General features: G+C 50.3%; 6 protein-coding genes across 11 annotated transcripts; 2 read left to right on the top strand and 4 right to left on the bottom strand.

The window, feature by feature from the left end:
* The first annotated feature begins 72,817 nt into the window (after window positions 1-72,817).
* VWA1 (von Willebrand factor A domain containing 1) lies at window positions 72,818-100,003 on the top strand. The gene is made up of 6 exons (XM_090023903.1): window positions 72,818-73,200; window positions 83,835-84,398; window positions 93,916-94,194; window positions 95,120-95,392; window positions 96,479-96,748; window positions 97,695-100,003. The coding sequence occupies exons 1-6, from the start codon at window positions 73,128-73,130 to the stop codon at window positions 97,733-97,735; spliced, it is 1,500 nt and encodes a 499-aa protein (XP_089880029.1). The 5' UTR covers window positions 72,818-73,127; the 3' UTR covers window positions 97,736-100,003.
* A 142-nt stretch (window positions 100,004-100,145) lies between these two features.
* LOC149854537 (uncharacterized) lies at window positions 100,146-111,126 on the bottom strand. Of its 3 annotated transcripts, XM_090023905.1 has the most exons (6): window positions 111,008-111,126; window positions 109,282-109,415; window positions 106,969-107,869; window positions 105,871-106,044; window positions 104,681-104,879; window positions 100,146-104,460 (listed from the first exon to the last, which is right to left on the bottom strand). In XM_090023905.1, exons 1-5 carry the CDS (start codon window positions 111,052-111,054, stop codon window positions 104,714-104,716), a joined length of 1,422 nt encoding a protein of 473 aa, XP_089880031.1. In that variant the 5' UTR covers window positions 111,055-111,126; the 3' UTR covers window positions 100,146-104,460; window positions 104,681-104,713. The 3 variants fall into 3 exon arrangements, with proteins under 3 accessions (XP_089880031.1, XP_089880030.1, XP_089880032.1); XM_090023904.1 differs by having other exon boundaries at window positions 100,146-104,879; XM_090023906.1 differs by lacking the exons at window positions 104,681-104,879; window positions 105,871-106,044.
* Window positions 111,127-111,349: 223 nt separating this feature from the next.
* On the top strand, window positions 111,350-162,029 carry LOC149854536 (ATPase family AAA domain-containing protein 3-like). The gene is made up of 16 exons (XM_090023126.1): window positions 111,350-111,580; window positions 111,659-111,735; window positions 113,310-113,411; window positions 114,364-114,423; window positions 114,866-114,935; window positions 115,278-115,443; window positions 116,438-116,507; window positions 132,182-132,337; window positions 132,667-132,723; window positions 133,693-133,818; window positions 135,521-135,645; window positions 137,557-137,608; window positions 138,609-138,679; window positions 141,637-141,804; window positions 143,284-143,392; window positions 161,648-162,029. The coding sequence occupies exons 1-16, from the start codon at window positions 111,403-111,405 to the stop codon at window positions 161,825-161,827; spliced, it is 1,767 nt and encodes a 588-aa protein (XP_089879252.1). The 5' UTR covers window positions 111,350-111,402; the 3' UTR covers window positions 161,828-162,029.
* TMEM240 (transmembrane protein 240) lies at window positions 146,906-197,624 on the bottom strand. 4 transcript variants are annotated; one of them, XR_016438622.1, is made up of 5 exons: window positions 197,282-197,596; window positions 196,958-197,064; window positions 181,023-181,231; window positions 172,942-173,492; window positions 146,906-157,933 (listed from the first exon to the last, which is right to left on the bottom strand). XR_016438622.1 is itself a non-coding variant. In XM_090023130.1 (4 exons), exons 2-4 carry the CDS (start codon window positions 197,047-197,049, stop codon window positions 173,344-173,346), a joined length of 450 nt encoding a protein of 149 aa, XP_089879256.1. In that variant the 5' UTR covers window positions 197,050-197,099; window positions 197,609-197,624; the 3' UTR covers window positions 162,229-173,343. The 4 variants fall into 4 exon arrangements, 3 of the variants coding, with proteins under 3 accessions (XP_089879256.1, XP_089879254.1, XP_089879253.1); XM_090023130.1 differs by lacking the exons at window positions 146,906-157,933; window positions 197,282-197,596 and adding an exon at window positions 197,609-197,624 and having other exon boundaries at window positions 162,229-173,492; window positions 196,958-197,099; XM_090023128.1 differs by lacking the exon at window positions 146,906-157,933 and having other exon boundaries at window positions 162,229-173,492; window positions 196,958-197,099.
* A 6,375-nt stretch (window positions 197,625-203,999) lies between these two features.
* SSU72 (SSU72 homolog, RNA polymerase II CTD phosphatase) lies at window positions 204,000-266,043 on the bottom strand. Its single transcript, XM_090023810.1, has 5 exons — window positions 265,844-266,043; window positions 250,410-250,553; window positions 211,914-212,053; window positions 208,013-208,131; window positions 204,000-206,185 (listed from the first exon to the last, which is right to left on the bottom strand). The coding sequence occupies exons 1-5, from the start codon at window positions 265,921-265,923 to the stop codon at window positions 206,084-206,086; spliced, it is 585 nt and encodes a 194-aa protein (XP_089879936.1). The 5' UTR covers window positions 265,924-266,043; the 3' UTR covers window positions 204,000-206,083.
* Window positions 266,044-267,257: 1,214 nt separating this feature from the next.
* LOC149854533 (actin-related protein T2-like) lies at window positions 267,258-268,382 on the bottom strand. The gene has a single exon (XM_090023510.1). The coding sequence runs from the start codon at window positions 268,380-268,382 to the stop codon at window positions 267,258-267,260; it is 1,125 nt and encodes a 374-aa protein (XP_089879636.1).
* Window positions 268,383-273,616: the final 5,234 nt, after the last annotated feature.

The raw sequence follows: 273,616 nt of genomic DNA, 5'->3' as shown, positions 1-273,616 counted from the left end.
ATGTCCTTGCTTCCTCACTGCAGCGCCGAACTTCCTTGGCTGCCTGTGTTTCCCCTGCTGAATCATTCCAGGAGCCTTTTAAATGATCTGAGCCACCCGAGCCGTGCTGTAAAACCAAAGCCTAGGGAGACCGCTGCCATAATCCCCCCCGCCCTGCCTGGCACGGAGTCCCTTATCATCCCTGCTGACCCAGCTCCCAGTTTCCTTGCTGGAATCCCAAGGAGCTCGCTGGGTCCTGTGCTTGCCCTAGCAGTCGTACCCCACTGTGAGGGCTGAGCTGTTAGCCCCTGCCCTCGGCCAGTGCCATCAGCAGAGATGGGCCAGGCTGGGCATTTGTCCCATCACAACACCTTGGAGTCACTTTGCAACCTACCCAGGTGGTGCCAGGAAGGCAGCAAGGACGTGCCTGACCGTCTGCACCAGGGAAGGAGGGGCCTGCACATCCTCACAGGCAGACACCAGGGTGGGTGGCTGGGGCTGAAAGCTGTAATTTTAAGCTCCAACATCGGGTGGGTGGTTCACGTCAGAGCACTCTGCCACTTCGGGCCCCAGCTGCAGCCTCCTATTGTTCTTCTGCTTCTTTTCTGGAGGCAGGCAGAGTCGGCCTGCCATTTAGGTAGCTAATCCCCACCTCCCTCTGCTCCCCACGCACTCGGGGGCATTGCAGGACATCTAGGGAGTGAAGTTAAATTTACCTGTCTGCACCGCCTGATTCCTAGGGAGACTCAACCCCCTGCTGTTGCCCTGGGGGTGCAGGAGATGATATCTTTTATTAGACCAACAAGATTTTTGCAAAAAAATGTCTTTAATGGCAAGCTTTCGGGCACAAACACCCTTCATCAGGCATTGGAGAAAAGATTGTAAACGTCTTCCTGGGTAGAACTGAAAGTTCATATTTCATAGGATTTCACAGAGGAGGCAATAGATCGAAAACTCCTCTGGGCAGTCAGACATAAGAGTGACGCTGGAGTCTCTGGCCTCCCCATGGTAGGCACTCAGCTAAAGAGCTGCAGAAAGCCTTCTCTCCTTGTTGCTTGTAGATGGGCAGCCATGGAAATACCCCAGATGCTGGATACCCAGTCCTCTGCCCTGAGCCAGGATTTGGTCCATCACACTGGTCCCAGACCAGCATCCCCCTCAGGCTGCATGGCTGCACCCTGAAGGCTTCATATCACCTCTGTTCCTCAGCAGATGTCTCTCTGCTGCCCAGGTTGATTTATCTCCTTTCACTGGACATCTGGTGCCTGAAACTCCTCCATCACTTGTGCATGGATCAAGCATCCTTCATCTCCTAGCCCAGTGGTTTTCAGCCTTTTCTCATTTGCAGACCCCTAAAAAATTTCAAATGGAGGTGCAGACCTCTTTGGAAATTTCAAATGGAGGTGTGGGCCCCTTTGAATGGATCATAGTCATCTTTTAGGAACACTTAGACATAGTCCCAGGGGTTTGTGGACCACAGGTTGAAAACTACTGTCCTAGCCCATGTCTTGTTTAGTGTCCCTGTGGACTGATGCCAAATAGTTTTGCTCTACCCCAGAAGTGGCTACCTTTCAGAGATGGATCAGAGGATCTGACCCCAGGTGCGTAAGGGATACAGGACAGGACCAAGTGTTCAGGACATGTTTTCCAAATGCTTTTCAAGCCTATGGGAGCGTGGGTGCCGACTGAATCTTTCTCGTGACATTCGGCTGCACCACAGTCTGTTCAGGAAAGGGGAGAGCTCCTTGTTCAGAAAAAGGAGAGCAGATCAAGAGTGTCTGGGGGGGGGAGGAGGGGTGGAAAATTGCTTTAGGCTTGTTTCCTCAGAGCTAGAAACAGCCTGTCCTTTCATAATCAGATGTTTGTTCCAAAGCGCCCAGGATTTGCTATTATTACATTCTTAGCCGCTTTGCAACTACAGCAGGAGAAAGTTTCTTTCCTTTAACCCCTTGGCTACTGGTGGTTCTCCAGACAGCACAGTAAGTGTGGAGCACCAGGGCTGGAGAGATGCTGATTTTTATTTACGTGCATTACGGGGCACAGCAAGCACTGCATTAAGCCACTCTCATCCCGACTGATCTTCCACAATCCCGGGCAAAGCTGGGTTTCATGTAGCCCTGCCATTTGTATGCATTATCATGACCCTAGTGACGGAGCAGCTAAGTCAGGGGCGGGCAATTATTTTGGGCAGAGGGCCGCTTACTGAGTTTTAGCAAGCCTTTGAGGGCCTCATGACAGGCAGCCCAGGGCAAATAAATATTAATTTTCTAAATTTTTTAGGGGCCCCGCGGCCCGGTTAGAATGGCCTGGTGGGCTGCATCTGGCCCCCAGGCCACATTTTGCCCACCCCTGAACTAAGTGCACAACAGACATGCATATGATACAGGGAATACAGCAGGGAAATCTGCCAGCCCTACTTACAGATGTACCGTGGTTCTGGCTATCATGATCAAACATTGGGTCCAAAGAGAGATGAGCCTGCCTGGAGCAGGGGGTTGGACTAGAGGACCTCTCAACATCCCTTTCAACCCTATTCCTCTATGATTTTATGATGTCTAGAGGCCTCTGATATCCCTGGCCACAGTAAGCGCCACTTGCGGGCTCACCAACTATTTAAAGAACTACTATCCGATTCCTCTAAAGCTGTATCTACCCTTGACAGCTGGATCTCAAGATGGATGTGGAAGGGCCTGCTAGGCCAGCGAGCGCTTTCCATTTGCCATTTAATTTGTTTGGCACTTGCGGTGATTTCCTGTATCACTAGCCTGACAAGAGCTTAAGTAAAATCAATGGAGAAGCATCCCAGATGCTTCCGTTGTCCCCAGCATTTCAAGTTTCTGCAGTGGGATTTGTGATCTGGGCTCACATATTCTTTTCTGTTCGGTATTGCAACCTAAGCCCCCTCCCTGGGAGTGGGATAGCAGGTCAGGAATTAGATTCCAGGCCCAAATGTAAATGTTTCCTGGAGGCCGGCTATTCCTTATGAGTCTCACTGATGGATGTGGAACGAGGGGTTTGCAAACAGCCTCCGGGCAGGCAAGTTCCTGATGCACTAGGAAAAGCCCAAGCCAACCTCCTGCAACCATGGAGTCTGAATCCAGACCTGGAGCTGCGTTTTCCAGCTCTGGCCGGTCCTACTTTACACACAAGAGAAAGCCTTGGAGAAGCCTAATTCCCCCTTCTCTCTTCTCCGCTAGCAGAAGTGCCCACATCTACCTAGGGTTTCCTTCCTGCTCCCACTGCCTTTTTGGAGAAGAGAAGCGGGTTTGCTGCAGCGGCACTTCCCCGCAGAAGGGGTTTTAGCAGCGTCTTTGGGTCGTGGCTCTCCGCAGCCTCACTGCAGCCATAGAGTCACATCTCTTGTATGTGTGGAGAAAGCAGCTTGCATGGTAATGGAGGGAAGAGCCCGCAGTGAGAAGAGCTGGAGATACCAAGGAGTCTGTCTGGGTGCACGAAGTTAGGACCCTAGGAGTGATGGGGGCTCCCTTGGCCATCGGTCCAGGTGCTCAAGTCTTCCCCCTGCATCGCCCCTCTGGCCCGCACACAAGTACAAAACCAAAACCAGTTAACACCCCACAATAGGTCCTAGGTTAAAAATGGGAAATGAGGCCACTGCAGCAACAGGGAAGAAGTTTGGTAATATATGCTCAGAGGAGACTTGATAGAGGACTGCGATTGGCATGACCCTGAGAGGAAGAGTGGGAGGTTCAGCTGTGCGGTGTCACCTCACCCAGCACACAAAACCGCCCCAGAAAGCCTGATGGCCCATTTTCCAATTAATTCCCTCATACCGAGCATCCGAGCCCAACTGCATACTTATCATGAACAGCGTGGCCCAAAAAGGGTTCAGGAGAGCCCCCAAACATGGGGCAGCAAAGGGGCTTCAGACTGTCTTCACCCGCCCCTCTCCAGTCCTTCCCCACAGTGCACAGTGCTGCACAAGTCCCCCAAAAAAGACAGCCCCTGCCCCGTGGCTGGGCCAGGTGCATGAGCAGTGACTGCAGCTACTGCAAACTGGTCAAATCAGGAATCTTTTCCAGGGGCTGTTGTTTCTTTGCCTCCCCTGTCATGTAATCAAATTGGATTTATAAGACAATATTCTTTAATTTCATTAGGGTGCCGGTAAGCTGGGGCAGCCTTCCTACTCTGAGCTACGCAGGAGGAATTAGCAGCCGCTTGGCAAATGGCCTGGTTAATAAAAGCGGCTGTGATTTAATTTGCTGCCTTATTTTATAGAGAGTTTTAATATCAAAGGGGAAATGAATCTGTCAGGAGCCATGATCCATCTCTGCGGCACAGCAGGCCCCGGGTCAGGTCAAATAAACTGTGCTCTACTCCCCTTTGTGAGGCAGAGGAGGGAGGTGGATCCCCTTGGCTCTGAGGTGAATGAAAGGGGGTAGAAGTGGTGTGAATGATCAGGGGGCAAAGCCCAGTGCTGGTCCCCTCCTTAGGGCTCGGGCTTCGATTGGAACCACTGCTGAGGCAGGACCTTCTTCTTCTTCGGGGTTTGTACAGCACCTTGCACTGTAGGGGCTTATAGCTGAGGGTTTGCACCTTGCGCTGTAGGGGCTTATAGCTGGGGGTTTGCACCTTGCGCTGTAGGGGCTTACAGCTGGGGGTTTGCACCTTGCGCTGTAGGGGCTTATAGCTGAGGGTTTGCACCTTGCGCTGTAGGGGCTTATAGCTGAGGGTTTGCACCTTGCGCTGTAGGGGCTTATAGCTGAGGGTTTGCACCTTGCGCTGTAGGGGCTTATAGCTGAGGGTTTGCACCTTGCGCTGTAGGGGCTTATAGCTGGGGGTTTGCACCTTGCACTGTAGGGGCTTATAGCTATAGGGGGTTATAGCTGGGGCTTCTGAGAGCTTGTGCAACACCGATCACCAGCGACAATCGCTGCTGCCAGAACTGGCTTGGTCAAGGGCTGCTGACACAGCAAATGAGAGAGAAAATAAAACATGTGGCTGTCAAACAGCATCTGTCAACCGCAAGGGTGTGCTTTTCCTGAAGGCAACCAGGAGAGAGTGGAGGTGGGAGAGAGGAGTTCAGAGCAGTTCAGTGTCTCAGGCCATGGACTGAGCGTTGTCGCTGGTGGGGGGGAGTAGTCATACAACCTATCCATAAGGAAAGGCACTCTCTTTATGTCCCAGTACGGTAGCAGTGAGCTTCCACTGACTTCTCCTATTTGGCAACAGGCGGCTGAATGAGAGAGCCGGCAACGAAGTCGGCCCCAGATCCACAAATGCACGCAGACACCTGAGCCGCTGTGGGCTGGTCCCACTGCAGTGGGCAGCAACTGGCCTCTGTGCTGGCAGTCTTGGAGGGAGGCCTGAACACCCCTCCTGTCTCTAGGGCCAGGAACAGACATTACACACAAACCGGTATAAGTGATTAGAAACTGGTTTAAACCCATAACAGAACAGAAGTTCAGTGCGCAGGCTGGTTTGGAAATGGCAAAACCTGGTCTAAGATAGATCTGGATGGATGTAGTATCAGACTTCATCGGTTTAGGTTAGACCAGTCTGTTGAACTTCATTGCCCTATCTAGAGGCAGACGCTGCCGGCCAAGGAAGAGACACTCCTAGTCGGCTTGAGGTTCACGGCTGTGAAGCGCTGTTATTGCCTGCATGCATGCGCCAGCCACACAGTATGAGCCAGGCCTGTGTCTGTGTGACAACAGCCATCTTGACCGGCACGCGACGCAGGCACCAGTGGCACGGCTTTCTCATTTCAGCCTCTATCACTTGCAACCCACGACAAAGCGTAACCCAGCCTGGCAAGCCGCGAAGGCAACGGGGAGCGGGGGCTATTTTGGTGCCTCTTTAGCTTCTCCTTTCCTGTGCAGACACAGATTTAATTTCCCTGCAACATCACAGCCCGCATGTCATCTGGAGTCGCAGCGCTGGCAGATCCTGGTGCGCTGTTGGAGACTTGGAACGACACCTTTTTTCGTGCATGATTTTGAGCACAGATCTCAGAGATTTTCAGGATTTTTACTCTGGTCTTTTATTACAAGATGGCCCTGAGCCAAAACCCACTGAAGTCATTGGGAGGTTTTCTGTTGATCTCAGTGAGCTGCAAATTAAGGCCTACTTGCATAAGAACAAGATTTCAGTTTCTCCCAGAGCCGCTGTTGATTGAATCTGAGCTCCCAGCATTTAGATTTTCTGCAGGGCACGAGGGGAGCTGGTGAACCTAATAGGAGGGGATTGCTTTTCTATGCTCCTGAAATCAGCTCTTTCTTCTGGAGCGTGAAATCTCCCCCGCCTTTTTGGAAACCCAAATGTGGCAGCATCAGGAGAGCATCTGAGATGCAGGAAGTAAAAGTAATCTCCAAAAAAGCCACCAAAAAACCCCAAAACAACAACAGCACCAAAAAAGTGAAGCTCTCTGGTTTTATACCCCTGTCAGTCTGTGTCAAACAAGTTGCTAATCTGAAAACTGATATGCATCCCAAGGTGCCCAGAGTCGATGAGGCATCGCCCTTCTTTTCCTTCTCACCTCACCTCAGGGAATATTGATAACCTCTTGGAGGAGGGTGTTTTGTTAGCAGGGATGCTATGCTGGCAGTGGGCCTCGACTCTTATTATTTCTTGTGAGTTCGTCGCTCCTTTTGTGAAAAGGAGATTTTTCTTTGCGGGTGGGAGGTGATGAATGGAAATAATGGAGAGAGGTGGAAAAAACCGAAGCAGCATTTTGCATCTGAATGAGATTTACTCTGTTCCCTGTATGCTTAATAATAATAATAGTAATAGTAACAATAATAATCATCATAATAATATAGCTATAACACCAGACACTGCAAGCCTACTGCAGTGTCCTTTGCATTGTCCTAGGTCTGAATAAGCCTCAGCCAAGAACCGCCCCCCCCCCAAGTCCTGCTAAGGTAGGTCAGATCAGAGGCCCTGAGGTGCGGAGAGGTTAGACAAATTGCCTGGAGTCACCCAGCAAAGACAGTGCCTGGCTCACATTGTACTAATGTGCAGGAACGCCTGCAAGCTCCATAAGACCATGCTGGCCCTTGTTCCCAGACTTCGTTCACTGTAGAGGGCCTCCATGAGCAGAGAAGCCAGAGCACTGGGTTTGGGCCAGCAGGTTTCAAGCAGGCTTCTAAAATTTGCAAGCAGGTGGTAGTGATGGATATATTGGAGATATCCCAGCTGGAAGCGAGAAGAGCCCGGACTCGGTCCAGCTCATTATTTTTAGATATACGACCATGCTTTTAATGGCCTCTTGTATCCTCTCCAATGGCTTCCAAACCGTTACCTTGACCAGAGGGAGGCATTCGTGGTTACCAGCTATTAATGTCTGGCTTGCTGTTCCTACCCTTCTCCCTGCACCCCTGCACAGCTTTGATGTACAATCAGCTCCAGCCTTCAAGAACCAGGTTTAGCGTCTCCTGACGAGACTGCTCATCTCAAATCAAAGGCATCCCACATCCCTGCCTGGTGGCACGGGGGCTCCGTTGCCATGGCAATGCAGATTTCCTTATCAAACTGATTGCAAGATGCTCTTTACCAGCTTCCTCTGCTTGGACTTGGGTCTCATGGCAAATGTCAGTCAGCGCCGTTTTGGGGAGACAGACGGCAGGCGTGGTGGGGATGAGCAGGCAGGTGAGGCAGGTACCGTCCTCTTGAGTGAGATGGGCCTGAGAAGAAAATCCGGTGGTATTTTGTAGTCAAAATAGGGTCTTGACATGTCTGAACATGCAGTTTGGGGGCTGCGGCTGCAGGATGCTGGAGCAGCTGTGTAAGCAGCAGCCGTGGCTAGGCCAGGCTGCGGTGGTTTGTAAGGGACGGTTACTTCTGTGCAGCGCTGTGGTCTGCTGTAGGAGCGAGAGCCCAGGCAGAGAATACTGCCGTGTGTTTTATGGGGTGGGGGGAAAGTCATGGTTGTAAAATATTATAGTATTTTCCTGGGGGGGGGGGGGGGGGGGGGGAGTTAATTAATATATTTTGTGTTCACTGTCAAATCAGCCAAATCAGTTTCAAATCCTATCGATTTGAGCAGAACTCAGTTGGTCCCAAAACCACACATATGGCGCTACAACCAGCGAACATCCTCCATCCCAGCCTCTCGCCCCGGGACTTCACATGCTCCCAAATCCACTGGCAGGCATCCTACGTGCAGGCCCAAGCCCAGAGGTCTTGGGATTCAGATGCTCCCAGATGCTCCATACAAGTATCCTCCATCCCAGACTCTTTAGTCTGGGACTTTAGATACTTCCTACACTCAATCTTAGCCCACGAGAGGCTGACAAGCCCCTTGTTGTTTGAGGGGGAATTTTTTTTGCTTTTTTTAAATTGGTATCAGAGGCCAAATTAGCCCAAACTAATCCTAAATCCAAGAGTCCAGAACCATAAGTGGCCCTACCACCGCCAAACATCCTCCACCCGTGCCTGGGGCTTTGGATGTTTCCAAAACCTTTGGCGGGCGTCCTATGTGCCTGGGGGCTTGGGGTTTGGACGCCCCCTGACTTTTGCTTGCCCTTAGCCATAAGGCCCTCGGAGCAAGCAAGGGAGGAGTACTCGAGGGAATGGAAAATAGACACGAAAAGGATAACTGTACCCATCCTGCAGCCACCTGCCCACACCCTACTCCCAAAGTAGAGAGAGAGAGGAATTTCTCTGGTGCTGTAGTCCCCAGGGTTGTTTCTGTGCCATGTGCCGGTTGCCGGCAGGGAGGGAAGCTGCAGAATACACCCCACCTTCTTGTGCATCCTCAGACGTGTCACTCGGGAGAGCTAAGGCTGCCGAAGCAAGCGGGGAGCAGAGCACAGGGTGAGTGGAGCCAGCTTTGCAGGTGCTAGTGCAGCTAACTGGAGCAGGGGAGATGAGAGACCCTGTGCGCACACTCCGGATGCTAGTCCCTGCTGCCATGCGTGCTGCCATGTCCCCACTCCTCTGGTTATTAGTATTACCCAAGCCAGCCTGGTTAAGGCCAGCTCAGCCGTGCCCACCTGAGCTGCAAACGTGCCTTCACCTGGCTCTGCGGAGAAACCCTTAATCCAGTGGGTCTCATCCTTTCTAGACTTGAGGCACTCCTTGGTAGACTCAGGGCGCCCCTTGGAAAATGCCAGCTCTGAGTTTTGACTTGATTTGTGACTACAGAAAAGTTATAGAGCGCTTCTTCTGTTGCGAAGGACTCCGAAAGACCACAACAGGATGCTTTTAACTCTGTGGTTTCCTGCTTAAACTTTCTGGGTTTGTCTTGTGACTTGTGTGTACACCTAAAAGGAGCCCCCCGAAAGGATTTCAAGGCACCTAGGTGAGAATCGCTGCCTTTCTCTGTGATGCGGCTCCCCATCTATTGGACGAGGATAAAAGCACATCCAACCTCCTGGGGGTGTTATGAGAATGACTGTGCTGAGGACTGTGGGGGTGGCAATCAGGGCAGAGGGGGATAAGGCAAGTTTGCAAGCTAACTTGACTCCTCTTCTCCGGGCTGCCGTCCATATAAACACAGAGGGTCAAAGGGGAGGTTTCAAGCGAAGAGGAACAGCCGCCGCCAGACTGCGTATGGCAAGACAACTATTCCTCGCCCCAGTTCGTCCTTCTGTGCCCACACCCCTATCCCTTTCATACCCCATCTGCCTCAGGCCAGCAGGCTAATCAGGCTCAAGCTCCTGGAAAACATCAGTGACTGGTTTCTGTTTGGAGAAAGGATCTGATCCTTTACAAAGCACTTTTGCTGCATTAATTTGGAAGATTAACCCCCCCAAAATCCCTTTCGCAGCAGGCGACAGGAGTTGTGCCTGTCTGGAGGGAGCAGCCTGGCAGTCAGCTAGCTCCCTGTTAGCTAGAGCAGGGCTATCTATTCTCACTATGAATCACGCCAGCCACCTCCTTTGCACAAGATTTATAGGGGAAGATTTTGTGCAGTGCAGTTTATCTCCCCAGCCTCCTGCACGTGGAGGGAATAACAGAAGCGATCGAGGGGACAGCGCGCAGGGGGGAAAAACATGGAGAGACTATAGAAGGTGCAGGCTGCGGCGGGGCCGAAATATTTCAGAGGCACCACCCTCGAGCTTGACGGCAGGTGCCAAGATTTTTTGCATGCCTTTCATCAGAGAGCTGGCTCCTGCACGCCTATTGTAACGGGCTCTGCAGAGGGCAGATGCTTGCTTGCTGGCAGCATGTCCATGTTTACAAGGGAGAGGTGGGAGCTGGTTATGTAAAAAGAAATAGCAGGGACATGTTTACAAAGCAGAGCTGTCCCGTGGAGGGAAGCAGCAGCTGGAAAGGAGCCCTCGTGGGGCACGAATAACACCGCACGCTGCTTCAGGGCCAGGGTCGTGGGAATGAAGGTCTCTCCTGCTGACGAGGTTTATTGTATCCACGTTGAGTGTAATGGCTTAGGGCCTCGACTGGGGCAGCTGGCCCTTCCTCTTCAACAAACAGGGCAGGCACTTTATGCATCATCTCACCCGGGGGTACCTCCCGAGGCATCCAGCTATACTGGGGCAGGCTGCATTGGTGCGGAGGTTACCGAGCCGCTTGCTCAGTGCAAATGGGCGATTGCAGACTGTCCCTCCCCGCTGTGGCACCTCTTGCAAGAGCTGATCGGCCGCATGCTCCGTCGCAACTCATGGCGACGTCCAACCCATGGTGCACGGTGCGTCCAGACTTAGCTTCTGGGGGATGCCCTGCTGCCTTAGCCCTTCATCGCTTTAGCTCCCACAGGCCAGGCAGGGCCTGCCTTGATCTCTGTGTAGATGGGAGGGTCCAAATCATTAAAAGCAGGAGCCTGAAGGCAGGACTTGGCGCTATCTCTTGGCTCCTGGACAAGGGTGGCATGCTCAAGAGGGCTCAGGGACCAGCAGTTTGCTCAGAGCCCCCAGGAGCTGCTGGGCCCATGATGATTTCAAAGGCCAGGGCGCTCATTTAAGAGCCGCGTGTTAGGCTCCAGGCTTGGAAAACGTCATGTGAGACGTCTATGAATGCATCTGTGGCCACGCTGAGGGCTTTGGGGTCAGGTGCAGCCCGCCCATTATCCCTGCCCTTAGGTTACCCGAAAGAGAGGCAGTAAAGGAGCTTTATCTACCATCTGCTGTTTACCAGCTAATGGCGGCTGAGTGTGCGCACGCGTCCATGCGAGAGCTCCCCTGGGGACAGGTGGCAGATGGATCACACCCACACACAATCTTCCTGCCGCCTCCTCTCCTCCAGCACGTGCACGCATTCGCATCACCCCTCTGGGTACCAGCCTGAGCAGAAAAGCCAGAGCGAGCCAAGGAACTGAGCGAGCTCTCCTTGTGAGTCCAGCTACCCCCAGCCCAGAGCGTCACTGCGGGCCAGGCTGGTCGGCCCCAGCCACCATCCCTGATCAGGGCAGGGAAGCTTTGTCATAAGTTGCTAGGCATTTCCTTGCCTTCTGCTTGCCTGCAGGTCCCCCGTTGCCCTGGGGAAGGGAGCAGATGGGCCAGCGCATGGCCAGGGCTGCTGCTCGGCAGGGGTTGTGGCACTCCAGACAGGGCGCAAGGGGAGAAATGCCGGTGGGCTCAGCCCTGGGCTGTGAACGCCTCACTCCTAACCCCAGCACCGGCCGCTATTCCCGGCTGGAGCCCTTGAGCTGCCACTGCACCCTCGGCTGAGACAGGCCCCGCTCATTCAGTGGCCGATGCTGTCTCTGCTCTAGTCCTCCTATTTTCAAGGCTTGGCCTCTCCTACGCAGGTGCTGGGAGCTGAGCCTGTCTGCACCCCCTGCTTACGGTGCAAACATAGGGCCGGAGAGAAGAGCCAGCACTGGCAGGACCCTGCATTTGGCCTGTGCAGAACAGACGCACCTAGTGCATGTCACTGCGAGAGACTTTCTGGCATTGCAGGGTAATCCAGTGTACCCCGGGGGCTGGAGGCGGGGGGAGCAAGCTGGCTGAGGGGCCCAGCGCGGGAAGACGCTGCTCCTTACTTCACACACAATGAAACCACTGTATGAAAGCAAACAGCCTGGAACTAACCGAGCGCCTGGACCGTAAAACAGCTGGTTAGGATACTAGGCTTCAGCAACTGGCCCATTCATTTTAGGAGCTCTTAGGGTTGCCGTGCGTTGTTTGAATGTGCCTTGCAAGCAGGAGGCAGATGCTGCATGTTTCTATGAGGAAAGCCCGAGGGAGGGGAGCGTGCTCCCGCCGCAGCATGGGAACCCATTGTGCGGGATGACGGCTGTCAGAGAAGTCCACGGTCCCACTGACTCCACTGGAGCTACCGCCTGGCCAGTGCCCAGCTGCGTGGGACATCTGCCCCGCTGCCGATGCACCTGCATAGCACTGCAGCCTGGAGCTTGGCGAATAAGAGGACAACAGGGAAGATGGAGACAGCTTTCCACTCCTGTAGGTAGTGATACGCCAGTCCCAGCAACCAGCAGTCCTTTCCGCCAGCCTGACCATGGATATAGCTCATTCTGGTTTACCGCCTTTGGTTTCTCCTTGCACGTAGGCACAGCAAAGGTGTCTGAGGCCCCGGCTGGGGTGAGGTTCCACGCGCACACGCTCAAGGTGGGAAAATCCATGCCCAGGTGCCTTGCTGCAACCCCAACTCCTTGCGAACACTGTGATTAACAGGATCCTGCTGTACAACAGCTTCCACAGGTGTGATCAAAAGAGGAGCAAAACCGGAAGAGGTTTAAACAAGGCTGAATACGTCAACGCCAGCCAAAATGGGAAAAAAGAAACGCGTGAAAGGCTGCGTTCTGCAGGCTGGGCTACTTCTAGCTCAGCCTGTTCTGCTGAGCTAAGCTTTCTGTTTCTAGTACAGGGACCACATCAACTATCAGTGTCATGGCTGTAAATGGTTTCTAGCAGGATAATTAAATGTAAATACATATTCATTAGGCTGCCACGGCTCCGAGGGAAGATTCTCTCGCATGATATATTGGGTGTTTGGTCCCAAGTGGAGAGAAGAGGCTTCCTGAGAATCATAATGAAATCTGGCTCCTTACAGGATCCATTCACAGACATCAGTTGCTATCGGGTAAAATGCACAGAGGAAAAGGTTCCCTGCTGGGAGACTAGTGGAGGAAATAAGCTGCCGTGCGATGATGCAGGCAGGGTGCGATCTGGCAGGTGGACTAGAGTGGGAGCCACGGGAGCTGACCAGGGCTGCGGTGCCTTTGTGCCAGGCCCCAGTGCTGCAATCTACCCCACCGAGGTGAAGTCCCGTGCCCTTGCCAAGCTCTGCTGTCTTCTGCTTGGACTTTGTATCAGGCTGTCATCCCCTAAGTGGACAACTCACGCCATACATCCTCTATTACTGCCAGGAGCAGCTTGCTGCAGATGTAGTGAGGATGCCTCCTGAAAGGTGCTTCTTCAGGATCAGGGTGATAAATGCTGAGGGTTATTGTTTCCATTCATCACAGTGTGGCATAGCTGTCCAGGCAATGAGACGGGGGCACAAAGCTTAATCACACCAGCTCCTGGAGCCATGGCTCACATCAGTCGCAGGGAACAATCAGCCCCAAGCTGGAGAGAAAAATAGGCCTGCTGTCCTGAGACTGTAACTCGCCCGCCGCGGGGACAAGCCGCACGCACAGGCTTAGCACCCTGGCTGTAATTGCTGTGCATATATACAGCTCTGTAATATGTGTGTGTCTGTGCATGGAGTGTGTGGAACAAGCACAGCCAGGTTTAAAGCACAAAACCCCACACCCGCTTGTTCCTCTGCTCCGGAAGTCACCTCCCAGCCTGCAGCACAGCCTCGCTGCTAGTCAAATCTCCTCCAGACTGGAAAAGGGTTGTCTGCATAGGAAGGCCAGTATCGGATGCTGGTGTCTATATGGACACGCTCCTGCTCCAGATGTGACTTATGCTAGCAAAAGAGTGGTTTTGCCAATCTGGCTGATGCTGTTCCCCCAGTAAAATAAGCGGTCCCAGCAAATGCACTTCTCTATCATATCTGGGCTCAGGCTGTCATTAATAAACAATCACAGCACCAAATAATAGCTGTCAGTATGACTATCATGACCGTAGCTGTCGTTAATAAACAGCTGTGGACCAACGTACCCGCGCCTGTGCCAGCTCTGCATGCTGAGAGAGACAAGCCCACCCGACACGGCTGTCAGGGCCCATTTGGTGGAAACCTGCAACTAAAATAACTGTAAGGCACAAAAATATGGAAGTTCCCTCTAAGAGTGCAATGGTCAGGCTACGGAGAGAGACCCTTGTTTCTATCCCAAGGAGAAGCCAAGGTTTTAGCATTGTGCTGTCGGGGGCACAGAATGGGATTTTTCTTTTTTCTTAGTGTGTGAGTGAGATGTAATTCTCCCCTTGCCCCAGGTTTGGGAGGAGCTAGCCTGGCTGGCTAGGGTAAGCACTGCTCAAACATTGCCGCTGCCTTTTCAAGGCATGGGGAGACTTGCCTGGACCAGTCCCAGGGACTCGCCACCCAAGTAATACTACCACCCCTCCACCCCGGGGGCTTCATGTTCCCAGCCTCATGCCTGTATCGAATGCCCAGTGCAAACTGCCCTTGCCCCAACTCTAATAGGCAACCTGTGATGACAGGGAGCCCCTAGCCAAACCCTAGGGACCGAGGCTTGGTACTGAGGGTGGGAGCCAGCGAGGTTTGAAGATAGGGGCAAATCTGATGCAGATGCTTATTTCCCTGGCACGTGGCATACCCCTCCATTCCCACACATTCAGCGTGCAGGCCACTGAAAAGCAGGGCTGGCACCCCTCAACTTCCCTGCCCAGACCCACTGCCCCTGGGGTCGGGCACCCCTGTCTGGCCTACTGTAAGCCAACAACCCCAGCTCACAGCGGGTCTGTGTTGGACCCGTCTCCCCTTCCTGGGGGGCGGTTTGCTTGACTTAAAGATGCACCCAGGGTTGCAGAGTGCCTGGGCAGCGGTCTGTGCAGCACTGGCTCAAGAGTGAGATGAAAAGACACTGCATGACCGCTGCATTAATGCATTGGAGTTCACCTGGGGATGGGAACAAAGCTTTGGGTCCACCCCATCTGCGTGTACGTTCAGCAATGGAGTGTTAATGAGATGATTTGTTTCCCCTCGGTGTGCTGGGAGTTATGGGCTAGATGCAACACTGCTTGCCTTCTCTCCTTTCCAGCTGCAGCAAATAAGTGCAAAACATTGTCAACTCGACCTAATACACCTCTTAGCAGCTGCTTATCACAGGCATAGCAATTACACCCGCTGCCAGGCAACAGAGGATACTTAGGGTATGGACAAAAGCACAGATGAGAGGATCTGCAGTGATCCACTGCCCGTATGCGCCGTGTCTGTGATGCCGTCTTCCCCCATGGCTAGGGAGAGGCAAACCAGGGCAGCTTGCTCCTGGATGGCACAAGCTGACGCTGGCCTGCCATGGGGCTATTGCACACACATGGACAGTAACCTGCCCTCTTTCAAAGCTGAATAAGTCACTTGTGTCCCCTCAGCAAGCTAGCATGGGTTAGCCAGTGCACTAGCAATTCCCACCCTTGCTTGCTGTCTGTAACACCCGTGTAGACCGACCCTCCTTCTGACAGCACTTTGAAAGCCTCTTGCAATGCCCGTGTTTATCCGGCATCGAGTGCTAGAGTGTGCTGCCGAAGGCCTGGAGATGCCTCTGTTATGTACATATGAGGAACAAATGCCTGCAGAGCTGGCTAGAGGGGTGCAACACCCCCCTCCAGTGCCATCCTGCCCTCCCCTGCCTGCTCCCCCAGCACAGATCCAGCCTGCCCGGGAAACGCTGGCACTGAGGAGGAGGTTGCTGGCACATGCAGACCTGCACAGAAAGGGTTAACCCACCCCTGGTTTTTGGCTCAGCCCTGTGTTTCCCAGCACCTTGCAAGGGCGGAGAGGCTGCTCAGAGCTGACCCCTTTCCCAGCCTGGCGCTGTGAAGCCGTTTGCTCTTTCCACTGCCAAATGGCCTGTCTGCTCACATAACAGATGCAACAGCAGCTGCCACCTTTAAATTATGTAGATGCGCGTGCCACGTTGTACTGTTGTTACCAACCTCATAGAGCAAAGCCCAGGCCCTGGGCAGCTTGGCAGGAGAGTCGGCACGGTGCCGACTGGTGAGATCGGGCAGAGGGCCGCGATGAAGACACCAGCCTGAGAAGGCTCCCGCGGCTGGGCCAGGATGCCACCAGGCATGGGAGGCACAGGGGAGAGGGACCCCATTGGTTTGGACAGGACTGGGACCCCTCGAGCTCACTGGCTGTTGGAAAACTCACAGAAAAATTAATTTGGCCTCAGAGATGAGTCCAACCCTTTCCCGGTGGGTGCTGGCTGGTGTTTCCCCCTCTGCAATCGTTATAATAGTCTCCTTTGTTTGGGAGTCTCTGGGGCCGTGGCTGGGGTTTGAACGCCCGGCCCATTCCAGCCGCTCGTTAAAGATGCAGCGTGGGGGTCCCCCCCGCCCCCGTGCATGAGTTAGCTGGTGCTGTTTGCTGAACCGTTCGGAGAAGCAATTTGCTTATGAGTTAAGCCGCAGAGTTTCTCAACCTGTGGGTTGCAACCCAAAAGTGGGCCACAAGAATATGCGAAAGGGTCGTAAACAAATTTTAAAAATGCATCAAACACCTTTAAAAACAGATTTTCCTTTAAAAGAGAACAACATGGGAAACAGTGGGTTTTCCCTTGCAGGCTGGCAGAGCTCCAGTCTGCAAGGGGCTGCTTGGAGCCCCCCATACCCCACACCCCACAGGAACTGGGGTTGGGAGTGAGGGGCACTGGCAGGGCCAGGGGGCTGTTTCCTACTTAAACTATGTGCTGGGTAGGGACTGGCCAGTGATGTTGACAAATGGGAGCATCTCTGACTGTCCAGCTGTTGGCCATTTTGTGCAGAAATCTCACAGTTAAGCCCATAGATGGAACTACAAAAATATTGCATTTGGGGCAGAACCAGGATACCCAAAATAAAGGCAAAAAAGGGCCGCAGATCTAGCAAACCCTGCAATCAAAGGCAGTTTGGACAGGAGGCTCCTGCCCTGGCTGCTCCCTATGGTAACAGAGCTTTGCTCTCCCTCGGCAGCAGAAAGCAGAGGCACAACGAGGAAGGTCCAGGGTCCTGAGCGCGGTTTGCTGGAGTCAATGTGCTCTATGCCCCAGGGAAGCTGCTGGCTTTTGAGATGCGCTGCACTCGGTGCTTGGGGCTGCTAGTTCCTAGTGCGGTGAGGCTTGGCGTGAAATGCTAAGTGAGTTTATACCCATGCAGTCCCCAACCAGTGGCTGAAGCATACCCAAGCGGCAAAGGAGCCACACCGCCGTGCTAGCAACATCCTCCAGGCAGCCATGTGTTCATGCCCAGGATGTGTTCATGCTCCCGTGTGTCAGGGGAGGATCCTCTTGGCCAGTGGTCCAGCCCCCATGGGAGAGGGCCGTCTGTGATGAACCATGCCTGGAGACTGACTCCCTGCTCCCAGTCCAAGAGATATTCAGCCAAAAACCACCATGCTGTTCCTCGTCGGGGCTCTGCTGTTCTCCTATGGTTGTTCCAGCTCCAGAGAGGAGCAAACCAGAGAGAGGTGAGGCAAGAGATGAGGAACAGAGACCAAGGTGGACCAACGTGGAGAGCCCAAAGGGCAGATGGATAAACAGAGATAGACAGATACACAGGAGATTCGCTCAGAAAAAGAGAGTGGCTCAAAAATTGAAAGGCTGGGACCACACCAGGTGTGTTTAAAGAGATGAACCAGGTAAGCTCTGGCCTCTGCCCAGGCTTTGCCCATGCCCTGTTGCCCATCACAAGGGGGCAAAGCCAGGTTCATGGCAGCAGTGGCTCCTTGCTCTGTGCTGAGCAAACAGCTCATCGTAGGGGTATGGACTAGGGACTCCAGCACCTGCTGTTGTTGCCACTGTCAAAAGGGCTTCAGATGAAGCCACCAGCAAACGTGGCAGCCGTGATTTCCATAGAACAAAAAAATGGCCAAATACTCGGTCTTTCATGGGAAAAAAAAATGCCTGCTTTTAATATCAGGTCCCATGAATGTTTGCCTCATTACGGATGCGCTTTTCATGTGCCGGGACCCCCGTTTCACGCCAGCCAAGGCCCCCGCACGTTCCAGCAGCGCTAATAGGGTGCTGGGGACGCAGATGAACTCACCTGCTCTGAATAATCGGAAGGGAACCAAGTGTCTCGCCTGAGCTCTGCGTCAGGTAGAGAGATGTGCTCTGCATTGCTAAGGAGCAGGTGCTGCCTGCCAGTAGGACGCAATTATGTTTTTACTTGTTATGGATAGAGATCCTCTCCTCCCAATGGGAATTGCCACTTGGGCTGCCACTGGGTGTGCATGCTTTCAACACACCTGCAAGGGGGCTGGATGGAGAAGACCAGAGGTGCAAAGCAGACACTTCTATTACCCGCAAGCTGCCACTGCTCCTTCCTTGTTGGTCTGTCTTCACCCTTCCTCGTTGAAGTGCAACTTAGCAGATCCTTGTTAATGCCACAATCCTAAATGCATTGCTTTAAGTAGGCGAAAGGCAGCAGCAGCTGAGGTGGGGTTGGGTGGGAAGAGCTTGCTCACACGAAGCTGTTTCATTGCGTGGGGAGGCCTGGAGATAACAGAGCCACAAGAATGCCTCACCCTCTCCATTGCTTCGGGTTGCTGTTATTTATGTCAGCAGGGCCTGGAAGAGCAAGCTGCATCGTGCTAGGTCAGGCTGCACTTGCTGGGACATTATTTTTCATGCGGGGATGTGTTAGCCAGACGGCCAGGCACTCAGCTGGCAGCCAGGACACCTGGCTCCTATTCACATCCTCGTTGTGACTCATGGTATGACCAGGGCCAAGTTACTGCATTGCCCCGTGCCTCAGTTTCCCCATCAGTGAAACGAGTGTAGGGATACTGGCCCTCCACTATAGAAGGCATTGAGCCCCTCAGCAGTTAAACCCTTTAAGCAATTAATCCTGCGTTGTTTTGTTGTCTGAGATGTACATGTCCTACCCCCACCCCCAAAGAAGGGCTAAAACAAAGGTGTGTCGTACACACGGAAGGTCCATAATAAAAAAAATCCTTGAAATGTTAATACAGCTGGACTAAAATCCAATTAGATTTCACTTAAAAAGCTTTTTCTTCCAGACTTCCACCCTTTTTTGGTGGTGCATTTTATACACGGGGCAACTAGTGCGCTGAAAAATGTGGCATTTTGTTCCCTGTCTATTTGTATGGTACGTTAGGTGCATGAAATATTTTGCCCAAGGTCATAGCGGGAGCTGACGGCAAAGGCGAGGAGAGAAGCCAGCCTCTTGGCATGCCTTACCTGCTGGCTAACCCAGCACTGCTATGCTGTGTGGACCTAGGCTAAGCCCTCCCCTCCCTGAGCCCCCTTTTCCCCTCTAATCCTCTCTCTTGGTAGGCACATGGGGGTGGGAAGTCTTGCTCCTCCTCTACCGACTGGGGGTCGGTGGGTCTCAGCTCTCTGCTGGGTCCCTTTGGCACCACTGAAGCACTCACACGCTCGCACAGAAGGCGCTCGCTGGAGCAGGGAGCTGCGGGATGGACGGTCTGCCTGATTGATTCTGGCTAGCATGCAGATCCTGGGGATCCGTGCATTTGTGACTAACATGCTGGCTGTTAAGCAAACCCTGCAGCCCCAGTGGTTTCAGCTTTCCTCATTGGTGGTGAAAAAGGGGTGGTTTTGCAAAGTATACCAGCTCGGGATCCTATTCACCAGACCCTGCCCTGTTGCTCTGGAGTGTGCAAATACTCATAGCCCTGCACTCAGCTCTTCTCTGGGAGCCTGGAGTGCTTCCCTGGCTGCTGGGCCATGCTGCTTGCTCAGGGCACTGTGGCAGAGATGCTGTGGCAGCCCGTTCATGCGGAGCATGGCACTCTGACCTGGCTTGGTCCCCTGTTGCTTCCCCTTTCTCTGCGCTCCCAGGCCCCGATGTTGGTGCCAGGCTATGCTGCTATGCACATAAGCTCATGAGTGGTCCCAGGCGTTGGGTGCAAGGACCACGCGCCACTATTCTGAATTTCGCTGATCAGACCGAGGGCCTCGCTTGAGCAGATGACTCAGTTCTGGTTCATCGCCAATGGGCACCTCAGCGCAGGAATCACCCTGTCTTCCTAGCCCTAACTCACCCCTCAGCAGCAAGCAGAAATCCACCCAAGGTCTTTCCACCCTTAAATTGCACACACCAGTCTCAGCTTTGGAAACAGTTTCCGCCCCACCCCAAGTGAGACAAGGCACCGGCGGTCTCTTACTGTCTCATCTCGGCCCGAAGGACATGGCTGCCAAGTGAGATTCGCCTTCAGCCAGGCTGTGTGGTTGGAGACCAGGGTTTTATTCTGCTTTGGCCAGCAAAGGAAAGAGAGAGTAGGTAGAAATCTTGCTGGTTGTCGGGTGTGGGATGGAGCAGCATAAAAAAGGCAGATGGATCTGTTCCTGTGGCTCATCGTGTGTCCAAAGCTCATGCCTCTGATTCAGTTAGTCTATCAGGTGCATCTTGACCCTGCCTTCTTTTCTTTTAGGGAGGCTGCCGTGAGCATATTAATACCTCGGAGAACACCCTGTGAGCAGGACTCAGGGTAGCTTCTCAGTGCTGCTCCCTGCCCTGGCAAGACAAGGCAGCTCCATATCCTCTGAGCAGTGCCGGGCCGCTGGAGTGCATCCATGAATCCGGCCTTTTTTTCTTGGCTTTGCACATAATTTAAAACTGATGATATGGCTCCAAAGACAATGAACGCAACATCTGCTTCTCAGGGAGCAAAGCTGCGGGACTGAATTTGGTTAGAGATCTCTGGAGCGTATGCTGATCTCGAGCGTAGGCTTCTGAGAAGGGTGGAGGCATTGGCTCAAAAAATTGACTTGTCCCCTTGGCAGCCGGCTTGTGCAAGATCCGGCGTAGGGGAGCCTCACTTTTGCACGTAATATGGGAGTTTTCTTATACGGTCAACTGTATTGGTCCGGGACTATATGATAGAGCAGGGGCGGCAATTATTTTGGGCGGAAGGTACTTACAAGCCATCGAGGGCCACGTGACAGGCAGCCAGGGGCAGATAAATATTAATTTTCTAAGTTTTTTAGAGCCCCCGCAGGCCGGATAGAATGGCCTGGCACCCAGACCCGGGCCGCATTTTGCTCACCCCTGTGATAGAGTCTTTTGGTTTTATCGAGTTGATATCCAAGTTGCTTTAATACAAGATCGCAACTCAAAAAAACCAGAAGACCCTGTCTATCATTTTTGCACATAATATGCAGGCAGGAGCCTCAAATGGAAGAGAAATTGTACTTTTGCAAGCTGCTGCACGTTCCCTTAGTTTGACATCCAGGCGGCACTCTGTGACGAGTTCTCTCTGCAGCCCCTGCCTTTCCGTGCAGCGTCTCCTCAGCATTCGTATCACGAAGGCACTTCAGTTCTCATGTTAATCCCCCTGCTCTGCATGGAATGAGCTTTCAATTATTCTATTAAATAATGTTTTCCAAGAACAATTAAAGGGAGACGCATCTGTTTCAATGCATCTCACTTGGAATCCCCCCCCGAACGCCGTGTAAAAGTGCCTGAGAGCGGGCTGTGAAGCCGGTTCAGTAGTGATGGCAGAGCGGTTGTAAGAAGTCGCCTTTTTTGCTGAACCCGGAACAGGGGCAGGATGGGATACAGCCCCCTTCCAAGCGTGTATATAAGTGGACTCTGCTTAACAGTTATGAGAGCACTCCAAGTGCATAGCCAACAAAATGAGGGACCTAAGGTTAGGCTCTAAAATCCACATCTAGCCCTATTAGACACTGTGTGGTCCAGTAGAGCCGGGGCTAAGCTAGGACGCAGGAGACAGGAATACTTCCCACCTCTGCCACTGATTTGCCATGCACCCCAAAGCAAATCATTTCTTCTTGGCCAGCCTTTATAACCCTTCCTTCTCTTTGCCTGCTGGGACTGGGAGCTCCTTGGACGTGGACTGTCTTGGGCTCTCTGTGTGCATGCAGCAGTCAGCATCACTGTCTGTTCTGGAGCCCTTAAGCATTACTGGGATTGTGCATAAGTGATCTGATCTTCAAATGTTCTCACCTGCTAAATAACTGTTGGCTTACCAGGCAACTTGTATCTTGATATGGACTTAAAGGTACCACTTTGCCTCCTGATTTTAAAAATCTTAGATCAGTCATATACATTTTCTTCAATGTTATCTTAAAGGGAAAGGCCTCCACATTTTTGTATTTTTTTTATTTTTTGCTTTGCTCCAGTACTTCCTTCTGAGAATCTGGGGGAAAAAATCGTTTTGTTCCTGTTTATATGGGACCATCGATAAATAAAGGCATATTTTCAAGAGAGCTCAAAATCCAGCTCAGCCTTTTCAAAACGGTAGCTACTTCACGTGGGTACCATCATGGGAAGATCTTACCTTCCCCTTATGGGAGAGCTCAGGACGCTTAAAAACCCCCAGACGTTTTGTTCGTCTGTGCTCCCTCGGCTGTCGGACTCGGCAGTGCTCCTTAGCTCTGCCTGGACAGCGCTCTCGACACATCCCTGCCTAATTGCCTGTGTCCATATAGGTACACAGAAAGCACTGCCTTCTCTTTAATGTCTCTTCCAAGAGAAAGTGCAATCATAGATCTGAAGTCCTGAAGAGTCCCTTGCCAAGCCACTAATCTAACCTCCCGTCAGACACTGCCTGTAGATTTCCCTGAATGAATTCCTCTCCAAACAAAAGCAGATCTTTTAAGGGGGAAAAAAATCTGCATCCCTCGGTGAGCTGTCCCTGGGGTTAAATTCCCTTCCTGTTAAAAATGTGCCTTTAGTCTTAAGGCGCAAATGTAGTGGGAGAGAACAGAAGATTGGTACTAGAAGGAAGGCTATATTCAAGAAATGGCACAGAAGGAGTTAAAAATCAAGATCCTGCACCATGGTAGCTAATGGGATTATTCTTCACAAATGAAATAATGAAATCCTCAGCTGCGCTTATGGACTGCCCACATACATTTTCCATTGCATGCTAATAGAGAAACACATACTCAGCGACGAGCCAAGCTGGGAGGGGGGGTGGAGATTTTAATTTTGATTCATGTCTGATGGGTCCATGATGTAATGCCGTTGCAGTAGCTGTGTATGTGCAGAGTAACAAGGTTCGCTTGAAAGGCCCCCTCTGCTCCTGCGTTTGGCCTAGCCCCACAAGCCCATGTCATGCTAATGTCAGCATTTAGGACAGCTGGCACAAGGATTGTATCCGGCTTTCAAGCGACGAGCTCAGCACAGACAGACGTTACAGAAGATGCTCTGTTTTGATACATCTTCATCTGGCCCCTCCTCTAATAAGGGGTCAGGTTTTCACCTGATCAGCCATTTTTTAAGCTGTCTGCAGCCGTGCATTTGTGTTTGGTCACAGCTATAAACTGCTTTCTGTGGCCAGATCAGGCGCAATTTGTCACTTCTGTCTGTGCCCATAATGACCATCACTGGAGTTTGGAGGAGGAGTGATAATGGCCCTTTGAGGAGCCTTGCTGACATAGTATAGGACAGGGGCGGGCAATTATTTTGGGAGGATGGCCGCTTTCTGAGTTTTGGCAAGCCATCGAGGGCCGCATGACAGGCAGTCCAGCGCAGATAAATATTAATTTTCTAAATTTTTTAGGGGCCCCGCGTACTGGATAGAATGGCCTGGTGGGCCGCATTTGGCCCCCGCGCTGCATTTTGCCCACCCCGGTATAGGAGCTGGTTAGGGGTGAATAAGCTCCAGGCAATCCTCAGATAAGGACCTATTTCTGCTCTTGCATTGGGATAAATCTGAGGTAAGCCTACTAAAGCCAGTGGAGTCACTCTGGATTTATAGAGGGGTAAATGGCAGAAGGTATTCACCCTAAGGAATGCATGCAGTGAATGTCTAGGCCACTGGAGACCAGGAAAGATGGATAAGCAATTCTTCTGCCTCCAGCCTTCGGCCTCTGAAGCCCAAGGGAACTCTAACTGGAGTGCTGAAGCTGCTTCCCAGTGCACTCAGTCGGCCAGCTGGGTTTGGAGCCACACAGCGCGTGCTGGTCCATCGAGTCCGTCAATTCGTATTTCCTGGGCACGATACTGAGCCTCCAGCAGATGCCAGTGCAAACAGTAGGAACACAATAGGGACAAAAAGAAACTGAAGTGAAAGCCTTGTTCCTTTGAAGTTGGAGGCAAAACACCCACAGGTTTCCAGGAGGCCAAGGTTTCCCTGTGCATGGTAAGGACCATGAGGGAGTCTCCTGGCTTAAAAAAAATAAGAGCCATCTGGCTCAAGGACCAGCCTCGCTTGGGCTGCCTGCACAATACAGCAAGACGCATCCACCAGCAGAGAGGGATGGGACTGTGTTGCACAGCCTCCTCTCGCCCAAGGTCAGAGATGGCCCAAAGGTGGCTCCCATTTGTCCCCCCATCCTCTGAAGCTCTGGTTCCAGCCCAGCTCCGGGTTTGGAGCGGGTTGGGAACATGCCAGCCGTGAAACAGACCCCGAGAGGTGGGGACCCACACACCTCTCCCATCAATAGCCATGGTGCATGGAGGGCTCTCAGGGTATATCAACCTCAGATAGGACAATAAGGGTTAGAAGAAGCTCATTTCCTGCCCTGAAATGTGTGCCAGCCTCAGTTCTGTAACAGCCTGGCTGAATGCAAACCCAGGGCAAGGGGAAGTGCCTTATTTGTTCTTCTGGGAGGCTTCTTGCAGGACCGTAGGAGCCGCCAGGCTAGGAAGAAGAGTGAGACTAAAGAGGAGCACGGGAGGGTGGGCGAAGGTTGCAGCAGACTGGATTGGATGCCGTGGTGCTTGGGGCACTGATGTGCCCCAAGGGCTGGGGCTGTAGGAGGATGTGGCTGGGGGCCAAGTCACCTCTCTCGGACGGTGAGCGGTGGCAAGACCACAAGGAAGCTGCTGAGGTTTGCTACAAGGAGGGGTAAAAATGCATTAAGTGGGAACTGCAGATATCCCAAACCTCCTGGGATCAAGCCATGTCACTCCACTAAAACAAAGCCACCGAATCACCCCTTGCAAAGTGCCCTTAAGAGACGGATTGCTTCGCTCAGCCCCATCGCAAGCAGATGCATCCCGCAATAGCTTTGCATTCCCCAAGCCCTTCTTTATGCTAATAGGGCAGGGATCTACATCGTAACGTAATTCCTTTGACATATGTGCTCTGCAGTCGCTTTTGCTTTCTATTTATGATGCCAAATACTTTCTTGTAAATTGAATGTCTTTGGGGAAATCTTCCCCGTCTCTCTTTTGTCTCTTCTCCTCCAGGCTGAGCTAACCAGGCACTAATGATAGTTTGCAGCAAAGCGGCTGTATTTATCATTTGATTACAACTAATGAAAAGGAGGAACCCCTGCCAACAACCAAGAAGGAGTTAACAGAGTTATTTAATGTGACTTCACAGCTTATCAGTCGCTCCTATGAGTCCAGAGTCATTAATCACATCTTCATGACGTTCCCCCCCTCTGTTTTAAAGGGACAGGACAGCTTTCTAAGACTGTCCATACATCTCCCTTTTCATCCCAAAGGTTTTTATGGCCTGAAAACACCAAGAGGTAAACTGTCCACATCAGGTGCTTTACCTGCTTCTGCAATGCAGGCAGCTCTGCACTAAGACACACAAGCTGGCCGATATCACTGCACAACTGTTTAGGACAGGATGTGAAAATCACAAGGAATAATCGCATTGAGAGAGAGAGATGAGATGGCCTACCAATTTCTTTAGATCAGTGGTTCTCAGTGGGTTTTTTTAGACCAAAGACACCTCTCCTTAGATTAAAAGCAGCCCTTGGAAAATGCCAGCTTGTATTTTTCCCCCTTTTTTTTACTACAAAAAAAAAATAAAGCAATTCTTTTCCTTCAAGACCTCAGGAAAATCACAGCAGGTCAGAATGCTTTTAACATCATATAGATTCCTATTTGAAATCTCTGGGTTTATCTGGTGAATCGTATGTGCCCACCTAGCAGTGCTAACATTGCGTAGCACCCTGTGGCACCCCTGAAAAGTCTTGAGGCACCCCAGGGTGCTATGACATCCTGGTTGATAATCACTGCTTTATACCATGAAGTTTTCAAGGCAAGGGTGACTGCAAAACTGAAGGCAGAGAGAATTCAGAATTAATTCCTGAGTTCATCCATCCAGGACACTGGTGTTCATCTGCACGAGAAGGATAATGATGGTTATTTGCTTGGACTGATTTTTGCTTAATGGTGAGGCCTTATTTTGAATGACTTTCAATTACTACAAAAAATCTATTACCCTGGTGGGAAATGTGATCTATAGACAGCCTCTAATGTCTCTCTGAAAGGTAAGGGATGGACATGGGGCTGTTTGTCCTCCTAGGGTGATGTCTTGTTCTCCCTGATGCTAGGCCAAAACTGACCCAGTGCTGGGATTCACTTCAAGACAAACCAACCGTGGCACTTTAATCAATCATATTCCCCTGCCCTACAGGGATGGTAAGAGATACTGGCAATAACTAAGGACAACGACCTCTGTATCTTAGACACGAAAGGCTCGATCCATTGAAGCCCATGATGTTCTCATTAGCTTTAATGGGCTTTGGGTCACAGCACACAACCCTGCTCCAACTAAAAGCTAGGACAAAACTCAAGTGTATGATGGAGGATCAACTTAGTCATTTTGGTCAGTAAACATGGTGAGAGCTGTGTGTTAATGAGGGTGTCTCTGCTGCCAGATTTTGTGGTTGTATCTTGAAGTAGTAGATGTTCTCCAAGCCTTGGCTGCTGGAGTCATGCGACTGCCAGACACTCGCCACTTTTATCTTCACATAAGGAACATTTTTAGCCTGCCCGATTACGCAGAGACACTTGGAGATGTGACATGAGCCACGCCTGAAGGCTCAGGGCCAGAAGGCAGAGACAGAGCTCAGCATTCATGATTCACAGGAGCTGACTTGTGGCTAATTGCTTATGGTTTGCAGTACTGCATCTGAACATGGCTTTCCTTGGGTTTGTTTCAACAGCCACGTCCACGGGCTAGGGATGATGTGGGGGCAGCCCCAGGCATTTGGGATCAAGCCGTGATCAGAAATCTAAGTCACTGGGGTGCAGGAGAGAGACTTGCAGCAATGGAAGTGCTGTCTCAGAGGACCAGGCAGTGGCCCGGGCTTTTGGAAAGGGGCTGTGCATTCCCGGGAAGTGCCCACTGGAGTGACTAAGAGCTTCTTACTGAAGCAGAGGGGTAGCTTTGCTCTGCTCACCTTTCTCCTGTAGGAGCTGGTCGTGTCTCATGTTATGCAGTCAGCCTAACTCCTGTCTGTGAATCCCAGCTGCAAGCCTGATGATGATGAGCAAACTTCAGGTCAGTGTCATCTCTCCTTTCCCAAACCCCAGGCACTGAGCTTGCCCATATCGCCCTTCCCAACTGAGCAAGACTGTCCTCCGCTGTGATGGAGATAGGATTCTTCCTCATCTGTTCTGCCCCAGAGGTGGCTGCATTCATGACCTGGTTTTTGGGCCACTGTGTGAAGCATGTTGAAGGCAGTGAATACAACTCAGCTACCTGGAACAGAGTATCTTATTTGAAAGTACACAGCATTTCCAAGGCAAAACAAAACAAACCATCTTTTCCAGCCTCAAGTTGGCCTGTCATAATATATCAAGATCCTTTTTTTGGTGTGTATGTGTGTATATATATACACATACATACAGACCTATATATATACACAGATCTATATATATATATGTATATACACACACACACACACACACACACACACACATATATATACACACACACATACAGAGCTAGCTAGCTAGACAGCTAGCTAGCTAGCTAGATAGATAGAAACACAGCTTTATATAGCTCTCTCTATATAGAGATATATATATAAGGCTCTGTTTCTTTTGTATGTGTTTAAAAATAGAAAACTCTAATTTTATTTTATTTTTTCTGGGGCACCTTTATTCCAGCACTTACAAATCAGCGAGCCTGAAAGCTTCACTTAGAGAAAGTGCCTTTGGAAAGTGCCTTTCCTGAGAGATAGGGTCGCCTGAACTCCATTAGGCAGAAGACATTGCATTTTGATTGCTTTTGCCCATTTTGTGAAGCTGGGAGAAGGAGAATGTGTTGCCGGAGGTTTTGTCTGCAAAATGAAAGCTTCCCTCATAAATAAGAGAATCCCTCTAGCGTCTCCACTTATGCGTTTCTCGCCGGTTCCTGACTGCAGGGCAGAACCGCGGAGCGCGGGCAGCAGAAATGCACGTAATGAAATTCTTGCAGGTAATGGAGTTAATCTGGGCTTATTAGAAGGAGAAAAAAACAAATAAATGAAATAGCAGTGCAGGGAGCTCCAGAAAAGCCCTTCAGTAGCTTCCAATTTTGCACCTTCTATTCCCCTTTGTAATTTGACAAGGAAATAACCATGGTGCCTGGAACAAAATGTTTCTTATTCCTTCACACCTGCCAGGGAGATAGCAGAAGGCAATGTGTAGTGGTGATGTATGGCCCTCCAGAGACCATGCATACAATACTTCTCAACCTTTTGCTCAGCCGGGAGGGGAGGACTGTCCCACTGCTAGGAGATTAGTTTCTAGGATGTCGAACTTCATGGTTTTTCCTGCCAGCCTCCCTGAGTAGCCTCAGGGAAGTCCCATCAGCACTCTGTGCCTCAGTTTCCCCTCTGTAAAGCAGAAATAGCACCTGCACCTCCCTTCCCCTCCAGGGTACCTCAGCAAATACTATTTAATGGGGCCTGAACTCTATATGGCGTTCAGTTGCCACCTGCAGCCTCTCGGCATTGTGGCGTGGGTCTGCCCCATGCGAAGAGTGCAATGATACTTGCTCCATCCATTCTCGTTATGGTGGCATCAAGGCCCCCAGCCAAAAGGTGAGGACTCCATTGTGCACGGCCCTGTATGGATACATTGCCCAGACAGACACAGCCCCCCATTGCAGAGAAGGAACTCAGCTTCAAGGTACCCTAAAAAAACATTAGTAAGGAGGTGAACTTACAGCAAGACACTGTCCATGGGCACTAGAGCAGCCTAACTACAAGCCAAAGCCCCACAGAGACAACGCCTGATGTTTGCCCCTGGGAGGGCAGTGACGGCTCTGCTCAGCAGCTGGGAAAGCCAGCCGACGGAGACGCAGGCTCTGTTTGCAGAGCAAGCAGACATGTGTACACATGTGAATACTGCTTCTAGGACACAACTCCAAGGTACGTTTCCAAAGAGCTGTGTGCGTAAGGACAGCAGGAGGTCATCCCTATAAAAATCAAGAGCAAAGAAAGAGGGATGTGAGGAGGATAAATCTCCCCAGTCTGTTTGCAGGCAGCACTTCCTGGCTCTTTGCAATGTGCAGAAGCCGTGGAGCCGATAACTCGGGCAGCGCCAAGCCTCCAGGATTGATCTGCGTCTAGCCCCCCTGCCTGGGCAGGGCAATTCAGAAATCAGGGAAAGAGAGGTTGAGGAAGGAGGATGGCTTCACGGTCCTAGAGACCAAACCAACGTCCCCGGGGTGTGGCTGGGGGGATTGGCTGGATGGCCAAGGAGGGAGGTGGAGAGCTGGGGCTGCTTGAGCCCCCCTAAAAACCCCTTTAAGTAAGTCTTTCCTCCCTCTCTGTAACACCGAGGAAGGCATCCTGTACTCAGAGGAAGGGAGAGAAGCTAGACAGGCCCCAGGGTGGCACATCCCACCTCCCCCTGCAATGAGCCAGAGGGGATGAGATAGCCTTGGAGGGGCAAGGAGCCATGGAGGATCCTGTTATGTGGCTCCACCAGCGCTGTCAGGGAGCCAGGCGGTGTCAACACCCCCAGCACCTCACCAATCCCCTGAGACCCCCCCACGAGTCTCGGGGGATCTACCAGGTTTAGGAGCGAGTCGTCCAAGGGCGGATGGACAAACTCCCAGGAGAGGATGAAAGGCATCCGTTGCTTCTCCTCCCCTATACTTCTTACCAAAGGAGGGATAGTGCCAGGCCAGCATTGTCCCCTCGCCATGCCCTGGTATAATGAAAGAGGAGAGCCCAAATTGGCTGATCAGAGGCATCCATGTAGGCACCCCACCCTCTCCTGCCCCTCTCCCCCATCGTGGCTCTCTTGTTCGCAGGTGCAGAATGGAAGTACCGTAGGGTCACGGGGAAGCAGGGCTGGCAGGGCCTCGGGAGGTCGTCGAGACCAGCCCCTGCTCAAGGAGCATCCCTGGCTAAACCATCCCCATCAGCTTGGAGGCACCGGAGAGGAAGGAAGGCTCTCCTCCCACTAAGCACAGAGCTTGGAGGCTGCCATTATGGGAGCACGTGCCTCAGCAGAGGCCAGGGATAACTGCGCCGTGCCTTCTCGAGCCCAAGTGAGCCTCGCCCGCCATGGTACAAATGCAAAATTACACTGAGACCAAACTCCAGTTGCTGCCTCTAATTACCAGGTGTTGCCTGACACCTCCAGGGAACAGGCTGTGCCTGGGATTTATGATTAGTTCTCCTGGCAGCCGCTCTGGAAAGCCTGATGTCAGGTACTCGACAGAGGAGCCTAGCTCATCTCCGAGGCACTAAGCGCCATCGGAGGCGGCTGAAGTCAACAGGCACTGTAATAGTCTGAATGCCGCAGCACGGCCCTTCTCCGGCAGTAATTGCATCAGTACAAAAGTGCTCAGGAGGCGGCTGAAACGACCCAAGGGGGAGGGACGGAGGAGGGAGAGACCTTGCACTCCCTCGCAGAGATTAGATATGGGTACAATGGACAGAGGGTTTTCATTATTGGGCAGAGACAAACAAGCAAGTCCAGTGTAGCCGTAGGCCGCGCGGCAGAGTTTTCCAATTACTGCTGATAGGCATCCTTCAGAGCGAGGCATTATCAAGGAGAAATAATTGCTGTGCCTTTCAAGAGGGCGGGTGAAATAACTTCCTAAGGGCATCTGATTTCGGTCTCTTTCTGCTCACGCGGCTCTCATCCGGATGGGAGTTTAGAGCCCCAGAGACATTTTCCAGCAGGGCTTTGAGGGTCTTTTTAGGACTTCTCAGTCCTGGTCTCTGCTGGAGGATGGCTGCCTCCAAATTAGCTCCATTAGGATACTCACTGAGGAATAAATGAGTGTTGCAACAGCCCTGAAAAATGACCATCGTGCAAGCAGCTATCTTGGGACTCACCGCACCAAATGCTGTGGGTTTGAAAGAGCAGTAGGCACCTCAGTGCCAGGGTGTGCTTGGTTTATTATCTGTGTTGGGCTGGCAGAGACCAGCACTGGCAAGCATGAACAACAGATGGTTCTTTTCAATATCTCTGTAAGAAGGCTAAGGACAGGCTCATTGCTGCTCAGCCCCCGAGCAATGAGTTAAAAGCCCCCAGAGGTGGTTTTCTGGGGTGAGAATTGCAAACACAGCCACTGAAATCTGCTGACACCATCCACGTAGGCGGAAGATGGCACGCTTACCTTCCTAAATAGAGTCTGTGGTCCATGACCACAGCACGATGCCTCTGCAGGACTCTGGAAACGTGCCTGTCCAGGGCAAGCGGGGACCTGAATTCAGCCCTCTCAGCCAGACGGGAGCACGATGCTGAAAACGATAATGTGCTCGAGCAAGCCAAGGTGTCCTGCTGAGATCCTCCATCTCTGAGGGGGCCGTACATTTATGATTAGGGAAACTGAGGTACAGTGAGATGAAGTGGCTTGCCCTGAGTCCCACAGCCCCACCAGAAACAGCCTCCCTGTTCTCAGGGTCCCGAGGTTGCTTTGCAGGATATCTCTGAAAGACAGTCCATGGGCTCCTTGGGCATGAGGGTCTCCAGTCACTGTCAAATCAAGTTCCCAGATTGATCGTAGCCCATGGAAAGGATAAGTCAGAAATCTGGGAAGGAAATGCTTGGGAATGGCCCTCAACAGTGGATCAAGTCAAGGCTGCAGGCTCCTGGCAGGGCTCTCGGCAGTGATAAACAGCAGTGAATTATAGCATGCAAGGAAGCGCGTAGCCATAATAATAGTTAGTGCGTCGGCACTCTCAGCTTGGCTCTAAATATCTTTCGCAGATGATAACGGCTGAGTTGAGTCAGAACGCGTCTGGAGTCCGTGTGTGCATGTGTATGTGCAAGGCGGGGACGGGCTTGGTCCTTGCATTGCACCCTCACATTGCGGCACAGGATAAAGCCCCGCCACTATGGCTCAGGGGGGATTCTCCAGCTGGAGGAAACACGCTGTGCAGATGAGCTGCAGATGCACTCGCAGGGTCAGGAGGAAGTCTGCGTCGAGGGGATTTCCACTGTCCTCACGTCTGGCGAGCCACGTCGGTCTGTTCCTTTCGTGGACACCATATTCCCTCCAAGAAGTAAGAAAAGCCGTCAATACGTTAATTAAATAGGGGATCCAGTAAACAGGATCGGATGGGCTCCCCTCGCTAGCATAAGCAGCTCAGAATCCCAGCCTGCTGATTGGCCACAGACGTTGAGCGGTGCTGGTTCTCTTCCCTGATTGGAGGAGCGTGGCTCTTAGATTAAGTTTCTGGCTATGATTCAGGATGCAGTTTGCTCCTTTCTGCTCTGTTTGTACCGCACATAGCACAAAGGAGTCCTAAACGATAACGAGCTCCTAGAGGCTACCCCAGTGCACGTAGGGGCCTGGGACAGACATTGCATAAAGCAGTTTGACCCAAATCAGTTAAGTCTGATACCGCATTCAACCAGGTTTATCTCAAACCGGTTTCAGCCATTTACAAACTGGTTTATGTACACTGAGCATCTGTTCTGTTACAGGTTTAAACCAGTTTCTGATCACTTAAACCAGTTTATGTGTAATGTCTGTCCCTAGCCAAGGTGAACATCACCTGGGAGATAAGCAAAGCCAGAGAGAAATCCTTTAAGACGGTACTCAGTGAAGCCTGGCTTATGTTTTGGGCTGTTTGCCAGCTCCGTTAATTAACAAATGTCGGTGAATCACCTTGAGATCTAAAAATGGAGGTGGTTGCAGAAGTGCAAGGTATAATTAATCGCTTGTGCTCTCTTTTGATCTTGTCTGAACAGGCCTCCCTGAGTGTTGCTGGCAATGTTTAACCAGAGATGTGGTCTTCGTGGGGAACGAGAACTCGCCTGAAGCTTCACCCAAAGCTCATTTCCAAACCTCCTTAGAAACTGGGGCTTTTTAGCTCACTTTTAATTTTGTTTTGCATTATTTTCCTATCCTTCCAAGACCATGGGAGGAGGTGCCTTGCTAACTGTTTTTAATTAATTTGGATAGAGGATAATCTAGAGTATAGCCTAGACAGTAAGGGGAATAATCTAAGAAATTGTCCTGTCTGACAATTAGTCCTCTGAGCCAGAGCTGAAAATGCCTGCTGCTTCAGCCCCGCTCTCTGAACCTGCAGTGACAATGCCTCCACCTTGTTCAACCCAGATGTGGCTTTGTCCTCCCGTTGTGCACTGGGACTGACCCTGGGCCTGACCTGGCAGCTGAAAGCAAGCCGCCCCCGCAGCACAACTCCTGCAGAGAGGCTGACAGCGAGCGTCACCGCTTGGCCCTGCGCCTTGGCGGCTGGCGTGATGCTATATGGGGTGCCGTCATTCCTGTGACAGCGGGCGTTGTCTCGGGAGCCTACGTAATGCTAGGGAAAGGCTTTTGCAGCACATACAAGGAGTCAGTCACAAGCCTCTTGCCAGGCGCTGCCCACTGCCTGTTTCCAGTAAGAGAAAATAAGCATTTTGGACAGCAACAAAGAAGCTCCTTTTTCTTATGGGAAGAGCCAAGTGCATCCTCAAAGGTGGCTCTGTCCCTGCAGGGTTTCTGTGGTCATCATTGCTTGGCCCTGTGTCATACCTCCCCCCAAGTATGTGAGGGCTGGGAAAACTCTGGCTGCTGGCATGAGCTGCAGGGGTATGTCTATAATGAAGTGTTGGGTTTTTTGTTTTCTTAAGGACATTTTTTGTGTTCCAAGCCAAATCAGCCAAATTAATTCCACAAACCATATATGGCCCTACTACAGGCAAACATCGTTCACCCCGACCTAGGGCTTCAGATGTTTCCAAATCATTTGCAGGCATCCTATGTGGAGGCCCAAGCCCAGAGGCCTGGGGTTTGGATGCCCCTGGGTTTTGCTTGCCCTCAGCCAATGTGGAAGAAGGCCAATGTGGTGCCGATCTTCAAGAAAGGGAGGAGAGTGGATCCGGATAACTACAGGCCCGTTAGCCTGACTTCTATCCTGGGGAAGATCTTAGAAAAGTTTATTAAGGAGGCCATCCTTGAGGGACTGGCCCAGGCTAACATCCTAAGGGATAGCCAGCATGGGTTTGTTGCGGGTAGGTCTTGTTTGACCAATCTCATTTCCTTCTATGACCAGGTGACCTATCACCTGGACAAGGGAGAAGAGATTGATGTCATATATCTTGACTTCAAAAAAGCTTTTGATCTGGTATCCCATGATCACCTCTTGGCCAAACTGCCCAGTTGTGGCCTTGGCTCCACCATGATCCGCTGGCTGGGAAATTGGCTTCGTGGTCGGACCCAGAGGGTTGTGATTGATGGCAGTCACTCATCATGGTGCCCTGTGACCAGTGGGGTCCCTCAAGGCTCTGTCCTGGGACCCATCCTGTTCAACATCTTCATTAATGATGTGGACATTGGAGTCAGGAGTGGACTGGCCAAGTTCGCCGATGACACCAAACTTTGGGGCAAAGCATCCATGCCAGAGGACAGGCGGGTGATCCAGGCTGACCTGGACAAGCTCAGCAAATGGGCAGACGAGAACCTCATGGTGTTTAACACCGAAAAATGCAAGGTTCTCCACCTTGGGAGGAAAAACCTGCAGCACCCTTATAGGCTCGGCAGTGCTACGTTGGTTAGCACTACAGAAGAAAGAGACTTGGGGGTCATCATTGACCACAAGATGAACATGAGCTTCCAGTGCGATGCTGCGGCTAGTACAGCGACCAAAACGCTGGCGTGCATCCATAGATGCTTCTCGAGCAAATCCCGGGACGTCATTCTCCCCTTGTACTCGGCCTTGGTGAGGCCGCAGCTGGAGTACTGCGTCCAGTTTTGGGCTCCACAATTCAAAAGGGATGTGGAGAAGCTTGAGAGAGTCCAGAGGAGAGCCACGCGCATGATCAGAGGTCAGGAAAACAGATCTTACGATGACAGGCTGAGAGCCATGGGAGTCTTTAGCCTGGAAAAGCGCAGGCTCAGGGGGGATCTGATGGCCACCTATAAGTTTATCAGGGGTGACCACCAGGATCTGGGGGAACGTTTGTTCACCAGAGCGCCCCAAGGGATGACGAGGTCGAACGGTCACAAACTCCTGCAAGACCATTTCAGGCTGGACATAAGGAAGAATTTCTTTACTGTCCGAGCCCCCAAGGTCTGGAACAGTCTGCCAGCGGAGGTGGTTCAAGCGCCTACATTGAACACCTTCAAGAGTAAATTGGATGCTTATCTTGCTGGGATCCTATGACCCCCGCTGACTTCCTGCCCTTTGGGCAGGGGGCTGGACTCGATGATCTTCTGAGGTCCCTTCCAGCCCTAATGTCTATGAAATCTATGAAAATATGGCCGCAGGGGTGAGCCTCCCAGTTCCCTGAAGTGGGCATAAAGCTGAGATCTTCCCACTAGAAATGAAAGTGGGAGGGTAACTATACATGACCTCTGCCTGGGTACTAGCCCATGCCAGAAGAGTGGTTGTCCCCTGTCCCTGGGAAAGCCACCACGGTGATCATGGTATTGCCTTTGCCAGGTACTGCAGTGTGATATAGAGCTACCTGAGCTGGCTGTAAGCAGCCTTGCTAGGGTACTAGACGTCGGCCAGCTGCAGCAGGGTCAATTAGCTAGCTTGTCGGGTAGCTTAGCTTATTTCTACACAACAGCGTGGTTTGCTGTGCAGGCAAACCCACGGAGATGGTTTCCAAGTGCAAACTGAACAACAAGGCCCCTAGCTCTAAGTCCTGTGCTTGAAGCCAAATTCCAGGGCTCTTCTTTTTTCCTTAGGCTACCAAAGCAGCTTGCAAACACAAGCCACAAAGAAGTTTCCACAGAGAACTGCCTCTGTTTTCAGCACTTTGGCTCAACTGAAATGGGGACATGCTCCCAAAAAAGCCATCCTGGCTCTTATGGAGGACAGAAGGCAGGGTCTATTTGCGCCTTTATAGACTAACTAAAGCGGAGGGCTTACTTCATCAGATGCTGCTTTCTAAGAGGACAGACTTCAGCGCCTGCTGAGATACAGTGCCTGGGGAGTGTTTAGTGAGTTGTGCATGGCTGCCCTGCTGTTTAATAACAGCGCTGGCTCTCCGTGTGAATCCCAGGCTGCAGGGACACAGTATCAGGCTGGGAGGTTAATGTCTTCTTCCGCTCCTCCAAAAACACAGCTGTGCTTCATCAGCAGGGCTCATTATCAGCCAGGTTGCTCCTCCATGGCTCTGTATATCCAGGCAGACCTCTTGTGTGTTTATGCAGCACCTCATGCACAGGGGCAGCCAAACGCGGGAACTGCTGTTGTCTGGACAAGAATATTACAAGGCGCTACCCATCCCTGCCATGCATGCTCCCTCGCAGGGTGTTCCTCAGGGAGCTCATCTTCCCTTTCCTCTTTCCCTCCCCAGCCCGTGCTGGCATCCACTGAAGGGGCCAGGGCTTTAGATAGCACCGGGTAAAACCTGCAAAAGAGGACCTGCTCAGCCTGTGATCTGAAACACAGGAAGAAGACAGACAGAGACATCCATCCATTGTTACCCCGCGGCCCTTCCCCTGCACAACTCAGCTCTTGGAGCTGATGGGAGTGAACAACAGGCGTGCCAGGGCCCTGGCCCCTGCGTGGGTGTGACGCTGTACGAGAATCCAGTGTGGGTCCATAGGGAAGATACTCACTGTCCCGGCACTTGAGACGAGGAGGGATGCGGCAGCGATTAGCCGTGCGTCTCACGGACGGAGAGCTCAGCGTCGCAGAATGAACAGGCCAGGCGAGCGGCCAGAGGGGCTCTGATATGATGCACCATTTAACCTCCCCAGCTCAGGGTCAGGTCTTAGGTCCTGGGTTTGGCTGAGGTCAGAACCTGGCCCCACATCCCTTCAACCATGTCTACATGGTCAAGTTGCTGTGCCCGGCAGCAGTGCCCCCGTGCAAATAAAAGCCACAGAGAAGCGCTGCTCTGCACTGACTGCCTCCCAAACTGGAGGGAGCGCTGCATAGTGGGAGATGGGCTTGTTGTTTAAGGCCAGGAGACACACTGCAAAGTAGAGCTGCATCTGCCGCCGGCTCCCTATGAAACATCAAGTGCACAGGGGGTGAGGGCATGTCTGAGGACGCTCGTGGTTTTCAGAAGGGCCCGTTTCCACGAGACTTTGTGCCCTACCTCACGGAGACGCTTTTGAATGTTTTACCTTCCAAGAAGGCTGCTCAAGTGATTTTGAGACTCTCTGCTCGCAGGAAGAAGTTGGTGTTAATCCTCCTGGCATCCCTGGAGCTCCCTGAGCAGATTAATATCCCATCCTGTCTAATGAGTGACACAGCCACGCGGTTCACAGCGTGAGGCTGGTCTTGCCTGGGTGACGTGGCACCGGGTCCAGGGCCTTGGTCCCAGGCTGCACCAACATGCTGCAAGGGGCAGGAGCACAGACAGGGACTGGGAGGTCTGTGCCCCTGTAACATGCTCTAACCCTGGCTGTTTGGCCGACCTGTTTTACCCGGTGGGGCTCACAGAGATTCCCGGTGAGTAACATCAAGGAGCTCGTCTCCTCTGCTGCGTCCTGTTAGGGAGGGGAGTCTTCAGTGCCCGGTGCGTCTGGTCCCACCAGACCCAGGTAGTTCACTTTGCACGGTCCCTGTGGGTAAAAGGGAGTTCAGCCTCCAGGCCTCTTCATCCCACGGCCTTCAAGGCTTCCAACAGGAGAACGCCTCGAGGCAATGATTGAACAGGACGTGGGAGCCACCAGCGAATTTTACCTGAACCAGTCAACAGTGAGGACCATGGGCTGCCGTGGACCTCGGCGGACCTCCCAGAACTCGCTGCCGGTCTGCGAAGTGGGGGGCGCTCAGAAATGCAGAGCTGACTTGCTACCCAGGCTCAGCCCTTTGCAGGGCAGGTCCGGGATGCTGTATTCGGCTCTGCAGCATTGCGCCCCTTGGATTTTGTCTAATGCCCCTGCTCCCAGCGAGCCGCTCAGCAAATCTCTGGTGTCTCAAGGCCAGGAGACTGTGTGAGAAGATTGCAAGTGAAAGCTGTCAAGAAGTTCCCGCAGGCTCTAGCCCTTTATGGTCCCACGGTGACAGGGCTGAAGGTGACTCTTTGTGACAGGTGGCTGGGGGTGGATTTTTTTCTCCTGGCCTCTATCAGGCCAGCTCAGCACAAAACCAGTCATCTCAGGGAAGACCCACGTCTCTGAACCACAGCTTCCAACAGGCTCTAGTAGCCTAAATTATTTTAGGGGCTATTTAAAGTATAATGTAAGAGCTGAGAATGCAGGCTTCTGCCATCACAGGCTCTCTGCCATCACCCAGACCTAGCTGGACCCCAAAGAGCACTTGAACCACCCGTGTTACTTGCTGCCTTTTGGATTCCAGGATGTCGCGGTGTTGTCTTTGGTGACCACCCAGCAAACCCTCATGCAAACAAAACCCTACTGGGAAGGAGAGACTGGGTCAACCAGGAGCAACTTGCTTGAGAGGACTACAGTCACTGGCTGGGCAGTGGGTGCTGGAGCTCCCTCCGACGAGAAGCAGGAAGGATGGGCAGCACCAGCTCCATTTTTCAGCACTTTGCTCCAGCCCCAGGCAGCAGGAAACAGTGACACTTCTCTGCTGTTCACTGTCGCCAGCCTCCAGCCTCCTGCTTTCGTTGTTTTCCAAGCACCCACTGTCTAGCAAAGGAAACCAAGCCCTGACCGCTGAAATGATGAGGAGTAGTATATATAGAAACAGGGAAACAGGCTTCCTCGCAGACACAAGGCTGCTGCTGCCAAAAGCCAGAGGCCTTCTTTCCTTCGTGCATCTGCCCATGTTGCAGGCTCCTTCCCCTTCCTCTTGTTGCATCAGGACGGACACGGATGGTGGGAATTGTCCCTGCTTTGTGCAGGTCATTGAGCTTTGGGATTTGTAGTTACAAAAGAGAGGAAGGAAGGTTTCTCTCCCATCCTGAACTGCTCAGATATGTTTTGGTGGCAGGGGTGCTGGGCACAGCGCTGCAGTGTTGGATTGTGAGGCATATATTAGTGTATTAGTATACACTAATATATTGGTGTACTGGATCAAAATAGCACCCATCAATAGCAGAGTTGAGTAGATATCAGGAAAAACTTGGGCCAGGATTTTGACCGGGCTGTGCCAATGCTCCTGGCTAGAGGGTCTTGCCTCTCTGCTCAGGGTCAGATTGATCACCATATTTAGGGTCAGGAAGGAATTGGTTAGATTGGTACAGGCGGTGGGGTTTTTGCCTTCCTCTGTAGCCAGGGGGCATGGCCCTCTTCCTTGGATCTCTCTAGAGCATTTTAACAACCCTTGCAACAGCAGGACATTGGCTGCCATTGTCCCCTTGCGTTACCTGTGACAGATTAGGGTAGTATGTCTTGTGGTTGTGCCAGGGTTGACTATATCATTTTACTAATAAGTTAGACAAGGATTTGTATAGGGTGGTTTGGATAGGGATGCTGGTGGGAGGTTGGACTAGATGACCTCCAGAGGTCCCTTCCACCTCTGTTTTTCTATGATTTATGACAGCCCCACGGCCCTTAGCGATGTACAGGCACATCGCGAGTGGCAGTCTGTGCCTTGGCGAGCTTCTGAACTAAATAGAGAAAAGAAAGGGAGAAGAGAAGCGGAGACACAGCAAAATGAAGTGACTTGTCCCAGTCAGCAGCCGAGTAGAGAAAGCTGGCCTCCTGGACCAGAGCCCTGCTCATGGGAGCTCCCTGTGCTACGTGGCAGGTGGGGCTGAAGGTTAGTGCTGGGGTCAGCGGAGGAGGTGTTGTAAATGTTTGGAGGCAAATTTATTCCTGGCCCATTTTCCCCCGGGCCAGCCAGTAGAGTCACAGGAGAGCCGGACCGAGCCTAGAGATCATCGCACTGGATCGTTGCACTCCTCCGGCTGTCACGATATTTTGCAAGCCACCGTCCACGTCGGAGACGTTTGGAAGCAGATGTCCCACAGCTTCCTCGGAGACCCGTCTCTCACTCCCGTCTCCTGCCATGATGGACCACAGTTTAGTTATCTCTGAAAGCAGGGCAAGGCCTGGTGTGAAAGTTGTTATGGTCTGAAAGAGCCTCCTGTCTCAGGGGAAGACAACCTCCATTAGCCCCCACTTCAGCCGGCTGGCTCAAAGGAGCCTGCCATTAGTCATCCACAGGCAGCACAAAAGTGCTCTCCCAGGGATATCTTCATCGCTGCTCCTTCCTGGCTATTTTGTGCCTGCAAAAAGGAAAAGAAGGCCTTTTTTTCCCAGCAGGATAACTAGCATACATTACTTATCCCTCTGCCAGCCCTGGTAGAGACAAGGCACGGTGGTGTTGCCAGGTGGCATCACCCATGGGTAGTGGTACAGTGTTGATCTGGGCTAGTAACATCAGAAGATGGTGCTGAGAAGACAGGGTGTCGTCTTAAGACGGATGCACTTCGGGGAAGGGCTATGTATCCATGTACCCAGCTTCCTTTACCCCGCTGTCACGGCCAGCTCTCCCATACAGACCGATGTGACATCTAAACCAGCTACGTTGTGCTGGGCTGTAAAGCCCTTTGGGTTGTGGTTATGTTTTACCCTGGGCTTTGGAAGATGCTCTGTGCTAGCGCAGAGCTCTGCAAATGCTTATAAATAATTACAAATGTAAGTGCAGAGCAGCTAAATGTTTAGCAGCTGTGGACTGTCTGAGGGACTGTAAGGATAGGAAGGACTTCCAGGAGCCCTGGATATAGCGCCAGCAGCTTCTCCGTCTCCTTTCACCCCAGGATCACGAAGCACGTTGCAACCTGCAGCTAATCCTCGCAACACCCTTGCAAGATTGCACCCCACTTTTGTTACTGAGGAAGTAGGAGGCAGTAAACCGAGCTGTCCGAATGAGGCAGAAGCAAAGCCGAAAGTACAGGCTGCCCGGAAAACAGCAGATATCTCCCAGGAGAAAATTAGAAATTAAAAAAAAATCATTTTTTGGCACATTTCTCACCTTTTATTGAAAAAATTAACCCTCAGGAAGTTGGTAGCTAATGTAAATTTACAGGGTGTTGTTGAAGCAATGGAGCATTTTAAAGAAAAGGGCCTTGGGCACCAGGAAAACCATTCTGAAGTGAAAGAGGAGGTCACTGGGTGGGGAAACGCTTGTGGGAATAGCACCCAGGAGTCATGCTGTCGGCCCCCAGCTCTAACCACTGCACAGCGCTCTCTTCAGGCTGCTGGATGGTGGCTTGTCAAGAACCCAGTTACCGCAGCACATACTTTTCCATAGTTACTGGAAGCTTTTCACAGGCAACTGGACAACTCACAGGATGCTGCTGCTGGGTGTGAGATTCAAAGGCACATTTAAAAATGATGGCCCCACTTTTGTCTGAGTGCTGTGTGAAGCACAGGTGGTAGCGAGACAGCGGAGAAACAGGCAGCAGATGAAGGGAGTGAGGAAGAGGAAATGGAGACAGGTGGCTGGAACAGCAACTTGACATTAAAACATCCATAACCCCAGCGTGAAGTCAGGCTTGGCAGCTGCGGGCAGTCTCGGCTTCCAAACACTCCCATTCATTGAAAACCTCTCGCCCACCTCTCTTTGTCTGCTCCTGGAGCCGTTCCCACCTAGCAGGTGCTCCTGCCAGGAATGATGGAGCTGAGCTCAGACGCCAGGCAGTCCTGCCCTCCTCTCTGGGTCTTTACAAACTCCCAACTCTGTGGACCCGAAGTAAAAGCATGTCTGTGCCACTGCCTACTGCGAGCTCCTGCGGATGCCCATGTTTACAGAGGGAGGCACAAGGGCGTCCTGGCTTTTGTAGCCCAGCCTGGACCAGACGGCTGTCAGTGCCTCGTGACAGGGGCCCCTGCTCCTGGCTAGGCTGCTGGGGAGCATTTCAGCAAAAGCCGGCTGCGCTGGTCTTCCCCTGGCCCTGCTGAGCTCCCCGTTTGTTGGGTTGGCCTTCTCCCTTCTTTCTGCTCTCATCAAGGCCTCTTCTCCTCCTCCTGCTTATCCCAGTGTGAATTAGGAGTGCCCCCACTGAAGCCAGTGGACTCGTTCCTGGATGCAAAACAGGGGTAAGAGAAGAATTAGCCCCAGGTTTTCTTTCCCCTTCTCCTTGCTTTGGAGTGACCCTGGCCTCTCTTGCACCTGCACAAACCAGGAGTAAAGCCCTTGAAATCAATGGAAACGCACTGCAGAACTGCAAAACCAGCATGAGGCCAGAGACAACTCCAGCGAGTGTCTACACCAGTCTCTCATACTCAGCTAATTAGATTTCCCAGGTTTGGGCTTGCATTAACCAGACAAAGGAGCCATTCTTTGCAGCTCGGTGTCTTGCCAAGTTAGGAGCTGTTAATAAACACAAGCTGCTGGCATGTGTGCTGTTATGCTCTGGGGATCGTCCTGTTAGACACCTCCTCCTTGACTTTTGTTAATGGTGCCAAAGACATGCATGCAGTCCAGCTGGATTGATGCAGGCTGAAAGCTATGGCATAAGGGCTGCCATCCTCTGGAGCAGACAGAAGAAACTTGAGCTTTTGGGCCAGAACATCGCCTGGCATAAATCAGTGCAGCTCCAGTGAAGCCAGTCAAAAAGCCGCCCGCTTGAAGAGCTACTGCCCATGTGAACACCTGGCCCCTTTTGCCTGTATCAGTCCCTCCACTTGATGTAAAGCTTCATTCAGTTTGGTTTGGCAGCTGGAGATAGAGTTAAGCTTTGGGTTTAAATCGGGGACAAGGGGATATAGCTGCAGTCCAGCAAATGCAACCTCGAAAGAATCCAACCATGTCATTTGCTCCAAGAGGCAACTCAACCTTTCTGCACTAGTCATGTCCATGCAACAAAGCGACCCCAGTAATACTGGATGGCCTGGCACCTCCCAGTGTTTCACAGAAGAGTGAACACTGCCCACGGAAAAAGTGCTACAGAGATGAAAAATATGTTTTTTTTCTATTGAGGTCAGAGAAGACATGTGCAGTACTACTCCAAGAATGATATCATGAAAGCAGCTTGTGCCAAGGAAATGCATGGCCACTCTTTGAGGAGAATAATGGCCATCCAGAAGAGCTTGAGGTCTTGCTGGAGGACTGTATCGGGGAGTACTGACGTTGCGACGGTGCATCTGTTGTGAATAACAGCTGTCTGAGAAGGCAGACAGTTGGGCCTGAGAAAAATGTCTCTTGTCCTTGTGCAGTGCTAATTTTCTTTCGCTCTTCTCTCATTCATCCACAAGGCAATGTTTTTGGCACTTCAGGAATGATCCTGTTGACATCTGTAAAGCTGGGAAGCGTCACGGTTCAGATTATACCAAACAATGGATGGAATGGGGAAGGATCTGTCCCTTGCCACGGGCGTAGGAGTTGGGAGCAGCATGATGGCTGGAGGGGCAGCTTTCACCTTGGCGTCTCTCCCGGTTCACATTCATGCCACCATTTTTTCTGCCATCGCATCACTGAACCTTTCCCATGCAGAGACTGATACTGGTGTGATAACGTAAGCAATGGGGGTGCGATGGGCAAAGCCAGCCCCAAAGACAAAAGGCACGAGAGCACTGCTGATTTGAGCCCAGGAATCAAGTAGTGACAGACCCATGAAATAGCCCTTTTTGCCAAATCACCAGAAGCTTTTGTGCCATTTGCAAACCTAAGGACATCACATTTGACCTTCTGCCTTCAACCCAGCTGATTGCGAGGAGTCATTTGAATAGGCTTATTCAATCTAGGGTTTTCCAGCCTTTGGAAAGTTAGAAGAAATTCCCAACAATGTTATTCTCCTGGAAGCATAATAATTTGTCATCCTCAATAGTACCACCATCTTGGTGTACGTTGTTGGCAGTGTGAATCTGAGATAACGGCAAATCCCATTGCCTCCCTTGTTACAAAAGGTATTGGGATGAATTCATTCGGCCCACTTGGTGTCAATACAGTTGTCCTCAGCTGAGCATTGTGTTGACGTTTCAGTCAGCTACAAGGCTAAATATCTATTATTACCGCGCTTTTTCATTGCTTGTATATGCTACAATGATATATGGTGGTGTTGGTTTTAGTTCCAACTTCCCCCTAGAAGACTGTGACTTTATGAAGGACACACAAAGGCGATGAGATAGCACCGCAGGTGAGTTTACCCCTCATACTAGAGCACTGAAGTAGGTAAAATCCACAGAATAGTCCAGTCTGTACCCCAGGTGGGTTATAAAGCAATAGAAATCAAGAGACCAGATTTAGGATAGACATTTTTAAAATACCTTCAGATAGACCCAGAATCTAAATGCAAACTGTATTATGGTTGGAAACTTGCTAGCAACAACCTGGTTTTCTGGGCACTACCATGCAGGGGCTGAGCCACATACACACAAAAACCGTAGACAGACTATAAATGCAGGCCTGGCTGGCAGCAGTGGTCTACACACATGGAGAAAATACGGCTCTCAGAAGCAAAACACCATGTCCATATTAATCAATGTCTGCACGTGGCAAAGACAGAATATCTACCTCTCGACTTACCTACCAATCTCCCTACTATCTACCCATCGGGTTTGTAGCATGCAACGGGATTTTATTATTGGTGGGAACGAAGAAAGAAAAACAGTCAGATTCCAGTATAACCCAGAACTTGTTGACCGTAACTTGAACCAAAACCTCTTTGGATCTGAAGACATCTGACAGACCGACTTCCTCTCCCCTTTCCGATTATGTCTCATTTCTGTTGCTGCTTCTGCACGCCTGGGCTCCAGCTGGAGCAGGAAATGGAAGTGCCAAAATATCACAAAGCAGACGGCTTGCGTGGAGGCAGGAAGCACCAGAGTGTGTTGTGCTCACAAAATGTCCATCCTGAGTTCAGAGGGCCTCTGGAGCTCAGGTGACGCTGAGAGGCAGAATGGCCCGGGGCGGAGGGGAAACCCGGCCCCTCCGTCCATGGTTATACAGCCCAATTAGCAAAAGGAATTGGGAAGAGAATCCCTTTTCCATGTGCAGCTCCTAGATGTCCCAGACCTGCCTGCCGGAAGGAACTTGGACCCTTGACTCCAGCAACCAGGGGCTGCTAAGCTGTGCTGAAACCTGCCATTCTCACCCTCCCAGACTGGCTTTGGCAGGAAAGTCCCTCTCTGAACACGCCGCACATGAGAGCGACTTTTCCAGAAGATGAAGGTGTTTATCCTGGGCTTGAGCTGACTCGCCGTGACTGCCAGGACGTAGCGAGGCAGCAGCAGGACCATGTTGCACTAAGCAGGGCTCCCTGTTTACCGCCCTGTATCACACCTGGGTGAGAATCTGTTGATCCCAGCTTGGCCTCATCGGCCATCTGCAGACCCGCGGATAAGACAATCATCCCCGACTGCGAGGGATTGCCGAAGAGGAGACCAACGGGCCACGGGGAAAGATCCAGACAATTGTTGGGGTGCATTGCACGTGGGAGGGGAGGGTCTGGCAGTCATAAGGCGATATGGAAAAGTCACGAGTCCCAGCAGAAACAGATTGAGCCAGCCGTCACCTCAAATACTGCCTCTTGAGGGCAAGTCACCTGCAGGGGGATGTGAGGGCTCTGCGAAGGGCAGGTTTGCTCTTGGTCTGGGTGAGGCCATGACAGGTATCAGGAAAGAGCCCCCTCTGCGATGCTCGTCCTGGTTAATATGGACCCGGTGCAGTCCCGCGTGGAACGGGCCACCGGAGGGAGGACGTGGGAGTGGTGCAAGGTGGATGTGGCAGGAGCATCGCCGAGAGTGGGAAAACAGTGGGGTGCAGTAAAGGGAGAGCGCCGGAGGCAAGCTGGGGCCAGAGGGTGTGATTATTGAGGGGGCCCTCGATTCTGGGAACAAATCCACCTGGTTCCTGGGAGTCACACAGCTCCTGTGAAAACCGGTCGCAATTAGACACTAATGAATCCCTGCTGTGGCCCAAGGACCTGTCTTCAAGCACTTGTCTGCTAACAGCAAACAAAGCTTGGAGCTTCAGAGATTTCTACAGATCCTTTAGAAAGGGAGTGATGCTGCAGGACCCCAGGTTTTGCAGTCTTCCAGTTGCATCCCTCACCAAGGATTTTATCAGCAGACATTTGCAGCGAAACTTCTCTGATGGGCTTCCAGCTCCCGTCTCTAACCTGTGCTGACAATAAAAAAGTGCCTTATACGTAGAGACCGTTCCCGCAAAACAGGGGAGTCGGGCCCTTGGGGGGATAGCTGTCGCTGTGTCATAAGAGTAGGTGCATTAGGGCCTGGCTTAGCCCACTGTGAGCAATGAGCTACAGTGCTCGTTGCGTTCAGTAGTCCAATAACAAAGGCAATGTGAGCTAGAATGATCTAAGGACCAGCACCCAGTGGAGCCGGCTAATGAGCCTCTTTGATAACCTTTCTTTACAGTGCTTGGCTTTGGAATAGATCTGTTACATCTGGCTGCAGTAGCACTGGGGAATTATGTGGCAGGCACAGTGGGGGATGATTTGCAAGACACCTCCCTGCCACCGGTAGATGGTGCCTACTGATACCCTATCAAATATTTACAATGCTCACAGAGCTTGTTAAGCTGACTCTGCTCATGAAGCCAGAAATAACAGAGCGATTGTGAAGCTAAAGTCCGCTGGTACAGCCAGCAAAACATTCATGATGCCATGTGCAACCCTTACTCCCAGGTAGATGCATTCGGAACGAATGGGCTGCAGCCCGCTGTGATGGTTGTGGTCACGAAAGCCCCAGCTAGGGGCCTGTAAGTAATCACCCTATCAGTAATAGGTCTATAAATGAGACAGGGCATGATTCACCTCTCATTCGTAGCAGTGTCGTCCTGATAGCTGCTCTCCATTGACTTTGAAGACCGGCAGTGGAAGGAAAGTCACACCTGGTGTTTCAGCGTAAAGGATGGAAATGCCTCTCCATCTTGCTTCCGCCTGGTGGGGAGATCACAAAGACCAAGTACAGACATTACACACAAACTGATATAAGTGATTGGAAACTGGTCTAAACCTGTAACAGAACAGAAGTTCGGTTTAAAATGGCAGAACTTGGTCTAAGATAGATCTGGATGGATGTGATGTAATATCAGACTTAATTGGTTTAGGTTAGACCAGTCTATTGAACGTCTGTATCTGATCAAAGTCTCTGAGATGGGGTTTGGCTCCACTTAACGAAGTCTAGCCTAGGAAACAGGTGGATTGGAAAGCAGTGCACAGGCCATTATTACTGTCCTCCAGGCTGCGCTCCAGAGAGAACAACTTTAACAACAAGGGGGGAAATGGCATTTCTAGCCCTGCTCAAGGCCACGCAGAGCTTGGAGGCCGGTGGGGAATCCTGTGCAGGGAATACGGTGCTCAGGCCCGCCTCCACAGGACGAGGTGGGGAAGGAAATGCTTTTCTGTTTCCCCCCCACAATGCAAGCCCGTGCCATGACTGTTTTCCAAATGTTTTCTTGCTGCCTCTGCATCTCAGACCTGAGCCAGGGATTCTCCTGACAAGTCAACACGGCCCTTCAAGAGCCCTGCCTGAAAGCATCACCTCCTGCAGGAAGATGCCCTAAGGAGTCATCCTCTGAGCACCCTCCCTAGGGAACACACCTCAGCAACAGGCACCAGGGGAGAGCAAGGGGCAGAAAAAACCCTGCCTGGGGAGAGACCTGCTAAGCTGAACCTGTCACACTTTCCATGCATGACAGACACACAGAGCAGGAGCGGCGAGCTCCACCACGACACGGGGCCGACACTGCAGCACTCGTTCTGCTCAAAGAGAAGGAAAGAGTGAGCAGATGGCTAACGGGCTGGCTCTGGCTGGGAGACGCGGTGTCTCACCTACTCCTCTGCACCCTCACATAGTCCTGCTCTGCAGCATCCCAGCTGTCCTGCATTATAGCTTTGCTTTCCATGCCTCAGTTTCCCCACCAGCGCAATGGGGATGATGCCACTCCCCGTCCTCTGCCTCCCTTAGAGACCTACAGGGGAAAATGGCCATGGATCAGACAAACATGGGGCTTGTTGAGTGACCAGAAAGGGAGAGCAGAGGACAGCGCTGCAAAGCTATCCTTTTCATTTGGGCATCTGTGCACAGGTGTGTGTGCGTGCGCGCACGCGCGCGCGTGTGTGCGTACCTGCCTCTTCCCTACAGTCTAGCAGAGTGCTCAAGTAGCTGAACTGTATCTTGGTGAGCAAGCCAGAGGAATGAGCAACATCAGAGGGAGGCAAGTTGGCTGCAAGCCTGGAAAGAAATATCAGTTTTGTTTTCATGCAAAAACCCCCCCACCAACCTCCCTTGAAACCTCCAGCCGTTCCCGTTGCCAGGGTCTGATATCCAATCTGGGGTCTGGGTGCCAGGGAAGTCTTTCTCATGGGTCTGACAATCCTGTCTCTGTGCAACAGCTTGATGGGACAGTCTCCAGCGACATACAATCATAGACAACGAGGGCTGGAAGGGACCTCGGGAGGTCACATCTAGTCCAACCCCCTGCTCCAAGCAGGACCAGCCCCATCTACATCATCCCAGCCATGGTTGTGTCTCGCTGGGTCTTAAAAACCTCCAAGGATGGAGAGTCCACTACCTCTCTGGGTCACCTCTACCACCTTCCTAGTGAAAAAAATTCTTAATATCCAACCTTAACTTCCTTGCTGCAACTTGAGCCCATTGCTCCTAGTTCTGTCACCTGCCCAGCTCCATCCTCTTTTGAACCTCTTCCTTCAGCCACATGTCACCGGCACATGTTATATGCATATCACGTTAGGCCTTTAAACTTCAAATGTGGAACAAAACAACTGTCCAGATGCCCCTGGGGAACCAGCCAAGCTCTGTGCTGTGGCTCTCGACCGGGGTGGCCGACAGTGAGAAGATAACTGAGCACTTCAAAGAATGGTTTTCATATCCGCACAAGGAAACTGAGGCAGACGTGTTCTGGAATGGGGCAGAGACTCTTTCTACGCAAGAGCCAGGGTGTTTTACAGGTGACTTGGTGATTTTGGGTGCCCAGTGGGAGGCACTTCAAAGGGGTTTGGGTTCAAGGGGAAAGCTGCTCAATGGCTTCTGAAAGCCAGGTCGCTTTACTTTGATCCCTCAGAACTGGCCTCTTTGGGAAGTCTTGGCCAGTGCTGAAGGAGGTGTTTCTGAGGTTTCAGTGTGCCTTGAGATCCTTTCAAGGGTGCTGTGGGGTGGTCCACACAGTGTTAGCACTGTTAGGTGTGCAACAGGACGCACCAGATAAACCCAGAGATTTCAAGTAGGAATCCAGAACGCTAAACATCCTGATCCACTGGGATCTTTCTGAGTTCTTTGCAGCAGATGAATTGCTTTATTATTTTCTGTGGTTCAATAATCACGTGGAAACTCAGCGCTGACATTTTCCAAGGGATGCCTTGTGTCTATCGAAGGATGCCTTGCATCTGAAAAGGTTGAGAACTGCTGTTCTGGCCCATAGAAGAGAGGGGTCCCAAGATGGTGCCAACTCACTGCCGATGCCTGCCCTCTGCTCCTTGCACGCGCTCAGCGCCCTATGGGGGATAGCACCCGCTCTTTGAAAATTCACCCAGATCTTCCCATCTTATTGGCATGTCCTGCTGGCCTCAGATGCAGCAGCCCCACTGAACCAACATCCAGGACTCGCTGTCCAGGGGGGTGGAGGATTGCTGGGGTCACAGTGACCCCATGCTCTAGTGCTAGCCAGCTGCTGGGAGCAGGTGAAGCGAGGGCCCTACCACCTCAGGGCATGGTAATAATTTGCAGCCCAAGAAGGAGGACTGGGATAGACTTCTGAAGAGGTGCCTCGGTGCAGTTGCACTTGTCCTCAGAGCAGTTTACTATAGACCATTCTGCTTCCATTTGGATTCCTTTGCTGCATTTTGGGTGCGTCTACACAAGACACTAGAAGTGCAGTAGACTAATTTTACTGTGCATTAGCGTGTCACGGCAAAAGCCACACTGGTGCACAACAGAATTAGTCGACTGCATGTTAGCGTCACGTTAAAGATGTGCCGATGACAGGTTATTACTGGTACTAAACTTAATGTGCTGTAATTACGGCACATTAATGCACGCGTAGACATGCCCTTTGTCTCCAAATTACCTGTAGTACCTTCCTGGAGGCATGAAAATAACAGGCCTGATTAGGGTCTGGGTGACACTGTCCTCACTGGAGTTCTCCCTGAGTAGCACGAGTCACACCATTTAGACCCTGTTTCCTGCAAGGCTCTGAAATGCCGAGTCCTCAGATTTAAGTTCATTTCCTTCTAAAGAAAGAGCCACATGCAAAATCCAGCCTCAGATGCTATGGGCCTCTGTGAGTCTCAGTTATGTCCAAGCCAGATGCACGGCTATACTCAGTGCTGGAGATACGAAGAGCTCCCAGCCAGGGGTGAGGGCGGACTGCCTGGCCCAGGCATCGTTGCACAGTGTCTGGTCGGGAGGTTAGGGGTGAGCAGCTGAGCCGACTGTCACCCTGCCCAGACAGGCACTGACCAGCTGGTGTTTCCCTGCTTTGCCTTCTGCTGTGCTCATGCTCTCAGTCAGGTTACATTAGTCATCACATGCTAGGGGGATGTCTGCTTAAGCACAAGATGAATGGACAGCTTGGCTGAGCCAGGAGGGCAGTAGGACAGTCATCTTTGCAGCCCTGTCTCCCTGCCTTCTTGCTGTCCTAGCACAGGGAAAGCACTGGACAGCAGTGCCCGTGCAACAGAACCGCTGTGCCAGAAGGCTCCGGGGATCAATGGGCACGACTCCATCCGCTGTTACACCTACTAGAGGCATCTTTACACCGCTCACCCCTATGCAATTGTGAGCAAACTCCCACCACACCCAAACTCCTTGTTCCCCTTGCACTGGGCTCAGGGCAGGGGAGAAGCAGGCCGGTGTTCTCAGTGCCTCGACTCCTATTTATAGAGCAGTAGTACCAGGCAGCCTTCGTCATGGGCCAGGACCTTGGCACGTCTGGTGCTGCACAAATTCAAGGCCAAGGAGTTGAGCACGTCAGCTGTGGCTACACTCCACCTCCCTTGTGCTCTCTTAGCAGCAATCAGAGCTTGCCAGAGCATGCTCCACCCCACGCTACCTGGAGGATCCTCTTTCTGGCAGGAGTGCCGTGAGGGTATCGGTCAGTGCCGGGAAAAGGTGAAACTGGGGGTTGAAGAAGGGCCTGGAGCAGAGAGGGGGAGAGAAGACAGAGCAGAGTGGTGGGAGAGTGCCAGAGGTCCAGATCCTACCCAGACTGATCTGGCAGGTGTGATTTTGGGCTGTTCTCCAGCCCTTCCTAGATGCCTGCAGTTTACAGTGTCTCTTTCTGCCCAAAATTTGCTTACTCCTTGGCAGTTTCTCTGGGTCATTAATCCAAGCCATTGATCGCAGAGCACTGAGCGAGCCGGATCCTGTGCCATGCATCGACCCCACCCAGGGCATTTCTGCACAGCAGCAAGGCTGTATTGCTATTGGGAAGAGAGGCACTGGGAGCAGGGTGGGCTCACCCCAAATCACGAGGGAAACTCATGGCCAAGCGGATGGCACCCACATCTCCTGTGTCCTGGGCCAGAGGCTTAGTCACATCAGGGTCCTCCCACCCGAGGAGCACTGTGCCAGTAAAAAGTCTATTCTCACTCAACCCTGGACCAACTGGCAGCATTTCCAGGAAGGAATAATTCCCTATTTCTAGGGCCACACATTCCTAGTATTAACCACTGGTCACCAAGAGATTTTGGCCCAAATGGGCCAGTGATTGAACATGGGGAATCCAGCATTTCTAAACGCAGTAGTGAGACGCAGAGAGGTGCTGAACATCCTCCTCTCCCACAGCAACCCTGCCTCATCGTGGGGACCCACCACAGGAAACCTATATGGGGATTACTAATCCTACAGCCTCAGGCCTTCCTCACTACGCTCTGCCTTGCAGCTTGTGCCAGGGTTTTATAGGACTCTCCTGCCTCATGGTGGCACTTGCAGGATTAACTGGTTATTTTCTGCAAAGCTCATAATGTCACTGCTAACTCCATGGCTTCGAGGCTGATGGAAAATGGGCTCTTAATGCCACCCAGAATGATGGAGCAATTAGCAAGGGCAGGCCTGTGATTAACTGTCAGTGGGTGTTTTATAGTAATTAGTTCCCTCTGTAATTATGGCGAAGCCTATTGGTGCTCCTCCAGGCTTTTCCAGGGGGGTTCAGAGGAGCTGTAACATCCGCTCCGGCTAAGCGGTGCGTTCTCACCATTCGCTGAAATCGCCTCAAATCTGGCAGGAGCTTGGAGACCTCTGTGGGGACAGCAGACCCTGAGGACCTGTCCCCCTGGCTGGATTAGCCTCGTTTGCAGCTGGGGGCTCCTTGCAGTGACACAGGAGGGGATAGCACATTTAGTTTTGCCAGCTTCTTTGAGCTGATCCACCCCCCTGCTTGCCCACTTGCCAAATCCAGCCGCCCCGACCGCAACGTGGGGTTTGCACTCCAACCCGTGATTCAGCTTCAGCCTTCACCGCTAGTCCCACTGTTTATAATGCCTGAACCCAATCCCACCATTTCCCTCCCCTCCTCCCTCTGCCCGGACGCTGGGATTTTTGAACTCATAGGCATAGGTACAGGCTTCTTGATTTGAGCCTTTGCACCGAAGAGGTTAATGCTTGAGGTCCCTCTTGGCCTGGGAGCAGCAGTCTCTCTTCTGAGTTACTCTGCTCAGCTCGGGATGAATAGAGCTAGCTGCCTCTCTCCGAGCCATAGATAGGGTTTGCCCTGTGGGGTTAATAGGGAACGAGCCATCAGCCCCAGGGACAAGCAGCTGCCTGGGAATAGGGACTGTGACACCTCGACCATGAGACCTATTAACTCAGGTCCTCCAGACCTTTGCGGCTGGGGTTGAAAATATCTGTGCCTGACCTAGACGTGAAAATAAATAGAGGCATTGCCCGTGGGGAGCGGGCATTCATGCCGTTGCGTGTCCCTGAGGTGTGGTTGGTGTGGCTGGGCTCACTTGCTAAACTCAGGGGCTGAGTCCTGCTCGCTCGCTCGGAGCATCAGGTCTCGAGTGAGAAGGGGAGCAGTTTTTTGTGAGTCATTTCCCCAATCTTCTCCCGCTGGGACCGGACACGAATCCCAAGCACAGGCCAGATTCCCGGCGGGGCAGACATCTCTCCGGGCTGCCTCCTCGCAGCAATGTACTTTTGGCCTTTTGCAGCCCTAGAGAAGACTGTCCCTCTTCAAGGCTCTCTCGGGGGAGCTCCGGGTGGCCCTTTTCTTTCCTGATCTTTCTTACCAGGGGTGATCGGAGGTACTCTTGGGCTGTGCAGCTGGAGCCGCTGCACGGGGAGCAGCTGGTCAGTGCGGGGGATCGCCATTCTCACGGCCTCTTTTCTGTGCAGGGCAAAAAACGTGTCTGACCGGAATCAGAAACAATCTGCTCTTTGGGCTCCCAGTTGGGACTCGTTGTGCTCCAGCCTCTTCCAGTATTGCACTAAGCACTTCCCAGTGTTATGCAAGCAGCCCCTAGGAGGATTTTTAAACAGCTCAAACCTTTCCCTGCCTCCCCGGAGCTGCTGGGAATTGGAGGGTAGGAGGGGATGAGTGACATGGAGCAGAGGCTGTTTTGGTTTCACAGTAAATTAGCATCCACCCTGCAAACAGACAGCCAGAAAGTTTTTAAAAAGGACATGAGTTAGACGGAAATAAATAGCAGCAAACAAGCAGGGCTTCAAAGCGGCCTAAAATTAGGACTGAGGTTGTGAAAAACAAGGTCATGAGATGACGGAGATCTGCTACAGCCTGAGGCGTTCCACTCGCCTGCCCCTTGTCCTGTCATCTAACACGCTGGCCCTCCAAGCGTACATCAACCTGTACATAAGTGTTTGCAAGTGTTAGGACACAAGGCAGATGGGCAGCAAGAAGCCTGCGTGTTCCCACCAACTACAGACCTGCTTGCAGTCAGCCATATGCATGGCTGGTGGCAGGTCCGAAGCCTCAGCCTGGAGATAGGGATGGTCCCCACATCTGTGTAGGCACAGTGCCCGGTGCAATGAACATCAGGTGATGCTTGAGCCCCGTGGGTGACCACGAGCCATTTCATGTCCATCCACAAACTGGATGTGGCTATCTCGGACGGACCGCAGGCTGGTTAGGGGCCAGTTGGCTCCTGCCTTGTCCCTGAGAGGGGCTTCAGTCTTGCTGTAAGTAGAGTTTGCAAGAATGAGCTTCCTAGCCCGGGACCCCGGTCTGCCCGGTGTGTGATGAGGCAGAACCAGGGAAAGCATTGGTTTTTCCAATCTCTGCCTTTGGCCCTGATTTTAATGAGCAGTCGTGCCTGGTGGGAGCTTTCCATGGCCTGGCTCCAAAGACCTGCGCAGCTGTTTCCATAGCACAGGCCAGTGCAGCGGGCCTTTTTCCGCCATCTCTCGCGTACGGCCATGCGTCTGGACCCCTCCATCAGCACTTCTAGCCAACGTATTAGAGGGCTTTACATGGTGGTGTGAACTGATGCTTGGTGTGAGATGATGGGAGCCCCTCACACTTCACTCTTGAGAGATACGTGGACTTGGCGTGGGTGAGAGTCAGGGGAGTTCATGAGCTTAACATGCTCATGTAAAGACCTTGCTAAGCCGGCGCCTGGCCTTTCCAGAGCACTCGGAGCTGGCCCAGCTCTGTTCCAACGCCCGTCAAGAGTTGGCTCGGGTGGGAGGAGAATCAGGCAGACACAGCGTCCTCTGCATGTCCCAGCAAGGGTCCAGGTCATTGCACTGCAGCCTTATGGCAGCAGCGAGGCCAGGGTGCAGGCACTAGACCCCGGGGTGGGAGCCCTTCTCCCCAGGGGCGATTCACCTCCCCTGGCTCGGCGCTGTCTCCGCAGGAGCCCCAGGCACGGTGAGGACTGGGCAGGCTGCGCAGGAGCAGTAGGCTGGGGTGGCAAAGCAGACTGGGGGCTGTGGCCAGAACATACCTGTGTCCTGCAAGTCAGGGCAACCCCTTTGGGTCTCCTTAGCCTTCACCAAGGACCATGAGACTCCTGGATAGGACAGGACCCAACAGTGTCCCTCCCGTCCCAGCAATGGGAGGAATCTGCCCCCATGCATTCTGGCCCTGGACCGTTCCCCACCTCCTCCTCCGCTGACCCAGTTACCCTTTCTCCCACGCAATCAAGCTGTGACAGATGTGCTCTTAGGAGAACCCAGCTCCAACCAGTCTGGGAAAATGTGGGATTTATGCAGAGGCACTTGAGGCTCGATAAATATTTACAGCCGGGAGCAACCCTCCAGTAGGTGACAGGGCTCCCATTTCATCGCAGGCAGGCTGCAGGGTCCCGTGCATCCGGCTAAGATGCTCTGTGAAGCTCAGCAGATAGAGCACGCAAGGCAAGGGGACTTTGCCGGCCTCTTCGTCTCAACCAGCATCACTTGTTTGGTAGCTGGGAGGAAGCAGGGAGAGATTTTTTGTCGCTGTCAACACCCTTTTCATTTGGGGCCAAGCATGACGACACCGAGCTCCAGAACAAAAGTCTTTTTTTCCTTGCAATAGATGGGGATTGTTCTGCCTCTCCCCTCGTGCGCCCAGCCTTTCCTTTCTCTCCATGCCATCGGAATGGCAACTATTTCCCGGCTGGAGGAGCGGAGCCGGGGGAAGGCCTGATGACACAGGGACAGCTATCAATGATATCGCTTCCTGGCAGGACCTGCCGGCACTTCCCAGAAAAACCCTCCGTCTGCCTGTTTCCAAGACCAGGTGGTTTTGTCTAACAGGATTTCCCAGCCGGGATCCAATCCTGCTCAGCTCCCCTCTTTCCCAGGTCCAGCCTGCCTGCCACCCACCACGATAAGCTGAAAAAACTGAAGAGCCCTCACCCTCTGAAACATCCAGGTAGCTTTGATCCCCATCTCAGCTTTGTCATCTTTTTCCTGGATTCCCCATCCATAACAGGATCTTGTCAGTGCTGGAGCCAGGCACTAGGGAGAGATTACTGGCCTGCACAGTACTGCATAAACATTCGTTTGTCCTCCCCGTCGCCCGTAAGGAGAAGTATGATTTATTCCTGCCATTTTAGACAGGCAAGACTGGTTGCTTATAGCGCACCTGGTCCCAAGTCTGAAGATGGGGCTGCGACAGAGCTGAAAGGGGGGCCTGCGCCTTCTGCTCCCCTGTCCGAAGCCTTAACCTACTTCTCCCTACCCTGCCACAACCCGGGTCACGCTGCACTCGTGCCCAGTGCCTGGACTCGTATCACCCACACTGCTTTGCACGCTTCAGCGTCTGGGGTTTGGCACTGCCCTTCGCTAGAGAGTTTTGCTCAGTGAGCCAGTTCGGCTGAGCTCCCAGCACAGCCGGGAGAAACACGATCGGTGCTGTGGATTGAGCAGCTACAGGCTGGGAAGCATCCGAGACCACAGAGAAGGGGTCTGACACTCTGGTTCGAGCCCAGCTTTGCTCAGGTTTCATCCCACATGGTACTGACTATGGCCAACAACGTGGTCAGCTCCCATCTAAACCAGGGCTCTCTGGAGTTAAAGAAATACAAACTCTCTGCGCTGGCTTGGCTTTAGAAGGAGACTACAGGGCTCCCAGCGGAGCACTCCCATTTTTTTCCAGCCCAGGCTTTGCTCGTGTGGCTTGTCTTCCCATCCGGACTCTCACCCAGCTGAACTGTGCCTCCCCGAAGGCGGCCGGAGAAGACCTGCCTTTTTCTAGCCCCCAGGCACATTTGGCATTAATGGCGGGTGTCTCCTGGCAGCTCAGCTTTCCACAGGTCCCCCCAGCATTATCGCCGGCCCTTTTCTGGTCTGTCTGCTACAAGCCCCATTCCTGGCCCACGACATCTAGGATCGTTCCCTCCCAACTCAACCACCGCTGGGGTACGATGCACCCAGAGGTGCATCATGAGCACCAGCCCCACCAGTCAGTGTGTGCACACGACATATACTCTCCGGGAGTCCTGCATTATCTCTGAGCTTGGGGGAGGAAAGCCGGGAGGGTAGCACTCCTGATACCCACCAGCCTGAGAAAATACACTGTAAACATCCCAAAAGGTCTGAGCAAGACCACAGCAATTGTGGCTGGACGCAGCGTCCTCGCCCTGCTGACTGGGCAGAGTCCACCGCCCGCTCCCGCCTACGCACCCAGCGTGGCCGGAGCCTTGCTCGGTTGACAAAAGAACAAGTGGTTTGTTCTCCGTCGGTGGCTTTTGTGCCCCGTCAGGAGAAGGGGGTCCCGACTTGGCATCAGAGCAGGAAGGAGCCTGAGAACCGCTTGCAAGAGACAGATCCCCAAACTCTCCCAGGACACCAAAACCAGGGAAATGGCTCCCAAACCAGGGAACCCACACCCCAAAGGCTGGCTTAGCCAGGGTCACACATGGCTACGTCTGCCCTGGCGCACACATGTCAAAGCCCTAGGCATCCCGGGCCCAGCCTGCCTCCCTGGGGTCTCCCACAGCACCCAGGAGAGGGAAAGCTGCGGTGCCCAGGGCTCTCCTCTCCTTCCGAGTGGGACTGCCGGACGCCAGCAGTGACCTACATCGTGAAGGCTGATCTCACTCCCATCTGCCCTGCTCCTAACTCTCAGCTGCATACGAGGAGCTTAGCTCAGCGCAGGAGGGGAGCCCACGCCGCCTCTCCCGAGAGGAATACATGCGCGAATGCATCCTTCCCTTTTCCTGTTTCCACTGGACGGGCGCTAATGAGCGTGCAGAGGCACGCCTGTCAATATTTCCGTGCTCCTTGGCCAGCCAGGAGCCCGGCACGAGTGACAGGTGTCTAAAAATACCATGCACCTGGAAAGGGAGTCGCTTTCCCAGGTTTTTGCCCTCATAAACCCGTCCTGTCCTCTGCTGCGCAGCATGTTTGGCTTCCTCCTGGGCCTAAGAAAGCATCAGCCGCCCTGCACGGTAGACCCAAGGCCTCTGCTCCGAGGGGAAAGGGAAGGACTGCACGTTCTTTAGCGGAGCTGAGCTATCTCAAGCAGCTGAAGGGATTTAGGCGCCTGTTAAAGGTCCCTGCGGTAAATGTGCCGGCTTTTATCTTCCTTCTGACTCTTCCGCTCTGATACAAACCGAGCAGCTGAAAGTAGGCCAGGAGCTGCCCCCAGCAAGGACCAGTGTGTCCTAGCAGAGCTGCTCTGCCTGCCCTGGCAGAAAGGTCTGGAGGCACAGCAGTACCCTTTGCAGCCCTGGCCGGGCTTGCCTGTCTTACTGTGGCAGGGTCCCCCCCAACTATGCTGTAACAGCCACTGATGGGTTTTATCCTCCCAGACTCCCTCTGAGGCCGGGAAGTGTTTCCCTCATTTTCCAGAACAGGAACTAAGAGACGAAGCAGCTCTGAGCATGATCTCCATGGCTTAGTGCAGCATGGCATAGCAATACCCGTGCCAGCTGGGGGGCTGGAAGCAGGACAGGTGTCCTGGGGCTGAGATAATGAGCCTCAGCTCAGGGGCAGGGTTAATTACCCCAGTGACATGCCTCTGCTGTGCTAGAGTCTCTGCCCGGCACTGCTTGCCGAGTGCTAAGACAGGACATATAGCATGCTGCATGGTACCGTACACACATAGCCTGAGTGACTTCTGTAGGTGACTGAGCCCCAGATCTGAGCCCTGTCCCCCAGACTTACCCGAATGACTGACCATGAGGCATCGGGTTTTGACACCCGTTCCCGAGTGGAATAGCTCTGAATCAAAGGAGTGAGAAGCCACGAGGCACAGGGCAGGGGAAGGGAGCTCGCTCCGGCTGGGGCTGGAGAATCAGCAAAGCAGAGAGATGCTGCAAAGCTGTTCCTGTTGGGGTGGTGCGAGGGAGATGGGGCTTGCTGCAGCAGCGAGGGGGACTGCGGGAAAGGAGATGGTCCTTCCAGGGTCACTCACCCCCAAGGAGCCCTCAGGTGCACAGAGGAGGTTGATGGCTGGATCCCCCCGCCTCTCTCTTGGACGGTACCCCGTGCACTTACCGGCATTGTGCCCCTTTCCAGACCACGCATTCGTTAAAGTGATATTGTCTCCTACCCCTTCCCTGCTGGGCCCTGCTATGTGGCCCCTGGCTAGAACAATCCCAAAGGAGAAATGAATACAAAACATCAGCACAGACTGGCTTCCTTGGAGCTTTGCTCAGACCGAGGCCCCTTCAATCCCATGTGGCAGCAGAGAAGAGAGGCAAATAAATAGCACAAGGGAGCAGGGATCAAAGAGATGCTCTTGGCTCAGACCTCCCCTCCCTGGCCCAGCTTGGTCTCATGGCCCCATGGCTGTTCAAGCCCCAGGGGCTGGTGGAGGACGCACTTCCTAGGGTGGGCGGTTTGTTTGTTTGTTCAGGTTTCAAAAAGCAAAGGGACGATGCCAAGCTGTGCTGGTGCGTCCCATATTGCCGGGACGGCTGGCCCCGTCCCAGCAAAGCCCTTCCGGCCCTTTGGGTAAATATTGAATTTGGCTGAGAGAGATTTCCCCGGTGCATGGTGCTGACATGCTTCCTCACAGACAGGCCCTTTTCCGAGAGGCTGGCAGCACCTCCCGTTAGCCACGTATAAGGATCAGCTGTGGAGCAGGTCTCCCGGGTCCAGCACAGACTCGCCAGTGGTCTGGAGGGATTGCCTCTCCTCCCCGACAACAGATGTCCGGAGCACCCCAAGGGGCCATTCCCAGTGGATAGCGCCGTGTCTGTCGGGTCCACTGGGAATGGTGCTCGAGTGCTGTCCATTGACATCTTTTAATGACACGCACACAGCATAAATCTACCTTGCTTTTTCCCTTTAAAAGAACTGTAACACTCACACGCTCCTTATACAGCCTTGCCTTTTGTACTTGTGTATGTGCAATGACAATACCAAGTCAGAGATGTTTTTTCCAAAGCCATTTGAGTCCTTTCCATGGTTATTTAATGTTCCTGTGGGGATTCTGTAAGGGCAAGAGCAGTCCGAGGTCTTTTGCTGCAGTTTTTTTTGCTGCAGTTTTTAAGTTATATTTAGGATAAAAGCTGTTTTCCCCCCTAAAATTGAACCTGACGATCCGACTTATATGCAGGGTTGCTTCATAACTGGAACAACATAGTATCTATGAGCAGAGTACCTCTCTATTCTTGGAGTGAGGACTGAGTGCAGCCTTTGGCCAATTATTTCAGGCGGAGGGCCGCTTCCTGAGTTTTGGCAAGCCATCAAGGGCCGCATGACAGGCAGCCAGGGGCAGATAAATGTTAATTTTCTAATTTTTTTAGAGTCCCCCGAGGGCTGGGGAGAATGGCCTGGCCCGTGGGCTGCATTTTGCCCACCCCTGCTTTGGCTCTTCTGCCAATAAAGGTGGTGTCCACTCCAACTATCTATCCCAGGCTGAGGCCCTGCTGCCCCTTTGCCATAGGCCTTCCCATCAGGGCAGACTGACAACTGGCTTATAACCTGCAGCCTAAAATGCCAGGACTTCCAGCTTCCTTCCAGCCCCTGAACCGTGATTCCTCTCTCAAAGCTGAGGTCAAGAAAGGGACCTCGCATAGAAGGACCACATAGTAGGCACAGTCCCTGGCTATCAATGGGAATGATGTCCAAGGAAAAGGTGTGGGACCTCAAAGAAGCAGGACCCATGACTGTTCCTGTTGCCTAGGAAAAACCTCTCTGCTAATTTTCTGTCTCCTGAGGCTCATTCCTCTGCTAGCTCCTCTCTCACATCACGGGCTGGTGTCAAACCAGGGGTCAGGCCTCAGCCAAGTGACCACAGCGGCATGGAAGTTAGAGACCTCACACGATTGTGGTCATGGCTCTGAAGGACCAGAGCGACGGAAATGTGCTGTGGACCGGGACTGATTGATTGACGATGCGGTGAGCATTCAGGCTGTTTTCCCAGAAATACTAGGACTCAGGAAGCTGATATGAAGCTCTGCCAAGGCCCCACAGGGGGGATTTTTTCTGCATTGTTCTGTTTCTTGGATGTCGCAGCAGTCACCAACCCAAGAAAGGCAGGAAATGACAAGGGCCCAGTTCCAGGATGCACCTAAACAGCATGCAGATTGGGGTTGGGGGGGTGGAAGCTCCCCCCACTGCCCTGATCCTGCTGCTGCCATTTCCCCTGGTCTCTTCTACACCATGGTCCTGGGCATGACCATAAATGTCATGCAACTGGAGGGCCTGGTGGCAACATGGTGGGGCTACCCCTATAAAATACCACAATATTGCAGCCTCCAAAGTAAGGTGAGCACTGGGCACCCCAAAACCCTGGCCTCCACTGCCTTGTGCATTACTCCTTGGTTGGAGGAGACAGAAACATGCCCTCGCTGAGGCATTAGGCAGTCAGCAGCAGTTCTCTGCTGCTCTCTGGCAGAAGCTGCAACCATCAAGGCACTGAGCGTCTGGACTCGGTCTGGCCTTTGGATTCTGCCCCAGTGGTGTAAAGGGAGGTTGGTAGGTCTTGGGCAGCCTCCACTCGTCCATTCTGTCACCTAGGCGTACGCGTCAAAGGTCTTGGTGTGATGGCTGCAGTACATGCCGATTCATCAGGCACCTGACACGGACCCTTATGCGTACACCACGATCCGGAGGATGGATGGTTGCCTGCTACTACACCAAAATGAACACACCAGACCTGCAGACTCGGCCCTTAATACAAGAGCATTAACGGCTTAACCATCCTCCCACCAAAGTCTTCCATGGTAGAGGAAGGTGACGCCGCATAACGCATGCAACGTGCTGGCAGAAACTCCCTCTGATACCCTGGTACTGGGCAGGTGTCATATGGATTCTGCTCTTTCACTGAGGCTGGGGGTGGTCTTTATCCCGAATGGATGCAGAGAAGAGTTGGAATTGCTGCTAAGAGAGGATTGAAAGTATGGGCTGAGCCTTGGAGGAAGGGCTGGGATAAATATTCTGAGCCTGGTTCTTACATGCCCTATACCTTGAATCCTTGACATTGGTGAAAAACGTAGGGCAAAGTGAAGCTTTTTTTGCATTCGCTTTGCTTGGATGTACGCGCTAGCACAGGGTGAAGGGCGGGTGAGACTCAGAAGGCATGTTGTATTGCTGGGTTATTAAGAACAAGCCCTAATAAGGGGCAGGTTTGGATCCTCGAGAGGGTAAGGAATGTGTCTGGAGACTAGACGGGGAATGTTACACACCCAAGTCCCTGCATGCAGGACATGCTGCATCGCCTGGACACGTCCAGCCAACTTACACACACGCACACGCTTCCCTCGTGCACACACGCTCTTAAACAATGATGTGTCTCACGCACAAGACCTTTTAGATGTTTCCTCCAGCTCAGCGTGTCACAAGGCTACCGGCCTTGAACTGGCCAAGACCGCATTGTTCAAACAGAAGTTTAGTTTCTCCAATGACCGTGCTTTGGCCAGGAAATGAAAATCTGCTGTGATGTACTTGAATTTGGCCTTTTCCAGGCTGCTGATCTCTGTGAGGAAGCAAGGCCAGCTTCCCAAAGAGCACCATACCTTGCTTTACACTGTCAAGAGAGATTCAGGTCCTGGATAAGATTAGTAGGACCAGTATCTAATCCAAAAAAATGAGGCAAGATTCCAGGCCTGGGAGATCATTTCTGGCATGGAGTAGATTGGCTCATGGAAAAAAAAGCATTGCCATCAGGTGACAGACAGCTGCTCTAAATCCAGGGGAATATAACATCAGTCCAAATATGTGAGCATGACAAGCCAAAGCCTGCCCAACCAGTTCATAGTTTCATAGTTTCTAGGGTCGGAAGGGACCTGAGCAGATCAGCGAGTCCAACCCCCTGCCACGGCAGGAAAGAGTACTGGGGTCAAAGGATTGTCTAGCCAGCAAGGTGTTCATCTAGCCTTTGCCTAGCTGTTGCGTTGGCCTAGCTGCTGTTGTGGACTTCACCGAAGGCTGCAGCGCACTTTGGCAGGAGAGGAAGGAGCCAATTTCAAGATAAACATGTAGTGTACTTTGTTCTTCCAGGGACCTTTCCCCTTCGTCAGCTCAAAATAATTGTTCCCTGGGACAAAGTCCAAGCCCTTAAACTGGAAAAATGCCTGCTCAGAGTTCCTGGCCGAAACCACAGTACCCAGCACGCCCGCAAAGGAATGCGGCTCTTGTTGAGGAGGAGAACTGGAGTTGAAACTGGATTAGAGCTGTTGAGTAGGAGCCAATCTCCCCAAGACGGAGGAAACGCGCATCTCAGGCTGGTGTCCCAGGAATGCAGAGAATACATTTGTGAGAGGCACATACAAAGGCTTAGCGTCTCCTCATATCTTAGTCTCAGTGAGCAGGAGAGGCACTTTCAGTCTGGAGTGCAAGTAAGGACAGGAGCAGCTTGAGGGGGTCGAGTAGCAGGCAGGGAGTCAGGACTCTAATCCTAACTCTGCCACTGATCTGTGCTGTGGACCTGGGGAAATCACTTAACTCTCTGCCTTGGTTTCCCTATCTGTGAAATGATGGTGATGAATCTGATATTACCCAAGAGGCTAACACCAGCGGGCTGAGCTTTAGGCTAGGTACAGTCAGAAAGCCTGAGTCTGAATTGATTTAGTCTTTGTCGGTTAGTCTAAGCTGCATAGATTATATTGAAACAGAAGTGAACAGACATTTATTTACCTTTTGATTCAAGAAATGCAGCCACATGCCTGCAGTGGCTTAGGCCAGAAGCCAGGGTCCACTAGAGCAGGCTCTCTGGCTGGGTGTTCGCTTCCTCTTCCTGCTGTCCCTGAGGTCTTTGGCATTTACAGTCCAGAATTACAGCAGCAGGACTCTGCAGGGTTGCTCATCATCTCCTCTTCCTGCTTCCAGGTGCCTCTGGGATTTGTAGTCCACAGTTGCAGCTGGCAGTAAATTTGAATGGGAGAAAGGGTGTTTAACCCCCCTTCCTGGCCCCAGACCCCAGCTGGGGTTTGCCTGGTGGGGGGCAGTCCCCCCTCTGCAGACTGGACTGAATCCCCAGCTGGGCTTGACCCCCCTCAACCTCCTTGTCAGCCAGCTCTCACTGCTCCAGTTAGGGAGCAGACAGTACAGCACAGCACAGCCCAGGGCTGCAAAGCATGCTGGGATATTGGGGGACTATGATTTAATTTGAACCAGGAAGGGGTCTGGGACAGAAGTTCCATAAACTGGTTTGACCCAAATCCGTTCAGTCTGATACTACATTCAACCAGGTTTATCTTAAACCAGTTTCAGCCATTTTGAAACTGGTTAATGTGCACTGAACATCTATTCTGTTACAGGTTTCAAGCAGTTTCTGATCATTTAAACCGGTTTATGTGTAACTTCTGTCCCTAGCCCCAGTGACTGGTAAAATGCTTTAATGTCCTTGGGTGAACGACTCCCAAAGTACTTGATATTTTTCTTCTCCTTCCATCGAAGCCTTGTATTAAACATTCCTCTGGAGAAGGGCTTTCTTCCATGTCAGGCACACAGTCATGGTCATGACCATGAATGCCTTGTGCCTCCGGAGGCTGGGGGGGCACGGTGACCGCCTGCAGGCGGCAGTGGTGGCGGCGGTGAGCAGTGTCAGTGGCGGGGGGGCTGGCAGTGACCAGTGGTGATCGGGGACTGCCTGCAGACACAGCCAGCAGTGTCAGCAGCGAGGGGGGGTGGCTTTTTACAGGGGGTGCACTGCCAATCTCAGGGGGTGCACGTGCACCCGCATGTACTGTCTATGCATCGCCAATGGTGCATGGCTGCGACTTGGCTTGTGGGATGTCCTCTCTCTCCCGAGCACCCTGAGGCACTCTCTGCTCCCTGCCCAGACTGAAAGCATCCAACCACTAAAAGCCCTTGGAAGTACACAGGTTTCTGGGCAAGGATTACCCTCTTGCTTGGAAGTGCTCAAAGCCCCCAGTTGCTCGAGAAGAGCAGCCATCCAGCAGGTCTCCCACCCACCTGCAATTGCAGAGGAGCCCAGCTCTCCTCTATATGCAGTAGGAACTGGCAACCTCTGTTTTGCAGACTCAGAGGGTTGTTGCACTGTAAAAAGATGGCCCTATTTCAGCCCAGGCATGCCATCCCACCCTCGTTTGGATTGCAAGCCCTCTGTGCCACCTGGAAAATGCTGGCACCATCCAATATTGACTGCAAATCTCTGGGGTGAAATCCCGAGAGCTCTGTGGGTAGATCTGCCTGAGGCATTGAAGGCACTGAGTAGTCACCTTGCTGATTCTCATCTCCAGGAGCCAGGTGAACGCTTGATGATTTCAGCTTCTATACGCAACAGAGAGAAGCCTTCTGGACCTGAACGTTTCAAGACAGAGGCTCCTTAAAAGCCTTGCCCCCCTCTTTGTAATTTAGACGTGGACCCCAATCTTGCCCTATGGGGGCAGTTTTGACTCATGAGGTGTGACCGCTTGAGACCAGCCATGCTCTGCCCACCTGGCCTCTTTATTCAGGACCCAATGACTTCCTTGTCCTTCTCATCCTCCTTGGCCAGTGTGTGAGCAGAGCCAGGAGAGCAGGGCTGATGCTGTGATGCCAGAGGCTGCCAGCTCCTCCTTGGCAGTAAAACTGATCTGTGTGGACAACTGCTAGCGTCTCCTGTGGGGAATGGGAGATGCCGATCTGCTGTGACAACCTAACTCAGCCGGCTGCCTGCAGAAGCGAGGCCTGCGTGGTAATGGGAAGAGATGCTGTCAGCCAAGCTGGACTCTTCCCTAACTACCTGACAAGGAGCCTTTGAATGCCTGATGGGCTTCTTCTTATGTGCTTCTTCTCCTCGGCGCCCCTGCTCAGTCCCCTTCGTGCTGCTGAGCTGTGCAAAGCATCTACCTCCAGTGCAGCTGGTTATACAGATGGGGCCAAACTTCTGCTGGTGCATGCGGATGCAGCTTCTGTGCACTTAGGAAGCACCGAGCAACCCCAGTCATAGACATCACCATGCTGGGGGCTGGACATACAGGGAACACGCGGAGGTTTTCTGCTCAATGGCGGTCGGCTCCAAGCAGAAACCCGGTGCTGGGGATCTCAGCAGCTGTGTGCACCTGGGCCCGGTGGCTGTAATGTGATGTCAGATCAGGATCCCCTGCTCCCTGCATTCAACGGGAGTGTGTTACTCTCGTCCAAACAGATGCAAACAGAGATGCCAGGGCAGCGGAGAATGAGATGTGGTCATTCACAGGTGGGCCTGGGCTGAAACCCAAGCGCCCAAGCTCCCTGAAGTTGGCCCTCAGCTGTGTCGAAAGTTGCGAACAAATGCAAAACTTCAGATCCTGCCTCTTCCCGATGCTGTGACGGTGGGTAGCCCGGGGCACTCCACACCACTCCCATCCACCTCTGCTCTTTGTTGCCCCTCTCTCACTGCTTTTCAGCCCAGTACAAATGACTCCATTTGTTCTGGCAATTTTAAAGTACTTTAGTTTAAGCCTGGGGCAAAAAAGAAAGCAAGCGCTGGTCTAGCCCCATGCCTCTGTATGCGTTTGGTTTTCAGCTGCTGTTCATAGAGTGCTTTGCTGCCCAGCCTGGATCAGAGAGCCCCTGAATTCAAAGACTGATTCTTCCTAACCCCAGCTGTGTCATCGCTTCCAGCCATTGTGAAATCCTGTGTTACTACCCTTTGATAACAGCCACGCAAGCATTTATTGCTGGACCATAAATAACCTTATGAAGCATCAGCCCATGCAAAGGGGCCTCACTGGGGGATCTGTTTAAGGGGGTACAATGGCTACCAGCGGCTGTGGGCCAGGCTGCAGAAGGACAATAGGGACATTATGGCATTCAAACACAGCTCACATGCACCCGAGAGGGAGGGTTCACAGTCCTCCTTCCTGATGGATGGTCTCCATTAGACGCAGAGTCCCAGGAACAGCCTATTCATGTAGGTCAGATTTTCCCAGGATGGAGACAGATGACTTGATCCATGGGGTTGATCTGGGAGGCTGGGACTGCCTGGGTTGGGACAGCTTCACTGCCTGGAAAAGGGGGATGTGCAGATTAAGAGGAATCCTTGTCTTGTGTCTGAAGATACCGTCAGCAAAGGACAATCATTTGCCTTGCATGAGACAGATGCTCAGCTGGTGGAAACTGGTGTGTCTGCATTGCCTTCAGTGGCATGATACCAGTTAACACCAGCCAATGACTTGACCCCGGGTTTTGTTAGGTATGAGTCTGTCCATTGCCTGTCTGTCCTGGGATGGTCAGGACTAATGCCCAAGCAAAAACAACATTAGAGAAACCAGCCCCCATTGCAATACCTTGCAAATTCTTTGCCAGCTGGGAGCAAGCCAGCTCACCTCCTTAAGCAATGGCTGTCACACCAAGCCATCTCTCTAATCCAGCCCTCCCCTGGCTCCAGTTTTGAAATCACCTAGATTTAACAAAAGCCAAAGCTCTCCCAGCCCAAAGGCAGCTTTGCCTCTGCTGGGATCTCAGCTGTGGGCTGGGTTTCGGTGAGATGCGGCCCTTCTCGGAGCCCCCTGCTTCGTTTTGACTTTGAGTCAGGCATCCCAGACCTGATACGGAGGTGGGTGAGCCAGGCACAGAGCCAGTCAAGTGCTCTGGGCTGTGTCCTAGGAAGGACAGCTTTTGGGAACGAAGCTCCCCTCCCCAGCCCTACTGCACGTGACACTTCCCTTGTTATCAGCCTCATGCTGTTCGCTCCCTCCAAAGCCTCGCTGCAATCAGACAGGCCTTTCACTGAGCTGTTCTTCAACCATTTTGCTCATGTGTCCCAGCTCCTTCTGCGCATATCTGACCTCACTACGAACTTGAAAACGGCAGCCCTTTCTCCAGGACAATGCATCAAACAGCCCTTTCAATCCCCACAAACAAAGCATCAGGGCCCGAACACAACCTCTCCCTCCGACGCTATTTTGGTCCTAAACTAACACTGGGAAACACGGTTGCTCTGTAGCCAGCTCCTGAGTGGGGCACAGGGGCCGGATGCTGGATTGAAATCTCTTTCTTCTTCCCAGCAAAGCAAAGATGCCTCTGATGGAAGCGGGGAATGGTTGAATGGTGGATGATTAGCACATGCACAATAAAGGGTGCTTCAAAGAGCTCATTAGCTGCTGAAATTGGCTGGAATATTAACAGAGATAAAAGACCAGTTTGAAGCACAAGCAGCCCAAATGGGAAATTTGATTCAGTCCAGAGGTGAGAAGCGGGAGGGAGCCTGGGGATGGATCCTCTGCTGGTATAACTCCAGTGACCTACGGCAGAGCTATGCTGCTTGCATCCTCCAAAGCTCTCTCCCTTGGGTGGTAAATCTGCCTCTCCCATTTATTTACTGGGCAAATCTCTTTTCTCTGGGCCTTACTTAACCCTCTGGAGCTAATTCTCCAGGTAAGCCGATAGCGCATTCAGCAGCATTTCCTTTTGCTCTGACTCGATTTCATTGGGCAGAGGTCTTGCCTCAGCCTTGGGATCACCTGTGTCACTCATCACCCAGCCACCGTGTGCTGGGGCTGGTCGGCTACCCGGGTGCCTTCTGGGAAGCGGGCGCTGACCTGAGCTGATGGCTCTGGTGGCTTCATGGGGATAAGTCAGGGGCCTTGGCCCCATTCTTAGCAGGCAGATGTCCAGATCCCCGCCACACACACACAAAATAACCCTGGCCTTTGGGATTTAGACATACAAACAGCTTCTGGGCCCTATGGGTTGGGGGTCTCTTCTGTGTCACCTGTTGTACAGTAACTACCTGTTCACACCCCATGGCAAGTAGAAGCTGAACTCTGCAAGCTTAGCCCTCGCAGAAAGAGGGGCACGAGACTGCGGTTTGACTTTCGCCGACCGCAGGGTAAGAGCAGGCACTCGGCCATTTCCACGGAGCAGCCAGCATGCGGCAGTGAGCCATTCGTGTCCCCTCTCTGGCATCGCTCTTGGCTGTGTGGCAGAGAAATGGCAAGCTAAATGCAGGAAAGCTTTGATCCCTACAAGGCTGAGTGAACCCCTGCTTCCCTTTCTGTGGTGTAGGGCGCCTTTGTGTCCCCATTAGGTCAGCCTGGCGGTGGCTTTAACTTACGCTCTGTTCCCATGGCTGCCCAAGAAACAGAGAGTAGCCAGACTCCATCCCTGCGCCCCTCTGCAGCCCCCTCTCCTGGGTTTGGGCTGGTAGGAGGCTGCAGCAACAGCTGTGCATTGGCAGGGGCAGACCTCCTAATGCCCTGGACTGGCTTTCACACCTTCAGAAGCCCCTTCATACTGCGGGGGTCATGAAAAAGGGTATTGAGCACACAGGGAACTGTGAAGCACTGCTCAGAGACCTCCTCCACTCCAGATACCCCTTGCTGGTCCCTTCCCCCCGCCCCGCTGGCAGGCTCCCTTTGCCTGACAGATCCTCTATGACAAGGGTGGGGGACAGCAAAGCTGCAATGTGACTGTGTTGCTCTTAGGCTGTGGTCGAGTAGCATCGTGATTCATGGGAAAGCAGAGGAGGGGGGGACAGGACAGGGATAATTAGGTCCATTTCATCTCTGCTCATCCGCATCCTGATAGCTCAGAGTCACTTTGGTTTCGGGTGCTGGAGTCCGTTTGGGTTTTTGGTTTGGAGTCACTTGGCTGTGGCGGCTGCGTGACAGGCTGGACCCCCTGGGCCTTGCTCAAGTGCCTCAGGCCTCGAGGCTGCATCATGAATTAGAGATGCAGTTAATGATGAGCAGGAAGCGTCGGGTTGGACATTCAAGCAGTGGAGCTCCTTTGATGCCCATGGGACTTCTCTCATTGATGCCCTCCAGGGATTTGGCCCAGAGATCTTCATGTTAGGAGCAACCTGAAAGGGACACGATTTGGGTAGTGACCAGATAGGGCTGGGCTGCCAGCAGACCCCACGGCCAACCCAGAGATGGCAGGGGAGGATGCTAGTGGTCCAAGGTAGCGACCTCCTCTCACGTCTGCGTCCGGGCCTGGGCATGAGTTGAGGCGATGCCTTTCAAATCAGTGCTCCTTATTCACGGTGCTGCGCGTCAGTCAGATGGCTGGCCAGGTGCCCCCCGGGTGGCATGCAGACGCTGAGCGCCAGAGCTATCAGTAGGGAGGGCTTTCGCCCCCCATGCTGCCATGCAGGGCTTCTGGGGCCGCAGTGCCTCTCTCAGCCTTGGTTAGTGTAAGTCCCCTGTCTAAATCCCCAGAAGAGCTTTCATATCCTTGGGACTAACACACTTGGAACGAAGCTGACAATCACAACAGTGAATGCCAAGGCTAATAGGAGGATCACACATGTGCCCAGAATGATCCATGTGGGCACAAGTTGGCAGTATCAGGCCAATGTCTATGAACTGCCTCATGACGTCTGGAAATGCGGCCACCTCTAGGGCGGGCTGTAGCAGCCATTTCTGGCGGCGCTTAGGGACACAACGTGCACCAGAGGCATTTTTCTAGATCATTAATCCTCCCTGAGCTGAGCCGTGAGAGAGGGAACGGCCAGTCGGAGTCAGCAAACCCAAAAGCAGCTGAGCAAGGAATGTAACCAGGTTATGGTGGCTCACCAAGGTGAGGCTGTCCCTGCCAGGCGTATAAACAGGCATAAATCTGGCATAACTCTGCTGGCTGCAGCGGGCTCAGTCTGGATTCACTCTGGTTCAGCTGAGGGCCGAATCGGACCCTAATCCCATGGGACTGGCCCAGTGGCGTCGCTCTGGATTTCCCACAGCTTGGTTTGGGCTTAAAAATAAACTCAAGTGGTGTCCAGTCTGACCGGCTTCCAGCCTGTCTTTTCTTGCTTCCCTTCCCTGCTCCCAGCAGGGCTCCTGGCAAGATAAGGATCCTTTCCTGGCAGCAGCAGCAGTCAGAGCGGCATCCGCATTGACAGTCCTGCCTAAAAGGGAAATGAGTCAGGGATGCTTAAGGAGCACCCCCAACCCCCCAGCCCTTCTCTACCCCAACTCTGAGATGAGATGACAGGACCGTGGCCTCCACACTTTGCTTTGCACAGAGCCCTTCAGTCCTTCCCCGCACACAGACCCTACAGCCCTCCCTCCTGGCAGTGCCCTGGGGTGCAATGCTGGCACCTCACGCAGTCACTGTATCGGGGTGGAGGGCCATGTGGGGTGACCCGCTCTGCATCCGCTTGACCCTAAGTGTCTTCACAAGGGGCTGGGAACCGGAGGGCCCAACCTCCAGATGTGCGCCACAGTAACGAAGCACGTGCAAAACACTCTGTAGCAAGGGTGGGGATGTGGGGAAAGGAGCATTTGAGGCAGCTCATTGCAGGGCAGAGAGCTGTGTGTGTGCTTGCCATCCTGGCCTTTGCCCCAGGCATCAGACAGCAGGCCTATGGAGATACATGCATGAGGCTCTATAGCCTGAGTGAACAAGCCAGGCTCTGGAACGGGGGCCGTAGCAAGCTGCCTAGCTCAGGGGTTTCTAGCAGGGTTCGTGTGAGCCAGATGGTGAGATGATGATTACTGCTGCCTGCGTGAATCAGCCAGTGCCTGAGGCTGAGTCCCCTGTATAGGGTTACCAGGCCCCAGACAGGGCATCAGACAGTCAACAAGGGACAAAGCTCTCCTACCAAACACGCCCGCATCGCATTGCTCTGGATGGGGTGAGCAGGATTCTGCCAAAGCCAGAAGTTAAAACCGGCTGCCTGACTCCATGCATTTCCCAAAGGGCTTGGAGCGCCTGGACCCTGCCTGCCTTCCCGCCGCGGTGGGGCATTTGCATCCATGCGGCTTTCCACCCCGCACAGCTCCAGGCCTTCATTCCTGTTAGTTTTCCAAGACCCCAGGGGTCAGACACCACATCAAGCTCAGGAAACTTTGCTCACAAACCTGCAGAGTTTCTCCAGGTTTCTAAAGTTTCCTTGCCTGCTAGTGAATGTCATCCCTTATTCTGGTCACTCCCCTAGTAAAATGAACGGAGGATCAGTTTCTAGCTGAGTCAGTGGGTGTAATTTTCCATTTTTTTCCCCCTCCATTAATGACTCCTTGGCTCCAGACTGAAGAAGCAGATACTGGATGCTTTTCACACTCTTGTCTACAGGAATTTTATTACCCTTCTCATTGCAGCCTGTACTTTGCATTCACCTTCCATTTTAAAATGGCCTCTCCTTTGTAACACAACTGACCACGTGCAAGGCATGACCTATTTGAATCTGTGCAAGGCACAGCCTGTTTCAATTTGTGCTTATTTATATTCCAGCTGACAGCTGGGCTCCATCATGCTGAGTGCTATAGACACTGAAGTCCCTTCTCCAAGGACTTTGCAGTCTATACAGACAGGATGGGCAAGGGCTGGGGAAAGAGCAGGGTTGTGGTTGCCGTTTCAGTGTGGGGAAACGGAGGCACAGCAAGATGAAGTGTCTTGACTAAGGTCATGCAGGGAGTCTGTGTCGGAGCTGGGTGTTGAGCTTAGATCTCCTGAGTCCCGGCCCGATGTCCTCCACCAACACTTTGGATATGTGCTGCAGACAAGGAGGACAGAGGGAGGATGCGGTAGTCAATGAGGACATGGGGTAGTTGTTGACCCATGCCCCCTGCTCCATCTGCTCCGGCCGGCAAAGCATTTGAGCCTTTGCTTCAGTCTAAGCACATGAGGTCCATTTGCCAACAGTGGGACTGTTCACGTGCTTGAAGAACAGCACATACACAAATATCTTGCTCCAGCCAGGCTTCATGGTGGCCAGGCACAAAAGAGCGATATGACTTTGTGCCCTGGCTTGGCCCAGCTGGGAGGCAGGCGAGGTCCTGCTAGGGTTATTGAGCTGGCTGCTGTTTGGGGGTACAATGGCAGGCAGGGGTGTGTGTGTACATGGGGTGTTTGGCCCTGATGCTCCCAGGCAGATGAGGGGCACAGCTGGCAGAGCCACGTAGCACTAGGACCTGGTGGAATATCTGCCCAGCCTCCTCCAAAAGGATTAGCCAACATCACAGGGCACGGGCATGCTCTAGAGGCTTGTGCTTTTCCTTTCCTCTGCTCTATACAAGTTTTTTCCCCTGTTTCCTCTGGTCCAGCACAGAGGAAAGAGTAACTCAGCCTCAGCATTTCTCTTCCTTTCCAGCTGCACCGTGCCAGGGTCTCCCAGGGCCAAAGCTGGCACTATAGGGATCTCTTCTTTAAATCGCTCCAGCTGTAGGCGGACTGCCTGCAGTCCAATCCACGCTCCAGAGGCAAGTTTAACTTGGGAGCGCAGCAGCAGAAGGGGTGTTGCTTGCGCTGCTCCTCCAGCCCCTGCTGTCAGGACGAATTTATGACTTGGAAAGGGGGGGGGACAAAGAGGGAAATTGCTTCCAGCAGCCAGAGTCTGAAATAGCGCAGTAAAAAATATATAGGGGGGGTCTGAGCTCAAGGCAGGAGCTGCATGCGTAGACACAAGGATCTGGAAGCTGGTGGATCTGTCTACGTACTATGACTGATCTCAAGCCTTTCATCTGCCTTCACAGCTCCCAGCTTTTGGATTTAAGGTAGTTTGCCCCCTCCCCAGCCAGAGTTTTGCTATGTTTGCCAGGACTGCACTTTCTTTTGCTCTGTGGCTGCAGGTCGCTCGGGGACAGAGTATACCTGAGAAAGGTGAGTGCTTGACGAGCTCCGAAACAGCCTTCAGGCTGGACTGTATTTTACTGCTTGATATGCTTGAGCCCAGTTCCTCTGGCTTTTCAAAGGAGGATTAATGCAGTGGCGGTGCTAAGCAGGGCAGGTGTGAGCAAGGGTGTGGAGGGGTGATTATTAACTTCCTGCAACTACCACAGCACAGAGAAAACTTGGTTGATTTTTGTTTAAGCAAATAAAATGATACTGCTCTGGGGGCTGGTCGAGCTGGGTATGCTGCTAAGGAAAGAGATTCCTGGCTGCTTCTTGAAGAAAAGCTTCAGGACGTGAAAAAAGAAAGCGAAAAGTGGTTTCTGATACCACAAACCTGCTGTGGAGTGCTCCCTGCTGAGGTTTACAGGGTGGGGAACAACCGCATCCTCCTCCTCCTATAAAGTTTTCCTTCTGGGGTGGTGTGAAAGACCCAGGCGGGATGGGGGAACAGGGACTTATGTGCTGCCACTTTTAAGAAAGCGAAGTGGGAAAGAAGAGGTGGCAGGGGGGTGTTACAACTGCGTCTCTCCGCAGCTATCAGGAGTGTCCCGCACGGCAGGAACAGGTAATGAGAAATGTTGTGACAACAGCATTGGTTTTCTTCTTGGCTGGGGAAAAGGGGAGGAAAAGTTCAGTGCTTTGGCTGTTGATGGCAGTAGCAGGGACAGGTGGATTTTGCCGGGCTGATAGAAGGAGGGCTGTCCCTGTCCCAACTTCTAGCCCACCTGGGTAAGCAGCCCCCAGATGCTGCGGTCCTGGAGGGGCAGATGCCCCGTCTCGGCTGAAGTTGAACAGTGCTTTGCTGTTGACTTCAGGAGGCTTCTGACCCACCAGAGCCCAACTCAAGATCAGGGTCCCAGATGCTTTCTTTCAGCGGGGGGTAATTTGCAGAGCTTAATACAGATGCCCAAGCAGGCAGCACCTAGCATCAGGCCAGGACTTCCTGATGCCCACACAGGTGGCAGTTTTTATTGCTGTCGGTCATTTCTACCACACTGGATATATCCATGGTGATCCCCTGAGCAGGTCCAAGCAACACCCAGTGCCCTGAAACATCCAGCAAGGAGCGAGCTGCAGTGCTAAGAGAGGAATGTTCTTTGCACACAGATGCCAAGTTTTATGAGTCGCCTTTTCATTTCTTTGCCTTGCACCCCCCTGAGGCGACTGCGGGTAGGGGACAGGCCCCAGGCTTTGCCTTTTGCTCTGTACTTCCCAGCTTCATGCCTCTGAAGTTTTCCCTTGGGGGACCTTAAGAAAGGAGCCAGGCTGCGTGCTGGAGGGGCTGCCAGGCCCAGCAGAGATCTCATCTTGGGTGCTCAGCGAGAGCTGCTGTGCGAGGGGCAGAGTGTGCTTGGAGGAGCGGCTTTCCCTGCAGCCTGCAAACGCGGGTTACAATTAAAGTTAACAATACCGGGAAGTTATTGGGTGGCCTGTGGCATTTCTGAGCCCTGGGGGCTGATTGCCTCGGTGCATTCATTCAATTGCCATTGTTTGTGGAGCACTGCAGTTGGCAGGCGGCCTGCTAGATCCTGAGCCCCGGTGTAAATCTGGAGTCTTAGTGCTCTGTAGGGCTGTCGGGGGGAATATTTGGGACCTGATCCATCCTTTGTCTCTGCCCTGGGTAGCTGTTTATAGCAGTGCCCAGGCTTCTGCAGTGATTTCCCTCAACTTTGTGCTGGCACAAATGACATCTTGAGGCCTAAAGCCGTGCCAGGGCTCGGTTGTACGTGGCTGTGTGTCCCAAGATGGGTCTAAAAACCTGGATGAGGCTGGGAGTGTGAGCAGCCAATGCCAGGCTGTGCAGGGGCGACAGCAGGCGCTTTGGCAGGATGGCAAGTTCGGAGCTGCTCTGTGCCTACCTGCCTTTCTGCACCGTGGTGAGAGCCCCTGAGGTCGTGCCATCCACGCAGTGAAGCGGGGCTTCTTCATTCCCATCAGGTAGCTTCTTAAAAGAGGACATTGCCTGCTAACCCAGGTAGCTGGGGAGGAAATCGGGGGGTGGGGAGGAAGCATGGGGCCAGATGGGTGGAATGGGGCCCCCAGAAGAAGGCTCCATGATGGGCACTAGACAGGGATGGAGATGACCCCCCGCCCCAACCCTGTGCAGCAACTGGAACCGAAGGCCATTGCTCTTCTGTGCCTCGGCAAGGCTCCACATTCATACAGAGAGAGCAAGGCACACTCAAGTCATGTCTGCAAGGTCTCCTCCAGAGCCACGAGAGCAAAAAGTGTATGTTGTGGTCTGAACTCCTGGAGGGATTGCCAGCACAGCGGAGGTTTTCAAGGAAAACCCAATAGGATTGTGCAATCCGGTGGTGCAGCAACCCCTCGTCGCTCACGAAGAGGTCTGGTGCTTTCTCCGCCTGTGGCCTGTACTGCATGTACAACGACTGCCCCTGGATGCGGCCTGCACAGCAGATTAGGGGTCTTTGCTGTGTGAGCCCTGTGCTTCCTCCCCTGAAGATTTCATCCCCCGAGGGAGGTGGTTCCTGCCTTGCTGTCCCGTAGAACAGACTCTCCTCTCTCTCATCCGGAGGATGGTATTCAGTAGCCCCAGGCTCAGCTGATGGGCAAGGTCCATTTCTGGGGGGCCTTTTAGTGCCTTTGTCCCATGGGAGCCCTTCCCTCTTCAGCTCCCGCTACGGCCCCAGGTGGCTGCAGGGAGCCCAACACCAGCTTTCTTCAGCTGTAGTGCCTAGTGCGGCTCTTTTCTTGTAGGGCAGGCTGGACCGGGGGCTAAGGCATCATCACAAAGCCTGGAGGCAGATCTCCCTTGGAGCTACTCGGTCCCCTTGACCGGTTCCAAGTCCCCTATCAGTCAAGCAGTATGGCGTGTATTGTGGCAACGGATATAAGCAGGAGAAAAGCTTTGGCCAGCTGCTTTCTCCCAGCTAGATCCCGGCAGCTTTCTGCTCTCCCTTCCAGTGACTTATCTGATGCCCTCTGTAAGTCGTGTGGATCACAACATGCCTCGCTCGAGGGAGAGCGTGGCTGTAGGGCACACAGCTCTTTGCTGTTTGCTCCCAGAGCTCAGGGTCCGGGTACAGCTTGGGCTTGCTAGTCTTAGAGTTACTCTGCATTTGGGGGTCCCCTGGCCGCTTTCTGAGGAACAGCAGCTGGTGTGGGCTGATCTGAACCCAGGGCCCGGATCTTGTGCGCTAGTTCGGCAAAGCGCGTTTAACAATGTCGCACGGAAGAGGCCGAAGAGAGATTTGGAAAGCAGGCCAGCCCCTCTAGCTGGGCAGCAGAGCGTGTGCAGGGCTGGGGTTGAGCTGGGAAGGTTTGATGATGCCGAGGAAGGTTTCTTGCCTCGGAGATCCTCCTGGAAGCAAGAAATCCCCCCCTTCCATCTTCCCGGATGGTTGAGTTTTAACATGGCGGCATAACGCAAATCGCTTGGAAAAGCAGCCGATACGCAGCAGAAGAATCTGCCAGAGCTTCATCTCCAGAGGCAGAGAAACCGTAACATAGATGGGGACATGCAGAAACAAAGTGGAAAGCCCTCATGCTCCTAGAAGAATAGCATAGCTCTGCTCCATAAGCAGAAGACCAGGGGAGCGAGGTTTTCTGGTAGCATGGAGGGAACTCAGCATCAGGGAGAGGTGACCTAGGCACAGCATTTGTCTTAATAAAGGGGTGACCCCCTGACTCTCTGCCCTGGAGGGGAGTAAAGTAAGTACTATGCCTGGACCAAAGTTTGCTCCCAAGTGTCTGTAGGCCACTGAATATAACATCCTTCCTGGCCAAGGTAGGTCCTAAAGGACCAGTCAATCAACGAGCTCATTTCCAGCAAGGCACGAGGGGGCTCCCCAGCCTGGGTGGGTGATGGCATTGTGCCCAGCTCGCCCAGCATCCCGACGTAGGTGTGGGTATCTCACCTTGCACATCTCCCAGCTCTGGCCCTGTCCCTGCCATGCATTAGCTGCGGCGAGCACCTCGGCTCTTTCCTCTGATCATTCTGGGCTGGCCCAGGGAGCAACAAAAAGTCCCTAGCAGGGCAGGGCTTTCACTGGAGCTTGCTGCCTCCTCGCACGTTCCTTGCTCTCCCCATGGGCTCCTTGTGCGGTGTGCTTGTGTACCAAAGCGTGTTGGCCATCCTCCCTCCCTGCCAGGCCCAGTGGCTCTCGCAGCCGCTGGTTGCAGCATGCAACGCCCCCGGGGCTGGGGTGGGGGCATGGAGGAGAGGAAGGGAAACAGATGACTTCGTGCAGGGAGACAGCTATGGGGCTGCCAGCCGAGGGGCCCATGCTGCCCTCTGAGGCTGGCACGCAGCAGCACAGTCCCGGGAGGGGGAAGCGACGAGCGGTAGTAGCTACAGCTGTGTGACTTGCTCCACACATCTGGACACAGCTGCAGGAGGATGCGGGCGGCTCTGAGCAAACAGAATGAAGACGGGGCGTCAGGCAGGGCGGGAAGGTGCAACGTGGTGCTCGGCCTCTCCTCCGCTGTCCCTCCTGCCGGAGTCCCCTTCTGGTTAAATTACAACCTGGTGAAGGCGGATGCTGAATGCTACGTCTTGGGGACCAGGCTCCCTGAGGTGAGGCTCTCCAGGGCAGGACTGCAGCTCATGCTGCCCCCATCCTTGTTGTCACCGTCTCGCGTCCTTGGTGTTTGTCAGCCCAACTCTTTTCACAGTGGTACTCCTGATACCAGGAGTACTCCATGAGCTTGGACTTAGGAGACATAAATTATTCCCTCCTCTCCTCTCACCTCTGTCTGGGACTGAGAACCACTGCATTACAGCTGGGTATTACTAACCTGCTCCATTCCTCCTCCGGCTCATCAAGGAAAAACCAAGTTATAATGCCCAAGAAATTAATTTTATTGCTCTGTGAGCCTGTCTGGGCATAGGCGCTGACTTTTATTTTTGCTGAAGGGGGGGACCTAAAATGATGGACACATGGAAAGCGTTATGCATACCAGGTGATAGCCCTCTTCCCGAGGGGGGGTCAGGGCTCCTGGGCCCCCACGGACTTGGCATCTCTGGTCTGCATTGCTAAGTGGAGTTGGATGTGAAACACAATTCATGTTTCCTGAGAAGTTCGGCGATTCTCCGAATTCCACTTTGTTTCAAATTGGGATAAAAAACGTGTTAAAAAATGTCAGACTGTATCTCAGGACAGAAATCCAACATGGGATTCATGTCAGAAAACAGGCATTGTGCAGTTTCCTCTGTTTCCTGCTGTAGTGAACTGCTTTGACCTTTCAGTTTATTCCAGAATTTTTCCTGCCAAAAAATGTCTTCAATATTTGCCACGGTTCTGCAAAATTTTTCCCATTTAGGTGAAATTGTTTCTATCGGCAAGAAAAAATGGGGTTTGCCGTATAGTTCTTTTCTGCCAGCTCCCAGGCTGCAATGCTGGGGTGTTGTGCGCAGTGTGGGCCAAAAACGGTGTTGGCCTTGGTCACCTAGAGCTGGGCATGATGAACACACGCTCTGAGTTGCTTATTCCTGCCTGTTGTTTAGTCACCAGTATTTGCCTTTGACTTTCTCCATTTTTGGATGGGGTCATAGTGAACTGGGGAGGCTTTGTTTGGCTTCTTTCTGATGGCTCATCGCAGGTCTGGTGTGCCTGCGTCATCTTTTGGTTATCTGCTAATCCAAGACAGAGTAATTCGTCTGCTCCTGTATCTTAAACTCCAGCCAGGGCCTGGGGTGCAGCTCCCGAGGGAGGGAGCACAAGCAGGTGAGGAGGATCGCTGTGAGGACAGGGTGACTGAGGCAAAGGTGAAGTTAACAGGGGAAGAGCTGTGTTTTATTTCCAGTGGCTGGTTTCTAGATTGCAGAGTAACCAGGTCCACGCACCTGCTCCCGCTCTCCCCTCCTGAAAATCACGTGCCCTGTCGCTTCTTGACTCCCCGGACACAGTGCAGGTAAATGCTTGAGCTAGGTGATACATGCCACACCGCCTGCCTGCCGCTTGCACACCTTGATACACTTGCACACACAGCTACTGCCCATGAGCACACGCACTGATGCTGTCAGTGTATACTCGCCTACCCTGCACCTCCAGTGCACAGATGGAAACACCCCCGCTGCAAACACACATGTGGACCCAGACACACCTGGAGAGACCCCCTCCTAACACATGTGCATGTGCTGAAACACAAGCACCATGACCCCCTCCCCACGACCTCATGCACATCCTACCACTCCTGATCCACGTACACATGCAGACAGCTTAATATTCCCAGTACCTCCTGCTCTCACTGCACCCTGACACCTGTGTGCATCTTGACACGCTCCCAGTGCCACAACCATAGGCTGAAACACTGAGCTGCCCCCTGCCATCACAGAGGCACCCCGACAGCTGTCACGCACACCTACATGTGCACCCTCTGCATGTACACACTACATCTGCCAAGTATACTACATGTGCACCCTCTACATGTACACACTACATCTGTCATGCACACTACATGTGCACCCCTACACGTACACACTCCATTTGTCATGCACACCTACATGTGCACCCTCTACATGTACACACTACATCTGTCATGCACACTACATGTGCACCCCTACACGTACACACTCCATTTGTCATGCACACCTACATGTGCACCCTCTACATGTACACACTACATCTGTCATGCACACTACATGTGCACCCCTACACGTGCACACTACATCTGTCATGCACACTACATATGCGCCCCTACACGTACACACTACATCTGTCATGCACACTACATGTGCACCCCTACACGTACACACTCCATTTGTCATGCACACCTACATGTGCACCCTCTACATGTACACACTACATCTGTCATGCACACTACATGTGCACCCCTACACGTGCACACTACATCTGTCATGCACACTACATGTGCGCCCCTACACGTACACACTACATCTGCCATGTACACTACATGTGCACCCCTACACGTACACACTTCATTTGTCATGCACACCTACATGTGCACTCCCTACATGTACACACTAGCTGAAGTGAAGATCAGACAGGATCTCTGAGTCTCTTCCACTCAACCTGGGCAGAGGACCCAGGCCCAGCATTCTCCTTTGCCTGAGCAGAGGTATAGGGTGCCTAAACAGGACCGGGCTGTAGCTCCAGCACCAGCACCTAGCATCAGAGAGACACCAGGCAGCAGCCAGGGAGGGTGGTGAGGCTGGGACAAGTGGGAGGAAGCATCAGGACTTTCCTGGAGGGGAATAAAACCTGCGGGTGCTTCCTCCTTTCATGCTGCTTAATGAACCTCAGGACAGTTCTGGCTGAAGTTCTTCCTTCCCTGTGTCCTGATTTCCCACGGCGGCAGGCCACTGCCCCCACCTCGTACTGTGCAGCCCTCCCTGCTCTTCCATGCCAGGCCTGCTTTACGCTTCATTCCTGGCCCCCCTGCTTGGGCTAGGGCCACACACAACTCTCTGCCAAGGACTTTCAGACCTGCAGAGCTCCTTGCTGTTGTATCCTTGGACCCTCCTGCTCTAGGGATCGATCTCAGTCCTCGTATTTCCACTGCAGTTTCTTCCACCCTCCCATCTGGCCTGTAGTACTGCGTGCTATTCCAGTCCTTAGTCTCTTATGACAACAGGCTGCCAGTTGCCTCCGACAGTGCCTGATTCTGCATTGCCAGCTCCCATGCGTTTTGCGACACGTCTCTTTTTATTTCGCCTTAAAGCTCCAGCTCCTGGAAACTTGTGATCAAGGGAGACTGTCAACTTTCACAGGTGGATGAGGGTGGGGAACAGTCCCCTTTTGGACCTTGTAGTGATAAAAGCTGAAAACCTGTGACCCTAAAGCTGCAAAAACCAGAAGGCTGGTGAAAAATGAGCTAACGTGCTATCATTTTTGCAAATCTCATGGTCTCTGAGCCAATCTTGTAGCTTTTTGAGCCTGCCTAATGCTGTCTGAACCCCTGCCAATTGCAGTGCAGCTTTGCTGGGGGATAAATCAAGTCTGCTGTGCCTCCCTACTCTTCCAGCCCACATCCAGTGATGTGCCAGGTGTTCAGAGCGGAAAGGCTCCTACGCTGTAACATGGCTCATCTTCATACCTCCGAGCCAAAGCATTTTCAGTACATCTCCCACTGCTTGGAATTGGGAGTTCCCTGAGGATATACACAGCACTTGTTCGTAAGGTTATAAAGGCTTTCTTCAATTCTGGCCCAAGCCCCCAGCTAGGAATAAATCAGCCAGCCAAAAAAATGCTGCTATCACAGCAGATTGTCCCATCTATTTCTGTTCCTCCTCCGCTTTCCTCAGGTTCTTTCACTCTGTCATACAGGACAGCAGTCACTCCTCAACTCAAAAGATTTCTTAGGCCTTTCCAAATGAAAACTAGGACGTTGTCCCCTTTGGGGTGGGGTAAGAAGCAGTTTTTAGGAAAATCAGATACGAGTGGTGTGGCAAAAATTGCCCAGGGAATTTAGGTCAGCAGAACAGGGTGATATTGCAACTTGACTGGTTGTGGATTTTGTGCGGGTGACAGAGGGGTCACTATTCGAGGCTCATGGCTTGTTAAGAAGACTCCTTCAGCTTGCAGAGAAGACGCCCCATCTTTTATAGGAAGCACCATGAGCTCATTTACCATCCCAAATGATCTGGACCCTGGCCAGGCCTCTCCTGGAGATGTGCACTGAGACGTCTCCTACTATCAGTGGGTCCAGTACAGGTCCAGAATGAAATATCACCCGCCGGCTGAATCGAGAAGCACCGTCCCCCGCAGCCAATGTCTCCCCACATTTTCCCCTCCAAGGACAGCACACAAAAAACTGGGGAGCTCCTCCCAGGGGTGACACAGCTCCTGGTTTAGCTGAGCTGAGCTTTGCCCAGTCTACAACCAGCGGTGTCCTATGCCCACCATGGCTGGACTCTGGCCAAGGCCTTTGGACCAAGGCCAGTGTCCACTCTGGAAACCAGCCACCCCTTCTGGGAACCTGGAAGCTGTAACTTATCCTCGCTTCTCTCCCCAGTTCCTTTATCTTTGATTATTTTTTCCAAGCCCAGCTTGTTTTTCTGGCCACGAGCAGTATCAGGAAATGAAAGACGCTTTCAGCTCTTTGCTCCCTGCTCCCAGCAATGCCCGAGCCCGTTGCTTGCTCCTGACTCTGTGGCCTGCTCTATCTTAGGCCCAGACAGCCAGGGTGACCAGCATGGATGTTTCTGTGCCTCCCAGGGTCTGAACAACGGATGGTCTCGGGCTGGCTGGAAACTTTGCAGAGCCGGCGCGTCGAGAACATTTCCAGCCCCTGGCTGTGGATGGGAAAGCGCCAGAAAATGGCTTGAGCGCTGTGCAGCGAGATGTGCATCTAAGGGAATAGATGCCATCGCTCTCAGGGACTGGTGTCTAGTGATGTGAGCAGACAGCCAGGGGCTAGGACTCCTGGGTTTGCTTCCCACTAATTGCCTGTGTGACTCCGTCTCCATGCTTCTGTTTCTCTGCCCATATAAAGGGAGGATGATAATAATAGTAAATGCCTTGCATGGGGACTTTGGGGACTTCATCATCTATAAAGGGCTGTGATCAGGGGCAGTCTCTTGTCATGCATTCATGCAGCTTCGAGCACCCTGGAGCCTCTCGGTGCTAGTGAAATAGTGATGCTTATCCGGACTCCTGCTCCCCTGCTGTGTCCCATTTCCCCCCCACCCTCCAGCTCTGTAAAACGTGATGGTAAAATGAACTCGGCAGCGAATCCTTGGGAGCAAAACCACAGCTGGGGCTCCTCTTTGCTTCTGCTGGGCTCATCAGCAGCGAGTGCTGAAACGCGTCCTGAATCTCGCTGATGGGTCTGGAGGCCGTGCACAGCATGCCCGTAAAAGGCCTGGCCCCTGCAAGGCTGGAGCTGGCAGCCGTGATGCACAGGGCTTTGCCAAGAGCAGGAGGGCAAGAGGCTCTCGGCAGGGCTGAGACTCCTCCTGGGCTGTTTAGTGAGCCCCGCGGCCTGTCAGCCTCCTGTGTTAGCTTTGCTGCAGGAGGTGTGCACTGTGGTATGCTATAGTGCGCGCTAGGTGCTGTGCATGTATGGATGGTCCCGGCGCTGCCCCTTGGAGCCTGGAAGGTAGCACGGGGCTGGTCTCTGGCGTGGCCCAGGCATCAAGGGAGACCAAGCCTCCCAACGCCTTCCTGAGCCTTGAACCATCCCAGCACGGCAGCTGTGATGCTGTTAAAAGGCACGAGCACGCCTCGTGATGACTGAGAGCCCCAGACATGGAGGGGACCCTGCTGTGCTAGGTGCTGTACACGGCCTTGGTCCCTGCCACAGAGAGGTGATGGTTGAAGGGTCTGAGCACGCCGTGGTCTCTACTCGTGTGGACGGACCTGACTCAGCTTTCAGTGAGGTGGCGTGGGGAGCGGGAGCAGCGTGGCTGCAGCAGCACAGGCCTCGGTACAGGCTAGACGCCGCGTGCGACACGGGAGGGGAAAGGGTGGCCCAGGGAGACGAAGTCGCCTGCCCTAGAGGTGGGGACAGAACATAAAACTTGGAGGCGAGGGATAAATCCCCAAATCCTTCCTCAGGCCAGCTCCCGATCGCATGCCTGCATAGAGGCCTCAGGGTTTAGCGCCGGGCTTGCCCGGGGAATCCCAGGGCAGGAGTTGCGTTGGTTTGAATTGGGTCGTGCCATCTGAGTAACATCCCCTTCTCTCTCCCCTTGCCAGGTCCCCAGCCCTTCATCCCGGACTTGGAGGGGGACATCCTCTTCCTGCTGGACAGCTCTGGCAGCGTCTCCTACTACGAGTTCTCCAAGGTCAAGGAGTTCATCAGGGACCTCCTGCGACCCTTCACCTTTGGCCCCCACGACGTCCAGACCAGCATCATCCACATCAGCACGGTGCCCACCATAGAGTTCCCCTTCGACCGGTACCCGTCCAGCGAGGCGGTGCAGCAAGCCATCCGAGGCACCCAGCAGCTCATGGGGGACACCAACACGGGCAAAGCGCTCTCCTTCGCCAAGGAGAAGTTCTTCACGGATGAAGCCGGCTCCAGGCCCGACGTGCCCAAGGTGCTGGTGTGGGTGACAGACGGCTTCTCCACCGATGACATCTCCCCCCCCATGCAGCTCCTGAAAGACATGGGGGTCACGGTCTTCATCGTCAGCACGGGGCGGGGGAACTTCCTGGAGCTCTCGGCGGCTGCGAGCCAACCACCTGAGAAGCACCTGCACTTCGTGGATGTGGACGACCTGCCCATCATCACCAAGGAGCTAAGGGATGCCATCACAGGTACCATACACCAGCAGGCTGGGGGAAGGACATGGCTATTCAGTGATGGGTGATCATCAGACGGTTCATAGGGTAGGGGAAGCAAAGGTGCAGGTGCCGCTCGGCATCTCTGTAGACCTCTGGCCCACACCGCCAGGGCTGGGACTCTGGGGAAGCTCCCCTTGTTCCCTCCCTGCACTTTTCTTATGATGAGGCGACTCTTCTGGTGCCAGAGACCCCGGAAGAGTTAACCCCACTCAGCAGGTTGTCCCGCTTCTCCGTTCCTCAAGGAACGCTTGGCTCCAAGGTCTGGCAATGACGTTAGTTGGTGCTCGGGGCCAAGGAGATAGGGTAACGATGTGGGTGTCGTGATAGGGTATAGGGCACCGGGGCAGATTGATCCACTGATTGACTGAGGGATGACTGAGGTTGCACCCATGGGCAGGTTGTCAACAGCACTAATGGAAGCAGGAACCGCTGTATTTTAAAACCAGGTCCTTACTGCCTGAGCTGCCTTGAACTTGTGGCCCAGCCGCCAAAGGCAAGAGGCAGACCACTGCACCATAGGTCTAGGTTTTCAAAGCCGTCCAGGCTTTTGAAGATGCAGCCTGGCTCCTAGTTGGATATTGTTACTCGTGTAAACACCACATCAGTGAGATCTGGATGCTTTAGAAAATCCTTTCAGAGTCTCGGAGTCTCTTCCAGCCCTGCTTTCCCAAGATCTGCGCGATTAGGCCCCTAGCAGCTGTTGTGAACTGGCTGCAGGCCTCAGCACCGTGTGGGATAGCACATATGCTAGACCTCAGCTCCCAGGGACTGGCAGTGTGAGGCTGATGCTCAGCATCTCTGTGTGGAGCAGGTTTGCGTCCTCCTCCTCCTCCGCTCTCTGAATTTGCAGAGGTCAGGACAGTAGCATGAATCAGTGGGGGGAGACATCCTGTTGACCACCGACAGCAGCTGTCCAGGCTGTTTGGACAGCTGTGTTAATGATCCTGTTTACCTAGACATAGCGTAGACCTCAAGGAGGAAGGGGGACACGTAGTTGCCTTCCCCTAGGAGATGGTATCGCCGCGGACTGGCAGCTGTAACACGGGAAGCAAGCCGGGACGCATTCCCTACTGCAGACTGATGGCAGCCTGTGCTTGCGCTGTACAGATTTGCTCAGGGAAGCTCAAACAAGTCGTCTGGTGCCTTAGGAACCTGCAAGGCTTTGCAGTGAGTCATCCCAGCTACAGGTTGCCAGGGTCCCAACAGCTCCAACCAAGCATGAAAAATGCATTAAAGGCAAGGCCTCTGCTTCCACCCCCCTGGGTTAATTGTTAGCCAGGGACTTTGCAGGAGAAGATGAATTGTGAAAATAAAAGGCTGGGGCTTTCAGAGAGGCTGTGGATATGAGGTCTCCAAATCCCTTGGAAAGTAGAGATGTGGGGGTATCTACTTCCAGCTCCAAAGGTTCCCTAGACACCAATGTAACCATCTGCTTTTTACGCTTTCATTATCAACTGTGTCCACATGGTAGGAGATGTAAACCAGATGTGGCCTACTGCATTACATGTGTACTGGGAGCTAAGGGTATCCAGGCTGTGTCCTGCCCCTGCCACAGACTCCCCCCGGGACACTGGCCAAGTCACTTCGCTTCGCCGCCCTGGCCATGTCTACACTGGCGCCATTGGGTTCATCTGGTGTGTGAAGAGGTGTCCTCTCAGATCACCCAGGAGTGACAGCAAAAGTGTGTTACAAATACAGCACAGCATGCCAGCTGCGTGCCTCAAATAGAAATGCAGCTACATCGGCGACTGGGCTTTAGATTCGCGACATCAGTGCAGCTTGTTTTGGGGTGTTGAGGGTGCTTTTGCTAGCCCAGCGCAAAGCACTGCATGCCCACTACATGTACACTGTACCGGTACAGCTATACCGGCAAACCACGGGCATGGCCTAGATTTCCTTATCTGTAAAGGAGGGATCTTACCGGCCCAGGTAATGCCTGTACAAGAACCCGGAAGCTGGGAAGCACGAAGCATCGCTGCAGGATTCAGATGTGCCTGGGGATTATCTGAATTATTTGATTTTAAATGGGCAATGTGCAAACACTTCAGCACCTGCTGAATGGCTCACAACTGTCTTAGGGAGGCTCCAGGGGCATGAATAGGCTGTGCGTATGCCTTGAAACCAAGGTAGCTAGATAGTGCTGGGCACTGCTGGCCACTTCACGTGCTGTCCGGAGCAGATCTGACCTGAGCTATGCAACCGTGCACCTCTGCTGGTGTCCATGGAGGGATCGCAGTGCTGCCCTTTAGGCCGCTGGTGTCCTCCCGGGAATGATTCCCCAGCACGGTGGTTGCTAGCAGGACCTGGAGCCTAGCAAGAGAAATTCGGATTTGTTTCTCCAGTGCAGTGTTGTAACGTGCTCCGTGCATTAGCCGAGCAGAATGATTTGGAGCCCGATTCGGCTAGCACGAGTCCGGTAAGATGCTCCCTGCCCACACAAGTCGGGGTTTACAGCCTGCTTTGTTGCAGCCGGGGCTAGGAACATTGCTCTGCAGTTGAGACCAAAGGTGATTTGGCTTTTCACCAGCCCCCGCTTGTAAATCATCGAGGAAAGAGACCCAGGCGGCTAAAAGCCACAAGTAAGGGGCAGGAGAGAGAATTTCCAAAGCCGCGCAGAACGTCTTGTGCATATTTGCATATCGTTAGCCGCACTGCACGTCTCCCGGCAGCTTTTTATTGCCGTCCACGTGGGCGTTGCCTCCCAACACCTCCAGATTTGTTTGGAAAGCTGAGCCAGTTACTATAGCACTGCGTAGACTTTCCATTCACCTTCCCTGTCTCCGTCTTAGTTGTAAATGAGGTTTTAATTCAGCACTTGGCTCCTGTGGGGCATAGGGTGGTTGGAGCTGGGCTGGGAGTAGCCAGCTAAGCCCTTGCAGGGGATCCTGTGATGCCGCAGCCTTGTCACATAAAAAAAACCTTTCTCCTTTGGAAAGCCAAGCCTGATGGCAGAGAGAGCAGGGACCGCCACCTCCCCCCCCCCCCCCCCGGAGGAACGTGCCCCAGAAAGTGCCAGGTGCTGCACGCACGCCTGGGCGGTCTCTGCTAAATGGGCCCTTTCAGGTCCCGCAGCATCTCAGAACAGCACGGCCACCTCCCAGTGTCAGAAGTCAGCCTGCCAGGCACGTCTCCCATCCTGAGCCTGTCTCGACGATTGTGAGAGATTTATTGGGTTTTTCCAGTCCTCTTAAGTGCCGCGTTCTCTTGTTTCTTTCTGTGCCTTCAGCTCTGAGCATACATTTGGTTCATGCTTTTCTTTGCATCTGTGAGATCCAGAAATGTGTTGGTTCGAAGGCTTTTAATGAAAACTGACTCCAGGAGCTGGGGCCTTTGGAAAAAGAGCCGACGCTTTGATCAAATAGTAGCGCCGGCTTTGCCTGCCTTCCCCTGAGGCTGTGCCCTGCCTGCCCGGGGGGCACGGGACAGAGGAGCCCAAGCAGGGCCCTGGGCAGGCAGTACGTCCCAAGCACTGCAGGCAGCAGGGCTGGCATGGTTACCATCGCAATCCTGTTGGCGTCTTTTGCCACGAGATACTGATTTTAAAGCCTGCCGGTAGATGCACAAATGAGCCTTGTTGGGAAGCTGGCAGATCTCCTCATCCCGGCTCCTGCCCAGGCAAGGACTGGCTTTCATCCCTGCGGGCTGCAAAACGCCCTGCCGATGGTCCCCCGTCTCTCCCCGCAGCCCCGGCCTCAGGTGCAAGCCGATAAAAGGAACAGCTTGCCGCGCCCCCGCACCCAGACGCTTTCTCCTGTATCTAATCGCCACGCGGTGCAGGCACATTTCCTTTGCTCTTAGAGGTTGGAGCAGAGATCTAAGTCGGCAAATAATAAAGCTGAGTTAATAGGGCTGTCTCTGGGAGCCGGGCCAGGCGTTGTGTGCCAAGCCAACATGAAAGGCACCACTGAGAGCAGGGAGAGCAGGGGAGGGGGAAGGGTCTCGGTTTGAAACACAGGGGAGCCCCAACCTCCTGATCTCTGCTCCCATCGACTCCTTCAGGGGCTGAAGGACAGCGGCTCTCGGCCTCAGTTTTCCCACTTGTAACATGCTAATGGGTGCATTGCTTGGAGAGCGGCTGGGTGAGCTCAGGGTTGCAAATGGCTTGGCCCGATGTGCTTGCGCCAGTGCAGATCGTGAGTCCTCTGGGAGTTAGACTCTGCCCTGTGGGGCAGGACGTGCTCACCCCTGTACAGCTCTGCTCCTGCTCTGTGCAGGGAGCTCAGAGCCAGGCTGGTACAGGGGCACAAGGAGCACGCACCCCAGGGGTGCGTGCAGCCTCCCACCCCAGAGCCCTGGGTCACACCAGGACGGCACTTCTGCCCAGCTGCGGGGCACACAGCAGCCACGCTCCTCTCCAGGCTCAGTCCAGCACATCGGGAGGCAAAACAAGACCACAGCCCAGATGCTGAGCTGCTGAGAGCAGCTGTGGCTGCACTGATGTCAGCTAGTCCCGACCTTCCAGGAAAATCTGTTTTGTTTTTTAAAGCTGACTCTTCCCCGAAACCTGGGCAGCCCAAAGGCTGCAGCGCTGAGCAGGAAACATAGCAAAGGTTCGAGTCATTCGGACATCACGATTTGTGCGAGCGTAGCACCTCGGGGGCCCCGGCACTGCACAAACAGCCCCCAGGAGCTGGCAGTCTGCTGAAAGGAGAGAAAAGACGGACACAGGCGGGCTGGGTAGGATGAAGGAATCGCCGAACAGTACCGGGCAGCACCCTAACTGTGTCGAGCTGTCCCAGGAGCTGTGGGGAGGGCTTGAGGGAGGGCAGGGAGTGAATTGTGTGCCCATGTAAGAAGTGGGTGATGCAGACTGGAGAGGAGGACGCGGCAGCAACTGAGATACAAGGTGCTGAGACCTGGCAGGAGCGGAAGGAGAGCTAAGCGGAGAGGCCGCCTCCTAGAGACGCTGCGCTCAAGCCCTGCCGGCTGCGCGGTCTGTGTCGCTGAGTGTGCGTGGAGCCAGGGGGAGATGCGATTGTGTGCAGGCGGCGTTGCAGTGCTCGGGGACCAGAGCCTGCTCCCAGTGACTTTCAGTGCGACCTGGCCGTATGCGGAGCCTGGCTCTCACTTGAACCTGGGTTTTGGAGGACAGGAGGAGACGTGCCCTGTGGCAATCCTGCACTAGCACCTGGTGCTGGACAGCCAGGACCCTGGTCTGGCTGACCTGCCCCTGCTGGCTTCAGAGGAGATGCCCTGCCCTGTGCCCAGTGCCAAGGGGTGAGACTCAGCCTCCTGATGCTTCGGCCACTGATGCCCCTTTCGAGTCAGGCAGACGGCTGAGCTACTTTAAGACACCTGGGAGACAAGTGTGGGTTGATCCTGCCGGGGCAGGGCCCGGTGGGTGTTTCTCAATGGGAGGATTCCTTCGGGGTGACGTGTGGCGCGGCGCCAGCTCTTTGCTCGCGGCTGCCCGGGGTCTGCGCTCTGGAGTAGCTGACATCACGCTTTGGCACCTTCTCCTGGGCTGGGCCCTGCAGGATTGTACGTGTCCTGCAAGCCCCAAGAGAAACTGGGCTGATTTAGTCTAGAGAAGAGAAGACGGAGTGGGGATTTAATAGCTGCCTTCAGCTCCCTGCAGGGTGGGTCCAAAGGGGATGGAGCTGGGCTATTCTCAGAACAAGGAGCAATGGGCTCAAGTTGCAGCCAGGGAGGTTTAAGTTGGATATTAGGGAAAACTTTCTTACCAGGCGGGTGGTGAAGCACTGGAGCAGGTTACCCAGAGAGGTGGTGGACTCTGCATCCTTGGAGGTTTTTGAGACCCAGGTAGGCTGGGATGAGCTAGTTCGGGATGGTCCTGCTTGGAGTGGGGGGTTGCACTAGATGTGACCTCCTGAGGTCCCTACCAACCAAATGTTTTATGATGCTGTGTCCAATAGCAAGGGGGAGTGCAGCCAGGTGCAGCGCAGGGGCAGGGAAGAGCTCAGCCCTCGGCTCCACGGGCTCCTCGACAGCATCGCTGGGTGACCAGAGCCACGGGGCAGTCTCCACCGCAGTCCTCAGTAATCATTTCCCCACCCTCCAATAAGTGTCACCTCGAAATGCGAGAGTGCACCGCGGGAGGGCCGAAGGCAGTCGGCTCCACAACCTGCCTGCCAGAATGGACCGTGACCAGCCAGCATGGTGATGCTGCTCCTTGTGCCCTCCTCCCACCCTTTCCAAAGCACGTTACCTCCTGGCTCCAGCTGGGGAAACTGAGGCAGAGGGGGATGCCACCGGGCTGGGCTGCTGGCACAGCAAGTGTTCCTGAGCTGCTGATGAAGAGCAGCTGATCGAGAGCCCTGCCACTTTGGCTTTGGCCTTCCTGGCACTCGGGAAGTTGCCAGCAGGTCCGTGCCACGCAAGTGTGGAGACCCTGGCCGAGACACTTGGGCTGGGATGGTCTCCAGGCCTGCGTGGTGCCGAGGAAGGGTGTGGAGAGTGCGGGTGGCTGGCAACGTGTTTAACAAGAGGCAGCGAGGGCATGGACGACGTGCAATGTCCCTGCCCACCTGGACGAGCCAAGAAACAGCTCAAAGGAAAAACTGAGGCTGCTTTCCTGGTGGGAGGCAGCTGGCCGGGGCTCCAGCTGCGCGGAGAAGGAAAGTTGGCTTTCTAGATAATGTACAGCGCTGAGGTCCCCCTGGCTCTGTCGGGGATTTGCCGTGTGGCTCTGGGCAAGTCACTTCAGTGCCTTGGTTTCCCCACGTCTGAGAGGGGATGGTGGTTTCCACACGGCACTTTGCCTTGCGGTGGAAGGTGCAATCAATAGGGGATGTCAGGACTCGTGCTGGCTTGCTTCCTGCTGATGCTCACAAAGCGCTTTTAAAAGGCATTCACAAAAGAGACCTCACCGCTCTTCTGTGCGTCTTTGTCCCTTGCCAGCCGAGTGCTGAGACTGGGACCCAGGAGTCCTGGCGCAGCATCGCCTGCTGCAACCGCTCGAGAGTGGGATAGTCAGCAAAGGCTAAGGAAGGGAAATGCTCCTTCACAGGAGCTCCTGCAAGCCTCCCCGGGCTGCCGGGGGAATCTCACAGCGGCTGGCTCTCTCCTGTAATTGTAGAGGTGCAGCCCACCAAGCAGGCTGTGAAGGACTGAGAGGCGTATTAGCTAGATAAACCCAGAGCAAGCCCTGAACAGATAACGGGCATACATTTCTGGCACCGTACAGGCCAGGAGGGCATCGCCATGATTTTACTTAATTACTGAGGACTGCTGTGGCAGCCGCCCCATGGCTCTGGTCACCCAGGAGGGCATCGCCACGGCCAGGAGGGCATCGTTTCCAGTGGAGAAAGGGCCGAGGGGAGGATGGAAGTTCTCCAGGCTTTTATTTCTGGGTAGCAAAGGTCAGTGCTGTGAAGAGGAGGGGTCCCTGGGTGAGATGCCTGGGGATCAGCGTGCCAGGTCCTGCTTGTGTGGGGGTCACCTGGGTCAGGGCTTTGGGCCTCTCTGGTTTTCTCTGCTGGGGTCGGAGGCTGCATTGCTCAAAGCCGACGGGCAGCAGAGCAGCCTGCCTCCAGGAATAGCCTGTCAGCGGCCCATTAGCAGGGCCCCATCCAGCCCCACATGCAGCTGTGGTACAACGTGCCCTTCTGCCTCTCACAGGGCTCCAAGCCTCAGGAATCCCGGACGGGAGACTTGCCAGTCCCCAAGGAAAGGCCATGCCAGGATTCGCTTGGCGGGAGCAAAGAAGAAGCCAGCAGGCGAGGCGAACCCTGAGCAAGCCCTGAATAGTTAACGGCCACAAATTCGTGGCACCATCCAGGCCAGGAGGGCATCTCCGTGGCATCATTCCCAATAGAGGAAGGGCTAAGGGGAGGATGGAGGTTCTCCAGGGCTTTATTTCTGGCAAAGGGGGAAAGAGAGAGCTCAGGAGGTAGATGTCAGTGAAACACCCAGGATTGCGCTCAGCACAGCGCAGTCGCATGGATGGTGCCAGAGGAGAGGGCTCTTATGCCAGTGGTGGGGGGAGGTAGTGCATGGAGGGGCTGTGAGGTCTCCCTCGGTGTGGGTCCTCGCAGGAAGAAGCAGCTGCTTGAGAGCAGGGTATTGTCTGGGTGTGCAACGCACCAAGGGATCGGGCTTTGCAGTGGGGCTCAGAGGAGGTGATGGAGGGTTTGGGCAGAGGGGACCCTTAGTGGTGCAGGGACAGGGGTCCTGGGCAGCCTCCAGCACTGAATGCTACGGGGTAACGGGGCATGCGTGCAGCCCTGAGAGTGCCCTCCATGGCTGCCCCCCTTCCCCAGCCAGGCAAGGGCTGTGCCATTAGACGCCTCCTCTTCCAGTCGGCCAACTGGGATCGCCCGCCTGCGGCACTCTGCCTAGAGACCGCTGCCAGCGGGACTGCGTTTTTTGCCCCGCTCTGTCGCTGACTTGCTGTACACTTCCAGAGAGATGCAGTCCCCTCCGGCTTGCCCTGGGCTGGGCCCAGCACCAGCTGCACGACGCAGAGAACATGCCCCGGGCAACGTGAAAGCTGTCGGTCCCGGGTGGACGATGTGGGCAGGGCCGGAGCTGCCATAGCAGGCAGTATAAGTACCGGCCTGGGGCGGTAGGTGTGCAGCGCTGTTACGGAGCATGAGTGAGGGCAGGGATGGGAGGCTTGGCTCTCCCCTGACTTGCCAAGCGCAGCTCCTGGGTTGCAGGATGCAGCCGAGCCCCACCTGGCAGCCCTGCCACCAGCAGCTGCCATGAGATGAAGTGTGTGGGTGCTCAGCATGGTTTCCTGTGGGCCAGGGCCCTCTGGCATAGCAGATCGCAGCTTGCCCTTGGCGCAGTGCAGTCGCATGAATGGTGCAAGAAGCCTTTCCTGAGCCAGGTGGCACCAGCAGGGCGGAGGGGGGTGTTGGCTGGCGGGTGCTTGGGTCCTAGCTGTTCTTTGCGCTTCCTGTGCATGCTATCAAATAGGGGCCAGCTGGGAGTGGAGACATCCCTGCCACCCCAAGTGTTATGGTAGTAGAGAGCGGGAGACCACATAGTCCCTTAGCCAGAGTGCCTCTAGCTGGTGGTCTCCATTGCCCTCTCGTGGAGACACATGGATTTGCCATACACACCCTGACCCATCATTCAGGACATGCTTGCAGCAACAGTGGGGTTTTATTTGGACCTGGTGTCAGTGGTGAAAGAATCCACTAGCGTTTCTCTACAAATGCCCGGCCATCCCTGCAGGAGTCTGCACCAGCTTCATGTTTTGGAGGCTTTATCTTGGCTACTGCAATAGCTAAAGATAGTCCAGGACTGGCATCTGCCAACCAGCCCATTGCCTCCGAGTGACTTACCCTGTCATGCAGCATTCCTCCTGTGAGCGGTTGCTTTGTCGCACCCCAGAAGCAGCTGCATTGAAGTGGGGCAAATGACCCCTGTGAAAGCGTCGTTTGTAACATGCTTGGGCTCTCTGCAGAGGCGCAATGGGAATTCCAGCTCCTCGGTGGTTGCTAATCATTGCCCAGGGAGCCAGGGATAGCTGTGCTCACCCTCTGGCCCGTGGTGATTTCCTGTCGCTCTTTCTCCCCAGAGGTTATCCGAGCCACACGGCTGCGTGCTGTGGACATCACCTCCAGTAGCTTCCGCCTGATGTGGCCCAAGCTTCTCTCCAGCGGTACCGGCTACTACGTGCTGGAGTACACCCCTGCAGAGGAGCCCGGGAGGAAGCTGACGCAGCAGGTGTCCGGGGACCGCACCAGCCTCTTGTTGAACGACCTTGCCCCAGAAACCACCTACAAGGTTGTGCTCATCCCCGAGTCCAACACACAGTATATCCCGCCGCAGACCACCAGGGTCACCACTCTGCAAGGTATTATATGGGGGGCGCATATTGGGGTTCCTAGGTGCAGCCCGGCATAGCTTAGTGTCCTGCTGTTCTGGGCATCGTCTGGACAGATAACCCTGGCCTCGACCTTATAGTGTTGGCAGCAGAATGGCAAAAGCAGGCAGACAAATGCCTGAAGTGGAAGGCCAGCTCTACCAGCTGAGGCTGCAGTAGGTCCAGTGACCTCTCAGAGAGGTCCCACCAGCAGCAGGGAGGGACAAAGCATCACACAGGTGTATGTTCAGTATCCAGGCAGTTGTCCCCATCGTCCTCCAAGGAGCTGAGGACAGTCTTATGTCCTGCATCACCCAGGCCAGCTGGGAGCAGAGAGCAAGAGCTGGCCCTGTCTGAGGGGGGTAGCGAGGGCTGTGGGTGGCTACTTAGAGCTGTGAAAATCATTGCTTGTTTGGCTTTTCCAGGCTTTCCCCCTCCAAAAAAAATCAAATCAGTGAAATTGGGCGCAATGGAAAAACTGATGGGGAAAATCGCTTGGGGTCAAAAGAAACTTTTCCGGTTCAAGCATATCTTGTGTGTGTTCTGCCTTTGTGACATAAGACAGCTGGAAAACGTTAATTAAAAACACCAGAGGCGGTTTGCCTTTTTTGAATGGTTTCCCCCACACGAGCATTTGGGCAGAACCGAGGCGGATCTGCCGAATGTTTTGGGGATGCCAAGTCTCCATTCTTCTCAAAGGGAAAAATACAGAGTTTCTTCTGGTACATTTTCCCCAGCACATTTTCCCCTATAAGCACTTTTGCAGAGAGTGACAGGGGATATAAGTGCCCGGAGTGGAGCTGGCAAACACGTCAGGAGGCCAACTGGGCTCCCAGCATATTACACTGCACCGAAGGGAGGAAACTATGCTGCTCTAACATGTCCAATTGGCTTCCTTTTGCACCTCTCCTGGCAGAGGAAATCAGCCCTACTCGGATTGTCATCTCGGAGTCCACGCCGCACAGCTTCCGGGTCAGCTGGTCCCCCACGCCAGACAGCGTGGTCAGCTATCAGGTCCTGTACGGACCGCTGCCCGGGAATTCAGCCGAACTTCTGGAGGTGGATGGGAAGCACAACAGCACCGTGCTGGAAAACCTCACGCTCAACACAACCTACTTGGTGACAGTGGCGGCCATCTATAAGTCGGGGAAGGAGAGAGCCCTGTCAGCCAAAGCGTGCACTCAGGGAGGTGAGTGAGCAGTGTCCCTTTTGTCCCAGCTTTGGTGCCACATGGGGTCGAGCCCAGCAGGGCTCCGTCATGTCACATGTGGCCCCTGGTTCCAAATGGTGGCATGAAGCGGCTCCAAACTCCTGCCACCCGTTGTCCAGGCCAGTTGCTGCAGATCCCATCTCCACCTATTTTGGATTCCCAGACCAACAGCTTTGCAGGCAAAACCAGCATCCTGCTGCAAAGTGGAGGTAGGCCACGGAAAGGTCTCAATCAAGAGAATAGCTTGGTCTGCCCTATTGGGGTGGGGTTGGGGTGAACATGCAGCTTCTGGAGTATGCACATTGCACTTCAGGAAACTGTGGTGGAAGGATACAGCCTAGGACCGAAGGGAATGCAGCTGGGTACAGTCTCCAATACAGGCTCCTGTAGGATCTGCCCTTCTGCACCACCAGTAGCACTGCAAGCCGAGCTGGCCCGGAAGACCCCAGATCTGCTTGAGCAGACGAGTGGGCATTGCTCTCTGCTCCCTCCCCAGGGATCTAGTTTGATGCCTCTAAAGGAGAGAGGATTGCAGAGCAAAGAGGTGGGAATAGGGTCTCATCAGGGGTCTGTCCCACCGCTGTAGTTTGGTGTCTCTTAGAGTCCCTTATCTGAGGGCAGTCCCGTGTATGATGTCCCTGAAACTTTGCTCGTTGTAGGAGGTGATATTTGGCTAGAGTCAGAGTGGTGGAAGAGTGAGGCATTGCAGAGCAGCGAGGTGAGCTGTGGGACGTTGGGATGGAGAGCACCACAGTCCAGCTCCTGAAGGGACCAGAACCACTCGCTTGGGTTCGGCAGGGAAGCCAAGGACTGGCTGGGCCCTGGCGATGAGACTGTTCCCCCATGCATAACATGGGTGGAGCCCCTGGAAAGAATGGTACGGGGCAAATCTTGTCCTGGTGCTGCCCAGGCTGCCCTGGTTTTGTTGGTAGAGGCATGAGAGCTGTCAACCCTGCAGTCCTCACCAGTGGTGGGGTCACTAAGGAAGGAAAATGGAGCTAAGAGGGGTGGTTCCCCAGGTGCAGGCCTCAGTAACATGATCTTCTTGCCCTCTCCCACGGTTAGAGGGCTCCAAGGTGAAGCACTTGCGCTTTGAAGACATGGGCCCTAACACCCTGAAGGCATCCTGGGACTCTGCTGGTGGGAAAGTCCTTGGCTACCGTGTGAGGTGCCGGCGGCAGACGGGCCCCTCGTCTCTCATCAGCGTCTCGCCTCAGGTCCACAGCGTGCTGCTGACAGACCTGGCCGCAGGCACCACCAACAAAGTGTGTGTGAAACCCGTGTACAAGGAGCAGGCGGGGAAGGGGCTGTGCCGCATGGTGCACATGCAGCCTGGTGAGTCGGGGACAGGGCATGGGGAGCTGCGCAGCTTTCAGACCCGGGGCACCCACCACAACACCCAGCGCCGTGGAGTCTCTGCTTGTGGGACCCCATAGGCCGCCAGAAACCCAATGTCCAGTGGCTGCTGGCATGCCACAGTCTACGCTGGTGAAAGCCATGACCACAGTGGGCTAGAAGTGGCTGGATTTCATAGGTGCTCAGCACCTACAGCTACCCATTGACTCAGATGGCTTCTCCGGTCTAGGGTTTGAGACCCCTTTCAGTGAGTGATGCTTCAGAGGGTGGGTGCTCAGCCTCTTTGGACAACCAAGCCTTTTTTCGGAGCAACTCAGGCTGATTACCCAAAGGTTAAGTCAGTCGCAGCCCCACTGAACGTACACTGGCATATCTAGAAGTCACCGATGGTTCAGCATTGAAATCTTCTCCCAGGGTGCAGGGGCCTGACCCAGAATGCCTGAAACCCCTGGGAATGTTTTCACCTGCTCCAGCAGACCCCACATCTGGCCCTAACACCCCACTAAAAGCCTGGGGGCTGGGGTTACAACTGAACTCCACTGAGAAGCAGAGCGGGGCTGCTCTGTAAGGGGCTTGAAGGGAGGACTGGAGACCTGGGGCTTGAGGCAGTGGGAGAGACATTGGTATAGGGAAAAGCTTGCAGAAGGGGCTGATGGGCTCAGGGTGATGGTAGAGGAAGAGGATCCAAGCCTGAATGGGCAGGAGTGAGTTGGGAAGCATCTGATATCAGATGAGGGGCTGGCATGAGGCTTCTGGCTTTGGGGAAGGATAGGGAAGGTCAGAGGCTGGACATTACCTGCCCAGGCCAGGGCCAGAGATACCCCCAGGTGAGGTCTGTGTGGAGGAGAGTCATGTCAGAGCTGCGAACCCTCTGCCGCTTTGTCTTTACCAACCCAGCTGACCTTCTGTCTCACGTCCTTTCCAGCTACAGAAGCACAAGGATACACGCACAGGCGGAGAGCGTGATGGGCCCCGGACTGCACCGTTCCCCTGCAGAGCGAGGGGAAAGGATCAGACAAGAACGACTGTGCGTGGTGGAGCCCTGCACGTCGCTCCCCTCCTGCATTGTCCCTCGAGGTGTGTCAGCCCCCCTAGCTGTAGCCAAGCCCAGCGGGCTCCTGAAACTGTAAAGCACTCCCTTACCTTACAAAGCGGCTCGGCAGGACAGAGCAGGCAGGCTGGTGGATAGGTCTGAACCATGCAGTGCTCTGGTTAAACAATGTGCTAGCCCCCGTCCCCTTTCTTCTGTATGAATTAGCAATGCGAAAGAGAAGTGGGGAGTCCTCATTATTGTTCACTTGCTTCCTGGTTTCTATTTATTATCTCTTGTGTCTTCATTATGGCAGAGTATAAGCATGTTCCAGGTTCTCTAGGCGAAGACCCAGCCTTCCAGCTCTCGGCATTGGGCTCCAAGATGCCATGAGCTAAATTAGTCTCTGGGTGTGGAGCTCCACGGATGGGGCTGGAGTGCATCAGGGGCTGAATAGCATCCATGAGCTCAGCAGGTTTGGGGTGCAGGCGGCGTCCTTGTCATGGGGACTAGACTCACACCAGGCAAAATGATGACTGCCGCGATGAATAGCTCTTTTTATCCATGCATCACAACAGAGCCCATATTAGCTATCAAATGCGGCCACCTCTGAGGTGGAAGGTGGGAAAAACCAGCAATGTAACACAGCAGTTCAGAGTACACAGGGAAAACCCATGAGGTCTTGAGGAAGAGGGAAGAAGAGAAGCGATTGCCCACCCAAGGTTCAGTGGCTGACTTACTGATCGGGCAACACCTTGACTGCGATGTAATGTGCTGGGGGAGGCGGTATGACCGCAGGTAGTTCAGAGATGGTCCCATGTCCGATTCAGGAGGCTGGTGCTCTGCTTGGTGAACACAGGCATGGAGCAGTAGGGTTGTCCCAGGGACCAAACACCGGCAGGGAGGCCTCCGTGGTCCCTGCCTGTTGAAGTCTTAGCTTGAGCGCCCATGGATTCGTCCACTCCCTTCCATGGATGCCAAGCTCAGCCCAGGAGATTAAATAAAAATAGAGGACAGTCTTGGATGGAGCTGCAGCCTGGAAGCCATCAGTGGTGCTCAGGGCCAGCCAGGTCAGCCTGCTCAGAAACAAGGGGTTTTCCTGAACCACAGTTACCTCCTCCCACAGCTTGGGTTTGCAGAGCAGCAGTGGCTGCGAGCCCTGGAGGAGGAAAGCCAGTTCAAGGGCCGTTTCTATTTCCCTGTCTTGAACACGTGCCCGATAGACCTGCAGCAGGGCTGGCACTGGTTTGGAAGGTCCAGATGAAAATACCTACCGTGTCCTTCAGGCCAGGTCAGAGTCCCAGTGGCAGGGTCCGTCCTGTGGCTAAATAGATGCCCCCAGTCTGCAGGGTTTTCATTCCAGACCCTTCCCCAGTGCCACAGGCAAACACTGCTTTGTTGCTGCCTTGTCTGGGTCTCCTGCTCTGCTCCACAGCCTGTGCCGCATTTAAAAGAGGTGATTATGGAAGCAAAAATCCTAGATCTTTTCTGTGGCCCAGGTCAGTTGCTTTCAGGACGGGGAGGTGTGTCTGGAAGAGGCTGCCAGCAATTATCTAAGTACCTTAGTGCAAAGGCCATTTTATCAGCGCAGGTCCCCCATCCAAAGCACAGGGTCATAAGAGGATGTACATACTTCTCTGGTGGCCATGGGCATGCCAATGTGCATATATTCCCTTAGGGATGCTTGCTCCATTGCGTGTGTAAAGCTTACTTCACCTTCCTGGGATGCATTTTAGACCTGTGCTATATGTTTGGAAAGACATATGCCCTGCAAGCCCTCCCTGGGCCTGATCCTGTTCCATCTGAGTCAGAGGAAGCTTTGCTCTTGACCCGATTGAGTCTTATTTGTGCTGAGCTCTTACGTTGGCTTGTAGGCTTCAACCTCACGCTGACCCTTTGCAGAGGGGCAAATGTCTCTGTTGGCTCCAGTGGAAGAGCTTAAAGGACTCCGGTGTCTCTCTTAGGATGTGCATATTTAATCACAAGTAATGCAGACAGAGGTTCTGCCCACCTCCAGGAAAGGATGCAGCCTCCTGAAGCTTTCATGCTCTGAGACGTAAGAGCATCTTGTTCGTTCCTACCGTAAGATGGAGACTGCTTACATTTGCACAACTCCCTGTGTAATGTACTAACGTGTTAACTTTGCTTCCCCTCCAGTGTAACATGTCCTTTCGAAGGCATTAAATTAAATATACAGCACGAGAGCTGTTGAGTTGGAACTCGTCTTTCCTCCTGGATTATAATGCAGGAAATGTACATAAAAATGTGACTTCTCTTCCAATGAGAGCTACAGGTAGAAACGCTGGGATTCCTCTGAATTAGAAGGGACAGAAGAATAATCCTTTCCATCCACATCTTTATGGCAGGTAGACGTGGGAACAATGTACCAAAGGAATATTCCAGATAGAGCATACTAGAAGGAACCCCTTTCTGTCCCCAAAAGTATGTACCAAGTGGGATAAAGTACAATATTAAGATACCATGTAACTCAGTGTAATTGAGAGAGTATCGGCAGTGAATTTTAAATGGTGTGTATCAGCATAACTTCAACAGCGCTCCCCCACTTTCCACTAGCTATCTAGCTCTTTAGTTTTCGAAGGGCAGAAGCTGTAGATTCGCAAACTTTTGGCTGGGTGCTCACATACCGCGCGGAGGGAAGCGTTAGGAATGCCTAGATAAGATTTGTAACAACTTTCAAAATGTATTTCACCACCACAAGGATCGGTGGTAACGCAGCTTACAAACACTTTTCTGCACATCCTGAATAATAGCTTTGGACATGTTTTTAATCTCTGGGATGTTCCTGCGGATGATATATTGGGGTATGCATATCTTTTAGACAAGGGAGACCAACGGGGATTGAGGCGGTGTTCAGCTGCAGCAGTGCCTCCGCTTTAAATGCCTTTGGATCAAATACAGTTGGGCTTGGCTGTCTAGGTAGCTGGCCATGTGGCCCAAGAGCTGCCAGATTCAGCCATGGTGAGATGGTTAAGTCAAGCTCTGATTAAGGGGGCTAGACAGAAATGTCCTGTATGGGCGGTGATTCTGTAGTTGCCCGCGTGGGGGGTCTTTGAAGCCTCTGGGGTTGGCTGCAATTGGAGACTGCATTAGGTGTGCTAGTGCGATGTGACATGGCAGTTTCTATGACCCTGTGCAATGCAGACATCCCTGCCTGCCTCTGTAAAGACTTTGTAGGTCTTCTGAACAAAGCAAATGCTGCTCCATCAGGAATGTGAGTGGAAACTCCTCATTTCATCTGCTGAACAGGTTACACTCTCTGCAGGGAGTGGCCAGTGTATCTGGCCCCAGCTCCAGGTATTTGCAACAGCGATTTATTCCAGCCCTTTCCCCAGTGCCACAGACAAACACTGCCTTGTTGCTGCCTTGTCCTGGTCTCCTGCTCTGCTCCACAGCCTGTGCCGCATTTACAAGAGGTGATTATGGAAGCAAAAATCCTAGATTTTTGCTGGGGGTGGGGTGATTCCTTTAGCTCAGAATAAACTGCTCCTTCGGGGCGAAGTCTGCTTGCAGCTCTCACCTTAGCACCCCAGGCTCACCTATGCTTCAAAGCAAAACTTTATCTGACTTTCATATGTAAACTATAGCCTCACAGCAGCCAAGAAGTCCCCTTTGCAAACAGTGACTCTCCCACGGGAGGCACCGAACTCCCTGAACCAGGACATCGCACAGTAGATGGCAGCTCCTTCTGCTGAGTTCAGCAGAAGCGAGAAGCATGTAACGTGAAGCGGTGGAGACAAAAGAGTTAAAGGAGGGAGCACCTGTTGTCACTGGTCAGAAGACAATAGTTTCATGAGGTATAAGCACTAGGCTGATTCCCACAGGCCGGGGTGGGAAGCGTGCATCCTGCCGGAAAACAGTCTGAGACTAACACTGGGGATGAAAGACTCCCAAGAACAATGATATCTGGCCAAGACTTGTCCCTTCCCCTTTGTGCTGACTGATACGATGCTGTTTGTCCTCTCGCTGCTGCTAAGGGTGAGGGAAGCTGCGTGCACTACGGCGAAGGGTAACAGCTTGGCAGCAATGCTTGTTTGTGATCCTACACAAAGGATGTTATTACAACCTGCTCTTGAAAGTCCTAGGAGGCCTTTACGGTCCCAAGCTGAGTTTTCAGGGCTCATAGAAAGCAAATTCTTGCTGTGAGTTACCAGCTGAGCCAGGAAAATCAGCAGGTGCAATGTGAAGGTTATGCCGTAGATTCTGGGCTGTTTGAATGAAACCATTGGAGATGCATGTGGACTGCAGAGTGTGGCTCCATGCCACTGCTCACTGCTGACCATTGCTGCATTTCATGTGGTTGAGTGCAACCTATAAGTGGCTTGTAGGAACAGAGACTACAAGGCATGTGTGCGCTGGGTGAGACTTCAAAAGCATCTAGAAGACCCATGGGACCATATTCCATGGGAAGTCAGGGAGAGTCAAATATCTAACTTTTACAGGCTCTTTTAGAGCTCTTTAATGCCTCATCTTTCAAGAATCAGCAAATTCCAGACCACTGGGCTGTTGGTTATTCATGAGGTAGAATCTGTAATATTTATTAATAATCCAAGTTTCTCATTTACACAGAATCTCTATAAAAAGTTGATACAAAGAGAGAACAATTACAATTTAAAAGGTAAGAGCAGGTTTAAAGGCTAGTGAGACTAAAGAGAAAGAACCATTTCTGGTCAAAGAAGCAATGGGCCACATTTTCAAATAAAGCTGCCTACGGTTAAGTACATACATTATTACTTAGGCAACCGGACGGGTTAGAAAACATTGGCTGATGTATATTTATAGAGACTACCGTAACATGGGTGACCCTTTTGGGTCACCAAAACTCCTCAGTTGAAATCCCACTTCCATGGTCAATTGGAGTTTGCTGTTCGCATCAGGGGGACCAGGTTTTTATAATCAGTGGCTTCCTTCCGAATGCTTTAGTAAGGAAAATCTTACACCCCACATATAGGTATGAATCCCTGTATCTCAGACTCTACGGGACAACCCACCACTCAAATAAGTGACAATAAGGCCTTGGCTGTGTGCAGGCCTCCTCGTCCATGGATCATTCGATAGGATGCGAACAGTTGTCACCCACCCTTTATGAACAAAGCAACCATGGTACAGAAAGGCAAGTGCTGGGGATGGGAGAGCAATGAGCTACCTTGATCCTCCATCCCCATGCTCTAGCTTATAAGGTAAGGACATTCACTTTCCCCCATAGCTGCTGTAGCTTTAAAGAGGCTGTTTGTCGGGTAATTTCGTTCACTGTGAGTCTTATGGGGGGCTTTAAGTTTCATAAAACCTGCCAGAAATGCTTGGAGGTTTTTTACTTGAATTAAAGTTTAATTTCTTTTGGTTAAGCTCTAAGCTCCCAGCAACATGATCCTAATGCAGGAGCCCCAGCATATGAAATGTGAAAAGTAAATCAGGATAAACAGCAAAAGAGTAAATTTATTTTTTTTTAAATGTCAGTTTCTCTAATGGTTCCATTAGGAAAAAAGAAGTGATGTATAAGTATCTTTCCAGACTGCACATGACAGATCAATGCAGCTGAAAATGAATCTGAGTGGGGTTTAACAGGGTAACTATATTCTCAATAGTTCTGTAACTTTCCTGGAGTCTCCAACCACCTGGTTAAACCCCTGACTTTCCCAGGAGAAGGACACAGTAATAGCAGCAGTTACTGATTTTTCAGCAGTGAGCAATGCCCATTTGTTTATGTCAGACCAAAATGAGCTGGAAAGAGACTCTGTTGCAACCTTATTTTTTATTTTTATCTTTTTTTCGTAAACCCTACTGGCCTTGTGAAATCACCTCCCGTTCCAAGCTCCCCCTCCATAATAATTCAAGTTTTGCCATGAGTGTAGCAAATAAGTTACCAGTGCTGGAGAAATGAAGCGCTCCCTGTATTCCCACTGCGCTTGCTAGCCGTGACCAGTGGCAACAGAGTTTTATTAAAGCAATCAATATGTCCTAAGACCTCCTGATGGAAATTCCAACTGTTAATCAGGGCGCTGCTGTTCAAACAGATTGACTTGCGCTGGTTTGGGAGTAGAGATGGATTGGCCTCGGGGTGTCTCCTCAGAAACTGTGGAAATCACGGGTACTGCAAACTAAAATGTTATGCCATTGTTTTGGTTGCCAGAACCGCACACACTGCACTGTGAGATCTTGCAGTGTGGAAATGCTCACACTTAAACGTGATCATTGAAAGCAGCATAGCTTTAGATCCTCCACTTGTCAGCAATTAATTACAGAAAGACTTAAAGGCAAAACAAAGCTGCCTGCAGAAAAGTCATAGGGACTTCATTAGGGCTGCACTTTGGAGGAAATGATCATTTAAAAGGCAGGAGCCCACAGGCAGGAGGGTGGAATGAATGGTATTGCAACATTTGCAAGCACATTGGAGCCAAGGCATGCTGTACTCTGAACTTTTCATCATCTCTGGCAGTAAGATTTGACAAATGGGGCTTTAAGTTGGCTTCCGATGTCTATGTTATCGGATCAATCTTTCCCATTGCGTTGCTCCCCTCTTCCTGTTTCCATCCCCATACCCTCTTCCTTGGTTTTTGGAGGGCTGCAAGTAAGCTGAGTAGGGATGATTTGTTCAGGGAAATTCCCTCCTGGGCAGAGAGTCAGCACATAGATTGTTGTTGATCTATAGACAGAGGTAGATAAGAGCATTAGTGATGTAGTTTGCTATCATTCATGCTAACATACCACTTTCAGTATTGAAGGCAACAGAGTTCCTCCAAGGATGGAAGTGGTTGACAGATTACTGGGTTGGAAGAACACCCCTTCCTGCCACCTTGTGACCTCCCCTCCAAGCACAGCATACAAACTTCCTGGAATACACAACCCCCAAGTCTCTCTCTCACTGGCATGGGTTAATGCTGGGGACGTAGCTCTTATTAGAGAGAAGCCAAGTGTGTGGGTTTCGAATGTTCTTGGAACTCCTTGGATGCTGACTCCAGTTCTCGCCGATAGTTATACATGGACTGGAGGTCCTGACTGCTCCTCAGCAACTGGTTATTCTTGTGGGCTTCGTAGTGGAACTGGGAGCTTTTCATCTCATACCTAGAGAACAGAAGCACTGGTACTGAGCAAGCTGAGAAGGGGATAGGAGCCATCAAGAACAGGCAACTCAGAAATGGATCTTCTCCAATCTTTCATTGTCACGTGGAGCCCTCCCCCCACCCGCAATTCCTCCAAGCCCATTCCGAGTCAGGCCAGCAGAGTATTCATAAAAGAGGTGTTAACTTTTCTATCTGGGATTCTCTGGCCAGCCTACTAAAGAAGGCCTAACCTCAATGCTAAATATCCACGTGCTGAGAATCGTCCCCTCCAGAGCCTGATGTTACACTGATGGAGGCCCTATGACTCCTGTGGTGGGGATACAGTTGAGTCATTTCAGGTAAGACTGAGCAAAACTGTAAAAAGTGAACTGCTTTCACTGGTTAAAGAAAGTACACAATGTCTACAAGCAGCCTCAGCGCACTCTCCTTCTGCCTTTATTCCCACCAGACTGGAATCTCTTTAGCAAACACTGATTTCCTCCTCTCAGGACTTGCCCTCTTGTGTTTCCCAGGCAGCACAAGATCAAAGTCTCTGGTTGAATTCTGAGAGGTTGATTATCGGTGCCTTGGTTTCTTGGGTTGGTAGCTAGCTCTATACTCCCTCTGCTGGTTAAGCAGCTGCTCCTACAGCAGTAGAATAAAAGTTGGGAGTTACAGTTTTGAGCATATGGTGCCAACAGTCACCTATAAAATGCACCTGCATTTTGACTGTCTGCACTGTCCAAAACTTGGCCTTGCATGCACAAGTCTCTTGGCTGCTTCTGCCTATGTGCTTTGCAGATGTGTTCCAGAGGCCAAGTCAGACAGCTCAATCAGTGGGACTGCTAAGGATGTGCTGGGTGATGTATTTTTGGAGCACTGCTGGGAAGTGAGTTTATATATGCAATAGCAGCCATAGAGCCTTAGACCCAAGGGCTCCTCTCTCCCATGGAGAAACCCACTGCAAAGCCCAGACCCTTGACCTGCCTACCAAGCCAAGGATCAGAACTTACCACTTGGGCTTGGGGCCACGCGTTCGTTCCAACTCCTGCTGCCTCTTCAGCTCCAGTAACCATTCCTCCTCCATACGCAGGCGCTCCAGCCGGAGGCGCGCCAGCTCTTTCTCATACGGAGACATTTCTATCAGGGACCTCCCCACAGCACCTTCTGCGAGAGTCTGCAAAAACCTGATAAACCAGGCCCTTTGGTTTTCAGGACTGTCCCGTTGCTGGGAAAGTTCAAAGCATCCTCCACACTACAGCCTATGGTTCTAAAAGCGACTAGTCTAGTTGGTTTTGAGCATTCATCAGGGCTGCCGCACCAAAGTGCCTGATACTTTGAAACTCAGCACCTTCTCAAAACTAGGCCCCTTCAAGGTGTTCCAGACTGTAAAATCTTAACCAAATTGAGTACTCATTTCCCCAAATGACAGTAAGGAGAAAAACAGAGTGAGCTGGGGGGATATGTGTCTCTTTATGTTGGGGGGCTGTTTGGAAGAGATGGCTGGAACAATGGCCCCTATCCTGGGCTAGGATTAAAGTTGCGGTGCATTTTCTAGCAGAGAGGTGTATGTTTCTGAGTGATAAAAGACATATCATGTTGGATCTGGTGACTTTTTATTTACATGGCTGTGTGCTAGGTCTCTTGTATACAACACAAGCTTAACTCATACGAATGTACGCAGTGTAATGCCTTTCTCCACTAACACTTGGGCCCCGCTCTAAGGCAATGACATCCTTATAATTACTGCCTTCCACATTTAAAGCAAGGAATGTCCACCCCCAGTGATGCAGGTGACCACATCACGTGAGGGGCACTGTTATGTTAAAATCAAAAGTAAAGTTTTGATATTATTTTCATCTATAAACTACAGGTCTGATTCAAATTTGCTTTGAATCATCTCCCAGTGCCTTTGGTGAGAGTTGTACCAAGCCCCAAAGTAACAAATCAGCACCCTGTATCCTGGGAACATAACCAGTGTGGCACACGATGCAGTTATCTGGGCTTATACCAACAGTAAGACATTCCAACTTCTGTAAAACGTTCTGGGCTTATACCAACAGGAAGATCCCACAGAAAGCTTACTTTCCCCGCAACATGTGGCTTCTTACCTTTCATTGATCTCCTGAGATGTGGGTGAGGCTATAGCAGCAGAGGACAGACTGTAAGGGCTCCATGAAGAGCTCAGTGCCCCCTTTGTAGGCATCCTGCCTGGAGTGCAGGACCTGGCCACCAGGGCTCCTGGTTTGTATATTCTGGAGCGGGACTGCCTGGTTGCTGCTGTTTTCTTTCTGCTGCTCCTGGACCTGCTGAAGTGTGGTGCAGGCTGGGCACAGGCATTTGCCTTGGCTGAGTTTGGTCTCCAGATAGGTCTCGGGGACTGCGAGCGAGATCGGAGCCAGCGGGTTCTTTTGGATGCTGGAGAAAATGAATGGGATCGGTTGGTCCTCAAGCGATCAAAAGAGAGAGACCTGCCTCTGTCCAAGGGAGAAGTGACCCTTTCGGGTGAGCGGGCCCTCACTGGGATTTTAGGGGGCAACAAGGCCTTGACTCCTATCACGTGAGGAGCACCAAGCTTCTTTGGAAATGGTTCTGCAGATGCTAGATCCACAGACGGCAGACAGTTTCTGCTTGCTATCTCACTCCCAAGGAGCCCTGCCACTTGGCTGACTGGTGACGAGGAGAAGATTGGAAAACCTAGGCTCGCAAGCGCCGGATAGTCTCCCAGAGGTCTGATCAAATGTGTTGGCTTTAGAAACCACTCAGACTCATCAGGTTGCTTCAGTGTGTCTCCACTGTCTGCCTTCGTGTAGGCCCCATTGTGAATCATTGGCCACTTCAGATTAAAGGGACCTGACCTGTCTGCAGTGCCAGAATCTAGGGTATAATCTTGATCTGTGTTAAAACTCAGACTGCAGGCCAAACTGTCCACCTGAACTTTAAGTTGCCGTAAACTTTCTTCTAAGTCGTCGATGGTGGGACTCTCCTTCATATACGGAGAAAAACGAGTTTCTAGGGAGGGAAAAAGTGCAGGTGTTCAGAAAGTGCACATAAAAATACTTGTTGTTTCCAATTATTAGTTACAATTGGTCCACAGTGGTGTGGAAATGCCAATAGTAACGCACTGTACTTATATAGCTCCTTCTGATAGGGGCCCTCACAGCACTTCACAAAATATAATTCACCATTCTACTGGAAGAGAAGAATTATACTACAGGTTATGGTTATTGTTAAACTTGGCTCTATCTTGAACAGGCAGGCATTATTCAATACATCATAAATATGGCAGTCATGGATAAGTACTGACACCATGAGAATTAACGGAGAAATCTAAATGAGAAATGAATGTGGTGGCTTGGCATCATTGCCATTTTAAAGCATAATTTCAGAACAACCAAGCTGTGTATTTCACTAGGAGCCTTTATTCCAAAGGATCCCTAACACTTTACGTGCAATGGGACCAATGCAGACCACAGTTACTGCTACGTGTAGCATTTACAACTGTAAGGGAGCATCTACATGTGTGCTTACTGACGAATAGATTAATTGGCTCTGCAGTAAAATGTCACAATCTACACATGCGACAGTATTAGGGCACAGTACATTAACTCTGCCATAAGATAGTACTGTCAGAGGCAGAGTAGTACCGTCAGAGACAGTACTATCTTAATGGCAGAGTAATTTACTGTGCTGAAATGCACATGTGGATGCTGACTGCGAGCATAAATTGCACCTGGTCAGCCCAGACTCAAGTTGCTGCATGTGTAGATGCTATGCCCAGGAGCAGTTTCCTCTGGGTCAAATGGTGCCAGAGTGTATTGCATTGCATTAACTGCATGTGTAGATGCACCCTGAGTGGTACTAGCTTCCCTTTCTGGCAAGCACTAGACTCAGCACTCAGCATTTGCAGAATCAGCTTTATGTGCCTATTGCACCACTGAATGCAGCCACCTCTGTGTCGGCCTGCTTGGGTCTGAATGTGTCATTCCAGAGAACCCAGCCTTGATTTTTGAACCACTACCAGCTTCCTGGAACTATACTTATTCTCACAGGTACATAAAAAAGAGAAACTTCAAATAAGTTAACATTATGCTCCAACTTTTAAATCCTCTGGTATAACAAGCAGGGTTTAATTTTGGCTTGAAAAGAACTTTATATTTTATGCATGCCTGTTGATGTCAGATATGTGCAAATAACACCAATTTTCCTTTCAACATGAATCTTCTACTGCTTGAATAAAAAGGACTTTAATTCCCTGACACTTACGCTGTTTGGCACAGTTGGCCTCAATGCACTTGTTCCTGATTTTACTCTAAAATAAGAAGGCAGCGTGCCTTTCCTAGATGATAAATCATGCTATATAAAAAGACAGTTGCCAAGACTAACGCAGTAACTTTACTATGACAATTCATATCTCATCCTACCAATTTCTCCTTTAAATAACGAAGATCCTTCCCAGTCTCTGGGCTGGGTCCAGCTCTTTTGCAGTTCTTGGAGGCTCAGGTGATGAGTAGTGGTGGTTTTCTGCGTGTCGCTAAGGAATTCATTTGGCTTTTCTCTTTAAAGGAAAGATGAAGCCGATTAGTGCCAAAAGTTTTTGTTATGCAAACTCTAGAATTCTTGGTTCAGAGATGACACCTTTTATTAGACCAACTGAGAATTAGACCAAGGTTATTAAGCCAATTGAGAAAGGTTTTGTTAAATTTAGTAATATGCTCCACTCATGCGAGTTATACTGAAACCAAGGGAAAGTGTCCACCAGGATGTGCTAAACTCATCTATAAAACGTGTTTGCTCCAGGCTCTAGCAATGACAGCCTCCAAAATCCTCCTGCCTCAGAAACAGGTTGCTATGGATGGAAGCCATTGGCTCTGTGGAAACCAAGCGCCAGAAACGGGCTTGAATTTTGCCCTGTCGCACCCATGCAAACAGGCAGGGCTTTGCCCAAGTCCATGGAGTGGGAAGGGTGAAAACCCAGCTCTGAGAGAGCCGGGTCAGGCCTCGTGACACAATCTTGCGTTGCCTTCGTTTCTGTGCTCTGTAAATACTCTCAAAGGTGCAAAAAGCAGCTTGGCACCTCTGTGACTTACAAGGGGATCAATCCTGAGGGATGTGACACTGGGGCAGCTTGCAGAGAGGAGGAGGAGGAGTTGCAACGATGCAGTGTGTGGCCACTGTTACACTGTAAGTGCTGGTTGCACCTCAGCCTGGAACAAAACCGCACCAGCTTTTACCTTGACCCACCGGGGGCACAGACTTTACTTACGCTGCTCCGGGCTTGTGCACAGGAAACACATCCAGTGCAACAGCTGCTGCAGGCTCCCAGGCGCAGCTCTGCCATGAATTGTGAAGCTGCTACAGGCATAAGATTGCCCGTACCCAAAGAGGGGAGGCAAACTGACCCCGGCCCTACAGTGGGTAGTGGCAGGGTCAGGTGGCAAGTCTCAAATCCCAGATGTTCTACCCTCCAAACTCATGCTCTCAGGCATGGGTTCATGTGTGAGTCATGTGCGCCCAGCCTCCCACTTCCAAGGGGCACAGGCAGGACAAGGAGCCATATGGCACACACCAATCCCCCCACCCCAGAAACCAGCTGATGGAAATTTGCACTGCACATTATATGTGAGAAATATGATACGAGAGGTTTCCTTGCTTTGCAAACAGGGTGGGGATTGTACACTAGGGTGTGTATATGTGAAGAAATATGGTACTTGAGAAAATATGGTAATCGAGGTGCTGGGCTCCGCCCTCTCCAAGGATCTGTGCCTTCCCATTGTATACCGGGGCATTTGTATGCGAAGAAATACGGTACTTGAGGAAAACAGGTAACTGAGAAAATACGGTAACTGAGGTGCCAGGCTCCCTCCCTGGTGATCTGTGCCCCCCCCTTGTATATGGAAGCATTTATATGCGAACAAATATGGTACTTGAGCAAACATGGTACTTGAAGAAATACGGTAATTGAAAAAAATACGGTAATCGGGGTGCTGGGCTCCCCGCCCCCGCGGGGATCTGTGCCTTCCCATTGTATACTGGGAAGTTTCTATGCGAAGAAATACAGTAATTGGGAAAATACGGTAATCGGGGGGCTGCGGTCCCCACCCGCTGCGCCCCCAAAACCCCCTCTCCCCGATCGGCCCCGGCCGGTACCTGCCGGGGGCGCCGCAGCCCCGCACGCCCCGCGCCCCGTCCGCCATGTCCGCCCCGCGGCGGCCCCTCCTTAGCGACGCCCCCAACACTCCCGTTGCTAGGGGAAGCTCCGCCTCGTTCTCGTCCGCTTGACCCTCCTCCTCTCCCGTTGACAGCCCCCGAGTTCCCGCCCCCTTTTCCTCCGCGCGCCAATCGGAACCCTCCTCCCCGCTCCCCACGGGGCCAATCCGCAGAAGGGGGCGGAGTGGGGTCACCGCGCCGGCCGGAGCCAATCGGCGCTTGGCAGCCCGCGCCGCTTCCGGTGGGGCGCCCCAATGGGCGCTCGCGGGGGGCGGGGCCGCGCCTGCGCAGTGGCAGCGGCGGCAGCGGCGGCGGCTCCGCGTGCGCTCTCTACCATGTCGTGGCTCTTCGGGTTGAACCGTGGTGGCCCCGCGCCCGGGCCTCTCCCGCCGCCGCCGCCGCCCCCCTCCGCCGGGGACCCCCCGTCGCCGCCCCCCAAGGACAAATGGAGCAACTTCGACCCCACCGGGCTGGAGCGCGCGGCCAAGGCGGCCCGGGAGCTCGACGCGTCCCGTGCGTGAGGCCGGGGAGCGGGGGGGGCTGGCTAATTGGGGCGGGAGAGTGCGGTTGTAACGGTCCCGTCTGTTCCAGGCCACGCGAAAGACGCCCTGGGCCTGGCGCACATGCAGGAGCAGACGCTGCAGCTGGAGCAGCAGGCCAAAGTCAAGGTGGGTCGGGGCCGGTGGGGGTGGGGGGAGCTCCCGTCCGGGCTGCATTTGGCCTGCGTGGTCCGATGGGCTGATCCAGGCGCGCGTGGGCCGCGTCCGTGTGCGCACCCGGTGTGTTTTCCAAAGAAATTCCTCCCCGTCCTCGCAGCAGGACGCTGGCAGTGCCCTTGTCTCCCTGCCCTACCTGGGGCAAGGTGCAGAGCGCGTCTGATGGTCGGGGCCTCACTCTCGGTCCTTGCGTCTGGGAGCTGTTGCCAAAGTTTTTAAGATTAAGTTGCCTGAAAGGGCTGGACAGCCAGTTGGTTGGGTTGATTTTCTGCTGGGGCTCAAGGCGGCTGACAGCAAGAGAACAGAATCGTTTATAAGACAAGGGGGTGATGAGAGGAAATGAAAGGGACTAGGATACTGGCATAAAAATGGAGTTGTGTCCCCTACAAATGGTCCCTCGGCCTAATTTGGCTTGCTAAATGCCTGTCCAATAGGCTGGTCCTGCAATGCTCCCACGGTGTCCAGGCTCCGACTCTGATGGGCCTTGGGGAGGAGTTCGAGAGAGGAAGAGCAGCTGCCAAGGATGACCTCATTTACACGGGGCTGGTCCTGCCTTGAGTAGGGACCAGATCAGTCGTGTTCAGCCTTTTTGCCTCATGGTCTGGTTGGGCAGCATCTAGTTCATCTGCAGGCTGGATCCTGCTGGTGGGCCTGATCTGGCTGCACAGAGGAGGAGGGGGCCTGGCTGAGCCTCTATCTGTCTGCACAGAGCTTAGGAATTTGGCAGCAGGGGAGGTGTGGCTGGATGAGTTGTCATTGCTCCCCCACTGCCAAATTTCCCACCCCATGGCGAGCTCAGACAGCTGGATGCCATAGCTTGGTGGGCTGGATTTGGTTCGTTGGGTGCCAAGTGAGCACCCTTAGACTAGATCAGGGGTGGGCAGTTATTTCGGGTGGAGGGCCACTTACTGAGTTTTGGCAAGCCATCAAGGGCCACATGACAGGCAGCCAGAAGCAGATAAATATTTATTTTCTAAACTTTTTAGGGATAGAATAACCTGTGGGGCCACATTTTGCCCACCCCTGGACTAGATGATCTCCTGAGGTCCCTTGCAGCTGTGCTACGATTCTGTGATTTTTGACTAGTATATGGTCTTAGCCACAGGAACAGTTGTTTATTCTTTCCTAGACAGTTATTTTACTGGTTTTGCATCACTTACCAGTGTACACATGTGTGGTTTCAGCTCTCTTGACAGTTGCTTTAAAGTAGGAGACAGGCTGGACTTTTAAAAGAATTTATCGAGTCCGTGTTTGCTCTCTAGATGTCGCTGCAGATGGTAACTGTAGGTGCTCTTAAGGTGGGATGTTGCTGTGTGACGCAGTGTTTATCTACCTGCCTCCTTATAACATAAAATTGATTGCGATGTGAGCCTCTGCTGTAGCAGTGCATGTCTAAGTCTGTGTTTTGCTGCATGTGATTGCTCCTGCAAGTTGCATGTTCAGGACGACGATTGTCATTTGCAGCCCTCTCTGGAGGCTCTTGCATTGAGTTGGCCTTTGCTGACCTCTTTGCCCTCTTGCCGTAGGAATATGAGGCTGCTATAGAACAGCTGAAGAATGAACAGATCCGGGTGCAAGGAGAGGAGAGGAGAAAGACATTAAATGAAGAAACCAAACAAAATCAAGCGGTGAGGAAACCTGGAGAAACCGGTTGGCACCAATACCTGGCTGGGTGCACCAGGTCAAAGGGGAGCACATAGTATTAGACATGAATAGGCTTATTCTATGACACCAGCTCTTTTTGTGCCTAGGACTTGCCACATCTCATGCATAGAGATCTTTGTATAGAATCAGTCTTGTTCTGATAAAGATTAAATTTAGGCTTGGTGTTCTCAGTTTTTAGCAATTTGGTGTGCTTTAACACACACATGCCTTCATGCATGTGTAGTGGCTGCTGCACAAGCTGGGGTCATGCTAGTAAGGCTGTTCGGGGAGTGGGGGTGGGGGGACCGAGCTGGTTGTTCCCAGGACCCTGGTACTGCTGGCCCCTTGCCCTACCCAGGTCCGAGCTGAGTTGGGGGCAAACTCCCGCAGAGCCTGGTCTGGCCCAGACTCTGTGGGAGTTTGGCCTCTGCCCTGGCTGGGACTTGGGCAAAGTGAGTGGCCATGGCACTGGGCTCCCAGCACTACCAGCCCTGCTGTTCGACCCCCACTTCCTGGCACAGCCTTACTGGCATGGTTCCCAGCTCCTGCAGTGTGTGTGTGCACAGCACCCCCTGTCCCCAGGTATTGGGAGTTTTTTGGGTTGTTTTTTTTTTTTTTAACATCTTTATGTAAATTTCAGTGATTAGTGATGGAAATTTTTTTCCCATTGTTCTGTGAATGTCTAGTAAAATGAATCCTGCCAAACCTAATTAATTGCGTGGATGTTTGCAGCAGAGGCTCAAACAGGCAGGAGAATAGTGCAAGTTGCACCATTCCTGAAAGGCTACTGGGAATTGATGCAAAGCATTTTGGGATGCATCCTTGCTTGTGGTGGGTGGAGTTGTGGACATAAAAAGGCAATGTTAAAGAGGCAATGAATGATCTTTTAACTCTCTCTTCCCGCTCTCCCCCCCCCGCCCCCTTTTCTGAATAAAGAGAGCCCAGTACCAAGACAAGTTAGCACGGCAGCGCTATGAAGATCAGTTGCGACAACAGGTAAGATATGCCATGTTCTGAGGTGGCCAGGAACTAAACTAGTCAGCATGACTTTCCTTGCCTGGGAGTAGTAGTGCCAACCTTGGCCCCATCCTGATAGCTGTTTTACTGATGCCAGGCACTTCTGTGTGGTGTCTCCCACATTTCTGCTCACCCTGTAGGATCCTTGCTTTCCCAGCCTGGTGGATCAAAATGTGTCCCCAATAGGGATCGGGCACATAAGCCAGAAATACATGGAGAATCTTGAGTTTGGTCTAGAGCTGTTTTTTGGAGAAACCCCACTTTGTTCAAAAGCACTGCTTTCTTGGTGGCCTTTGGGGAAGTATAAGTCTGCACATGTACTGGGGTTATAGGAGATCTTCAAACCACTTGGACCAGAGCTGCAGAGTTTTCTGTGCTTTCATTCAAACCTAACACTCCTTCTGGTGTGGTCTGCTCTTAGCAACTCCTTAATGAAGAGAACTTGAGGAAACAGGAGGAATCTGTGCAGAAGCAGGAAGCCATGAGGCGAGGTAAGGTCCCATATCAGTTCCCCAGGGTTAGGAACCCCGTGGTTGTGCTGTGAGTGGGCTGAGGTGCCTTTGGGGCATGCTAGGCCGTGTGGGACATGGAGCACTCATGAATGCCGTATCTGCAAGGAGCAGTTAATAAACTCTACCTCTTGTGTAATGCCCAGACCTTTTTTGGGGAAAAGCTGAACTGCTGCACATGAAGGCACTCTGCTGTGGTCCCCCGGGGCTGGGCACTGCAATACTCCAGCTGCTCTCTTCCTTCAAGATTGAACAGGATTGCAACACACCTAGTGTGTGGGCAGGGTTTCACCATTTTTCCCCTTTGTTTCTCTGCTTTTAAAGCCACTGTGGAGCGGGAGATGGAGCTGCGGCATAAGAATGAGATGCTGCGCATTGAGGCAGAGGCCCATGCTCGTGCCAAAGCTGAGCGTGAGAACGCAGATCTCATCCGAGAGCAGATCCGCCTCAAGGCAGCTGAGCATCGCCAGACTGTGCTGGAATCCCTCAAGTATGTGGAAAGCCCCTGTGGGTATCTGGTCACCTCAATGCTTTCTCAGACAGCCCTGTCCCATGGGGCACATAGCAGTCCCCAATGGCTTGTATCCATGAGCTCCAAGGGAAAGGTAGAATTAGTGCAGGTATTCCCTTCCTTCTCCACCCCAGTTGGGGGCCCAGCCTTTCTGGCAGACATGCCACAAATTTTCCCTAGTGCCACTCTGATCATCTGCTTCTGACCTATTTTGCTGCTCAGCTTTCTACCCTAGCCCTGTGTTTTCTGCTTGGTCTGCTGCTGCTCTTTCTGCTCCTTCCATGATTTGCCACATGCCACACATGCAGACTGTCTGTGCCACAGGTTGGTCACCCCTGTTGTAGCCCATACTGAGGAATGACTGTTTCTTCTCTACCCTGTGTAACTGCAGGAGCAATGAGGCCCTTATCATGTGGTTGACTCGGGACATTTATGTTCTAGTTTAAGTTTTTCAGCAGGTGTGACCTTAATGTAGTCATTTTAGGGTGAAAGCTTAAAGCTTGGCTCTTTGGCAAAACTCTCATGGATGCCAATGGAACCAGAGTTCACCTTTCATACCCCATAATCCATGAAACTACAGTAAATTGTGTCTGTCCTATAAAAGAGTGTTGTGAGCTTTAATTCATTAATTTTCAAGGCCTCTGGGACTCTTGTTGGCTGGAAAGTGCTCTAGAATGGCAAAGAAGTATTATTACCATTCTACACTAATCATGTATCAAAAATAAATTGATGCTGGCTTTGTTCCAGGTGCTCTTCTGGATTTAATCCCAGATCAGCTTTAGACATCAGACAATTATAAATATATTTGCCCTGCCTGGGCATGTTTGGGTTCCCAGGTGAGCTCTCAATTAGCTTTGCCTGGTTCTCAGGAAGGTCATTATGGAGACTGAAATATTCTTGCAAATTGCTTGCTCCTTAAAAATTCCCTCTCTCCTTCCCACCCTCTGCTTATGTTGCTGCTCTCCCCTTGCAGGACAGCTGGTACGTTGTTTGGGGAAGGATTTCGTGCCTTTGTAACAGACTGGGACAAAGTGACAGCCACGGTAAGCTGGGGACGTATTTGTCTCTTGGGAAGTAGGTAGGGTTCCTTCCAACTTTACATTGTGCTTTTTTTCCCTGTGGGTTTTTCCACATGTGGGAGTTAGCGCAGAGCGAGCTAGGAAGCGCGTCTTTGTCTGCAAGCTACTGCACACTAACTTCCTGTGCTGACATTCATAGTCTTCCATGAGAGTTCAATCCAGCAAAGCATTTTTGTTTCGGATTAAGTGCCTCTACATGGGGTCCTGAAATTTTGCAGCCGACATTACTGTACGCTAACTTCCTCATCTAGATGACCCTTTGTCTTGAAAACATAAAAAGTTCTGGGTGAGACTGACTAAAAGCTGAATCTTTTAACACAGAGGAATACCATTAATTTGATGCTGTTCTTAGGCATTAGCATTCACCTTCTGTTAATTGTAACCTTTCTCTTTCCTCTTATGGAGCAGATACAGTGATTTTATTCCTCCCCCCAGTTCAATTTGTGTACTTGTCAGCACTCCATGTGTCATCAGTTTCTTTCTTTCTCTTGTTTTCCTTTTCAGCCATTAGGATCCATTTTTGTCCAACAACTGCTGAAAGAGAGAATCCTTTAAAAAAAAAAAAAAAAAAGAGAGAGAAAACATGGCTGTTAAGCCAGAAAAAACTGATGGGTGATCAGGCAAACTAACTCCTTTCTCTGAAATGGGTTAAGCAACAAGAGGGGTTTTCTTTTAGCTTTTTCTTTAGTTCCAGGCAACAGGGATATTTTTGTCCATCACTAACAGCAAAGCCTCAGTTTCATCTTTACGATGGCAGCCCAGATATCCAAACTTATTTTGACAGAAACGGATTTTAAATTTCACTGTTTTAAGAACTTATTGCTATGGTGTTTATGTGAATTTTGGTGGTATCTTTCTCTGGGTTATTTGTTAGGTCATTTTGTCTGGGTCACTTGTTAAGGGCAAGTTTTGAAACTGTGAAGTCAGTTTTCAAACTATTGCCCTTTTATGTAGTTTTCAGTGACTCAGACTATAGAGCTTCCACCTTTTCCTTTGAGACTGTTCCACCTTTGAACTGATCTGCTTTCAGTATGGTTCCAATATTCCACCTCAGTTCCACTCCCCCCAGTTCATACATACGTACATACACATCAGGGCTGGAAGGGACTTTGGAAGATCATCGAGTCCAGCCCCCTGCTCAAAGGGCAGGAAGTCAGCTGGGGTCATAGGATCCCAGCAAGATAAGCATCCAATTTACTCTGGAAGGTGTTCAATGTAGGTGCTTGAACCACCTCTGATGGCAGACTGGTTCAGACCTTGGGGCTTGGACAGTAAAGAAATTCTTCCTTATGTCCAGCCTGAAATGGTCTTGCAGGAGTTTATGACCGTTTCAGTCTGTTAATAGCTAATCGTACTATGCTTGGGAGGTGTGATCAGCACATAAATGCCAGGTGTTCCTCACCAGAGAGACGGTGTCCTCTCATTAGGATGCGAATTGGGGAGTAACTGGTGAGGAAGAGGAGGGTTTCTCGCCTCTGCTTCATACAATACAGGTGGAAATGTTAGATCTTTAAAAAAGTCACTGTTAAGTATGTGCCAGTGGCTTTTTTGTTTCTCTTCCCCTTCTTTATCATTACTGCCTGTTTTTTTTTTTTTTTTTTTTTTTGCAACCACCCTTTCTCTCCTGAAAAAAATGCTTGCTAGTTTTGTACTGCTCTGGAGAATTTCCTGCCTGCTTCTCACTTCTTCCAGGTGGGTTTAGAAAGTCAGGTGTAGGATAAAACTAGCCAGTGGCCTAATCTGAAACCTGATGGAGTCTGAATAGGAACATTACTGTTGACTTCAGAAGGCTTTGGATCAGTTGGGTCTGTCCAGTACCCAGGAGAATATAATATGTTGGCTGTTGGAATTGGTTTTTTGGTTTTCCTTCAATGTGTTTCGTCCTTCAGAAACAGCCCCTGTGTTAAACTAGGGCTGTATAAGCACAGACATGAGTGAACAAGCAGTATGTCTGCAGAAACTCTCAGCCATGAAAATACCAGTGATAGAAACCAGGGTTTCCACCTGTTGGCCTTCATGCACCTCTTATGTGCATCAGTTGCTAGCAGTATAAACTTTTGGCAGCAAGCACTTGTAGATGGGATTAGAGAATGAAGCACACAGCATGGTTTAGATGGCTTTTGAAATGGATGTCTCTTCAACAGATGGTGAGTTTGGATAATGAAGGTTTCAGTGCTGCAGTGGTTTTATATATGTCACAGTTGTCTGCACCTATTCCTCATGGCAGAAGGAAATTGTGATATTAAGCTAAAGTTCCTGCCTCAGTTTCTTTAGGTAATTTTAATTTTAAAAAGAACATAAGAATTGCCATTTACTGGATCAGACCCTAGGTCTGTCTTGCCAAGTATCCTGTATCTCACAGTGGCAGAGAATGGATGCTGAAAAAGAGGGACCTGAGTATGACCAGAGAACTTAACACATGTTGTTAATCTATGTTGTTTCCTAGTCTGTTCAGCCAGAGGTGCTGTGGTGGTTGCAAATGGTCCTTTAGGACTTATGCAGTGTAGATGCGTGTGGGGAACGGTAGGTGGCATTGCTGATGCGAACGGCAGAGAACCGCCTCAATGCAGCAGTGTTGGCTCAGAAGCAGCTTTATTCCAGCACTGCTGTTGGCATAGCTCTAGTCAGATTGTCACACTTCCCCTTTCAGACCTCTCATTTCAGTGATCTTTATTGCTTGGCTGCTGGGGTGAGAGAGGTGTAAAATTGGCAATAAACTCTCAGTCCGGGGAATTGACTTTTTTCCTTTCAGTCTTTGCCCTAAGACTTAATGGCTTCAGCTGTTTGTCATTTAACCCAAATGATTTAACTTTAAAGATTAAAGGAGCAGCTGAGGCTTTTGTTTCTCTGCTGCATGGAGCCATTATGGAAGTATGAGGAGTTGAGAGATGCTGCAGTTCACCCCAGTCTTCTCTACTCTGAAGTGCATGTATGTAGCTATCTGTCAGAGGCTGTGTGGCCCTGCAGCCACTATTGTTTGACCCCAGGCTGCAGATTTGCAGAGAAATTGCTGAAGCAGCCCTGTGTTCCTTCGAAGGATTCTTACCACGCAGATTGGAGTTCTTGCCCGTGTGTAGATGACGCGCATTGCTGCCGCTGTTGATCTTGGAGAGTCATCTGCTGCGGCTTGCACAGGAGCTGTTTTCAAGAGCTGGGCTGATGTACACAGTGCATCACAGGGAGGGTTGAGCCCTTGGTGCTGCATGCATGGCAGCTAATTTTGCGAGGAATCTGCATACTCAAGTTCCCAAGGAGACCTCAGCATATCCACACAAATGTATTAATAAGCGGAGTTGGTTTCCTTGCAGCTGCTGTGCAGAGGCGATTAGCACAAGAGCTGTGAAATGAGAAGTCCTACATTTATTTAGATGTTCCTCACTTGTTCTGGACTGTCAGGCCTTGATATTGCAGCATTCTGGGAATAGACTGGAACTTCCCTTGTGCCTCTTGCAGCCTCTGCGGTGCCAAGAAAAAGTCAGTAATAGGCCTGATCCAAAGCCCATGGAAATGGTTGGAAAGACTCCTGTTTTCATTATTTTTTGCATCAGTTTTCAAGCACTCAGCACGTGGAATTCCTTTGGCTAGTTGTGTGCCTTAATAGGATCCTGTGGGTCAAACCTTTTGCCCAGATGCCCTTCCTCATGTGTTGTTCACCTTGGAGCTGAGGTCAGTTTAGTTATTAAAGCTATCACAGGTGCTGTTTACTTGCCCTGTGCCAAGGCAGGTGACTCTGGGGTTCCCTGCAGTATTACTCGTCATGCTTGGGTGATATTTCCCATGGGAGTGAAAAAATAGTCTTCACTGATGCCTTTACAACTTTGTGCTTGCTGTTTTCATTCTCACCTGCACAAATACCTCTTTAAACCCCCCAATCCTCCCTTTTCCTGTTTTAATGTCTTCTCTGGACATTGTAAAAAGTGAACATTGGATGCGGCTGCAGCTTTTTCCTCCCTTAACATCTCTTCAGAGACTTTTGCTTAGTGTTAGCCGATATCTGGAAGAAATTAACACTGGGGTCCAAGAACTGAGGCTGGACTTGGCTGAGCTGAGGGTTTGCTGTTGCTAAGTGAGCTTACAGATCTCTTTCTTGCTCCCCCCCACTTTCATTGTGGGCTTGCAAAACCTAACCAATACATCCATCTTGTTATTTATGAAACGCGTCTGGGCTGCGCTTTAGGCAAAGACCCAGTTTTGTGCTAAAACCCACATGCCAGTTTGATTAGGCTGCTGTCCATCTCACGTTCTTCCTCACCCAGACAGCCAGGGCTAAACTGTCATCCAGATTCCATCTCCTTTGCTCGTGGCCTACTTGGAGGCTTTGGGCAAACTGATTATCAACACACTCTGGCTCTCTGGGATAAGTTCAAGCCTCAAGGGCTCTCTGCTCAAGAGATCCAGCTGCTATCCTCCCCATCTTAAAATGAGAACTGGGACTGTTGGCAAAGCCACCTTGGCAGGTTCCCCACTTGCACAGAGTAAGTGGTGGTAGGGAAATAAAAATGTCTCGCACCTCTATTGTGAACTTAGGTGCTGCATGCTCGTGTGTTTGTGTGCGCGCTAGAGGAATTCGATAGCTACCACTTCGTTCCTTTTCTTCCTTCTACATGCATGTTGGCTGGGTTAGTGAATCCTAAAAGTACCAAGTTGCCACGTGGAGCAAGTCTGTTCAGTGACCTAATTTCATAATAAACTGAAAACGGCATTAATAACCCACTTTCCCTGCGAGCTTCTTGCTAGGTCTGCTCTTCTTCCTTCCTGGCAGGCGGGTACTGCCTCTGCGGGGAGCAGTCTAGGCCTGTCAGGGACTCTTGGGGACTTGCAGGAGACGCAGCATGAAAGCTAGTTCTAATTTGCCATCTTTAAGCTTCAGCTTCCCAAGGCTACTGAGCTGTTCTTTGTGCTTCCTCCAGTATGAGCTTGTTGCCTTGCTTGGGGCCATAATGATATTCAGGAGCCATTATTCTCCCTCCCACTATAGTCTCTGGCCCAGCGGGTCACTTTAGAAGATCACTGTATACCTTATAGGGATGCACTCAGTCCCTTTAAGCTTGGAGTTTTGCCCCATCTAAAGTCTTTGCTTTGTTCCTGTGCTAATCAATCAGCCCATCTCACTGTAGCTGTTGCTCTTATGAGTGTGCTCTGAAGGCCTGGTGAAGGAGCCCTGCGCTTCATCCTTTTATTTTTGTTTTGCGTGATTCCCAGCCATTTTTCCTCTTCTCCCTCAAAAGCCCTGGCAGAAGGGTCTAATAGCTGTAACGATGCAGTTGTAGGATGCAGCCTGTGGGGAGATTTGTGGAGAGGACACTTGCTGCTTCCAGGGGAACAGGTGGAGGACTCAAGACTGCTGGCAGCCTCCAGCCCAGGACTGTCCTGATCCAGCCCCCTTCCTGTGCTCCCTGTGCCACTACATATGTGCACTGTTGCTCAGGATTTTTACTCCTTGCTAAACTTGACCTTGAAATGAAATCTGCAGGATAATCTGCCAAAGATAGTCCTAGCTGGAAGCTGTAATTACCCCTCCTGGATCCTGTACCTGCCCCTCAGATGCCATATCTGGCTTTCCGTCAGATTTGGATGGAGCCTGGAAGCTGATCAAGTCCTTCAGGGTCCTTTCTGTTTGAGGGGTTGTGCTCAGTCTTGTTTACAAGGTGACAACACAGCGCAGCCTGCCCCTATTGTTGTGATGTTTTCCTCATGGCGTTATAAACTAAGCAAAATTTCCCTGTGCTCTTTGTTGTCGTTGTGGAGATATTTTTAGTGGCACAGCCTGTTCCAGTGGGCACCTTGCTTTTAAAGCCATCACCGCAATCTGTTCCGCCCTCTGCTCTGATGCACAGAGGATCCTGCACAGGCGGGTGCTGCAGGCGTGATGCCCAACTGCACCGGCAGAAGGGAGACACACTTTGAGTGACTCCCTTTGAAGGCTGTGGGCTGCACTTGGAGCCTTCACAGTGTTCGGAAGCGCGAGGCCACGCAGATCCCTGACCCAGATATTAGCTTCCTGCTTTACGGCAGTCTCTGCCAAGTGACGCTCTCGGGCCATGAACTTGGTCAGGTTAGTATGCACCTTTTTAATTTAATCTCTGGTTTAAAAAAAAGATACTGCTCCCCCCCTATTTCCTGCTACTTGAGAAGCAATTTATGGCAGCAGGCTTTTGGAGGGAAGGAGGACAGATAATTCTCAGAGCTACCCTGGTAGAGCCCTTTGCTTTGAGTCTGCCTGGCTACCCTAGCCTGGGGACATACAAGCAATTTCCTGTGGGATAAAAGGATAGAAGCTTTGCCACGTGTCAGCTGCCTTAGAGGAAATGCCCATGTTCATGACCTTACCCTGCAGCAAATAGAAACTGAACTGCAGTCGCCCTCCTGGAGAGGCTAGCATTTTAGTTTCCACTTGTCACGGGGTCAGATGCACTCGGGCAGTTACCATGGGGCAACCGATGTGCAGAAAACCTTGCTTCTTGTTACACCCCTGGTAAATTGTTCATCTCTATCCCATTAGGTGCTGGTTTGCTTGCATCTGTGTGGGCCCAGGGCTTCTGCTTGCCAGGGCAATGCAGGGGGTTCTTGGAGAGAATTTGCTCTCCTGGCTCTAGCAGGAGTGTCGCTCTCTGCGGCTTTTCCTAGGGGATAAGATATAGTGGTGAACATCACAGAAGAACCTGAGTGGAGTTGGTTTGAAGCATGCGGCCTCACTGAGGGGTCTCTGTCTCTGGGGCAATTTGGAGTGATGTTTTGAGGAGATATCCGTGGCTTTCCTGCTTGACTGTGTGTCCCAGTTGGGTATGTTCAATATCAGTAGTAAAAGTCCCTCTGGTCTATCTCTGTGGGTGCTCTGATCTAATTTTTCAGCCTGTAATAGTAAGTTAGGCTGGTTCTGCTGTGCACTAAATATTAACTGCCATGTGTCGAGGCAGCAGATCTACATAGATGTCAGGGTTGGAAGGGACCTCAGTACATCATCGAGTCAGACCCCCTGCATAGACAGGGAAGTGCTGGGTTCAGATCACCCCAGCCAAATGCCCATCCAACCTCCTCTTGAAGCCCCCCAGGGTAGGGGAGAGCACCATCTCCCGTGGGAGCCCATTCCAGACCTTGGCCACTCTAACTGTGAAAAAGTTCCTCCTAATGTCCAGTCTAAATCTGCTCTCTGCTAGCTTATGGCCACTATTTCTGGTGACCCCCAGGGGCGCCTTGATGAGTAGAGCCTCACCAATTCCCTTCTGCGCCCCCATGATGAATTTATAGGCAGCCACAAGGTCGCCTCTCAGCCTTCTCTTGCAGAGGCTGAAGAGGTCCAAGTGCCCTAGTCGTTCCTTGTAGGGCTTGGCCTGCAAGCCCTTAACAATACGAGTGGCCCTTCTCTGGACCCTCTCCAGGTTATCCGCATCCCTCTTGAAGTGTGGCGCCCAAAACTGCACGCAGTACTCCAACTGCAGTCTGACCAGCACCCGATAGAGGGGAAGTATCACCTCCTTGGTTCTGTTTGTCATGCATCTGCTGATGCACAATAAAGTGCCGTTAGACATGTGAGGTCCTGAGCCATGGTCTAGATAAACAGGTTGGTCAATAGGAGCTGGTTGCTGGAAAATGCAGGTTTCTTTTTCCTCTTAGTTTCTTGCCAGGTTTGCTTCCCAGGCCCTTGTAAGCTGACAGAAATTGAATACTAAGATCTCCGGACTCTTGGGGAACTGAGTTCATTAATGTTGAGCCCTCCGGCCTCCATCCATAACCAGGCCTGCTTTGCACAAGCTTAAACGGGGGTGAAATTAAATAGATGGTATACATTTATTTTTCATTAGAAAACTACCTTTAATGTCCTTGAGCATTTGGTTTGACTTCGGCCTAAGTTGGAGGAAAGAAGCCTGTTTTGCTTGCTTTAAAAGTCATTCCTGCTTTTTTCTGTAATCTGGCCTGCTTTGGCATGAATTGCTAGCACCTCCCTGCAACTTAAACATGGAATTAATTAATTACCAGTGGTGTCGGGCACCTGGCTGTTTCCTGCTTCCCTTGTGTTTCAGACACCTTTCTCTTAAGGCCTCCAGGCCTTTAAAGAAAAGATGACCAAGTATGAAAGTACAGTATGTAAGTGTAACAGATCTTTCACTTGCATAGCACCTTCTGTCCCAAAGCACTTTGCAGGCTGTGTGTACAGACAAGTGGTGAGCTATTAGTTTTCAGCCTCCATGCAATCAAGAAGAGGGAGAGGAGGTGGGCCAGATTGAAGAGCCAAATATTCATCCTTCCATACAGGGTCTGCCCTGACATGGGAAACGGCTCTTTTAATTTTCCAAATTCCATTAGCCAGGCACAGGCCACAGCAGCTGTGTCACCTTTGTGGAGAGATGGGCATTTCTGATTGCTGCCGATGCCATGTGAATGCCCGTCTCAGTTTCCCCCATGTCTAAAAGGAGGGTGCTCTGTGCCTTTGCTGAGGGCTTGAGCACTGAGCAGTGGCAGGGAGAGTTCCTTGCAAGTTAGCAGACTGGAGATGCCTCCGAACAAATCCCTACTGGCAGCCCCTAGAGCCCCCCCGTGCCCCCTGTCAGCATTTCCGCTTGCTGTAATTAGAGGCGGGTAGGATTTGAATGGAGCAAACAACTACATATGTCATGACAGATGGAATTGAGGACAGAGCAATTGCTGGGGCTTAGGCTGCCGTCCCATGAACCTTTTGTTATGAGATGCACTCTGGGTCCTTGGGAATACGAATTAAGAAGGAAGGCCCACACATGCTGCAGATTTGTTCAAAGCCTTGCTGCCTAATCCTTCTCATTTTGAGGCATTACTCATAGCCGAGCATGGAAAGTTGCCTATAGCGTTGTTGGAGAGGTGCCTTGCCTTACCCTGACAAAGCAGTTCATGCAAAGAAGCTGTGGGCAGGGTGGTTTAATATAGGACACGGTGACTGCTGACCTGAGCACCAGCAGGTAACCTCAAGGCAGGTCTTGGGTCTCTCTGCACAGTTTCATTCTTGTGACCCCCAGGTCACAAGGTGCCAATTCCTGGGTGCGTGGCTATATTCCTCCCCTCCCCGCTCAGATTCTTTGCCTGCCCCCACCTCCAACGAGCTTCCTTGTCTCTGCAGCAGGAAGCCTAGTCTTTGCTCTCACTGTATCTGTTATCTGCTCACTTCCATCTCCTGATTAACATGCAGCTCAGGACCCACCTTTGCTATTGCAGTTCCTCATTCTGATGTTGTTCTCAAGGCCACCTGTATCTTCCATGCTCACCTTCCCAGGGTTGTAATACTGTGCACCGTGACGTGGCTATAGCAGGGGTGCGGTATGACACTGGATTTTCTGCACAGGGATTTAGGTGGTCACGCTTTCCCTCTCATAATCTTTTTGGAGGAGGTGGGATAGGTACATTAGACATGTTTCCTTCCCAGAATTCACCCCCTGCCCTCCCTCTGCACACTCATTTTCATACTTGCCTGTACCAGGCCGTCTCTTTTTTAAAAGAGGTTTAGTGTTAAATACAGAATCTTTTATAAAGGAGACCTGGCTTTGCTGCATGTCTTTGCATATGGTCTATCACCCTCCCTCCCACCTTCTGTACTGCAAGTGCCGTTTCAAGGATGCTATAATGCCCTCTTTCTGTAGGCTTTGCATTGGTTAAATATGCAGCTAAGCTCTGTTTGGCCTCTACAATATATCTTGATTAAACCAATCTCCATTAGTTGGACTTTCAGCAAGAGGGGACAGTTAATCTGAGTCCACCCCTATGCAGATTGGCATGGTGGCACCGAAACAAATTGTATGTCACCAGCGTTGCTGAAGCTGCAATTACAGAGGTACCAAGACTGCTAGAGGAAATGGATAGAAAACTCCCAGTCATGGATCTTGAAATGGCAGATTCCTGTCCAGCTGATCTGCAAGATTCCTGGGCTTGTCAGTGTGGAGGAAGTGCATACACATTATAACCTGCCTGCCATCTGCAAAAAAATTATCATTTTTGCATATTGATTTAAGCTTCTATTTGACCTAAAGAGAAGGCGAACACTGGCAGACTCTTCCTATGCCTGAAGAAAGGCACCTGTGCCCAAAAGCTTGCAAAGAACAATTTTTCCAACTATTCACTTGGTCTAATAAAATATATCACATTTACCCAAATAATCATGTCTGCATACACCGGTTAGATGGGCAGCTACCCAGTGGATCAGAGTTGGTTTTTTGGTGTCACATGTCTAGAACCAAGATCAGTCTTCTCTGTTCTGAACTGACAGCTGCAGAAGGGCATGTCTGTAGCCCTGGGAATTGGTTAGAGCAGGGCTGTAGCAGGGACATGTACAAAGTTGTCTGGGTGGAGTGCTGGTGGTGATGCACTCCGAACCTGGCTGTCCCCATTCCTTTCAAATGCTGTAGTTAGGGTGCTGTGGGCAGCAGTCCTTGAGAAGCAACAGATGTGTTCCTGTGAGTCCCTTCACAGGTCCAGCACGTGCCTTTGGGAAGCAGATCCCAAAGATGAGCAGTGAGTGACAGGGCTCCATCTATTATTTATGTAGGCTTTTTTTTTTTTTTACATGAAAAAGTGAACACGTGCTTGCTTGATGAGAACTGATGTTTTCTGTCCTGCTTAAAACAAGAACATTATAAAAGTTTCAGTTAAACATTGCAGTGTCACCATGGTCTCCTAGAAAACACCATTATCTTGAATAGTTTATTCCCGGTGTCCATCAGTCGCAATGAAAATTGTCTTGATTTTCCTAAATGCTGCTCCCACTCTGAATCATCGAATCAGCATGGTACGGTTAATGTGTTCTGTGCTAATACAGTGTGCTCTGCTAATGCTGTTGCATGGTATTGCAGTACTGTTTTCATAAAGGGTGATGCAGGCTTATTGGACTGAATAGCTCACTGATAAGCAGCACTGCCCAGTAACACTGATGTGAGTGGATGTTACTGCTTTGATAGCTCTCAAACTAGCAGTCGTGGCTTTTGCAGTTTTGGGAGCTGAGAGACGGCGAGCGTAGAAGGGGAGACGTGTGCAGAGCCAGTACAGGTCTAACTATGTGCCTCAGCAATGCAGGTAACAAAAGAGCCATGCTGCTGATATTAAGGACACGAAATGTTCTTCAGCTTTTGGTCCAGTATGAAGGCAAAACCTATGGATCCACAGAGCAGGAAACAAACCTAGGATTCCCTCCCAAGTAGGCTCCACTGCCTGTCACATGCATGCAACACGTCCACATATAAGGATGCCTCTGATTTAAATGCATCACTTGCCTTTCTCACGTGGCTTTTTATTGGCCTGTCTGTTGAGATGCTATTAATGTGATTAGTGACAGTGCATGCTCAGGACAGTGAGCCAGCCTTGGTTGTAAACCCTGACGTTAATCTTTGCTTTTACAGTCCTATTAACGTCCCACATGTAATGCTTTTACAGGCCCCTTCCAGCTGGCAGCAATCAGGGGCTTCAGCTGCTACCAAATTTATACGTACTATAGATGAGGTGTTTGGCATTGCCGGGGAGAAACCTTTCAGACAACATTTGTGGGAATTGCCCATGCATCCTAGCTCACCGAGCTCTCTTTCCATCCCTTTGTTGCCCCTTTCATTTTGGGACGGTCTTTCCAGACACACTTCAGGGTATCTTCACCAAGGAGCCTCTGCCCTTGAGCCCCTTACAGCAAGACATCACACATTCTCTTAACGCTTCCTGGAGGAAGATGTTGTCTTGGTGGGCTGCGGGAGCTGTGCCAACAGTGTGAGATATATGTGAGTTTGAGTGTACAGAACTTTCCCAAAGTAGGTTTAAAAGTAGCTCATGTACATAACACTGTCGCGATCTGAAGTTTGGGAAGCCAAAGCATGCCCTTAAAAGACACGGTTTCCCTCTGAACTCAGAGGTCACAAGACGCTTACTGGCATTACAGTTGTCCAGTTGTGGTTAATATTTCCCTTGCAGCATGGATTGGATTTGTTGTTCACTTTCTATCCTATGCTCATGTTCGGTGTTGCTGAGCACTGATATCCCCCTTCAGGAGGAGGCTCGTTCAGTGGTGGTTGTATGTGGCAGTGGGGATGGCTTTTTGGCCACTTCAAAGGGGCCCTGCCTTTGCAGAGGGCACTTCCTCAAAGCCAGGCATTCAGGGGTAGCAGTCACTTGAAACATCTCAGTCGTTTCCCTGGTGAAGTAGCTCAGAAGAGTCCGTTGGTTAAACTATAACTATTCAAATATTTGGCCATTATCCCACATCCCACTAGGGCTGAGATGAGGACTTTGGTGGTGTTGGATCTTCCAGATTTGCTTAAATAAGCACGTGGCTTCAGAAACCTTTCCAGAGGTGGCCATGTGGGGCTGGAGCCCCATCTACCTGTCCCCGGCACCTCTCCCTCGTGGTACCCCTCAGTGCCTGTGCTATGGAAAATCTGGTGCATCTCTTGTTCAGATCATTTTACCACTTCGCTGCATGGGGGCTTCCTCTGCTGGCAATTTCACATGACAGTTATTGCTTCCTAAGTGAGCTCTGCTGGACAGCGAAAGAGATGTTGATGAAAGTCTATTTACAGGCTGCTTGTCAAGGCAGGTGCTGGCAGTGGTAGAAAGGCCCACGGGCAATTCACCTTATTGACTTCAGTGTTCTTGACAGCCTTGCTGTTAGGGCCAGCAATTAAGGCAGACTTCCTTGAGAGGGAATCGAGCCATGCCAGATGAGTGATCACTGTGGTGGGGAGGCAGGAGGGGATGCAGGCACCATTTCCTTTGCTGGTGAAATGTAAGGTACCATAGCCTTAAATGCCCTGTCTCTGGGGGCTGTGGGTCACCTGTAGGCATTATCCATAAAGTCTGTGCTGAGAGAACAGTTCGGAATAGTATTTTTCTATAGTCAAAAATCAAGTGAAACTCAGAGCTGACATTTTCCAAAGGGTGCCTTGAGTCTGTTGGGGTGGGGAGTGACTTGAGTCTAAAAAAAAAGGTTGAGAACCACTGATATTGAACCTCCGCCAGTGGTGGCAAAGGAGATTCCCTGCCAGTTGCCCCCAAAAGCGAAGTCTCAGAGCATCACAGGAACTTATTTCCCAGGGATATTTCGTAGACATTTGGGCTGGAAGGGACCCTGAAGGATCGAGTCCAGCCCCCTGCCCCAGGGGCAGGAAGTCAGCTGGGGTCATAGGATCCCAGCAAGATAAGCATCCAAGTGTGTCGTGAAGGTGTTCAAAGTAGGTGCTTGAACCACCTCTGGCGGCAGTCTATTCCCGACCTTGGGGGCTCGGACAGTGAAGTTCTTCCTTGGGTCCAGCCTGAATCGGTCGCGGCGGAGTTTGTGACCATTTGGTCTTGTCATCCCTTGGGGCCTCTGGTGATCAGACGTTCCCCCAGATCCTGATGAGCACCCCTGATAAACTTATAGGTGGCCACCAGATTACTCCAGAGCCTGCACTTTTCCAGGCTGAAGAGCCCCATGGCTCTCAGCCTGTCATCGTAAGGTCTGTTTTCCTGACCTCTGATCATGCGCGTGGCTCTGCTCTGCACCCTCTCAAGCTTCTCCACATCCTTTTTGAATTGTGGAGCCCACAGTACTCGAGCTGCGGCCTCACCAAAGCCGAGTACAACGGGAGAATGACGTCCTGGGATTTGTTTGAGAAGCATCTATGGATGCAAGCCAGTGTTTTGGTCGCTTTACTAGCCGCAGCATCACACTGAAGGCTCATGTTCATTTTGTGGCTAGTCATGACCCCCAAGTCGCTTTCATCTGTAGTGCTAGCCAGCATAGTACTGCCAAGCCTATAAGGGTGCTGTGGGTTTTTCCTCCCAAGGTGGAGAACCTTGCATTTTTTGGTGTTGAACACCATCAGGTTCTTGTCTGCCCATTTCATGAGCCTGTCAAGATCTGCCTGGATCGCCCTCCTGTCCTCAGGTGTGGACACTTTACCCCAGAGTTTGGTATCATCGGCAAACTTGGCCAGCCTGCTTCTGATACCAATGTCCACATCATTAATGAAGATGTAAAAAAGTATGGGCCCTAGGACAGAGCCTTGAGGGACCCACACTGGTCACCATGCACCACAACGATTGACTTCTGTCAACCACCAAGTTGGGGCGGATAATGCAGGACCCTTCAAACACAGCCCATACCTCAGCTGTGTTCAGTGGTTGGTGGGAGTTGTCCACTCCACTCTCATTTGGGAGAATAGAGAGAGATGGGTTAAGTTCATTTCTGGCCTTGGTGTCTAGCTCTTCCTTTGCAAAGTTCTCCTTGCTCTAATGCTGCTGCAGTCCCTGATGACATGGGAGAAGATGTGCAATGGAAACAATCCTATTTTGTAGATGCTTGCTGTTTTCCATTGCGTGGGGCCAAATTTGACCTGGAATGTTACTGGTGGTTTGAGAATAGTCTAGACTATTCTGTCCATCCTTTCTAGGAGCAACCACTCTCATAGGCTTGTATTCGTTCAAGATGAGTCTTTTCTTCCCCTGTCATTGGCACATAAATGCAAATTGATGGGCCATGATAACCCTCCCTGGACCACACAGTGATCAGTATAAATGGGAGTAGTGCATCTCTGAGAATGCACTTAATTTTCAGCTGCACTCTCACAGTTTGGATTAACCAAGTAGAAAACACCGCAGATTATCCTGGCCTTTTCCAGTGGCATGCTGTTCTGTTTTGAAGCGCCTGTCTGCACTTTACGCTCAGCCTTGATCCCAGCATTGTTTTGCCACTCTGGCCCCCTGCTCCTCTGACCGCAGTGAATGCGCAGCTCAAGATTGATTCCAGTCTCACCTGAGCTGTAAGATGCATAGAATCAGGCTTTAGTCCGTGCCTGCCCCCATGTATTTGGACAAACCCTGAGCACAGTCTAAATCCCCCTGACTCAATAGCAACCTCCTGACTTGGAGTATTGTGTTCAGTTCTGGGTGCCACACTTCAAGAGGGATGTGGACAATCTTGAGAGGGGCCAGAGCCTGGAGGCAAAGCGCTATGAAGAGAGATTATGGGGCCTGGATCTCTTCAGCCTCTGCAAGAGAAGGCTGAGAGGTGATCTTGTGGCTGCCTACAAATTCATTGGGGGCAGCGGGGGTGGGCAGCAAGGAATAGGAGATGTTCTGTTTACCAGGGCACCCCTTGACATAACTAGGAACAATGGCCCCAAACTGACAGAGAGCAGATTTAGGCTTTGGTGACACATAGAGGGTGCACGTGGGTGCATGGTGCACCCCAAGATTGGCCATGTACCTCCTGGAAGTGCCAGCCATGAAACTGGAAGTGCTGGCAGAAGCACGCTTCAAGTTTCGCCACTGGTGATTCTGGCTTTGGCAATCAGCCGCTGAGGCACATCCGCCCCGACAGCGATCTGGTGCCCTCCGGATTCGGGAGGCACCGGTTGCCCATGGATTTAGGTTAGACGTCAGGGAAAACTTCTGTAGGTAAGGGTTGCCAAAATCTGGAATGGGCTCCCAAGGAAGGTAGTGCTCCTCTCCTGCTTGGGGGTCTTTAAGAGAAAACTAGACAGGCACTTGGCTGGGGTCACCTGACCCCAGTGCTCTTTCCTGCCCAGGGCAGGGGGTCGAACTCAATGATCTGCTAAGGTCCCTGCTGACCCAGACATCTATGAATCTATGCCAGAAGCAGGCAGGTGATGGCATTCTCTTGCAGAAGCAGCTCAACAGACTCCTCCTGTCTCTTCCAGGTGGCAGGCCTGACGCTGCTGGCTGTGGGCATTTACTCTGCCAAGAATGCTACAGGGGTTGCGGGGCGATACATAGAAGCACGTCTGGGGAAACCCTCCCTGGTGAGAGAAACCTCGCGTATCACGGTGCTGGAGTCGCTGAAACACCCTATCAAGGTAAATGCTGCTGTTACTTTGGGTTGCTGCTAGCTGGGGATGCAGAACACCATGCTGTGCTTATGCATGGCCTTTATGGTGTTTATTTACCCTGTCTCTGGAAGCAGTGTTCATATGGGCTCACAGTGTGTTTCTTGGAAGGGAGTGGGGAAGCCATATGAACTCATGATTTCTGATCCATGCTATGAAGACTGGCAGGCATTGGAATTGCCAGAGCATATTAACTTCACTCTGTCTCTAATTCTGTTATGAGTCTTTTGCCCAGGCTAACTGCTGGTAAGGTCTGGGGGTGGCCTCTGCCCGTCACTGATGGGATTTGTTCTCCCCAGGTGGGTAAGCGTCTTACCAGCAAAGCTCAAGATGCTCTTGAAGGAGTCGTTCTCAGTGTAAGTACCTGCTTTTGCACTCTCAAACCTTCAAGGCTCTTATATAACCAAGCATCAAAGTTCTTGCCTTGCTTTCGCTTTCAATTGAGTTACAGTTCAGTCACGCTAAAAATGCCACCCCTTGAGGCACTGGGAGTGTAAATACGCTCCCGTGTTCAGTGTGGCACACATTAAACACGCTAGTAACCTTTGATCCTTTGGCCCAAAGTCCTTGGAAGTCTTAATTCAGCACTTCCTTTGCCATGATTTTTTCCTCTAGCAGCATGCTAATGGGGCTGTATACACTGTCAGAGTTCCACTTGTCTTCTCTAATCTGTGAAATATTAGCGCTTTTATATCCATTTTCAGGGCCAGAGAACCAAAGAATATATGTGCTAGACTTGAAACACCTTGTGGATGGCTGTCAACCCCCTAATTAGCCCTGACTCTGCACTTTTGCTACTGAATTAAGTTCCTTAATACTGGGCAAATTAAAAGGCTGCTTAGGGCCTGTTAGAAAAATATGCTTTGGTAGGAATAGCTACCCTGGGCATCTTTGCAAGTATATGAATATGTATAGGCATGAGTTCATTTCTCGCTTCAATGGAAGACTTATTACTACCAATATTTGTTTCTTATTTGGCCTGTTACCTAACCTAAGAGGGGGGACTTTTAGGACATCCAAGAGAAGGTGGTTATTTAGTCCATAAACTAATAATAGCTAATAGCTTTGTTCCCTGGTTGTGACTTGAGTTGCAATAATTATAGTCAAATCGTGGCTTGAAATGCAGCATATCCTGAAGCAGAACAGGGCACAATTCCACTCCAAGCCAGCGAGCTGCAGGAATTCAGGCTGAGAGATTGAGTCCTGAGACTCCAGCTTTCTCTGACAGCACAGATCACCCTCTCCTATCAATGCATGAAGCTTAGACATACCCCAGCATCCTTCAGCTTGATGTCTGTTTCCTAAACCTTGCATTTTTCTTGTAGCCAAAACTGGAGGCCCGTGTGAGAGACATTGCCATAGCAACAAGGAATACGAAAAAGAATAAAAGTCTCTACAGGAATATCCTTATGTATGGCCCACCCGGTACTGGAAAAACACTCTTTGCCAAGGTAAAAACCCTGCCAGAATTCTGACAGACTGGCTGTTCTAGCTTTCAAGATCTTGAGAGAGATGATTTTATGTTTGGGGACCGATTGACACATTCACCAAGCCAGGCACAGGCAGCAGCAGGCTAATTGGCCACGAGCATTTGACCGTCAGGCAGAGGGGGCATGCTTAATTCAGAGGCTCATTTCATTAGTCCACAGCCTTCGCTAGAAGAGTTTGGGCAAGGGCAGAGGGGGAGGCTCGACTAGTGTATTTTGCCCTTGGATGATGCCACACATCAAACTAAACAGTGGCCCGTGGGAAGCAGTCACCTCCTTGGCCGTGCTCTGTAAACACTGGATACGTCCTGTCACAGTCGCCTGATGGATGGGCTGGGATTCTGGCAAAAGCAGAACAGACTTTCTCTTACCTGCCAGTTTATGGGAGAAATTGCTAGCATGCTCCAAGGGCTTCTCTGTGAAACCTTTCATTTAGCAGCCACCTGACAAATAAACCTGTGTCATGCTTTAACAACTGCCTTCCAAAAGAAAGGGACAATTTCCATAGTTTTGGCTGAATATCAAAGAAGTTGGAGCTTTTAACTCTTATCAGCAAGCAGAGCAAGGCAGAAATCCTCCCCCCCGTTGGTACTGCACTGATCCCTTGAGGCTCTTGTTGTGCTTCAGGCTCTAGTGCATTGTACAGACATGTAGGAAAACCCACCCCTGCTTTGGACAGCTTGCAGCCTTGACAGATAAGGTGGGTAGTGAGTGGGTGAATGGGCTGCAGCAGTTGAGTGAAAGGTGGCATCCGGACCTACAGGAAGTCTAAGGGCCGTGTTCTGTTCTCCTTGATGTGCTGACATGGCAGCTCTTCCAGCCACAGAAGTGGCCTTTTTGGGCACTCCTGAACAGTTTGGGATTCCATTACCCCTGCAGCAGGGATGCATAACCATCCACAGGGCTCCTGTGTGTACATGAGGTTGCACACTGGCTGAGCAGGCATGCACTGTGTGCATGTGTACCAGAAGAAACCAGGAGCCAGGGGCCTTGTAGCAGGAAGCAAAAGAGCTTGGTTTTAGGTGTCCCCCCCCCAGAGGCCTGAACCTGCAGCTGTCCCACTTCTCAGCACAGTCCTCAGACCCCTGTGCTGCAGGTGTAGGCATGCATTATCCAGCCCACCTCTTGAAGCTGGGCCATTTCACCTTGAGAGCAATGCAGAAGGGAAGCTTTTACCCCATTAGGAGGAAGGATCTAGGCTAGAACCCAGATCTGCTCTTTCCTAGGAAAGCAGTCATCTCACTGAGCCACACACCCTCCCACTTGTGGCTGGGCCAGAAGAAAGAGAGCATCTCTCTTGCTTGGCTGCCGACGGGGCCAGCTTTAAAGGAAGGGCTGGAAGCAGTCCTGTTTAATGCACAATCTCTGGCATGGTGGCTTGAGTGCTGTGGTTGGGGGTGTCAGAGAGATGCAGGTTCAAATCTCATGGCCTCCTGCTTTCCTGAGCACTGAATGAGCTCACTGTGCTGCTGATGGATTTAGTAAGAATTAGTTTAATTTTTCAGCTGCCAAGGATTTGTAAGCTTCCACCTCACAATCTTCCCCAGAGAGGCTCCAGTGTTGAACGTGGCCCCTTTCCCTCCTCACTCTGCAAGTTCTCCTATGGAACAAGGCAGTTTTACTCAGCACTCACTCCCTCTTCCATCTTTTTTCTTTTTCCCCACAGAAATTAGCCATGCATTCAGGCATGGATTATGCCATCATGACTGGTGGCGATGTCGCCCCTATGGGGCGTGAAGGAGTTACTGCCATGCACAAGCTCTTTGACTGGGCCAACACGAGTAGGAGAGGGTAAGTTGATGTTCTTTTGCACCTGAGCTTTGCTTTGGTCTTTACCCTTTCTTAGGAGACCCAGAGCAAGGGTGCATCTATTAGCCTGGTGCTTGCAAATCTAACACCCCAAAGTAGAAAAGCAGTTACTGTACCCATTGGTCACTGCAATTAAACTGACATTAGCCAATTCTGAGAGACAGCCAAGCCAAGCAGGCTTCCCGGTTCATCCACTCAGGTTTTGTTCACCTGTGTGGTTGAGATCCTGCTGCTTGCCTGCATCTCCCATGAGCCTCCAGCAAGAAGAGGAGAGTCAAAACTTCTTTTTCCCCCCAGTCTAGTGGTGAAACCATTTAGAAGCATGGGAATCCATTGAGAAGCTGAAGGCACTGCCTCCTAGAGAGCAGTCCCTTCATTCTGGCTAAAGCCTAGCTTCCTTTTCTAGGGAAGGAGCATAGCTAGGCTCTTTGGCCTAGCACAAGATGTCTGCTGCAGCCCAAAGGAAGTTCTGAGGCTAGTTAGCAAGCCAGCTTCATTTTTCACTTGGGCACCTTCTCTGCTCCCAGGGAGATTACAATCTAGCACAGGGCTGGGAGCCATCTCGTTTTGTTCCTGTCCTATTTTGCGCCGTGTAGGAGTTGGCTAATTGATGATTTATGTGAAGTCTCATTGATTCGGACAGACCTTCTCTGGCAGTGTCTGTATCGATACTTGGCTGCATTCATCACCAAAATGTTTCTATTTCCCCTAAATATAAATTTTTACAACTTATAGAATAAACTTATTGGGGATAAGTTGATGGCCTAAGTTTTTTTTTGGGACTGGAACGAGAGAAGCCTAAGGAATGTGGGTGAACTGAAACAAAATGGACTGGCCTAGCTGTGTTGTTAAACTGCCTAGCTTGCTGGGGAATGGTCTTCCGAGAGTAACACGCTTCATAGCACTGCTCAAGCCAGGTCCCCTGGTCCCATTTCAACTTCTGTGCAGTCAAACTTGTGTTTGACGCACATCGGCACAGCTGCATACCTACAAGTAAAGAATAAGGGCTACAGATATGTGTTGGTTCTCATCAGTACACTTTTCTGTAGCTCCACACAAAGTTTTATACAGCATCTGTTTCTGAAGGGGGCCCAACAAGTGACACCCTTTGCTTCTGAGTTGCAATTCAGCTGTTCTGTGCTGAGCTGCTGAAATCTGGGCAGCAGCGGTAGAAGGGTCTCTCGCTAAGGGTGCTTTTTGTAGAGGCAGAGAGCAGCCAAAAACGCTGCCAGCAACACTAAAGCAGAGTAAAAGATTACGAGCTGTGCTTGGATCACTTGAAAGGCAAGCTGTAGATATGAAGTTAGATGAGAACACGATACAAATTGTTGCAGCTGTTAAGTGACTCGGCCTCTTTTATTGATACACATCTTCATACCCTCTCTCTCGGGACCAACACTAGTCTGGCGTTACCAGAGCATTTATTTTTTCTGAATTATTCATTGACTTGATGCAGAGAAACGAATGAATAAATAATAAAACTGTTATTTCCACCAGAGTGCTGAAATAAATAAAACTAATAAAGCAAGTGGTGGGGAAAACTTGGTCAGTGAGTGGGGAACGGTTTTATTCTGTGGTTATTGTCAGGCTTTCATATCCATGAAAGAACAGCAGGCTCAGCCTGGAGTACGTGAGCCACGGCATATTGGTCCCAAGGTCTGCTGTGTAAGAATAGCTTTGGGGCCCTTTGCATTTCTGAAACTTCTGGATTGGGGACCAAATTTCACCCATGCAGCAACCCTTTCTAATGTACACCCATGGGGATTTCAGCTCCAAAATCTCTGTTGTGTCTGATACGGGAAGAATGGTGTTGGCCCCCATAGGTCTTGTCCATTCCCCTTGCTGTGTCTGCCTCCTCATGACTCTCCTTGCTTTGATCTCCCCCTGTCACAGCCTCTTGCTGTTCGTGGATGAAGCAGATGCGTTTCTGAGGAAAAGGGCAACGGTAAGTACTCCTTCTGCGGGTGCCGTGGGGTCGGTCGCTGAGCCAGAAGCGTTCTCGTTTAGCCTGATTAGTTAGCCTCAATGGACGAGAGATTGGACCTGGCAGCTGCCCTACTGCTCACATAATTAAGTGACTCTGAGAGGAGAAATTAGCCTCTTGCGGCTGCATGGGCAAACGCTGCTCAGGACTGACTGTGGGTTGGGGTGTTCCCTCCTCTAGATGAAGGTGGGTGGCACAGATTGCCTGCTGTGGAGGGCTTGCAGCTGGCTGACCCAGCTGAGAGACTAATAGGCCATGTGGCAGCCCCAGGCCCTGCAGGTTTGCTTTCTTCTGACAGCCAGGCAGCTTGGGCTGCTGGTGTATTTGGGTGGTGTTTCCACGCCACTAGCAAAGCTGTGCCAGGAAATAGAAAAGCCTGAATTGAGCCGTGTGTTTCAAAACAAATGTCTGTGCTATGCATTGATCCGAGACGCTGTGCTGTCTATTTAAAGAGCAGACACGCATTTATAGAGGCAGGCATAGCTTTCTCTTCCCTGTTAGTCTTTTCCCCCCCATCTGACAAGAAACACCAAATTCTGTATTTTCGTAGGTCAAGCCAGCTACCCCTGAGGTCCTTTCCAGCCCTGTGGCTTCAGGATTGTAATGACCTACCTAGAAAGTGCATGATTCTCTTTGGAGGTGTTTATGCAGCTGAGGGATAAAGGCCTGATGTAATAGTCAGGCTGTGTTGCTGATCTGTCGAGTGATCTTGGGCAGGCCACTGCATCTTGCTGTACCTCAGTTTCCCTTCCCTTTGGGCTATGTACATAGGTGGTGAGCTCTTTTGAATGCTCTGTTTCCAAAACGCCAACCAGAATGGGACCCCTATCCCTGCCAGGGTCTCTAAATCCTACCAGAATGTGAGTGCTGGAGTAGTAGAAGGTAGTGTTAATATTTCTGTTGGTTGCAGCCTGGTCCTGGTCACCAGGCAGCTGATCCTCTCCCATCTTTACCTTTGCAGGAGAAAATCAGTGAAGATCTAAGAGCCACGTTGAATGCCTTCCTGCACCGGACTGGGCAGCACAGCAACAAGTAAGAGTGCACGCTCTGCAGGCCAGGAGCTCACATCTGCTTGCAGCAGCAGAAAGTTCTTGTGTCGGGTAGCTGAGGCAAGGACATACAAATTGGAGGGTTTTAGTCTCCCTTTCTCCCATCATGGAGTTTACAAAAGCCCCATCCTGAGTTATCTGACCATCACGTTAGCATTTCCCCGCTGCAGAGAACTGCTTATCTCAGTGGGGATCATTTCCCTGTGATCATAATTGCCCTTAAATGCAGCCATTTTTCCCTTTAAACTCCTGTTGGAGTCTTCACCAAAGCTGCCTAATACTGAAACAACTCGTATTGCAAAGGAGCCAAATCAAAAATAGCTGTCTCCTCCTCCAGTGACAGGAAGCCAGTACCCGGTGATTAAAACCCAGTAATGAACACAGGTAACAGAATCCACATTGCTCTAGTAGCCTCATGTCCCTGTGACCCTACTGTGTTCCTCTCAGTACATGCCTGGGACTTGCTGGCATCCAGAAGCATTACATCCTGGAAAGTGAACTGTGGTATACATTGGTAAACCCTTAAACTGTATTACTACATGGGACACTGGAGGTCAAGACATGACACCTAAATGTTTCATGCTTTTGAGCAAGGTCCCACACCTCAGTTTCACCATCTGTAAGTTAAAGGCAGAGTTTTGGACCCTCCTTTTTGGAGGAACGCTGAAAAAGCTGTACATGCACAAAGAACTAAGCCCAATGAGTATTTAGTATTATGCCTTGCTTATGCTTCTTCAGTACCTGCAGCATTTCCAAGACCAAGGAGGCAGCAACAGGTGGATACAGAGGGTAATGCTCTTAGAGGGACAATGACAAAGGTTCAAAGGATGGCAGTAGTATAAAAGTGTTAAGCGACAGGTAACCTTCAGGACTGTCCTCTAGCCTGCACCCTGCCATGTAGGCAGTCTGTGCTCAGATGCCCTGGTGCCCTGCAGTAATGAGCAGAGCAGTAACCGAAGAGTGTTGGTAGTTCACTCTTTCCTCCAAGCAGTAGATGGCTCTGCAGGCCTTAGGCCACAGGGTCCGTAGACAAATGGAAGCAGTGCTATTTGTCCATCATCACTTTGCAAGCTAGAGCTAAATGGGGAACAACACAGGGCCAGTCCCTTGCTCTGACACCCTCCTTGATCTGCCCTAGCCCATGTCTGGGGCTGCACATGCCAAGGCTGGCTGGTACTCTTGTGCCGTTCCCCCCGGGCAGTTGTTTGTTCTGATTCACACTTAATGGTGCTTGGGACTTCTGCATGGGGCCATTCTAAGCAAATTAATGTGTCTTATTTTTCATGCACTACTTAACTTAAAGAACTTCTTACAGCTGTGTTCTGCCAGGAAAGGGCATTTTCCACAGTAATAAATGAGGATATATTTGGGTAACAGTAATGGCACATGTAAATCCACCAGCAGCAGTGGTACCCTGAGGAGTACTGTGACATGGCAGTACCAGGGAATTGCTACTGCCTGTAACAAGTGCTACAACTTGCATAGCCAGGTGTGGCTTCCCCAGTGAACTTAGCGGAGACCCTCAGTGTTGATTGTCCCAGGACAGGTCCAAAGACTTCTCACAGCTCTGCTTTCATGAGCACTTACTTACCTTTCTCCTTCTCCTAAAGATGAGGCCAGTCCTATATGACAGAGCTACATGTTGAACCTTTATCTCAAGAAGCTCATCTGTGCTTTAGCTCTTCTCCAAATCCTACCTGTATAACGCCTCAGAGGAAAGGCCTTGTCAACAAAAAGAAATATATTCACGTCTCTGATTTTTTTGGGCCTGGGGAAGTGAAAGTGAAGACCACAGTCTCAGTAGACCTGGATTTAAACAGATGGCGAGATTGTGACTATCCCAAAAGCCGCTGTTAAAATTTCAAATTCCAATGCTCCGTTAAGCTGGTAGCATCAGTTATGGCTTCAGGGCAAAGTTGGCTTGGGGAAAGAGCAGTATTACAGGGGGAAAAAAAGGAAAGGAGTGGGAGGGCAAGAGGTGTTAGATGGAGCAGCACCTGGGGTAGTGGAGCCTGGAGTGGTCCAGTCGGCCTTTTCACCTGTGTCCTGGCTGGTGAGCGAGAGGAGGCGGCTTCTTAGAAGCCTTTCGTATAGAGAGAAACTTGCCAGCCATTCCCCAGCTTTGAATCGAAAGCAATTGACTTGGCACTTTCAGCCTCCCTGCTGTTAAATGTTTCCCTTGTTTAAGGGGAATGAGTGCTGCTGAGAGTTGCTGCCTTCAAGCCCTCCAGGCCCATGTCTTCTCCCCAGAACAGATCTCACCCTGATGGTCCCAGTAGCAAAGGATTGAATCATGCCACTGGCTTTCCATGCTGTGGTCATGAACCCTGTGGATTTAGTTAGGCTACCGAGGGCCTGTTTGCATGGTGAGCCTGGGAGTGCTGCCAAGAGCAAGCAGGGGCTACTTTTCTCTAGCCATCTTAGGCTCAGCATGGAGACAATGAAGATGTGCTCCATGGCGAGGTGAATTTAAGGCTGGCTGACCCTTTTGGAGTGGAACCACCCATCTAGGGAGGTGAGTAACCGGCCTTTAGCCAGGCTGGATCAGGCTGACATCAGAGGGGTCTGTGATGGCTCATGTAGGAATTCTCATGCTCCAGCCAGCTGCTTCTGCACTCATAGCACAGGCCTCTATTTCCAGCCCCAGTCTGTCACCTGGGAAGTACGATGAATGCCGCATCACATGTACATTTCCATTGCTGGATCACATCAGTGGGGTGAGATGCACAGCTTATTCAGTGTACGCCAGGATGCTTCTAACCAGCTACGGTGTCAGACTGTGACAGATGGTCTTAATTTAGGCTCTGTTGCAAAGCTGTGTGAGGAGTTTTATAATAAAGCTATGGGTCATGGATGTCTAGGGCTCTGTGGGCCGCAGCAGCCAGGGCTCTCTGCTTTGGATCTGCATGGTACACCTATCCTCAACACCTCTTCCCCCAGGTTCATGCTTGTTTTAGCGAGTAACCAGCCAGAGCAGTTTGACTGGGCCATCAACGACCGGATAGATGAGATGGTGAATTTTGACCTGCCACAGCTAGAAGAGCGGGAGCGGCTTGTCAGGATGTATTTTGATAAGCATGTCCTGAAGCCAGCCACTGAGGGAAAACAGTAAGTATCCCATCATCAGGAGGGTGGGTGCCTCTGGGTTTTGCCCTTCCTGCCTTTGCCCCCTGTGTTTATTCTGGTAACCGGAGACCACAGCCTTCTGCTTCTCCTCAGCCTGGAATTTTTGTGTTGTCTTGACGAGTTGCAGTGAGTCTCCAGGCTCCAATTTGAATTAAGTGTTGCAGTTTTGCAGAATTAAGTGTTGCAGAAGAGCACCGTGCACCCCAAACTTTCTTCTCTGTGGTTCACAGTTAACCAGTGTTGAATTCCCAGCACTTGCCCTAACATCTCCCACTTCAATCTTTTTGCCATGCTTAGGGTCAGTGACCCACTGACTTGAATGAAGTAGGGCTCAGAGCAAGTTGAAGGCCTGGAACCAAACCCAGGCATCTGGATATTTAATGCTCTGCTCAGGCTCCTATTGTGTCACGCTGTGTGACGATCTATACGTTCAGCTATCTTGTCCTTCTGTCCATCAGTCCACAGTTGGCTGCAGAGTCAGCCTCCCTAGCAAATTCCCTTCTTTATGTTGCATATAAAACTCTGGTGTGAACCACATGAAGGGAAGTAGAAATGGTGCCAACAAGTATGGGGGATACTAATTAATGAGAGTTTTTGGCAGGGCCATTTTGGTCTTTTGTTCCCTAACTTCCAAAAGAGAGCTGCTGCAGAGAGGTAAAATGACTCACGTGGTGGTTGTTAAGTGGTTGGTTGATGCCTCAATCTCGTTTTTCAGTCTGCTTCTAACACTTTTGCTGGGATACCAATACCTGGGTTCAGGAAAGTTGTGTGGTCTTAACCAGCACTCTCAGCAGGAGTTCAGGATGGGTCAGAATTGCCCCACTGCCTTTGGCAGCCTCGCACAGGTTGCTCTGGCCAGCAATACCCCACATGCAAGACTTAAGGCTTGTCTCAATTGGAACCCCCAGTGGCAACAGAGATGGAGGTGGCAAAAGCTGCCTTCTCTTGTCATAGCTGTGTTCAGTCATGGGTAAGGGGAGGCTGCCATAGACCTTCCATAGCTGAGGGATGTCCCCTCTTCACATCCCTGCTTGAAGTAGCAAGGCCAGCAAAGCTCTGTTGAGTAGATCAAACCTTACAAGACCCCTCCAGAGGGCAAGTTGCGGAGCCCTGCCTCCTATTGTGTCGTAGATGCATCTACTTTTAACACAATAGCATCAATTATGTGTTAGGTGAGTGGTTATCTGAGGGTTGGGACAATGTCTTTCCTTATCCCCTTGTTCTAACGCAGCCTCCTGTTCGGGACTGTCATTCCCTTTTCTGGCACAGAAACGCTCCGTGCCTGCATTCAACCATGTTGCTCCTTCTTACCCAGCCTAGCTTTTCAGCAAGCTGCAACACTGACTTAATTCTGCTCCCATTCAGCAGAAGCAGAGTCCTTTGGAAACTCCCACCCCCGCTATCCCCATTCCCCTCCCAGCGTGGATGCATAGGCACTAACGTGGCTGTTTCTGCCTTCAGACGGTTGAAGCTGGCCCAGTTTGACTATGGGAAGAAGTGCTCTGATATCGCCAAGCTGACGGAGGGCATGTCTGGGCGAGAGATCTCACAGCTGGCTGTGGCATGGCAGGTAGGTTGGCTTCCCTGGTGCTCTCAAAGCTCAAGTGAACGGTAGGTTTCACTGGAGAGTAGTATGATCTCAAATCCATCGTGTCACGAAAAGCAAGGCTGCGCCTCATCAGCCTCGCTAAAATTCAACCAGTTCTAGGATGGATGACTGCAACCGTCTGGTCCTAGGGCACTGCTCAGTGCCAGGGGAAGGGGTCTTCCTAACAAGCCACTTCTTTCGTCACAGCTGTTCACCTCTTGCACTTGCTCAGACCTTTTCATCCCTTTTCCCATGTCCTGAGATGTGTGTTTGGGGAAGCAATTGACAGACTCTCCAGGATGGCTACAGAGCTGATAGCACCCTGGACCAGTTTTGCATGCCTTGGATATGGGGGAAAGAACCTGAAGTCAGACCTCCAGAGCAGCCTTCCATTATGCAAGGCAGGGGGGCAAGGACCAAAGGGGTAGGTCTGGCAGGATGTTGAACTGGGGATATCGGGGACTTCAAGCCATCAACCTAATGCCCAGTGGCAGTCAATAAAACAGACCAAATATTGCTGCATGTAGCTAGCCAGAGCCTAGATCAGATCATTGTGGCTGGTGGTTCACGTGACGCAGGCTGCCACTGGGAGCGCACTGAGCAAATGGAAGATATGGGCAGTGAGGAGGGCACAGTGGTCTGTGGTTTTGAAATGTTGAGATCATGAGCTAGCAGGCAAGCAGTGTGTCTATGTGTTCAGATATTTGTGCCTCGGGGTTGGGGAGTGGGGACGGGGGTAGCGATCCAAGTAGTTTTGGGATGAATTGACTTTGACATGAGTGTTTCTGCATTTTTTTGACATGTGAAGAGCAGCATAGCCGCAAGCTCTCGGTAAAGCCAGCCAAATGTTTGAGCCAGCCCAGCCAAGCTTTGATGTATGTGCTTGGTGGATTGTCGTGCCTTGTTCTGAACCAAGGTCTGCTCCACTTCAGCAGGATAGAGGTTCTCCAAAATACTCACAGTGGTCTGACACTGCATGACAGCTGTGCTTCTGCATGGTCCCAGCTATGGCTTGGGCTTATCTAGGATTTCTCTGTAACACTCCTTGGAGAAGATGAATGCTGGGGGAGGCTGGGATGTATCGGCATTAAGAAGAGACACCAGAGCTGTGTGTTGCTTTAATCAGATCTCCTTGTTGATAGGAGCTGGAAACTTGGGCCATGAGATCAGTGTTTCTGGAAGGGGGGATTTCATAGCTTCACATGCAGCTTGGTTGTGTTGGTACTGTGATACCCCTTCACAGCACGATGGCCCATCCTTTTAAGCCTGGCATGAACGTCCTCAGCTTTCCTTCCGTAGCTCTAGCCTGGGACCAGACCTGTCCCTGAAACCACCTCAGAAGACCAAGGGCATGTACCCCACCTGCTTTATCTTCTCATCCTCTCCATCCGAGCCCAGGCTTGTATTACATTTCTGGGTGATGAAAAGAGCAGCCCCACATGGGGTTGGCACCAGCTTTATTTCTGCCTCTCATTTTGGCTTCATGAAAGGAGGCCTTGCAGAATTGCTTGTCTCATTAAAACTTCATTCAGCAGCAGTAACATGTGCTGAGGTGATGGTGTAAAGCCTGTTGCATTTGAACACTCAGAATTCAGCTTCCTTGACCTTCCATTGGGTTGCAAATCACAATGGTCAAAGCACGAGAGGCTGTTCCTTTCCTGCAGCACTGAAACCTCAGCTCTGGGGCAGAGCCCATCTCTTTCGGATTAAAGACATTTTCTGAGCTAAGGCAGGCTACTGGAATAGAGAGCAGAACTGGGTATTCACATCTGGTCTTCCTGACAAGCAGAATGCCATAGCTGTTGCAATTAATAAGAAGCTTATGCTGCTGGAGGATTGTTAGATACTAAATGAACACAATTGAATGACCCTAGGGGAGGCGCACCTAGGCCAAGGGTTAGTGAGGAACTAGTTAGGGAACTTCTGGAGGGACTGGATGTATTCAAGTCAGCCGGTCTGGACGATCTCCACCCCAGAGTGCTGTGGGAATTAGCTGCGGTCATTGCGGGACCCCTGGCACGCCTGTGCGAGCACTCGTGGTGCTCTGGTGTGGTGCTAGAGGACTGGAAGAGGGCCAACGTGGTTCCCATCTTCAAAAAGGGGAAGAAGGAGGACCCAGGAAACTATAGTCCAGTTAGTCTTACCTCGATCCTGGACAAGCTTTTTGAGAATTATTCTGGCGCATGTCCACGAGGGGCCAGCTGGGGAGTGCATGCTTAGGGGCAACCAGCACAGGTTCATTAGAGGCAGGTCCTGTCAGACCAACCTGGTGGCCTTCTACGACCAGGTCACCAAATCCTTAGATGCAGGGGTAGCAGTGGACATCGTCTTCCTGGACTTCCGGAAGGCTTTTGACACTGTCTCTCACCCCGTTCTCATTAAGAAACTGGGGGACTGTGGTGTCGACACCTACACAGTAAAACGGGCTGCCAACTGGCTGGAGGGCCATACCCAGAGAGTGGTGGGGGATGGGTCATGTTCGACCTGGAAGGAGGTGGGCAGTGGGGTCCCACATCTTCATCAGTGACTTGGACGAGGGGGTGAAAAGCACCCTGTTCAAATTTGCTGATGACACTAAGATGTGGGGGGATGTGGGCATATTAAAAGGAAGGAATAGGCTACAATCAGACCTAGACAGGTTACAGGTGGGCGGATGAGAATAGGATGGGATTCAACACAGACAAGTGCAAGGTGATGCACCTCGGGAGGAACAACCGGCACCATACCTACAGGTTGGGGAACTCCCCTCTTGTCAGCACAGAGGCAGAAAAGGATCTTGGGGTCGTCATTGACTCCAAGATGAACATGGGCCGGCAGTGTGGGGAGGCAGTCAGGAAGGCCAACCGCACCTTGTCATGCATCCACAGATGCATCTCGAGCAGGTCCAAAGGGAGGTGATCCTCCCCCTCACTGGTCAGGCCGCAGCTGGAGTACTGCGTCCAGTTCTGGCGCCGCACTTCAGGAGGGATGTGGGCAGCATGGAGAGGGTCCAGAGGAGGCCACTCGCATGGTCAGGGGACAGCAGGGCAGGCCCTATGAGGAGAGGCGACGGGACCTGAACCTGTTCAGCCTCCACACGAGAAGGCTGAGGGCGGTCTGGAGGCCTGTTACAAACTAGTCGGGGGGGACCAGCAGGGACTGGGGGAGTCCCTGTTCCCCCGAGCACCGCCAGGAGTGACCAGGAATAACGGTCACAAGCTGGCAGAGGGTAGGTTTAGGTTAGATATCAGGAGGCGCGACTTCACGGTCAGGGCGGCTAGGGTCTGGAACCAACTTCCAAGAGAAGTGGTGCTGGCTCCTACCCTGGGGGTGTTTAAGACAAAGCTTGACAATCCCCTTGCCGGGGTTGTTTGACCCCAGTGCTCTTTCCTGCCATGGCGGGGGGTCGGACTCGATGATCTACTCAGGTCCCTTCTGACCCTACAAATTATGAAACTATGAATAGTTTAGCTAATTTTTTGACAAGAATCCAATGTATATTCATCCCAACTTCACTAGAATCGCTACACAGAATTAAGTGGTGTGACAAAAGGCAGAATTTGGTTCTTAAATATGCAGTGTACAAATTTAAAGTTACCAACAAAAAGCTATGCAGTGTCTTTCCAATTATCTGTTCAGGCTGTATATGCCCTGTGGAAATGCTCTTCTATAAAGAATAAGATCCTGTAGTCATGTATCTGTTCTAGATGCCTTTAAAGCACTTGTGCATTTATAGTGTGGTGGAAACGGCAACCAGACCTGTTTTTGCTCCATATATCAAAGTGTGACTGTTCTGAATTTTCTTTTCTTATTTTTTGATGCTAAAGATTTTGCATGCCAACAGGATCTTTGTTCTCAGGAGTATCTGCTTAGGCTGAGACCCCAGCCCGGCATTCCACGGCCTGCATGAAGTCAGCAAAAGAGGTTATAACTTTGGGTTGAAAATTAATATTTTGGACCCATGTATTCCTTTTTTTTTTTTTTACGTGCATGTGAAGCAAGAACAAAGGACCTCTGCTAAACTGTTCCTGAGTAAAGTACTTGTGCATTGCATGGAACACCAATTACTTGTGAAAGGTACTTTTGAGGCGAGTTGGAAATCTTGTGACAGTTTAAATGGTCACAGCTTGTTCTAACCAGCTTCTCAATCCATGTGGCTCAGAGTATGGCTGAAAATGAAAACCAGTGCCTTATTCCTTAGAACGCGAGACTATCACTAACATTACTTTTTTTTTCTGATATTGTGGGTGTTCTTCTCAGTTAAAGATGCACTGAGAGGTGTGTTCTTTGTGTTATAATTAGAGATAACCTTGATAACTTGGTCTGTCCTCCCGATCCTTTGACAGGCTATTCGCTTTGCATTGAATCTGAAAGAGGTGCTGTTTGCCATCAGCTTCCTGAATAGCGCACAATGGACTCAGAGGCCTTTTTAATGTTATGCTGAAAGGAAATCCTCTGGTTGTAGGTTTAGAGCCAAAGGTGTGTATTGTTACTGTAAAGGTGTAGACAGCGTGAGCCCTCGAAAGGGTTGGCTTGTTAGAGGAATATCTAAGGAGGGAATATTTACACTTTCCAGGCCAAATCCATCAGTGTAGCTGTTGCTGCATGTGTGACTTGCACACAATGTTTTTGCAGCTACAGATTGAGTAATAACATAGGCAATTTAAGCAGGTATTTTATTTATTATACAATGGAGCTACTGAAGCCCAAGGGCCAAGTGACTTGCGCAGGAACATATAATAAATCAACAAAAGATGGAGAAATGTGTCCAGGTCTTCTGACTCCCAAGCCCTCTACTCATATGCACAGTGCAGTCTTTTGGGCTAACATATTTTGAAAGAGGCTTGTGATTCATGGCTAGTAGATTGAGCACTGAACAGAGTCTAGGGGGCCTGGCTTCTGTTCCCAGTTGGTAAACAGGAGCATGACACTTAGGCTCCCTGCCTCAGTTTCCCCAGTGTAAAATGGGGTTCATAATACTGACCTCTTTCATAAAGCACTTTGCAATTGTAATCGAAAGGCATTGTGTAAAATCTGGGCATTGATTACCCTGCAGAAGTCGGGTGTGAAATGTAATCTTGTCCATCAGAAAATCAATCTCTTGTTCATTTAACCCTTCAGTCCAGCCTTTGTTCAACCTGTATTCATTAATTCTAGTGGGTTCCCCTGCACCTCTGTGGCTGGGATTATGACGGTGTCCGGTGAAATTGCCTCACAATTCTTTGCCCGAACAAGCTGACCGTGCTTTATCCCCAGTGTGTGTGTGTGTGTGTGTATTTTCATATTCATAGCAGCTCAGAACGTGTGCTACCACTCCCCATGTTCAAGGTCACGGGTAAGGAATTCTGTCTGCAAAATGTCATGTTTCCAGTTTTTTAATAACTTTGCAAAAAAAAAAAAAAAAGCAGCTGAATTGGACATACTCCCCACCTCCTGGCATGGTCTAACTTGTTTTTATTTCAAAAGAAAATTAGCACAAATTAGCTCTCAAAAGCAGAGTTTGGAGTAGTATTTTTGTCGGCTTCCTAAGCTAAAGTAGGAGGGATCCAGGGCAGGAATTTCTAGGCAGGCACTGGGTGCACAGGAAACATTTGGAGGAGCATTATCAGAAATACGACTGAAATAATGGTGTGAGCATGCATGTTGGGGATGTTGTATGGCTCAGTTGCCATCCAGCTTGGAGCCTTTTCCTTCCCAGCAACTTGCATTTGCACATAGTCTGATGATGGGCCTAGCAGTCCTTAGGGGCAGTGTCCTTCCCCATAACCAGTCTGTTGGGTGGACAGACTCAGACCCCTTGCAGAATCCACATCATCGCCTTCTGGACCATCACGCGGTGCTCTCCTCGTTTCCACCTGGCCCGGCTGGGGAAGCTGGCAAAGCTGCAAATCGGGGATAGGTGAAGTCCCCCCACCCTGCTTGCTTCAACATGGCTGTGAGATGGCATTGTCTCCCCATAGCTAGTTACCAACACTGGCTTTGTACAGCAATGGCAATGTGGCTCTTCCTTCTGAGCAAATAACAATTGGCAGTAAACTGGCATTTTTCTTAGTAAGATTGGAGAGCAAAGTCTGCCAATCGACCTGCTGCTGCTATTGTAATTGAAGCTCTTCCATCTCCCAGGCTCTCCCCCAGCCTCAGGATTCATGTGTGCGGCTGATTGCTACAAACCATTGGTTTTGGTATCACTGGTCCTTTGTCATTTTTCATTTTCTATGAAGGTTTCCCATAGAGAGGAGCCTCCTACAGCTGGCTGCGGGTCTTTTTGGGAGGTGCCAGCCAGCAGTATAAGTAGGTTGGTTTGTCGATAGTTGGCTGCAGCTGCAGTTTCGTATTGTTGGAGAGGAGTGAAGTGAATGCAGAGCGTTTCACTCGCTTCCTTCCTGTGTCAGGCAGGTTGGGTCCCCACTCGTACTTGCCAGAAGAACTGTTTTGAAGGGCATCCCCTAGCCCTATGCGGGTCCTTGTAATCCAGAGTCTCTCTCAGGAGCTGCAGCTCCAGTTTCCTGCTCATCACCAAGCCCTGCCTAATAGAGCGTCCACACACATGGTGCCCTGCCAGCCAGGAGCACTGCGTCCTTCAGACTCCAGGAAGGTTTTTGCATCTAATCCATTTAAAGTGTGAGAGAGCATCTTCTCTCCTCGGCATTCCTGCCATGAGGAGTTTGCAGGAGACGCCATGGTACTGTTGCGCATGTGTAGTGGTTCGTCGGGGCTACCAAGCGTTTCCACGTAGCATTTCAGGTGTAGTTTGATTGCAGGTGAGCTTGTCTTTTTCAGACTTGAGCTGCAGGTGCTCACTCTGTGTTACGGCCCCACTCTCACGAGATCTATGGTGAAGGGGGCGGGGGCTGATTTTATTTTTTGTTTCCAAAAAGTCACAGGATTGCAGGATCTGCAGTCTGCACAGGATCTGTCTTGTGGGCCATATTTCCTAAGACTGTCGAGCCTGGCTAACCGAATGGCAGGGGTGGGAGCAGGAACTTCAACTCCCAGCCTTAAAAACCAGCTCCAGCATGTATGTACATCTGGGGTAGCTGGGGCTGCTTCTCTGCCTTGAACAAAGACTGGTTAGCAGGATTCTTGCTTTTGCTTTCTGATAATACACCCAAGCTGTAATTTCGCAGGAGGTTAAAAAGAATTGCATGCTGTCCCTGTAACAAATTCTCTCCAGAATGATGAACAGCAAGGAATCGCAGGGCAGTCTGATGCATTTCAGGTGGCTAAGAGAACTTAAATTGGGGATGTGGCATTTTCTATCCAAAATCAGGAACTATACACCCAAATTGAATTTGCTGCAAGGCCAGAGTTCTTGTTTGTTCACCAAGGGATAAACAGTTTAATCGATTCAGTCTAAGCAAATGTGCCCGCACGTGCACTTTGCTCCAATGCCAGTAATTTATTTCACTCCTAGTCAAGGCAACTCCCTTTGGCGATGGAACAAATTTACCAGAAACAATTGGCAAAAATTGAGCCAAGTTGTCATGTGCCTGGAGTGTTAGTTTTATAAAGTATGTACAGGACTCTTCAGGACACCCCCCCGTTGCTCTGAGAAGTCAGTTGGGGTTTTTTTGTCTTTTTTGGTTGCCTGCTTGCTGTCCATGAGACCAGCTGCCAGGATGTCATCACCCAACAACTTGTATAAAAGACCAGAGTCGCATTGCAAAAGTCAACCAGATCTTCCACTTGACCGATGTCTTCCTCAGCAGACTAGGATGGGGTTTGCAATGCAGTCACAGTGCGTAGCTCTCCCTGGCAGGCGTGCTTTGCTCCAGGGAGGTCTCTGAGCTGGGTTGAATCTGTAGCAGCTACACTTCAATAGTGTATTGAGGTTTTGAATCAACCATACAGGCAGTGCAGCATCCGGTGCTTGTTTTGATATTAAAATCTATTTTGCTTTCCTATTTCCGTGCCTATACTTGCAGGCTTCGATAGTCTTGGACATTTGCAGACTGCCAGCACAGCACAGAACTGGAGAGGTTTGGGGTGAGGCAGAAACCCGCAGCAGTTTGCCAGTGCAGGCTTCTAACATCTAGAAAAGGCTAGGAGTGGTTTGTGGTTCAGTTGTTAGCTGGGTGGGCAGCGAGGCGTCAGACGTGAAACCCACTGAGATGCACAGGGCAGCGTTTGTGCATCACTGAGCTCTTGGATCTGTTGAGTCTCCCACAGTTTTAAGACCTGCTTCCAGAAGGGCTCTGGATTTTTTATTTCTGTAATAAAAGCAGAGACCTCGTAATCTATCACGCCCTGCTCACGTCTTTGCAGAGAGCGCTGTCTTTGCCAGACAGGGATCACATGCTTTCTTGAGTCGTCATCAGCTAGTCATTTAGGGGGAGGTGTTATTGAGATAAACGCTATCGCTTTCCCCCAGCACTACCGCCCCGGCACTCTGTCAGCCTTGAGCTTCAACGTGGAGAGTGGACAGCGAATTATAAATTGGATGTGGAAGCTGAGCACCCGCGATGGCTTATTAGCCCCCTGGCTGCTTTATTACCTCATTCTAAATCATCACAGGCCCCCTCCATCCCCCAAGTCAGTTAATAAGATATCTGGTCATTCAGTGAGAAGGGGCTGCAGGGACTCCTTAATGAGCCATGCACTGTGCTCCAGGGGGGCTCTTTGAGGAGATTTGTGCAGCGCCCCCCACTAGCTCTGCTTTCCCGTACGAGCGTCACGGCTGAAATGTGAGCGGTGGCAGCACGAACACCACTTCCCTTTTCCCCATGCCCCACAGGCAATAAATCAGCTCCTCTAGCGCATTTTCATGCTTTGCCCCCTCCGTCAGCCACCTGAACCCAAGGTCATTGTGTTAGACTAGTTCCCAGCACCGTGCCCGAAAGCCCTTGCAATGGTCTTGCGACTGTCTTACAGACCTTCCAGCCCAGACACTCCCTCCCTGCCCCATCCTGCACAGTGAAGAAGCAGCTGAAGTTCTGGTTTTTCCCAAGAGTGACATTTATATGGCAGCTTCCTTATGAGAGATTAGTGCCTAGTTAAAAAGGGGAGGACATGACTTGAAGTTACTAGGAGTGGGTCCATTGTATTAGAGGGAGGTAAGAGTCCTTCCCCTGTTCTTCTGATTAGAGGAGCCAAGCCTGTCTGATTTATCAACCAAGAAGAGATCCTAGGCACCACTGTTGGCTTGGGCAGAGTAGGGAGAGGCAGATTGCCCAGTGGGTCCACTGTAGGCCTGGGATAGGCAGCTGAGGGTCAGGAAGCAGCTAGTCTAATCGGAGGAAGAGCTGTCACGTTCCAGGGATCCCAAGCGTGGTGTAATTCAGTGCCAGCATCATGCGTTGCTCAAGGAGCGGAGCAGGACAGTGGCTGGAGGATGCAGCCTGGCTGGAATTGCACGTCACAAGGAGCCTCATGCCCTGCTTAGGCCTAGGAAAGGATCCAGGTGCTTTTTGAGCACAGCACCAAGGCTAAAGGAAGGAAGGCGGCTTGTTTCCGCCTTTGGATGTATAAAGAAAAACGATCTGGTTGCTGTGCTGGCTGTCATTGCTGAACAAAGAATGACTGTTTTTTGCAGGGGCTGCTCCACCACAATTTTCCCCTGCTGCCGTATAGCCAGTTGAGCGCTTTAATGGATTTCTTCAATAATATTTTAGGAAGAAGGATTCAGTTTGGTCAGCTCAGCAGCGGCACTCTGAATCCAGGAAGCCAGGCGCAGTCTGCTGCAGTGGGCTTGCTCTGTGATGTTGCAACATCAAAAATTGATCTTTTTTTTTTCCCTATTTTTTTTTAACCTGCCTTAGCAACCACATAAACCCTTTCAGAGCTCGTGCCTTTCACTCCTGCTGAGAGCCACTTGTTCCCGCTGCCTTTTAACCTGTAGATAGCGCTTCTACCTTGGTGTCCACTTGAACACATTAGCTGGCCTCAGAAGCGACTGCTTCTGGGGGCTGTTGACACCGTTTCCTCTGTGCGTTTTCTCTGTATTGGGATGCAGTAAATCACTTTGCTGGGTAAGTGTTTTGGTTGTATTGTGGCATCTCTCTCCCTGCTACAGAACACAGAGAAACCTGAGAGCTTGGCTTCCGGGAGGCTGCTTTGCTAGCGAAGAGCGCACAAGTGCCAGGTAGAGCTGGCTTTGTGCAAACATCCAGACTCCTGTCCAGCAATGTTAAATGCATTGGACTGTGACTCTTACCGTCCCAGCCAGAAAGTGGAGCTGGGTCTGCGTGGGGGAGCCAGTAATTGGTGTATAGCTGTGATTCGCAACCAGGAGGCCGCAAAATACTTTTAAGGGTACCATGGGGTGCAAACGCATAGACATGATGGATAAGATAAACCCAGAGATTTCAAATAGGAATCCATAGCATCACAAACATTATGCCGTGTCGTGGACTCTCTGAGTTCTTTGCAACTGAGGAATTGCTCTAGTATTTCTTCTGTAGTCAAAAAATGAGTGAAAGCTCAGAGCTGGCATTGGGGGGGGGTGCGCTTCAGTGTAGAAAGGTTGAGAATTGCTGGTGTATAGTGACTGCTGAGCAGGGATCCAGGTTCTCTGTTTCCCAAGGGGAAAAGGAGAAAAACACGGATTTCCCCCTTTACCTGAGGAAAGTGTGGGTTTTTCATTTTAACAGAAACCCACAGATTTTGCAGCTTTGCACCAAGCTCTCTACTAGCTGGCAGAGTTCCCACCTGCAAAGAGCCGGGAGTGAGAGGAAGGCTGTCGGGCAAGGGGCACCATGTGCATGTATATACACATGGTCCCACGCAGCCTGGAGAGCAGCTCCTGCAGGTAGGTCTGGTGTGGCAGGGAGCACGTTGCCAGAGCAGTGCAGAGCTTGCAGTGGCAAGGAGCTTCTGTGCGCAGCCCCACTGTGCCCTTCAGCACCAGGTTGCACCCACTGAGCTGTGGAGGCCCTGGGGGAGGGCAGCAGGGCAGGATCCCAAGTTGGCAGCACACAGCCTACGCTTCCCCATCCTATACGCAGATCTGGGGGGCATGGGTCCTCCCTGTCCTCTTGGGGGAGTGCACACCGTGGCATGGAGCTGGCCCCACTCCATGCCTACTGCTCTGTGCTCAGCTTCGCTGCAGCAGCTGCTGTCTCCTGCGGGCAGTAGCCGGGGCTCGGGCACTGCTGCGGGGGGCAGGGAGCTGCGGACCCTGGCCCTGTAGCTCTGGCAGCTGGGAGCCCCCTCCAGCAGGGCTGGTCGGAGGGCCAGAGGGCTGTGGGTGGGGGGCAAGGGGCACCAGCAGGGCCAGGAGGCTGTGGCTTGGAAGTGAGGGGCCTGGGCCTGCATTCTGCGAGCGAAGGGGGCAGGGAGAGCTCTGATGTCCCATGATGATAAACCCAGAACCAAACACCACAATATATAGGTATTCAGAATTAATTTTATTACAGAGATTGAGGCACTGGTAGGCTTCCAAATTGTTTTATAATTGTAAATATATCAAAACATTGTGTTCAGCTGATATCCAGATCTATATATCGATATAGATCTATATATATTAGTGGTGTTTCATTTTAATCATGGAATTTAGGGTTTTAATCAGAAAATCTGCAATTTTTTTATAAGGGAAAACCAAGATCCCAGGTGATGAGCTTGGGTGTATATTACAAGATGTTCCCAGCATCTCTAATAGCAGGTGCTCAGCTGAGATTAGGGCCATGTTACGCTGCTCCTACAGCGTAGACCATTTCTGAAGAGCATGCAGCCCAAATGCAGCCAGAGAGTGGCACCATGACACCTTTCCCAGTGCAGTGAGCTGTTTCCTGGCCACCAGGTCCAGACTGAGAGCGCTCGCCTTGAAGCCCTGGAGCAAGAGTTATGTGGAGGGGCCAAGTGAACTTTTATTTGTGTGGAGTTTCTTCCTTTGATTGAGAAGAGAAACCCTTTACCAGTGCATAAAGGCCAAGGCAGGAGGCGTTTCCGGTAACAAAGCTGCAGCTAATAGCCCTCTGCTTTTCCTCAGGCTGTCAATGCTCAGAACCCATCATTAATCCCTGAGAATGACCTCCCCCTCCATCATTTGTTCCTGAAGTGATCTTGAACTAATGTGCACCAGGAGGGGAGCTACAGAAACTTTATTTCCTTAATGCTGTTACCCTAATTACATCCTTAAAAAGTGTGTGACCGCAACAGCACAATTAAAGCAAGCGTCTATAAAATGACAGCAGGTAGGGCAGGAGGTTTTAGTGCTCATCTGCTGACGTTACAGCATGCGAGAGCTTGGGAAACTCCGTCAAAGAATAAGCAGGTTGCAGATTCAACACCAGCCCTCCTGGGAAAGACAGAGGTCAGAGTGTGGCGTGGGGTACCCGCTCTGTGGCATCCCAGCACACATCGTGCAGCCTCCCCCAGTGGCCAGATGGGACCTCAACTTCCAAGACACGGCTGGGTGCTCTGTGCACGGGCAGAGCTGGGAAAAGGAGGATGGGTTTTTTTTGCCCTTAGCTTTGCACTTTACTACACTCCTGACCAAGGCTATTGAGTCTTTTCTTCCGTAAACCCCCACTGTAGGATCGTGCGACTCCTTATTTGATCTGTGCATCTGTAAAAAGGTTCATTAAGCAATTTTCTGTAGCTAGGAGCTGTGCTTTACAAAGCTGCCTTTATTCCAGGCTCTGCTATTGACTTGTGACCTTGAAGAAGGTACTTGAGCTCTGCCTCTTTTCCCCATTTCAGAGGTATTTGCCGGTTTTTGTCTGTCCTTGGGTGAACACAGCTGTCTAGGTAGCTACCATTACCTTACTCGGAGCTAGCGTTTCAGCTGCAGACTGTAGTAGGCCCTAAGCTGTTTGGTGATGATATAGTTCGGCATTTGCATGCATATGCTTGACCAGAGCCTGGGTAAGAAAAGCAGCAGCACAGGAAATGAGCAGGCGAGAGAATGTCATAGGTGAGAAGAGTTTAAAAGGTAGGAGAGAGAGGTCAAAGGTAGTCTGCTAACAGTCACTTAAAGTGCATTTAGTGGGTTTATGCCAGATAGAGCTGGTTTAGAACAAGGCATAGCTTAAATGAGGGCTAAAATTAGACCCATTAATATCAATGGTGAGCAAAACCCACTAGACACCATTATATATTTTCTACCCATATTAACCATTTTTTGAAGTCAAATTATGTAATCAAGCATAAAAAATCCAACTCTTCTAAACCGGCTGATATAGATATATAAAATGAGCTGGTATCGTTGTACTGGATCTGTATCAGCACTGACGTGGGAGCTCATTGGATTATCAGTTGCAGCTGGAATAATGCGTTTTCCTGCAAAGGAAGGGCTCAGCTTTGTGTAGCGCAGCCGTAAATCAGGTCTCGGTCACGCAGATAAAATTACCTAACCCAAACGCTGCGTCAGGATCAGATGTCAGCCCTCCGGCAGCCTCGGGCCTTGGCTGCGTGTGCAAATGGGCCGTGTGGGACACAACGGATGTTCCCGTTCCTTTGGCAAAGGCGCCCCTTTTCTGTGGTACTAGGGATTAGGCCACTTGCAGCCAGCTCTAGGCATGGCTTTGCTTGAAGGTTTTACATTGTAGGGGCTTCTCGGTGCTGCAGGGGATGTTTTCTGATAGCTGTGCATGAGCGTTTGAAGTGGAGATTGTGGTGCCGGTGGCTGGACTCGATGGCCTTGGTGGCTCCTTCCCAGCTTTGTAGCCCTTCACACATTTGCATTGTTGCTGCCTTACCCATCCCTGTGTGACTGAATTCAAGCGCTGCGTGTTCAGGATCAGGTTGGAGCCGCGGGACCTGCTGTAGCCTGAAACCTAGAGCACCAGGAAAAGGCATCCAACAAGGCTGTAGGCAGAAAATCGCCCCGTAGGAGCCACATGTCTGTGGGATGCTCGAGTTTAGTCATTTCACTCCCGAAACCTGAATTCCTATTAAATTCCTCAGGCTCAGGCACCCGCGGGAGGGGCTGGGCAGTCCCCCCAGTTCTCTCCTCCTGCAAAACCCCTCGATAAGTTCTCAGTGCTGCCAGGGGGGAATACCATGGGGTTTCTTCCCTAGAAGTTGTAGACCAGGCTAATCCAAAGTGGGAGTGGGCACGGGGGAAATGAACAGGGGAAGCCACAACGTCATCCTTCCACCTTCCTTTTCTAATCGCAGCTACACAGCAAAGCTGGCAAACATGCGGTGAGCCAGGTACTCTTTAAAAAGCCCTGAAAGCAGCCTTGAAGCAATTGTGTCTGGAGGTATTTTAAGCTTCCCTGTCTTGTCTAGATGAGCCTGTCATGACAGCTCCCAAAATTGAATGCGTCTGAAGACTTCAGACAATAATCACAAAATTTTCCCCCTTTGCAATGGTGGATGGCGCCAGAACAAAGTACTGAATGGGAGGCATTCATCTGCCACCGTGTCTCTGGCTACATTGCATTATGCCCCTGATGCGACTCAACGTGAATCCCCGAAGTGCAAAGCTTAATTGCAACATGCCAGTCACTTAATTTGTTTCAGGTTCATGTATATATTTTCTTAATTAGTTTTTTCTCCAACAGTCGTTTGCTGCGTTGCCGGCTGCAGTCATTAAAGCTCCTTACTGGTGTCTCAGGCAGAACAAAACCACGGGCAGCATCTGGACAGCAGCATTTCTCTCTAAAGGAGCAAAAGAGCAGGTTTAAGCAACGCCCAATGCTTCAGTCCACAGGGTCTGTCCTCTGCCCGCCCAAGGCAGACAGAGGCCATGGTGTAACCAATTTCCTTTCTTAATTCCCAGGGATTTGACCCCCCTGAAGCATGCCCAGCCTTAGGCAGCTGTCCCAGTTTTTAAAATCAGCAGCAGCTCTGAAAAACTGCAGTCAAAAAAACACATCCTATTACAGAGCTGTCCCACAGGCATCTGGGTGGGGCTGCACTGAGCTAACAGGTGAGGGGCTGGAGCTGCTGGGCTTCCACAGATGAGGTCTAGGCAGGGTGTCTGCAGGGCAGATCACACTAGCACATGCCTAGACCTTCCAGCCTGGCCATGTACCTCAGTGCAAGGCAGCAGCAAACCCTGCTATTCCACTCCCACAAGTCTGCAGTGCAGCACAGGTCTCCCCTGTGGAGTTGGAGCCCTCTCACCTCTGCACGTGCACCTCCGTGTTAGCTTGCCTGACCCCCTCCATCCTGTAATGGGGGTAGCAGAAGTGTGTGCAAGCCCAGGGTTGCGTGTTCCACCCGGGGAAGCGGGGCTGGACCCCATCGAGCTCCCGCCCTAATTAAGACACGATCCAGTGTCTGCAGCGGCAAGGGATGCTGTGGGTTTGAATCTCCTGTTTTGAAGTCCAGGCAAATGGCTGCAAAGGTCCGATCCCTGTGTAGGCTGGGTTCAGAATCGATCACGGCTAATAGAAATCCACCGTGGGTTCATTGCTTGCTGTTAGCTTGGCCCCATCCCTCAGGTTTCTCTGATCCTGGATAATCAGCAGATAGAGCCTGTAACACAGCCAGCAGTCGGCATCATGGAAATAGACTTCCAGGCTCAGACAGAAGGTAGTTGGGCTTCTTCTTTCTCTGTAGCTGGGGGCATGGTCCTTTACAACCTTTTATAGAAGCAGGACATTGGCTGCCATGGTCTCCCTGCTCTACCTGCGGCAGGTTAGGGAGGGTGTTATATCTCGTGTCAGGCTTGACAGTAGTTTTTCCAAGACAGCGGATTGTCTGGGATGGTTTGGATAGCGATGACCCTGCCTCAGGCAGGGGGCTGGACTTGATGTCCTCTGGAGGTCCCTTCCACCCCTGCTTCTCCATGGTTCTGCTTCTCCCTGGCTCTTCCTCTGCTGACCTGGCCAGGACTCCATTGGTTTCCATGCTTAGAATCGTCTTAGCCACATCCAGCCGTACCCAAACTCCTGACTTCTATGGCTCCAGTGCAAACCCACGGCCGTGCCACCTTTGCCGCTGCTCTGGAACAACAGCCAAGGAAATGCATGTCGATTGCTAGCACTACCCGCCGCCCACCTCTTGCAAGAGTCCCACGCCATCCCCACGAGAGAGGCCTGCTCTTTTGTCCTAGCGCTGGGATTGCCTCCTAGATGGAGACAGGATGCAGCTAACATTCCCTTCATTTTGTGCCCATCTCTTCCTCCGACTTGTGTGACCTTTCCCTCTGTGTGAAATGCTTGTTTTCTGTAGGGGGGAGGCTGCAAAGTGCTGGGCGCTGAAGGGCGGAAGAGAGGTGTGAGATGTTTTTGGAGCAGGCTGGGCTGTGAGGTAGCGGCGCTGGTAAACATCACCCCAAGGCTACCGCTGAGCTTTTCGGCTTTTCTTCCTGCGGGTGGAGGTGGGGGTACCAGATGGGTGTCATGGAGGGGGTTCATGCCTAGCTTCGTAACCTCTCCCTGGCAAAAGGGAGGAGGAACAATTGATTTTTGCCTCTGAGCAGCTCCAGGGCCAAGTGCAATTTCTCCAGCTTGACCAGGTGCAGGGCAGCAAACGGGTTAAAATCTGGCCATGCCGGAGCCCAGCGTATGAATACAAATGAAGCCAGGCATTGGTTTTCAGTATGTAAGCTGCTCCCCGAAGGCGCCGCTGCTTTCCCCCATTTGCTTTTCTGACAGCCAGGGCCTCGGGCTTGCTATTTATAGAAAGTCATTGAGAAAATCAGCAGAGCGTGAACTGCGCCGCTTCGGCTGGAGCCTCCACAATGGGATTGATGGGCTCTGCAGCGTGGGGAAGCAGCGAACGCCGCCGGCCTGCTCAGCCCAGGGGTGTGCACGCGTCACGCTCACTCCATTTTAAATGCCTAAGCTCCCTCCCCGCCGGCTTGTGCCAAGAGAAGGCAGGCAGACAAAGGGGGTAGCCGCTTTGGAGAGCTCTGGCAGGCCAGATGAGCCTTCAGCAGAGGGATGCTCGGGCTGGATCTCAAGCCTATCCACAGCCTAGATTTTGCAGCAGGGTGGGACAGGTGGGGGGCACGATGCTGTAAACTGGTCATGAATATTTATGGCAGATGGCCGGTCGTCAGGGGACGCGGCAGGGCAGCCATCCCAGAGTTGGGGCTTGAATCCGTAGGACCAGCTTACAGCATTTGTGCCCTGTCGTCCTGTGTCGGGGTGCTCCAGCCTCAGACCGCCCTTCTCCCTGGGCCTGCGGGCCGATTGCAAACAGCTGCTTAGGTGTCCCTGGGTTTGCGCAAGATAAATGGGCCATGGAGGGGAGGCTGGAGGTGCTCTGTGCTTGGTTTTGCTGGGGGTGGGTGGGCACTCATTTCCCAACTGCCCCCAAGAGCTGGATCAGGAGCTGCTGTCTTCTCAGAGCAGTGAGGTGGAGGCTGATCTCTCCCTAGGAGGCTTTAAAGGAGAAGCAGCGTGGGTTTCGCAGCCAGGCTGTACCACAGCCCTAAGCAAGGGATCAAAGAGCTGCCCAGAAAGGAGGGAAGCAGAAGGCGGTGGTCTGGCCCCCTTTGAGCCCCCCTGCCTTTGGGAAGGGTCGGGTTGGTGGGAGGATCCTTGCCAGGGGAAATCTCCTCTCAAAAGCCTGCTGCAGCTGGGGCTTAGCCAGGACCCAGCTGCAGCAGCCTTGCAGAACTGCAGACGAACCAGCTCTGGCCTCGCCGCTGCGAAGGCGATAGGTGTCCATGGGCAATGCGGCACTGCCGGAAAGGTGACTGTTTTGTTCTCCCCCATTTTGGTAACTCCCCATAGCAAAGACTTGCAGTGAACTGGGGGGAAGCTGTGTGTGTATAAAAGCATTTGTGCACTCTGGTGCTGCTTTGTGATCGAACACTTTTTTTGTCACAGTGCAAAGGGCTGTAGCTTCTCCTGTGAGCGTGCATTGGAGGCGCAGGGCTTGTCTAGCCTGCTTTTCCCAGAAGTGCTCTAGTGTCTGGGTCACCGTGGAGTTAGTCGGGTGGTTGGGGTAATGCACAGTGCAAGGCTTGAGCAGGCAGAAAGCATCTCTAGCAAGGCTGCTCCAGCCCCGAAGGTGAGGGATGTGGCTGTGAACCCAGATATTTAAAGGGGAGCTCCCCAGCACTCTTGGGGAAAGCTGTGCACTCCCTGTTTATCTCCAAGTCTGCCGGGAAGGGCAGGGAAGTGAGATGTGGGGCTCCTTGCGGTGCCAGAGAGGGTGCAGGGGATTGAAGCTGTAGGGAGTCTCCTCCACACTGGGGGCTTGCTCTGATCTCAGCAATCTGCTGCAGCCGCCTCAGAGCAGCACCCACGCAGAGATGGACAGGGCTGCCCTGCTCCAGCCCTTGTGCCGGTTGCCCGAGGGCTGCAGCCAGAGCTGTGCGGCTGCCCAGAGCAAGGGGGCCAGTCCCAGCTCCGCGTGCTGCTGCTACAGGTGCCCTGTTCCTAACCACCAGTCTTCTCTTCCCCTCGGCAGGCCGCAGCGTACGCATCGGAGGACGGGGTCCTCAGCGAGGCCATGATCGATGCCCGCGTGGCTGACGCTGTGCAGCAGCACAAGCAGAAGATGGAGTGGCTGAAAGCAGAGGCTGCAGAAATGGGCAAGCAGCTCGGCAAGGACCGGCTGATGCCTTTCCCCACGGGGACCTCTGTGTGAGAAGTGGCCTGCAGGCGCCAGACTCGCATGCATGGGGTGGGGGGAGGCCCAGCCCGGAGGCCTGCTGGGCACGCGTGTCCCTGGAATCATGTCAGGGTGAGGGGCGGCCATCGCTGCTGGAGGGGGCACCGCCTGCCTCCCCCCTCACCGTTTTATACCTCGAGGTAGCACCAGAGATTATGGTGGTTTGGACGAGGCCAGTGCCGCCCATTAAAGGAGCCTCCTGCCAAAGTGCCGTCGCCCGACTTGTGCCTCTCTGCCGCCGCATGCTCGGACCCCCAAGGTCGGACCCCAGCGCCCCGAATTCCTCCCGCGCTCCAGTGGGACTCGGGGCAGGTTTGGGAGCAGCATGGGGGTATGGCTGTGGCCCATGGGCTTGGGGCTCCAGGGCTGCCAGCCTGGCATGCTCACGGGGGTGACACTCACGCATGTGCCAGGGCCACTGTGGAGCCATGGCGTGGCAGGGTGGGGGGTGCCAAAGCAGGGGGGCCTGATGCACAGGAGGACAGGGGCAGGGGCAGGGGCAGGAGCTTCTAGAAACCATTGGGAGGTTTTCTTTAATGGTGGGAAGAAAAACACGAGTTCGTCCTGGTGAGGGGAGAACAGCAGGCGCTCCCTGCTGTGGCTGGGCCCCAAGGGCCTGAAGTCGGCTGTGCTGAGTGGGGTTTGCTCAGGCAGTGGAGCATGCGCGGAGCAGGGGTCTGCTGGCGAATCTAGGGCTGGTCCCAGACAGAGCACCCTTCTGCCCCGAGCGCTCTGCCTCGGCCTGCGCCGCCCGAGGGCGGGGGTAGTATTTCCAGCCATGGCTCTTGTCGGTTCATTTCCCCAAGTGGCCACATAGCCCTGGTACAGACAGGCTTTTAGGATTGCGCCAGGCTCTCACCCAGCCAGGTTAGATGCGTCTGCAGCAGCTGAGCCTGCCCCACCGGTGAGGCGTGTTGGGACTAGACCCCATGTTTGCGTGGCCTCTCTTGAAGGAGGGGAGAGCTCTCCCTGTCTTGGAGCCTTGAGACCAGGACTTGAGCCAGCGGGGCCCCTCAGCTCGTCTCCCCCCTGGGCCAAAAAGCCAACCAGGCTGCTTGTACTGGCCACTTTGCAATGGAGAGTATGTCCCACTGACGGACAAGACAGAGTCCTCCCTAGCAGTGATGTTCCTTCTGTTTGTTCGTGTGGCCACTGGGCTCTGCCCTCCTTCCCAGGGTGAACCCAACAGCTGCAAGCTGCTGTTTGAAGGGAGCAGCCCACCCGGTGTCATCAAGTGGAGGAGGCCACCAGCAGAGCGTGTGGGTACCAGCCAGCGCTGCTGCTGCCTCTTTACACCAGGTCTTTTAAGGAATCCATCTTGGAGGCCTGTGCTGAGCTCCCAGCCTCCAGGAGCTGTGATTTCATGCCCCGCTGCCTGCTGCATAGCTGTGCCAGTTGCCGTCACCGCTACTGTTAATCAGGCTAGAACGTAGGCGCGGGGGGAAATTTAAGTGAGGGGATGCTGGGTTGCATTCACCTCTTTGCACAGCGGCGGTTTAGGGCCCAAGACCTCTTCGCCTTCCCCAGCCTCAGCCTGCCCCGTCTTTGAGTTTAGCTTGCTGTCAGCTTCAGGAATAATTGATGCCTTGGGAGGAGGCAGCAGAAGCTGCCTGGCAGTGTAACACTGTACGGGGCTGAGCTGGCCTCGAAGGGGTGAGGTGACCTCCCCTCTGCGACGTGGTGTGAGCGATGAGCTAGCGGCACTTTGTTAACACAGGTTATTCTACTGGAGAGCGACACTGGACGCAGACGGATCCAGGGCCATCCATCACGCCTGGGCAGCGCAATGAAGTGTCATCCATGCACGCGAGCATTGGAGCTGGGAGACAGATTTATAATGCGGTCGTTTATCTCTTCCCCCTCCCTCTCTGCCAGCCTTTACAGTGTTTGCTTTTGAACAGCAGCTGGAGGGAGAAGAGATCCATCAGGCAGGGCGGAGGGAGCCGGAGATGCCCACGGGCTGTGTCTAACCCAAGCTTGCCTAGATCGTGCGACTGTTGGGCGGTGGAGGTGCCAGTCGCTGGACTGGGCAGGAGATGGTATACGCTTTCCTCTTCCCCCAGCTAGAAAACAGCCGTGCTGAGAGGGCCTTTTCTGCCTGGCTCTGTCCCTAAGCCCCTCGGCTGGCATAGGGCCTGCTTCCTCTCTGCTGCAGTCAAGGCTGAGCTGCCCGCCTGTAGAGGGCTTTGAGAGGACCAGAGGATCTCTGGGGGGCTGAGCCGTGTGGCTTTGCCCAGTTTGTGGGCTTAGGGCACTGGGCACTCAGTGTGACACCGGCATCTCTTCCCCACCTCTGCGACAGGTGGGTGGCCGAGGGCCTGGCTGCTCCAGGGCCCAGCACCAGCTGAGAGGCCTGAGCAGACCCGTCTGCCTGGCCTCCCCACACACACGAGGCTCTCCCGACCCAGCCATGTCTCCCGGGCCCTTCAGCTGGGCCATGAGCTCGGACTGTGGTAGCTTGGTTACACTCGCCCGCCGCGGGCCGACCGCATGTACTGCCAGCCAAGCCCCAGTGCCATTCGAAGGGCCATGGGGCTGACTGCAGTCCTTGGGCGTGGGGCCCGGCTGTTTCCCTGGCAGGGCAGAGGTTTGGTCTGTACTGCCCAGGCCGTAGCTGTGCAGGGACTGACGTGGCCTTGGACAGAATAACTGGCCTTACAGGCCCCTTGGCTTCCTCAAGTTTCTGCTTCGAGGCAGGTAAAGGTCGGGGCCTGCCTGCACAGTGGGACACCAGGGAAGTAGCTACGTCCGTGCGACGCCCCATGTCCGTGAGTTGGCTGGCCTGCTTCGAGCCTGGGCATGCATGAGTGCCTCGTCCTTTGGGCTGAGGTTACCCGTGTCCTGGCTGTTCTCTCCACCAGCCTAGCGAAGCAGGACGCAGCCATGCTGGGCAGAGCACTCCATCCAGCCAAGACCGGCTCCCAGCCCAGGCCTGGGGTTCAACGCCCTCCCAAAGCTGCAGTTTTCATCTTGCCTCACTCTGCATCCTGCATGTGAAATGCCCCATCCTGCACAGCCCATGCCTCCCGGAGCGGCGCCTAGCAAGACCTAGAGCCAGGCCCCAGTGTATCTCAGCTAGAAGGGGAGTGCTGCCTGCTCCCCTGACTGCCTCCGTGAGCCAGGTCGCCTCTGCCACTGCCTTGGGAGCCAGCTCTCAGCCCCTGCAGCCTCCAGCAAAGGTGAGTGACACCCCTGGAGTGACGGGGTGGAAGCAGATCTTGCCGGTCCCTTCAGATCTGCGTCGCCCCAGATGCTTGCAAGAACCAAGGCAGGGCCTGCAGCCGCCTTGCACCAAGGACTCTTTTGCCACAAGGTGAGGGGGAGCATCCCATCCTGTATGCTTGGGATGTGGCCGGCTGGCAGGGGGCTGCTCAGAGCTCTGCTGCCTGTTGTGATGAAGTCCCCACCCCATTAGCCCTCACCACTGAGGACAACTAGAGAACATGGGGCAGGGGGAGGTTTAAAGAAGTTTAATTCGGTTAAAGGGGGGCAGTTCTCAGGGAGAACTGGAAGCTAAGGGGCATGAAGGAAACCCCAAGTTACACGCCTCGCCTTCCAGCCCCACCAGGGCCCTTGCATGCAAGTTCTGCTGGCACGGCTGGCAGCACTGACCGGTGTGGGAGCTGGGCCTTGTTCAGCTCCATGCCAGCTGAACACTCCCAGGAGACGAGCCAGGCCCGGCTTGGCTGGAGAACATGCGTAAGCCTGGATACAGCCCAAGCTGAGACATGAGCTGCCCGATCCATGCAACGAGGCAGGAAGCTGCGCTGAGGCCCCTCCAATGCTGCTGACACTTGTGGTTGCACTATCAGCATCTCCCGGGCTACTGAGATGCGAGGCCAGCGAAGGCTGCCCATGGGGCAGCCTCAGACTCTCAGCAACCCCAGATGTGTCCCTTCTCCCCATTGCAGCTGAGCAACATGCAGAGAAGCTCTTCCACGTTCACAGCTCCTCAAACCTCAGATGAGTCCTGCGGGTGAAGGGCCCAGCTGCTGTCAGCTCCCAGCCCTCGATCTGCAGCCGGAGTGAGTTTTCCCCGCGGTCTCTGCTGTAGCCCGAGGATCTGATTTCTCCTCTGCTTGGGCATTTTTTTTTCTCCGCTCTTTGATGTCACATTTGGTCTTATCTGAGTTGGAAGAGCCCATGCCCCAGAGCTGCCTGCCTGCGTGCGGATGACAGATCAGCCACGAGCTTTTCCATGGGGGTCGGCAAAATCCTCCCTCGGTGCTTTCAGAGACGGCGGCAGGGCACTTGGAGAAGAGACGGGCAGCAGCTAGAGGTATGCGCTGCCAGGGTGGTTAACGTACACGATTCCCCATACACGGTGCCTGCATCCTAGCCCTGATGCCCGGCCCTGGTTTCCGCACACCCAGCTCTGCTAAGGCACCTTTGTTCCTCCCTTGCGTGCTTCAGAAAGACTTGGGTTGAGTCTATGCTGCAACGTTTTGCTGCCATCACTCAGCTTCGCAGGTCAAGAAGAAGGTCACCCCCATCCCTGTCCTAGCCATGCTTTCAGAAGCCCCCGTGTCTTGCAACTCATGTTGGCAAAAGAGTCCTAGCTTGGCTAGCCCAGCAAAGCCACTGGAGCATCCATACCTTGAACACTGTGCCCACTTCCCCACTGGTCCCCACCTCAAAAAGGAGATGGTCCAGAGAAGGGCAGCAAGGACGATCAGGGCTACAAAGGAGCTTCCATGGGAGAAGATACCGAAGAGGCCAGGCCTATTCAGGCTAGAAAAGAGATATGTGAAGCAGGGGCATGAGAAAAAGGACTACAAAATATTAAATGGTGAAGAGAAAGCAAATAGAGACAGTAATATTTACTCTCTCTCACCAGACAAGAACGGGGGGGGTCATAAAAGACAGACTAACACAAGGAACTTCTTTTTCACAAAGCGTGGGGCTCGTTGCCACCAGACACGGCGGAAGCCGATGGTTTAGCCGGTCACAAAGGGATAGGAGACGTTCTTGGCAGAAAAGGGGCATCGGTCGCTACTGAGCATGAGAGCAAGGAGCACGGCCTCTGAATCAGAACTCCCTGGACTTCAACTGCTGGAGGCTGCAAGTGGGAGAGTAGTTGTGGGGCAAACCCTGGTCAGGCCCAGTTCACTCGTCCTTTCAGCAGCCGCTCTGCTGCCGTGGGACACTGGGCAAGACGGATCCATGGTCTCACCCACTCAATGGCACATCTTATATTCCTGTGGAGCACGGGCGAGCCCCAAACAGGGACGCTGACCATGGCTCAGGTCCACTTAGCCAGTATCTCCCGCTACCCATGAGTCGTGTGGCCCCACCAGGCCCCATCGCAAGGTGGGAAAGACAAGTCAGATGCAAAACGTGCAAAAAAAAAAAACCTATTTTACTGACAAACAGCAAAGGACGGGCTCAGTTTCAGGCAGCTAAATCAATCACCGAAGATACAAACATGGGATCGCAAGGGCTGGTCTGGCTGAAACACATTCACTCGCTGACCCAAATGAATTCACAGTGCGCTTTGTTTTCTCCTCCCCTGCCCAAACCTAAACTCACTGCAGCTTTCAGGCGGAGCTGCTCCACTTGTTCACCCTTCCTCCTTGTGCCGTACCAGCACAGCGCCAAGCCCGTCTTCCAGGAGACTACAAAATGCAGATGACAATCTCATTTGTAAGGGTATTAAAAAAAAAAAATTAGCTGTTATTGCTTTTCAGATCATGAGAGAGACAAGCCTAGGAGCTGCATCTCTCTCCCTCTCTTTTGGTTTATACCAGGGTATGCTGTGCCTACTTCCTATTGCATGTGTGCAAAAATCGGTTTTGAGTGCATAAACCCGGGAGCACGGGGCTCTGGGCTGTGGGGAAATGGTTCTTCCAAGAGCTGTTGGAGGAGCCCCATCTAGTGCATTGGAAGCACCTTTTCATGCTGGAGAGAGAAAGCCCCCTGCCACCCCTCTCCCCATAGTAATTGGGAAGGGAAAGCAGCCCCCACCTTGCAGAATTGAGGCCTATTGGGGCGATGCCTGCTCTCTGCTGCACCCACACCCCTGGGCTCAGCTCGACGCCGGGGACCGCATCAGCCATCTTGTGCCAAATGCAACGTGGCCCAGAACATGTTGAGAACGGGCCTGCGAGAGCAGTGGGTGCACACGCCGACACACAGAGATAAACACACAGGCACACACACAGACGGCAACAGACACAGCTGGAACATGACTGCAAAGGGTCAGCAGCGTGCGAGAAGCTGGGGATTCATGGCACCACCTGCCCACCCTTGCACCACCGCCCTTTCCTCTGTGCAGGTGGACACTACCAAAATGGCACCTCGGCCCCGCATGCATTGCAGTCCTGGCATTTTCCAGTAGCGCAGCCAGGCCCTAGCTCATGGACTCGCTGAGCTGAGATTTGCCACGCCCTGGGTTTCATGTGCTATATTTTCCAAAGCCAAAGTGACTTAGGAGCCTAAATCTCCCTGTCCTTCAGTGAAGTTTGCGTTTGCTATGTCCATAAAAAAGCAGCACCACCCTCCCTCTGCTGGTAGCAGTGCTGGGATAGCTGCAGCTCTGCTGGTACCACTTGTCTGCAGCTGTACAAGGGGGTTTTGCTGGTTTAACTTGCCTTGAGCCCTGTCTAACTCACTCCCTTCAGCACCATGGGAGCTGGTAACAGCTCAGTCTTTCGGGCTGTGCACAGGTGAGGAGCTTTCCATTTCTAAAGGGGAGCAGGTCAGAGCCCCCAGCTCTGAGGAAACACTTGCATGTGACCAGCATCCCTTTTGCAATAGTGTTTCCTCCAGTGCTGGAAAACTGATGCTAATTCCGGTTTTCCTTAGTACAGAACGAGTGCATCCCCCATCCCAGCATAAGCTAATGCAGGAGAGCTGCTGTGGACAAGCTCTGCTGAGCTATTTCCTCCTGGAGTCGAGCCCCCAAGGGTCTGAGTATGGTAGGAAAAAGTGAGTCCTTGCATGATCTGCAAAAAGCATCACCCCTTCCAGGGAAACACTGGATTTTCCTGCGTACAACATAAACTTTTTCTCCAAAAAACCACCAGCTGCTGGCAATTTGAGTGCATATGATACACAGGGAAATATGGTAACAACCGTGTCTGCTGATTAAGCTTTGGCGGGGGCAAAGGTGAAAGTAGTGGCTACACCCAGATGCACAACCTGCAGGCGCGGGTCCCTTGCTGCTGCTACCCACTTCCTTTCTCCAAGGAAAGAGCTTTTTCTTCATTCTGCCTTTCTAAAACAAGGTGTGCATCTCATTCTGGGGTGTATTATATGTGATAAAATACAGTAAAAAAATCCTTCCCAAGAGAAACGATGCCTAGATGTTTCTCGGAGTAATTAAGCCGCCTTCCTCAGCACTGCTAAGGCCAGGGCAGCTGTGCTGGGCTTAGCAGTGATGGGGGGGGGGCGAGGGTCTCGCATAGCAGGACCACCGTCACGGTAACCACTGGGCAGCTTAGTGTTGCTGTTGCTAGCCCCAACATCCCATGTTTGCACAACACCCGGCCACACTCAAGGATTTGCAATGGCTGCTCCACAACGCCCCCATCACCTGCACCTTTGGGATGGCCGCTGTGAACCCAGCACCCACCTGAGTGACCCTAAGCAGGGATAACTAGCAACTGGAGCATGAGGCTGGGACCTGGGTCCTCAGCTCTGCCCCGGGGCACATTGCATCCCCTCTCTCTAGTGCTCTGCCCCTTCTTGCCTATTGAATGGGGGGGCCTTTCTTCACAAAGGTACTTAGGTGCCGAATGCCCAAGGACTCGCAAAACACCTTGAACACTGGGCCCCGATCTCATGTGCTACTGCAGGAGAAGACACTTGCTTCCTGTCCCAGCGTGTCCCCATGGCCAGCACTCCTGGAGACACCGTGCTGCACAGGACAGAGCGTGGCACGGTGGATGTGGGGGGTGAGAGCACCTTTCCTTTCTGACCCTGCCTTCTCCGATTCACTGGAGACAACCCCAGCAGCCATCGGAGGTAACATGAGACCCTGGCTGGGCAGGCAGGAAGAGCTCCCAACCAAGAAGGGATTAGGCTGTCAAACCCCCTGCCTGGCACAGCTCCACCTGGCATGAATTTGGCCCATTCGCTGCCATTTCTTCTGACCCATGAGGTCATCAGAAACCAAATGTGACGTCAGCGGGGACAACGATGTCAGACGGGGCCGTAAAGGAGCTGATTGGGCAGGATGGATGCTGACCCGGGGCAGGGGGCTTTTTAGCAGAGCTGGGAAGACAAGTTTGAAAGGGGCAAGGGGCTGGTTTGATGGGATTCCCCCTCCTGGTGGTGCCCACCCATGCCAGGCCCACGTTTAAGGCAAGGCCACTGGGAGCCACGCTCCGAAACGCCTCGCTCCAGCCCCCGAGATCGCACAGAGCCGGTTTCCAAGCTCCGTCTCGGCTCTAAAAGTAGCCCCTCCTGAGGCTGCGGAAAAGTCTCCAACTGTCTAAGACCACAGAAGGCTTCCTCAGCAAGCCCGGCAGGCAAACCTGCCACCCCGTGGCACGGCCCGCTCCCTTTCCCCTTCCCCGCCGGACTCCCCATCCCTGGTCGCTCCCCCTGCCAGAGTCCTCCTCCCCATCCACCCGCTCGGGGTTTCCTTTGTGCTTGAAGATGGAGCAGAGGCAAAACTGCAACAGCCAGGCCAGAGGATTCAACGAGGGCGCGCACCCCCACCTCCAGCCAGAAGCACCACACGCACATGCACGGGGCGGGGGCAATGGACATCACGCGTGGCCGAGCCACCCGTGACAGCAGCGACCTCCGTGGGACAAAAGGACAAGACGCCGCGTGCTTGGGCTGTGACAGGCCAGGGGGAGCCTTGCTGCAGACTGGCCGCTCGGGTAACGGGGCGAGAGCAGGATCTCCCGGATCCACGCTGGCTCCGGGGGTTCCCACTCCCTGTCCCTTCCTGGGGCGATCTCTATAACATGCTCACCCTTATACCTACGGCCGAATCTCTGAATCTTTTCTGAATCGATTCAGAAGCTCCAAATCGATTCGGAAAGCCTAAAGCTTCCAGTGATTCAATTCGGATTCGTAGATTCGGCCTTTGAATCATCCGAATCATCTCTGAATCCAAATCATGATCCGAAGCTTTGCACAGCCCTAATGCTCAGTGCTGCAGAAATTCCTCTTTTGGGGAGAAAAAAATCACCCCAGCCCTCTTGGGGTTTAACCATTCAAGCAGAGGACATACTTGTGAGCCCAGATCCTGACCTCTGTTACCCCGGGGTAGACTGGAAGCAGCTCCACGGATGTCCACCCCCTACCACTGTAAAAGCAGCAGGAGACAGGGGTGGGCCCCAGCATAACTCCCCCCATCTTTTCCTCTTGCTCCCCTGTTCAGACACGTCCCAAGGGCACGAGTGATGCACAGTCCTCATTGCACAGGGGTGACAACTGCCCCAGGCCCTGATCCAAGGTGCATTACAGGCAATGGGGCTGCTTCCAGAGACCGCCATGCATGTTGGATCTGATGTACCAGGGCTCTGGCTCTGAAGGATTTGCACGTTACTCGCATCGCTCTGGCTATTTGAAAGCACCAAGACTAGGAGAAAGGCCCTGAGCCTGACCCCACAGCTGTAATGGCACCTGGGAGCAGGGGACCACGCACCTTGCAAGACGACCTCTTCTCCCTGAACGCCTCGCAGGGCTCAGACTCAGTCACCACCAGCCAAGGCCTCGTTCTTGTCCTTTGTCAGGTTCGTATTTAATGATGCACCCACTAGCAGCGATTTACAGAGCAAGGCAGAACCGCGCTGTGCATTCGGCCTGGCCTGGGCGTCACCGCTCTCTCTCTCTCGCTCGCTTTCCTGGAGGAGGCGCTGAAAAGACGGGGGATTTAAAGCCGTTCAAACAGACACATCAGAGCCCACCGGGGCTGCAAGCTGTCCCGGCTCTGCTGAACTCAGCCAACTGGAGCCTCGGCTGGTGTAAAACTGCAGAGCTCCACTGAGTCGCTGCTGATTTGCGCCAGCCACAGGAACTAATGCACAAGGAGAAGCTGAAAACCCCTCCGTCTAACACAGCCAGGCACCTACGGAGGTAGCACGACCATCGGGCGCCCAAACAGCCAACGTCCCAGCAGCCGGACGCCAGCACAGACCTCAGCTACCATAAACCAGGGCTGGGGGGTGAGTGAGAAGGGAGGGGGCACACCATGGCAAGGACAAGGCTGGCTTGTTGCTTTTGATTTTAGATTGATCCTCAGGCAGAGGAGGTCGATTCAAAATAAGCCACAAAGGGACGAGAGCGGTTTCCTGGGTTTTGGGGCTTCCTGGTTATTTCTGCCCAGAACTGCAGGGAAGTACCAGGCTGCCGGGCACAGACCCACTGTATAAGCATTTGGGAACGCAGGAGAAACAGCAAAAGGGGCACGGCTCACCGTACACCCCCAAGGCCAAACTCTACCCCTCCTCCTCCCGGGCAAGGGCCACTCGTGGCAAAACAGCCCCGCTGAAATCTAGTCTGGTTCTCTCAGACTGGTCCCTGATGCTCAGACCAGGTTCCCTGCAGGATTCGTGCCCTCGGAGGTCCCTTGTCTCAGGCAGGAGGTTAAGGCTGTATTCTCATAAACAGTTGCCGCACCTAAGAGCCAGGCCCGAGGCACGGCACATGCCACGTCTCCCACGTGAAAGGTGCCATCAGCCCCTCGGGCTGTTTGGCTCTGGGGGTTAGCGTCTGCTCTGTCTGTCTTCACCTCCTCCCACAGCAGCTCTCCAGTGCCAATCCCACTGGAGCCTCCAGGTGCTGAGCCCTGCTTTGCTCAGGCAAATTACTCTGTGCCTCAATCTTCCCCTCTGTCAGAATGGGTACGATCTGTCCCGCCTCCCCACGGCAGGCTGGATCATTTCACGTTGGCAATGCAACGGGGCCAGACCGGGGGCCTGGTTTTCTCCGCCCTCTTTACATCCACGAATTTCAGTCTCCTCTCTGTCTCGCTCGAGCTCTCGCCCCCTCTCGAAAAAACAACAACAGGCAAAGAAAAAGGGACGCACCGCACCTTCGGACCGCGACAGCGAGCGCCAGTGCCACCCTGCAATGGGAAGAGTCATAGCCAAGGAAACAATACAGAGCCAGAACGTGGAAGGGAGCATTACCTCTCCGCTGCGAAACTGTCTTCTGTTAGCGGTCACCTCCGATCCCTAGCACAACCGGTTCCCAAAAAAGGTACATTGAGTATGCAGGACAACTTCCAACACTGGGGATGGGCTCTGGAAGTATAATGCAAATCTCTTCTCCCCCACCCCCCATTTTTTTTTTTTTTACATATATACAGAAGTCTGACAATAAAACGATGAACACAGTGCAAAGTCTTGGCTGCCTGGGATCCAGAACTGGCTTAGTTGTGCATTCTCCATCTGCCGCAACGACACACCGCATGAACAAATCAAATGGCATCCTCCACCAGCTTCCACGGAGGAGCGAACGTGCGGGTGTGCTCCTCCGAGAAGAGCAAAGTTCAAGGACCTCTCCACAGTCTCTGGAGGGCAGGGCGGTTCTCAGAGATGTCTGGGGCTCGGGTGCCCGTTATGATACAGCTTCTGTTTGATGTGCACCATGTTGCCGGTGGCCTCCTCGTACTGCCTGTGGTGACGTTTCCTGAACTCCTTCAAGTTACAAAATTTCGGAATCCAAGACCAAGAATTGTCTGGAAAGAAAAGGAAAGAGCAGGGTTTAGCGGCTAACAGAGGCGTCACGGGTTGCTCGGCATGGGCGGAGACTGCGGGTCAGCTACGTGCCCGCTGGGACAAATCCAGGGTCTGCAGAAATCAGGGGAGGGAGTTTACTCCTGGGAGCAAGGGGCCCCTCATTTGCAATCCTAGCGCTGCAACCGGGGCCCCTACATCCCCTCGGAGAAGCAGACGTCGCCTTGAGCAGAGTGGAGGAGTCCAGCCCGTCGGGGAGCGTGTGCCCATGAGACATTCACCCGGGCTAACGACTGGCCTTTTGGGAATCTTGTCTCCCTTTCATGCGGGGGCTCAGTTTGCAGCAGGGCCCAGATGCCTCCAGGCATCTGGGCCCAGGCAGACTCCCTAGCAGAGGTGTGGGGATGGGTTTAAGCCTCCTCAGAGGGCTTACGCAGGCCTGAGTTGAAGGCTGTTGGCCCACGTCCCTGGCTGGCAGCTGCCTGGGGTTTGTGCTGAATATTAAAGAGGCCTTGGCAAAGAGGGAGAAGTGATGCAGGAGCGCAGAGGCCGGAGCCCCGGGTGGCCATGTGAAAAGCAAGCGCAGGAGTGAGGCGGACCCCACTGCAGAGGCAGCAAGCCAGGCAACACATCGCAGGTCCAGGCAGGGACTGTGACTGCCGAGACAAACAGCCAAGCCACAGGCCCACCACGCACCTCCGCCGCTGCCCTGCTCCTCTTGATCAGATGAGTCGCGCCAGGGCCCGGCTCAGGGTCCCAGCTCTGCTGCCAAAGACGACAACAGGCTGCAGCTTGGACGGGGAACAGTGAGGACAGGCTCAAGCCCAGGGCTGCACCCATGGCAGGCCCACAGACTACCCGCTGGGCTAGCGAGGCCGGCTTTCCTTTCAGTGGGGGCATGCCGCTCTCACCCCTGCCCTTGCAGGGGGAGGTTTCAAAGGACAAGGCAAATGGCCCCCTGGAGCTGCCTCATGACATCCCAGTGGTTGGTCTGCCCAGTGGACAGTGCAGATGAAGGACCAAACTTCCCCTTCTCCACCTGGTTTGTGCTGGAGAGCAACAGGCCTGAGCTTGGCCCCCGAGGCAGGAGGCAGTGGTGCTGCCCACCCCTCTTTGAGCTGTCAGCTACAGCCTCTTGCTTTGAAGCAGGCCCTGCCAGTCCCGTCTGGGGGCCCTTGACCAACGGGCTGGAGAACCACCCCGAGCCCCAGCATTGGCAGGACAGCAGTGACCACTCAGGGCTGCATTGGGCGTATGTCCCACCTGCGGGCCAAAGCCATTACCCAGGAAGCGAGACAAGACCCAGCCTCCAGCCTCCACTGACGGTCAGCAGCAACCCAATTTAGAGGTAGCCTGAGGATGGCTTCTTCGATGTCTGCCTTGCCCTCATCTAAGCAGCCTGCTTCTTGTCACAGAAGGATGCTAAATTGCATGACACAACTTTCCTTGGCTTCAACCGTGTTGCGTATTGTCCTGTTTCTGTTTAGGTCCAAATCCTTTCTTTCCAACCTGGGTGTAAGACCTTACTGAAGTCACGCTGCCAGGCCTCTAACTGCCTGGGTCCCCCTTCCTCCCTTTTCTGAACGCAGGCACCACATTTGCTAGGCTCCGGTTGTCAGACGCTATCTCCGCACTGACAGATTCGGGCAGGATCCCCACTAAAGGAACTGCACGAGCCAGTTCAATGGGGAGAAGAAGAGACCCGGGTTCCCATCCCCACGATGTGACGAAATGGGATAGCTTCATGTTGGACTGCCCCATGGCAGGCCTGGGGCTGGTGCCTTTGCCTCCAATGTGTTGAACCCCCTTTGCATCCTTCCGAGCAGCAGTAACAACCCAGACCTGGCCTGGCCTAGTGCTTGCATGACAGAGAGTCTTGCAAGTGGTGAGGGTCTTCCATGCAAGCGAATTCAAAGCCCCCCCTCTCAGGAGACTGCTCGAACTGGGGGACTGGAAGTGGCAATTAAAATTTTAAACAACCATTGGCCTTAAACCAGAAAATCTTCTGGTTCTTCCTGAACCTTGAGGAAAACCTTCCTCAAACCAGCCCCCAAAGCAGTTCCGGGAGTAGGGGCCGTTGCTGGTGGTCAGGAAGCCCCTGAAGAGCTGCTTGACTGCAACTGCAACACGAATGTGGTGAAAACCCTGGGAGGGAGCACGGTTTTGCGTGGTTAAGCCCTGATTGTAAATAGTCTCATCTCACAAGGTGCAGCCTTCTGCATGATGTGGAGGTCAGACAGAGGGACAAGGGCCATGACAGGTGGACTGGAAACAGAAACAGTCTCATAGTTGTTCGGGGCTGGAAGGGACCTTACAGATCATCGGGTCCAGCCCCCTGCACTTGGGCAGGAAAGACCACCAGGATCAGATGACCCCAGCAAGGTGATCGTCAAGACGCTTCCACTGATAGGCAAGGGGGAGGCTAGCTGTGGGCATCCCTGTTAGCTTATGCCGGGATGGTTATACATATAAAGAGGTATGTTTTTTCTGGACAGTGTAGGGTTTGTGCCTACCCTGGCACACTTCCCCTGCCAGTGGGACTGACAGACCAACTACAAGTAGATAAAGGCCTTCCACCGCCCAAACCAGCAAGTTAGAGTCGGGCTCCTGCTCTCTAATCCTGTCCCCGTAAGTCGTCCACTTTCTTGTGCCCAGCAGCATTAGCAGAGCGGGGGGGGCCAGCCTGTCACCCGGAGGTTCGGGGCCTCGCCACGGAGGTGAGAGATGCAGACGTGAAGGTCCCCGAGACAGACGACCCCAGGCTGCGCATATTCTGGGTAGGTTATCCAATGGCTAGATTGCTAGACATCCAGGGTGAGGACTGCAATCCCCACCAGCCGTGTTAAGAGAAAGGGGGTGACCCTGGCGAGTTCTTCAAATGAAAGGGCATAGACACCCGCTGCCCGCAGAGGGCTGGGGCTGCGGACCCCAAGGAAATGGGACTCAAGTCCCATCCAGCACTCACTATACGCACAGCTGTAGGCAGGTCCCCAGCCAGCCTGCTGGCAGCCTCCTATCCCCAAGCCCTGCAGGGTGCTGGATTCAGGCTCTCAGGCATTCATCCCTTAAGTCTCTCTCTGTTCCTCCCTTTCGCCACCTGGGAAACACAGCCCCAGTGATAATTACTCCCTGGGCTGGTCACGAGAGGGTTCATTAAGAGGCTACAAGTCCGCACACAGCACAGCCACTGGGCTATTTCCATTTCCAGCCCCCATCACCTACAGACACTTTATTCTGCCCCGAGTTCAACGCCGTACGGTCGTTTCCCTCCAGCACCTGGGCCGTCCGTGAGCCCACGTCCTACAGAGGTTTATAGCCCTTCGCACCAAAGCCACCTCTTTACCCCCAGGCAGAGTCCCTGTGCTGGCTTCTCAATCCAGATGCCAGCAATGAAAAGCAGCCTGTGCGTCTGTCCTGCGCTGAAAGACCAGCTGCCTCCCCAACCCCTTGAGGGGAATTACAGGAGGCTGAAAGCACAGGGAGAGAGATGTGATGTCCACACCCATGGGTGTGCTGCTCTGGGATTTACCCTGGAGAGAGAGCCCAAGCATCCTACCGAAGGCCTGGGTCTCCTGCATGTCCCCCACCATCCCTACAGCTTGTCCATCCATTTTGCTTCAAAGCATTGCCAAAAAGAGGCAGTTTGGACTAAACAGCAGGAGAAAGTCCCATTTTCTGAACTTTCATTAAAGAGAACCTGAAAACGTCTCATTCTGGATGTTGAAACCCCCTCGTTTTTTTTCTTCTTATCCCCCTTCTTTTTTTGGGATGCAAATGAAAAGCCTTCAGTTTGCTTCGAAAGTACTATTTTACAGAAGAAGAATCCCCTGGTCTCCCGAGCTCTGGGTGCGAGGCAGACAGGTCAGGTCTGCCACCAGGTAGGAAGTGGGTCCTGCCCTGAGCCCAGCGACGTGAGTATGAATCTGGAGTCCTTCCACTGGAGTCGCTTTAGATTTCTCTCCTGAGTTAACAAGATAGGGCCCGGGGTGGACGCTGAGTTGTTTCACACCTTGCTCTGTCAAACGGACTTAATACCATCTGCCTCCTTTCTTCCCCATGTGACATGATCCTGCCTCACGTGCGACGTGTGCTGGGAGCCCCACATGGGAGGGCGCCAATAGGAGGCTCATGAATCAAGAGACCCGTGTGGGTGGGGACGCATCAGGCCTCAGGAGGCTCCCCTGCCCCTGCCCCTTCCCGCCCCTCCATCTGCTTCCCCGTGCGCCTCCACGGAAAGTATCGGCCCCGGGAACACCGCTTCTCCGCGCTGCACATCCATCTGCTCTGGGAGCAGATTTCCTGGGTCCCTGGGGATAATTACACTTCCCTCTGCTTTTTTGTGCATCTCCGCAGTATGTTGAGGCTGGGGAGGTCAGAGCACCGTTGAGCTACATGGTAAAACAGGACCTTCCCGCCAGCTGCAGGACTCTCGGCATCACCTGAGCAAATTACCTCCAGCCAGCCTGACTGGGATAGGAGGTCACCCTTCTGCCTGCTCCAGACAGGCCCGATCCACCGAGACTTAGACTGAAGGGCTGCGGACTTGGGGGGCATTGCACTGGGCTCCACCCTGCCCAGTGCCAAGAAGGGCTTCTCCTCTGGGAGAGGCAGGGGTCCGAGGCTGGACAGCAACAGCTGTGCAACCCAACAGAGCCAAGGGACCGCGAGGAGGCCATAAAAGCTACCAGACATCTCCTCCCCGCTCGTGTTCAACGCCCCCGGCCCCGGGAGTTGCCCTCTATTGACACTTGCAGAGTGGGTGCCACGGGGCCAAGGGTTCAGCCTGCATCCACCCAGGTGCAAAGCAGGCCCCTGCAGCTTCGCAGCAGTCTCTTCCCTTGCTGTCACCACCAGCCCCAAGAAAAGCAGAGGGTGCAGGGGAGAGGCGATCTGACCGCCCACCTGGGAGCGGCGTGGCATGATCCAATCGCCTCCCCCTTCTGAGACGCAGTGGCCAGACTAGCCACGGCACGGTGCTCCTCGGGCTGACCTGCAAGGCCCAGCCCAGAGAAACAACAGGTGGCTCCAAGTCCCCCATGCGAGTCACCAGGTGTGACCCCCAGCTCCTGGAGCCTAGTGAGCACTGGGAACCTGCTGCCTCTTTGCAGGCAAAGGGGAATTTTCCAGGTTGTGCAGAAAGGCTGGAAAGCCAGAGTCCTCAGAGCTGAAGAAAGCCCTCTGGTCTGGTTGTTTGGCATGGGCTTTGCCACTCCAAGGCAAGATAAACCAGGCAGCACCTTCACAGTGCCCACAGCCTGGGCTTTGCTCCTCCGATTGAGGAGCAGGGGTTAGCAGCACTCCCATGTCCCCGGCGAGGGCCCTGGGACGACCAAAGGAGAAGCTTCCTCGGCTGCTGTGTCACGTTCAGGGAGACAACCTGGCCTGACGGAGCACCCCCACAGCAGGGGCTGAAGAGGTATTTTCCCCAGGGGGCACAAAATGAATACAAGCTGGGAGCAGCGTGCCTCCGGGGGCCAGTGATGGGACTGCTCTTCTGTCCCAGGATTTTAAAGGGACTTGCTTTGACGGATGTCAACGACCCTTTGGACCCTGAGCACAGCCCAACATCCCAGAATTCCCTCGGCTTGAGAGTACTTTCAGGCCCCTCCCAGCCCGGGGGTACACGCATGCACATTTTCCAAAAATGCACGCATTCGGTGCCTTGCACGCGCTCACGCACAACCCGCCAACAGCACTCAGGCACAATGCTTCAGCTGCCAGGTGGGGGCACTCACCTCTCCCCAGGGCGTGGCCTGCCCTCCCCAGACCCAGCACAGCCACCATCTCTGCGGACTTGAGGGGTAAACCCCTGTTCGCCTGCTAGACCGGCCCAGGACACAGGCCCCCAGCGGGAGCTCCCCCAGCTCCACAGCGCAGCCTCCAGGGATGTCCTGCTCGAAGGGAAGGGACTGATCTTCCCCACCTGAGCTCTACTTTACCCCGCTGCACATTTCCATCTCCGGCCTGGCAGGAACAGACGGTGTAAATCACCGCCCTGGTGACTACCCCAGCCCCTTTAAAGGCTGCAAAACATTTAGACACAGGAAGGAAAAACAGAGGCATGAAGAAAAGAACAACTGGCACCAGGCTGTTCTTGCCTTTGGGTTGCTTGATACTGCCTGTGCAGACGGTTTCTAGGGGCCTTTGCTTAGGGAGTGAGCGCACTTCGCTTTCCATGCCTCAGCCAGATGCGTCACCGAGGGACTCGCTCAGCGCCCCACAGCTGCGAGACCCCTGCTCTCGCTCGCTCTCTTTCTCTGCTCCTGCCCCAGCCCAGGCCTGTTTCCACCGCAACTCCCGACATGCCAGCCTGCCATGCAAGGGCGCCCGGCTGAATAGCTTAGACCTCAGAGGACTCCCCCTCCCCACCACAGCCACCACCAAACATTTGCTGCCTCTTCCAAAGCAGAGGACTAAACACCCTCGAGAGAGTCCTCATTCAGAAACGGACTGCTCCAGCAGGCTGCTGGGGATATGGAAAGACTAATGAGAAATGAATGTACTTTTGATGGAAGTTTTTGGAAAGAGGGAATGAGCCTGAATAATTAGACGGGGGTTTTTTAATAGGTTTCCAAATAACTCTCTCTCTCTTTTTTAACCCAAGTTGTAACTGAACAGACGTTATAAACCGGGTTGCAGAGAGAGTGTAATTTGCAGAGACGCTGATTATACAATGGGATTTCGAGTCACCCATTATTTCCAATCAGTTTTCTCTCTCTTATTTTCCCTCCTAGTCACGACAGCAGGGAAAGACTGTGGTGGGAGAGCATGGGTTGGGAGGGCAGAGAAACAACAGGGGCTCGCTGTCAGGGGAAGGCCAATGGACTAGCTGGGCCAGGGGCTGGACGCGGTATGTGGTGTCCCATCTTACCCTGTCCCACCTCGTTCATCCCACTGCCAGGATCACTCCCTGGATTACATGTGCAACCGTGCAGACAACCAACACGGCAAACATCCACACAACCCACCACAACACATCCCAAAGTCCGCACCGCCTTGCTGATTCGCAGAATCGCACACGTTTAGGGCTGGAAGGGACCTAGTGAGATCATTGGGGTGTGTTTGTGTACGTGCCTATTTCCATCTGATCTCAGAGCCTTTGATTTATACGTACATACCAAGAGCAGCTTCCCACTGCAAGGGTCTACCTCGTTGTCAATATAAGCATTAAAAGACTGACCCGAATGTTGCTCATCGGTCAGGCCTTCAGCTCACACATGGACACAGGCAAACGCTATAGTTTTCCATGACTGTCATATACATTTCATTTTCCAGCAAACACCCCTGGCTCCATGTTATTCTGGTTTGCTGCAAATGCCCTCCTTGAAAAAGGGGGACTTTCAGGTAACCATTTACAGGTACACCGGCAGAGAGATTGAGAATCCAGCAAAGCAACACATACTCTCTGGAAAGGGTCTTTAAACCAACACACATCCTACAACCCCAGTCAACAATTAAAACACCCTTGGATGAGCAAGAGGGCTCCAGCACTGCTGGCGGGGTGGGGGTTGCGGCGCCAGGAAGGCACTTACCATACCGTCGGCTGGTTCTCCAGGCTCGCACGGCGTAATGGAGAACCCCGTCCATCCACACCAGAAACCAGCTTATACAAAAGCCCAGCAAAAGTCCCAGCATCAGATCAATCTCCTGTTTGGTTACATTATCAGTGACAAAGTAATTCTCCGAGGAGTCCACCACCGACTGGTCTCCATCGTACGGAATAACATAATGGACGTGATGCCTGTGGGGAGGACAAGCAAGGAGAAACAGTCAGTGGGGGAAAAGCAGAAAACATTCATCGCTCATCAGCCTGGATCTGCTCTGCCAGGACTGGGGCGTACACTTCGTCTCCGAAGAGCTATCAGCTCTAGCAGGAAAATAAATGCTTTCCTGGCCTTTATTTTTATCGTCAGGGATGCCCAGGAGTCAGGGCTTAGCCTGGGTTAAGTCACATCACCTCTCCCTGCCTCAGTTTTCCCATTTGTAAAGTGGAAATAACAGCGCTGTCTCCCACAAAGGCAGGCTGAGGAGAGAGCTGCCAGTGCAGGAAGAGGGAAAGTATTATAAGAGGCCAAATTTGCAACAAGTTCAGCTTTATTTTCGTCAAAGGAGATGCACCTGCTTAAGCCGGTGGTTGTTTTGGCCCAGTCTGCACTAACATTAGCATAGTTTGTTCACGTACTACTGGGATCACAAACACAACAGCACCCGTGCGGCAATACAAGGCTGATGGGAGTGATAGAAAAAACAGAGGAGATGCAGCGGTGCCAGCCCTAATGATTTCATTGCACATCTCATGACTTGTGTTGTTGCTCTTAGAGCCCAGCTCCTCGACCTTGGCATATGGGAACAAAGTACCTTTGTGGCTAGAGGAGCTGCAGGAAAGAGCTGGGAAATGCGGTCTGGGAGGACTCAAAACTGGAATCCACAGAGGAAGAAAAACCCTGCAATTTCTTGCTACTTGCAGTCTCTCGGGATTTCAGATCCAACCTCCCCATGTTCTGCAGGCTGCTTTGGGGTTCTGCACATGCTTTGGCCTGGTCTCCCCACAAGTCTTTACATTTTAATTATCCCGATGCGGTTCAAGAGCGGTACAACCCCTTGGCTGGACACAGAGCAGAGCGGAAAGCCTAGCTCCTTTGTGTCTGGAAAGGGGAAGGCGTGATACTGGCAGAAGGCAGCTTGGCTTCACCTTCTAGGAGTAAAGCTGGCCGGTACCAGGGTAAAGCACACCACGGGCTGCCCTGCTGTAACTCCAGAGGCAGAACAACTCTCTGCTCCCAGCTGGACACAGGGCAGCACTGGGACAGCCCCGGCCTTGAGGCTGCAAGCATGGCACGGCATGGGTTGTGTGACAACAAGCCCAGGAAAGTGTCCAGGACCAGAAAATGCAAAGATCTGCTCCCAATATATTCTTAAGCTGACACCAACCAAGGAGGATGAGGGGCACCCATACCCTTCTGGCAAGGACCTGTCCCCAGGAAACCTCCCTGCTCCCTGGGAGAGAAGCAGACACATCAGTGTGGCGACTCCTGCTTTGTGCTGCCCCCGATCCCTCCCTGCAGTGTCCTGGGACTGAGGCATCGTCTCCAGGAGCAGTGCAAGAAAGGGCATGTTGCACGCATCAAATAGCTGGTGGGTAATGGGGATGGGCAGCCGGTCCATCCGGAAGTGACCGTTAGACCCTGCATGAGTGAAGCAGGTGGGAAAGCCACAGAGGCGTTCCCCCCTAGATCGGACAGCAAGACACACTCCTCGCCAGCTCAATGTCAGAGCAGCCGGCCCTATAGACACTCCCGGTCCAAGCTGGCACACTCCAGCTCCCTCCACAATACCCCGTCGCTTTGCAGGCACCAGGAGCTCGCAACTGCATTATCAGTGCTTGGCGCGCCTCACTCCAGGATCCCAAATCCCTCTGCTGACATGGAGCCAAGCAGCTAACTCACCCGACCCTGTGAGCTAGATGCAAGGACTGCATTGCTTACCTGAGATGCAGCCACCTCTGGGGTGGGGAGGCTGCACTCGTTCAGAGAGCAGACCACAGCCATACCCTCCCGCTGCCCAGAGGCTGGCACTGCCGTGGCCCCCCCACAAAAAAGCTTGGCAGACACTGGGGGACCCTCCTGGAGCACTGGAGCAGGCAGGGTGCATGCAGCTGGCATCCCTAACGGCTCCAACTCAGCAGAGAGAGAGAAGGAGGGAGACCGGAGGGTGAACTCGTGGAAGGAGCCTCCAGGATGCTTTAACGCCTAGAAGCTGGCAGGGACGGGGCGATGGGGATACGGGGCTACAGCCGGGAAAGCAGACCAACCGAGGGGGCTGGGATACAGCGAGACAAGACAGGGTGACAGCGTCTGAGACAGGATGCCGTGAAACTCCCCTGTGCCGCCAGGCCCCTGGAGCCCGCGCTCAGCTGGGTCCCGGCCTGCCCAGCTCCCGCTTGCGGGGGGACCGGGGCTGCCGTGGCAGGTGCTGTCGCTGCTGGTCTGCAACCAGGGAGCCCGCGCAGGCCAATCAGCGGCGGGGACAAGCGCTGGTAACCACCACGTGCCTGTCAGCATCCTCCAGCCTGCATCAGGCCACTGCAGAAGCCGAGTCACTGCAGCGCGGAGCCCCAGCCAGGGCTCCCCGCGCAGGGGGGCCGGGGCACGGCCAGCTCCCTCCCCTTCCCTCCCTGCACCCCGGCACCAGGCGCTCCCTGCCCCCCTCTGTCACCCAGCCCCCCAGCCCATATTCATGGGGGGGGGGGGAATCATTCGCTGGAGGCCTCTGAATATGCATGAGGTGCAGGATTCTGAATAATCACGCCTGAGAAACGTCCAAATATTTACACAAACAAACCGCTGCTCAAAGGAACCTACTGAAAACAGCCCTAATCTCGGCGGCGACTTAATGCAGGCCACCTGCGGGAGAGGCGCCAACCTGCCAGCCGCGCCGAGGGACCCCGGGGCTGGGATCCCTGCTCGGCACCCGGGCCCGAGGAAGGGGGGCGCAAGGCATGGGGCTGGCCTGCTGCCCACTCCCCGGTGCCGGGAGATCGGGCAGGCAAAGGAGGAGGCTGAGCCTGGCAGGACCCCAAGGTGACCTCGCAGGGTCCCCGTGCAAAGCCAGGGGGTGGGGGACTGCTCCCGAGTGATGGCTCCGGCATGAGCAACCGCAAAGCCACAGCCCAGTTGGCCCCAGAGTCGAAGCGGCACAAGGCAGCTCTGACCCTGCAGCGCAGCCAGCTGCTTTATCGTCAATACAGGGGAAGCTCCAGGGGCTTCAGTGCTCATTTCCTTTCAGCTTCAGTAACAGCCTGTGGGGGAGAACAAGAGCCCCCGGCGCAGCCTAGCCACAGGCGCCAGGAGTAGGGCAGACTTCAGCTCTCCACACACAACACATCATGTCACTGAAATGCAGCCACTTCTGGGGTGGAGGCTGGCAGACGTTGCCTCTCTCTGCACCAGACATTCAGGAGGCGCTCTGCTCCAAAGGACAGGGCCCAGAGATTTCTGACCGTCACCCCAAGCCCTGGCTCTGAAGGTGTCATGCTACTGGAAAACATCCCACAGAGGCACCACTATGCGCAGGATCAAAGAGCTCAGCAGGGTCATTGGGGAGCCTCCAGGCATCTCTGCACAGCCACGGAGTAGAAATACACTGGGGTGTGTGGATGATGTCACCCCACACCAGGTGACAAGGCCACTTCCAGCTCCATTGATGTCGCTTTTCATCCACAAAGACACCCCCAAGGCCTCACCACCACACAGACACCACAGCTGTTTCGTACACCACTGAAATGCAGCTACCTCTGGGGTGGAACGCAGCAGCTGTTAACCAGCACACAGACCCAGGTGCAAGGCAGGGTCAGCTATCCTTTGCACAAGGTGCTGAGCCAATGAAAAGCGCAGGAGCGATTTTAGGGATGCTTTGAGCGGGGGTTAGCAGGGAGGGAGTCTGAGTTGCAGGGGGGAAACGAGACCTCAGGGTGAGGTTTCGTGGAAGAGACAAGCCGTCCATCAGCAAAGCGTGCCGTGAATACCCTGCTGCAGCACCGACGGGCATGTCCCGAGCCTCCAGCACTAGGCATCTAGATCCACACTGCTAACGCCCCGGAGGGACCTGAACACCTGCTGTTAGAAGAGCAACCACACGGCCCAGCCTGCAGTGCTCCCTGGTCCCTGCTCCCGTCAGGAAAGGGGCTAGATGCAGGAAAGGCGCCCATCATAAATCAAGAAAGGCAAATTCTCTCTGCCACCTCCCCCCACGTCGGGGTCCAGAGAAGCCCTCGACGCTCTCCATCCCGCCCGAGTCCTGGGGGACTTTGCCGGAGTTATTCGCCAGACACTGATACACGAGCTCAGCGAGCTATTAATAGAGCACAAAGACCCGGGGTCTCCGCCGGATGCAAAGAGAATTTTAAACCGAGTGTGGGCTCCACGGCTCCGGGGTTTCCACTGACCGAGGGAGCTTTTCACCTCCAGGGCTAAATGAGGCCTGGCCACCGCAAGCCGTTACCATCTGCTAGCTCTGAAATTAGCCCAAGAAAGTCACCTCCAGGCCAGCGCTGAGTCCTACAGAGGGATGGGCAGGCAGAGCGATGTCCCCTTTCCCTGTGCCGGGGCTGCACCCTGGCCGGCCTCTGCATGCACCTGGGGGGAGCTGGGGAGGCAGGAAGCCCCAGCCTTGCCCTGATGTGACCTCCATGCCTCCAGCTCCTTGGCTGGGGTGGACGGTTTACGGCTTGCTGTGCCAGCTCTGAGAGGCCTCCAACCTCAGGGCATGGCCCAGGGGCATGCTGCAGAGGTGTTGCCAGCATCAATCAGCCACAGCACAACCACGCAGCCCGCCCTGTGCCGAGGCGAGGTGCCAAGCCACGCACAGGAGCCCACAACTGACTGGGCCATGGAGCGAGGTGGGCTAGGGGCAGGGCTTGGGCAAGCATGAAGGTGCCAGGCAGGGCCCGGAGCCAGCATCCAAGGGTCAAGCAAGGAGAAATGAGGGAGGCTGTGCAGGGATGAGCTCACAGCACACAGAGGAGCTCCAGCATACCCCAGCCTTTGGAATGACCACCCCCTTGGCATCTCCCAGCTGTCCCCCCAGAGACAGTGTCTCTGCCACCATGGGAGAGGCTCCCAGCTGCTGGCCTGCAGGTGCAGCAAACCTGCAGCCGGCAATCGTCTCACTTACATAAGGGCCCTGGGGACTGATTAGCGCTCTCTCGGGCCCCTTCCTGGCACTCAGAGCCAACCAGCGCATCGTAGCAGGCTGGGAGAGGCTGCTTGGGGGCCAGAGCTAAGGATCTTGCCTCTGACCCGCTGTTTGCTGGGCAACTGCCCCAGAGGGGCTGCTGAATGTGCCCTGTTCCCGGGCACTGCAGGGGGATGCCCCTCGCTCCCCATCCCCCTGCCTGATGCATCCCATGCCGAGGACTATCGTGGCACGCCAGTGATGCTGGCAGGCCCGTGCCGGGCCACGCACCACAGCTAGGACCAGCTCAGCACCCCTCAGATGAGGCTGGCCAGGGCAAGGGGATGTCCCAGATTGTGCTACTACAGCAAGCCATCACCAGCGCTCCTCCTGGGAATTAGTCTGCCCACTACCTGCTCCCCACGACCTCTGCTTCTGGCTGCCACCTGCCGTACAGCGCTAGCACACAGGCAGCGGCAGACCATTTGGGTCTGGGGTGTAGGAAACCCAGAGGTTTGGATCCTGGCTGGAGGCTCTTGCTGTTTTGCTGCAGGTCAAGTGAGGGCTCAGGAAGGACTTTTCCCTTCGGTCACGCTGGCAGGGCCCTCAGCTGCCACCCATGGCACAGCAGACGCCATCTTAGCATTTCAGGGCAGCTAAAGTTTGAAGTGGCACCTGTTTTATCCTGGGGAATGACTCGGGGCAGGTGCACCGTGCAGCCTGGACCAGGTCTAGCCTGGACAAGGGCCTGGCAGCTCTGTGTCCTCAGGTGGAAAGCAGGTGAAAGGAAACCCTGTCCGCAGCCCCAGGGAGCAAAACATCCTCAAGGAACATGTCAGCTCCCTGCCAGCAGTGAGGGGGACGAAAGGCCGGACACCCTGAAGACCCCGGCACCTATTTTGGCACAGGCGTGTCCTGGGAAAATAGAAGCTGCGAGCTGTGAGGCGCTTTGGAAACAAATCCCAGGTGCAGGGTCTCAGTGCCATGCTTAGCTCTGCTGGGCTCACTTCCCAGTTGGATCAGCAGCCTTGCCCCTCATTTCATGCCAGTGGAAATGGCCATGCTCGCCCTGTGTGTACAAAAGGGGTGACCGGATGCTCTGTCAGATCTGGGGTCCCTTGTTGCTTGATGCGGCCCACGCACAGAGCTAGACGGTAGCCCCCGTGCATGCCAGCCCGACTCAGGCAGGGCACAGAAAGGAAGGTGCACGAGCCCCTGCTCTGCAAACAGAAGCTCCCCCAGGGAGTAAGTGGCAAAGCTGGGAGCAGCGCCCAATCTCTCCCAACCCACCTCCAGCTCCTAAATCCCCAAGATACAACATGGGGCCATGCATAGGGTGAGAGGGAAGACCTGCACCTGCAGGGCACGGGCACGCTGGAGGGGGTGCGGCCGGAGGGTGCTGGGGCTCCTGACTGACGCTAGATGGTGCTGCTCCTGAACCATTGCCTGGCATCATCCACTGGCCAGCTGCCCGGCGCCTGGGATCGCTATCGCCGTGGCACTGCCCGGGCTGAAGGTTAGCCGTGACACCCAGCGCACGAGAGAGGCCGCAGCTGGCAAGATGCATCTCATCCCGGGACGCTCCCAGGCCATGGAGGAGGAGGTGTGGCAGCGCCCAGGACCCAGGAGTCCTGCACCCAGCTCCCTGATGGATGAGCCTTTCCCTGGGGCTCTTCAGCCACCTGCAATTTGACTTCCTACCTGGCTACTGCAGCAAGCCTGAGGCCACCTGATGCTGGGCTGGCCTGGCTGTTCTAGGGACTGGGCCTCAGGGACATCTGCAGCTCAGCTGAGCTGCACCAGGCATCATAGCCCTGCTCCAGCGTCTCCAGGCAGTGCTGGGCTTTGGCATGAGCACTGGGGCATTCCAGCTCCAGCCCTTCCCCGGTCAGCCCTGCTGCCCAGATCTCACTAGCTCCTGCCTATGTTAAATGTTTCTCAGCCCTTTCTGACTGCTCTCCGGAGACAAAAAATATGCACCAGTGCCAGGTGCACTGCGCACACCAGCACCAAACAGAGCCACCGCCCTGCCCCTCGCAGCACTGCCAATGCCCTGTCCTGACCCACCGCCCCTCCAGCTTTCCAAGCCACGTATCCACGAGGGCTGCTGGTGACACTGAGTGTGCTGGCAGGCTGATGCACCCAGGCACAGCTAGGACTCCCGAGCTGCCACCCCGGGACACTCTCCAGGCTCCGAATGCCTTTACCAGGCCAAGCCACGGCTCTGAGAAGCCAGGACACAGGCCATCTGTTCGCTGTACCAAGTGCTGTAAACGAGGCTCGTCCCATGGGATTCTGGCTGCCTTTCCTGGAGGCCTGTCCAGACCCCTTCAAGAGCCAGGGCTTGCTGCCAGGGCAGGGGGCCACGCTCCCAGTTCTGGCACGCAGGTGGGCACACACCTGACGGCACTGGCGCAGAGGGCCACGCTCCCTGTCGCCCAGGCACGCCACTTCCTCCTTCTCTAAAGAGAACTGAGGACAAAGCAGGATCCTCTTCCTTGGCCTCTCCGCTGAGGGCAAGTCCTGGCCAGGCTGGAGGGACACTCGCCAGCTACCGTCAGGTCCGAGCTGCCCCGCTCTCCTCCCACACGGCACACCATGGAGCGAAGGGATGCTGCGAGCTCTAGTGGAGACGGGCCCAGCTTGGGAGCCAGGAGAGCTGGGCTGAGTCCCAGTCTGGCAGGCGACCAAGGCCATGGCTCTGCCACAGATTGGCACAACTCTGCCAGGAGTAGGAAGGGGCCAACAGAGCTGTGATAGCAGCAGCCTCTACGGCAGAGATTACACCACCCACAGGATGCTCGCACTGATCTGGACAGGTGGGAGCCCTGTGCTAGTCCGAAGCCCAGCTGTCAGGCAGGCTGTGCCCAGCGCTGCCAGCAGAGCGTATTGGTGCCCTGACACTGGTACAGGTGCCAGCGTAACCACAATCCAGGCTGCCTCGCCCTCCTTGACCTGTCTTCTTCAGCCATAGCGGTGGGGGACGAAAGGCAGAGACTCTGTGCCTGTGCGACCCTGAACTCCTGCCTGTACCAACATACAGGTCAGAGCACCCCTCACTCAGGACCGAGCAAGATGCAGAGGGCAGCAGGGACATCTGTGTCGCACCTCCTTCCCCAGCATCACAGAGAGAGAGGGAGACCGCACCCCATCCTACACATGGAAAGGGGCTCGCCCAAGGTCACTTAGCAGGTCAGTGACAAAGTTGGGAACAGAGCCCAAGACTCCCACCCCCAACTTGTGCACACAAGCGCCTGCCCCATACCAACCCCTCTGTGGAGCAGCCCCAGCCGCCAGGGGCAGCATGTGTCCTGCTTTGACCACATCTGGACAGCACTGATACCCCTCAGTGCCTCTCCTTTCTGTGACGTTGCCCAGATCCTGAGAGGCTGCCAGGGGACTTGCTGTTGGCCAGGAAGGTTCAGAGGTGGCAGTCCAGGAGGCAGCTGCTACTTTCTTCCAGCCCAGCCACCTTCGTGGTCCTTCCTGGCCAATACCTCCAAGCAGCAGCTTCCTGTCTGGGCTGACCTCCCTTTTGGGTATGGATATGTGGCTGCAGCACTCAGGCAGGACAGGTGGCTCCTGCATACACCATTTCTGCCACCCCACCTGTCCAGCAGGATGCTTCTGGCCCTCTGGTTTGCAGCAGGGAGTACTAGGGAAAGCCCTGCCCTGCACAGCTGGATCCCAAGAGATGCCACAGCTCCACAAGGAAACCTGGCCAGGGCCAGTTGGAGAGGTTGCACTGCCCTAATCACCCACAGCTCACTCCTGGGCCATCAGTTTTAATGGCAACGGGCAGACTGTTATCTTAGTGCCAATCTGGAGAGTCAAGGGTCGCCTTGCCCAGGAGAATCCCACTGCAGGATGCAGAGATGTCAGCTCCCATCCTCTCACAACGTGAGCCTGGAAAGAAAGGGGAAGCAGCGGGAACGGCTGGACACCTGCAGTTAATTGCTGCCCCCCTTGCCCTCTCTTGCAATTAAGGAGCACCTGGGCTTCTACACCATCTGCCTCCCCAGCTGGGCATGGGCTGACAACAGGCCTCAGCCCCATGGCGTCCCATGCTGAAGGCACAAGCGTGGGTCTCAAGCTGTGTGGACCACCAGGTCCCTCCCAGCCCTGGATCTTTCTTGCTGCTCCCTTGTTCCCATGCTTTCACCTAAGGGGCAGCACAGTCCCCGGACCACTTACCCTGGCCTCAGAGACTCGGCTCGAGAACCAGCACAGCGCCGCTGGCTGAATGGCAGCCCACAGACGGGGACAAGAGTACCTTTGCTCCCAGTGGGACTGTCCCCTTGCAGGGAAGCAAAACCTAACAGAAAACACTCCTTGGCACAGCCTGCCCGGTCACCTGCCATCCCTGGCACTGCAGACAGCCCCAGGCAGCTCCCAGCTACCCAGCTCCTTCCGCAGGACTTTCAGGCCTTGCTTGTGCTGGGGGCTGCAGCTGCCAGCAGTGACCGGTCACAGGTGTAGCTTCCCTGGTGCCAACAAACACAGCCCCTGTCTGCAGCCTGCCCCAAAGTGACACCCCACCACAATGTCCCCTTCTGGCCACGGGGCTCTCTGGGCACAGCAGGGAGCCACCAGCATAGGACTCCCTCAGGAGCTGGTGCTGAGACCTGCAGGACAGCATGTGTACTTAGCTCTTCAGCAAGGAGAGGCCACACTGGTCACCTCTGTCACAGCTTGGTATCACCAATGGGCGCCAAGGTCATCATGGTCTCTCTGCCACCACTCCCCAGATGGCTCCCTGAACTCTGCCACAGCTGCTGCTCCAGTCCTGAGCCCAGCAAAGCCTAACAGGTGCCCACTGGATGCCAAAATGTTTTAGGCCACTAGCTCGGATGCAGAGACAGGTTCCAGTAACCACCCAAGGTCATGGGCCAGGACAGGGACAGCACACTGGGAGGGGACACGGGGGTCTGTCCTTGTGTACGCTGCCCACCATCGTCTGGCCACGCTCCCTCCCCTGAGCAAGGTGCCGAGCCTAGGAACCCACCCCGTTAGCCAGCAGTCCCCTCTGACGGGATCATGGCCTGAATAAGCTGGAGCTCCTCAGGGATGGTTAGCGCCTCAATCCTACAGGCACTAAGCAGCCCCTTCGCCCTGGCCAGCTCCTACTAAAGGCCATGAGCTGGGAGAAGAAAGGCCCCAACAGAGCCAAGGCAGCTCCCACCATGCTGCATCCCTTCCTAGGGGTGAAGCAGCTATCTTGGGAAGATGCTGAGATGAACCAAGGACTTCCTAGTGGCGTTTTGGTCTATGGACAAGCCATTTTTGCTCAGCTTCTGAAGCATGCCCCGATCAAGAGTCACAGACATGAGAGAAGTCACATGCATGGGCCCCTTTGTTCCCAACGGAGCCCACATAGCATGGAGAGAGGGCAGCAGGGCTCCCCGGGCTCCTGCAGCGCTAGATGACACCAGTGACACCTTCGCCATCCATTACAGTGTAAGAGAAGCCAAGCACCCAGGCTGGTGCGCCAATCCCAGGCTCTGGCTGCTGTTAGGAAAAAGCCCTCGTTTTCCCCCGCAACTCAGCAAGTCTCCTCTAGAATCACAGCCAGGAGCCCTACCAAGCTGGTTTTACTGTCAATTTTCAGGGCAGGACAGGCTGTCAGCCAGGTTGCAGGCCAGAGATAGAGCGGGCAGGGCCAGGACGAGAGCTGGCAGGCTCCCACATGCTGCCCTGCAGGTCCCTGCACTGGGAGCTCAGCCCTTGCCCGGCCTGCACCCTGCCTCTCCGGAGCATGTGGACTCCAGGGGGACCCCAGCACGGCAAGGGTGACCTCTTCCACCACTATGAGTCCCGAGGTCCCCCATGCAGGGGTCTGATCCACCCCCTTCTCCTCAGACACACAGGAAAAAGGGTGCAGGACCCTGCCATGCCAACATGGAGCATCTAACAGCCCTGCTGGCATGGGACCCAGCTTGCGTTCATGCAGCGCCAGCCGGAGGAGAACGACACCTCCCCTCTTCCAACTGTCCTCAGCTAAGAGGGGCCTCAGCCAACAGTGCCACAGCCCAGACCACTGCCCTAACCCCTGCCCCAGCCTCAGCCTTCCTCTGGGGTTGCCAAAGAGCCTGGTTAAGCCTCGGCAGACATTGGGTTAGTGCTGGTTATTGGGTTAGTGTCTATGCAAGGACACTAGAGGACCCTTCCCAACCCCACCCCGCAGCCACGGCCCAGTGCCTAGGCCTGTCCTCAGTGCAGGGGCCATGCCGTGATGCCATGCTGTGGGCAGCATGCTTGCAGGGCCAGGGAGCCGTGCAGGGAAGGTTGTCTCTCCTCCAAGGTGAACTGTTTCTTTTCTATACACCCTGCTCCACCCAGGGACAAAATCCAGTGCTGCCTTTGCTCCCTGCCCCTGCCAACCAGAACCCAGGAGGCCCCTGCGAAAGCTCCCGTTGCCCAGGGCTCCCCAGCGAGCTTGGATCCAGTTATTCCCATCTGATGCAGCTGGGACAGCAGTAGTTACCGCAGAGATTCCCATCCACAACACTTTCCCAGCGAGGCTGCAGCCCGTCCGGGTGAGGATGATGCCTGCATTACCACCCCTCCCCCCAACAGCAGCAGGTGTAATTCAGCTGCTTCATCCCATCTTTGGGGACTGGACAGGGACCAGCCACAGGTCTCAACATCAGCAGCCGCACAACCACACTATGATCCTGAGCACCTGCTAGGGGCAACTGCATCTCACAGTATTATCTGTTCAGCTGGACCTCAGCGCACCTGATGTTGGTGGGAGGTGATTGCTACCTATGCAGCTGGGTGGACGGGAAACACCTGGGCCATGTTCCCCTCACATGTGCCTAACACACTTCTCCAGCTCCCTAAAGTATGCAGCAGGCTCTGTCATTAGTCTTTCTTATTCCTAAAGCACCCTAAATGGAAAAGTGCTGGCAAGAACAGTTGGCACCAACCCACAACGGAGCTCCTTCAGGCCAGGCTGGCGGCAGAGGCAGGATACAAAAGGGTTAACTTAAAAAGCTGATGCTCTCCCCCTCGCCCCCAGCATACAGGAGGGGCTGTGATAAGGTGCTCCTTGGCCTGGGGTCAGGGCCCTGTGGGTCCCACATTGCCAGGAGAGATGCCAGCCCACGGCCCACCTGCTACACACAGGAAGGGGAGCCCCTGCAAGGGCCAAGCAGCCACTGCCCCGCTCTGCTGCTTGCCTGACTGACACTAATAAGCACGAACCGTCTGGTGGTGGACAGAGCTGTTGGTACCCCTGGTGACAGCCACCGCTACAGCCACACCAGAGACAGACAACACCCAGTGCACGCTTCCCCAAACCACAGCCTGCAGCTTGCAGCAGGCAGGGATGTGAGAGCAGACGGGGCCTGGAAAGACAAAGGCCTGACAAATACAGCCAGACATGCACCCTCCTGCCTTGGCAGCTGTGCAATCAGGGTCCAGATGGACCAGGGGCTGAAAATACAGCCGCCCCTCCCAACATAGACACACACCTCTTCCCACGCAGGGGGTTGTGGACTGAGGGTACCGACAGATGAAGGGCTGAAAATACACACTCACACACACCCCCTTCCTGCTTGTGGGGTTGTGGATACAGCATAAAAAACAGATGAAGAGCAGAAAATCTTCCCCTCTCCCCACACAGCTCCTGCCAAAAGAAGCAAGGAGAAAAGGAGACGGAGAGCGGAGGCCAAGAGAACCGCCCTCCTTCTCACCTGCCCCGACTGAGGCCTGGCAATGGATCACGGACGGCCAAAAAGCTGCCCGCTCTGCTCCAAGCACGCGTGTGTCTATCTGCCTTTGGGGAGGCCTTTGTCGCCTATGCTGCTATCAGACAGCAGTAGTGCAAGCGGTCAGCTCAGGAGATGGCAGGGCTGGAGTGGTCACACCACCACACCCAATGCTGGCCTGGATGGCAGAGAGCCCACGAGCCATTCAGGCTCCAGCCCATCCCCAGAGTCTTTTAAGGAGCCCCTCGCGCAAGGATGGGGGAGTGCACTGTTGAGGGCGACTGCAGGGTTTCTGCTGGGGTGGTAGGTGTTGAGGACACTTGGCACGCCTGGGGCTGGGCTGACCACACAAGCCAGGAAGGTAAGGACCGACATCCAGTCCCTTGCTCTTGCCCTGAATCAACCAGTCTCCATAGCTGCCATTTGTGCTGGGGCTGGCAGGGAAGCCAGAAGGCCAGTGACTGCCATACTGTGCAGCGTGGACCTGCTTGGGTTTCCCAGCAAGCAGGTAAGGCCCCAGGATGAAACCAGGTCTCCCCCTTCCTTCACTCTCCAGGCTGCCCACCGAGCATGGCCCTACACGATTTCCTCCCGGGACTGCGTGGGGGGACACAAGGGACCCATCTGGACACAATTATTTACCCAGGTTAAACAACCCCCTTGACGGTGAGGGGATGCTCCAGGAGTCTTGCTGGGTTTGACACAGGGTTGGCACACCCTTGTGTGCTACTGCTCCCACCTCTGGCCTGGGATGTGCTTGAACACGCCAAGCTGCCCCACGCTCTCGGGATCGCCATGAAAACAACACGACCCGATGCACAGCAGAGGAAAAGCCGCCCAGGATGCATGAGCTGGTGCTACTGCTGGGCTATAGACCGCGCCACGGAGGTGGGACTCAAACACACTCCCAGCTGATCACAGGGCTTCTCCCCCTTGGCAGGCGCCTCTAATTTATTTGGATTTCCCCCTCCTTTCTCCTGTCCTTTCTAGCACTTCGCCATTCACTCACTTCCCCAGGAGTACGGCCTTCCTGCTGGTGTCAGGTTTTTCACTGTGGGACTCCATTTACTTCTTACTAGAGAATCGACTGAGCCCTCTAGTAACGAAGGTCCCTCCTCAAGTGTTGTGTGGGCCAAAACCTCAGCTGGTGTAAACCAGCATCACTCCACCACTTTCAGCTATGTACTTCATATAAGGTGATGATGACTTCAGCCAGACAAGGTAATGCTAGTCCCATTTGAGAGCCCAGGAAAGCAAAACACTGAGCAGGTAAAGCCATTTTCCTCCGAGACAAAGCCAGGAGCAAAAGGGTCCAGTCTGATCCTAAATCTATTAGATCACACTGGCTCCCCAAACAGGCAGAGTGGAAAGACAAGCATCTCCATCCATCACACCTAGAGACCAACCCAGGGCCACAGCATTCCCTGGATTGACATAGCCATTATTTCTTCAGAGCAAGGGAAAGCGGTGCCATTTCCCAGAGCTGTGCCAGCCTGTCTCCTCCCTCAGGATCTCTGCTCACAGCTTTGGAAGATGGTCGTGGCTCTTTCTAAGAAACAAACTAATGCCTCCTGGGGGAAGGGGGTGTTTAAACAGTGCCTCTGGTGACAGGTGAGGAGCTTACTCCCCAGTTCGGGGCACAAGGACCGCTGGGCAATCATAAGCTCTGGCACTGCTCTTCCACCCCAGAGCAACCCATGCTCCTCTACAATCTGCATGTCCTGAGAGGGCCTGTGCAGTGCAGGGCAGGGGAAAATTGGGGACAAAAGGACTGCTGCAAGCTCCCGTTATGAAAAATGCCAGGTGAATTTTAATGCCCTACACAGAGAGCAAAAATCAGTTGCAAGGAATTCTGTTCCTGGGCTGTGGCTCACACCCGAGGACCTCGGTGCCTAGGTATTTTGCACCTGATAACTACACTGCCCCAGGAGAATCCTTAAATACCTGCAGCATCGGGTCACCCAGCTAGCACAAGGGGACCCGGGGGGACCCCTGGAAAATGGGCACTCGAACCCTGCCTTGTACCGGCCCGTTCAGCATTTGGGTGGAAGGGTGCTGCAAGAAGGGCTCCGCTAGGGCCGGGGCTGAGAAGGGACAGCAACACTGGTCACCTTGGTAGAATAAAGCAAGGGAAGGGGACAATGAAAGGACAGAGGCATTCCCCCTCGCTAGGCTGGTCCCGGCCCGCTCCGGGCCTAACCCGCCGGCCGGGGACTCGGAAGGTGCGTGCCGCTCGGAGAACCGGACGCAGCCCCAAGCGGCGCACGAGGACCGCTCCGAATCCCTGCCTGCGAGGGCTCCCTCGACATGACCTCTACTCGGCAGCAGCTCGGACGCGCTCGGGCCCGCAGAGGCAGAAAATCAGTCTCACGAGCCAGCAGGCAACTTGGTGCAGAAGGGGCCCAGGCAGGAGCGTGGAGACGACCGTCTGCCGGGTGCCGCTCTACCTGGCCTCCCGCAGACCCCGGCGTCACAGCACAGAGACCTGTGCCTAAAAAGACCCGAGGCACACACCGCTCCACGGACAGGGTAGCCAGCCCCGGGCGACTCAAGAAACGATCTTACACGGAGACAGGGGACGAACCTCACTGTTACACAATCCCACACAGTGCAATGTCTGTCCAGTCATAAGCTCGTGCCCTCCTTAAAAAAAAGAAGGCTTTTCTCAGGAATCCCACCCTGTCTCTTCTCCATTTGTTAACAGCACCCTGGCAACCACCCCAATACCAGGCACCCGAATAAGTCAGGGAGTGAAAAACCACCGGGGGGGGGGGGAGGTTCAATGCCAGGCAGAGATGGAAGAAAAGCCTCAAAGTGACACCGTCCTCGAGAGCACCGTGCCTCCTTCTTTGGAGCCGCAACAGCAAACGCCCCAGCTCCGCGCGCACGAATCGGTGTCACGTCCCCGGGGACGAGGGAGAGGGGATGACGAGCCGAAGTTGCTCGCTTTCCGAGGGGCGAAGGAAAACGGGGCGCCGGGCTCGCGGGGCGGGGGAGGAAACGCGGCCCGGGGCGGGGGGGAAGGGAGGACGAGACCTCCGGGCGCAGCTGTCCCCTGGCGCGCGGGGGGGTGCGGGACTTACCGTCCACAGTTGCAGTGGCAAACTCGGTCCTCTCCTCGCAGATGCGGTAGGATGTAATTGTGAAACCGGTCCAGCAGCGCGTTCATGTCCATCAAGCAAGCTATTGCCTGTAAGAGCCCATAACCAAGGCATCGGGTCAACTCTAGATGGTGGAATAAAACATTGACTCGAGTTGGCTGGCGAGAGGCAGGAGCAGGCAGAGACAAGCAGCCACGAGCACACACACGCACGCACAACCAGAAAGGGGAGATGCGGGAGGCTTTTTGGAGGGGGGGGGTCGTGCCTCTCAAGGGGACGCGCGCGGGGACGGCCACCAGCTCTTACCATCACGACGGAGGCGCCCAGGACCATGAAGATCATGGTGTTCGCATTCATGGGCGTCAGGCGGCCGCGGACCCGGGCTGGCTCGGCCGCCCCCGCCCCGCTACTCCGCGCGGGGCCGCGCCGCCGCCGCCATCCGCCCGCCCGCCGCTCCGGGCTGCGGCTGCGGCCACCGCGGGCCGGCCCCGGGCAGCCGCCAGCGCCGCCCGCGCGTACGGACGGACGGAGCGACCCGGCCGCCGCCGCCGCCGCCGCCGCCGCCGCCGCCCGCGCCCGCGCCCGCCGCTGAGGGAGGCGCTGCCGGCCGCTCCCGCGCACCCGCCGCGTTACCTCGCGCACGCGGCGCCGCTCCAGCGCCGGATCGCGGCTGCGGAGGCAGCGGGCGGCGGGGGGGGGGGGCCTGGGGCTGGGCCTGGGCCTGGGCCTGGCTGCTCCCCTCACGGGCCGCCCCCGGCCGCAGCTTCATACTGCCCCCCCCCCCACCCCCAGCGGCCTCTTCATCGTACCCCCGGCGCCCTCTTAATTATGCCCCCCAGCCACATCTTAACACTGCCCCCAGCCCCCCTGCACCAAGCCCCCACTGACTCAGAAGCCAGGCAGGTGAAAAAGAGCCAGGCTGGGCCAGCTCCTGACTTGGCCCCAGCGGAGCCGCGCCATGGTGGAGCGGTCCTGCGAACACGCGGTTATTTGCACCTCGCCGGGCCTCCCTTTGCCTGGGCCGAGCCGGGGCTGCATGCCCGAGGGGCTCCCGTGACGGGGACCCGGGCAGCGCGGGGCTGCGCTTGGCACCTCCCTGGTTGTTCGTGCGGCCTTTGTTCTCCGAGCCGCCATGGCGTCTCGTCAGCTCCCCTTACATAAGGCCTCCTGTTATGTAATCTCCTTGCTTTAAGGAACAGTCATTAACCTAGTACCGGGTACCGAAAATACCAAAATGCTGTCACGTAATTAAAATTACTAAATTGTGTCCCCAAATTAGAACACAGATTACACTGCAGCTTATTTTCGAAAGAAGGTGCACATGCATAAAACATCAGCGATTCTGGGTACGTCTGCGGGCCGCGAAACCTCCTCGAGCGGGGCCAGGGCACCGCACATCCGCGCAGGAGCCCCTGGGATGCCTTCCAGTCCTGTGATTCACGCAGGCGACACCTGAGACCAGCATCGCCTTGCCTCAAGCGGTCACTGTGATCCTCACCCCTCCAGCCCCTCTCTCCAAGTCTCACCGAGCTGCAAAACGGTCTTCATGGTCTACAGGCAGACCTGGGTGAGGGTAATGCAGAGGTAATGCAGCTAGTGCTCTGCTCTTTGTAGAAAAAAAGGCATGCGTTTTTAAAGTAACAACCCAAGTAAATCAAAGCGGAGAGCAGTTGGCTTTTAAAATGACTCCCGAGGAATTTGGTGCGGCTGGAACTTCTGGCTGGCGCTCGGCCGCGCCGGCCTGAGCTGCCATCCCGCCCGGCCTCGCCGGCTGGACGGGGCTGGCTCTCGGGGCAGCAGGAAGGGCCGGAGGCAACCCGATAGGTGGCACTCCCGGCTCTCGAGTCAGCCCCGAGATGGCGTCGCACCATGGCATGGTCGCATATGAGCCAGTGTCACCAAAGGGAGTTTCTCACGAGAGTGGAGTTGTCGAGCTCGGCTCCCCCTCTTTTTTGCACTTGCTTCTGGGAAATCCTGTCCCCTGTACTCCCTTGCAAACCCAGCACTCTTCATCCTCTCCTAACCTGGAGGGTGGTGATGCTGCTAAATAGCCAACACTTCCCATCTCAGCCACAGCCAAGGGGCTGTTGGTGGAAAAGCCCCTTAGCACCCAGCTGGACGAAAGCAGCTCCGGCTGCTGAAGCCACTGCCGTTTTCCTACGGATCAGCTTGGAGTCTTTTGCACGCCCACCGGCACTTCCGGAGGCCTGGGACTTGATCGCCGCTATTAGCTTGCAAAGCTCTGAATGTTGTTAGCGGTTGTGAAATTCTCCTGCTCTTTGTTAAATCCAACCGCAGCGCAGTGTGTCTGAGTCAATGACCTCCCGTGGCACTGAATGATCAGAAATTCCTTCTCCTATAATCACTTCATTTAGTGGCTGGGAGCGAGCAGGGACAGGTATCATTCCAGCGCCAAGAATGGCCGTTTCCTTTACTCTGCTGTGCAAGTTGCAGGTTACATGACCTCCCGCCTCGCTCCCTGTAGCCTTTTGTTCATGCCATTGTTTTCCCTGCAGTCCTTCCCCTGGCCTGCTTGCCTGAAAGTCCATCCCTTTGCCATGATATTTCATGAACGTTGCGCTAGTGTCAGTTTTCTGGAGTACTGGTACGGCAAACGTGTGAAGCAGCAGCTCTCTGGCTGCTGTGTCTGCCCTTGCGGCTGTGACAATGCCACGCTTTTGCTTAATAACATCTCCCACTCGGTGGTAGTGCTACCATAGACCAAGTTTTTATCAGAGGGGTTTTTTCCCCTCACTGGCAGAAGACAAGATACTGGTGTCTTAACTGCTGTGCTCAGAGTAGGGGTTAAAGGCCTTGATTGTTAACATGCTGGTGGCTTAACAAGTGTAGTGCTACCACCAGCGGAGCTCCTGGGGGTACTGCAGCGATGGGAGATGTTAGGAGGAAGCTGACTGTGGACAAATCAATGCAGGCTGGCTAGGCCTGCACAGATGAAAGGACACCTGGTTTCCTATTTCATTTGGCACTTACTATATCTGGTTTGGGGAGTGGACCTGATTCTGATTAGCTGAGGCTTGGATAGCAACCCAAGGCAAGGAGAAGCTAAGGAACCCAAGGGATAGCAACCCAAGGAAGCTAAGGTCACCAAGGGATTTGTTTAGCAGCATCAACTGAAATGGGATCATGGTGTTAGTTACTGAAAAACCCTTGCCTCTGCTCTGTGCAATAGTTTAACAGGTTCAAACGGCTGCTTAAGCCCTTATGCTTTAGTAGCAGAGCAGTTTATAGTGAATTAGCTAGACCTGTTACCAATCCACCCAAGCTGGTTGGAAATAGGCCAGAATGAGTGTTCAAAAAGCCTTTTGCCCTGATTGGCTCTTATCAGTCTAACCCCTTAAGCTATGCTGGTGCCATCCATCTCACGGAGACAAAGGCATTGTCGGCATGACAAATGCCACAATGCAGTTTGTAATTGAATCACCAGCGTCATTTCCAACCCAAATGCCTCCTGAGCCTGTTCTGGACATCCAGGCTCTGGCCATTAGCCTTTTGATACCCTCACCAGCTTACAACAATTGCATCCTTCTCCCACCATTAAACAGGCCTTAAACACCTCAAGTGCATTGACTGAAATGGTAAACAGGTGTGCTGGCTGAGTCGTCTGCTGGGAAGCCACAGATCTCACTGCCCTCTCTTTGTAACCCCAGCTGGGAGTGTTAACACTCCATGCTGGTAAGAATCAGGCTTCTCAGTCAGTGTTTGGGGGGAAAAAAAGGAAGAAGGAATAAAGCCTGGGAAGTGAAAAAGAGCAGGCAATGCAGAGAGGATGTATTGAATTCTCCCAGACAAGTCCTGCACTCTCCTGGACAAGTCCTTACACTGGCCCTCATCCAAACATAATCCAAAGGTCACTGAAATCCTTTTAAGCCTTAGAATCATAGAAAATTAGAGTTGGGAGGGTCCTCAGGAGACCATCTAGTCCAACGCCCTGCTCAAAACCAGAACACCGGTCGGCACCTGATGCAGAGGCCAAATCTTCGAGAGCTTGGCAGGATGAGTACTGCACTCCTTGGTAAACTCCAACCTTTAGGAAACACCAAAAGGAGAGCTAAGGGCTTTTAATAATCCAGCCTCCATTTGAGTGCTGAGCCCTTGGAAACCTGGCCAATCATGTGTATGGTTTAGAGCTGATTTCTGTGTTTGATTTGCTGGCTGATCTACATCACTGCCAACTATTCTCGATGCTCAGCTGCCCAGGCAAAGGTGACCCTTTGTTCTGGTTACACCACCATGGCTGAAACAAAAGCCAACAACTTTGCACAGTCCCAGTCTCCAACACAAACCCATCGAGGGTCTTTACCTTCTGCGGCTGCCCATGTAGGATGCGTACTGCGGCGCCCAGGCCGGACAAGGAATGTGAACTTGCACGCTTCCATGTTGGATGGTTCACAGGCAGATTGAAACATTTTCAAAATAGTTTCTGTTCCCCCAGTGAGTTGTGGGTCCCAGCCTAGCTGTGAAAGCTGTTAGGAGATGCACAAGAGGCTGCTTACAGCAGAAGTCTTCTAGCTCTGCTACATAATCATGGACCAAAAAAACAGTGCCGCTTTGAGGGGAGAGAGAGAAGCATCGGACTCAGGATAGCATCATGGAACCGCTTTCATAAGCAGCAGTAAAACACATAGGTGATCTGGTTTGGGTGCAAAGTTTCTTTTCTTACTGGGGCTTGCCTATCAATGTTGTTAACTAGGGGCTTTCCCCATTGTGGGCCAAGGGCAGTTATCCCTGCCGCAACCAACAGTTCTCCCAGCATAGGTGACTGGTTGAACAGCATGCTCCTGGCACTTGCAGACATGGGACAGAAGAAACCAGGAAGGGAGGGTGGGTGGCTCCCATCCTCCAGGGCATTTCTCAACCTGTGGGTTGCAACCTAGAAGTTGGTCTCAAGAATATATGAAAGAGTTGTGAACAAACTTTAAAAACAGATTATCCTTTAAAGGAAAAAAAACATGGGAAAACGTAGCTTTTCCCTTGCAGGCTGGCAGAGTCCCTACACACACCTCCTTGCCCCACACACTGGGGAGGCTGGGGCCTGGGGCAGCGGGTCCAGAGTGAGGGGCTACGTGAGAACTGGTCATTGATGTTTATAAATGGGTCCTGCTACAAAAAAGGTTGAGAACCACTGCTCTAGGGCATCTGGGCAGACTTCTCAGTTGTCTCCAGCAATACTGCAAGCCTAGGGAGAGGTTCTCTGCTTCACTGTAGGCAGAGCTACTGAATCATTTGCACTTACTCCTATGGCAACAGTGGAAAGCCACGTAGGGGGAAAAAAACAAAACATGCAGAAGATGAAAGATCAGCAGTGTCAGTCCAAGAACACATTTGCCTTTAATCACCAATTCTTATTTCCAGAAGCCCATTTGAAAGACATTATCCTGAGACCTCTGACAAAAGAGAAGAATGATCCTTCATCCAGTTTTATGAAGTTTGTGGACAAGCCGAGATAAAACATGCAGCAGGAAAAACCGAGACACTGAACCAAAATGACTTGTGTAAAAAGAGGGGTGTTAAATTGTGATCTGGACACTGGCACAATTCCATCTCTCTCACAGCAAACCCCTAGAGCCATTAAGGCTGGAGCCTCCAGAAGGACTAGGGCCCGGGGAGGTGGAAACCTTCCCAAATTCATGGGTGGGTGATCCGCAAGCGGAAGAAATAATGCCCTCTTAGCAACAAGAGGGAACAAGCCTTGTAAAGACTTACACATCAATGTAAACGATTCTTAAATCAATGTGGCCTTTCACGGCTAGTCAACATAGTGGGGATTGTAAAAGAAAAACAAAGAGAAACACAGACTCAGCAATCTGGTGTTCTTCACTGTGTGGATATCTTGACATGCCTGGGAGGGAATTTCACAAGGGTTTATTCAGGAGACTATTTAGTGTGTAATCTTCCAAACACACCCTTGCTAAATTCCTTCTCCTCAGCAACCTCACAACAGCCATGCAGAGGAAACCCTGGAATCCTACACCTGCTTTCATCTGGACGGCCTAGTGAGAGATGCAGAATTGCATCTCCCAGCTTTTGTTTTCCTCCCTCACAACGTAGCCCAGCAGGTTGATGGAGTGTTGCCATGTTCTTCAAAATGGCAGACTCATCACTCTTCCTTTTATTCCCCTCAGTCCAAACCTTACCTTGAAAAGCAGTTTTTTGGCAGTGATGTTACTTTTGACCTTGATTGCTTAAGACGGGTTGGGGGGGAGGGGGAGGATCTGTATTGTTTTTTGTTCTTTAAGGTAAGTACCCAAAAATGTTCCTTCAGTCACTAGGCTCCATTGTGGACTTGGGTAAAGAGGCAGTGGGGATAAGCAGAAAAATGTTTAGCTCTGTATAGAAGACAAACCCATCCTGCCTCTGCCACCGCATACATTTCATTTTGAATCAACGTGTGTCAGCACAGAGTGACTCAGGCAGGCAGCGCAGCAAGATAAGGCTGAGAAGCAATCTCCGTGCAGTGCAATTAGAAAGCCTTTGCGTTGGGCTGTGGGCCATCCTTAACAGTTGTCTATACATCCAGGCAGCTGTTAACTAAACACGCTTCAGCACACAGCTTGGTAAATGAAATTTGGAGATTGGTAATATCGGCTATCGGCACTCTCTCTCCTGCTCAAGAGAGAATCTATTAGTTCCCAATTTAAATTTCATTTGTGAGCAACAAGGCGCAATTTATAAAGGAACAGGTTGTTCCATAATACACATTTCTCTTATCATTCTTTTTGATCAAAGCTTCCTATGTGTGCTTTTTTTTTTGTGGGGGAATTGCAGGGGAGGAAGAGGGAAAGAGAGAAATAAGACGACATAATCTTCTGCCAGAACAGCAGCTTCACATTTTGGAAAAATGAACCATCTGGGTCAAACTACTAAAGTTTCTATAAATTAATTTACACTTAATGGCTACAGTCAGGATTCTCTTCTAGTTGTACACATAGATAGCAGTGTTGTGAGCGTGACAGATTTCGATTCCACAACACTTTATATACAGACACACACTTAAAGCAGAAGCTACCAAAACCCATGTTTATTGACACATGTCCAATAATATCCTCTGTTTAGACTTTTCTTGCAACAACAAAGAGTGTTTAAAACGAAGCAGATCACTTCAACACTAGATCTCCTGGACGGAGTGGTAGAAAACAATCCTACCTCACCTCTGTTCAGTCTCTGGAAATTAGTCCGGATGATGGGAGGGATGCACGGCATGTCTCTCTTTCTTAAACGGATCCGTCTCTAGGCAGTTCAGCCCTTCCAGAGTCATTTTACCCTTCCGTCTTTGATTGCAAATATTCTCACAGCAACCAGCTCTGATGTCACAAACTAACAAATAAGCGGCAGACAAAGTTCAGTGAAGTCCTGCCTTTAAGGAAATAGCCTCAAGGAACAAAATGCACCAGATGAGAAGACAAACACAACATGATTTTGCTTAACAAATACCCTCTTTTAACTCCCCTCCCTCCAGCATTGTAGACACCCAACATTGAAACAAGCAAGTGTCCTTTTTTAAGGGATCCATGTTTGTTAATAAAGGAGGTAGATTGTGGCATTTCCAGGAAACTTCACATATAATCTCAAGGTAATCATCCCCAGACTACCTGATTCAGGAGAACACTTAGGTACTTGCTTAGCTTCAAGCATGCACTGAAATCCCATGGAAGTCAACTTAAGTGCAACGACTCTCATGAAATGGGTCGGGTTAAGTGATTTGTCCACGATCACATGATGGAAACGAAACGCAGGAGTCCCAAGTCCTACCCCAATATTGGGTTAATAAGCAGAGGTCTTCTGCATTTCCTCTGCATACATCATCAGTATGGGGGACAAATCTAGTTTTCTCAATATCCTCTGGGTGTTTTGAAACAAGCCATACCAACCTAGGATTGTTCTGGCCTTTAACCAACTAGTAGCACTTCACTTGGTAATTCCAAATTTCTATTAATCCAGTTCACTTTTCACTGTTCAGGCTTTTTATCTCTGGCATTCCACTGTTTTGGCAAGAAGACTAGACTGAGACATTGCCCTTTTTATAAGGAACATGTCAGTGTCTAATGCAAGCTTGCTTTATAACTCACCGCGTTGGAAGGGAATATTTAGACTCAAAAGACACTTCTTTAATATCTTTAAACTATTTCTATAGAGGATCCTGTCCTTTAGACTGAAGACATCTGTTATTGTGGCTCTTAGCCACTGTAACTTTAAGGCCTCGAAGGCTTTTTATACTCTCATAGCACCCCAAGGAATACAGGACACATACGAAAATGAGGCACAGAACTTGAGGCCTGGATTCCTGCAATGAGAAGTTTGCAGGCAGGGCCCTATTGACTTCATTTCATCCCACAGCAGCATCAGAGATTTAGTGAGTTGCCCAAAGTCACATGTGAAATCTTTGGCTGAGCTAGGAAGAGAATCTTGATTTTCTGAGGTCCTATTCAGAGGCCTTAACTACAAGACCATCCTCTTCAATGGGGTAATTTGTATGGAACCACCTTTTCAATGGTGCTTCAGTTTCAACACAAGAAGCAAAATGCCCAATTTTCCAGCTTCTGGTGTGAAGACAAAGAGATTGGGCAGAATTGGAGATTTCCACTTTTATTGGATGTTTCCAATGTTATACCTAATAATATACAGATACTAATTTTCCATTGTTCCATTCACATCTTCACATATTCCAGCCATTCAGTCAGTTACATTAAAATAAGAAAAAAAAAATACACAGGTGAAATAAAATACATTTGTAAGCTGGAAAAATACAATATAAACTGTATCATATTCAAGAAACATTCTCTTTATAATTAAAACCCCACTTGTAACAATTAAAGTAGGATTTAAAAAAAATCTTGATTTGTATTTTTAAATAGATGGCCTTTACGTATATTTTTAATCATTTGCATATGTACAATTCAGCCAGTATCTCTGCCTGCCTGTGGCAGAATACCTGAAACATACAAACAAAACACTGAAAAGTAAAATTATTAACAAAAAAAAAAACAAACAAAAAAAGGATCAAAGTTCATCTTCCAGGAAAGTACAGTATAATCAGAACCTTACACACATGCTTCTCTCATCTGTATTAAGGCCTAAGACAGAAGTGCTTTAATAAAAGCAGACAGTGTGAAGAAAAGTCCTTCCACTTTTCTCTTCAAATTCCTGTAACAGCTCATCTATTTCGTTTTCCATATCTTCTGTGTGTTGTATCTAAGGAGGAGAGCAAGAACATATCAGTAATCAGAACCAAGCAATGCTGATGTCGTTTGCAACCCCCCTCTTCGCTAAGGGCTATTTTCCAAGTTTAAAATAGCAGGATAGATCAATTTATGCTTTGATGAAGATTTACTTGGTAATTAGACAATAATTCCCAAAGCATCTAACACTTGTATGTACCATTAAAAAGTGACATGAAGACTTAATATTTGCAAGTAATTTTGTACCACTTTGATACCAAAAAAAACAAACCAAACCAAAACAAAACAAAACAAAGACTCAGCAGCTGATTTCACAGATCACAACTCCAAAAGGTCTTACACAGACCTTCTCTGGCACATTTGGCCATATTTACACTGAGAACAGAATCAGGTTCAAATACAGTAGTCCCATTCATGTTAGGGCAGCTAGGCCAGGGGGGCAACTTACAACCTCATTACATCCTGATCCACTTACAGCTCTGTTCCAATCAGCAGTGCGGATGGTACCCTAGCTGTACGACAAGATTAATCCAAGCCTTCAGTTTGATTGCAAAACACAGGTCATGATCCCACCTGCACTACAGCTCCACTTCTTGGCAGGTATATTTAGAAGGGAAACAGATGCCTCTGGCCTGTACTATGAGCAGCTTTTGGCCATTGTTTCTCTAACCAGCACAGCCAGGCATTATCTTTTGCTGCAGCGAGCATACATATGGAATTTTAATCTACAGCTCTTTCACCTCCTGTTCAAAAAACATACTGGTGATGTCCTTACCCAGGTCAGCATGGGCAGCTATAATACAGAATAAACTCTAATCTAAGGACTTTCTTAGCAACATATAGGGTTGGCTGTGCTCCTGACATGAAGAAAACCCTCCCAAAAAGGAACCAAGCCAATGAGAGTTTCATACTATACGTGTAAGCAAGTCCAGGAGAGTTGGAAGCCAAGCTGCACCATCAAGCCCACAATAGGTTTGTGCATCCAAAAAGGATTATAGCAGAATAGAATGGACAGGCCAGTGGGCAGAATTAACAGTCTGCTGCGATAGTGGGATATTCAGGCTCATTAGCTTTAAACCCTCTAAAAAGGTGAACGATATTTCTCTGTGCCCTCAATGGACTTCTCTGGAACAGAATGCATCAACTAGCTCATGCATTGCTGGCTCCATGAAGCCTTCTTCCAGGTGGTAGGTTTAAGAATCATAAGGCAGAAAATGGAAGGGTCTAACTGAGGCTTCTCCCACAGACACAAAAAAGGGATTATTTTAGGCAATTTGTGCAAGATATTTTCCACCTATTTGTAATGACTGAGAACATGACATGTAAACATCAGTCATGCATAATAAGAACCACTTTTATAAAGGGACGGTTCTACTAAATGGAAATAGTCTATACATGTGTAGGGAGCGCAACATTGGCATATCCAGAGCTTGATGTTTAATAAGTGCCAACGCATTCAGTGCTGTGCAATATTGCGTTTAAACAATAGTAGCTAAAAGCACCGTGCAGTCGTCAAGCACAAGTATCATGGCTAATTATATATTTGCTTTGAACATTCTTTTTCCCCTCTAAAAAAACATTAATTCAATGATGATTCATCCATGTAGACTCATCAGCGCCAAAGAAAAATCCCAGGGAAAGATTTTGGAAACACTGTTGACATGGAGTTTGCTGCTTTAGGTAAAGCTTCACATAAAACGTAATCATTTTCCATAGAGAGCACTCTAAGGAGTGCCTTTCTTTTTAAATAATAAAGAAATCAACCAACTTGTAATCAAGTTAGAAAAAAGAAATCAACTATGGCCCAGGCATGGATAGGAAACAGGGACTTTATACTTACACACTGACATAGCTCGCAGATAAGGAAAGCTCCCAGGGTTGCCTCCTCATGATTATCCTGGATGTCCACGTTGATCACATGTACTGGCTGGCACGTCTCCTGTTCTCTGGAATTTAAATCTAGTTGGGAACAGACAAGACAAGACAAGAGTGACCCTTCAGGAAAAATCACGTTTCACGCACAATATCCCTAAGGGGAAGGTGGCAGGGAAATAAGAAAAGTGTCATCCCAATTTAGTCCTCCCTCAACCTTGTTTTAAGAGCTCAGTTCATTGTGTGGTTTTCTATTTTGTTGTGCAGAGCCCGAAGGGACTTGTGAGACAAGAGATGGACTAGAGAAATCAAATGATCAATCTGCCCTGCAAAAGGGCCATGAGAGTTTATCAGTCCAGGCAGAAATGCTATTTGCCCAGCATTTACTTCAGTGGCCATTGAAAGACCTAGGCCAAGATTGTCAACAGTGCCTTGTGACTCAGAGGCCTGATTCTTAGAGAACGCTCTGTGCTCACACCGTGAAGACTGGGTCATTTAAAGGTGTCTCAAGCTGGATTCCCCCCCAAAATCAAAGCATTCAGGATTTCTAGTTGCTTTAGAAAATCCGGATCATAATGCATTTCATTCAATGAAAAACAAGTAGCTCTTCCCAGGTGAGCAGTTTTTGCAAGGCTGTGGATTATCTGATATTGTAGTACTTCTCTGCACTACAGGCATCCATTAAAGTGCCCCGTATTAACAATGAGAGGCTCTCACTCCTGCCTGCCTCCTGCAACATCAGTTTGGCCAACCCGTCCAGAAACTCCACTTTAAAATTTCAGTCTCCATTCACAGCAGGAGCCACTTGGCAGAATTCAAGCTCTTTCATTTGCTATTTCTGAAGGGTGTCATCACACAGAGAAAGAGGTGCACAATGTGTGAATTAACAAGTGGTGGCCCTCTCTTCCCAACCCCTATGCAAGAAATGCTCTCTTAAAATACCAGGGCAAAGGCTGCTCTCTGACACGATATTCATTCAGAGCTCAGAGCTATTGCTCATAAAACCTATCAGTGTCATTTCAAACCAGTTCCCTTAATAAGCCCCGAGTTCTGCCACTGTTTAGATGACAAACCCGAAGCAAGCGCACAGTGCTTTGTACAGCTGGCAACATGATGACGGAGGCTAAGAATGTGAGCAGGAACTCTCTTAAATGTATAAGATCCTAGATTCGCATGGCTGCCCTGTGAATTTAAAGGCAACCCCCTCACCATCATGGGAGACTGTCTAGCGAGTCCAGCAAGAGGCTGGGTGCTGTTCCAGGTACTGACACTGACTCACTATTAAACCCCAAGCAAGAGCTGTTTCCTCAGGTGTACAATGGAGACAATACCTCCTACCTCTGTGGTGGATAAAAAGTGCAATGTGACTGCAAAATGTCATTACATCTATGCTGTATGGTTCTCTTAAAACCCTGCCTGTACTCTATGCTGATTTTAACACCTTGTGCTGGAGCCAAGCGCTCTGAACTTACAGGGATAGTTAATGCAGGAGTTTTTAACTCCTATGGAGTAGTAAACGCCCAACCTCATGAGGCAGTGTGCGCAAATTATAGTGATGATAATGCTGATGGGACTTGTTAGTAAAATAATGGAGCAGAAGCTTTGCTATGGAGCATCACAGCTTTATGCGAGTTGCTTTTCTTTTTAAGGGTCACAGGAACCAGCTTTCCTTTTTTTCTTCCTACGTACTCTGTTTTCCTTGATACCACCACGCGATCTGGAGAGTGTTCAGTCTATGGGGTCATGTGTGCTACAGCTTTCAGTGAGTTCACAACCAGGCTGGTGGATAGGCGACTGTGGGCCTGTGTGGGATTTCAGCCCATGGCTCGTGACTTCTGACATGCCTTACTTTGACCCTGCCTATGACTGTTATGGTGCAGCGTGGATGGGACCAGCCAGTTTCCCAAGTAACTTATGTACTCTACATTGAATGTGGGAGGGAAGAGCAAAGAAGGAAGAAGAGATGACCAAGATGGTTTGAATTCTCTGCTCCTGCGCGTGTCGGGCAAGATGGGGCTACTTGACAAGCAGGACCCAGAAATAGGATGTCTCATATCTGCCACACGTTTCAGGGCCATTTCTGAAGCGGTCAAGAAAGGTTGAGGGTAATTTGCCTGGCAGGTCACGCTCACTGCCAAGAACTGAGCCAGGGCACAGCCTAAGTGGTGGAGGGGGCAAGGCTGTTATAAATGCAGGAGTGAAGGACAGCCCTGGGGACTCTGCAGCTGATTGATGCTGAACCAAGAGACATTTCTGCTGTGAAGGCTAATAAGATTCAATACTGGTGTCACACGCTAGTCAGAGGAAAGCATCATTGCAGCAAGGCCCTTCATGAGGATACTGGGTGGCTCACCATGGTGTTTTATGGATATAGAGGGAAAGCCAAGAGGGAAGCATTCATCATGCCTAGAGGCTGCCCAGGCTGCAGGATTTACAGTTGGGTATTAAACTGCAATTCTTGTGTTTGTTACAATGAATGTTTGTATGTTCGCTTTGGAAAACAGCTACAGATTCCTTTCACCAGCCACTGAAGACTGGTCAAAAAAGGCCTCTGCTACCCATAGAAAACTCCCAATGGCTTGATGACTAGGCTCAGAAGTACCCAGAAAAGTAGCGAGAGGCTCTCATGCTCCTCACACGGTCAAGAGTCTAGGTGACACATGCTACAAATCAGGGCCACTCTATGAATGGAGAAACCACCTCTGAAAAAGACCAGAGGGGAAAGTATTTATGTGCAAGCAGACAGGTGTTGTGTTACACTGAAACCTTGCATTTAAGTGCAAGTACTTAAACAAGTAAAGGGATGGGGACTTTGTGTGAGAGAGCACTAGATTTACTGCCCAAGCTTGTATAAGAAGTGTCCATTGCCTTCCAAATGCTATTTACAACATTTGCTGTGTACCTAAAATGCGTGTTCACTAACAGACCACTGAAACCACATGGCGCTTTTTTGTCTGAAGTTCATTTTTAACACCTCTGACACTTCATTCTGGGCAACACCTTGTGAGAAGTCCAGAAAACGACATAACTCAGGCCTGTTCTTTTGCAACAAATTAAACTGAGTGCAGGGAAAAACACAAAGGAGCCAGAAGCATAAAAATCATCTCAGTCCTCCCAACTGTGTCACACTTGGATTTGTGTGGGCAGGGGAGACATCATGTGGTGCTGTGCTCTGTGGAAGTGACACCCACAACCCTCTGCCCCTCGCATCTTCAGCTGAATACAGGGAAAATCTAGGCAGCTCTCCCAGGATACTCAGACCCAGTCATATAGTGTGGCAGATATGGGCAGGCCAGCATATCCAAGCAATGATAGTGCCAAGAAACATACTGCTGTGTGGACACAGTGCAGTGGGTTAGCTTTAGTTATGAGATCCTGGTTACTCTGAATGTGACCTTGACTGTATTACTAATGGACACGCCTGGTCTTCTGTATCGCTGCATGTGCAAAAGACAACTTCTGCACTGAGCGAAGTCAGATGGTTCCTTCATCTCCTGACTTACAAGGAGGTGGCCTCGTCATAAATCTAGAGTGCCCATCACATCCACCCTGCTGCACTTCAACCCCAGGAGCATTTTGAAAACCTCACTCGGCCGGAGCACTTGAGTTCCCACGACTGCCTCTCCAATCCTGTACCTAGAGAAGGAAGAATGCCTGCTACCCTCCAAGGTGGCACCTGCATAACACACTGAAGAGCTACCAATGCCTTCTGCAAATAAATATCTGGTGTAAATATTTGGCCAAGGCCCCTAAATCCTGGGTTCCAACTTCTTTCCTAGATGGATCTTCCAGCTAACAGCAGTTGGGTCTGTCTTCAAATTCAGAAAAGGAATCGAAAGAAAATTGGTTTAACCATCCAAGGTCCTTACCTTCTACTACTTGATCATAGACTCTCTCTTCACACGTTAGGATCAAATCAAACACATCTTTGCAGTTCTGGAATCTTTCTGGTCGCGGCTTGATTCTCTTATTTCTGTCCAACATGTGTAAAATCCCATTCTGTGTATATCTGTTGTTGCTTGAGTTAAGTAATTTTGAAAGTAACATTTTGTATTTTCAGTAAACAAATTAGTGCTTCCACTACTATGGACTGTTCCCCATTTGCTTTGAAAATAATTAGAACAGGAAAAATCAAAAAAAAGAAAGAAAAAAAAAAAGTGGTGTCTTGCGTGCAAATATAAAGGTCAGGGAACTCTGTATTATTCCTAAAAGGCCAGTAACAGCTCAATTGGTATAATTTGCAGAGTCTCTGGAATACACAGACATCTCCATAGAAATTTATTACTGTTGTCAGTACATGAGTATAGATGACTCTAGAAGAATCTCTGAAAAGTGCTGGGTTCTTTATGAAATGTCCGTCTTGTGGAGCTATATTTGTAGCTATAATCCTTGAAACAAATGCATGCAGCTGTTTTATATAAACCAGATGTCTTCTGTTCACATAAAACAATACTTCCTCTAATAAGGCTCTCCACCTTACAAACCAGTTACGTGCTGCTCCTAATGCCGATTGCAAAAAAAAAATGTGTGGGTGCTACTCACATCTAGGTTTACATAACTGAATTTGCACAGAAGGATTTTTTTTAAAGAGCATATTGCCTTAAAAATGTTACCAGGCACATGGTGGCCTAGCAGAAAATACTGATTTATGCATATCAGAACTTTATAGTCACCGTGTGAAAGGATTAATTGGCTCTGCTGTTTGGTATCTATTTTTGTGGTATTATTGCAACCTTGGAATCTGGATTTATACACTATATGCCATCCCCATATAGACACTGGGCAGGCTGCTGTCAATGCCATCATTATTTTCCCAGACTTCTGCAATACACAGCTTTAGTGACGGAAGCCAGGGTGCGGTACTATCTGAACCTGTGGCCATGATGTTAAATTTCAGCACGCTTTAGTCTCTCGGTTTGCCATCGTTATCATCATTCTTATTAACAGTATTATTAATCTATTCTGACATTCTATAAAGCCTTTTTGTAATCTGAATCCTTGCAAAGGTCATTTGTCTATTTCCAGACATTCTTTTTGTAAAAAATCAGTGTTTAACATTAACATACCTGAAGTATTTAGGCAAAACACTCTCTGAAGTTAAAGCTTCAGGAGTGGGCCAAGAACACCAAAAATATCTAGATGGAAGAAACCTGGAAATCAATGCCCATCTCTCGTCTCCCTTCCAAAGCAGCAGCAATGCCTACATTCTCCAATTACTTGTTTCTAAGTTACAAAAATAAAAAAACCAAGGTATTCTATCAGTTCCACACAAGGGAATTGCATTTAAAGCCCAAAACCCTTCCTAATCTTGCATATTGCAGAAGGCCAAGTCTACTATTTCTTCTCATTCCTTAAAAAAAAAAAAAATCATGTTTCCTGAATCCCTTTTATATTCTGTAAAGGACACAGACCTCATTTCTAGGTTCTGGAAACAGAATTCAAAGGTCTCTGTATCATTCATTCCAGTTACCTTCCAGAGCAGTGTTTCTCAACCCAAAAGGGGGTTGCAAGAAGATATGAAAGGGTCATGAACAAACTTTAAATATGGATTCTCCTTTAAAGGATAAAAAGGTAGGAAACTGTGACTTTTCCTTTGACAGCTTGCAAGGGACTGCTTGGGGCCCCCCATACCCACCCCCTGCCCCACACACTGGGGGCCTGGGGCAGCAGGTCAGGAATGAGGGGCACTGGGTCAGGACTGACCATTGATGTTTCCAAATGGGTCCTGGTACAAAAAAGGTTGAGAAAGGGCTGCTTCAGAACCCCATAATTCTCCTCCAGTAACTAGATCTGAAACCATCCCAACTGCATCCATGGAGGTCTTGGACATCATCCAAGCTATTTCACCTTTAGCTATAACTACCAGAATTCTGACTTCTCTCTGATGTTTAATAAAATAGAAATGTTTGAACTGGATAAAAAATAACCCCAATTCCTTTGCCAGCTTGGATTTCTGATGAAGACTGGAGAATGTTGTTTCTATTATTTGGTCTCAGCACATGGTTTTCCACAGTGCAATGCATACACCACTTGTTTAACAAGTCACTATTTTTCTAAATTCCTTTGCTCTTCAGAAGAGAGTGGTCCGGTCAATTTTGTATCAGCCAACAAACATCTTGCTGTATGTGTTTCCTCCTTCTAACTCAACAGTAAAAACTGCTCTCAAGCTTTATACTGTCTCATGCTTCTGGGCGTAAGTGTCATTGGTGTACAGCGATAACTGTTCTTCAAGACTGACCGGGTCCACAACTTCACCCCCAGTGACACTCCTGAACACCTCCATTGGATTTGTTGGACGTGTTCCTCCTCAGAGTGGTCATGTCAACCATCCTACCATTTAACTAGACTTCAGATCTCTGAACCTGCCTAAAACATGTATTCTGCTACTTGTCACCAGTCATCAGTGCCTAACTGTCCCAAAGGAACTATCAACATCTGGCTTGGATACTCTCTTTAGGAATCTGGGATGAGCCCCATTTGGTCCTGGATTCCTCTGTCTATATACTCAAATTCTTGATCATACGCAATATTCACTGGTATTTTTCCTTCCAAAGATAAAATGTAACTCTGGCATCTGTCCCCTAAGCTTTCCTGAGCTAACAATGAGGCAGAGAATTAAAATTTGCTAAAAAGCCCACACACTCCAGTTTTACTTCTGCCAGCTTCCAACTACTCTCTCCAAGGGACCCATCTGCCTGCATAAGGAGGTCCGAACCAAGAATTTTTAGTTGTATGCCACCTTCTGTGATAGCCTTAATGACACACAAGCCTGCAAAAACAAGCCAAGCGACATACACAAGTGGAGGTGGCAAGGGTGGGCATTTCCATTACGTAATCATGGCCTAGTATGCTCTCCCTCGTCAAGTGACCTTACTGAAATGCATCGTCTTCAAGTGACTCCACTATCTTGGCCCAGATGTCTTCAGAGTCATTGACATCAGACCTCATTTCTTCAAGCAGTGGTGACCATCTCCCACTGCCTTTCACCACACGCATTCCCAATACATGCACTGCTTTGACTCTAACTGGTCTCCAGAAAGTTTTCACCTGACTTATGACCAGTACCGCTGTCATCTAAAGCAATAATCTCACTGCTGCGATGCTCAGAAAGTCAAGGCCTGAGACACAGAAACCCATCTGCGGTGTTTTCACTAATGACAAACCACCACTTGCTGGTTCTGGATGTTCACCCATTTACATCCCTGATCCAACAGCCTTATAAAAGTAGGATTGAGTCTATCCTTACACCAAAGTAGCTGCTCTAAAGTCAGTGGGATCCCAACAGGGTTAGGGCCCAGTGCATTGGGGGGGGGGGGGAGGGGGGGGAATTTGCTGCCCATGTGAGCACTTTGCTTTTCCTATACCCATAACATTAGCACCTCAACTCCTAATCAAATCAGCTACAGCCATTCTCAAAATGTTCTGTTTTACAAAGGACATTGTGTTAATTTTTTGATACAGAGAAACTTCTCTAAGTCTCTGCAAATTTAAAAGAGCGTTTACCAAAAAACACCCCCAAAACACAAACCCCACTGAACAAACCCTCAATCTTCCTTCCTTCCTTCCCACCCAAAGCCAAAGAGAACATGTTGAGCAGAATTAAACTCCAGAAAAAGAAAAGGTTTTCTTCTCACAAAAGTCTATACATTTCCTGTCTACTCCCTAACCCACTCTACACAAACAAGCCCACCAACAACTCATCCATCTAATTTGAATCCAGGTGCCCATCCAAACACAACCCAGGTATAGACGGTATTGGGCTATTTGCATTAGTTGACAGAAGTGCCCATGCAAGTCCCTACAAAGTGAGAATTTCCAGGCTGTCATAATAATTAGCATCCTTAATATTTGTATTAAACTCATTTTAGTGGCCCATGCTGAAGGATGTTACAATGTCCTATCACCGTTTACAGTGGTGTCTCTGGTTAAGTCTGTTTCCAAAATATCAGACTGCCTTGGTGTTTTAAATGTTATTCCCCAAGCTTTCCAACAGGGTGATTTAAGAAAACCAGACAGAGTTATCACTCCCCACCCAGAAGAGGATCTATAGGATTAAAAGTTTGAGTTGGGTTTGTTCAGCAAGAAACACTGCTGCCGGGTCCTCTCATTTTCTTGCTGCCGCATCGTTCTTTCTTCTGAAGCAATTGGCCAAAGAGCCCAATTTTTTTTTCTCACTTGAACGAGTACAAAACTGAATGAACCCCATTGCTTTTAGAGGAGTCACAGTGGGGTAAAGCCAGTGCAAGAAGAATGGGGCTGGAGCTTTGTAAGTTGGAAATATCTGCAAGGACCCTTTGCCTTCTAAAAACATTTCTCTAAATATTTGCTTCCTGATTTATAGATCTTTTAAGAGATTACATACTTTTCCAGAAATATAACAATTATGTGCTCTGCTTGAACTATAAAGGATGTTTTAAGACAGATATGAACCAGGATGCTGTTCGTTGAGTTGTATTCCTAAGAAATGTTGAACCTGTGCACAAAAAGTGTTACGCTACATCAGACCAGTGTATTCTCTCCCATACAGGTCAAAGATTTACTGAAGACAACAGAGCTCAGTGGCCAAGTATAACTTTGGCCTGCCTCTGGTTTGGTTTTGCTAAAAGTTTGAGGAGTAAAGAAAGATGCTGCTGCCCTATTCAGGAGTACATCCTCGAAGTCTTAGATGTAAACCAATTCAGCTATTTGAGTTAAGGTCGTAAGAGCAGCCATCAGTATTTGGTATTGTGTCCATGTAAGTCTCCATTACTAGGTTTCCTTGTGTACAGTACACAATTCTCAGCTGAAGGCATTTTTTCCATAACGCTAATGACAACTAGGTATCTAACTTCCCTTTATACCTTTGATAACTCTCAACCCATTCTATGGAAAAGAGGTAGCAAAGTCCTTAGATTCTGAAGAATCACTTCAGCAATTTTCTTAACACCTACTCATTTGGGGGCTGACTTTATTCTCACCTTTGAGTCTGCCATTTTATGGGCATGAAGAATTATGCAGCACTACTGATGCCATATAAATAACTTCCGGTGCACCCACAAATATTTACAGCTACAAAACCTACATCTACAATGACTTTTCCCTGGGAAAAGGGAGCCCATCCTATAGAAAGCAGGCCTTCCTAAACACTACAGTAAGGAGTGATGAGTCTTAACTAACCAAAGTTTTTCCCCTTAGAGGACAGAATAACCAAACACTAACAGATCTGCTTTGCTCTCTTTATTCTATACAGATTATAAACATCCCACATTTGAGACTTACAAAATGAGGCATTAATGCGATGTGTTGCTATTTGCCAAACCAGCAAGAACTGCTCAGCTGTTTTCACATACATTTCCATCACTTAGACAAGATATACGAAGAGGGTTGTACCTTAAATGTGGGTTGGCAACTGGCCAATCGACCAGTCAAATATTGACAATTGACTAGTCAACTGACTGAATCTTTTTTGACTGGTCAAAGATTGGTTAAATATTATAGGGATGCTTTCTGTGATTATAACAACTAGGGGTAAAAATAGCATTTTAAAAATTAGCTGTTTAAACTCTTCTTCATTATATCAGTTAACTATTCAACTGATAAAGACAACCTACTATCAAGGGCTGGGGGGGCAGGGTCTGTGTGGGGGGTGCACTGGGGAGGCTTGGCGCTCTCCGCTGCGAGGCAATTCCCCACACTGGTGAGGCTGGCAGCTGGTACCCAGGGCCCAGCATCTCACAGGCCCAGGCTGCCCAGAGCCAGGTGCTCTGCGGGCAGGCAGTGCAGCATGGAGGAAGTACCTCCCTGCCTGTATTTGGCCATTTTTGACTCCGATTTGATCGGTCAACTGACCAAACTTTTTATGACCAGTCAAACAGCCAACCCTTCCTTAAATACAGACAGGAAAGATAGCAATACGTAATTTGTCATCTTTTACTTACCGCCTTTTCTTGGCCAAACACTTCACGAACCTAGATTATGTGCAGTTTCTGTTAAATCATTGATTGCACGAAAAAGGCAGGCAAGAAAATTAATGCCCCATTAAGATTTGTATTTCTGCTATTCCTCTTGAAAAATTTCTCATTAAGTTTTTAAAGAAGTTTGCTTTATCCAAGCTTGAGTAATCTCTCTTTCTTACAGCCTGTATTTCAAACCAGTTAGAGGCAGGGAAACTGATTTTGATTAGGTTAAGAAATTCCCAGATATTTGGAGATTGCCACATTCAACACCCTCAAACCTATTTTGAAGTTAAAAAAAAAATACACACGCACACACCCCCACACCTCCCACCCCCAAAAGATTTCCCTGCTGGTGTTTTTCACTGTCAGGTATCTCTGTGCCCATGGCTGGAAATGGAAATTACAGCTAACCATATGGGAGCTTGCCCTTATAACGGAGCTTGCCCTTATAATATTTCAAACCCTGGTTTTGTAAATCCAAAAATTTTTTTGCAGAGATGAGCCAGCTTGCAAAGATTTTGGTGCTCACAGGGACCTAATGTCTGATAATAGCAGTAATGGCACAATCTTGGGGTTTCTTCCATATTCGAATGTTATGGCCATTGAATGAAACAGAGGCAACTTTCACGATGGCTTCAGGAACATTATTGGTAGAAAACCATTCAAGAAACTTGATGAATGTATATTATGCATTTATTTCTATAAAGATCTATTGATATACACTCATCTCTCTTTATATATAATCTATTGAGATAAGTAGATTTCGTGTCACCCCCATAGTATGGCAGCAATCACCAGGGTAATGTAAATATTGTAAGCCTTTAGGAAGTCGACATCAGAATTTAGAGGGGAAAACAATTCCTTCTAAAGATTATCCTATTTAAGAACTGTAAGACAGCATGGTTATTAAAAAACCCTCTCTGTTCTTCTACACATTCTCATTTCCCCCCAATTAACATTTTCCAGATCCCTAAAGAAAGCTGAATATCTGCCACCGTTAAAAAAAAAAAAAAAAGTTATACTAAACGTGCCAGCATTTTTAAATTGAGTGACTTATGTAAGATGAAATACAGATGCAGGGTTTTTTGGTTTTGTTTTGTGGTTTTTTTAAACATCTATGACTCAAATGTTAGAGCCTTGCTCTCTGTTTATATTTATACCACCATAAAGTTATTCACCTTCTTTGCCACTTCTGAGAACTGCACTTATTCCAAATTCTATTTTGGAAACTAAATTTTAAAGGACGCAACTAGAGCACAGCTTCCCAGGTTTTAAGAGACGATGAAGTAACCTGTTCTGTGTGTGAAAACAGGATCTGGTATACCAAATACTTTAAGCTTTTCTGCTCAAGGTGAAATACTGCTCTCTGTACAGCTCCTTTTCCATAACTGTCACTGTTGAACTGTACAGTGAACTATATAGTGATACTAAGGAAATGCACGCCGACCTCAGAAAGGACAGGTCAGCATGAGTCCCACCAATACTCCAAGTGGTGCTACATCAGTCTGCCCTAAAAAGGGAAGATCCATCAGAGGCTTTACCCACTGGCAACATGTTGATGTTTTTTCTTTCCTTGCCCCATGTTGGATACATCTTCACATCTACAGATCAGGCCAAAACCAACTGCGAACCCGCTGCTGTAACTTCCAGGTACTAGGATTTTGAATGGAGTTTGTTCCTCAGACAGAACCACAGGGGGACAGGAAGAAAGGAAGCTCTCAAACAAAGAAAAGGTACCACGGAAAGTAAGCTGCCACCTGTGTATAAGGCTTTATTTCCATACAGATTCATCACAGCAGTGAGGGGACGCTCAAGTTTTACTTTAAAATAACACGTAAATGAAGCTGTGAGATAAGGAGGTGCCTTGGCCAGCAAAATCTGCAACACAGAAACAGGCCAATCTGAATGTCATGGTTTTGGGATGGGTCTCATGTTTGAGGGTGGCAAACTAAGCACTCTGCATAGTGAGAAATAAGAGCAAAGCTTGCTAAATCAGGAGAATTAAGATAACTATAGAAGTATAAAAGAAGTAAAGGATAGATGCATCCAGTACATTCCAAGTGCAAGATTACAGGCCAAGTTTCTGATTTCCCACCAGTGAGAATCAGAAGCAACTCCATTAACTTCAATGGGAACAACTCCAGTTTGAGTCCATGGTGACCAATATCAAAATTTGATTGGTATCACAAAAAGAAAAAATAATAAATGTGCGCACATATTAGCAATTTGCCATGCAGTGCAGCAAGCTAGTACACCACCCTTTGACTCTGGAAGAGACCCTAGCACTCTTTCTTGCCCAGGGCAGGGGGTCGGACTCCATGATCTATTGAGGTCCCTTCCAACCCTAACGACTAGGAAACTGTGAAACTTCTGAACCACCTCCCAAAACTACCCTGAGGTATGACACAAGAAGCATGTGATTAGGAAAGCCATGGAAGAGGAATCGCAGAGTTACTGTGCATCAGAATTTAAGCACATGAGCAGATCTCTTCATTAAAGTAGGCTAGCACATGCTCTGATTAGCCCTGTCAATCACATTCACAAATACTAAAACTTTACCTTCTATTTATTAAATCCAAGATGAAGGTGACCCTAATTAGCCAAGCCAGCCAGCTATGCACAATCTTATCTTGCAATAAAAAGGGATAAAGTTATTCCACTGATATCTACCTAGTGTAAAAATTTCACAGAAACTGGACAATTCAGTGAGTCATTAATGAAATAAGAGTTCTATACCATGAAGTTGCCAAAAAGTTATCACCTGAATGCCAATGGGAAATGAATGAGAGCTTCCAGTTAAGTTCCTATAAGAGGTCACCACAGCACAAAATACATTAACACTCACCCAGGGGATCCACTGTGAACAATTTCCAAGAGCAGAACCGAACGTGTTAAGAAAATGAACTCACCCCCTGCCCTTAGATGTGGATTTTTCAGGGGGAAAAAAAAAATGAAGCTTGTTCATGAAGCAGTAAGTGAGAGGAAGCCAGTGGCTATGCCATGCCTTGTTTTGTGAGTAAAAATTTCCTTTTAATGATAGACAAGGTTCTTTGGGTAAATCTGGTATTTTTTATTTATTTTATGATTTCACTCCAGTGACCACCCATGGACACTAAAAGGGGGAAGATGCTAGCTACAAGAGATCCTCCCAATGGTATACAATGTCCTGTTCCGCCTCAAATCTAGACCAGGCAAGAGGTGAGCATTTTTAGACGATGCTTGCAAGTCAAGTCAGATTTCAAACTAAAAATGAATTAAGTCAGAAATACCTGTCCTAAAGCCAATTTTTTTCCCCAATTTTTTCTTCCTGTTATGCACTTCCTTCTATGCCCTATAATGAAGTAGATGGAACGAGACAACAGCAACTCAAAAGAAAAGAATATCTTCCATGTAACAGTTGAGAGAAGGACAATATAGTTGTACATTTTGTTGCTGTACTCTCCCCCCACCGCTCAGAAAAACAAACCAAAACAAAAAACCCTGTGTGATAATGTGGTACAAGAACCCTCCTAGGAAGAAAACCGCAAAATAGTGGCTGACGCCCCAAGATGAAGAAACTTCCCCTTCTTAAAATGTGACCGTCCCCCAAAATGGTATTCTTGACTATCAGATGCAATGCCTTCAGTTCAGATGCTACCTGCCTACTGACCCACGTCTGGACACAGTCTCAAAGTATCCTTTAGTTAATACAACATTTCATGTGTGCCACATTACAAGTGTAGCCTTAACAGTGAGATACAGCCAAAATTTTCCTTTCCCTTAAACACTCTATAACACTTCCTTAAAATTGTATGGATTCTAGGGATTAAATGACCAAGTGACTAATGACTTTGGGACCTAACTTTAGACACCTTAAAGGGGCCTCAAAATAAAAATATTTAAAAGAAGAAAAAAACAAGCATCAGGCCCCTTTAATATACTCAAGATGGACATCCTGGATCAAATAGGAGTTTTTGAAAAGTAGTTTTGTGGCTTTGCTTTCCAAGGCAGCAGCCCTTGGAAAATGTCATCGTTCACATGAGATTAACTTAGTTACGCCATTGCATAAACTTGAGAACTCTTTAGGTAAGGAACAGGGTTTTTTTTGCTAACACCACTGAATCCGAGGCCCTGGGCTGTGCCTGGGATTTTGAGTTATAAATAAGATTTTTTTTTCCCTGAGCAACTAAGGAGCAACTGAGGGAATAAAATGGAAGAGACTAGAAATAAAACTGCCTTGGCACAGCCAAACATAGTGGTCTACTCCTTCCCCCAACTGTATTTGCCGGATGAATTTAGTTCACTGTTAATTCAAGCATTTTGTTTGTGAAATGATTTCTTTGTCCAGCAGGATTCAGAATAAGATATTAAAACAGCACAGAGATTTCTACAGCATGACAGCTACAGTTAATTAGAAATGACTGAGACAGCAATGAAAAAGATCTTCCTCATAGGCCATTGTACTTTACAACGAAGTATTGTAAGTGCTTGTATTTGATGCCTTTCAAATTTCAACCACCACCACGTCTTGTGTTTATTGTACAGCACAAAGAGGTAGCTGATGCAAATACATTTTGTAGGTACTTCACTGTCAGCTCTTTTCAGCATAGGAAGCCTTTGTTTCTCGTGGGAGAGAAGGCCCTACCTTCAATTCTTGTCCCCGGTTAAGTTTTAGTGCTGTGGGTACTATTTTGTTGCCCAGAAAGGGCTGCAAGTTGATGGTGGTACTCACATCCTGTGAATGGCTCGCAACTCCCAGAGAGCCCTGCATGTAAAACACTAAGTGAACAACACAGCAACAGATTAATGGAAACGTGCCAGTGTATTTCCTCTGCATAGCATGAGGTTAAAATGTGCTTCTGCCCACCCAAGTCTTCGAGATGTTCCATATTCTACAAGATGAGCCTTTTTAGGTGATGTTAACAACTAATTTTAAGTCTATGCATAAGAAATGGACTACATAGCCACTTAATAGGGATTATTTATTTAGAATCTGTTGATAAATTGCAATTCAGTTTAAAAGTTGCAGTTGCCCAAGAAATGTACATGCACTCTAGGGGAAAACTCCACATTTTCACAGCTATGCTTGACACCTGGGACTTAGAATGCTTCAGGCAAAAAATATGACATGCAAATGCCTCATGGCGTGGCAGCAATCACCCTACTGGTATGGTTATTGTAATCTTGCCTGGTGAAAAGTGGAAGTATCCTGTTCTGTTGTTCAGACAATGAGGTTATAGCCACCTGGAATGGCATTTGCAGGTTTCCATTTCCCATAGGCCAGTGTTTTTAACCTGCGATTCATGGACCCTTGGGGGTCTATGCACTATGTCTAAGGGGGCCAAGAAAGATTACTATGATCAAAAGGATGTGAATACCCACACTTGCAATTCAAATGGGTCCACACCTCCATTTGAAAATTTTTAGGGGCCCACGAATTAAAAAAGGCTGAAAACCACTACTATAGCATCATCTTAATTTACTAATTGGCTACAATTTAGAATGCAGCTAGCATGTATATCCTATTGGCAGGAATGAAAAGTCAACATTTCCTCAAGGAAAAAACCTGCTCTAGTTTTCCTGTATGTTAGGAGCTCATTTCTTTCGCCAGGTAATAAAACTAAAGGGCAACATTAAAAATGCCATATCATAGCCAGCTGCAATTTATCATCACAAGAACCTGGCTATTTCCATCTTTGGAACTTCATTTCCTTTTAATTTGCAATGGAAACTGTAAGTTTTAATAGCATGCGCTTTATGCAACTGAGACTGTAATGTATCATTTTTTTTCTTAAATTCCATTGCCTAAGCAGAGTGCTTAAGCAATCAGTTTCCTTTTTGGCTCGCATTCTAGCACTAAAACGTGTGGACTGCAAACAGCGCGGAGGAGAGTGTTTCAAACTAAACAAAAGTTATGCGCTAAAAGAATTTATTATAGAAACACTTTAACTGATCTAAGATTGTGTAAGGCATTTCTTTGACAGATTCTAAATTTTAGGCCTTGAACTAAATGCACAATGAGTACTGAATACTGACTGTTCAAAATCATACGCTGCTCTTAAATGGGCCTAACAGTTTCACTTGAAAATGGCTTCAGTCTTTTTATGCCCCAATTTCACACAATACTTAATTATGTTTCACTTCTGGTGCTGTTGGTTACAACAGCTTACCAAACTATAAAGGATAGTTTTTAACCTTGTACTGAAGTGCAGCCCCCTCTTGGGTAGGCGGCAACAAACGGTTCAGCAGTATCCAGCAACACTGCACAAGCATCAAGGGACATTTAGGTAGGCAAAATGCCACTGCTGAAACCAGAATGCGTCATGAGCACAGCAATGAATATAAGATTTAGTGAATATAAAAGGCCCTAAAGAGCCAGGAGCTCAGAAAGCATCATGGTAGATCTGGAATATGGCACAGATCCTGACCTCATCACAGGGAATTGATCCACTTAGGATGCAGAATCACCACGGCCAGCAGGGCATGGGATTTCCTTGTCCCGCTATGCATTAGTCAGGCTCAGCACCCCTTCAGAAGACAAGGCCCAAGAGGGAGGGCTGCAACCCCAGCTTTTTAAAGATTACATTTGAAGGGGAGAAAACAAAGATCAAGCCCAAGTACAGCACTCTCAGTATGTCTATCTGACCAAGGCCATATTTTAGTCCATTACATTGAATGAGTAAACCAAGTATGAAAAATGAGTATCTATTAATGCAAATCCACTTCTTTCTTGTTTGCACAGTCACTCATCCTTGTCATTCCTATTAGCAGTTCACTTTAGGGAATGGGTGCATTGTTATGGCAGTTACCCTTTTTGTTTAAACATTTAAAGCCACGGGAATTTTTTTTAGTGTTTAGTCATTTAGTGCTCATGAAACGGGTTTTATCGGCCCTAGAGCATGACATATTACCTGTCCACAGGACAGCCAACACCAGGAACAGGAGCAAGGCTGCTACTGTCCTATGTACCTCAGTCTTCCCTGGGGACCAGCCCATGACTTAATTTAGTCCTCTGACCTAGTTCAGCCCTCTAGCTGTTCTTGCCATATCTTAAGTTGCCAAGAAGGGAGCACTTATGATGGCTGTTTGATTGGGCAGAAATGTCTTGGTCACCCACCTTGTTTCACATAGTTCCTAGACACAATAAGACTCTATGTATCAGTATAGTCTTCAAAAGGATCGCTATCCCCTCTTGCAGGGACCACAGCTAACTTGTCTTCTTCTTGGACTTGCATTTCCGAGAACACCGAAAACACCAAAAGACTCTCTGTACATCTGAAGAAGGGTGTTAGTGCCCAAAAGCTTGCCAAGAATAATTTTTCCAACTATTTAGTTGGTCTAATAAAAGATACTGCATTTACCCAAACCACCTTGTCACCTCTCACAAGGCATTCTTTATATTAGCATGACCTCTGGTCCATGAGAAGGACAGAATAAAGAAAGAGTCCCCATCTCAGAGAGCTCACAATTCAAGCAAAGACAAGAGACAACAAATGGAAACAGATATAGAAGGAAGTACAAGGATACAGAGACAGTTTCAGGCTGCATGATAAGATAAGCGACCTTGGCATGCCACGAGCCTAAGGAATTGCAAAGTTCGGAGGACAAATTGGAAGAACAGCTAAGTGGAACCTGGAGAGGTTTCTGGGAGACACCTCCACACTTGGGGAGCAGCATAAAAGAAAGCATAAGTATGAATTTCTTCAAAAGATTTTAATAACTGAGCAAAGATGGGTATCTTGGGCCAGAGGTGGGGGTCAACCTCTCAATGCAGAGAAGTAATAGTTTGGGGACAGGCCACAAAAGGCTTTTAAGTGCAGGCATGCATTCGTGTTTAGCATTAAAAGGAAGCCAGGGGAGGAAAGCAAAGACAGGGGTGATGTTATCAGAACCATGTGCTCAGAAAACAATCCTTGTGGCAGCATCCTGGATGGATATGGCCTGTGCAAGACTGTACTGAAGCTAGAAGAAAAAAGACGTTGCAGTATGTGTGTTGTGGGACAAGAGTTAAGCTGGATAGGAAAAGCAGTACCTTCAAACTGTTATAAAGAAAGAATCCACAAATATAAACGGTCACTAACTTAACTAGCTACTTTGACTAAGGAAAGCAGTGTGGCTGCATCAGTGCAGGACTCAGCATGGGTTATCATGGTCTTCTGTTGTAACTGAAGACCAGATCTGCAAGCCAGCACACACAACACAGCTGAATGTGTCTGAGAACAAGATGACCTCGAGAAAAAATTGTAGGGAAGAAGACTAGAAACAAAGCTTCCTGAACCTCCTCTCCAGAGGTTGGGGATAAGAAAGACCACAATGAGGAGACCTGGGAGGGGACTGAATCTTAAAGATCAAGGGAGGATAAGATATCCATAAAAGCAGGGTGAGCTGTGTCAAAAGGTACCTGATGGGCCACGGGAAGCCAAAATTGAGTTCTAGTTTTGAGGTTTTGTCTAGGAAAAAGTTGCTAGAGACTTTGACAGGACCAGTTTCAGTTGAGAGTTAAGGGTGGAAGCCAGACTGGATGTGATCTAGGACTGGAGCTCTGGACAGTGAGAATAAACATGTGCAACGAACCTAAAGAAGAAAGAGAAATTAAGGGGGGGGGCTGGGAAGAAGAAAAGTGAGCATTTGAAGTGGATGCAACTAAAAAAATCGTATTGAGAGAAGAATCCAAAGGAGTCAGATCAAGGGGAACAGTAAGGAATGGGGGCAGTTTTTCTGTCAGGACCTGTAGCTTTAATCCACAGAGTATCAAACCCTGCAGAAGTTTCCCCATTTTCTACTACACCTCCTGGTAATGACAAAGATTAACGCATGTTGGATGGAGCTTTTGCTGCCTTTCCCATTATGCAGCAGCAGGTGCACACAATTTTGATTGCTCCTGCTTGAGAAAACCACTTAATTGTGTGTGCGCGCAATTTTAACTTAAATTGATTTTCTTTTTTTCAAATCCGGGCCTGGAAAGTGGCATAGATTTGAGAGCATTACCATGGAAAAAAAAACAAAAGCCAGTCCTTAAATCTGCCCATTCGGTCTGCGATGCCTGAGGAGGTGCATTTAGCAGTAACGGGATGAAACTGAGCAAGGTAAAAATCGAGCATCAGGAAACGCAACTAACTCTGGCACCTACGAGACTGAAACAGTCTCCAAGGGAAGTGGCGGAATCTCCAACTGGTAGTCATTCAATAAAGGGACCTGCACCCAATTCAACGAAATTTGGTATGAACTAGATACGCTAGCAAACACGGGGATTTTCTGTAGGACAGAACTGACTTGTTTCCTTACCTTGCAGACTGGCCTTTGAACAACTTAGCCCAGGAGTACATTTAAAAAAAAGAGAGAGAGAGAGAGAACAATTGACCCTAGCTCCTTACTGGTAGTTGAAGCTTTGCAGGGGAAAGGCAAGCTTGAAGTGAGCAGAAATAATCAGTTTGGTTCTCACTGCCTGATACCCTCCCAGTACTCCAAGAGCCAATTCTTTTCTATGTGTTACCTGCATAGTTGAAACTATTTGTGGGTACCCAATAAGCCCTTATTGTTATTATTTTGCTCCTGTCAATCAGAGCAGGAATTACATCCAAGCACGTCACATTATGGTGGGCAGGGAAAAATGAGTCATTTTGAAAGCTAAACCATACACAGAGAAATTCCATCCCCAACCCACAGCTGCAAACCTGGCAGCATTTGGCTGGGCCCAAAGGTTTTCACTTGCTGCTCACCTGTACTCCTGATGGAAGAGCATTCACAGCTGCGTGCCTCCTATCTGGAATATGAGCCCTTAACAAGGAAACCACAAAAGGCCGAGGAGTTAGGCGAGTGAAATGCTGAAGCACACCTCATTTGATAGCAGAGGGAAGAGGATGAAGGGGATGAGACAAGGCAGCAGTTATCATCAGGGTTCAGATAAGCCACTAGATTTGGGTCCACAGAACAAACTGTTGGGCATCTGTCCCTTGATGGGAAGAGATGGGCTTGGGGGAACACAAGGGGAGTGCATGAGGATGCATAATTTTGGGGGGTGGGGAGGGTAAGCAGGCTGGACATGGGGGCTGAAGGAAGGCATGCCTGAGTACAATCGCTGGCAAAGCTAGAGCTCGGAGTTGGAGGGCAGCAGTAAAACTAGAGGGAAAGACCACAGTAGGAGTTCAGGGTGGGGTGTCTCCAGTGTTGGCCTCCCCTCACCCCAAACTTGAATCACTGCTAGTGACTGCATTTTTTCCTCAGATCATTTAATACTACAGAAGAGCACAGTTTCCTGCATTTCAGCAGTCCCTCAAGCAGCCTTCAGCTCTTCACCTTGGAACGCCCTTCCAGGTGATCTGAAACCATGCACACGGAGGAACCTGGCACCAGCTGGGGGTCAAGAAGGGAAGGGGTTAAAACAAGCAACAAGGGCTAACGTCCTTCCTATCCCCTGCCTGCTGTTTCACACACTGTCCCCAGGGTGAATGTAGCACCTTAAAGAGTTGGTACAGATCTGACCTGCTACTTGTTAGGCACAGGTGCTGCACTGGGCAGCAGCTAATCCTTTCTTCAGAAAAAGGAGTCATAGAAACTACTCACCCCCCTCATCCAGCTGCTGTGAATTTGTGAAGACACAAATTCATCCATTATGTCCAACTAAATGAGTGCAAAGGATGTATGGACACATGAGGGGAATTTCATAGACTCCATCCAAGGACCAGGGGCTTATACAGACATGCCCAAGCCCATTTGTTGTTATTTCTGTAATGCCATTTCTCAAACAGTGCAAAGAGGGATTTGGGTTTTGTGAAGCTCACTATACACCCCTACCTACCATGTCTTGCTGAGAGCAGTTTTGGAACACGCTTCTCAGACCAAACCTCCATTCAAGCTGGTTCTTAAGGCTAATGTTGTTTGGCTCCTGCTAAGAAGGTTAGACAGATGTTGGGGCTGTTGAACATGGGTAGCAACAATGAAAGACAGTCCAACTTCTCTCTCTACCCTGCGACCCACAATCAAAACACCCCGCAAACTCTCTCTCTAAAAATATAAGCCCACTTTACCAAAGGCCTTTTACTCTCCAAAGGGTAACCAAGCTATTTTCACGTTTGCTTTGCTATGATCTATATCTAATTTTGAATCAGTGTAAGATTATTTTTTCCACATTCTGAAGGACCACATTGCCTTCAGGAACAGAACTGGCCAGGTGCTCAGTTTCTTTTTTCTGAATTTGGTACCTCTTCACCGGTTTGTGTCAAGGCAACCCAAACCAAGCACCCTATAGAAAAGGCAAGGATTTGTACTGTTGGAAGGATGCGCTTTGACCAGCACACGGAAGAGTCTCATTTAAACACTTCCTATTCCTAAATCATAGGATTAAAGACATTTCTCCCCCACAACTTGTTTCTTAATTTGCCATGGCTTTGGCTGTTTTGATGAGCTAGCAAGCATCTGCAAAATGCTATTTATATTGCACTCAGACATTCACAGCCTACCCTGCACTCCCAGAAATTCACTGCAGAAAATAATTTCTGGGGGGTGAAAGAGTGCTGCTTTTTAAAATGACATTTCTCAGAGCTGATTTAGCACTTTTATCTGGGACGTGAAACTCTTTGAGACACTTCTTGTACATACGCTAGCTGCAGACATTAATGAAAAGATCAAGCTTCAATGTCAGGGACAATTTCCCATATCAAGAAAGATTTTATAAATCTTGTTGAGTCAATGTCCTTTCTGCTGGGATGGTGTGGCTCACGTATTTGCAACTGGCCTGTATTATGCATCTTTCTCCCAGTCCAATTCAGGCCCTACCTCTTTTTACTGACAGACTGCAGTATGCTGAGCTATTAGGAGTCTGCTGGTTCTAAGCCCTTCTGCTCGAATCAAGGAAGCACAGTACCAGAACATGAATGTCTTAAGCCCAACATAAAGGCACAGGGAAACGTGTGATCTTTGCCCTATACTTTTGCCACGAATGGCCCTTCCAACTTAACAGATCATAGAAAATGAGGGTTGGGAGGGCCCTCAGGAGGGCACATCTAGTCCAACCCCCAGCTCAAAGCAGGACTAGCCCCAACTACATCATCCCAGTCGAGGCTTTGTCTAGCCGGTGTTTGAAAACGTCCAAGGATGGAGCTTCCACCACCTCTCCGGGTAACCTGTTCCAGTGTTTTACTACCCTCCTAGTGAGACAAATCTTCCTAATATCCAACCTCAACTTCCCTTGCTGCAACTTGAGCCCATTGCTCCTTGTTCTGTCATCTGCCACCACTGAGGACAGCCCAGCTCCGTCCTCTTTGGAACAACCCTTCAGATTATTGAAGACTGCTATTAAGTCTCCCCACAGTCTCCTCTTCTCTAAACTAAATAAGCCCAGTCTTTCCTCACAAGTCATGTCCCCCAGCCCCCTCACCATTTTGGTTGCCCTCCACTGGACTCTCTCCAATTTGTCCACACCCTTTTTGTAGTGGGGGGTCAAAACGGGACACAGGACTCCAGATATGACCGCACCAGTGCTGAATAGAGGGGAGTAATTACCTCCCTTGACCTACTAGCAACACACCTACCAATGCAATCACAGTTGGGCTGGTGCACTAGGGCCCTTCTACCAGAGCACACAGCATGACAGACGCATAAAATGGCTGCCTGAAAAAAGTTGCGATTTCTCCGACTCCAAAATTTTCCTGATCATCGTTCCCTCCCATTGTGGATTACAGGTAGTGCTTTTCAAAAGTGCTTCGGTGACTTAGAAACCCAAGTCCTAGTGACTTTCGCTAAGACTTCAGTTCTGATGTTACTTGGGTGCTTTTTTCTACTCTGAAAGGAGCCTAAAGCCAGGTGTGCCTGTGCACCCTCATCAAACCAGCTACGCAGAAATGTATTTGCAAAATGCTTTGGGAAGTAGGTTACTCATATCTAAGTCATTCTCAGATGCAAGTCTGTTGACAGAGGAATACTGCTGTCTGCCCACTCAGAATTTCAATATCCTGCATCTTTTGGCAGGACTGACAGCTCAGCGCACAAGCATTTGAAATCTGAACCACTGAGCCACAAGATGGGACTTGAAGCCTTCCCTTGCTCTTCTGTACCTTCAAATGCCAACAGTCTTGATTTTCATGACTGTGATGCTTCATGTCTCTGGTGGCAAGAACAGCAATATTAATTGCTAGAACTATGAAGCCTCAGATCATCGGAGAAGATGCAAATCAAATGCTCTCCAAAAGGGACTCTTCCAAAACAACCTTCTATGATTTAAATTGTTTTATACTGGCTGCAAGTTACTAGATGCTGCAGGACAAATAAAAGCTATGATCCCAGAAGGCACAAATAGATAATGCAGAGGTGCTTAGCTCAGGAAGTTGGGTAAGGAAGTCTCTTTGTAGCATGCGGAGGCTAGGTCCGCCAAAAGGGAAATTAATCCCATTCATGTCCAAGTCCCTTCATCTTACCAAGTGGCAGAGGTCACACAAGCATGCCATATATAAAAAATAACCCAAACCTATTGCATACTGATTGCAGGCAACCCTTTGGGAAAGAAGGCTCAGATACCTGCTTAATATCTTGGACTAAGAGCTCAGAAAGCAGCATCAGGGATGTTGTTTGTACTAAAGAGCAACAATTAATTTAGACATGTTAAAGAGGCAGCACAGACTGCTGTCATGCTCTTTTGGGTAGCCCTCTTGTTGTAAGCAGTGCTTACAAAGGGACTCAACGCAATCGTAATGGATTGTTGGCCATGTCCTCAAAGGAAAAGTCAGGCTTAGAGATTTACTGTGATTAACGCATATTATTGTGAATGATGAATATAGCTTGAAGACACCACAATAGCAGGCCTGAAGACTCAAATTCTCTTAACAGAAGTAGTAGAGTGACGAAAAATCATGTAAGCTTTCCTCACGTTGCTCCAAAAGTTTCCCCAGTGTTCATGTAGAGAAGGCACTTTTAGCTGAGTAAGGGTAATAAAGCAGCCCATCTCTCCCCTCCTGTTCTAGAAACTACCAGCAAAGCCAAGTTATATGGATCTTTTTTGCCAGGGACTGAAATCATACTCATGTCAATATAAAAGATAACCAGTCCAGGAAGGATTTGATCTGAAGCCAGAGAGGTAAAAAGTTCTGCACACCAGTAAGGAAAGTCTTTTACAAAGACTCTAGTTTCAATATCATTCAAAAAAAATCAATTATGAAGTTTGGATACAACTGTCCTACACACTTAAGGATTCTGGAGAAGTTACAAAGCAGGAGTCTTCTTTCAAGAGATCTTAACTGCTAGTTTTCAATGTTGTACTTAAGTACACTTGACTTGCAACCATGAGGAAAAAAACAAAACAAAACTCTCTGCAACTGGTCACTTGATGGTCTCCGCTGTGATGCAGACTATAGTCAGAGGTGCTTTATGTTCCCTTTAAGGCTCTGTTGTGAGCCAAGAAACAGGACTGCAAAAGGAAATTTCCATCTGCTGATGTGGTAGCATGTCCCATGTTAATAATGATACGTTCAGCATGCCAGCAGATGTGTGGGGGAAGGTGTGCCTTTAACGCCAATTATAAAAGGAGAAAATGTAATGATATTTAGGAATTTGCTTAACATGCATCTACACCCACTAAATGGAATTGAATTTTTTTTTTTTTTATCCTAAAGCATTTCACACATTTAATTTTCAGAATAAAATCCCAGGAACTCAAAACAGCTCCAAGACTTATCTAGCTCCTCCAAACTTAATTCTTGCACCACCTGAGAAGGGCTCTTTCAGAGGTCTGCACCTTGGAAGAGGCCCTAATTCTTCAGGGTACTTGAACATCAATTTTTATCTCTTTCACATGCTTCCCTCTGTCATTTTGAAGGCTCTTAAGAGTCCTGCCTGAACTCTGCCAATGGCAATTTTTTCTTTGGAGGGAAGGCCTGACCTGTTGCCAAAGAGCTCAGATTCTGAGAGAGGAGCAGCATTATAGCTGTCAAACTAATATGTATTAAAAGAAACACAATGTAAGGTTTGGGTATCATGCTTGGATGTACTGCAAAGATAGCCACAGCATGATGTACCAATATTACTTTTTTAAAAGCTGTATTCAGTGCAGCCTCGGATGAGAGAGACTGACTGCAGGACCACACACTTGAACAACTAGCCTTCTGCAGAAAGAACAACCACAGGAGAAGAGACCAAGAAGTGGAGAGGGAAAAGCAAAGCCGTGGAAATTGTGCAGGGAACAAACAGCCTGATGAAGTGGCAATGACTGAAGTCCCAACTCACAAGGGAGATAAGACTTGAAACTTGTCCCATAGGTCTTTCCTACAAGCAAATATTGTACAGCTCAAGTACAGCATTAGGGCTCAAGTGGCAGAAGCCTCTTCATACAGTCACAGTGGTTTATAGGTGCCTTTCACAAGTATAAGGATTATCCTTTGAAAAGGGGAACAGCAGAGCAAGACATCTTTATACCAGCTCAGCTGTGTCAGCACTAGGGGTTGCACTTATGTAACTCATGTTCCTAACCACCTGGTATACAAACTGGGTATAGACCAGCGACAGGCAACCCCTGGCACTGGTACCAGTGCATGGCACACAAAGGCAATTTTGGCTTGGCACACATACCTCAGGGTGGATGGAGGGGAAGGGGCCAGGACTGCGCTGCCAAAACAAGAGATCAGGCCCCTCGTGGCTCCCATGCTGTCCATTCCTGGCATGCCAACATCTTACAAGTCGAGGTTGAAGGTATTTTTGGCACTCTGCCCAAAATTGCTGCCAACCCCTGGTATAGACTGTACCTGAACTTCGACAGAACCACAGAGGGTAACAGAAGAAAGACGACTTCTTGGAGGCCTTGCTTTAAAATCTCACATGCAAAATTAAGTGCCATGGCACAGCCATGTTACTGGTTAAACAATGCTGTCCCATCCAGATGTGTACACTAGGAGGTAATTATATAGATGATGATCCTTGTCAGCTAAATTGTTACCTTTCTTGCTGTTTTATAAGAAAAAAAAAAAAGATAGCGAAAAAGAGGGATAACCAAAATCTTCTGGAGAGACAGAAATACTGAGGCAAAACCCAAAGGAAGCATTTATGAAAGAAGAATGTCATGGCAAGCCAAAATATTTCCAGACACATCCTATTACACAATGACTAAGGAAGGATCATCTTCATTCCTGAATTCTTTTTAAAGAATGCAAAAAGTAGGAACCAAGGCATCCAACAGAAAGCGTAGCAAAAAGCAGAAGTAGTGGCTGGGGGAAAACAGCAAAGAAAAGCAGTGGGAGCCATGCCGCTGAACTGAGAATCAAGCTCACCAGGCGCTGCAGTCCTGTGCGACGCACTTGGGGGAAGGAGCAAACAAATTAGCACACTCTACCACAGCCAAGCTCCAGAAACCTTCTGTTTACAGCACTGGGTTGTTGTTTTGCCCAACAGAAATTGGTGCAACAATTTAATAAGTGTCTGCTATCACCCATCTGATTCACTGTCTTACAGCTGCTAGCTTCAGCCAAAATAACTCATCTCTAGGTGCTTTCAAAAGTATATTATAGGAACATAAATATTTTATACTGGAATCCTTCAGGGTGCGATTCAAAGTGCAGGAAGTCTACCAAATGAACGGCATTTTGCCTCCCAAGTGGTGGCAGGGAAGAGAAAAGGGGGGCATGTTGGCTACATTTATCAGGCCAAACTGTTCAGATTGCCTTAGCATCTGTCCAGAGCACATGACCCCAAGTTACAGGTCTCATTTTTACTTTGAGTGTCTATTTTTTATGGAATCTTCTTTAAAAAAAATTTTTATATGTTCATCCATCAAAACTGACTGGCTGGAATAGATTACATTTGCTATGACAGAAATTCAGCCAGTCAAGGTACTTAAATTCATTTCACTCAATTTTTAAAGACTTTTAAATATCAATTTTACAAAATAAATGAGTTTCCAACTCTGCATCCTTTAAGCAGAAACCTTTAGAGTATCTGTCAGTACTACTGAGATTCTTCTTGGCAAAAAAAGAGAATTCATTCAGGTAAAGTGTTTGAAAGAAAAAAAAAAAAAAGATGGGGTTTTAAAGTGCTAAGAAAAACCTAATCCTCGAAAGGAGCTTATGGTTTCTGCTGCCTCCTTGAAATGGAAATACTAATCTAACACAGCGTTTGCATTTTAACATGAATGCAACTATATGAGATGCTGGTCTTTAGAGAAACTACTTCAAACTGAAAAGCATCTAGTAGTGAAAATTGCCTTTGAAAAAACTGGATGTATTTCACATTTTGGAAAAATGACTCTTTCAGTTCCTTCTGATGCTCAGAAATATTGAACTTTAAGGACTGTTCCAACTCATTTTTAATATTAAAATTTCCCTCCCTTCTCAATTCAGTTTCTCCACAGACATCTCTTTAAGTCTCCTAAGAAAGAGTGGCAGGGATGAAGTCCTGGCCCCAATCAGTTTAAGTAGCTTTGTCACCGACATCTAAAGAAACACTTCACCCACCCATTCCTGCACTTTTGGGTGGAAGGTGATAAATGGATGTTAGCACTACAAAACAGCTCAAGACAGTTAGAGCATACTAATGATCAAATGAAACAAAAATGGGGAAAAGATTCACAGAGGCAGAATATGGTTAGCTAAGGTGAGATCTGGCCACCTATGGTTATGCAAGGTAGAAAGTCTACCCCTGTAGAAAGGAATACTTCAAATCTTAAACATTAAATAGTTTGCAAAGGAAAATGCAGCTAAAAACGGCTGTGGGACAGACGATATGCAGAGAGACACAGAAATTAAAATGTCTGTCTAGAACAATGATTCTCAACCAGGGTGCCGCAAGATCCTTCTAAGAGTGATGCAAGTTGCCACACAATATTAGGGCTTCTGGGTGTAGGACACCTACATGATTCACAAGAAAAATCCAGAGATTTAAAATAGGAATCCATGGCATCAAAAGCATTCTGACCTGCTGTGACCTTTCCTAGCCCTGTGTGACAGAAAAATTGCTCTGTTATGTTTCTGTAGTCAAAAAAGGAGTGAAAGCCAAGGGCTGGCATTTTCCAACAGGTGTCTTGAGCCTAACGAGGAGTGCCATAATCCTGCGGCAGTTGAGCCACTGGCCTAGAGCAACCTCTGCCTACCAACCTGCTTAGCTGCTTCTCTTAAGCCATGAGCCATCAGATGTATGAAATGACTTTTCACCCCCAGGTTTCAAAATGTCTAAGCAGGGAGAGGTAACAGCTCAGCGTTACACCTAACCCAGTCAGATTAAAAGGAGGAAAGAACGGCATCAGTATTTAGATAATGAGCAATCCTAAGAGTTCAATTCCATTCAGGAAGCAACAACTCAAGCTGTACAATGCTAACTCCCTCCCCCCCCCCACAAAACAAACAGCCCTCCCATCCCCCCACTAAAACCCCATCTTTTTGGGGTAGTTGTTAAACACTGACTAAGAAAAGGTTGCTGCTAACTGAGCCATTAGGACTGCCCTCTGAAGCACCTTGCTTTTTCCTAGGAAGCTTCCCAGCCTAGAACTAACCTGGCTCTAACCTTGCTTTGCTAGTGAAATGTAAGTAATAATCATTATCATTTCACAGGATGTGTATTATATATGTGTATATGTAGACGCATCGTATACATCTCTTATCAGAGGGGTTTTATCTGCTATACCTGTCCACGATGCTTTCTCCAAGACATACTCATCTGAGAACTAGAAAACAAAATTCTACATCTAAAACAAGGTAGAAAATTAAGATGTCATTTGGTCAAAAAAAACTCAAAGCTCCCCAAGACAACGCACATTAAAAAGTTGCAGGCATGTCACTATAGCAATTTTTACACATTAACTTTAAAAGTTGCAGCCATCTTTCCTTCTAAGAAGAAGTGCAATGTGAAATTATATACAAGACAAAGCATGAGAGTGAGATTTCCCATGAACTAAGCTGTGTTTCTGTGAGAATACGGTTCACGAGTGAGGCTGTCCCAATTATTGTAAATTGCCGGCAATCTTTATGCCAGTAGTGTATAAGAAATGTTGAACAGATCTGCACACAGGCTATTTTTAAGTAATATTAAGGGTGCTCCTGACAAATGAGAAGAAATATAAGAGGCTGCAGTCCTTAACACATGCTCTCCGGCACCCCCTCCCCCCTTCACAGCTGGATAGTGGGATGTCGTAGCAGGCTTCAGGTACTCGGCTTTCGACTCATTGTGCTACTCCTCATATGTCAGTGACTTGTTATTGTCTGAATTTCTTTTTTAGCTCTGTTCTATATCAGCACTCGGTGGGAGGCTGTGGCTGTGCAAAAATGCAGAGGTTGTCTTTTTAGCAGTTACTTTTGCTCAATAACATTAAAAGGGTTTTAGAAGCATCGGAGTCCAACAGCCCTGCTGCAATAGAGATCATGTCCAAGGCTCTGAGCAGTATTTATACCCAATTAGTATAATGCCTCCCTGGAGTTTGCTGCTATTTATTGGTTAACATAGTTTGCTTTTATGAGCATAAATCTGAAGGTGCATATTATACAGTCAACAGACATTTCAGTGAATGTCCAGGAAGGACTTTTCAAAACAGCTGCTATAAACAGCCTCATAGAAATGAAGGAACTTCTATGATTTATTATTACAAAGTTCCTGTCAAAGTTGTAACATGAGCTTGAGGATGGAAGTCAAGTAGCTACAGCTTAGCAAGTACTGTGCGCACACACACACACTCACCAAAACTTTACACATGGCCCTTCAGGGCAGGGTTCACTTCCATTTTCCACGCTGGCACAGCACGCATTACAAGATCCCATCCTAATGGGGACCTTTTACCAGTACGGTAGTACAGAGCACTGCAAGACCTTTCATCTTGGCTCTAACATGTGATTTAACCATTTCTAATGGACAAGTCCAAACTCAGTAGACAAAGAGGGAGACCATCTTCCCAAGATGATAGATATTCAGATTACAACCTGCAGGATCTCCAATCTTCTGAAATACTACTCATCTGCTTTGGACAAGAGAAGAACCCTACAATTTTCCTGTGTTCTTCCTTTTTTTCTTCTTAGGATCACTCCAAGCTAGTCTACACTAAGTTTTGCCAGAACTCCAGGTCTGTTACTAACATTTTGAGTGCATTCATTCCCAAAGCTCCTTGATGCCAGAACAGCCACCCTCCTCTCAACTGGCAAGACTGGCATAATCCTGCCAAGCAGCATAAGGCTTCTGCTACTATTTGGCAGCTGGCAGAACTTGCATGCAGACACTTCCACTCCTTCTGCCAGCTGTCATGGCCCCTTCAGCAGCTGCTGCCTATCCAGAGGGCACTTCACACTCCAGCAGCACAACTGCTAGGGTGGTGCTGCTAGAAGTGCATGTATTCTGGCAACTTGGTGGTGGCAACTGCCTTCTGCTATCAGATACTGGTGAATGAGCAAGGGAGAGATCTCTCCCAGTGCCTTAATCACTTCATCCTATCCATGTGCATTGCTTTGTGGTGGCCATCAAGCACCCAGAATAGGGTATTTGAGAAACATGCGTATATCCAAGTTGCTTCTTCCAGGTATACGGAGGTGGGGGAAGTTATCCCAACTGGAGGTCAAGGAGAACACGCAAATAAAAATCTCTCTCTCTCTGCGAAAAGGTCATGGACATGTACTGAAAGCAAGGGTCAGGACTGTGGCACCGTCACAGCCCCACATATACACAGAAGTTCTTTGGTGCAATTTTGTTAGGCCAGATGGGAGATGCGCAGAGAGGGAGAACATAAAGCCAAACTTATCTAGCACAGCTGCCTCACATGCAGAAGGCAGACTGCACATTCAACAGGGTGGCAAGTCAGCCTCACTAAATCAGTTTGTGCATAAAAAGCAAAGGAGACTGATGCTGTTTGCTTGCAGGGCCAGTGATTGCTGGGGCACAGTTGTGACATTACAGCATTGAATTTCTGTGGCAATTCCCATTCATTTCTCAAAAGCCTAAAAGAATTCTCTCTGCCAGGACAGAATCCCCTTTATCATTCTATAATTACTTTGTCAAATGCATTGAAAAGTTTCTTTTGTTTTGCATTACTGCCCAATATCCACACAACTGTGCCATAAATTCAGGAAGAAACAAGGACTTTTGGGCAGCTAAGAAAGGCATGGAAACAGGCTAGGATATTTTCAAAAGGCACAAAGAACTGAATTATAAAACTGATCTTATTGCTAGTCCTGGAGTATCTAGAAATTTAATGGAAACAGTCACCTGGAGCCATATAACAGGAGAGTCTCAGCTTTACTTTACACACACAAGAATAAAGTTTCCAGCCCTCATGGCTTTGGAGAAATTTTTGAAAAATTGAACCTTAAGGGCTTAAACACTATATGGCAAATACTTCTCTGGATTTCAGGGGCCTAACCCAGGGGGTGTGTCCCCATGAGTGTGCATATGCTGTTTGTAGCACCACAGACTCACCTGTGGCGCTGCAAACTGAACAAGCCACATATGCAAGCATTTGCTGCACTGCTAATTTGCAGTGCAATGGGTTTTTTGATACTGGGAGATCCCAGTACCAAAAAAACCCCAACACAAAAAAGCAGGGCAGTGCACATGGCAGCAGAGTGCCACCTGAAACCGGGGCCTGGCCAGCCACAACTATGCTCCAGCTGCCGGCCAGGCTCCGCGCATGCAGATCACTACTTCTGGAGCTGTAGGAGGCCCCCAGGTAGGGACACCCAGGTGCTGGCCCCAGCCTGCCTTACCCCACCCAGGGCAACTTGCTGCACACCAGAGTGCATGTGCAGGCACATTCCCTGGGGACGAGCAGCGGCACACATATGTGCTGTTGCTAGTTGTTGTCAAGGAACACACTTTCCTGCTTGTGGAGATGCACCCATGGGGATTTTTTAGTTTTAAGTGCTTGGGGTTGTTAATACAACTTCCCCTTAGCTTTCAACAGAATTAAGTAACCAACCCTTCACTGTACCTTCACCACTTCGCTCTTCAGACAATGAAACAATGATGCAGCTCTGGTTTCTTGCCCTCTTATGCAAACAGAGGCAAAAGAACCTGAAATCAAGGCAGCTGAAAGGAAGAAGGATGGATGTGATCTATTAGGGGGTGTGTAGACGAAACAAGGGGCATACGTGCACGACACTTTAAAGCAGGATAAATGCTTTTGCACCGCTTTAGTGGTGTTGGTGTTTGCACGTATCAGCTGCATACCGCTCATTAATTCCAGCCGCTGTAGCACATTCAGCAGTGTAATGAACATTAAATGACTTTGGGGTGCAGCAAACTAAAACACCTCCGAAGAGTTTTAGTTTGCTGCCCTACAGCCACGGAGTGAAGCACTGGGCTCCATGCGGCTCAAGGGCTGCAAAGGCAGCCCATGCAGGCAGCCTGGTAGAAGACCGGGAAGGCAGGCAGGCTCCACCGAAGGAAAAAAAAAAAAAAAAAAAGCAGCGAACCTAATCTTTTTTCCCCCCCACCGCCCCTGGAGCCTGCCTGCATAAGCTGAGCAGAGACCCGGTCCTTCCCTCTGCAGCTAGTGGCACCTGGGATCTCCCGAGCCGGATGCCTGCGGGCCGGTGCCACCTGGGGGGGCTGGCTGTTGCAGAGGGAAGCACCAGCACCCCAGACTGCTCCACCCACCAGCATCTGAAGTGTTATCTGAAAGTGGTTTTTACTTGCATCAGAACCAAAAAGGCCAGGGAGATGGTGTCTGCAAACCCAAGAAACTAAGGAAGGGAATAGCATATTAGAGGAAATTTAGGAAACAGTGGCAAGAACAAAGAGGACTTGAGAGCCACTGCCCAGCACTATTTACTGCAACCAAGAGTTTTATTGGCATGAGGCAGTCTCAGGCTTGTTACAAGGTAAAGAGACACTTGTAGCTACTTCAAAGGATGTGGGGAGGGAAAAAGTTTAAACCCAAATGTTGTCCTTAAAAGAAATTTCATTTGACTGAAACAATCTCTACTGGATAAAAAAAGTCCATACCGTATTCCTAAACACCTGGCAACCAGAAAGCCTAATGGTTTTCTGAATTCAAGAACTGGCCTGCATATGAATTACTCTGAAGCTGCAAACTATAACTGCCCAAGAGTGACTGATATTAATGATACTCTTACCCTAAAGTAAAGCAAATGAGATTCAGTTACAGCACTATTATAGAAGCTCAAAAAACGCTGCCAAGTAGGATAAAGGGATTTTTCTTCCTACCTGCAAATGAGATTTCAAAGTAGACTCCACAGCCTGCACATACTGGCAACTTCTCCTTATCAACCAGGTAGGCTGTTGCCAACAATTCTTGCCCATAGGTTACTGTTAATCACCTGCATTAATTTAGCATTTAAGAACGCTAGCCAGGGACTGGCAACCCACTCTGCTAGGCAGTATATAAACCAAGCACAGTCCCTAACTTCTTATTTATAAACCGCTGGAAGTTTCCTCAACCATTTTTTGTGTATAACCGGGAACAGAAAGTCAGATGGAAACTGTCAGGAGCCTGAGGAAGCAGAGCCAATGAAGGTTAAACCCCAACTGCAGGAAAAAGGTTTATTGCAGAGTACATTCAGCTAAAAGTTATCAAGAATCTAGGGCCAGTCTGTAGATACCAAGATGACTGCTGCCCCCTGAGCTTTCACATCCCTCAACGAGTTAGGAAGAGAGATTTTGGCCAGTAGATGGAGGAATGATCATTGTCAAATGCCGGCATCTGAACCATCTGCAGAATTTTTGATGTTATGTTGCCTCCCAAGAACATGAACAACATGAATTAGATCCCCTGCCTAGCAGGGTCCTTTAGTATCTTAGGAAGACTGAACAAAAAGGACAGTGAGATCCAAGGGAAGTTCCAGAAAAAGCAGCAGGATCCCACAGTAGGAAGTGTAATCGGTGTTTTGGTGGTAGCCTCTTGAACAGAATGCACAAGGTTAACGGTGGTTAAAGTCTAACCAGTGTTTGTTTAACCTAAGTCTAACCAGCTACCTTCACATAAAACTGAGCAAATTTCACATTCATAATAAAACACAGTTTAGAGAAAACTCCCCAGCTTCCTGAAAGAATTTCATGGAACAGTTCATTTTGAAAACTAGCAAGGTAAAGTAATCGTGAACTAGTTTCAAGTAATGCTTGGGAAAAGGTTCAAGAAAGAGCTCCAGAGAATCTATGAAGTAGTAATAACCACAATATAATACAACTGAAGTCACCATCCTCAGCAGAACAGAACCAAGGACTAGCACCATGACACTTAACTCTAGGAAATGTTACACAATAAATAAAAGCTAATCAAGTAGCAGAAGATTTAGCAGGAAACTGCCTGAAGCATATCAGAAGGCAAAGCAAACAGGAAATCAGACACGGGAAGCAGGACAGCGTGGTACATTACTGTTACATATTAAGATATTTGATCCAAACGAATTATTTGGTATCTGAAATTACCCCTAGTACAGCCAATAAAAAAAAAAAAAATAGAGCCACATCAGGGAAAATTGGAACTAAGAGGCACTCTGAAGGGCACTTTGCCAAAAACATAATGAAGTTCATTATATAAACTGGAAGGCTGAAGGAAAAAATAGGTACATCTGCTGAACTATCAAGGAGCAAAAGGCCAACTAGGGTAAATAAGACCACTGCAGAAAACCTGAACTCACTTTTATACATCGGTCTTATGCATATGCCCCAGAGAGGATGCGAGGAGACAGCTGTCCCAGTGCCAAGAGACAAATTGCTGGAGCAAACCAATGAGTCAGAGACAAGTCCCTAGTACCAGACTGTATACATCCAAAAGGAGTGAAGAAACAAAAGCTGGGTGGCAACAAAAGAGGCTACTCTCACTGAAGTTCGTTACTGCACTGAAGGCCAGCCAATGCTGCGTATACCTTAGAATGGTCCAAAGAGAGTTACAGGTCAAAAAGGAGCACCTCAGGAGTAGATCTGATCCAATATGGCAATTCCTGCCTTCTGTACTAAATATATGACCTTTTTTGTTCACCTTACCTCCCTCCCACTTTCTGAACACATTTCAGATTAAATATAGAATGAATTGTGTTCAAATTAGTAGAAGCTGTTGAACTGAATACTCTAGGATACTGACTGCAGAGCGGCTCAGCAGTTTCTAATTTAAGGCAATGCTCTTCCAGAGGTCCTCATAGCAAGAGGCTGCCTAGCAAACTGATTGCACTCTTCCAGCCAACAAGTTGGTTGCTCTATTTTGGAAATGAGTGCCAGTACCCATCAGAATTAGATTCTTCAAAGGACATTGCTCCTAGAAGTTGCACCCCTTAAACCTCAAAATAGGATGGTTGCCCAAAAAAGGCCTGACTTTCAAGATAAGCTATTCAGCAATATCCCTTCTCAGAATTGGAGCATAAACTAATCACAGCTGTCACTACTATAGATGAAGATTAGCTAGAAAAGTTCTCTCTGGAGATGTTTGGACTTCTGTTCAGGCTAGATGACACTTCTGCCACCAAGAAAAGAGCTGCTGGTACTACTTCTGTTCCTTAGAAGAGCTAGGTAATGCACCCTGCATTAGAAACTTTCCAGGGAGATTGGCTTTGGAAGCATCAGCAATCTTCCCCTCACTGTTAGGTCTTCTTGGATGGGGAAGAGCCACTGAGAGCAAAAGTTCAAGCTACCTTTCTCAGGTGGAATCAAAGAACTTCAGGAAAGGATCAGCCCCTGCTCTTGGGACCCAGTTCTCCATTTAGAGTTGATCTGCTTGAATTATATATTGGTGTGGGCTTCCAATCATGCTTCAGCACAGAGAGAAATTTCACCTTTGCTCCTCTGGATCCTGCGGAGACTGTGCATGTCCGTAAGTGCTTCATGTACTAGTTCCAAATGCAGAGCAAGATATAGGTGACAGAACCGTCCCTCAACAGAGGTCTAACCAGCAGCCATATTAGCCTCCCCCCCGACCAAGTTTTCCCCACAGGGCTCTACCCCATGGTGCAGCTTACCAGTGAAAAACATATCTTCTTGGGAAGGTGGAAGATAAGGGGTAAAACCAGGGGTAAGGGGATGCTGTAAAGAAACCATGATGCCATAAATACAAATTGGTCGGTGACAGAGGCTACAGCCGTCATTTGCCTGCATTGGGAAGGGTACGATAAACGGAAAAAGAGATTAGCAAAAACGCACAAAAACGTTGCAATAGGTAATGGCTGGCCAGCCAGGTCTAGATTTTAAGTAGAGCTCATTACACTCGCCTGGATTTTCAACATATTCACTATGGTCCAGTAAGGAATTAGCATGCCTCCAATTCTTTTTTCATATTTACCATGGCAGATATTTCACTATATTTTACCTTGATGGACTCCAAGTTTAGAAATGAAATGTATAAAATAATTTCACCCAGTAAGGAAATGCATCTACCTCTAAACAGGATGATCACAAACTCGACGGGAAGAGTAGGAGTTTAAGAAAGAGAATGCTATGCCCTCTAGAAACCTCGAAGAGGCTTTAGGTCAGTAGTCCCAAGTAAGGGTGATGCACCACCCCGGGGTGCCTTAAGATCCTTTCAAGGGTGCCACAGGGTGCCACTCAATATTAGCACTCTTAAGTGTGCAAGCATGATTCACTATATAGACTCAGAACTGTCAAATAGGGAACCATAGTTTTAAGAACACTCTGACCAGTTACAATCTTTCTGAGCTCTCTGCATCCTAAAAAAAATAAAAAAAATAAAAAAATAAATCAGTTATTTTTCTGAAGAAAGAAAAAAAAAAAGCATGAAAACCAAGAGCTAGCATTTTTCAAAGGGTGCTTTGAGTCTTAAGAAGACAGAGAACTACTGTTTTAGGTAGACAAAAGGTAATCTGCTAAACTGCCTTTTTGCTACTTTTAACACTTCCTTCTGGTAGGGACTGTGAGGTAGAGATGGAGGTAGAGGACATCAATTCTTCACTGAGTACAAGGCATGAAGACCTTGACTCTAGTTTTCATCTACAACACATATGGGTCAACCTGCAGCGTGAATGCCACGAGTGGCACAGGGAGCTCTTTGACATGTGGTATTGGGGAGGACAGACAGCACAGCAGCAAACAAGGCAGGAAGCAGAGCAGCAGGTCAGACAGGAAGCAGAAAGCAGAGTAGATCAGGCAAAGAAAAGGGATTGGGAGTGGCACTCAGGGAGGGTGTGAAGCTTATCTGTAGCATGCCTACCAAATAAGGGCTCCCCACCCCACACTGACCTAGAAGACAAAATCCCTGAGAGGACTCTTATCAAAACACTGCCTCATATGATAACTAGATCTGTTATTTGTGCTTCAGATATCAAATGCTTAAGGGACTTTATGAAAAAGATTCAAATTACAAAAGGGCATTTGCAGAATTTACATTTACACATGGATTTTGCCAAGAAGCTGTGATTTTCCTCTTTAAACATTTCAGTTAAATGTTCCATACACTACACTATCATCATTTGCTGTACCATTTGGGTTTTCCTTGGGGGGCTGCCAGCAGTGCGCCTAATTCTTCTGTTAAAATAAATGGGGGAAAAATTATAATCCATCAGGTGCAGGCCTCAAGGCCAACTGAAGCCTGATCCTGCTTAATTTGAAAGACTTGACAAGAGGCAGTATGGTGGAAAAGTAAGCCAACATGTGCCTTCACCCAACAGCGTACTCAATGACTTGAGCCCCACTGCATGAGAAACTGCTGCTAGATCCAACAGGTAGTTGGCTTGGAGGGGTTGCTTGCCCCACAACGACTTCACTTTTTAGTAGTTTAACAGCAAATCAAAGTTTGGAGACATTTTAGTGGAGTCTGCCACATCTGTATTATTCACGCGAGCGTTGGCACCATTACTGCCTCCTTTCACAGAATCTGTTCAGTGGTTAAAGTATTTATTCATCATTTTCATTTGAAATAACAACTATTCTCTGTGTGTTGCTTCATTATGTACTGTCTCCTCGTGTTGCCCTTTAAGAAGGACTAGGGCAAAATTCAAGTCACATTTTCCAAAGGAAGTTAACATTTTCAGAGCTCTGCCACTAGTCTTCCAGGAATTCAAATGCATGTACTTTACTCATGAAGCAATGGCAGCATCAGTTACTTAGTCTTACATCTGTAGGCTTGGCAGAATTCAATTTAAATCAATATACGTTGATTTTACCTGACATTATATAGAGAGACAGAAAAAATATTTCCGTCAGTAATCATCAAGACTCACAGAAAGGGGACATAAGCAGAAATCCAGGATGGGAGTAAGGAAATTCATGGCAGAGGGGGGAAATCTGTGGCAAAGGGCATCACACACACACACACACACCTCGCTGCTGCACGCAGGGTGGGGGGAACTACACCATGCACATATTGCTCCTCTGGCAACAGGTTGGGCAGCTGCTGCAGTGCTGGTTGGGAGAAGGTTGGAGGGAAAGGGCTGTTTGCAGCCAGGAGCCCAGTGCCACCAACCACTTGCTCTATCCAGGTCACAGCTGGGGAAATTGGGCGCCAAATTCCCAGGGAGCCTAGCCCAAACAATCAGGGCAGAGGCCAAACTTTGGGTGAGCCCAGCCCAGTCCCTGTATGATCAGGTATCCTTTACTGATTTATATTTACTTTTTGTATTTTAACAGGTGATTTTATAAAGCTTTTAATAGTATACTGCCATTGCTAAATTATCTACTGCCCACACCTCTGATTTTACACAATCCTGAAAATTTAAATAGATAAAAATTGAAAGGCTTAAAAATAGACATCTATTTTAGCCAGTGAAATTATTAAAAAAAAAAAAAAAAAAAAAAAGAATGCTGCCAAGCCCATACATCTGTAATGTTTAACTGCATCATTAACTGTTTGTTCCATTTCTATTATGATACTGTTACTTCCCACTACCAAGAAATGTAGAGGCCTGCAGGCCCTAGCTGTGTTAAATTCCCTTGCTCTCTTGTGCACTTCTGAATTGACAGTGTGCCTTTTTAACAAGCTGCTCTTACCTGTTTCCCCTTCTTTGATGCTCAATACCCAGTCAGGTACCTATATTTATAAAATATGTTCTCTAATCTCTAAAGTGAAGAATTCACATGGCAAGGGTTTTAAACACACATTACTAAGGTCGTGGACAAACTTGCTGTTTGAAGCACTCCAAACAGAAAGGGTATGGAAGTTTACACCTGAAGTGCTTCAAAAATGAGCCTCAAAAAAAGACGAGAAACATAAAAACTTGCACTATCCAACAGAGCATAACAGGGGGGTTGTTTAGTCCTCCAGCATCCATTCCCACCCCCACAGAGGGAAGAGCAGGGTGGACTGCCACGTGAGAGCTCTCCTGTGCATACAGCTGTCCTCAGGAACCTCTGGAGACTGGGCGGAGGTATGCAAGGATTGCTGCTCTCCAGACACCACTGACTGAAGGGCTGCTGCCAGCACATGCGTTCACCGACATTTTTGGTGTGGACATGTGTGCATACGCGCGTGCGTGGAGAGGGGCAAGAGTGGGGCAGGCAGCAGCAGTGGCACATATTTGGCAGTACTGAAGCACTCTAGAGTGAAGCGGGATTAGGAGCACTTCAAATGCATGCCTGTCCACACCTGAACACTGGGGAATCTGTACTAGATATTTGTTCCACTAAGAAATTTGCAGTCCAGATGCTTCTCACTTCCTGCAGGCCCGTGGGTTCTCGAGTCTCTTCTTCCCCCCCACCAACAGAGAAGAGATGGAGCTTTCACACACCTTGCCATTCTTAGCTGCTTTTTACCTCGGCTGACTGATGTTCGCCACTGCAGAATCCTGTGCTTGGCTGGGATGGCAGTTCTCAGTGTTCACTTCGACTGGTTAGCGGAGGGTGTGCTGGAGTCCTTTAGCCAAACTCACTCTGAATATCAAATGTCCATAAGTACACCTAGTTTCCCTGCAGACTTAAAGGACTTGAGTACAGAGGTCCCTCCTAATCACAACAGGCACATAACCTGTATATCTCATCATCTCAGCATGGAAAGGAGTCGACACTTGTTACCAGGTTATGCTGTTTCACACAACATGGAAAGGCTGAAGAAAGCTGCTCTCCCCACTTAGGTGGAGAAAGTAAGATTGGGGCAGCATAACAAGCTAATGAATGTTGAGACCCACTCCATCCACCACTTCCCCATGAGACATCGAAGCCCGCCACCTACAAAGGGCAGCTCCTCTCACCCCTTTGTATCCACACCCTCTAAAAATATACCCTGACCAAACAGCTGCCCTAATTGAGACCACAGAATGGATGCTCCACAACTTGTATAGAGAAATAAGAGCACTCCATCTTTGTGACAATGGGTGTTGATGGCCAAGGAATTCCCAAGTCTGGAAATTGAGCTACCTCTTACACTGGAAAGGGGAATTTGTTTCCAAGATTTTGAATTTGTAACATTTAAGGGAGTAAGAATATATAGGTGCATCTACTCTTGCCCCATTTCCCCTACCTCAGCTGTTTTTATACTTGGAAAGCAACAACAAAAAAAGGGAGGGGAAAAAGTGCTCAGTGTCACACTGCAAATATCCATGGAGATGCATTAAGAGAGCGCAAAAGTGCTGCCTCATGTGTGACAACTCCAATAGAAGACACTGAAATAGGGGGCTAAATATTTTCATTTTGCTTCAGCTTAACAGTGCCATGTTCTTGATACAGCAGCAATGGGATAAGAAAAGTGACCATCACAGCAAATCCTTAAGTGCTTGTAAAAACAAAGATAAATCAAATGAGAGAGTTCATCCAAAAAAAAAAAAGGTATTGCCACCAAGATGTGAAGCTTCTCAATTAGAGCATGGTCTGGCTGGGAGCTCTCTCTTCTTCACCAACAAGTGTTAAAATTACATTGTGTACAAGTCCAGGGACATGCTCTGAATTTAAAATGAAGAAAAAAAAAAATCCTCCTCAGCCCTCTGACCAGAATTTGGTTCCCTAATCTCTCTTCACAATAAGGACAGCAATTGTGTCCAAAGACCGTGCGGAAGGAAGTTCCCAACGTAGCATCAAGTATCACAGATACTTGGTACTATTTATGGAGCAGTCCTTCTCAGCTGAGAACATTTCGGAAACCCAACACAAAAAGAAACCACCACTACTGGGGTCTTATGGAGCTCAAATTTAATGTTTTCCAGTCAGCAAATACACAGCTATGAACCTGCTGACTTAAAATCAAGCCACAGTGAAATCTGTACTAAGGACCTACTCCATACTGTCCATGCTATTTTAGTGTTTGTTGAATCCAAAGTTTTATTGAACCGATGGCTAAAAGTTCATTTCTTCCACTGGGCTACTTGCTTTGATTCCTTGGATGGCCACTTAAAATAGGTTTTGCTGTATTCATAGTTCTGTCATCTGTTCTCAGCTTTAAAAAAAAAAAAAAAAAAAAAATCTCAAAAAAATTCTACCTTATAAAAACAGGCTGCTGAATTGTACAGAAATTGGGTTTCAAAGCATACTAAAAGGGGCATGCTAAAAGGGTTAAAATATTTTCAACCGCTTTAAGATTCTACCTCCTATTTTTAAAAGGGCTATTTGCAAAGACTTAAATGATAAAGGGATCTTAAGATTTGATTACCTTGATTCAACATTCATTTAATGTTTTGGGAGAAATCTAATTCAAGTCCTTCCTTCCTCAAATATAATCAAGATCCCCAAAAATCAGAAAATGTTGATCAGGCAACACTGAGGAATAGGAGAGAATGCTACATTAACTTCCTTCCTTAAACAGTGACCTCATTTTATAACAAAGGGCCTCTCAATATTTCTGAGGAACTAATAAGCAAAACCTACATAAGGAATTTATAGTACGCTTAAAATTAACCAGTTTTTGGTTTTACACTGGACTTTTAATATTAAAAATTAGTGTCTGTGTAAAAAGCAAGACCCAAAACAAGTGCCCTAATTTTGCAAAATAGAGATATGGTTAAAAACAAACAAACAAACCAACCAACCAAAACCCTTAATTATGGGCATTCTAAAATACTGTGTGCCTGTGGCTGATGTCAAATAAGTCAGTGTGCATGAGCCTCACTGGCTATTAGAAGCAAACACTGCATTTTACTGGGCTTCCTGCACTTGTAAACAAGACTCAAGGAATACTTTTTTGGTGTACAGTCAAAACCAGAAGAAAGCAGTTAGCTTCTTGATGGGAAGGGAGAACACGTTATGAGTTATGTTCTCCCCACCAAGGCTACTAGCATACAGTACTGCTTACCTGCTTGCTTGACTGAGCTAAATACGATTTTAATCCTTGTGGGGCCAGATCTTGGCATGTCCATTGCCAGGAATGGGCTATGCACTGGGAAAGCATGACCCGCAGTGCACTGGAGTTAATGGACAAAGGTTCAAATATTCATAGTTCTGTTCAAGAACTACTAATGTTAATTTACCATGAAAAAGTATTCTGAATGCATGCATTACAACTCAACAGCAAGTTACAAGGGAGTGTTAAAAGAGACCCTTACATACTGTGAATACCTGCCTAGAATCTTTAAGACCTTGTCACAGTCAAGCAGCTGCCTAATCCTTATGCAAAATAATGAATTACACCTTTCAGAGATGAACCACATTGGATTTTTTTTAAAGGGCATTCCACAGGGATACAGTTCTTTGTCTTTCCTAAGCAGATCATTGTACATCTGATCATATGTCGTTTTGAAATCATAAACATTTGGCTTGTCTGGCGCTGGTCCTGGTAGTTTCACGTGAGTCCCTGTTCCAAAGGATCGGACACTGAATCCTCGTTTGCTGAAAGACACAAAATGCATACAAAAGGTGATCAGGCTGGACAGACAAATTTCATGGCTAGGTGCTGAACACCAAAGTACTGAACATGAAAAAAGTTATGCTTAACAGCCCTTCAATCTTCCAAGCATATCTAAGGTAAATGTGTTTACAGTTCATTATCCAGTTTAACGTGCCTAGGGTCTTAATTACATTATTTTAAAAAAGTGACAGCCAGAAAGTGAAGTTGATTGCAGCGTGTTGTTCTTGGGCACAAAGATGCATTTTACGTTTTTTGCCAGGGCACAAATGTTTCACAAAATTACATGGCTATTTTTGCAGAGGCCTGCTTCTCTAATGCCTTAATGTAAAAAGAGTTGTCTGGGCAACAGCATAATGCAAAAGTTAACGTGTAAAACTTTAAATTGTACTATTTTTTCCTGTTCCCCAAACTTCAGAACAAAGCTGATTAGAATTATACAATGCTAATACACAACAAAAACATAGTGGGCTTCATTATCAATGAACATGAAAGCTACAAGAGAGAATCAATAATAATAAGCTCTATTTAAATGATCATACATTCAGCACCTTCCCCCAAATAGAAACAACTTCCCATGGGGGGAGGAAATCATATTAGAGTCTGGAGGCCAGAAAAATTCTTCTCAGTCTTCCCAGTATTAGTAGTTGCAAACTACAGTCAATATCAAATGGACTCTACAAACCTGAAATCTGGGTAAGCTGTACTGATGAAAAACACAGGAGCATAGCAGGGCCCAGCTAGCATGGTGGCTAAAACCCACTAAACAAAGCCAGTCACAAGTTCAATAAGCTAAGCCAGGCCAGTCTACCAGTGTTAAAACCTTTTTTTTTCATCCATGCAAAACTAGGTTCTCTGAAAAGGCAATACTTAAAAAGCAAAAGGTGGCATCTCTATAGCTTTCTCTAGAGCTGCAGGTTTTAAACACAAACATCCAGTCCTGTGGCTTAGAAACCATTATATAAGGCATCTATATCTCATAGCGTTTAACAAAGGAAAGTCGCATTTGTCCTTCATTTCCCACCCTTTCATAAAGGGTGGTGTTTAACAGGGATGAAGCTTTGCTAGAGGGCCTCTAAAATTGTATTGTCCATCACTAACTTATGAGCGCAGGCATGTTATACCCGACACCGACTATGAATGATTTGGGGATCTGAAGGTCTAAATTTCAAGTCCCAGCATGGAAAGAAATAGAGACAAGTTATTTGGTTTAGCACTAGTAACTGGTTTGAAGCCAAGCACCCTGAAGTCTGCTGGAACAGACTGCATACTTAACTGAAAGCATCTGTGGTAAATTCATTGCAGCTAGTAGAGGAGAGGTAGTGTTTTGTTATTGGAGCCCACCCTAATCCCTGAAGAAACAGATTTCTCACATTTAAATGTTTTGAAGAGAACTGTCTAAGTCATCCTACATTTTAACTGTCAGTGCACAAACACATCTTATCTTTAACTCTATATGTTTTCAGGTATAATTTTTTTACTAAAGGGGGAAAAAAAGTCACATAGGAAAGAATTTTATAACTTATCTTGTTCACAGACATACTGCGCTACTGGAACGTGAACCAACTGCATGTCAAATTTCTTGTTCCCATCCTTTAAGTATCGCAAGTAATTTAATATTAAAGAAGCTATTTTCCTATGAAGTTGGAGAAAACCTTTTGAGACTTGCTATAGCAATATTTCGGTAAACTCTTCTGAAGCTCTCAACTCTCTACTACCTTTTTCTTTATATAATTAATACGCCTGAGCTTGCAGAGAGCCTGAGACCTTGATGACTGTTGCTTGTTAATCCCAATCAGGATAATATGGACTCTGTAATTCTCTGGTTTTACCCAAGGCAATGATACATTCAGTTTTGTTGCTACAGAATTTGTCACTTCCTTGGGCCAGCCACCTGACCTTGCACTTACTTGACTTGCCTTCTAGATACTTTCCACACAGCTAACTCCACAAGGGGCAGTAAACTAACTTATACTGCATTGTCCCTGCTTTTTTCCAAGTAGCTAGGCAGCAGGAGATCAGGGAGATGAACTAGAAAACAACCTGCTGTCATGAAACAGGAGCCAGAAGTCTATGCTGAGAGCCAGACACTGGAGAATAATCAAATCACCAGAGAGATGAGTTAGTGAAGCCAATGCAAAGTTTTCCTCCTCTGGGGGAAAAGGGGAGAGGAAGATAAGGAAAGAAAGGGAGGCTGGAATCAGACCGTCAAAACGGTCACCTAAAAAGCACAATAAAGTCACCATCAAAATAATTATTGATTTTATATGCTATAATACACAGCTATGCTTTTAAGGTTGGAAGGATAGCAATGAAGAGTATTCCATGGAAGCAAGATGAACCACTATTGCTAGGAACGTGCATCAAATAATGCAGTTCTACTGTGCCATGAAGTAAATGATGCCTTTGTAACAAAAGAGGCCAAGTGGGCTCAGGGCTAGCCTGCAGCTTTGGTGGGGAACAGTCTAGGGGGTTCAGAAAAAGCACCTGTTGCTGAAAATATTTTTGCGAGTAGTATGCCAAGATGCCCTTTTCATCCCAAGGGCAGAGGCCTTACAACAGGCTGCAGGGAATGCTCTCTGATTGGGCGTCAGTCTTTGGGTTCACGCTATAGTTTTTTAATTATTTTGTACGGCTGGCTGTACCTGGGGGAGAGAGAAAGAGGAAAGCTGACCCCTGGGAAGGAAAAGGGTAGTCCCTGGGAAGACAGAGTCTGAAGCCGAGTGGGAGTGGGGCGGACAGGAAAAACACTCCACATCTATGAACAATAAAGGATGTTTGTTTTGAAGCAGAGGAGTCTGCCCTGTTATTTGGGATATCAGCAAACCTCACAATCACCTCTTGCCTTTGAAGAAGAAAACAACCTTTTTCCAGAGCTGTCCAGGGAAACTGAGGCAGGGGTGTTACAGATTGCCAGGAAAGCCAGGGACAAAAAGGCTGGACATGGACACTGCTTCTGAGCTACTATAAAAATTACTATGGCAGCACAGAAGCAAACAGGTACAAATCTCCAATATTTGTTGCCACAACGCAAGTGACACACATTTTTACCACTTTGTTTGCTGCAGATATCCGTTTGCTTTAAGGCAAGAGAGTGCAGGAAATTCCCAGGACGTGCAGGACAGGGCCCCTGAAGCCCAGGAGCACCTACCCAGGCTTCCCTGTTTGCAGAGTTATATCCAGAATCCAACATGAGCTAAAAAGTCTTCTCCCATTTCTGTTCTCTGATTCAGTTTTTTTGGCTTATGTCCCGACTCCCCATTTAACATGTACTTCATTGCAAAGCAGAAGTGGAGCAGCTCTGGAAAAGAAGCATAAAAGTAGAAGCTGACATCTGAAGTGGACAGGCAGTGCACAAATAACTGAACTCCAGTTTGGTGCTGACACTAATAAGTTTACGCAGTAAACATAAAACTAAGGCAGTACAATTATTGAGTAAGTACCAAAAGAAATTAAATAAATAAATAAATAAAAATCTTTCGTCATGTTAGAAGCAGAGCATCATACAGGTTTTGGGTTTTTTTTTCCCGACTTTCCCCACCCCCCTTCTGATAGTCTGTTTACATCAAGGAAGAAATATCCTGAAACAGAGTTTTAGTAATGTGCAGACCTGGGGTCCAGAGGTCTAAGTAACAGCTTCTCTTGAAGTTTTTCCTGAAGTTCTTCTATGGCAGCTTTCAGGATACCTAATTAAAGGAGATGTACCTGACAATTTCAATTCCTAACAAGCAAAAGCTAAAATGTATTATTTAATTCTTCTTTTATCTTGAACATATTTCAAGGATCTTCTGAAAAAGCGTTACCAGTTAAAATTTCTCCAATTGTTAAGCATACCAATGCTTAACAACTCCCGAAGACCTAGGAGTCAAGTCTTCCTGAAACATCTGAAATAACTACTTAAAATACACTTATACAGGAGATAGCTATGCAACTTTAGCAAAATAGGTCAGCCATGCAGTGCATAGTTAGCACTATATTTAGTTACTTCCCAAATACAAATGCAGAGGCATCACTCATTACAGAACAGAAGCATTTCCAAGCATGAGACAGAGCAATAGTTGAAAAACTATGTTCCATCATTTCTAATTAGAAAAATATATATCTTTTTATTTTAAAGGCTCAGGATTACATAAGTCTTTTCTTTGACCAAAACAGTGCAAAAATAAATCTAAAATGCATTGTTAACGTTTAATAAATACACAGGTATCTACATTAGTGAAGGAAGTTCTCCAGCCAGACTAAGCATGCTTGTCTTACTTTGGCAGTCACATTATTGGCTCATAACTTACAAGCCTGGTATGCCAGGTATGTCTTCCATTCAATTACGAGCAACTCCATTCTATTAATTTAATAATTACTAACTAGTAAAAAAAAAAAAATTCTGAGCGCCAGTAAGATACAATCAACTGCCTGATACTGACTTCTAGGTCTCCTTCCTACTTAAAGAAGGGTGCGGTGGGAGGGAGACACACACAAGCTTATACTTAGTTGAATATTTGTAGAGACTTACAAGATCACAATCCATAGCTTCATGAATAGTGGGATGACAGCTCATACTTCAGTCTGGGAGTGGAGGATTTTTAAAGTTTGGCTTGCCAACTCTAAGTCTATGCCCCCTTGTCACAATTTATATATACAGTAAAATCTCTGTTATCTGGCATGGGGGGGGGTGAGGGGAGTGGCGGCAACACCCACCACATGCAAGCTTCTCCCCACACTTCATGTCTAGCTGGCTGGCAGGAAATCCCAGTTAATGGAATTTCCGGTTAGCAGAGATTTTACTGTATTAATAAAGAAGTCAATAGCAAATAAGTGCCACTAATACCTTTAACCCTGCCAGCCTGCTCAGTGCCCTTGAAATCATAAGAAATGCACTGCAGAAAATGTTGTTGGGTATCAGAAACTAGAAGAATTTTTCCATTAGCCTGTCAAAGAATAAAGGTGTAAGGAATCTAAATGAAGTGTCTTGTCAGTGTTGTCAGTAGGTAGAAGCATCTGGATTTATAATTCTGTGGTGATTTCTGAAAAGAGATTTCAAGAGTGTGGCTTGGTCTCTGCTTTGGAGATCCAGCCTTGCATCTTCATTGAAATATCAAACCCTGAAAGAAGAGAGCAAACTGTTACAGTGAAGAAATCATCAAGTTCTAAAACAAGGTTATCATATCTCCTGAGATACAGAGCAGGAGACCCAAGGATGTTTTTGAGCAAACCAGCCTTCAGTGTCTTAACTCCTGGTTCATCATACAGCTAACAGGAAAGAGTAAAACAATTCAGGTTTAATTTTCTGTGCATCAGATCACATCCCCTCTCCTCCCCCCCCACAGGGGCCGAGTGCTCTCTCCCCTCCTAGTTCTTAAAAAAAACTCCTAGCACAGACTGTAAAAAGAGACAATATTTCATTCTTACTTCTGATGTACTGTCACACCCCTATCAAGCCATTGTTTCTTCTACTTAAGTATTTATCCTATCCTGATCTTTGATCCACTATCTCTTCTTACACTTTTCTCTTCTCCAATAAGTGTGCAGGTAGGTGTTGCTATTTGTATGCAACAGGACCAGCAGCAAGAATGAAAGTGGCCTCATCCTGGGTAGTTTCATTCTGCTGGGTCATGGGTAGCTAGCTGGGAGCAGACAAAAGTAGAGAAATCCAATGCCTAATGGAGACAGGAAAATTTGTTTCTCCTTTCCTCTCCTCATTTGCAGAACCTAGTATCTGTACACTTTTTGCCCAAGCATTTTCAATGTAAAGCAGATTAGATTCATTTTATTGTGCTTAATGGACAACAGAAACAAATACAGGCAAAATGTTAATGAGGATAATCAAACTATTCTGTTTCTGTAAATTTGCTGCATAACCATATTAAGATCAGATCTATTTTGCAGCCAAAATACATGCATCTAATTTCTACCTGTGGGATCCCAGACAAGTGTTTATTACAGGAATTACTCCTCAGAAGAGCAAAAGTCCATTTCTCATTCTTCAGACATGAAAATTCAAGGTTTATCCAATTAGTGGGCAGCAGTGTATTTACCTCTACTTCAAAGTCACCCAATGGTCTTACAAAAAAGTGAAATGATAGGCATTAATCATCATGTTTGCATCAACTTTAATTCCTGAAACTACAGTAGCCAATAAGAGGCTTTTAAATCTATAGGAACAGGTTCTTTTGAGAATCAATTCTATTAATAAATAAGAAATCATTAACATCAGTACACCAAATTAAAAAAAAAAAAAAGGTTAGGAAAATCAGTCTCCCTGGTAAACGCCACCTAGAAAGTCTACGCACTTGTATCACAAGATTCTGCCAGCTGAGCTCTACTGACCAAAGGTCTGAAAAGCTCATTTTCCATAGCGGAGTCTGATGTGCCAGAAAAATTCCAGTATGAACTCTGTTCTTTGGCTAAAAGAGGCTTCTTTCGTGTGGAGAAGTTGGGATGGCTCTGTCCACACCACACAGCTCAGCCACCAGTGTATGCACCTCCACCACAGTTAAGGCAGAAGACATAACTTAAAAATAAGTGTGTGAAGTAGGCAGTTTGAATCTGTACAGCTTTTACAGAAGTGAGCTCTCATCCTTCTTTCTTCCAACACCAATGCCTGTTCTGCACACATCACTTCAACCAGCTGGCAGGATTTTACAAGAGTTTTTCCCTTAAGACAATGGCTCAGATGAGGGCTTTGGTACCCTACACGTCTTTTTTTCTCTTCCTCTCCCAGGGTACAACAGAACTGTGATGAACAAGCCATCTGCAAAATGTTTCCTCCTTGCTCTCTCCCTGCAGTACCACTAACTGTACTGAATTGGCCAGGGTGCAAACATACTGGCTTCAGCACAGCATTTACAAACCCACTTCTCCTGAAAGGTTTGAGCTATGCCAAAGCAGTTCTCATATCTCCTAGAACTCACGATGTAAACCTCCATTAGCAAGGCTTCCCACACCAAGACCTGAGGTTCTGAAGCATTTTAACCATTTTAGCCTTCCTTCCTCAAATTAAGTGCAGCTCTCAAGTTTAGAAATCTTGGTACTAGATGCCAAAGTACATCCTGGTGTGCAATTTACAGGACAAGGCTCTGCTACCTGGAAATAATTGAAAATGTTTCAGCACATTACGGTAACTATGAAAAAAAGGCTCCATCAGCTCTGGAAGCTGTTTTCCAGAGTCACTGTCTGCTAAGTAGCAGAACAAATTTGAATGAGTGCATCAAGTATTTGCTATTTAGTAACTAGCAATGACTTTCATTACCATAAAACACAAACATTTACTTTAGGAAGTAATTTAGAGTCTTACTGAATCAACATATGGAAAACCTTAGGTGGCACACACACACTATCTACAGCAAGAGTACATGGTATGCTAACATCCCCCCGACAGTGCTCACAACTTCTGAAAATGCCCAGTGCCTAGGCATTAAGAGGTAGATCTAGAGATGCAAACAGTTTTCACTAACATTTGCTACAGTTATGGCTGAATTGGATGTCCTGGTTGTCAAAGTGACATTTGGGCACTTACAAAAGGTTGTTTCTGGGACATGCATACGTAGTGGTTTACCTACAGAGCTGCATGTACCAAGGAGGAACCCCTAACTTTCAGCCCCAAAGTTGAGAGGGTAGAGAACTCACTTCGGAAGCTGGAGACATAAGGTTTTAGGTCTCCCCTGCCCAAAGATTTGAACCTGGATCCCTCTAGTTTCCCAGAACAACACTCTAATCTCCCACCAGGAGTAAGAAGTTACTCAGGCCCTGCTTCAGCACTGGCAAGTCACTGGTGGAGAGCAGTGCAGGGGGAAATTTCTGCCTCAATGGCCGCGTCCAGATGAGTGCAGCCATGCAGCGTGTGGTGAGCCCCACCAGCAGCACCATACACTGCACATTCAGGTGTTCCCTGTGCTACAAGGTGGTGGTGGGGTGTTCATTTTACTCTGGGAGATCTCATGGGGGGGGGAAATGCGGGGTGACATACAAGGACAGAGCACACTGCCCAAAACCAGAGCCTGGCTAGCCAGAGCCATGCACCAGCTACCAGCCAGGCTCCAAGAGACAAGATTGCCATGACTGCAGCCCCAGAAAGCCCCCAACATAAGATTGCTAGAGCCAGCACATTCACTGGCCCTAGCCTCCCCTACCAGAGGTAACCTGCCATGCACCAAATAGCACGTGCCACAGGCATTTCCCAGGGACAAGTAGCAGCAGCACAAGATGTTCCACTGCCTCTTGACCCCAGGGAAACAAATGTCCACACTCATGTGGATGTGACCAATGAGACCAAGGCACCAGGATAGAAACCCAGGGTCCCCACCCTTCCACAGCGACAGCCATCTCACTGAAAACCACACATCCTTCGGTTTGTTTTCTTCCTTCTCTCCCCACACGTCTCCCCTCTTTCAGCTGCCCAAAGCTCCCACTTCAAAACAACACTGGAGAATTCAATATAAACTGTAGAAGGGCATAAATAATACCCAACCTACGGTATAGTTGTCAGAGCCTGGTGCTAGGAAGTCAGAAAGACAGGTTCAAACCTTACTCTAAGCAAATGCCCTAATCGCTCACCTAATGACAGGGCTAGGAATGGGTTTAGGCCACCTACATTTTCAGGTCTTGGATATCAGCACGCATCCACAGGGTGCACACGTGCATTTGCATAGCCCTGTACATACCTGGCTAGTGCATAGCCTACTGCACATGCTTAATCATGCAATGCACATCCCATCCCCACTCGCTGCTAGGAACAGAAACCCAACCCATGCATGTCAGAAATCCCACTTTGATGACTAAAAAATTACCACTTAATTGACTAAAATCGAACAGAATTCCACCTTATGAGCAGAGATGGGAAAAAATCAATAACTTTACACACATAAACCAGGACTCAGCAGGTACTTAGACAGCAGAAGGCAGTCTTGACATCACTGGGAGTACTCAAACATGTAGCAGGCACACACTGAAGTACCTTGCTGAATCAGAGAAGGATTCTAACATGCTTTGCAAAGAAAAATTACTATTTCTGGGCTGGAGCACAACAGCTGGCAGCAGCTCTAGATGCCAGTGGTGAATCAACAACACTTGAAACAGGACAAAGATGTCCTTCTAGAAGGCTAGGGATTGATGGCACCAGAAGAGGGAAAACAGAGTTTGGATCTAAGGAGATGAGTAAAAGACTCAACGGAAGTTCTGACCTTGGTCAATGTTCTGGACTCTCGCAAGGTTTTGCGTTATAAAACTGAAAACTCAGTTAAGTTTCAACTCAAACTTATGCAGAGTTCTCTCTCAAATGAGTAATACCAAACCCCAGTAAAGGGAAGGCTTAGTGTAATTAGGTGTTAATATTACTGACCAGTAACTTTCTTTAGGAGGAAATTTGAGTGATGATTCTGGACAAGTTTTAATATATCTACCATCACAGTAGGTACGAGAATACCAAAGATAAACGCTTCGGTTTTTTTTCAGACCAAGCTGACAAAAACTGGTATCATGAAGCCAATGTACATATTACTCTTAAAAATCACATTGTATCAGGGCTTTTGGCTGTAGTCATGTTGGTCTAAAGACATAAGCAAGCAAGGTTCTTTGGGTAGATGTGATATCTTTTATTAGACCAAAAGATTAAAGATATCACATCTACCCACAAAGCCTTGCCTGCATTTTATCACAAACTATCTTGTGAAAATAAGCATATCATTAATTGATTTTGATTGCAAAATATTCATAAAGTTGCCAACTCCTTCTATTTCAATATGCCACTTGCCAAAGTAATGAGTTTTGTTAAATAAACCACATTAGCTTAAGAATCTAATAAATCATGCTGACATTTGCTCCTTCCTCAGTGATGCCAAGCTAAGCTCAGTTTTTAAATGTGGTTTGTTTGTTGGTTGGGGGGTGGGGGGGCTGGAAACTAAGAGATAATTTAGCTGATAAAAAGGTAAGTACTCTTCATTTAATTCAGGTGCCAACAGCAGACATGCACTCCATCAGTACTGAAACTGAAGCCATTCCCAGTAAATTGCGCTTGGCTGAACTTTCATTTCTCTTACTCAGTTAAACTGCATTATATGATTCAGTGAGCTTCCATTAGAAGGATTTTAACTCTCACTGTTTGCCACCCATAATAATAATATTATTATTAACATCTCCCAACCCAAATCAAACTTTCTAACACTGAACTCATATAAAGGAGAATGTACATGTAGCACATAAACCCTTCTTCAGAACTACACTTTGCATAGAGTAGTATTAGCTATCTGTATAAAATCCTAATTCTAAGAGAATGAGATAATGTAGCAACATTATCTGGAAGATTAACAAACAATACACACAGAGATGCTAAAACAGGTCACACTTACACACTTGATGTTGTACAATACATTTTATAAATTCCCGTACACAAGACACACGAATTTGGAAGTTACCATCTGAAAACTATTTGTTGATCCTTGTACCATTAAATGACTCCTCCCTCTTTCCCGCTCCTGCAGAATTGCAGCCAGCCTGGAAGCTGTTCAGTAATGAGAAAATGGATAATAGTGCAAGCTTCTAAATACTGTTTTGTAAACTTAGTCCAATTCCTTTAGTTTCATTTCCACTGCCCTTCCCTGCAAGATTCACTCAGCAAATTGCTTCAACTAATAATTTTAAGCAACACGCCATAGAAGTTGTATTTCATCTGTAGGGTGCATCTTTTCAGTGTTCTGTTACTTCAAGGTAGATTTTGATTTCCTAGCTCTCAAAGGGCTTCCTAGCTCTCAATGGGATTCCCTGGCTGCTGGGGGAACACTGACAGGTTCCAATTAAACTGGAGAAGCCATTCCCTTTTAAGGCTGAACGCTCTTTGCTGTAGGACAAGAAACAGAGGCCGAGTTCAGTCATCGAGTCTCCTGGACCGGAAGCTTCCAACTCAATAACCGACCTATCAGGAACTGAAAGGAACCGCTGCAGTTATTCTTGTGCCTGCAAGCTGGAAGCTTCAGACTGCTTCTTTCCTAGTTAATTTAATCTCTCAGTGGCTCAGCACACTTTCTGTATTCACTGCTGTGGTATGCATGTATGAACACATTCAAGCTGAAATGTATACAGTACTAGCTATTTATAAAAATCAGCAAGTGCTCTGTCGTGAAGACTACTGTGTAAGTAGCACATTTCTACATATACTGTATTTGGCAACAATACTCTACTGAGTAAGGGAGATTTCTGATATTAGACTTTTTAGAAAAAATAAGCAATTCAGAATCATAACACCATAGATGTCCCTATTCTGTGTAAATATGGGACTTCATCATCACCTTCCCCGTCCCTCCCCCATTTTCTTCTGTTGTGTGGTTTGTTGTTGTTGCTGCTCTTAACCAATCATCAATGGTCAAATCCTGCCTCAGCTAAACTTTCCAAAATGCCTTATGAGAAGTGTCGTCTTATGCACTGGTACAGAGCAGCATGAAAGCAGCACCAGTCCCATTCCAGGCCTTTGGAAATGACAGCTGTGCAAATAGTTACATAATGATTGATTCAGACTACTGTTACATGATCCAACTGCATTCAGATGAGTTTCTCAAGCAGCAAGAAGTCCATTTCCATTAGGATTCCTCAGTGACAACGTAGAAAGATGCTTTCCCTTCCTCCAAAATGGTTACTGCTCTTTACACAAAGAACAATTTAAATCAGGTAGCATCAATTGTCTTGAGTCTGGTAGGCTATTTGTTACTTAGTTCTTCCGATCCAAAACAGAAAAGATACTCCACTAGAATGTGCGTGTACACACACTGAAGTACTTTTATTCAATTTGCAAAAGTTACTCAGTAATCACCCTCCAGGTCTTTATGCAGTATTGCTACATAAAGGTAAAATGCTGTCCAAGTAAACAAGTTGTCATCATGCTGTAGCTTTATTTTAAATGAAAATTATGAAAGTAATTACAGCATATGATGAGCCAAGACTTGACTTTGAATGGTTACAGATGAACATCTGGGCGTGGTAATTTTTACAACATGATTAAGTCATTTCTATTCAGTCATTTTTGTTTTCTATTTCAAAATGTAACAGGAACAGGACTACCTATCCAAAAAACTTGAGACTTCCACATCTTTTATAACCATAGTGGTATAGTGGTAAGAAGTATATAAAGTACTAGCTGTACCTTGGGACATTAGGAAAGTCATCAAAGACTAAAAGAAAGCTAGTAGAGTTCTCGCAGAAGGCATCAAGGAAGGTAAGCAGCCAAAGACAAGAGTTAAGAAAAACACAGATTCACTTTCCAAGAAGCATGTGACAGGACAAGGCTACAAAGAATGTCAGGTTTGAGAAACTTATCACCTGAGAAACCAAGCTAAATTATAACTGAACTCGCTCCCTACTACAAGGAAGCTGCTGTGTTGCAATGTAAAAGGATTGAGACTTTTACAATAATGGTGGGGGGAAGGAGAGGAGGGGAAGAAGGCTTGTCCTCCAAGGAATTCATAAACAATATGCTTGGCAATACTAAATTAAGTTCTCATTTTATGAAAGACTTATGGATCTTCAAGTTTTAACCCTTTCTGAAAAAAAGAAGGTATTTAAAATGATCAAGTCCGAGTCATCCCAAAGTAAAACTTCTGTATGCAATGACACTGTGAGCCCCCACAAGGAAAAAAACTGTAAAATGAACCAGAAAAATGAGATATGGAACTGTCATTTCTAAGTCTATAACAGGCAGCTACAAAGATTTTAGCAAAGTAGTCTCCCTTTTGTACAAAGTTGTTTGAAACAAATGGTACTTGTATATGTTAAAAAGGATAAAGCATGAGAAGTCTCTTACAAGAAAACTGTAGAAAAATTATGATTATGTGTTCTGAATTCTAGTGCTGCACACAGAAACACACAGCTGATTACATCAATTATTTCATTTAGATGGAGTGTATAGAAAATAAATATTATGTTTTATAGAAATGTAAAATGAGTAAGCTATTTTGCTTGATGGTTTCAGAACGAACATGTTTTGTTATCATCAAAAAATGAACTCAGATACAGTTTTATTATCTATCTATTATCAGGCAGGACAGAAACGATATGAAACGGAATGAATTTTAAAATACTGCAGTAGATTCAAACATTTCTTCCATATATTACGGACTATTATAAACATTACTGCTGGCCAAGTGAAAAGATATTTATAAGGAAAAATGGGCTTTAAACAAAGTCTTTTAAATAAGTTGCACATTAAGTCCTAAAATATAAATACCGAAACTAGGTAAGTTTAAAAAAAGGATTAAAGACACTATTTTGAAAGTGCAGAAGAAACATCTCCAGTACTATAGCAAAGCCCCTTGGCAAAGATGGAGTTTATTATGTTTCCAAAACGAAGTAATTTTTAAATAAATTATGGGATGCAACAGTTTTGGACACACACACACCCCTCCTACTCCCCCCCACCTGCAAGCATTGCATTTTAAAAAGCTGTTCAAAGTTACATTTTTAGAATGGATTTTAACACAATGCTGATCTTTTCAGAGGGCCACTGTCCTGTGGTTTTATAAAAGTAATCTTTCCATCTTAAGAGGGTATTTTAAATGTCTGTAATAGCTCTGTTTAAATTAAATATCTCCATGCATTGTTTGCTGCAATATTTTAACAGCACTGTACTTTGGAAAGATGAGTTAAGTGTGGTGTAACACTAAATTGGCAAGATGGCCTGGATGACCCAATATGATTTCCCCTGAGTTGTTATTTTACAACCACAAACTGAAGTCTTGGAAAATAAATGTTTTCCACTGTGTAAGCCAGTAAGAAGAAAAACATCAGAAGTGGAAAGTAGAAAAAAGTAGTAAAAAAAAAAAAGTAACCCATCTAATTTATCTGAGCTGAGAACACAAGGCACTCCCCCACCCCATTTTTTTTTAAAGAGATATATTTGGAGTGTAACCGTTTAATACCAATTTAAAGGAGTTAACTGTGTGCACAAGTTTTGTTTTCCATAAGCTTATTTTCAAAAATCTAAGAGTAGAAGAGATATTCTCCCTTTTCCTTCTTCTTTTAAAAGATTAATGTTTCAGCACATTTCTTTGTGCCACTGACTACAAAGAAACTGCAAAGCACTGGACAGCTGACAGTAACTTTGTGTTTATTCTGCCATCCCAGTTGAAGAAAGCTGGTGCTTAATCTACTTCCGTTTGTCTATGACGTGTCAATTGACCCTACCTGCTACGTTGGAGGAGCTCAGAGAAGTAGGAGCAAGCCCACAACCGGGTGTTAAAAGCCAGCCAGTTTAACAAAAAAGGCTATTTGCTTTTAGCCACGAGGACGTGGCCTTGATGCACCAGCAGCAGCAGCAGAGATGTGTCTCATGCTACTATTGTCGGAGTTCAGCCTGCACCAGCCTTGCCAGCTGCCCTGCACCAAGATGGCTGCCCGCACCCAGCACACCCACCAGCTTCTCTTTTCCAGCACCAAGATCCCCTTTCTCCCACAGTGGGCACTGAGCCCAGACCTGCAATGGGGGAAACTCAGCAACCCACTTTCTGGCTGTTCACTTTTCCCCCCTTCTTTCCACGGAGTTCAGAGTGGAAAACACGTCCAGGCCTGAGCCCTACCAGCTGCTCCCTGCAAAGGGGAGTAAAAAAAGCCCCTTTACAAACACCTGGGCAGACTCCAGGCCTCATCCCACCCACCCTATGATTTGAAATGGGTGGGGGGGAAGAATCAGGCCATTTTAGAAGCCCCCTTAAGTGCCCGAGCAGGGTCCAGCACTCCCCCCACCTGCCCTATGATTTTTGGTGGTTAAGGCCATTTTAGGGGTCCCCTTAAGCATCTGAGCAGGCTCCAGGGCTCATCCCACCCAGCCTACGATTTGGGGGGGGGGGGGGGAATTAATGCTGTTTTAAGGCACACCTTAAATGCCTGGGCAGGCTCCAGGGCTCATCCTACCCACCCTACCATTTGAGGGGGCTAAGGCCATTTAGGGCCCCCCCCCACCCTACAATTTGGGGGGGGGGGTTAAGACAATTTTAGAGTCCCCTTAAGTGCCTGAGCAGGCTCCAGCGCTCACTCCACCCACCAATGATTTTAAGGGGGGGGGTTAAAGCCACTTTAGGGACCCCCTTAAATGTCTGGGCAGACTCCAGGCCTCACCCCACCCACCCTATAATTAGGGGGGTGTTAAAACCATTTTAGGGCCTCCCTATCATGGGGGGGGGTCAAGGCTATTTTAGGGGCCTGGGCAGGCTCCAGGGCTCGCCCCCATGCCGAGGCCCGGGGAAGCCTGGGGGGGGCACGTCCGGCCAGGCCAGGCCCGGCCCAGGCGCGGCGGCAGTACCTGAGGATGTTGTGCGCCTCCATGCTGCGGTTCTGGTTGCTGGAGCAGACCACTGCGACGCGGAGCGGCGAGGAGGGCATGGCGGCGCGGGGAGAAGCCCGGCTCCGTCCCGCAGCACTCGGGCCCGTCCGGCTCCGCCTGGTGCTCGCACAAAATGGCGTCCGCGGCCCCTCGGCGGGCGTCACCCGCCCCGCACCAGCGAGAGCGCGACGCAGAGCGGACGCCGGCCAGGACCGTCGAGAGCGGAGCGCAAGAGAGAGCGCCGCCCGGGGGTAAGTCCTCCAGCCATAGAGACGGGCGGAAGCGAGGAGAGTCCGCCTCGGCGCTGAGTGCGAGCGCTGCCCTAGTGGCGCAGGGCGGAGGGGATGTCCTTTGCTTCGCACGTGGCTCCGGGGAAGGGGCAGAGCTTGGAACCGTCGGTTCGAGCCCTAGGGGAGGCAACAGGCTCCCCTGGGTGTTTGCTCCATTTCAGCCTGGCCTTTAAGGGCCTAGGACCCTCTCTGAGCTTCTGGAAGCGGGAGGGTGTCACATATACCACTGGCCCTATGTAGCTGACTCAGGAGCAGGTCTCAGCCTTCTCTGTACCAGGACCCATTTGTGACCAGCACCAGATAAGGCTTAAGCTACAATTTGGGGCCTGTAAATAAGCAAAAAAAAATGTCATTCTAACATGACAAAAACAGACACATATATATGCACAATTATTATATTGAGTTCATCCATTTGTGCAAAAATGAATTATCATAATCTCAAAATGTCATTAAAAACCCATTTTCGTGGATTATTTTTATCGTATGGGGCCTCTTAAAATGGACACGTCATAATCCGGCATGGCTCCTGACCTGCTGCCCCTTGTGTGTGGGGCAGGGGGTGGGTGTGTGGGACACGGGAGCCCCCAAACAGCCCCTCCCAGGCAGGATCTCTGCCAGCCTGCAAGAGAAAAGCCAGCTGTTTCCCACCTTTTTCTCTTTTAAAGTTTGTTCATGACCCTTTCATATATTCTTGCGACCCACTTTTGAGTTGTGACCCATGGGGTTGAGAAATGCTGCCCTAAAGAAGTGGCATCCTTTGGGAGCAGAGGCCTGGTGCTGCATCTCGTGGGGGATTTACATTGCCCCCCCCCAACCAGGAGCATCAGGCCTCTCTGCGCAGGTGCAGGTGACTGCACAAAGCACAGGTCACCTGCAGGGAGTTAATTCCCTCGCTGGCCACAGCAGTCACTGCAGTAGGTGACTTGATCTCCTTTATTGTAATGGAAGGCTCCCAAAGTCATCAGGCACCTCTGCAAGACACACGCAGGCTGCACGTATTGCCCATTTCTTCTCTTTTATTCCATTGCCATCGCCCAAAGAAATTAGACTTTCTCCCCTCAGCACTTAAATACAATTCTCAATGGCCCTTCTTTTCAGGCCGCTTAAAAGCATTTTCTGTGGACCACAGGGGGTCCAAATTCCCCGTATTCCCCAGCAGTGACCCACATTGACACAAAGGAGGCCAGATGACTAATAATGGAAGCACCCATCCATGCAGAGCATCTCCTATGAGGAGTTGCTACAATCCTAACAGGAACTCCTTGAGGGGCTTGCTGCTCTATCTCTTTAAAGACCCTCTCATCCAGTCCCTGGAGAAGGGACGAGCCCCCGGTCAGCACCACATTCCCATAGAGATGGTGGCAAATATCCCGATCACACTTCTTAATGCTGTTGGAAATCATGGTGTGAATCCCCGGTGTATCAGTGCCAATGGTGATGGGCATGAAAAGGATTTCTGGTGCTCTGCAAAGATGAAGACCAATTCTGACAGTATTTCCATCCGGGAGTTTATAATCTCGCAGGACTTCCTCTGGCCTTCTCTTCATTTCTTGACTCCAGTCCAAAGCTACATAGCAAAACTTCTCCTTGATGTCCTTTGCAACATTTCTTTTGCCCCTGCTCAGGAAGAAATGGTCACCTGCTGACAGGAGCCGCACAAGGTATTTGGTGATATCCCTGCCCGCGACATTCAGCCTGGACACAGCGTGGGGTAAGCAGTGCCCTTCATAGATGGGGACTGTGTGGGTAACTCCATCCCCGCTGTCCATCACCAATCCCGTAGTACGGGCGGACGCGTACAGTGCCAGTGTAGCCTGGACGGACACATACAGAGCCGGTACCTTAAAACGCTCAAACAACAATTCAGTCATTTTCTCTCGATTCTGAAGCGGGTTCATTGGTGGCTCTGTCATTACAACTGGCCTTTCGCTGGGATTTATCCCCAGCTCCTGCTTATAGATGTGTCTCCAGAGCTTCTCCATGTCATCCCAGGAGGTCACTATGCCACGCTCAATGGGATACTTCAACAATAGGCCAGCCTGTTTGGATAAGGCTCCTTCTCCAAGGCAGTAGTCCTGGCCAGCTCCAGCCGCTTTTGCTTTTGGATGACCAATCACTGAAGTGACAACTGACCTTGGTGTAGGCTCTCCTGCGACACCAGCTTTACACGACCCGGATCCATTGTCAAAAATCACAGCGGGGGTTTGTAAGACTCTTGAATCAGACATTGCACCAGGAACAAAAGGATGAAGCTGCTAAGAAGGGGGTTCAGTTATTTCTTTTTCTTCCTTGAAACTTAGAAGCCAGAATCCTCGAGACGAATTCTAGACCCCTGAGGTCACAAAATAAGAGCAGAAGCAACAGTGCTTGGCACGTTGATGGCGCTTTCTATTCAAGGATTTTGACCATCTGTCCAAAGGTGCCAAAACGTTATCCTCTCCATTTTACAGATGGAAAAACAAGGCACAGAGAAGGTAAGTGGCTTCCCTGAGATCACCTTGGGTGCCAGTGGCTAGTCCTCAGATAAGCCCCAGATATCACAATTTCCACTCCTCTGCTCTAGCCGTGAGACGACGTGCCTTTCCCCAACTAAGACCAGAAACTTGCTTGAGCATAAAACAGGGACTTGATGCAAGAATCCCCGGGTTATCGTCTCTGGTCTATCCGACGCAGGAAGGCACAGCAGATGGTCATCAGCCTCTTCTAACTAAATCTTTATTAAACTGAGTCATGACCTACAGGCTTCTGCACAATTAGTCTGTGCTGCTTCCAAGCCGACCCATAAAGAAAATATTGCCAGTCTGTTCACACACTGTAGCTATCTCCAGTTTTATGTTGCTCTCTTCTTTTGCTCATTAAGGGCCATCACCCAAGCTAAGGTGCCCCAGGCAACAAAGCTGTAGCTACAGTAAATCAAAGCCATGGTAAGAAAATCTTCATAGCATCACTGAGATTCGGTGAGAGAGCCCAGAAGTATACATTTATACAGATGTGGCGGATTTACTGACAGCCCGGCTCGAAGGTCCCAAACCCTGGGAGCAGTGCCAGGCTGCTCGGGTTTGCAACCCCTCCCTGGCGTGAGGCCGAGCACCCGGGAGGCACCAGTGGGGTTCAGCAGAGGTCCGAGGGTCCCACATGAGACAGCCCAAACCCCAGTGGAGGGCAGAAGGCAAGGCCTGGGTATCGGGACCGGCTCAAGGTGGCCCAAGCCCCAATGACGGACAGAAGGCAGGGCCCTGGGCAGCCCCGACAAGGCACCTGCGGCTCCTGGAGTCTTCCCAGCCTGCTCCCCAAATCTGTGAGTACCCAGAGAATGGGTTCCCACAGGGGAAGAAGCCCTGAAAGGGGGGTGCCCAGGGGTCAGGGACAGGTGACCCATCTTGGGCTGAGGAGGTACTGGGACCCTCCTCCCCCAGGAGGGTGCCAGGGTTTGGCACCCTAAGGAAATGCCCAAAAGTCTCGGGCACATGGGTACCTGGGGGGTGGGGAAGACTTGCATCTCCCATTTTGTAAATAGATAGATATAGATATGCATATATTGTTATCCTCCAATGGGACCTGGGTTATGTCAGCAAGGTGAGGTTTATTTGCATCTAATTGTTGTTATTGTTCTTGCCTGAACTTACCTGTTGATACCCATGTTTATCTGCCTAGCTATATGTACCTGTGGCTGTTGCACGTATTTACCCATACTTTCTTATAAATCTGTAAGTATCTGTATCAGTCATATATTAATAGTTATATTTTTAAAGGCCCCTGTAAACATTCATAAATTTGTATATAGTTAAGCTATTCCCGGTCCTATAGGGAATAGAGGATCTGGCCAGGCTTTTACAGATCCCTCTCACAGCACTTCTGCCTAGCTACCTCTCTCGTCTATCTGGAGGGGGGAGCACATAGTTGGGTTCACTTGAAGTCCACTTGAATTTATTGGTCTATAATTGCACTCAGCTGGGGGCATGGGGAGACTGCCTCTGAGAACATGACTGACCAGCTGCGCCCTGTGCTGGTTTTATCTCCCTGCAGCATCTGACCTCAGGCCTGCAAAGAGCTGCTTATAGCAAGTTTAGGGCTTTGGAGGCATAGGACTCTTTGGAGGACTGAGACCTCGGTTTAAAAATTTAGAGCCACGTAGGCGTTGAGGCCCTCCGGTATGCAAGTTGTAGTTCTCTGCCACTGCCAGGGAATCTGCTGTTCCAAAGGGCAATTCACTACTGAAATCCTTACCAGTTTTTTGGTCATGTCATAGATTTGCCATGTTTGCACAAGTGTTTCTTGATTTGACTCGTAATTGTCCCTTGCATGAGAACAAAACCATTTCAAGCTTCACTGGAAAAACCAGAGGGAGGTTATAGGATTTAGAATGAGTTGTAGGGAAGGCAGGTGAACATTACACAGGCATATGTATATTCATGCTTGCTAGAAGGAAAAAGGACAATGATAGCGAGGAAGGATAGTCTGGGGCATATCCTCTGTGGGAGTTAACAGTCCCTATGGTCCATGCGATTTAACCCTTTGAAAGTTTACCCCAAGGTAAACTACAGGCAGGGTGCACACCCTGTGATGCTGTGAAATCCTATGAAGGGTGCTCCTTAATACTAGCTCTGTTAGGTGTGCAAACACCTACACATAATGCACTTGATAAACTTGAAAATTTCAGACAGAAATCCATCGTGTCCAAAACATTCTGACTTGCTGTGGTCTTTCTGAGTGCTTTGCAACAGAAGAGCCGCTCTATTTATTTTCCATAATCAAAAAAACAAAGTGAAAAGTAAGAGCTGGCGTTCTCCAATGGGTCTAAGAAGTGGAGCCTTGAGATGAAAAAGGTTTAGCTCTATGTAAAACTATTAGTTGTATGTAAAACTATTAAAACACACCAAGCAGCAAACATTGTCAGTGCCCCGGGTTGTGCACTTGTGCATTCAGAGCCTCTTTCCAGTAGATGCTGGTTTTTATAAGACTTTGACAAGGCCTAGCATGAAAAAAATCCACCGTCCCAATGGTTCAGCTTTCAGGGCAGAGCTGTTTTATTTAAAACTTCCTCTGCAACCCACACCCTTGCGGTTGGTGCCTGAGAAACAGGAAGTGAAACTGCTGACAACTTCTGCTTCTTTACCAGAGAAAAGGGCTTTTTGTGTCGTGAATCTTGCTTCTGCTTGAGCCTTTAAATCCAAAAAATTGTCAACAATTCACTGAAGGAGCTAAAAGCCAGTAGAAAGCTCACTGATGTCCTTGTTGCAGTGCCTGGTACATGTTTCATAATTTATTTTCTCCCATCCACTTGCTCTTAGCAGGTTCCTAAATAGAGCGAACAGTTTGCAACAGCACTTCAGGGGCACTTGTGGTACTTGGCAGAGCTCTTTGCCAATCCACTGAGGACCAGTGTTGCCCCACTCTTCCCATCCATCACGTGAATCCTTAGCACAGCATTTCATTGCAAAACCATAAAACACGTAGACCCGCTCATTTCTAAGTCGGTCAGTACCTCTGATGGCTTATAGTGTTCACCTTTCAATGTATTTTCCAACTTGCAAGTTCTGAATCTGTTGACTACCGAGCACTGCATATTACCGTCTAAGGTAGGAGAAACTGAGACACAGAGGGCGTGTCTACATGTGTGGTTTAATGCACATTAGCCTATTTTAATACACATGAAAACCTCATAGAAAAACCCATGCACTTTCAGTAATGCACATTAAAATAGGCAAATGCACCTTTTTATAGTACCTGACAATGGAGGTACTAAATTGAATACGCATTAGCAAATGCACATTAATGAACATGTCGACATGCCCAGGGAGACTAAGATCTTGCTTCAGCATAGCAAAGCTCTAGGATAACCTGCTGAGCTTCAAACTCAGGCCCATGTCCCACTGGATTCGGGACCGTTCAAGCTCATCTCCACATAAGCCTCTGCTTCCAGGCCCTCCAGCGGAGGAAAATCCATTTCTGTTGACAGCAGAAGTGTCCAGCCTTTCCACAAGCCGCAGAACTAGGATAGTTTTGTGCGCAAAGCTGCTGTCGTGGCTGCATGTTTCACGGAGAAACGTTTCTTGCCCGAGTGGGCACAGGATGGGGCAGGAGAGCGGATATTAGCTGGAAGATGCTTAGGGGTTGCTCTTTTATTTATATCCTACCAAGAGGGTGGGTTTGATCAGTGCTCACCATCATAGCCCAGGGATTATTTTCTGTGTGTCGGTGTGTGTTCTTTGCCACTCGGAGCCCCCCGGCAAGACGACTCATTACAGACAAATCCATGTATTAGCAATTACCATTCGGGCTATGATCCTCAGTCCCTCAGCTCTTGTGTCTTACCTCTGCTGATGCTACAAGCCAGTTGACCTCTTCTGCTCCCTAGATGTGCTTAGCTGATAGTATCCAATTTGCCAAGGCCAGTGGAAAACTTCTGAGCTGGCACACAGCGTCTGAAGTCTCCTAATGCTAATTCTGGCCTTTGATTACTTCCCCCGCTCTGGAACGAAGGCTGCGGCGCAGACAAGTGGGACTTAAATGGAAGTAACTTTGGGCTACCATACTCGGTCCTCACGCCCAGCTTCTGCAGCTGGAAAACAACACGTCCGCTCCAGAGGAAATTCTGAAGCGGGGACGTTTGCAGTGGGAGTCGCAAAGCAACAGCAAACTATTGCATTATTTTTTATTAAACAGAAATCCCACCCCCCAAATACCAGTCTCTGATCATGACAAGGTTCCACGGCAGCCCCATCACAATACAAATCAGATCAAACGTAGCGCGGAAATATAGAAGAATAACATTAAAATTGAAAAAAGCCGAAAACCCCCCTGAAATGAAACAATAAAGCCTAAATGAAGTGCATCTACCATCTCAAAACAAAACTTTCTGACGCTGTCACAATGAAATGAGAAAGCTGAAACAATCCTTCCATCAAAGCTGACACCGAATTGCAAAGAGTTTGGATTTTGATGAAATTGCATTTTCCAACAGAAAACGAGCAACTTTTTCTCTAACCCCCGCTGCATGTCATGCCTATAGGCACCTGGCTACCCACGAACACTTTGCTCTGCTTTAAGGGACACCTCCGCGGAGGCTTTTCTTCAGCCACCTGCCCTGCTGTCAGGTACCTTGTGCATCACACGCTCTGAAGCTTTCCCTGCATCAGGGCTTGTTGGCAAACATTTCCCATCGGTGCTGCTCCATTAGTGCTGGCAGCCGTGGGACAGAAGAGGTCGTGAGACTGCCCTTGAGCAGCGCTAGAGGAGGTGGTGGCATGGGACCTGCTCTCCTATCAGTCACCTGTGGAGCAGCACTGGTGGCAGTGCCAGCAACCGTCTTTTGCATTCATCCCTGAATGGAGACAAGACCTAGCTCTGAATATTCATGGAGTAAACAAGCTCCTGATTTGTTTGATAGGGGAGTGCAATGGTTAGTGAGCCATGGGATACACTGCATGTAGGTTGGCCCTGCCTTTTTGTTACACGGTGG

Source organism: Crocodylus siamensis, chromosome 12 (assembly GCF_052110815.1).
Source record: "Crocodylus siamensis isolate JL-2025a chromosome 12, ASM5211081v1, whole genome shotgun sequence".
In the NCBI taxonomy this organism is placed as follows: domain Eukaryota; kingdom Metazoa; phylum Chordata; order Crocodylia; family Crocodylidae; genus Crocodylus; species Crocodylus siamensis.
Note: the sequence above shows the minus strand (reverse complement) of the source record. Positions and strands in the feature narration are given on the sequence as shown.

Coding starts and splice junctions, on each gene's coding strand:
- VWA1 (XM_090023903.1), top strand. CDS start 73,128: ATGTTTGCCAGGACTGCACTTTCTTTTGCTCTGTGGCTGCAGGTCGCT. Junction 84,399..93,915: donor GCTAAGGGATGCCATCACAG/GTACCATACACC, acceptor CTTTCTCCCCAG/AGGTTATCCGAGCCACACGG. Junction 94,195..95,119: donor CAGGGTCACCACTCTGCAAG/GTATTATATGGG, acceptor CTCTCCTGGCAG/AGGAAATCAGCCCTACTCGG.
- LOC149854537 (XM_090023904.1), bottom strand. CDS start 111,054: ATGGCGGACGGGGCGCGGGGCGTGCGGGGCTGCGGCGCCCCCGGCAG. Junction 106,045..106,968: donor TCTCAGGAGATCAATGAAAG/GTAAGAAGCCAC, acceptor CTGGTTTATCAG/GTTTTTGCAGACTCTCGCAG. Junction 104,880..105,870: donor CGTGGCCCCAAGCCCAAGTG/GTAAGTTCTGAT, acceptor TCTGTTCTCTAG/GTATGAGATGAAAAGCTCCC.
- LOC149854536 (XM_090023126.1), top strand. CDS start 111,403: ATGTCGTGGCTCTTCGGGTTGAACCGTGGTGGCCCCGCGCCCGGGCCT. Junction 114,424..114,865: donor AAGATCAGTTGCGACAACAG/GTAAGATATGCC, acceptor GTCTGCTCTTAG/CAACTCCTTAATGAAGAGAA. Junction 143,393..161,647: donor AGCTGGCTGTGGCATGGCAG/GTAGGTTGGCTT, acceptor TCCCCTCGGCAG/GCCGCAGCGTACGCATCGGA.
- TMEM240 (XM_090023127.1), bottom strand. CDS start 197,332: ATGAATGCGAACACCATGATCTTCATGGTCCTGGGCGCCTCCGTCGTG. Junction 197,065..197,281: donor TGGGCGCCTCCGTCGTGATG/GTAAGAGCTGGT, acceptor GGGCTCTTACAG/GCAATAGCTTGCTTGATGGA. Junction 173,493..181,022: donor GAGAACCAGCCGACGGTATG/GTAAGTGCCTTC, acceptor TTTTCTTTCCAG/ACAATTCTTGGTCTTGGATT.
- SSU72 (XM_090023810.1), bottom strand. CDS start 265,923: ATGCCCTCCTCGCCGCTCCGCGTCGCAGTGGTCTGCTCCAGCAACCAG. Junction 212,054..250,409: donor CTTAGGAAAGACAAAGAACT/GTATCCCTGTGG, acceptor AAGCAACAACAG/ATATACACAGAATGGGATTT. Junction 208,132..211,913: donor CTATGATCAAGTAGTAGAAG/GTAAGGACCTTG, acceptor GTTCCCAACTAG/ATTTAAATTCCAGAGAACAG.
- LOC149854533 (XM_090023510.1), bottom strand. CDS start 268,382: ATGTCTGATTCAAGAGTCTTACAAACCCCCGCTGTGATTTTTGACAAT.